The sequence below is a fragment of the Bombina bombina genome, chromosome 2 (assembly GCF_027579735.1).
Source record: "Bombina bombina isolate aBomBom1 chromosome 2, aBomBom1.pri, whole genome shotgun sequence".
Lineage (NCBI taxonomy): Eukaryota > Metazoa > Chordata > Amphibia > Anura > Bombinatoridae > Bombina > Bombina bombina.
Window position 1 is genome coordinate 265378498 of NC_069500.1, and position 288358 is coordinate 265666855.

Here is a 288358-nt window from a genome sequence, read left to right on the forward strand (position 1 = left end):
CAGAGGGCCGATATGTCTTACTTTTAGGCTCCCTTTTCGGGCAGCAAATTACATTGTTAAATATTTACGCCCCTAACTAAAATCAGACCAGTTTCTTTAAGAAAATTTCAAACTTATTATTAGATCATGCCAAAGGTGTGATATTCCTAGTAGGGGACTTTAATGTCTCATTTGACTCTATGGTGGACGCCTCTAGAGGTTCCTCCAGTGTGCCCAAATCAATACTCCGATCAGTGAAAAACTCTCTGACCAATCTTACACTCCATATTTGGAGAATATTGCATCCTAATACGAAGGACTACACCTTCTACTCTCCTCCCCATAACTGTTACACGCGAATAGATTATATATTCACTGATACTAACGGCCTCACCCTTATAGACCAATGTAGAATAGGAAATATTACATGGTCAGATCACGCCCCTGTTACTTGCTCAATTGTTTGGCCAGGTCTCCCAATCACGTCTAGGACATGGAGGCTAGATGACGCTCTACTTGAGAACCCAAAAATTCTAGAAGATATGGGGAATAGTCTATCAGAATACTTCTCAGTTAACACTAACACTGCCTCGACACCCATCGTAGAATGGGAAGCTCACAAATCTGTAATAAGAGGGTTATTTATAAAACACAGAGCAAACATTTCTAAACAATCTAGGGAACTACACACCAACCTTTTAGCTAAGATTGACTCTCTTGAAAAAGACCATAAACTGAATCCTAATAACGAAACCCTCATACAAGCACTTACAAATGCGAGAAAGAACGTTAAACACTTTTTAGTTGAGGTACACCAACGCAATGCTTTATATCTCAGGCAGTATTACTATGAGGGTGGTAACAAACCCGGGAACATTTTAGCAAGACAACTCCACAGAAAACAACTATCAGCATACATTCACTCCTTAAAAACTAAGGAGGGACAATTCATTCACCACAGTAAAACTATAGCTTCCGGGACAACTTTAGCTCACTTTATAGCATCAACAAATCAGACATATTACCCCGCCCATGTGACGCCTCTGCTGACGCAGCGACTAATACAGACACCTTCTTCCAGGACCTTAAACTCCCTACTCTAAATAAAGAAGCAAAGACACATTTAGAATCTCCCATCTCACTGGAGGAACTACACCAGGCCATCAAAGATACCCCTGCAGGTAAAAGCCCTGGACCTGATGGCTTCTCTTCCAGATGCTATAAAATATTTAAAAACATACTTTCCTCCCACCTTCTTAAACTCTTTAAAAATTTAAGGGATAACCCTACATTGTCTAGAACAATATTAGAAGCCCACATTACAGTTATACCCAAACCAGGGAAACCAGCTATACGCCCAGAGAACTTTTGACTAATTTCACTCATAAATACAGATATGAAATTATTAGCTAATATCTTCGCTAACAGGCTAAATAAATACCTGCCAAGCCTAATTTCTAAAGACCAAGTGGGCTTTATCCCCGGACGGGAAGCCCGAGATAACACCATCAAAATTCTACAGTTAATAAACCACGCCAAAGTCACAAACACCCATTTGGTTCTTTTTGCAACCGATGCTGAAAAAGGCTTTCGATAGAGTTGATTGGTCTTTTTTGCACAGGGCAATTGAAGAAATGGGTATTCCTGCTCCCTTTTTAAATATGTCCCTTGCTTTATACTCACACCCAAATGCCCGAATACGAATCAATAGTACCCTCTCAGACCCCTTCAATATTCATAATGGCACCAGACAGGGTTGCCCACTATCCCCTCTACTGTTTGCCATTGCTATGGAGGTGTTGGCTCAAAAAATTAGAAACAATCCTGGTATTAAGGGGATGATGGTAGGTAATGCTGAGTATAAGCAGGCTCTTTATGATGATGATGTGCTGTTCTCATTAACAGATGCTGAAACCTCTATTCCAGAGCTTCTTGCCGAGCTTGATCGCTACGGCAGAATCTCAAACTTCCAGTTAAATATCACCAAATCGGAACTATTGAATATAAATGAAAACCCAAGGGTCATACAATATTTAAAAGACAAATACAACATCCCCATTGCACAGAAAAAACTCAAATATCTAGGGATATTCCTAACCCCCTCCACACAGGACTTATTCAAATTTAATTACTCGACACTAAAAAATTAAATAATAAGAGACTTATCGATTTGGAAAAATAAGCAGTTAACATGGCTTTGGAGAGTTGGAGTTTTAAAAATGAATATCCTTCCGAGATTCCTATATCTACTTCAAACCCTCCCTATCTCCATACCTGTAGATTACATAACCCATTTACAGAAATTTTTTGAACAATATATTTGGGCCGGCTCCAGAGCTAGAGTACCACAAAAAAACATGTATCTCCCTAGGGATGGCGGGGGCATCGGAGTACCTAACTTACAAGCATATAAGCAGGCAATAACTTTACCACATATAGTTGAATGGGCACACAACACAGAAGACAAAGCCTGGATTCAAATTGATAGACACATTTTTAGATTAAATAATGTAGCCACAATGGCATGGACCAAACCTCAAAGAAGACTCAAAACATTACACTTGTATCACCTCACAACGGGCATTCTCTCAGAGTGGGACAAAATTTTAATCTCTACCACACACATCTCTTCTAAATATGCCCCACTCTCCCCACACATAGAGAACGTAGAACTTCCCTACCACCGGATAGGCCTTACACTACAACAACCTTATAGCCTTCATCTAGGCTCTATACAATACGCCACTGAAAACGGCAAATTTAAAACCCAAACCGACTTGATGGAAACTCACGAGGAGATTTTTTCCTCATGGTTTCATTACCACCAGCTGCTACATTTTATTTCCTACAATAAACATAAAAAAGATTTGGGCAGGGAAACAACAACATTTGAAAAGTTATGCATACAAACGACTCCCCCAACCCATCTCATATCTAAACTCTACAAATTGTTAAATAATCCAAACAACTCAAATCTCCCCTCATATACATATTCTTGGGATAGGGAACTCAGTCATGACTTGGACGAGGAGACCTGGCTTAAAGCTTTCAAATTGACCAAACAATCATTGGTATCATCCTTAATACAGGAAATTCACCTAAAACTCTCCTGCAGGTGGTACCTTACCCCATCTCGCCTTCATAGAATTTTCCCTGCGCTAAGCAACACCTGTTGGAGGGGCTGTGGGGAGGAGGGCTCTCTGTTCCACATTTGGTGGACATGCCCCGTGTTGGACACATATTGTAGGGACATTTTTACAACTATCTCCGAAATTGTTTCAACTCGGATCACTCCCGATCCAAAAGCTATCCTGTTCCTCTCCTTACCTAAGCTAGTTGGTCTGGGCAAACAACCTTTATTGTTGATAATGCTCACGGCTGCCAAAAAATTAATCCCTAAATATTGGAAATCTAAATATATTCCCACAGCAGCAGAATGGAGAGCGACAGTGAACGATCTCTTGAATCTAGAGAGATATCATTACCTTAAAACGCACAGACTAGAAACATACGAAATGATGAAGTCAATCTGGAATAACACAATTTGAACTTTTCACACTGATACCTGGCAACTGGTCCCTACATGGTATTGATATGTGGATGCCCCCTCCCCCCATTTTTTCCCCCTCTCCCCAGCTCTCTCCTTATCTTATTTCTCTTTTCCTGTCTTTGATTCTTTCCTCTTTCTATCTATTTTCACCATAGAAATTTTCAACATTTAAATATAAAAATTCCTAGATTATACATATAAAATAAAAATAATAAGCCAACAGGGGTCCAAAGTTTATAAAAAATTAACAGGCTGTATATTAATTGGACCTCCTTATTCTTTACTAGGCGACAACGATTGTTTAATTGTCTTATATTTCACTACATTGCATAACCCATGTAACCCTTTATAGATGTAACTTGCGATCTCTGTTTATGTTATCATGTAATGTATATCTCTGTTGTCGTTAAGAACTTCTTAATAAAGATGTATTAGATAAAAAAAATATCTTTTCAACCAAGATGTATCAGATGATGACTCTAGAGACTCCACTGCTTCATTCAGAAGAAACTCCAAATCTGACAATCAACTTGCAGACCGTTCCATGCTCTCGCAATCTTCCATTCTGGATTCCATCAAAGCTCTATCTGACAAAATGGACACTCATCATGCTTCTATTAAACTAGATCTTAAACAATCAGTTAGTGAACTTAAGCTAGGCATTGCCTCCTTGGGAGAGCGTACAGAGATTCTATAAAGGAAACATAAAGATCTTAACATCGATCACGCTAATCTCTTGTCATATTCTAAGAATTTAGCAGATCAAATAACAGGTCTCGAATCTAAATTGGCAGATATAGAAGGTAGGTCTTGCCGTAATAACCTTAGCATTCGGGGTATACCAGAAGATGTAACTGCCACAGATCTACCTGGCTATCTTATGAGACTGTTCAAATAACTAATTGGAACTCTTCAAGATCAAGAACTTCTCATTGATAGAGCACATAGAGCTCTTCGCTCCCAAAACTCAGCTTCTGATACTCCAAGGGATGTCATTAACAGATTACACTACTATACTCTTAAAGAGAAAATCCTTAGAGCATCCTTTACCAACAAGACCCTAAAAGAACCATATAATAACAATACCCTGATCTTTCTCCACACACACTTGCCAAAAAAAGAACATTCCAACAGTTCACCCAAGCTCTTCATCTCCACAATGTGAAATACAGATGGGGATTTCCAGTAAAGATCTTCTTCCAATTTGGAGATCACTCTTATATGATCTCATCACCTGATCAAAGGATGAACCTTCTGCAATTGCTTGGTATTCCTCAGTCCTCAGACTCCAACCTAAAGTCATCTGTGATCTCCAAAGCCCTTAACTCAACTGCGCCGGAGTGGCAACCACTCCCCAGAAGACCAACCCAACAAGCCAAAAGAAAAGACTTAACTCACTCAGGGGACCCTTCTTAAATCCCAAGATGACTTCTTGCGGTTTCCAGGAACTTTAGCACAATTCTGACCCAACATGAGCCTACGTACGGGTACATACCTTACCCTCTATTACCTAATGGCTCCTATGTATCCTTTATTCATAACTGATTAGCATAATCTAAGCATATCACTTTAATTCTCACGGTGCTAGATGTATTTCTAACTAGAATGTTATTTCACTGATGCTATTAATCCTCTCCATACATAGTCTAACTCTTTAGACCCAATCAACGGTTCTTTCATACTGATAATTGTACCCTCTTAGTCCACCATTGACCTGGTGTTTATTCAGCGAGTCTTACATTCCTACCTCTAAGACTAATTTAGACTTAGTTACAGACTCCTTGCCCTTTCCGGCCTGAGACACTATCTTAAACCTAACAAACACCCTCTATTTTAGAATTCCGAGTAGACTTGGGGTCTCAACCTTTACAGTCCCTGATACACTGATGTTGTAAGCTTTCTAACTTCTTGAAATGTCCACATACATGAATATAAGTCTGAACCTTAGCCCATATCTAGGTTATTATTTTAATCAGGGTTATATATAGCCTTATTCTATTTAAGTGTGTTTATATAACTGTTAAGACACAAATGTGTTTGTTATTGTTTAATGCTCCTTACTCTAAACAAATGTTATTAAGCCTGTATATTAGTTTTCTCATTCTCCTTTTTCAGATAAAAGCACTCTGATGAGGTTTAGGAGATAAGTTCATAGATCTGCTGTTTGGTTTCCTTGAATTTAGAACTCTGAGTAGACTTGCGGTCTCAACCTTTACAGTCCCTGATAAACTGATGTTGTAAGCTTTCTAACTTCTTGAATTGTCCACATACATGAATATAAGTCTGAACCTTAGCCCATATCTAGGTTATTATTTTAATCAGGGTTATATATATAGCCTTATTCAATTTAAGTGTGTTTATATAACTGTTAAGACACAAATGTGTTTGTTATTGTTTAATGCTCCTTACTCTAAACAAATGTTATTAAGCCTGTATATTAGTTTTCTCATTCTCCTTTTTCAGATAAAAGTGCTCTGATTAGGTTTAGGAGATAAGTTCATAGATCTGCTTTTTGGTTTCCTTGATTTGCACTGTTTATTATAATGCTAGTTGTGCTCTATTGTGTATATCTGATTAATGCTCCCATACTCATCTCATATTTACAACTAGTACAATAGGGCCCTTGTACTTTATAGTTGATATATATCATATTTTAACCACATCTCCCCCCTGTTAAGGCAAAATGAAGACTAATTTCGATTGACTCCCTTAATACCATGCTATTACATCCCATAACTGGGGGATACCCATTTTGGGTACCTCCTCGCTATCTCTTTCCCCACACACAAAACTCTTACAATACACCCTATTTAGTCACTGATAATAGCTATCTCCCACCTTACATGATTGTTATCCCATTTGATACAATATCCACTTTACTACATTTTTATTATCAGCCACTTCATACATTTACTTACCTTACCTAAACAGGACCACTGCCCCTTATTCCCCTGTTCTGCTTGCTCCAGTCACTCCGTACCATTTTATTATAGCACACCTCTTTGAGGTCATATTATTACAACCCCCACTTCCCAATTCCCCCCTCCAAACTAAAGCTGTTTTTGACTGCTGATTCCCCTTAATCATAATATTTCATTAACTTTATAGTTATATTCACCCTTTACATTTGCTCCCAGTTTATCTTAGTATACTCATAGCCTAATTCCTTTACTCATTAAGCACATCTCTCAAACTATTAATTATACTAAAGTGGGACTTCCAAAATTGTATACATACATAATAGAACTATTCACCAAAATCCATTATTTACCTTATATAAAAACATGAGGTTCCATTTCTCACACTAAGGAACATATACCCTAAGCACCTATTCTGATATATTGCAAGCATTATAGGTCCCAGCTTACCATTAATAACTACCTTATTATATATGCGTTTTGTCCTAGATGTTATCATATGATCAGACATCACATGTTTATAATTCCTTTTCTTTATTGTCTTTACTTATGTATAATATGACATAATATATAATATATCATATATAATATATAATATATCATTTCACAATGGCATCCCATAATAAAAGCCAATTGCGGTTTCAAATAGTAGACGATGTCCCTCCTTTTAGGAGAGGAGGGGATAGACAAAAAGCACTGTTTAAGAAAGAAGCCCAATGGATAAGAAAATTGGACACACTGTCACCTAGGGGCCTTAATAGAGATATCTCTTGGGGGCATTTTGTATGAATAAGATTTTCCCATTGTAACTAAATAACCAATGGGATCTTAGAATACAATAATCAATATTTAGATAGTCTGCATAAAGTAATCCCCATGTAGATATTTATTTTGTCCCCCTCTCTTTGCTTTATAAATCCAGTCAGCAAACAGTAATGGTGATATAGAGCCTTTTTTAGGTTCGCAACAATACAGGTAGATTGAATCTAACATAATATTCAACAAGTTGAGTGAGAATTTAATCCCTTATAAAGAGACCTGATTTGTATAAGCGGGTCTATACATGTTTAAGTAACAAAAAACATGTAGGCTACGAACGAACTTTCATTTACATATGTTCGTTTTGTTTGTGATGACTTTGTCATTTTGTTGCATCGTTGCTGCATCATTAAATATTAATCTCTTGAAGTGAGATTATCACATTTAGTTAAGTTTTAATATAGTCTTAAGTTACATTGTTTATGTTTCACATGATAGTTGAATGGGTGACGCATTAGATAGGTGTGTGTGAATGCACCAATAGAATCACGCTTGGGCCTTTCTAAAAGAGGCCGTTTCCATGATGACGTATACTCCTTGAAAAAGGGCGGAGTCCCGAAACGCGCGCCGGAGTGTAAGGCAGCTCACTAAACCGCTTGTCGATACAAGGACTTTGATGCAAAAAGATTACAGAAAAGAGCCGTTGTTCTATAAGGATACAAGACCGAATCAAGTGGTGTTTGTTCTCCCGTCCGCACGAGTGGATAAAAGTCGGGAGTATCTCCATTTGTTCGAAAGGACATGAAATCGCAAGTATTATAAAGCTAATTAACATGCATGTTCTAACTGGCCAGCTTCTATACTAATACAGACGCAATACAGATGATTGGTGATACACATGCTGATTTAACTCACGGCTTCTACCACATTAGAGACGCTATAATTCACTAACATTCTAATGCTGGGAAGTGATAGAAACTTTATGCATATGTTATAACATGAACTGTTAGAATAGTTAAGCACCGATACCCGGGCTGAAGATTACCCGACCACAAGTGTGGTTTAAAGAGGGGAACTTGGAAAGAGCCTTGGAGTATACTGAGTGTTAACACAAGATTGAGTTTAATACATATGCTGGATGAACTAACGGCTTTTGTCTTGTTCTGCACTAACCCATAGATGTGCTTATACCTATCATGAAAAGGTGTATGCTGAACAAGGGAATGATTACATCTTTCAAAATGTTATTCAAATCTCATGACTAAGAGGATATGTTTGTAATCAAGAAAAATTTTTTTTCACAGCAACTGTATCTGATAAATTGCATCAAAGATTATACATTTAAAAATAACTGTGAAAGTTCTGCATGTCTAAGGGACTGTCCATTTTTTCATCTAAATGAACTTTCTAAGACATAATAGCGTTTTTTTGAGAACCTTTGTTGATTCTTCCAGGGACGCCTGTGTTGAATCTGATTGTTTTATGAATGAAAGTGTTTTGCGTGTGTGGATGGACTGAAAGTTGTGGATTCATACTATAGAATTGTATTTAGATACTTCATAATAAAATGCATTTACATTTTTGCTAAATTGAGGTGTGCTGAGTTCTTTTTTGTTATTTGTATATGGTAGAATTGGAGGTTTTACTAAACTCTTGCACCCTAAATTCATAAATAATTCATTATTTGAATTTTTTGACCGTGGATAGAATGCTTTAGTGGTGCTGTGATTAACCTAATAATTTTTAAATAAGTATTTTTTGCCTCTTTGAGTCACATGCACACAACCTTAATTGAGTAATTATAATGGCTTTCTTACAAACACAAAACACTGAAGGATCCAAACTTTTTGCCTATTCTGAATTTGATGCAGCAAGGATAGCAACATTATGTACAGGAAATAGGGATTTTCTCACTAATGAACAATGTAATGCTGAGCCAATAACACTTGAACAAATTACTAAACAAAGAATCATGTATGATTTACATTCAGTGACATTGGCTGAATATTACAGACAGAAAAGAATACCTAGGGGTTTAAGAAGCAATTTACATCCAACTTTATTCAGAGAAAATAATGAATATTGCGATAAATTTGAAGGCATACTGAACAAATGTGCATATGATATAATTATTTTGACGATAGAGTATATTCAAAAAGAATTACCCAAATTGCAGAATGAAATTGACATGCTAGAAGGGAACATGAGATCTGTTAAAACAGAATCTGAGTTTAAAGATATGAAATCCAAATTGGATGAGGACATGTCAAATTTCAAAAAACAATTAGAGAGTAAAAAATACAAAAAATTTCAGAGAGATTTATCAGATTATCAAAATAACAAAGTATATAGATGGAGGAATCCAGATTTCGTCCCTTTTAGGAGAGACAATAGGAGGACATATAGATCTAATGAGTTACTGGGAGATACATCGTCAGAAAGTGATACAAATGATCAATCTCCGTTTTTTTCTATTAGGGGTCGTGGAACCAGGGGTACAAGAAGAAGAGGATGAGAAGAGGGGGGAGGAAATATAGGAAGTCGAGGTCAAACCAATTATCGAATGACAACCAGACAGAACAGGCGATAGAACAAGAGAGCCTGGTGGTAAATATTTCAAAAAGGTCATTTGATGAGGCAACTCTGAAAGTCTTACAAAAAGGTTTATCATTTATACCATCTACACAGCCAAATTTCTTTGAAATTGAATGTGATCTTCAAAGATTTTTTAGACAAATTAGACTTAAGAGTTACTTTGCGAATAACCCTATTGAATACACAGAAGGAGACAATTCAGCCTTCCAATTCCATCTAAAGGATATTAGACCAAAAAGTAAATTTAATCCTCCCCCCACGAATTCAGCAGTTGAAGCGTATATTATACTAGTAAAGAGAGATTTTGAAAAGATGCGCAGAAATTTTAAATTTAGACACAAACATAATTTAACAATAGAACAGAAGAAATTATTGACAGAGGTACAAAGTGACAATACAATTGTATTGAAATCGGCGGACAAGGGCGGAGCTATCGTCATCATGGATCGTGATGACTATAGAAATGAGATTCTGTCCCAATTATCCAAACAAGAAAATTACAAAATGATCTATTTTGATCCAACTAAAAGGATACAGAATAAAATACTGGAAATAGTGGAAATGGCAAAAGAAATGAATATAATTACATCTAAACAAATGAAATTTCTCATTAATCAACATCCTATTATTCCAGTATTTTATATCTTACCCAAGATTCATAAGAACTTGAAAAAGCCTCCTGGCCGCCCAATAGTGGCAGGCACAGATTCAATTTTTCAACCTATTGCCATATTCTTAGACACTCTAATTAGACCGCTCTTGGGAAGTATTGCATCTTATCTACAAGACACTACTGATTTCATAAATAAAATCAAACAGATTAGGGTACCCTCTTATGCAATTTTGGTTGCTATGGACATTTCAAATTTATACACTTCTATTCCTCATGAATTGGGCATGGAAGGTGTCTTCTATTATATTGATAAAGAAAGGCTATTTACACCTTCAGAAAGAAGATTAATATCTGACTTATTTAAAATAATCCTTTATGAAAGTTACTTTATGTTTGAAGACACCTTCTATGTACAAACCAAAGGGACCGCAATGGGCTCTAATGTAGCTCCTACATACGCAAATCTTTTTGTAGGAAAATTTGAGGAACAATATGTCTATAATGAGGAACTATTTAAGACCAACATAAAATGTTGGTATAGATATATAGACGATGTATTCCTATTATGGACAGGAGAAGAACATACTCTTATACAATTTTTAGAGACCCTTAATTCAAAAACAGATTATCTAAAATTTACCATGGAAAGTAGTACAGAGAGAATTAGCTTCTTAGATACAATGGTATATATTGAAGAAGGTAAATTAGAATGTGATATATTTTCAAAAGCAACAGACCGCAATAATTTACTTAGCTTTGATAGCTTTCATCCTCCTAATACCATAAGAAGCTTACCATATAGCCAGCTACTCAGAACGAAGAGAATCATATCTGATTCTAACAAATTACAAATTAGATTAGATGAAATGGCAAGTAAATTCAGGGAGAGAGGATATCCTAATCAAGTAATACAAGAAAATTTGGAAAGAGTAGATCAGATTGAGAGAACTACTCTCCTTGAACCTAAATTCAAGGAAAAGAAACAATTCTCTGTACCCCTGGTAACACAATATGGGTTTCATAGTAGAAAACTTAAAACCTGTATTAATAAACATTGGTACCTTTTAAAAGAGGAACCACAATTGGCAGAAATTTTCAAAGATCCACCCCTTTTATCATACAAGAGAAACAAAAACCTGAAAGATGTACTCGTTAGAGCTGATCTAGGGACTAGAAGTCCAGCTCCATCTTTACAAAAGAAAGGTTGTTTCCCTTGTTATAATTGTGCACAATGCAATTCCATGATAAAAGGTGATATTGTGACACATCCACACACTGGACGTAAGATAGAAATTAAGAACACATACACATGCAACTCAAGCTATGTGATATATGTCATTAAGTGTCCGTGTGGATTTGCCTATGTGGGAGAGACCACCCAATGTGTCCGTGACAGGGTCAGACAACATAAAGCAGCCATAGGCAACTCAGATTGGGATGCTCCAGTATCTCATCATTTCACAATGGCATCCCATAATAAAAGCCAATTGCGGTTTCAAATAGTAGACGATGTCCCTCCTTTTAGGAGAGGAGGGGATAGACAAAAAGCACTGTTTAAGAAAGAAGCCCAGTGGATAAGAAAATTGGACACACTGTCACCTAGGGGCCTTAATAGAGATATCTCTTGGGGGCATTTTGTATGAATAAGATTTTCCCATTGTAACTAAATAACCAATGGGATCTTAGAATACAATAATCAATATTTAGATAGTCTGCATAAAGTAATCCCCATGTAGATATTTATTTTGTCCCCCTCTCTTTGCTTTATAAATCCAGTCAGCAAACAGTAATGGTGATATAGAGCCTTTTTTAGGTTCGCAACAATACAGGTAGATTGAATCTAACATAATATTCAACAAGTTGAGTGAGAATTTAATCCCTTATAAAGAGACCTGATTCGTATAAGCGGGTCTATACATGTTTAAGTAACAAAAAACATGTAGGCTACGAACGAACTTTCATTTACATATGTTCGTTTTGTTTGTGATGACTTTGTCATTTTGTTGCATCGTTGCTGCATCATTAAATATTAATCTCTTGAAGTGAGATTATCACATTTAGTTAAGTTTTAATATAGTCTTAAGTTACATTGTTTATGTTTCACATGATAGTTGAATGGGTGACGCATTAGATAGGTGTGTGTGAATGCACCAATAGAATCACGCTTGGGCCTTTCTAAAAGAGGCCGTTTCCATGATGACGTATACTCCTTGAAAAAGGGCGGAGTCCCGAAACGCGCGTCGGAGTGTAAGGCAGCTCACTAAACCGCTTGTCGATACAAGGACTTTGATGCAAAAAGATTACAGAAAAGAGCCGTTGTTCTATAAGGATACAAGACCGAATCAAGTGGTGTTTATTCTCCCATCCGCACGAGTGGATAAAAGTCGGGGGTATCTCCATTTGTTCGAAAGGACATGAAATCGCAAGTATTATAAAGCTAATTAACATGCATGTTCTAACTGGCCAGCTTCTATACTAATACAGACGCAATACAGATGATTGGTGATACACATGCTGATTTAACTCACGGCTTCTACCACATTAGAGACGCTATAATTCACTAACATTCTAATGCTGGGAAGTGATAGAAACTTTATGCATATGTTATAACATGAACTGTTAGAATAGTTAAGCACCGATACCCGGGCTGAAGATTACCCGACCGCAAGTGTGGTTTAAAGAGGGGAACTTGGAAAGAGCCTTGGAGTATACTGAGTGTTAACACAAGATTGAGTTTAATACATATGCTGGATGAACTAACGGCTTTTGTCTTGTTCTGCACTAACCCATAGATGTGCTTATACCTATCATGAAAAGGTGTATGCTGAACAAGGGAATGATTACATCTTTCAAAATGTTATTCAAATCTCATGACTAAGAGGATATGTTTGTAATCAAGAAAAAAATTTTTTCACAGCAACTGTATCTGATAAATTGCATCAAAGATTATACATTTAAAAATAACTGTGAAAGTTCTGCATGTCTAAGGGACTGTCCATTTTTTCATCTAAATGAACTTTCTAAGACATAATAGCATTTTTTTGAGAGCCTTTGTTGATTCTTCCAGGGACGCCTGTGTTGAATCTGATTGTTTTATGAATGAAAGTGTTTTACGTGTGTGGATGGACTGAAAGTTGTGGATTCATACTATAGAATTGTATTTAGATACTTCATAATAAAATGCATTTACATTTTTGCTAAATTGAGGTGTGCTGAGTTCTTTTTTGTTATTTGTATATGGTAGAATTGGAGGTTTTACTAAACTCTTGCACCCTAAATTCATAAATAATTCATTATTTGAATTTTTTGACCGTGGATAGAATGCTTTAGTGGTGCTGTGATTAACCTAATAATTTTTAAATAATATATGTAATGTTCCCTATTGTTATGACATTTACTACCTCAATAAAAATCGTATTTAAAAAAATAAATAAAAAATTATTACACAAGGTTGTAGAAAATTGTGTTAGTTTGTGGGTTTTTTTTTCTTCTAAATAATATAGCTAAAGGTCCACTCATTACAGTAGAATTACATAAATAACAAGTGCATAATAAAAAGACAATGCAATAGCACTTACTTTCAAATTGGCAGTAGATTTTTTTCTGACAAATTTATTTCTTCTCCCATTTCCCAACCCTTTGTATCATGTGACACACATTAGCCAATCAAAGACTAGTATATGTATATCGTGTGAGCTTGTGTACATGCTCAGTAGGACTTTGTTACCCAGAAAGTGTGTATATAAAAATTTGATAATGGAAGTAAATTTGAAAGTGTCATGTTCTATCTGAATCATAATCATATAAATAAGTGACTTTGGGTAGAGGCCTATAACTTTTATGTGCGCATAGGGGCTCCCATGAGCTTCTACTTAAATAAATGCAACTTTGTAGTAAAAACAAGAAGGGCTTATCCTATAAATTTGGGCCTCTGGGTATATTTTTATCACTTCTCAAATAAATACAAATTTATTTGGGCCAGGTGATCACTATTACCACAATGATCACCTGGTGATTTAAAACTTATTTTGCGGCTTATTAACTTTATAACAAGTGTTCATGGGGGTCTGTAAGCCTTTTTTGATGGCCTATTATATGGGTAAATATGTTGAAATATTACGCATACGCGCCCATGTTCAGCCCATTTTACGAAAAAATTACGATTTATGATGTTCATATTTAATACAATTTATTTCACTGTACATTTTTTCCTGAGTATTTTTTTATAAATGGTTAAATTATTCATTATTTTAGGATTTTTTTTAGGATTTTTAAATTATGATTTTCATTGAGCACTTTTGTTATGTATGCATCTCCTTCCCATACAAAAATGCTGGAAAAAAGTGACTATGTAATTTCACCAGGAGAATAGAAGAACTGTTGAGCAGCATTCTTACAGAATCTTATTAGCCCAGAAAGCTTTTTAGAATCGAGCCCATAGTGGGGGTGACGACCACATGTCTGTTGATGGTTTAGGACGAGTCCTAGAAGAAAAGTGTAATGATATTCGAAAGTGACTTTATATATGATAGTAGATCTCAGCTGCAGATTTAACAAATTATTTTTAATAAAAGTTTGTATCAATATATTGAGAATATTCACTATGACTTAAAGGGACACTGAACCAAAAATCGTTCTTTCGTGATTCAGATAGAGCATGCAAATTTAAGCAACTTTCTCATTTACACCTATTATCAATTTTTCTTCGTTCTCTTGCTTTGTTTATTTGAAAAAGAAGGCATAAAAGCTATGTTTTTGGTTCAGAACCATGGAAAGCACTTGTTTATTGGTGGGTGAATTTATCCACCATTCAGCAAGAACAACCCAGTTTGTTCACCAAAAATGGGCCGGCATCTAAACTTACATTCTTGCATTTCAAATAAAGATACCAAGAGAATGAAGATAATAGGAGTCATTTAGAAAGTTGCTTAAAATTGCATGCTCTATCTGAATCACAAAAGAAAATATTTGGGCTCAGTGTCCCTTTAAATGAATATCAGAAATTATATAGTGAAATAGCAACTAAACAATAGTTACTATGCGAGTTGTTATGAAATTCAAGGTAGTAATAATTTTATATAAACTTACTGCAGAAATGTGAATCAATGTGTGGATAGCAGACTCTCTTTGTAAAAGTATGTGTGAGTTCGAATGACTATAAAGTATCACCATTTGATCCTTGTATGCTCACTATTATTATGGCCGAAGAAATAGTCACATAGAAAACAGTTCCTGAGCTGTAGATTGCAATTCGTTTTGAGAAGTAAATCTTCCTTACTGAGACTGCAAGGAACAGTTTCAAACACTTGCGATAATTTCCAGAATGGCTTGGAGAAGGAGTCATCCTCAGAGTAGCGATCAGTAAAGCAAAGAACAATTGTGACCTAAGCAAGCAGAGATCGTTAAACAAAAACAGCAAAACTTAATGCAATAAGTTCCAGCATATAATGGTTATTTCAGGTAATGGCATAATAAGCACAATACATTACCACGACAGGCAAGTTAACAGCACAATAATCAGTTGCGGCTCACTTCCCCCACTTGAATTACAAAGCGACAGTTCATTAATATGCAATGTGGTGAAATTGATGATCACAAAGTAAGGTTACAACTTAACCTGTTGGTAAAACAAATCCTCAAGAAGGTGATAAGATGTTTAAGTTTGGTTGGTACCTTAGGAGAGTTGTTGAATCCACTTTACATGATGAAGACTGCAGATATCCAAGGAAAAGTTCCGTAATAACTTTCAATAGGAGAGAACTCAAATTCTCAGTAGTTGCTGGTAGGCACTATGAAACAATACTAAGCACAGGATCTAGGATGTGTCTAGATTTTAAAGGTTGCTGAAGTTGGTAATTTATTGAAGGAATTAAAGGAACAGTAACCCAGTAGTTTGTACTGCATTAAGGGTAGAGGAATCAGAACTCCTGAAACCATGACATGACCCCCTATTCAAAGAAGCTGTTCCACAGCTTCTTGAGGTCTTAGTCGATCAGGAAACCTCTGATGGAACATGGATACAACTCTGGGAGCATTAAGGTTGGATGCTGGCTCCCATGTGTCTCCCTCTGATGAGTAATTTTTCCAATGAACTAAATATTGTAATTCTCCCTTACAATATTGTGAATCAAGGAGAGAATTTACTTTGTATTCATCTTCCACTAAGATTTGTGGTGAAGGGGGTTAATAAAGTATGAGGATCTCTTGTGGTCTTATGGGGTTTTATCAAGGATACATGAAATGTAGGATGTATTCTCATTGTAGTAATTTTTAAGTAACTATATTGTCATTGGCAATACGTAAAATTGGGAAAGGACCAATGAAAAGACTGGCTAGCTTTTTACTGGGGTTTTGTAATCTTAGATTATTTGTGGAAAGCCAGACCAAGTCTCCTACTGAATATGTTGGAGGAGTCCTCCTACAGAAATCATAATAGTGTTTTTGGGTGTCTTGGGCCATTTGTATGTTTTGATGAATCATCTTAAAATTCTCAGAGAGAGAGTTATGTAAATCATCAACTAAAGGTGAAGTAGTTCCAGCATTGGAGGATAAGGAGAATGAGTGATGATACCCATAGTTTGCATAAAATAGGGTCATTTTTGTAGATGAATTTACAAGATTATTGAAGGTGTATTCAGCCATTTGGAGGTATTTAACCCATTCATTCTGCTGGTATGAACAGTAACACCTGAGGTATTGCTCAAGCCATTGGTTTAGTCTTTCTGCTTGACCGTTTGAGGATGGAATGATCTATCTGGGTTACTTCACATAATTTGCTCCAGAAGTAGGAGGTGAATTGAGTCCCGCTGTCAGTCGTTATTATTGGTGGTATTCCATGTAGTTTTACTATGTTGTTGAGGAAGAGGGTAGCGATTTCTGAAGAAGTAGGAAGTTTGTGGTAAAGTATGAAGTGTGCTATCTTGGTGAATATATCTATAACAACTAAGATAGTGTTATGATTTTTTGAAATGGGTAATTCAACAATAAAGTCCATCGCTATATGTTGCCATGGTTTTTCGGGTACAGGTAAAGGCATTAAAAGTCCATAAGGTGTTTTTTTTCCCTTACTTTGATGTGACACAAACAAGACAGGATTGTATATATTCTTTTACAGTGGTTTTCATATTCGGCCACCAGAAATTCCTAGTAAGCTTTTCCAAAGTCCGTTGTATACCAGGATGTCCAGACAAAGGTGAGTCATGATAATTTTTTCTCAATTGTATCCTTAAATCAGTTGGAAAATAAATCTTGTCCTTATAGTAATACATTCCAGCGTCTTTGACTAGAGGTATATGAGGCATCTTGATGTCTTGTTCTAAGGAACGTCTTACATCTGCGAGGAATTGGGATGAGATTCCTATGAAACGTTCTGTAGGTATCATGGCTCTAGTGTCAGTTACTTCTGTTTTTTCAAGGGAACATGAAAGGGCGTCAGCTTTTCCATTTTTTGTAGCAGGTCTGTAAATTATATTGAAGTTAAATCGGGCAAAGTACAAACTCCAACGGACTTGTCTTGCAGATAACGTTTTGTTATTTTGTAAGTATTGAAGATTCTTGTGATCTGTGTATACTATAATTGGTAACTTGGTCCCCTCTAGCAAATGTCTCCAATGTTCTAAGGAGCTTCTTATTGCAAGAAGTTCTTTCTCCCCAATGGGGTGATTAATTTCAGCAGGATTCATTACTTTTGAGAAGTAGGATACAGGGTAAATAGGGTCTGTGATTGAGACGCTCTATGACAGAACTGCTCCAATAGCAAAATCAGATGAATCCACCTCTAATATATATTGGAGATTTGGATCAGGAAATCTGAGTATAGGAGCGGTGGTGAAATAATTTTTCAATTTGTTGAATGCTGTAGTTGCTTCTGGAGTCCACTGAAATGGTGTTAAAGAACTTGTAAGTTTAGTGAGTGGCTTTGCTACTTTAGAGAATCCTTTGATACGCTTCCTGTAGTAATAGAATCTCAGGAATCGCTGGAGCTCCTTTTTTGTTTTTGGAAGTGGCCAATCTTTAACTGCATCAATTTTTTCATTCTGCATTTGGATTCCGTTAGGAGTAATAGTATAACCTAAGAATCAAATTTTGTTTGTGTGGAAAACACATTTTTCGGGTTTTGCATATAATTTATGTACTCTTAGTCTGGAGAGTACCCAACTTACATGTTTAATATGGTCTGATTTGGTTTTAGAATATATAAGGATGTCCTCGAAATAAACGACCATACAGACATCTAAAAGGTCTCTAAACACGTCATTTATGATATGTTGAAAAGTGTCTGGGGCATTACATAGTCCAAAAGGCATCACTAGATATTCATATTACCCATATATTGTCCTGAATGCTGTAAGCCACTCTGAGGTCCAGTTTGGAAAAGATGGTGGCCTCTGACAATTGTTCGATCATTTCTGGTATTAGGGGTAGTGGGTACCTATTTTTTATTGTACATTTATTTAGCTCACAGTAATCGATTATCGGTTGGAGAGTAGAATCCTTGTTGCGTATGAAGAACATTCCTGCTCCTGCAGGTGAAGTAGATGCCCTGATGAACCCCTTGTGTAGATTTTCTTCTAAATATTCTTTAAGATGATCCAACTCTGGTTGCCTTAATGGATAGAGATGACCATAAGGGATACTAGCACCTGGTTGTAGTTGAATAGAGTAGTCATTAATACGGTGTGGAGGGAGACTTTCTGCTTCAGTTTTGCTGAAGACATCAGCAAAATCATATTAGCTAGGTAAATTATTTTCTGCTATTGACTGCAAAAGTGTATGTTGAGGGAAACAAGTATTAGAACAATAGGTGGAATTAAAAGATACCTGAAAAGTGGACCAATATATTGAGGGTTGATGTAATTGTAACCAGTTTATACCTAAAACAATAGAGAAATGAGAAGGTAAGACATCAAAAGAAATGAATTTGGTGTGACCTGTTACAGTCTTCAATAGTAGGGGTACAGTCTGGTGTGTAATAGGGCCTGAACTGATTGTTGACCCACTCTAATAGAAACTGGAGTTTTCTTCAGAATCAAAGGAATTTTATTAGCTTTAACAATATTGGAATCAATAAAATTTCCGGAAGCTCCTGAATCAATAATTGCTTCAGTAGTCATTTGTTTTTGATCCCACTGTAATAGAAGAGATAAAAAAAAATAAAAGATTTCTTTTCTGGGTTCTGTGAAGAATTAATAGAGATGAACTTACTTATCTTGTTTTTCTGTAGAACAGGACAATCCTTCACTGTGTGCATAGGGTTAGCACAATAAATGCAGAGATTCCTGCTTTCTTCGTATCCTTTCTTCTGGTGTCAATGGTCCTCTTAAGACTCCAATTTCCATGGGTTCTGATTGAGCCTTGGGATTAGGTACTTGTGGTAGGTTATACGTAGAACTCTTTGTTATGTTATCTGTAATGTTTCGTTCAGCCCTTCTATCTATCTGAGTAACCAACCTCATCATAGCCTCTAGTGTTTTAGGCAAATCAGTTCTGGCAAGTTCATCTTTTAAACCTTCAGCAAGACCCAACCTAAATTGCTTTCTTAAGGCTGGGTGTCTGTTGCATACTGCTTAAATTGAATTATATACTCCTCCACTGGTCTTTTCCCTTGTTTTAAATTCCTCATGGAGGCCTCAACTGTTAGTTGAATGTCTATATCTAAGTAAAGCTCATCTATAGATGAGAAAAAATCCTGTAAAGATCCAAATATTGGATCGTCAGTATCAAAAAACTTGTCTGCCCACACTCTAGACTCACCCCTTAGAAAAGATATGGAGGCCTACTTATCAAGCCGTCAACTGTGCTGCATTCGCCGGCACCAATATGCTCGCCTGACAATGCCTAACATCACAGCCGCGGACCTGAATACGCTCTCCATATTTAACAAAAAAGCTGTCAAAAAGCCGAGCACCAAGTACGGGGCAATGAGCAGCGGACTGTTGTTAACTAACAGTCATCGATCTCGCTGCTATTCGGCTTTTTCACACAGCCACTATACTAAAATGTTTAACCCCTATCCCGCCGCTCCCGGAGCCCACCGCAACTAAATAAAGTTATTAACCCCTATCCCGCTGCTCCCGGAGCCCACCGCAACTCTAATAAACTTATTGACCCCTGATTGGATCAGCCAATAGGATGAAAGCTCAATCCTATTGGCTGATTGCAACAGCGAATAGGATTTTTTCAACCTTAATTCCGATTGGCTGATGGAATTCTATCAGCCAATAGGAATCTAAGGGACGCCATCTTGGATGACATCATTTAAAGGAACCTTCATTCGGGAAGAAGACATTGAACGAAGAGGATGCTCCACGTCGGATGTCTTGAAGTTGGAGCCGCTCCCCACCATATGGATGAAGATAGAAGATGCCGTCTGGGTGAAGACTTCTGCGGGCTTGGATGAAGACTTCGGACGGCTTCTTGAAGGATGGATGTCGGATCTTAAAAACTGTAAGTGAATCTTCAGGGGTTAGTGTTAGGATTTTTTAAGGGTGTATTGGGTGGGTTTTATTTTTAGATTAGGGTTTGTGCTGCAATAGAGCTAAATGCCCTTTTAAGGGCAATGCCCATACAAATACCCTTTTCAGGGCAATGGGGAGCTTAGTTTTTTTTAGTTAGGGTTTTATTTGGGGGGGGGGGTTGGTTGTGTGGGTGGTGGGTTTTACTGTTGGAGGGGAATTTGTATTTTTTATTTACAGGTAAAAGAGCTAATTTCTTTGGGGCAATGCCCCGCAAAAGGCCCTTATAAGGGCTATTTGTAGTTTATTGTAGGCTAGGGTTTTTTTATTTTGGGGGGGCTTTTTTATTTTCATAGGGCCCTTAGATTAGGTGTAATTAGTTTAAATCTTTGATACTTTCTTTTTTTTTGTGTAACTTAGTGTTTATTTTTTTTTGTAACTTAATTTTTGTTATTTTTTGTAACTTAGTCGTTAGTTTTTTGTAACAGTAATTTTTTAGTGTAGATTTAAATTATTTGAGTAGTGTTAGGTGTTTAAATATATAATATAGTTAATTTAATTTGTAGTTTAATGTAATTTTAGAATAACAGTTAGGGTAGATTAATTATTAATTTAATATAGTTTAATGTAATTTTAGTATAACAGTTAGGGTACATTAATTAGTAGATTAATATAGTTTAATTTAATTTTTTTTTTTTTTTTTTTTTATTTATAACCAACAAATGATACAGCGGTAAGCAACAAATCAGAGACACACCACGCAGGGTGCAGTGGAGCAATTCAAATCTGATAAGACAGTATGATACAATAATATATGACAACCTAGGTCTGACAGATATGGTAGTATACAATGTTTACACTTGTATTGAGAACAACATCAGACTTATATAGGTAGAGCATGTTCTGTCTTATATACTCGCTATTACCATAATGTTGGGGTTTTATTTTTTAATCTAACCCAATCAATCTAAACCAAACCTAACCAAAAAAAATAAAAATAATAATAATTAAAAAAAAAATTGTAGCTTCCGTTCCTGACCAATCGGGGGGGGGGGGGGTAACCCAATTAAAGGATGTAGTATGTATGATAAAATCTTATTAGATCTTCAGTATAGATGTGGTTTGCTTACCCCTTCTGAAGGTACTAACTGACTATAGCAACATCTCTAAGAATATTACACAAAATATAAAACACAAATAATCAAACAATCAAACAGGGGGTAGCCGAGTCTACCAGAAATTATACTTAACCTGACTAACCATCTGTATGCATAATGTCCCATGCTACATTTATTAAGAAATTTCATTAGAAAAAGGGTTGCTGAGCACATCTGACCCACGTAATCCAGTGATGAGATCTATGTTGTCAGTGTTGTAAATCTAAGATTGGTTAACTAGTCTCATGCTACTTAATGCATGTTGGGGATCAGCCACGAGTTGAACTTGATAATTTTATATAGTTTAAGTAGGCTGTTAATCACTGGTCTAGGGAAGACTACCACCGTGGAAATTGAATGGGATAACTAGATATATTATCTGTATTACAGGATTTAAAAAAATTATGCTATGTTAATAACAGGCATGCTCAGGGATGGTTGGCTTCTTGGCTAAAGGGGAAGGGACCAGGGGGTCTCAAGTTTTATAACTTTCATCAAACAGATATGCAGGATTAAGACAACCCCAACAAATCAAAAAATGACCCATTACGGATAGTATGGCTGCCGTGATACTGCCTGTCCACAATGGCTTAATAAATTCTTGGTAGATATAATTAGGATATGGGTAGGCTGCTTAGAGTGGTCAAGTGCGTTTGGTTAAAATTCAAGGCAAGAGCTTATATGTGTGCTGGGGCCTCAGTTTGCAGAAACATTTTGATTAAGCAAGGTACATATAGCCTTTATGAGCTATGGTGAAAAATTATATGTTCTAGCAGGTGCAGTAACCTCAATTTTTGTTAAAGTAAAATACAATAAAATTAAATAGAAAAAGAAAAAGCCAGCTTGACAAGAAGTCTAAAGCCAAAATAAACCCCACACACCCAGTCAAACATAGAAGAAAACAAGAAAACGTTAGGGAGGCAAGTTTGTGTCACCACTATTAATGGGCATAAGCAAACATGGTACTTAACTGTTCTAAATTTAGGACGTAAATATGAAAATTGCTTCCTATGGAGCTCATCAAGGATTTACAAATGAGTGGATACGGAGTACATAGCTCCGGAATTTTTCAATCAGTTTCGTGTGGCCAGTCAAAATAGATGAAACAGGTAGTATTGGAGGAGTGGTATGCAGGGTATACGAAAGTTCTGAGTTCTAGATATTTGAATTACACCTTTGCTGGCCACAAAAAAGTTAATGTCCGGTACTGACAAGCAAACATTGAGTGCACATGCCAAGAAATCAGCATACCCGGCAGACTCCAGCAGCCCAGTGTACTCGAGGCAGCGCTCAAATGAATGCCACGTACAACATAGAGTATGAAACAGAAGGGAGAATGCCGACAGAACACATCAGCTCTCCCAACATTTAAATTATTTACACAGTAATTAGCTGCATTTTCTACAATACGTCAGACGGGATGTCTTAATCTTGTGCTGTTTTCTCCCGTTGATCCCCGGTGCAAGAATAATGAGTTAGAGTTAGCCAACACCCGTAACCATTCGACTCCTACACTGCCTCCGCCTTTCCACAGCTCTCCCATCCATGATGTCAGGCATGTTGTCTCTCAGGTTTATAGTCAGAAATGCAGCAAGCTTGGTCTTTGGTTCATATTTATAACTATCAGCAGTGGCACACGAAGCATCAGAGGACTTGACTGGAAGGACGGCCGGGTAGACGGCACTGCAAGCAGCCTTTTCTCTCAAACCTGGGTTAGAATCTGCAGCCGAAGCTGGGGCAATAGGCAGATGAGCTGCATGCTGTAAATGAACAGTCAGTTTCACGACACAGCCCGACCAGATCGTTTGGACATCAAGCTCTATAGCTGGGATCCACAGCTGGTGGGTCCGTGGAGGTGTCGGCAGGCTCACTCCTAGTCCGGTTCTTGTTTCTGTATCGGATCCCACTAGGTCTGTAGCAGGAGAAGTTATTCCACTCACCAATGGTTGTAGAGACTTGCAGCTGTCAGTAAGGGCCAAGGATGTGTCAGTACTTGTAATAGTCTCAATGGCTGGCCTCTCCTGATGCCCAGGCTGTGTCCCGTTTGACAACATTGTGCATAAGTCCGCGCAAGAGTGTAGGAGTCTCTCTAGTTTAGGCAAAAACACAGTTTGTAGTCCCGCTAAGATTAGGGATTCAGCAGAGCCTTCTTTGGTGGCTAAGATAGACATTGTTACTAATAGGAACTTTGCTAGGGAACAGGAACTTGGTTATAGGTATGTACAATGTGGCGGTAGTGTTCCCGCCACAAAGCCCGACGGCTTTATTCTTTAAAGTGACAATCCGGGGTAGAAGAGCTGTTGTTCCTTCTGTCTGCGAAATATTCCCGGACAGCTTGCCTGTCAAGGGAGATGCAGATGGCATGGATAAGTGGCAGCAATATCAGAGTTATAAATGTTATTCCTCAGAGCTGTTAGAGCTTGCATCCATCTTGTTGAGCCGCCCACCGGAAATCCCCAGTTTAATTTAATTTTAGTATAATAGTTAGGGTAGATTAATTAATAGTTTAATATAGTTTAATGTAATTTTAGTATAATAGTTAGTGCAGGTTAATTATTACAGGGAGTGCAGAATTATTAGGCAAGTTGTATTTTTGAGGATTAATTTTATTATTGAACAACAACCATGTTCTCAATGAACCCAAAAAAAACTCATTAATATCAAAGCTGAATAGTTTTGGAAGTAGTTTTTAGTTTGTTTTTAGTTATAGCTATTTTAGGGGGATATCTGTGTGTGCAGGTGACTATTACTGTGCATAATTATTAGGCAACTTAACAAAAAACAAATATATACCCATTTCAATTATTTATTTTTACCAGTGAAACCAATATAACATCTCAACATTCACAAATATACATTTCTGACATTCAAAAACAAAACAAAAACAAATCAGTGACCAATATAGCCACCTTTCTTTGCAAGGACACTCAAAAGCCTGCCATTCATGGATTCTGTCAGTGTTTTGATCTGTTCACCATCAACATTGCGTGCAGCAGCAACCACAGCCTCCCAGACACTGTTCAGAGAGGTGTACTGTTTTCCCTCCTTGTAAATCTCACATTTGATGATGGACCACAGGTTCTCAATGGGGTTCAGATCAGGTGAACAAGGAGGCCATGTCATTAGATTTTCTTCTTTTATACCCTTTCTTGCCAGCCACGCTGTGGAGTACTTGGACACGTGTGATGGAGCATTGTCCTGCATGAAAATCATGTTTTTCTTGAAGGATGCAGACTTCTTCCTGTACCACTGCTTGAAGAAGGTGTCTTCCAGAAACTGGCAGTAGGACTGGGAGTTGAGCTTGACTCCATCCTCAACCCGAAAAGGCCCCACAAGCTCATCTTTGATGATACCAGCCCAAACCAGTACTCCACCTCCACCTTGCTGGCGTCTGAGTCGGACTGGAGCTCTCTGCCCTTTAGCAATCCAGCCACGGGCCCATCCATCTGGCCCATCAAGACTCACTCTCATTTCATCAGTCCATAAAACCTTAGAAAAATCAGTCTTGAGATATTTCTTGGCCCAGTCTTGACGTTTCAGCTTGTGTGTCTTGTTCAGTGGTGGTCGTCTTTCAGCCTTTCTTACCTTGGCCATGTCTCTGAGTATTGCACACCTTGTGCTTTTGGGCACTCCAGTGATGTTGCAGCTCTGAAATATGGCCAAACTGGTGGCAAGTGGCATCTTGGCAGCTGCACGCTTGACTTTTCTCAGTTCATGGGCAGTTATTTTGCCCCTTGGTTTTTCCACACGCTTCTTGCGACCCTGTTGACTATTTTGAATGAAACGCTTGATTGTTCGATGATCACGCTTCAGAAGCTTTGCAATTTTAAGAGTGCTGCATCCCTCTGCAAGATATCTCACTATTTTTGACTTTTCTGAGCCTGTCAAGTCCTTCTTTTGACCCATTTTGCCAAAGGAAAGGAAGTTGCCTAATAATTATGCACACCTGATATAGGGTGTTGATGTCATTAGACCACACCCCTTCTCATTACAGAGATGCACATCACCTAATATGCTTAATTGGTAGTAGGCTTTCGAGCCTATACAGCTTGGAGTAAGACAACATGCATAAAGAGGATGATGTGGTCAAAATACTCATTTGCCTAATATTTCTGCACTCCCTGTAGTTTAATATAGTTTAATCTAATTTTAGTATAATAGTTAGTGTAGGTTAAGTAATAGTTTAATATAGTTTAATTTAAATCTAAAGTTAAGTTTAAATTTATTATAAGATAGGGATGAGTTAATATTTCATATAAAGTTAGCGGGTTGTTAGGTTTAGGGGTTAATAGTTTAATTTAGTTTATGTCAATGTGGGGGGCTGGCAGTTTAGGGGTTAATAGGTTTAGTAAGTGCTAGTGATGTGGGGGGCCAGGGGTTTAGGGGTTAATAAATGTATTTAGTTGTGGTGGACTCCGGGAGCGGCAGGATAGGGGTTAATAACTTTATGTAGGTGGCGGCGGTGTTGGGAGTGGCAGATTAGGGGTTAATAAGTATAATGTAGGTGGCGGCGGTGTAGGGGCGGTAGATTAGGAATTAATAAGTATAATGTAGGTGGCGGCGATGTTGGGGCGGCAGATTAGGGGTGTTTAGACTTGGGGTGTTTAGACTTGGGGTACATGTTAGGGTGTTAGGTGTAAACATAACTTTCATTCTCCCATAGGAATCAATGGGATATCGGGCAGCAGCGAACATAAGCTTTCGCTGCTTTCAGACTCCCATTGATTCCTATGGCATCCGCAGCCTCCAGGGCGGCAGATTGAAAACCAGGTACACTGGGTTGGAATAGTGGCGAGCGTACCTGGTAGGAATTTGTTAGAGAGTGCCAAATTTGTATTCGGAACATCTGTAGTGACATAAGCATCGATCTGTGTCGGACTGAGACCAGCGGATCGTATATTACGTCACAAATTTCAACTTTTGCCAGTCTGTAGGGTTTGATAACTAAGGGGAATCAGGCTCTCCACAATTACGCAGCGGAATTCCAGTATATTTGAGATTGACGGCTTGATAAGTAGTCTTGCTGAGCAGATTTAACTTCAATTGAATCTCTGATAATGTATCTTAATGATTGATTTTCCAGCTGTAAGTCATGTAAACCTTGTCCTAATTGATCTACCTTTTGTGGCAGATTATAGACAATTTGTGGTAAATCTGCTGGTTCCATATTTTTAGGGGCTTAGTATTATGTAATGATAATCAAAAGTGACTTTATATATGATAGTGGATCTCAGCTGCATATTTAACTAATTATTTTTAATAAAAGTTTGTATCACTATATTGAGAATATTCACTATGAGGCCTACTTATCAAGCCGTCAACCGCATTTAGGCTGGAATTCCGCAGTGTAATTGTGGAGAGCCTGATTCCACTTAGTTATCAAACCCTACAGACCGGCAAAAGTTGAAATTTGTGACGTAACATACAATCCGCTGGTCTCAGTCCGACACAGATCGATGCTTACGTCACTACACATGTTCCGAATACAAATTCGGCACTATCTGACTTCTTTTGCTACTTAACAAATTCCTACCAGGTACGCTCGCCACTATTCCGGCCCAGCGTACCTGGTTTTCAATCCACCGCCCTGGAGGCCGCGGATTCTATAGGAATCAATGGGAGTCTGAAAGCAGCGAAAGCTTATGTTCGCTGCTGCTCAATATCCTATTGATTCCGATGGGAGAATAAAAGTTATGTTTACACCTAACACCCTAACATGTACCCCGAGTCTAAACACCCATAATCTGCCGCCCCCAACATCGCCGCCACCTACATTATACTTATTAACCCCTAATCTACTGCCCCCTCCACCGCCGCCACCTACATTATACTTATTAACCCCTAATCTGCTGCTCCCGCCATCGCTGCCACCTAATAAAGTTATTAACCTCTATCCTGTCGCTCCCGGAGTCCACCGCAACTAAATAAATGTATTAACCCCTAAACCCCTGGCCTCCCACATCACTAGCACTTACTAAACCTATTAACCCCTAAACCGCCAGCCCCCCACATCGACATAAACTAAATTAAACTATTAACCCCTAAACCTAACAACCCACTAACTTTATATGAAATATTAACTCATCCCTATCTTATAATTAATTTAAACTTACCTTTAGATTTAAATTAATCTATATTAAACTATTAATTAACCTACACTAACTATTATACTAAAATTGCATTAAACTATATTAAACTAATAATTAACCTACACTAACTATTATACTAAAATTACATTAAACTATATTAAACTATTAATTAATCTACCCTAACTATTATACTACAATTAAATTAAACTATATTAATCTACTAAGTAATGTACCCTAACTGTTATACTAAAATTACATTAAACTATATTAAATTAATAATTAATCTAACCTAACTGTTATACTAAAATTACATTAAACTACAAATTAAATTAACTATATTATATATTTAAACACCTAACACTACTCAAATAATTTAAATCTACACTAAAAAATTACTAAGTTACAAAAAAGTAACAACTAAGTTACAAAAAATAACAAACACTAAGTTACAAAAAAAATAAACACTAAGTTACACACAAAAAAAAAGAAATTATCAAAGATTTAAACTAATTACACCTAATCTAATGGCCCTATGAAAATAAAAAAGCCCCTAGCCTTCAATAAGCTACAAATAGCCCTTAAAAGGGCCTTTTGTGGGGCATTGCCTCAAAGAAATCAGCTCTTTTACCTGTAAATAAAAAATACAACTACCCCCCAACAGTAAAACCCACCACCCACACAACCAACCCCCTCAAATAAAACCCCAACTAAAAAAAACTAAGCTCCCCATTGCCCTGGAAAGGAAATTTGTATGGGCATTGCCCTTAAAAGGGCATTTAGCTCTATTGCAGCCCAAACCCTAATCTAAAAATAAAACCCACCCAAAACACCCTTAAAAAATCCTAACACTAATCCCTGAAGATTCACTTACAGTTTTGAAGAACCGCATCCATCCTCCAAGAAGCCGGCAGAAGTCTTCATCCAAGCGGCCAAAGTCTTCATCCAAGCCCGCAGACGTCTTCACCAAGACGGCATCTTCTATCTTCATCCATCCGGCGCAGAGCGGCTCCATCTTCAAGACATCCGACGTGGAACATCCTCTTCGTTCGACATCTTCTTCCCGAATGAAGGTTCCTTTAAATGACGTCATCCAAGATGGTGTCCCTTAGATTCCGATTGGCTGATAGAATTCTGGATGAGGTAATATTTAATATAAAGTAAGCGGGTTGTTAGGTTTAGGGGTTAATGGGCTAATTTAGTTTATGGCGATGTGGGGGGCTGGCGGTTTAGGGGTTAATAGCTTTATTTAGTTTGGGTGGGCTCCGGGAGTGGCGGGATAGGGGTTAAACATTTTAGTATAGTGGCTGTGTTTAGTGACAGTATACAAATAAAGCTGTGAAAAAGCTGAATAGCAGCGAGATCGATGACTGTTAGTTAACAACAGTCCGCTGCTCATCGCCCTGTATTTGGTGCGCGGCTTTTTGATAACTTTTTTGTTAAATATGGAGTGAGTGTATTCAGGTCCGTGGCCGCAATGTTAGTGAATGTCAGGCGAGCGTATTGGTGCCGGCAAATGCAGCACAGTTGACGGCTTGATAAGTAGGCCTCCATGACTTAAAGTGAAGGTAAAGTTAGCTAGATCACATTGTTACATTATCACATACACCCAAAATTAATGTTACTTTCATTCATCAATTTTGCTATATTTAAAAAATGAATCCGTAATCGCCGTTTTTCATTACTATTTTGCAGGCTGTCAAATCAACCTGTGTTTTTTTTCTTTCTATTAGCCGGTCACGTTTTGCCGAAAGCCAATTGAAAATCTGACCGTTAGGCGGCTGTCATTCGACGTCATCACACTATTTGAGAATCTGCGCATGCGTTCCCATTATTTTCTCTACCTTGGAAGAAATGCGCGTTCCCGTTTTGCGCATACCCAGATGCGATTTTTTCTCTATTCCCTTCAATATGTCCTTTTATTTATCCAAATTGCAGCAGAAAGACTGGTTAATACAAATTTGCCGTACTTGATGGGATCGATTTCATATACTTATTTTATTTCAATAAATGTTATTGTATATATTTTATCACAATACAGATTGATGCTTTCACTTTGACTAACACCAGATACAAGTAATGCATGCGCATTGGTGACAGTCTCCGAGTGTATGTGCATGCGCATTACGTTTCATCCACGTGAACGCGCCTTTGAGAGACGTATAGAGCGGGTGGGACTGCTCTATACGTAAGAATGTCAAAAATCAGGAAGTAGCTAATTGGAGGAGTTACTTGTGGCAGAGTAAGAAAATAAAAATCAATTTTATTCAAAAAATACAATATGCTATGTATAAAAAAAAGTTAGCGATTCTATTACTTAGGATATTAATAATTGAATTATGCTTATAGAACGTCCAAACTTTACCTTCACTTTAAGTGAATATCAGAAATGATATACTGAACTAGCAACTAAACAATAGTTACTATGCAAGTTAAGCTATGTTATGAAATTCAAGGCAGTAATAATTTTATATAAACCTTACTGCAGAAATGTGAATCAATGTGTGGATATCAGACTCTCTTAGTAAAAGTAAGTGTGAGCTAGAATAGCTATAAAGTATGACCATTTGATCCTTGTATGCTCACTATTATTATGGCCGAAGAAATAGTCACATAGAAAACAGTTCCTGAGCTGTAAATTGCAATTCGTTTTGAGAAGTAAATCTTCCTTACTGAGACTGCAAGGAACAGTTTCAAACACTTGCGATAATTTCCAGAATGGCTTGAAGGAGGAGTCATCCTCAGAGTAGCGATCAGTAAAGCAAAGAACAATTGTGACCTAAGCAAGCAGAGATCGTTAAACAACAACAGCAAAACTTAATGCAATAAGTTCCAGCATATAATGGTTATTTCAGGTAATGGCATAATAAGCACAATACATTACCACGACAGGCAAGTTAACAGCACAATAATCAGTTGCGGCTCACTTCCCCCACTTGAATTACAAAGCGACAGTTCATTAATATGCAATGCAGTGAAATTGATGATCACAAAGTAAAGTTACAACTTAACCTGTTGGTAAAACAAATCCTCAAGAAGGTGATAAGATGTTTAAGTTTGTTGGTACCTTAGGAGAGTTGTTGAATCTACTTTACACAATGAAGACTGCAGATATCCAAAGAAAAGTTCCGTAATAACTTTCAATAGGAGAGAACTCAGATTCTCAGTAGTTGCTAGTAGGCACTATGAAACAATATTAAGCACAGGATCTAGGGTGTGTCTGATTTTCAAAGGTTGCTGAAGTTGGTAATTGATTGAAGGAATTAAAGGAACAGTAACCCAGTAGTTTGTACTGCATTAAGGGTAGAGGAATCAGAACTCCTGAAACCATGACAAAAAGTCAGAGAGACAAGGTAATTATTTATCAAGGATCATGGCTGGCTGATCAATAGCGACAAAAAGATATTACCATCTCGCCAAGCTTTTTTTTTCTTTTGAAGTAGAAATATAAATAAAAAAAGTAATGTGGCAGATGAGGTCCTTGCAGAAATATGTCCCTAGGAAATAGAAGCTGCAAAAAAAAAATTGCTTTCTAGACTGGTGGACAGACAGGGTCTTCCCTTATAAGATCCTAAAGTGGATAGATTTGACTAAGGACTATGTCCTTACTATTGGGTAGCCATAGAACAATACAACCAGAGTCTACGAGAAAACAGATTCCAAACTTTAGATCAACATATTGGAAATAGTGATAAAGCTTTGGCACTCAAACTGTTTGGCTCCAGTTGTTGATCATTTTAGTGATTATTGCTCTAAGCTGAGCCTAAATTAATGTCTTAAAAGGGCAATGCACTCAAAAAGTTCCTTTCATTCATAAAAAATAGCAGTATTTAAATTATTAACACCCCTCCCCCATCCTGGAAAATTTTAAGTAAAAACTATTTAAATTGAAACTTAAAACTAATATTAGCAGTGCTTCCAGTAATCCCTCATTGGCTGATATGAAATGGTTGCAGTAAAAGTTTTTACTGTTTCAGCAATGATGTGTGCTGTTGGAATGTTGGTGCATGAGGCACTCAAAGCATATGTGTGTATGCAGCTTATGGTATACTGTTACTTAAAGAAAAGACACTCTGGGTCTGGGAGGGAACTCTATGATCATCAGCCATTATCTTTATGTTAGTTTTCTCAGTTAGTTCAGTTGTGTGTTGTTGCTTACATCTGAGCTGAATAAAGACCTGCTCTGTGTACCTACTATCAAGTAGTGCTTATTCATAATGCTAAATACCCACAAAAGAAACATGACATAGTGTCAGAAGTGCTGAAAAAGTCACTTGTCTGAGTAAAAAGATTGTAACAGGGACTTTATTCACAGTTTCTCTAGCATCAGGATATGGATATGTTCAGAACACCAGACCCTCTGCAATTCACAGGAAATGTAAGTGAAAACTGGAAAAGATGGGAGCAAATATTTTTATTTTATGCTGAGGCACTTGAACTTTTTAAAAAAGAGCAGAAAACTCATATTACCATAGCCCTGCATGTTTTGGGTGGGGAAGGCCAAGAGATTTACAACACATTGGAACCAGCCCTGTCTGTTGAAAGAACTCACTTCAATATCCCTACTGCAGAGGATGTACAAAGTCAACTGGCCGGAAAAACCATATTCACCATCCTTGATGAAAAAGGATGGTTACTAGCAAGTTAAATTAGACAAAGAGTCCTCAGAACTATACACTTTCAACTCCCCATGGGGGCGCTTTAGATTTTGCAGGATGCCATTTGGGATAAAGTCAGCCAGTGAAGTATTTCAGTAGAAAAATATGGAGATTTTGGGGACATCCCAGGTGTACATATAATAGCTGATGATATGATTATTGCTGCATCATCAGATGAAGAACATGATCAGATCCTGAGCCAGGTGATAAACAGGGCATTAGAACAGAAGTTCAATCCAGATAAAATCCAATTCAAAGTATCAGAAGTCCGGTATATGGGACATGTCATCACCCCTGCAGGAGTTCAACCTGATGTAGAGAAAGTCCAATCAATTATCATAATGCCTGACCCAGAGGACAAAAAAGGGCTGCCAAAGATTTTTGGGCATGGTCCGGTATCTGGCACAAAATATACCAGGGGAGGCAGAGATTACTGCTCCTTTGAGGAAGTTACTTTACAAGGATATTGTTTGGCAGTGGGGTCCAGAGCATACTAAAGCAGTACAGTCTTTAAAGCAGGCACTGATTGAGGCTCCAGTATTAAGATTTTTTGACCCAGCAAAAGCAGTGGTGATTCAAGCAGATGCATCTAAATCAGGCCTTGGAGCTTGCTTACTTCAAGACAATTGCCCTATAGCATATGCATCGAGAGCAATGACTGCCACAGAGCAAAATTATGCCCAGATTGAGAAAGAACTATTGGCTATTGTATATGCTACAAAAAAGTTTCACCAGTTTATATTTGGCAGAGCAGTTACAGTGCATTCTGACCACAAGCCTCTTGAATCGATACTCACTAAACCATTGAGCAAAGCACCAGCAAGACTCCAAAGAATGCTCTTACAACTGCAACAATACAACCTAAACATCATTTATACTCCTGGGTGTGATATGTTTATTTCTGATATCCTTTCCAGGGCCCCTGTGGATCCACCAGGACAAGAAGAGGACAGTTTATCAGAAGAAAGGGTCGTTTATACACTGTCATCATCAGAATCTATTGGGACTGAGATGTTATCTTATTTACAAACTTCCACAGTAGAAGATGCAGACTTAAACAGCTTCTGTCTGAAGGTTGGCCACAAAGAAAAAGGCAACTCCATCCAAGTCTGCAGTCATTTTGGCAATTTAAGCACTTCCTGCGCATGGAAGATGGTCTCTTATTGCTGGGTGAAAAGATTGTAGTTCCTCAGAATGCTCACAGGACAAATTCTAGAAAGTCTGCTTGTGTGCCCTCAAGGTATACAGAGAACCAAAATGCGGGCTCAGACGATCCTGTTCTGACCAAGCATGTCCAAGGACATACAACAGATTGTAGAGGCCTGCAAAATTTGTGCTAGTCACCTACCAGCGAATCAAAAGGAACCATTACTCTCACACAAAATTCCTCACCTGCCTTGGCAAAAACTGGCAGTGGACATTTTTGAGTGGAAATGATCATCATTTCTTGTAATAGTGGACTATTTTTCCAAGTATCATGAAGTACTAAAGTTGTCTGATAAAACTGCAACAACAGTAATTACAAAGCTAAACACAACATTTAGTAGACATGGCATCCCAATAGAAGTTATCAGTGACCATGTACCCTTTGCCAGTGCTGAGATGAAGGCATTTGCTGCACAATGAGGTATTAAGTTTACTCATTCTAGTCCTGGTTACCTCTAATCAAATGGACTGACAGAAAGAACTGTAAAAACAATTAAACCCATGCTCCAAAAACCATGGGAATCGGGGGTAGATCCTCATACTGCTCTTCTAGAATTGCGCAATACTCCAATAACTGGAATGGCCTTTCCCCAGCACAACTTTTAATGGGTCGGATACTGAGAACCAAGTTACTGGTTGCAGTTCATGCATTAAAGCCCCAGATCCCTAAGAATGCATACCAGAAATTGAGGGAGCTACAGCATAGGCAGAAAGTATATTATGATCATGGTGCTAAGCCACTACAAGCCTTCCAAAAAGGGGATGCAATCGAATGGATACATCAGCAGGTTGGCAGCCTGCACAGATATCATCTGTTGGTCCTGAGCCAAGATCATATGTAATTAAAACACATGATGGCAGACAGTACAGGAGAAACCGGTGTCATCTCCGGATGGATTACACATACAGGGAGTGCAGAATTATTAGGCAAGTTGTATTTTTGAGGATTAATTTTATTATTGAACAACAACCATGTTCTCAATGAACCCAAAAAACTCATTAATATCAAAGCTGAATAGTTTTGGAAGTAGTTTTTAGTTTGTTTTTAGTTATAGCTATTTTAGGGGGATATCTGTGTGTGCAGGTGACTATTACTGTGCATAATTATTAGGCAACTTAACAAAAAACAAATATATACCCATTTCAATTATTTATTTTTACCAGTGAAACCAATATAACATCTCAACATTCACAAATATACATTTCTGACATTCAAAAACAAAACAAAAACAAATCAGTGACCTATATAGCCACCTTTCTTTGCAAGGACACTCAAAAGCCTGCCATCCATGGATTCTGTCAGTGTTTTGATCTGTTCACCATCAACATTGCGTGCAGCAGCAACCACAGCCTCCCAGACACTGTTCAGAGAGGTGTACTGTTTTCCCTCCTTGTAAATCTCACATTTGATGATGGACCACAGGTTCTCAATGGGGTTCAGATCAGGTGAACAAGGAGGCCATGTCATTAGATTTTCTTCTTTTATACCCTTTCTTGCCAGCCACGCTGTGGAGTACTTGGACGCGTGTGATGGAGCATTGTCCTGCATGAAAATCATGTTTTTCTTGAAGGATGCAGACTTCTTCCTGTACCACTGCTTGAAGAAGGTGTCTTCCAGAAACTGGCAGTAGGACTGGGAGTTGAGCTTGACTCCATCCTCAACCCGAAAAGGCCCCACAAGCTCATCTTTGATGATACCAGCCCAAACCAGTACTCCACCTCCACCTTGCTGGCGTCTGAGTCGGACTGGAGCTCTCTGCCCTTTACCAATCCAGCCACGGGCCCATCCATCTGGCCCATCAAGACTCACTCTCATTTCATCAGTCCATAAAACCTTAGAAAAATCAGTCTTGAGATATTTCTTGGCCCAGTCTTGACGTTTCAGCTTGTGTGTCTTGTTTAGTGGTGGTCGTCTTTCAGCCTTTCTTACCTTGGCCATGTCTCTGAGTATTGCACACCTTGTGATTTTGGGCACTCCAGTGATGTTGCAGCTCTGAAATATGGCCAAACTGGTGGCAAGTGGCATCTTGGCAGCTGCATGCTTGACTTTTCTCAGTTCATGGGCAGTTATTTTGCGCCTTGGTTTTTCCACATGCTTCATGCGACCCTGTTGGCTATTTTGAATGAAACGCTTGATTGTTCGATGATCACGCTTCAGAAGCTTTGCAATTTTAAGAGTGCTGCATCCCTCTGCAAGATATCTCACTATTTTTGACTTTTCTGAGCCTGTCAAGTCCTTCGTTTGACCCATTTTGCCAAAGGAAAGGAAGTTGCCTAATAATTATGCACACCTGATATAGGGTGTTGATGTCATTAGACCACACCCCTTCTCATTACAGAGATGCACATCACCTAATATGCTTAATTGGTAGTAGGCCTTCGAGCCTATACAGCTTGGAGTAAGACAACATGCATAAAGAGGATGATGTGGTCAAAATACTAATTTGCCTAATAATTCTGCACTCCCTGTATGAACAAGATCATTTAGAGCCACAGGTACTTGTACCTGAAAAAGGAGAAGAGTCGCCAATTACTCACAATACCGACTCAGAGACTGAAGTGCCAGGTTCAGATACAAACTGTGTGATATTGAGATTATCAGTTGGTATGAACCGTATCAACCTGTTGTTATGTGCACAATGGTAGAGTCAGGAAGTGCCTCTTGCATAGTGTGTGTGTGTATAGAATTCTTAATAAAGTTTACAGTTATGAAGACCTGTGCTTGATCTCCTTATATAAACTAAGATAAAACATGGTGTCAGAATAAGGAGTTCCCTGCTTCCATCTGAACTGACAAGCAAGGACTCTGAGGAATCCATTAGAAATCTTTGCAGCAAATTGAAAGTGTGAGAGTCAAGGCTCTGGCAGAGTGACTACAGCTTCTTCTCATGAACTGAGTATGTGCATCATAACTTGTACAACTGACTGATTCTAACAGCACTACAGACTTTTATATTAATACTGCATAATTCAGAACATTAAGATGGAAAAGTTAAATCCTCCACCAGAATTGAAAATGACTGGTAATATGGAAGATGCATGGCAGAGGTTTAAGCAAAGATTCCAGCTATATGTTACAGCTATAGGAGCTCAGGAGCAAGATGATGAACAAAAGATTGCACTTTTTCTGACTGTAGCAGGATCAGCAGCAACAGATGTATACAACACCTTCACATTTACAGATGAAGAAAGGGATGTTTATCAGGTTGTTCTAGACAAATTTGAACAGTACTGTGTACCTAGACGCAATGAAACCTATGAAAGGTATCTTTTCAGATGTAGAATGCAGAATGAAACAGAGACTATTGAGGAGTATGTAACAGACTTAAAACTGAAGAGTAGATCATGTAATTATGGAGCAATGTGTAACTCATTAATCAGAGACCAGTTAGTCATGGGCAGCAGAAATATAAGGGTTAAAGAACGCTTGCTCAGAACTTCTGAAAAGCTCAGTTAAACTAAAGACATATAATGAGGATTTTATCCCAGTGCTTGGCAAGTGCAGTGTGTTCCTGGAATATGGAAATCAAATGCATAAAATGAACATTCTGGTAGTTCCAGGAAACAAACCAGCTCTACTGAGTCTTCAAATGTGTGAAACTTTAGGACTGATTAAAAGGGTAAATGCCATTGATGGAACTAATAAATAAGAGGACATAGAACATTTATTAACAGACTATGCTGCAGTATTTGAAGGAATAGGATGTCTTCCAATGCAACATAAAATACAACTAAAAGAAGGTTCTCGTCCAGTAGTGCATGCCATGCGAAATGTTCCAGTTGCTCTAAGGGATCGTCTTAAACGGGAACTTGCCAGGATGGAGGATAAAGGTATTATAAAGAAAATCAAGACACCTACTGAATGGGTTCATTCTATGGTGTTGGTGGAAAAACCGGATGGGGGTCTCAGAATCTGTATTGATCCCAAGGAACTGAATAAAAGCATCTTAAGAGAACACTTCCATTTACCAACAAAACCAGAATTGCTTGGGGAGCTAAGTGGAGCAACTGTATTCAGTAAACTGGATGCATCCTCAGGATTTTGGCAAATTCCACTGGAGGAGGAAAGCATGAAACTCTGCACTTTTAATACTCCTTATGGGAGGTACTGTTACAAACAATTGCCCTGCGGCTTGTGTTCAGCACCAGAAGTGTTTCATAGTACCATGCAGCAACTTCTTGAACGAATACCAGGCACAACCGTATTCATTGATGATATTCTGATCTGGAGTAAAACCAAGCAAGAACATGATGAAAGGCTAAAGATGGTCTTAGATGTTGCTAAGGAGAATAATTTGAAGTTCAATAAGACAAAGTGTCAATTCAGAAAAACTTCAATTCAATATTTGGGAGAACAACTCACAGGAGGTGGTGTTTTACCAGACATGAAAAAGATTAAGGCAATTACAGAAATGCCACAGCCAGAAAATAAGCAAGATATACAACGCTGACTAGGAATGTTGAATTACCTTGGCAAGTTCATACCTAATTTACCAGACAAAACTGTACTAATGCGACAACTACTCAGAAAAAACTATGCCTGGGAATGGTCAAAGAATCACCAGAAAGAATGGAAGTTTTTGAAGGACATGCTTACTACTGCACCAACTCTGCAATTCTTTGATCCAACAGCAAAAACAAAGTTGTCAACTGATGCTTCACAAAATGGATTGGGAGCAGTTCTATTTCAAAATCAAGGCTCAGGATGGATGCCTGTGGCTTATGCATCTAGGGCATTGACAGATACTGAAAAATCATATGCTCAAATTGAAAAGGAAACACTGGGACTAGTTTACGGATGTGAAAAATGTCATGTTTATTTGTATGGAAGAGTATTTTCAGCAGAAACTGATCACAAACCTTTGATTCACATCTACCAAAAGGGCTTGATAGATGCACCTCCAAGAATTCAACGTTTGTTGCTGAGACTTCAAAGGTATGACTTCACCTTGGATTTTATACCTGGCAAGGAGTTGGTGGTAGCGGATGCTCTGTCACGAGCTTACTTACCATTTAACAATGAGGACTTACAGTTGCAGAAAGAGGTGACTGTTCACGTCAATCTGATCTTGAAGACCCGTTTAGTCATGCAATGTGGGCAGCAATAGAACAGGCTACAGAAACAGATGCTCTTTTAAGTCAAGTGAAGAAAGCAGTTTCTAGTGGCAAATCTAAGACACTAATGCCATCACTGTATAGACCATACATTTCTGAAATTTCTTTGGTAAAAGGGGTACTTTTGAAAGGACAAAAGATAATTGTACCAGCGAGTTTGCAAAGTCAAATACTGAAAAGACTACATGAAGGTCATTCAGGTATAGAAAAGACAAAAAGACGAGCTAGAGAAATTTTGTACTGGCCAAATATGAATGAAAACATTGAGACAATGATCACTCAATGCCGGACTTGCCAAAAATTCAGACCTCAGTTACCTAAAGAGCCTATACTGGATACGGACTTCCCGTTGGCACCCTGGGAAAAGTTAGGAATGGACTTGTTTGTTTAAAAAAATCAGCATTATTTCTTAGTAATCGATTACTTCTCTAATTACCCAGAGATAGCATTATTGGAAGATGAGTCAGCATGTACAGTGATCAAAAAAGTAAAAGCAATTTTAGCGAGACACGGCATTCCAAGAGTAATAATATCAGACAATGGTCCTCAATTCAATTGTAGAGAGTTTAGGGTTTTTGCCAGTACCTATGAATTTGAACATCGAACATCCAGCCCGGGATATCCACAAGCAAATGGATTAGTAGAAGCTGGAGTAAAAATAGTGAAAAACATACTTCGTAAAGCAACAGATGCAGACGAGGATCCATGTCTGGCTCTTCTTAGCTATAGAGCTACTCCTTTAAAATGTGGGAAGTCACCGGCAGAATTATTGTTTGGCAGACAGCTGGTCACACGAGTACCGGTTGTGAAACCTTGGAAAAGGTTCCCACAAAAACATGTAATAGAAACCAAATTGAAACTCAGAGAAAAAAGGAATGAATACTATGACCGAGCTGCAAAGCCTTTGGAGAATCTTCAGGTACAAACTCCTGTGCGAGTACAAGGTTCAAACAGCTGGAATACTGAAGGGACAGTTATCCAGCAATATTCTCCAAGATCGTATGTAGTTCAAACCAATGATGGGCAATGTTTACGTAGGAATCGTAGACATTTGATGGCTATTCCATCAGTTCACAACAATTCGACAGTGAAGGAAACCTGTGAGGATACATTGAACACTCCATTGCAGTTGGAGAATGAAGATGCCAGAGAAACTTTGCAAAGCTCGACTGACTTGCCTGCCAGTGATGCAATGCAAACAAGGTAAGGTCGATATATCAAAAAACCTAATCATCTAATTGAACAATGTTAAAAGGGACTGAAGTTTTTTCACATAGACTACAGTTAAAAAAAAATGTACTTAAAGTTTTCTGTTGTTTAAAAAGAAAAGAAAAAGGGAAATGTGTGATATTGAGATTATCAGTTGGTATGAACCATATCAACCTGTTGTTATGTGCACAATGGTAGAGTCAGGAAGTGCCTCTTGCATAGTGTGTGTGTTTATAGAATTCTTAATAAAGTTTACAGTTATGAAGACCTGTGCTTGATCTCCTTATATAAACTAAGATAAAACACAATTTGTCCCTATATAGTCTGCAGAAGCTGGACACAAAATATCACGAGCTGGAAGGGCAATACACCCTCCAGAGAGACTAAAAGATTATGTCGTATGATAAAGTATATTGAGCTATTGGAGCACATTTGTATTGTTTCTTTGTTTTTAAGATGTGTTAAATGTTAAGAGGGGATTTGGAAGTAGTTGGGGAGATGTGGTATATTGTTACTTTAAGAAAAGACACTCTGGAGCTGGGAGGGAACTCTATGATCAGCAGCCATCTTCTCTATGTTAGTTTTCTCAGTTAGTTCAGTTGTGTGTTGTTGCTTACATCTGAGCTGAATAAAGACCTGCTCTGTGTACCTACTATCAAGTAGTGCTTATTCACACTGCTAAATACCCACACAAGAAACATGACACAGCTGAAATAATAATTGACTGTTATGTTAGTTGAACAGATTTCCGAGCTATAAACCCATTCTCTTGCTCCATCTACTTGATAGGATTTGTCTTTATATATTTCTAAGACAGCAGACTACATCCACCTTGGCAGAACATGAGCCTGAGGAGAGACTGACAGGCTGCCTTTCACAGTGTCATTGTAAAGACAATTTCCTAGTTCATTATATGTTTACATCTCCTCATTCTGTCAGTTTAAAAATATTAACTTAAGGCCCATTCTTGGGCAGTTTAAGCAGATGCAGATATCTCTTTAAAGCCCCTTTGCAAATCAGCATTATGGAAGTTTTATATAAAGTTGGATATCCATTCATAAGTAGATACCAAACTTGTAAATAACCTTTTGTTTTGGCTACAATTTATTTAGCCTGAATTTTATAGTCTAAAGTTTTTTTTTGTCCCCCCCCCCCCATTCTTCTGTTCACCTTTGTGGTAATTACTTTGGTAGATGTTTGTTGATAAATACTTATATGGCGAGACTAGATAGAAATTGAATCATATTTTTATTAACATAAATTGAATCATATTTGAAAAGCATAGCTGTATCCGATCTCTACATAGCACTGATTAATTATCCTTCCCTTATATATTTGCTCCATTGGTTTGTAAACAGAGATGGTACCTGGCAAGAGAAGTTGGATAAGTATTAGTAGTAGTATTAATAATATTACTTATAATATTAATTTGTAAAAACCCTATAATATGAATTTAAGCAGGTCTTTTCAGCTGGTGCCATGTGTCCATCTGGAATAGTTTGTGACCTGTAAAACATGTAATGGCCACTGACCCAATCAGCAGCGCTAATCACATGACAAAACTGTGCAAATACTGCTGCTGATTCGATAACCAGTAGTTACAGAGGCTGATATAGGATTATGTGCCACATTATACATATTTGAAGTATCTTGGATAATTTCAAACTTTAATATTAATTCTCTCATGTTTATGCTCCATATACTTAACCACTATCCCGTGATCTATGATTTGTAATAAAAAACTTAAGAGAATACACCTCATTATTTCCATATATATAATTACATCAGCTTTGCATGTAATATTATTATCTCTTTATACCTATTGGGTGATACGTTACTAAATCTAAAAAGTATATAACTTGTTTCCATGTAAACTTATACAAGGTTTAGTTACTAAATATCGAATTAATTCACAAAAATTAATTATATCAAATTCTGAATTGAAACCTACTGGAACAGATTTTCCAATTCCAGTAGGTCTCCTGTCAGGTAAAAAGTTGTGATTTGGCTCCACCTCTTTCTCGGGCTTTGATGGTTTCAATTGCACACCATCTTAAAGAGTGGCGAGACCAAGCCGAACATCTTTGGTCATTCGTGATGTACCCTAAGTGTTCACGTATACGTGTACGCACCTCTCTCGTCATGCCTACATGCTGTTTATGATGTTTAGTACACTCTATAACGTAGATTACATAGGAGGTGGAACAGTTTATTACTTCCCTTGGTTTTAAAACTTTGACCTGTTTTACAAGAATAGAATTTTCTGCCTGTTTTAATATACTCACATGCTTTGCAATTTTTCTTACCGCACCTGAAGGTACCATTGATAGTCAACCAAGAACTTCTGTTATCAGTTATTGACCTTAATTGACTAGGAGAGATAAGGTTAACCAAACTTATAAAACCGCTCTCTGCTATTGGTTTGAGGATTATCCATATAATTGGGGAAAATATTTGTTCAAAATTTTACAGATCTCAGGATTTTGTGATGAATATTTAGTAGTAAATATTTGCATTTTGCTCTGATGAACTGGCTCTTGGCTATGCCTTTGAACCAACAAGCATGCAATATACATGTTACTAACTAATCAGAACTTACATTTTCCCATATACATTCAAACAATTAACAATTCCTATTTTAAAAAGACATTTACTTAATTTGTATATAATATGCATCATATATACCAGTAATTAACTACTAAATTGCAAAGCTACCTTTAGGCAAAATACATATAAAATAATTTTAAATAATCCATTTGTTAGCAAAAAGCACAGTCAGACCTACCTGCTAAAAAGCATCATGAGTATTGTCTATCCTATCTCCTAAGCTGTTGTCAATTAATCAAGAAATTAGTCCATAAGATTATAAGATATGTTTTCTTGATTCTGTGGTATGCACTGCAGCCCCTTAGGAGCAATGGAAAAAGCTGAATTTATTGTTAAACGGTAAGAAAAAGGTGGAAAAATATAAACCATTGAATGTATTTTTTTTAACTACACAAAATTGAACATTATAAGTAAAATTACATTTTGAGTTTAACGCCTCTTTAAGTATAACTATTCAACATTAACCATTTTCTACCAAACAATTGTCCTACCATTGTCCATCTGACAGCATCTGATTGGCTGTACCACCTGCTTCATTAGAGATTAAATAGGGGCAGACGATGCAGGCAGTTAAACACATATCCAAACGGGTCAAAAATATATACTTCATTAGCTGCTGCAAGGAAGCATCTATTAATTACACTTCTGAGCTGCAATGCTTTAACTGCAAAGCAGAAAATATGGTGTCCTTTTAAGAACAATTCACCAGTGCATATTATTAAAATGGCATTCTAGAATAAAAATGTAATTCATAATGAGCCCTATTAATTATAGTGCAGTTGTGCTGTTGGAATTTATGACTGCACAATCTTGATAATCATCAATGTAATAAATGTATCAATCACTGGTGGATAGGATTGTACATATTCACCCCTGACCACCTGGCTTTTCCTCCACTGCCCGCATTTACTATTGTATATGAGCGCTCCTTTTGAGCTTGCGTGCAATCCAGCCCACTGTCTGCGCACAGCCAATCACAGGAAGAGACCGGGGAGGTTGAAATTCTCCAAATAAGAGGTGCAGTCAAAGTGGAGAAAAGGGCTTGATAAATCTAGCCCAATGAGTCTGGGATGTTTTTATTCTGCTACCTCTAATGTGATCTAGACAGGGCCGGATTGGTCTACCAGGATACCAGGAGATTTCCCGGTGAGCTGAAGCAGTTGGGGCTGGAAAGCTACAATTTAAAGGGGTGAATAATTGATGCAGTTGGGTTGTAGGGTGCCTATATAACATCAATCTGACTAAATTTTTTATTTAATACAAAGTAATATAATTTAATACTGAAAACAATATTGGGGAAGGAGTGTCCAGTAATCCCCTTTGAGAAAAGTGGCACATGTGCATTCTACCAACTCAACGGAAAATAGGGCTGGTCTTCATATTTTTTATTCCCAGTCCAGCCCTGGATCTAGACTGTCGTCCTATGTGTTAAAAACATTTCCAGAGGTTAAACGCAGTGAAAAACAATATTGAGTTAAAAATAATAGAATAATCTTAACCAGAGCATTTTATTTTTACAGTATAATCTCCCTTTACATTTTAAGAGTAGATACTATATTTTTTATATTAATTTGTAAATTACATTACACTCAATGAAAAAAAATAAGTAAATTCATTAGTTTTAATTTGTAATGTGCAATCGTGCAGGCAATTTTATTGACTTTAAATTGCTAAACTATAGTATAAATTTGTATTTATTAGTATGCAATTAAAATCACAACCAGTAACTTTTAAATTGTAACAAGCAAAAAATGAAAACTGCTTTATCTATGATAAATGCGACAAACATTTAATGTGGGTCAATGGATACAATTTACATAAAAAAGATTATTTTATGTTTCCTCGTATACTCAATTACAGGGTTCTTCAAACTTTTTTTCCCAAAACTCAGTGGCATAATACCATATACCTTCGCGGCCCTATTTTTATGCTTAGTCTGAACATTTCTGAAGTAATAATAATAAGTAAGTAATAATAAGGAGATAGTTGCAATTTTTGGCAAAGTGACTAAAATTTGAATGTACTTTATTCTTGATTGTAGTCAAAATTGAAAGTGTTGTAAAAGGTAATGACACACACACCACACACTCTCATATAACACACACACACACACACACCACACACTCTCATATAACACACACACACCACACACTCTCATATAACACACACACACAAACACCACACACTCTCATATAACACACACACACTTCACACACTCTCATACAACACATACACACCATACACTCTCATATAACACACACACAAACACCAAACACTCTCACATAACACACACACACACACCACACACTCTCATATAACACACACACACCACACACTCTCATATAACACACACACACACACCACACACTCTCATACAACACATACACACCATACACTCTCATATAACACACACACAAACACCAAACACTCTCACATAACACACACACACACACCACACACTCTCATACAACATATACACGTCACAACCCAGTAATAGGTCTCGACCCGTGGTTTGAAGAACCATGTGTTATTCAAATGCTTTTTTAAACCTATTTAAACCTATTCTACGGTTCCTGATGCGTTCTCTGAAGTATTGTATTTAAGAGTGGTCTAGCCTGGTATCCCCTTTAATATTTAAAAAGGATTTTTCCTTTTTTGACATAGACCTTTGGGTAACTATCTCTAAGGTAGATGGGGCTAGTTCTAATTTGGCTAAAAGTACTACTATTCCACCTTGGGATAGAACTTTGTTAATAAGATTCTTTTAGTATTGTGGCTTTTCAGCAAATAAGTTTCCTTTTTAGGCCAGCAATTAGTATTGCTTGTGTTGCTGCATCCTCTGCTCTTTGGTGTGATAGCTTATCTGAGACATTTTCTGATGAATCTGCTGGTATAGAGTTCTGGAATCAGTTAAAAGGAAATTCCAGTCAAAATCTAAATGCACATAGATTAATTACATCTTTAAATAGGAAGATATTTGCAATATACATGTATTGCTTTTAGTAAAAGTTATCACTGTTTTAGTGTTAACATTTTTCTTTTCATGTGCATGTGAAGCATAGCTAGATATTGCACCCACATTTTAAATACTGCAGCTGCTCAGATCATCACTGGGGCTGGTATCATGTCAGCAATTAACAAATTGAATCATTACCAGATGGTACAAACACCTTAGGCTCTCTGAGCATGTACTGTGTTTAAAATGCTGGTGCACGTTGCATATGTAAATACTCTTTTAAAACAGTTATAGCTTTTATTAGAAGCCTTTTTGCTAATGCATGTGTATTACAAAAATGATTCTGTTCAATACTGAAATGCATCCATGTGGTTTCTAATTTTCACTGGAATATCCCTTTAAGACTTTTAAAGTCAGCTAATGCTTTTATTTGTGACGCTGTTGTTAACATTATTAAGTTTAATGCCAAATTTATGACATTAGCAATCCTGAGCAGGAGGAAGCGGCAGTCCATTGTGGTTCAGTGTTTGCACTGCCACCTAGCAAGCCAGAAACTTGAGTTTTAATCCAGCTAAAGTTGCTGATTTCTTATAAAACATGATGTTTCAGTCTAGATTTTTGCCCCTTCTTTTTCAGGGAATATTTTTTGTTTGGGCCTGGTCTGGATGCTTACTGTGATTGGAGGTAAAAGAGCTTTTCTCTCTCATGCCTAGAATGCTAAGGGTGAGATCAGAACTTCTAAATTTTTGCATTCCCTTCATCCAGCTAGGAATCTAAAATCCTCCTCTTTCATTTAGAAACAGGGCTCTTTCTGTTTTTCCTGGAAGCCATGTTCAAATTGGAACAAGTAAGAAACCTGCGTTGTCTATTAAAGGGACCTTCAACACCATAATTTTTGTTGTTTAAAAAGATAGATAATGCCTTTATTACCCATTCCTCAGTTTTGCATAACCAACACAGGTATAATAATACACTTTTTACCTCTGCCATTACCTGTATCTAAGCCTCTGCAAACTGCCCCCTTATTTTTGTTCTTTTGACAGACTTGCATTTTAGCCAATCAGGGCTTACTCCTAGGTAACATCACGTGCGTGAGCTCAAAGACACGTGAACTAATGCCCTCTAGTGGTAAAACACAGTCAAAATGCATTCACATAAGAGGCGGCCTTCAAGGTCTAATAAATTAGCATATGAGCCTCCTATGTTTAACTTTCAACTAAGAATACCAAGAGAACAAAGCTAAATTGGTGATTAAAGTAAATTGGAAAGTTGTTTAAAATTACATGCCCTATTTGAATCATGAAAGTTTATTTTGGACTTCATTGACCCTTTAAGTCTGCATGAAGGTATGGCCTTCAATCCAGAATTTCTGGTAAGGGGTAGTTTATGCCTTTTACAGGTAGTTTGGTTTCAATATGTCTAGATCCATAGGTTCTGAACTTAGTTTCCTAGGAATACAGATTTGGTTTCACTTGTTCTGAAAAATTATTTAAAGGCAAGTGCCTTTTTTCCAGTCTGTCTTAGATCTGGGAACTTTGGAGTTTATAGTCCAAGTTCCAAGGTTGGAACAAGGCCAGTGGTTTTATTTAAACCTCTTCATTATTCCCAAGAAACATGGGCCTTAAAGGCCAATTATGGATTTTAAGACTTTAATCAATTTCTCAAAGTTCCTTCTTTTAAGCTGGAGTCAATTTGGAATATTTTTATTTTTGCCTCTTGTTCTACAAGGGCAGTCTATGCTTAGATTCTATTTGATTAATGTTTTTCTTTAGGTCCCTATCATAAGAACTTTCGTTATTTTCTTAGTTTTGCATTCCTGGACAAGCTATTTCTATTTGTTGATCTTCGTTTTTGGTTTGACTACTGCTTCTATAATTTTCTATAATTTCTGGGAACGCTGTTGTCTGTAATAAGAGGGTATTTGGTGGTTCTTTACATGGATCATATTTCGGTAAAGGCTCCATTTAGCAGTAGATTATACTTACACACTCTTGTTGTTTCTTCAAGAGCATGCTTGGAGAATCAATTCTCCAAAGAGTTATTTCTCCATATTCCAGGATTATATTACTAGGTGTCATTATAGACTCTATGAGACTATTATTGTCAGACCATAGGAGACGGAAGATATTTTCAACTTGTTCTAATATTCAGCACCTTTTCCATTCATAGTTCTTTGCATGTAGGTATTAGGTCTGATGATTGCAGTATTCAATGCTATTCCATTTGTTTTGTTTCATGAGGCTTTTCCAGCTTTGTTTGCAGGGGTTATTCTCAGCTTTTTGGATTTCTTTAAAAAACTATTCCTGTTTTTTTGTGGATTATTAATTAGTGCATTTTATGTTTGTTCAAATTAGACTGTGGTCTTAACAAATGCAATTTTGTCAGTGCAGGTTGTAGTGTGGAGGTCTCAGAAAGCACGGGGACTTTGGTCTTCTTAGGCAGCGAGGGTACTTAATATATGTTCTGGAACACCATGCAATCTTCAGGGCTCTTCAGAGCTGGCCTCTGTTGAAGAGAACATTTTCTGAGTTTCCGATAATGCAATGTCACAGTGGGGGCTTTTTTCTATTATCAAGATAGACCTCAAATTTCCCTGGTGATGAGGAAGGTCTCCTGAATTTTGGTCTGGACAGATATTTATCTCTGTTTATTTTTTGCAGTTCATATTCCAGGAGTAAGCAATTGGGAAGCAGACTTCTCAGTCACTAGGAGTGATTTATTCATATGGAAGTTTTCTATCAGATTGTGGATTGATGGGGTTTTCCAGAATTAGATTTGATGGCTAGTTTGTTCTACAAGCTCTCCAGAAATGTTGAGAGGTCCAGGAATCCTAAAGGCAGAGTTTATAGTTGCTCTTGTAGCTCCTTGGTTATTTTTTCTGGCTTACTTCTTTCCATTAGTAAAAAGAAATAAGGAACATCCCAAAGAGGTCCAATATCAATGTAAATAATTATACACCCCGTTCCGGTGTCCGGGTTTTTTGTAGGAACACACTCACCCCTAAAAACTTATTTGTTTGGTAATGCCGTGTATCTTCTGGTGCTCCTGAAGTTAGACCAAGTCAGCCGTCAGAGGTAATGAGTGACTTAGCATTTGAGGGCGGCTTTTTCTATTAAGGGTTTCATCCTATCAGATTTTAGAACACACCTTTTTATACATGTTAGGTGTAGCACCTTAGGGTATGATTACGGCTTAGTGCCAAAACATGTCAGCCACTTGGAGCTACTCCCTCTCATATCCTTTGCATCTGTGACCGCATTTTTCAGATGTCTTTTTAATCTTTTCTGATGCATAATAAAATTTTAATTTTTATACCCAGCGGGACCTTCCTTTTCCTCATTTCTACATTTACTTCTTTCCATCTCTTGTTCTTTTTCCAAGAATGATAGCCAGGATGTGATGTAGATGTTCAGTTGTTCTCTGTAGCCTTTGTTTCTGTGCCTTGACCTTCTGTGTCAAGGTCCATTTTGTTTCATTAGGTTCTCAAATATCTGAGCTTGTTTGCTTGGAGATTGAATGCTTAGTTTTTAGACAGAGTTTTTTTTTTGCTGATTCTGTTATTGAAGTCTTGATTTGATCCTGTAAACCTGTTCCAAGGAAGGTTTTTCATAGGTTTTGTTAGGCCCTTATTTCTTGGTTTGTGAAGCAAGGTTTTATCTGGCACTCTTAAATTCCTTGAATTCCTCATTTTCTTCAGGATGGTTTGGATAAGTATTTATCTGCTTTTTTTTTTTTTTTTTTTGAAAGGACAGTTTCCGGTACTTTTCAGTTTTTATTTTACAAAAAGATTGCTTTCCTTCCTGATGTTCAGAGTTTTGTTCCTGCTTTAGTCAAACCAGTTCTACGAATCTTGCAGGTTGTTCTTTTTTGAACCTGTGCTCTATTTGGATTCTCAGTTTTTGTCTTGAAACGTTTAGTTTCTTCTGGAAACTCCTGCTGTTAGAAGAATTTCTGTATTTTCGGCTCTTTTCTGTGGGTTTCCATATCTAGATAAGGCAGTTTTGAGAGCTAGTTTAATTTCTTGCTTTAAAGAGATATGATACCCAAATGTTGAAACACTTGAAAGTGATGCAGCACTTCTGTAAAGATCTGACTAGAAAATATCATCTGAACATCTCTATGTAAAAGAGAAAGATATTTTACCTCAAAATATCCTAATTATTCACACCCCATTGTAAAGGACTTTAAGCAGCAAATCAGTATGCCTGTCCCAGGACCTGCAAGAGAGCATGCCTCAAACACACCCATATTATTTCCCTATTCAGTTTAAGGACGTTTACTATGAAATCTCATAAGAGTTAAGTTAAATCTCCTGAGCGTAGATCATTTAATGATAAAACAAAGCACAAGTAACAAATACACTTACAGTGTTACAAAGTTAAATATGCATCAGAAGGTTCTCAGGAACCTATCCCACCAGATACCTTTGCCTTGTATTGATACAACACCACTTACCAGCACCCGTAGTTGGATTGAACCAACCCTGAGATTCGAGAAACCAATAGGAAAACAGCCGACTTGTAAGGGAGATAAGCGGTAGACGTTCCCTGGAGAAAGTTATAAGACTCAGTACCTGGCAGACCAAAAAAGAGGAGGGTATTCAATACAAGATGGAGGTATCTGGTGGGAAAGGCTCCCAAGAACCTTGTGATGCATTTTTAACTTTTTAACACTGTAAGTATATTTGTTACTTAAGCTTTGTTTTATAATTAAATGATCTAAGCTCAAAGTGGCGTGTGTTTTTGTTTTTCTGCTAACAGCTGTATTAAGGGATCTGTTGCCAAACGCCTCCCTCATTCTTGGAGCAGCAACGCCGGAGCGGACTTTGATTCTATACATCACTTTTTAGGAAACAAGTACTTTTGTGTGTCTGTTAGCACAACACTGGGTGTATATTGATGACTATATACCACTATATGGGACAGTGTTAACTAACAATTGGCCATGACCTTTTTTTCATTACGCTTTTAACCAGTGTGTTTGTCATTTAGTGTGCATTACCACTGTAATCACTACTAGCGCTAATACTCTCTCTTCTTCTTTTTGTTTTTTTTTACCTGCAGCTGGGCAGTAACTGAAGTATTACTTTTTACACAGCACTTACTCTGGTGAACTGAGGAAACTGTGAGGTAAAATATCCTCCTTTTCTACATAGAGATGTTCAGGTGATATTTTCCTGTCAGCTTTTTACAGTTATGCTACATCACTTTCAAGTGATTTAGCATATGACTATTATGTCCCTTTAAGTGATTTTTAGGCAATGCTTGTCATGAGTTCCAAGGAGAAGCTTCTTAATATTTTGGATGGTATTAGGATTTTATTGGCAGAATTTATGATTTCTTGGCCATTTTTCATAGAATATGATTATTAAAATATGATTTTATATAGTTCAACTACCTTTTTCCCACAGATCCTTTGACAATTCTTTTTCTTTCCCCATGACTCAGAATCCAGAATTGTCAGTGCAGCACTGGATGAAAGATGCAAGGGTCTGTCAGGAGTCCAGAAACTCATTGACCTTTTAAAAATCACACTAATTACAAGCAAACAGATCACAGGTGAGGATGGTTACCTTTAATAGCCATTCAAACCCCTTTGTGTCAACTTGTGTGCATGTTATCAGGCCAAAATCACCAGGCTATGTAAACTTTTGATCAGGGTCATTTGCGTGTTTCTGTTGTCATTATGATTTAAAAAGAGTAAACAAAGTTGATTGATAATAAATTGCTTCAGCCAAACACTAACCATGAGTGAAAGAAAAGTTTTTGTGTTATCATTCATATTTTCTGAAAAATGGCCAAGAAATCATAAATTCTGCCAGGGTATGTAAACTTATGAGCACAACTGTACGTCAGAGGGGGGCGGGATCGGGTGCAGGGGCGCCAGGAGTGCGCACAGGCACGCGCATGGCCCGGGGGACAGGAGTGTGCATGGGGGCGGGGAAGGAGCAGATGGGACCACTACACTATGGAACATAAAGTATAATGGATGGAGGGAGAGGGTAATTTGGTAAACCTGAGCTGGAAGCAGCTCAAACAGTATGGCAGTGATGCCTCGATGATGAGGCATCCTGCAATACTGTTCCTGACTGCTGGGCTCCATTTTGATCACTCCCACGGAGCGATCACTTCCGGTTCAGCAGTCAGGCAGAGCATCAGAAGCCATCGGATAGGCTTCTGATGCTCTGTAAGTGTGCTAAGTGCCTTGGTGGGTCGAGAAACTTAGTAAAATCACATCACAAAAAAATAAATTAAAAAATATATTTATTTTTGAATAAAATAGCCCCATATAGCCCACCTCCCCCCTTCCCCATGTGGCTTCAAAGATGGTGATGCCCAGTGCATCATGGGGCTTCTGGGTGTGTCCATAGCCTGCCTCATCATAGGGGCAAGCTGGGGTCATCCAATCTGAGCTTGCTCTATAATTTAATTATTTATAATAATAAAAAAATCACATTTGTCTGATCATGTCAATATTAGTAAATATTGACACTGAACAGTGTGGATCTCCCTACCTCTCCACACTTGCGTTTTTGTGGGAGAGAGAGATCTGTGTTGAGAGAGATTTAGTCACTTATATTAGTTTAAAAATGGTAAAACCCAAAGGTTCTTAGATTAACCCCTAGCTTGCCAGTGATCACTACAAATCATTAGCTCTTGCACAAAAGCACTTTTTTGCTCTGTGCATTTCTAAGGGGTTAATTTTTTTTTAGTAGTTTTTTTGTGAGACCCAAAGGCTCTTTTCAGAGCCATTTAGTTAATTTAGTTAATTTAAATTTTGTGTTGATATTTTTTTTTATTATTTTTTTTTCTCTGTGATAGATAAAAATAAATCATGTCACAGAGAACATATAGTGTTGAGGAGGCATATGCCATCCTTGTGTCAGAGTCAGGCGCCTCTCTGTCAGACTTGGACCCCAATTTTGATCCTGCAATATGCTCAGATACATCATTAGATACAGTCTCAACTGATAGTGATGTATCTGTGGCTGCTACCCCCCTACTAGCCCCCCTGCCAGAAGGAGACGTGTTGCTCCAGCTGCCATTGCTGCTGAAGGGTGGGTAATGCCTCATCACCAGATGTCAGATATCCCACCCTTCACAGCAAATCCTGGCAGAATTTAGCCTCCAACAGTTTATGGAGGTGTTTCTGGGCGATGATGTATTGGGGAACATTGTCGCCCCAAAACTAATTTATATGCCCATCAGTTCCATGCTGCAAAGCCTGACTCATATATGGCAAAGCAGCAATGGGCCCTCATCAATGCCAGGTTTGCAGAGGCTTGTACACCTGGAAGGAATATATGTGTGGATGAATCCCTGATGAAGTATAAGGAAGGCTGGTATTCAAGCAGTATATTCCTTCCAAGTGCTCCAAATATGGAGTAAAGTTGTATAAGCTCTGTGAGAATGAGACTGAGAGCTCGATTATATATTCTTCACCAGCTCAAACCTTCTTTTTCTTGCTGACACTCGCAGGGCTGCCCCGGTGCAATGATCGTAAAAAACAGGCAGTCCCTGCAAGTTGCGAGATGGCTCCTATTAAAACTAATGAAGCTCACTGGATAGGGAAACTTCGCTTCTTAGTGCAAAGTTAGCAGGGAGCAGAGGGAGCACTTTAAAATTAAAATCCTGCAGTCAATATAACTCACATTATGCTGCTTTCTGCTTACAGCATCTTACATTCGCCTATATGTTCGTATGCATTTGTTTTTCTATTGGGGTTATAAGTGTTCGTATTGTGTTGACAAAAGCTCGCCACCTTTTAGTTGGTGAGAAAAAACTGTGATATCTGCAGTGCGAAAATCTTTATAGAATTTCGCTGGGATTAGTGAGACATTGTCATATACGCCCATGGAACGCCCATGGAACGCCCATGTTTAGCCCAATTTTACGAAAAAAACAACAATTACGCTTTGCATTTTGTATTTATAAATTAAAATTTCTGTGTGATTTTTGCACATCCAGTGTAATACAATTACGATTTATGCTGTGAATATTTAATTTGATTTATTCCTGTGTAAATTACATACTAATTTTACTTTTTTGTTAACATACGATTTTGGGTGAATAATTTTGTTACGATTTTTGATGCACCTTACCAATAGAATTTTTCCCTGCTTATTTTTGTGTGAATGGTTCAAATATTTGTTTTGTATAATGTTTAAAATACGAATTTTGTTGTGCACATTTCATATGAAAATGCAGTATACGCCCCTTAGCGAGACACCCTGTTTTCAGGGTAAAAAATGGCTTTAGATCATTCCACCAGGGAAATAGAAGGACTGGCGAGCATTGATTAATAATCTCGCCAGCCCAGAGAGCTTTCAATCATTGAGCCCTGAGTATATTCAGGCCTTTCAGGTGTATAAAGGAAAGGATAGTCACCTTGACCCTCCAGGTTGCCCAGAACATATGGGAACCACTGGCAAGATTGTCTGGGACCTGATATTACCCCTAATGAACAAAGGGTACCACTTGTATTTAGATCATTTTTATACAAGTGTCCTTTTGTTCAAGCTACTGTATTGCTTTGATACAGTAGCTTGCGGTACAATTAAAAAGAACTGTGCAGGTTTCCCAGGACAACTTGCACGCACCCGGCTACAAAGGGGGGAGACCTCAGCTCTGCGCCAAGAGGAGCTGTTGGCACTTAAGTACAGAGACAAGAAGGATGTGTACCTTCTTACCACCATCCACAATGAGAGGACTGTGGAGGTCTCTGTACTTGGCAGAGCTGAGAGCATAAGGAAGCCAGTGTGCGTCAAGGCTTATAACCGGCATATGGGTGGGGTTGATCTGGCAGAACAGCTGCTGCAGCCCTACCTAATTATGCGGAGGACAACGGCCTGGCACAAAAAGGTTGCAATTTAGTTAATGCAGATTGCAACCCACAACACTTTTTTGTTCAAAAAAGCGAACCCCGGAATGAAACTGACTTTTTTACAGTTTCAGCTCTAGATCACTTCGGGGATTTTGTACCAAGAGGCACCTGCTCCCTGGGCAGTGATGGGAGAGAGCAAAGTTGGGGCTACTCATTTTATGTTCAAAATACCCCCTACTGCGGCAAAGCAGAATCCTCAGAAGAAATGCAGAGTCTGTACCAAGAGGGGGCAGAGAAGGGCACCACCTTTTACTGTCCTGATTGCCCTGGACAGCCTGGACAGCCTGGACTCTGCATTGGGGACTGCTTCAAGCAGTATCACAAACTGGTAGATTTAAAAAAAAAAAAAAATTATATTTGCTGTTGTGTTTTTTTTTTTTTTTGGTTAAGTTTACTGTTACTGAGTTTGTTTGTTTTTGTTTTTTACTTTTACTATGCCAGATTTTTACATTTCACTGTTCTGTTTTTAAATAAGTTCTAAAATTGGTGCTGTATTTTACCAAAACCCCTGTCAAAACTATGCATGGTGGGCATGGGTGTACTCAGGGGGTCTGGCAGAAAACAAGCTCTTCTAAATCATAGTAAAAAAGCAATGTGTGTGTAAAAATGAAAATTGAAAAATTACCACCATACACTTTCTACAATTTTTTTTAGCTAAAACGGTTGCATCAAAGGCATCAAAGCACTCAATATACAATACCTTGGGGTGTCAATGTTTCAAATATATACATTTTCATGGCAATAAATAAATACCGGGTATGCAATAGGCCCCAAACTAAAGATAGGCTTATCAGAAGAAATACTCTCACTTTCAACTCAAATTACAAGTCATACAATTGTAACTGAACCTTCCCAAAATCCTGGCAAACCTATGCATGGGGGCATAGGTGTACTCAGGAGGTCTTGCAGAAAACAACCTGGAGTGTTTTCTTGCAATAACTTACAACAAGCTCTCCTAAATCATAGTCAAAAAGCAATGTGTGTGTAAAAATAAAAATTAAAAAAATGACCACCATACACTTTCTCCAATTTTTTTGGTTAAAAACGGTTGCATCAAAGGCATCAAAGCACTCCATAAACAATACCTTGGGGTGTCAACTTTTCAAATATATGCACATTCATGGCAAGCAAATAAATTGGGGTATGTAAAAAAGCCCCCAAAAAGACTATAGACAAAGAAGATATCTTAAATGTGAAAAGAAATCACAAACATGTCAGACGTTTGGCATTGCACCCCCCAAATAAGCCAAGAAACCTATGAATAGGTGGTATCGCTGTACTCATGAGATGTTGGTGAACACATATTGGAGTCTTCTTTGGCAGTAACACATAACAGGAGCTGAGAATCCATGCCTAAAATACAATGTGTGTGAAAAATACCACTAAAAAATGACTGCCCAATAGTTTGACAAAGACTGGTGGTTGAATTAAGGCATGGAAAGTATTGAAATACCAGCATTTCAAATACCCTAGGGTGTCTAATTTTCATACATATATGGTTTGTTGGGGGTAAATTACATTGGCCGGCTTCAGAAATGTCCCAAATAGGACATGGGTGCATGATGACAGATGTGAAAATTCCATGTTGGAAAACTGGAATTCGCCCCCTAAAAATAAGGCCTTTTAGCCCCCTGAGAACCCAACAAACCTATTCATGGGTGGTATCACTGTACTCAGGAGATGTTTTTCAACACATATTGATGTGTTTTTTGTCAGTAACACATAACAGGAATTGAGAATCCATGTCTAAAATGCAATGTGTGTGAAAAATAACATAAAAAAATGACTACCCAAAAGTTTGACAAAGACTGGTGGTTGAATTAAGGTATGGAAAGTATTACAATACCAGCATTTCAAATACCATAGGGTGTCTAATTTTCAAAAATATATGGTTTGATAGGGGTAAATTGCATTGGCCGACTTCAAAAATGTCCCAAATAGGACATGGGTGCATGATGACAGATGTGAAAATTCCAAGTTGGAAAACTGGAATGCGCCCTCTAAAAATAAGGCCTTTTAGCCCCCTGAGATCCCAACAAACCTATTCATGGGTGCTATCACTGTACTCAGGAGATATTGTTGAACACATATTGAGGTGTTTTTTTGTCAGTAACAAATAACAGTAACTGAGAATCCATGCCTAAAGTGCAATGTGTGTGAAAAATAACATAAAAAAATGACTACCCAAACGTTTAACAAAGACTGGTGGTTGAATTAAGGCATGGAAAGTATTAAAATACCAGAATTTCAAATACCCTAGGGTGTCTACTTTTCAAAAATATATACACCTAGATTTAGAGTTCTGCGTTAGGGTTAAAAAGCAGTGTTAAGGGGTCCTAATGCTGCTTTTTAACACCCGCTGGTATTTAGAGTCAGAGAGGAAAGGGTCTACCGCTCACTTTCTTTCTGCGACTCGAGGCTACCGCAGATCCCCTTACGTCAATTGCGTATCCTATCTTTTCTATGGGATTTGCCTAATGCTGGTATTACGAGTCTTGGAAGAAGTGAGCGGTAGAGCCTCTACCGACAAGACTCCTACCGCCAAAAAAAGTCAGTGGTTAAGAGTTTTATGGGCTAACGCAGGAACATAAAGCTCTAAACTACTGTGCTATAAAGTACACCAACACCCATAAACTACCTATAAACCCCTAAACCGAGGCCCCCCACATTGCAAACCCTATAATAAATTTTATTAACCCCTAATCTGCCCTCCCTAACATCGCCGCCACCTACCTACAATTATTAACCCCTAATCTCCCGCCCCCAACGTCGCCGCTACCATAATAAAGTTATTAACCCCTAAACCTAAGTCTAACCCTAACACCCCCCTAACTTAAATATAATTTAAATTAAACGAAATAAATTTACTATCATTAAATAAATTATTCCTATTTAAAACTAAATACTTACCTATAAAATAAACCCTAATATAGCTACAATATAACTAATAGTTACATTGTAGCTATTTTAGGATTTATATTTATTTTACAGGCAACTTTGTATTTATTTTAACTAGGTACAATAGCTATTAAATAGTTATTAACTATTTAATAGCTACCTAGTTAAAATAATTACAAAATTACCTGTAAAATATATCCTAACCTAAGTTACAAATACACCTAACAAATTATCTAAACTAAAATACAATTAAATAAACTAAACTATAGTACAAAAAAAAACAAAACACTAAATTACAAAAAATAAAAAAATATTACAAGAAGTTTAAACTAATTACACCTAATATAAGCCCCCTAATAAAATAAAAAAGCCCCCCAAAATAATAAAATGCCCTACCCTATCCTAAGTTACAATGTAATCAGCTCTTTTACCAGCCCTTAAAAGGGCTTTTTGCGGGGCATTGCCCCAAAGTAATCAGCTCTTTTACCTGTAAATAAAAATGCAATACCCCCCCAACATTACAACCCACCACCCACATACCCCTACTCTAAAACCCACACCCGATCCCCCCCTTAAAAAACCTAACACTACCCCCTGAAGATCACCCTACCTGGAGCCGTGTTCACCCAGCTGGGCACCGATGGGCCAGAAGTGGACATCCGGAGGGGCAGAAGCCTTCATCCGATCGTGGCAGAAGAGGTCCTCCAAGCGCAAATGTCTTCATCCAAGCGGCATCTTCAATCTTCAATCAACCGGAGCGGAGCCATCTTGAATCCATCCGACGCGGAGCCATCCTCTTCGCACGATGTCCTAAGTCCGAATGAAGGTTCCTTTAAATGACGTCATCCAAGATGGCGTCCCTCGAATTCCAATTGGCTGATAGGATTCTACCAGCCAATCGAAATTAAGGTAGGAAAAGTCTGATTGTGTGATGCAATCAGCCAATCAGATTGAAGTTCAATCCAACTGGCTGATCCAATCAGCCAATCGGATTGACCTCACATTCTATTGGCTGTTCCGATCAGCCAATAGAATGCGAGGTCAATCCGATTGGCTGATTGAATCCTATCAGCCAATTGGAATTCGAGGGACGCCATCTTGGATGACGTCATTTAAAGGAACCTTCATTCGGACTTAGGACATCGTACGAAGAGGATGGCTCAGGGTCGGATGGATTCAAGATGGCTCCGCTCCGGTTGATTGAAGATTGAAGATGCCGCTTGGATGAAGACATTTGCGCTTGGAGGACCTCTTCTGCCACGATCGGATGAAGGCTTCTGCCCCTCCGGATGTCCATTTCTGGCCCATCGGTGCCCGGCTGGGTGAACACGGCTCCAGGTAGGGTGATCTTCAGGGGGGTAGTGTTAGGTTTTTTAAGGGGGGATCGGGTGTGGGTTTTAGAGTAGGGGTATGTGGGTGGTGGGTTGTAATGTTGGGGGGGTATTGCATTTTTATTTACAGGTAAAAGAGCTGATTACTTTGGGGCAATGCCCCGCAAAAAGCCCTTTTAAGGGCTGGTAAAAGAACTGATTACTTTGTAATTTAGGATAGGGTAGGGCATTTTATTATTTTGGGGGGCTTTTTTATTTTATTAGGGGGCTTTTTTATTTTATTAGGGGGCTTATATTAGGTGTAATTAGTTGAAACTTCTTGTAATATTTTTTTATTTTTTGTAATTTAGTGTTTTTTTTTGTACTATAGTTTAGTTTATTTAATTGTATTTTAGTTTAGATAATTGTAGGTAATTTATTTAATTAATTTATTGATAGTGTAGTGTTAGGTGTATTTGCAAATTATTTTAGGATTTATTTTACAGGTAATTTTGTAATTATTTTAACAAGGTAGCTATTAAATAGTTAATAACCATTTAATAGCTATTGTACCTAGTTAAAATAAATACAAAGTTGCCTGTAAAATAAATATAAATCCTAAAATAGCTACAATGTAACTATTAGTTATATTGTAGCTATATTAGGGTTTATTTTATAGGTAAGTATTCAGTTTTAAATAGGAATAATTTATTTAATGATAGTAAATTTATTTTGTTTAATTTAAATTATATTTAAGTTAGGGGGTGTTAGGGTTAGTGTTAGACTTAGGTTTAGGGGTTAATAACTTTATTATAGTAGCGGCGATGTTGGGGGCGGCAGATTAGGGGTTAATAATTGTAGGTAGGTGTCGGGGATGTTAGGGAGGGCAGATTAGGGGTTAATAAAATTTATTATAGTGTTTGCGAGGTGGGAGTGTGGCAGTTTAGGGGTTAATACATTTATTATAGTGGCAGCGATGTCCGGTCGGAATATTAGGGGTTAATAAGTGTAGGTAGGTGGCGGCGACGTTGGGGGGGCAGATTATGGGGTAATAAATATAATATAGGTGTCGGCGATGTTAGGGACAGCAGATTAGGGGTTCATAGGGATAATGTAGGTTGCAGCGGTGTCCGGAGCGGCAGATTAGGGGTTAATAATAAAATGCAGGTGTCAGCGATAGCGGGGACGGCAGATTAGGGGTTAATAAGTGTAAGGTTAGGGGTGTTTAGACTCAGGGTTCATGTTAGGGTGTTAGGTGTCGACTAAGAGAGTGTTTCCCCATAGGAAACAATGTTGCTACCGTAAGCAACGCTGGTATTGAGGGTTGAAGTGGAGCTAAATTATGCTCAACGCTCCCTTTTCTGAGGCTAACGCAGCCATTCAGACAACTCGTAATACCAGCGTTGGCTTAAGGGTGCGCTGTAAAAAAAAAGGAGCATTAACACCGCAGGTCTTTACCGACAAAACTCTAAATGTAGGCCATAGTTTGATGGAGGTAAATTACATTGGCCGGCTTAAAAAATGTCCCAAATAGGTCATGAGTGCATGATGACAGATGTGAAAATTCCAAATTGGAAAACTGGAATGCGACCCCTAAAAATATGGCCTTTTAGCCCCCAGAGAACCCAACACACCTATACATGGGTGGTATCACTGTACTCAGGAGATGTTGTTTAACACATATTGAGGTGTGGGTTTTTTTTGTCAGTAACACATAACAGGAACTGAGAATCCATGCCCAAAGTACAATGTGTGTGAAAAATAACACAAAAAAAATGACTACCCAAAAGTTTGACAGAGACTGGTGGTTGAATTAGTGCATGGAAAGTGTTAAAATACCAGCTTTTTAAATACCCTAGGGTGTCTAATTTTCAAAAATAAATGGTTTGATGGGGTAAATTACATTGGCCGGCTTCAGAAATGTCCCAAATAGGACAAGGGTGCATGATGACAGATGTGAAAATTCCAAGTTGGAAAACTGGAATGTGACCCCTAAAAATAAGGCATTTTAGCCCCAGAGAACCCAACAGATCTATACATGGGTGGTATCACTGTACTCAGGAGATGTTGATTAACACATATTGAGGTGTGTTTTTTTTTCAGTAACACATAACAGGAACTGAGAATCCATGCCTAAAGTACAATGTGTGTGAAAAATAACACAACAAAATGAATACCCAAAAGTTTGACAAAGACTGGTGGTTGAATTAGTGCATGGAAAGTGTTAAAATACCAGCATTTCAAACACCCTAGGGTGTCTACTTTTCAAAAATATATGGTTTGATGGGGTAAATTACATTGGCCGGCTTCAGCAATGCTTCAAATAGGACATGGGTGCAAGATGACAGATGTCAAAATTCCAAGTTGGAAAACTGGAATGCGTCCCCTAAAAATAAGGCCTTTTAGCCCACTGAGAACCCAACAAACCTATTCATGGGTGGTATCACTGTACTCAGGAGATGTTGTTGAACACATATTGAGGTGTTTTTTTTGTCAGTAACACATAACAGGAACTGAGAATCTATGCCTAAAGTGCAATGTGTGTGAAAAATAACACAAAAAATGACTACCTAAAAGTTTGACAAAGACTGGTGGTTGAATTAGTGCATGAAAAGGGTGTCTACTTTTCAAAGTGTGCCAAATAGGACATGGGTGCATGATGACAGATGTGAAAATTCCAAGTTGGAACGCGCCCCCTAAAAATAAGGCCTTTTAGCCCCCAGAGAACCTGACACACCTATACATGGGTAGTATAATACCCCAAGTTTAATACCGTAGGTTGTCTTCTTTTAAAACAAAATATATACATGTGAAGGGTTATGCAGGGATTCCTGACAGATATCAGTGTTACATTGTAACTATTGCTAATTTTGAAAAAAGATTTGGAAATAGCAAAGTGCTACTTGTATTTTTTGCCCTATAACTTGCAAAAAAAAGCAAAGAACATGTAAACATTGGGTATTTCTAAACTCAAGACAAAATTTAGAAACTATTTGGCATGGGTGTTTTTAGGTGGTTGTAGATGTGTAACAGATTTTGTGGGTCAAAGTTAAAAAAAAGTGTTTTTTTTCTATTTTTTCATCATATTTTATATTTTTTTTATAGTAAATTATAAGATATGATGAAAATAATGGTATCTTTAGAAAGTCCATTTAATGGTGAGAAATCGTATATAATATGTGTGGATACAGTAAATAAGTAAGAGGAAAATTACAGCTAAACACAAACACAGCAGAAATGTAAAAATAGCCCTGGTTCCAGACGATCAACTAATGGAAAAGTGCTCTGGTCACGAAGGGGTTAACGGGACATGAAACCCAAACATTATCTTTCATGATTCAGATAGAGAATACAATTTTAAACAACTTTCCAATTTACTTATTTTATTTAATTTGCTTCCTTCTCTTGTTATCCTTTGCTGCAAACTCATGAGCAGCAGAGAACCTAGGTTCTAGCTGTTGATTGGTGGATACATGAACCAATACTAAAAAACTTTTCTGCGCTACACAACCCTCAAACATGCGACTATCATAAATGGACACAACTATTACCAGATAAAAACAATATAAAAACAATATGAATAGGATGTTAACATATAGTCTTATCACCATAGGTCCTAACACACAGAATAACGCTCCAAAGGGACTCGTGCCCCAAGATTGTATTGCAGTCCCGGTGAGAGTCTCTATACAAAATTTCAAAAGTCAAAGTTCAGATATAGATTAGAAGGTCTCACCATAATATCCCCTCGCTGTCGGTAAGTCGTGAATGGGCAAAGATGCTACCCGCTTTCAAGAAAACAGTAGATTGCTGTAACAAAAACCAAACCAGCCGTTATGCTTCACACTCCAAACTGCCGCACTAGCGAGCCGGGTGATGACATCACTCAGTGTCGACCTACGGAATCAGAGGTGCTGATTTTCAGAAGCTGGGCTCTTCTCTCCTCAGCCAACGAATACATGCAACAGAGAAAGGAAACAAAAAAGCGCAACCTCGATTCAAGTGGTTTTAATAATGGATTCACAGCTACAACACACGGTAAGAATTGCACTTACCAAATAACATTTAAAAACATGCACATAAAAAGTAAAGATGGTCTCCACAGGAACAGCAGGGTACACCGGTTTAATTCGCCACGTCCCACCAGGTGAATTCCGGATCCCAGTACTCCTCCAGGCCTGTGATGACTATTTAAAGTCCATATATGTATATAAATCATACATTAGAGTATTTTGTAACCACTTGAATCGAGGTTGCACTTTTTTGTTTCCTTTCTCTGTTGGTGGATACATGAATATATATATCGATTGTGATTGGCTCCCCCATGAATTCAGTTAGAAACCATTAATGCATTGCTGCTCCTTCAACAAATGATACCAAGAGAATGAAACAAATTAGATAATAGAAGTAAGTTAGAAAGTTGTTTAAAATTGTATTCTCAGGGGCCTTTTTAACAAAGGTCTGTCGGACCTGATCAGACAGTGCGGATCAGGTCTGACAGACCTTGCTGAATGCGGAGAGCAATACGCTCTCCGTATTCAGCATTGCACCAGCAGTCCATATATGTATATAAATCATACATTAGAGTATTTTGTAATACTCTAATGTATTATTTATATACATATATGGACTTTAAATAGTCATCACAGGCCTGGAGGAGTACTGGGATCCGGAATTCACCTGGTGGGACGTGGCGAATTAAACCGGTGTACCCTGCTGTTCCTGTGGAGACCATCTTTACTTTTTATGTGCATGTTTTTAAATGTTATTTGGTAAGTGCAATTCTTACCTTGTGTTGTAGCTGTGAATCCATTATTAAAACCACTTGAATCGAGGTTGCGCTTTTTTGTTCCCTTTCTCTGTTGGTGGATACATGAATATATATATCGATTGTGATTGGCTCCCCCATGAATTCAGTTAGAAACCATTAGTGCATTGCTGCTCCTTCAACAAATAATACCAAGAGAATGAAACAAATTAGATAATAGAAGTAAGTTAGAAAGTTGTTTAAAATTGTATTCTCTGGGGCCTATTTAACAAAGGTCTGTCGGACCTGATCAGACAGTGCGGATCAGGTCTGACAGACCTTGCTGAATGCGGAGATCAATACGCTCTCCGTATTCAGCATTGCACCAGCAGCTCTTGTGAGCTGCTAGTGCAAGGCTGCCCCCTGCAGATTCGTGGCCAATCTGCAGCCAGCAGGGAGGTGTCAATCAACCCGATCGTACTCGATCGGGTTGAATTGCGGCAATGTCTGTCCACCTAATCAGAGCAGGTGGACAGGGTTATGGAGCAGCGGTCTTTAGACCGCTGTTTCATAACTGCTGTTTTTGGCGAGCCTACAGGCATCCAGAGCTTCATAAATGGGCACCTCTATCTGTATCATGAAAGAAGAAAATTGGGTTCCATGTCCCTTTAAAGGGACACTGAACCCAATTTTTTCTTTTGTGATTCAGATAGAGCATTCAATTTTAAGCAACTTTCTAATTTACTCCTATTATCAATTTTTCTTCGTTCTCTTGCTATCTTTATTTGAAAAAGGCATCTAAGCTTTTTTTGGTTCAGACCTCTGGATAGCACTTTTTTAATGGTGGATGAATTTATCCACCAATCAGCAAGGACAACCCAGTTTGTTCACCAAAAATGGGCCGGCTTCTAAACTTATATTTCTGCATTTCAAATAAAGATACCAAGAGAATGAAGACAATTTGATAATAGGAGTAAATTAGAAAGTTGCTTAAATGTCACGCTCTATCTGAATCACGAAAGAAAAAAAATTGGGTTCAGTGTCCCTTTAAGTATTCATCTCTTTTTTTCCCTGCTCATTTTACTCGCTTTTTTCCTTTCCTATCTTTCTTCTTTTTCTTGCTTTGCTATACGTCAGACTGGTTTACCAGTGAGGTGGGAGGGTTTTAAGGGCTCTTAAAGTTTTGTGAATCTTTGCCTCCTCCTAGTGGTCAGGAGTCTAATTCCTAAGAGTAATCGCTTGTGGACTCACTCGATCCTTGAATATGATGGCCTGGTGATTGTACGCGTAATGCTGTCCTAGAGAGGATTGTTGTGTACTTTTCATGATGTTTGGAAAACATTTTTATCCTGGTGTGCTAGCTAGGAGTACAATTTAAATTCTTTTAGATTTCTTAGAGTATTCAAGTTCATGCAAAATTGTTTAGAAAAAGGCTTGTCAGCTAGTTCTTTTAAAGGGACATTCCAGCCAAAATTGGAATCCGCATGGATGCATTTATGTTTTGAACAGCAGCATTTCTGTAACATACATGTATTAGCAAAAATGCTAATAAAAGTTATAGCAGTTTCAAAACTGTATTTAAGTATGCACCGTGCACCAGCATTTCATACACAACACATGCTCAGAGAGCCTAACATGCTTGTACCATCTGGTAATGACCCAATATGTGAATTGCTGACACAATACAAGCCCTACTGATGCTTTGTACAGCTGCAGTATTTAAAATGCTGATGCACTGAGAATATCTAGCTATGTCTCACATGCATGTGCAGAGAAAAATGTTAACACTAGAACAGTAATACCGTTAACTAGAAGCATTTTTGCCAAAACATGTACTGTATATTGCAAATATGTTTCTATTCAAGGATGCACTCATCTGAGTGCATTTCATTTTTGACTGGAATGTCCCTTTAAGGGTTAGATTTTGGCCCTATACAGGCCCTATACATAAGAGCTCAGGAGTGTGCACATGTCTTTAATACTCTGTGGCAGCAGTGTTTTGCAAAATTATTTGTAGCTTTGTTATACAATGTCGCAAAACACTACTGCCATAGAGTACTAAAGACACGTGCACACTCCTGAGCTCTTATATGCCTACTCATTTTTACTCTTCAATAAAAGATACCAAGAAAACAAAGCAATTTAATACCAGAAGTAAATTGGAAAGTTGTTTAAAATTGCATGCTCTATCTGAATCTTGAAAGTTTTGACTTTATTGTGCCTTTAAGCTTTGCTTTGCAACTTTTTTTTCCTGATTTTTCATCAAGCCAAGTCTGTTCTTCGCACTAGCTCTTTCTTACCTAGGGGGTTTCTTCAGATACTATCAACCAGGAAATTTTGGTTCCATCTTTATGGTCAGATCCTGAGAATTCTAAAGAGGAACTACTTCACAACTTGAATGTTTTGAGAGCTTTACAATTCACTGTTTAAGCAACAAAGGATTTGAGACCACCTTCTTTGTTTGTCCATTTTTATGGACATAGTAAGGGTTAGAACCTACCATGTTTACTTTCCTGAGTGTATTATTGCTTATTCCACTAGAGAAGTTGTCACTTCTTTGGCATTCTCTAATAGAACAAATTGTAAGGCAGCTACTTGATCCTCTTTGCATACTCTTTTGAAGTTTTGAAGTTCTTTTGTATGCCACTTCAAGCTACTTTTGGAAGGAAAGTTATGTGGACCCTAGTTTTAAACTTGCCTAATCTGTTTGTCCCCCCATTACATAGCAGTATTCAGTAGTTATGGTATACAGAACTGACAGTGTCCAAAAGTGCACGGTGTAAGGGGCAGCTGCAATAGCCCCTCATAAGTCTTTTCTTGTGTAGTAGTAACACCAGCACTAGGTTGTCTTGGTATAAACTTTTATTAGAGAAACATTAAAAGCAGCAACGTTTCGTGGTTACACCACTTAGTCATGCTAATTGTATAACACTATTCACATTTCTTTTAAACCCACTCTGGCGCCACTGGGCTTCTGTGTTGGGAGTTATCACTCCCCCTAGTGGTTACAAGATGCAATGTATATACAGTGATTTAAAAACAATGTTACTGACTATACTGTCCTGTAACTTGTATAGTCAGTAACATTGTTTTTAAATCATTGTATATACATTGCATCTTGTAACCACTAGGGGGAGTGATAACTCCCAACACAGAAGCCCAGTGGCGCCAAAGTGGGTTTAAAAGAAATGTGAACAGTGTTATACAATTAGCATGACTAAGTGGTGTAACCACGAAACATTGCTGCTTTTAATGTTTCTCTAATAAAAGTTTATACAAAATCAACCTAGTGCTGGTGTTACTACTACACATTACATAGCAGTCTCATGAACTTCACTGATATGGTATAGAATCCCACATGTGATGAAAGAAAAATGTATTCTTACCTCAAACATTTTTTCATGATGGAGAGACTCCACTAGCCCAACCTTAAGTTTTCACAATGTTCTGCTATAAGTAGGATTGAGGATTAAGGGAGAGTGGGATTTAAGCTATGTAGGGGTGTTTTTGCCTCCCCCTAGTGGACTGGAGTATATTTCCCACATGTGATATATTGTGGACTCATGAATAAAATTTCAGGTAAGCATTAATTTTGTTTTGTTTTTAGTGAGGAGAGCTATTATGTAGCACAAACTCCCCCTCTCCTTTAGTAAGAGGTGGATGAGTGCAATTCTTTATTTTTGTTTTATGTTGAATGAGGGTTACATCCCTTTTTAATTTGGATGTTATAACCATTGGTAATGGTGATCACTTGTACTTATGTACCAGTGTATTTTTAAGGGTGATTGATTCAATGCCGTAAAGACAATTTTAATGTTTACTCTCCTTATAAGTTCCCCTTGTGCATTACAACAATTCTGTGTACTTTTTTTTGCATTTAATATGGTGGCTTTTTCCCTTAGTTGGTTATTTCTGCAAACTAAACTTATTTTCTAAAATTGATTGGTCTCCTGACAAAACCAATGCCTGATTTGTATGGGTACCTCTCACAAAAAGTGCTGAAATTGCTATGTAATTGCAATGAGTGCCAAACAAATAAAAAATGATCTAGCACGGGATTGTGAAATGGCTTAGGAGCAAAGGGTTTAATCATAATGCAAACATATGCTAATTGGAAGGTTTTATCAAACACTCCAAATTACTTTTTCCACCACTAGAACTGTGAGTTAGAAGTGTCATAAAATGCCTCATGAGCACAAATTAGGGATGATGAATGTAGTGTTTGTTCTAAGAAAAGGTCAATAGAATGTATTAAATGCAGGTTCTATGATTGCAAATCAAATGTCAAACAAAATGGGGCTTGCAGCAAAACAAGCTACAAGAACGAACTGTGTGGAATCAAACTAAAGAAGTCTTCAACAAATAGAAAAATATGTTAAAGGGGCAGTGCAATGTAAAATTGGTTTCCCCTTACTGTGTTTCAAATGACAACTTATACCAGTTGCAGAGCATACAATGTATGAGGTATTGCTCTATTAGTTTATTTTTATATAAGTAACCATTTTTACTTGTTAAAACCACAACCCATATGATCTAAACAGACATCCATATCTTATCTTTCTCTCTATACACAAAGGCCTTATATTTGACTATATACTTAGGGCCTTATAATCAAAGCTTCATTATTTCTAGCAAGAACTCACCAATTTTATATAATTTGTCTCTCAATGTTCATGCCAGACGTTCAAACAAAAACTGGGCTTGCTCTACCATACAAGTTATATGTAACATGGCATCTATTTTAAAGTATTTGCCTCACTATCTTAGATCATACATCATTTCCGATATTTCCTTTTTTTTTCTCATGAACATTTAAATGTTGCTAATGAAGTGTTGAGATAAAAGTTCAACGTATAGGTTGTATTATGTTTAGATGCTTCTAACATACATGTCAATCTACTTAATTGTATGCCAATTTTGAGTTGTCCCCTATACTCACCCCTATACTTTACCCCTATACTCACACACATTTTCAACCTCTCCCTCAGCACCATTATATTTCCCTCATCTCTGAAACATGCACTGGTCACACCTATCCACAAAATACCTTCTCTTGATCCAACCTCCCCATCCAACTACCGCCCTATTTCCGTACTCCCTCTTGCCTCAAAGCTTCTCGAAAAGCTAGTATATGCACGCCTTTTCCATTTTCTTACATTAAATTCGCTCCTCGACCCACTGCAATCTGGATTTCGTCCCCATCACTCCACAAAGACAGCAATCGTTAAGGTTACCAATGACCTACTTACAGCAAAATCAAAAGGCCACTTCTCTCTGCTTATCCTCCTTGATCTATCCGCAGCATTTGATACTGTTGACCATCCTCTTTTTCTCCAAACCCTCCAATCCTTCGGTATTTGTGACACAGCCCTCTTGTGGTTCTCTTCCTACCTGTCAAACCGTACCTTTAGTGTAGCCTTCTCTGGGGCCTCCTCTGTCCCGCCACCACTTTCTGTTGGGGTACCGCAAGGCTCTGTCCTCGGTCCCGTTCCCTTCTCAATCTACACGTCATCATTAGGCTCCCTAATAAAGTCCCACGGGTTCCAATATCATTTGTATGCCAACGACACCCAAATCTACTTCTCTGCACCAGACCTATCTCCTGCCTTGCTAACCCATGTCACTAACTGTCTTTCTCACACCTCTTCCTGTTCTCATGAACATTTGAATGTTGCTAATTAAAGAGTGGAGAGACATATGTGACAAAAGTTCAACGTATTGGTTGTATTATGTTTAGATGCTTCTAACTTACATGTCAAGCTACTTAAAGTTACATGAAACCCAAATTTGTCTGTCATGATTCAGATGGAGAATACAATTTTAAACAACTTTCTAATTTACTTCTATTATCTAATCTGTTTCATTCTCTTGGTATTATTTGTTGAAGGATCAGCAATGCAGTACTAGTTTCATGGGTGAGCCAATCACATTCAATATATATATGCAGCCACCAATCAACAGCTAGAACATTGTTTCTCTGCTGCTTATGAACTTGCCCAGATAAACCTTTCAGCAAATAATAACAAGAGAAGGAAGCAAATTAAATAAAAGAAGTAAATTGGAAAGTTGTTTAAAATTGTATTCTCTATCTAAATCATGAAAGAAAAATTTTGGGTTTCATGTCCCTTTAATTGTAATACTTGTTATGCCAATTTTGAGATGTTTGTTAATTTACATAGCTCATTTTGATACACTGTTGTGTATGGATACCTGTTATTTGCACTTTAATATATTGGATATTCATATAACGTGATGTATTTGAACTAATTATATCTGTTACATTACACATAGTTACCATATTACTTGGTTTACAATAAACTTTTATTCTTACAAATTTAAAAAAGTGTTGATTTCATCTTTTAAAATTTTTTCTTTATGGGTACATTTAACTTAACATGAAGGCCCCATACGGAATCTGATTCACCTTTAAAATGTTTAAATGTGTTATGTGTTTACATTTTATGACACTAATTGACAAAATAATTATACTATATTTGCAGTGTACATTCCATTTCCTTATATATATATATGTTAAAAAAAGTATATATCCCATTTCCGAGTGTGTTTTTTTTATATTTTTATTGCCATAACAAACTCCACTTCCAATAAATTAAAAAAAAAAGTGTAATATTAGATTATTGATTAATACATTTGAGCTGGAGCATTAAACATGCACTTTCAAATTATGAAGGGGATAGCTTTACATTACGATATTATTATGCAATTTAAATAATCCGGGTCTTAGAGACAGTAATTGAAAATTTAAATTTTAGTGCCTATCCTCTCCCACCCCTACTGGGAGTATAATTTAATTTGCGGCTTCTTGTTTACAGAGCTTATTTGAAGACAACACTGCTGTGTAAGGGGATAGAATAGGCAAAAGTAGCTATTTCAAATGACAATATAAAAGTACTAGTGATGGTAAATCCTAGCGTTTGTGAAACGCTAGGATTTACCATTTGAGCAAATAAAGGGGACTTTCATTCATAAAGTATAAAATACTTCATGCTGAAAGCTCCTTTATTTGTTCCAAGCAATTGTCTTCACTGACTGGCAAAACACTATGTTCTCTATCTGGCAGAGAGATCACGTTTCCACCTCTAAGCCAATAGACATATGGGAAATCTGACTTGGCGCCGCATATTGTTATTATGGGCATTTATTGTTTTTTTATATATACAGTATATATATATATAACATTTGTTAATGTATATGGCCCTGGGACAGAATCTTTATATTATTCCCCTTGCTGTTTTGCGTGCATTGGGTTATTTGGCACGATTAGTTAAAATTTTGCTTGCCAGCCTTCAGGTCTATTTGGTGTAACACTTACCGGGACAGTGCACATTTGTTTAGACCAGTTACACATTTTTTTTCTTCGCTTTAGCTGGATTACGCAATCGAGTTTTGGCTTGCTAAATTCCTTTATAACTGTCAGTGTTTTGTGTGCGTTATTTCATACTGCTGAGCGTTATCTGGGCTTCAGATGTGAAGATTTCATATCTCCTGTTTGGTTTTTCAGTTCGGCTTAGTGCGCATTATACCTCTAAGTTTTTTTGCTACTTTGAGAGGGGGTAAGTTATTTCCATTCCTCAATGCTATAATGTAGCTGTCTGATTCTGTCCCTAAATTTACCTTAGAAGTCGAGTCTCCTGAAAACCTACCTACCATTATTAAGTGTGTGGAAATGCTCAGGTCTCTCCTCCAGCTAATTTATGTGACTTATGTTTAAAAAAATAAATGATTTAACAAAATGCTGCTTCTATGGGTATTACTGCTCCTTCTGTCTATTTATTATAGGGGAATGCTATTTTACTCAGTGTGAAAAATTACATCAACGCTGCTGTTTCTGAGGTGCTTGCTGCTCTTCTACATTCAAGCAAGTGTAAAAAGGTCAGTACTTCTACTAGTATTACGTCTCCTAAAGTCAGGGATACCGTTATGTCTTCAGAAGGTGAGTTTTCATCTGGTAATGAGGAGTCTTTCTCTGATGCGTGCAAACGTGAAAACCCGATATCGCTTGCGCACAAACATTTGCGATCCACTCGTAATCTGGCCCTTAAACTTTCTGCAATGTTTAAAAAGTTATTTCCTTTGTCTGCTGCTAATGATAAATTATGGGAAATTGTTCCAAAGGCTGATGGGGCCATTTTTCCCCAAACTAACGCCTAGATTTAGAGTTTTGCGACCAAAGGGGTGCGTTAGCTACGTATGTTTTTTTCCCCCGCACCTTTTAAATAACTCTGGTATTGAGAGTTCTCTGAAGGGCTGCGTTAGGCTCCAAAAAGGGAGAGTACAGGCATATTAAATGCCACTTCAACTCTCAATACCAGCGTTGCTTACGGTAGCGGCTAGCTGGAAAAACGTGCTCGTACACGATTCCCCCATAGGAAACAATGGGGCAGTTTGGGATGAAAAAAAAACTAACACCTGCAAAAAAGCAGCGTTCAGCTCCTAACGCAGCCCCATTGTTTCCTATGGGGAAACACTTTCTAAGTCTGCACCTAACAACCTAACATGTACCCCGAGTCTAAACACCCCTAACCTTACACTTATTAACCCCTAATCTGCCGCCCCTGCTATCACTGACCCCTGCATTTTATTATTAACCCCTAATCTGCCGCTCTGTACACTGCTGCAACCTACATTATCCCTATGTACCCCTAATCTGCTGCCCGTAACATCGCCGACACCTATATTATATTTATTAACCCCTAATCTGCCCCCCCCCCACGTCGCCGCTACCTTACATACACTTATTAACCCCTAATCTGCCGACCGGACCTTGCCGCCACTATATTAAATGTATTAACCCCTAAACCGCCGCACTCCTGCCTCGCAAACCCTATAATAAATTGTATCAACCCCTAATCTTCCCTCCCTAACATCGGCGACACCTAACTTCAAGTATTAACCCCTAATCTGCCGACCGGACCTCACCGCTACTCTAATAAATGTATTAACCCCTAAAGTTAAGTCTAACCCTAACCCTAACACCCCCCTAAGTTAAATATAATTTTTATCTAACGAAATAAATTAAATATTATTAACTAAAGTATTCCTACTTAAGAACTAAATACTTACCTGTAAAATAAACCCTAATATAGCTACAATATAACGAATAATTATATTGTAGCTATTTTAGGATTTATATTTATTTTACAGGCAACTTTGTATTTATTTTAACTAGGTACAATAGCTATTACATAGTTATTAACTATTTAATAGCTACCTAGTTAAAATAATTACAAAATTACCTGTAAAATAAATCCTAACCTAAGTTACAATTAAACCTAACACTACACTATCAATAAATAAATTAAATCAATTAACTTCAAGTACCTACAATTAAATAAACTAAACTAAATTACAAAAAAAACCAAACACTAAATTACAAAAAAATAAAAAAAGATTACAAGAATTTTAAGCTAATTACACCTACTCTAAGCCCCCTAATAAAATAACAAAGCCCCCCAAAATAAAAAAAATTCCCTACCCTAATCTAAATTAAAATAGTTAACAGCTCTATTACCTTACCAGCCCTTAAAAGGGCTTTTTGCGGGGCATGCCCCAAAGAAATCAGCTCTTTTGCCTGTAAAAAAAACTCAATACCACCCCCCAACATTACAACCCACCACCCACATACCCCTACTCTAACCCAAACCCCCCTTAAATAAACCTAACACTACCTCCCTGAAGATCTCCCTACCTTGAGTCATCTTCACTCAGCCGAGCAGCGATGGACCAAAAGAAGACATCCGGAGCGGCAGAACTCTTCATCCTATTCGGGCAGAAGAGGACATCTGGACCGGCAAACATATTCATCCAAGCGGCATCTTCTATCTTCATCCATCCAACGAGGAGCGGCTCCATCTTCAAGACCTCCGGTGCAGAACATCCTCTTCTCCCGACGACTAGACAACGAATGAAGGTTCCTTTAAGTGACGTCATCCAAGATGGCGTCCCTCAAATTCCGATTGGCTGATATGATTCTATCAGCCAATCGGAATTAAGGTATGAAAAATCTGATTGGCTGATTGAATCAGCCAATCAGATTCAAGTTCAATCGGATTGGCTGATCCAATCAGCCAATCAGATTGAGCTTGCATTCTATTGGCTGATCGGAACAGCCAATAGAATGCAAGAGCAAACTGATTGGCTGATTGGATCAGCCAATCCGATTGAACTTGAATCTGATTGGCTGATTCAATCAGCCAATCAGATTTTTCCTGCCTTAATTCCGATTGGCTGATAGAATCATATCAGCCAATCGGAATTTGAGGGACGCCATCTTGGATGACGTCACTTAAAGGAACCTTCATTCATTGCCTAGTCATCGGGAGAAGAGGATGTTCCGCGCCGGAGGTCTTGAAGATGGAGCCGCTCCTCGTCGGATGGATGAAGATAGAAGATGCCGTTTGGATGAATATGTTTGCCGGTCCGGATGTCCTCTTCTGCCTGGATAGGATGAAGACTTCTGCCGCTCCGGATGTCTTCTTTTGGTCCATCGCTGCTTGGCTGAGTGAAGATGACTCAAGGTAGGGAGATCTTCAGGGGGGTAGTGTTAGGTTTATTTAAGGTTTTTTTTGGTTAGAGTAGGGTATGTGGGTGGTGGGTTGTAATGTTGGGGGGTGGTAATTATACTTATGAACCCCTAATCTGCTGCCCCCAACATCGCTGACACCTACATTATATTTATTAACCCCTAATCTGCCGCCCCCAATGTCGCTGCAACCTACCTACACTTATTAATAAACATATTAACCCCTAAACCGCCGCACTCATGCCTCGCAAACATTAGTTAAATATTATTAACCCTAATCTGCCGTCCCTAACATTGCAGCCACCTACCTACATTTATTAACCCCTAATCTGCCGCCCCCAACGTCGCTGCCACTATACTAAATGTATTAACCCCTAAACCTAAGTCTAACCCTAACCCTAACACCCCCTAACTTAAATATAATTAAAATAAATCTAACTAAAAATTCCTATCATTAACTAAATAATTCCTATTTAAAACTAAATACTTACCTATAAAATAAACCCTAAGCTAGCTACAATATAACTAATAGTTACATTGTAGCTAGCTTATGGTTTATTTTTATTTTACAGGCAAGTTTGTATTTATTTTAACTAGGTAGAATAGTTACTAAATAGTTATTAACTATTTAATAACTACCTAGCTAAAATAAATACAAAAGTACCTGTAAAATAAAACCTAATCTAAGTTACAATAACATCTAACACTACACTATAATTAAATAAATTAACTAAATTAACAACAATTAAATAAATTAAATTAAATTAGCTAAAGTACAAAAACAAACACTAAATTACAGAAAATAATAAACAAATTACAAGATATTTAAACTAATTACACCTATTCTAATAGCCCTATCAAAATAAAAAAGCCCCCCAAAATAAAAAAAGCCCCTAGCCTAAACTAAGCTATCAATAGCCCTTAAAGGGCCTTTTGCGGGGCATTGCCCCAATGTAATCAGCTCTTTTAGCTGTAAAAAAAAATACAAACACCCACCACCCACACAACCAACCCCCCAAATAAAATACTATCTAAAAAAAAAACTAAGCTCCCCATTGCCTGAAAAGAGCATTTGTATGGCTTAGCTCTTTTGCGGCCCAAACCCTAATCTAAAAAATAAAAACCACCCAATACACCCTTATAAAAACCTAACAATAGCCCCCTGAAGATCGACTTACTGTTCTGAAGACCGGACATCCATCCTCAAGGAAGCGGCAGAAGTCTTCATCCAACCAGGCCGAAGTCCTCAACGAAGCTGGGAGAAGTCTTCATCCAAGCCGGGCGAAGTGGTTCTCCAGACCGGCAGAAGACTTCATCCGGACGGCATCTTCTATCTTCATCCATCCGACGCGGAGCGGGTCCATCTTCAAGACATCCGAAGCGGAGCATCCTCTTCAAACAAAGTCTTCTTACTGAATGACTGTTCCTTTAATTGACGTCATCCAATATGGCGTCCCTTAGATTCCGATTGGCTGATAGAATTCTATCAGCCAAACGGAACCTAAGGGACGCCATCTTGGATGACATCACTTAAAGGAACCGTCATTCAGTAAGAAGACTTAGTTTGAAGAGGATGCTCTGCGTCGGATGTCTTGAAGATGAAGCCGCTCCGCGTCGGATGGATGAAGATAGAAGATACCGTCTGGATGAAGACTTCTGCCCGTCTGGAGGACCACTTCACCCCGGCTTGGATAAATACTTCTCCCGGCTTCGTTGAGGACTTCGGCCCGGTTGGATGAAGACTTCTGCCGCTTCCTTGAGGATGGATGTCCGGTCTTCAGAACAGTAAGTCGATCTTCAGAGGGTTGGTGTTAGGTTTTTATAAGGGTGTATTGGGTGGGTTTTATTTTTTAGATTAGGGTTTGGGCCGCAAAAGAGCTAACTGCCCTTTTAAGGGCAATGCCCATCCAAATGCCCTTTTCAGGGCAATGGGGAGCTTAGATTTTTTTAGATAGTATTTTATTTGGGGGGTTGGTTGTGTGGGTGGTGGGTTTTACTGTTGGGGGTTGTTTGTATTTTCTTTTACAGGTAAAATAGCTGATTACTTTGGGGCAATGCCCTGCAAAAGGCCCTTTTAAGGGCTATTGATAGTTTAGTTTAGGCTAGGTTTTTTTTTTATTTTGGGGGTGCGTTTTTTTATTTTGATAGGGCTATTAGATTAGGTGTAATTAGTTTAAATATCTTGTAATTTGTTTATTATTTTCTGTAATTTAGTGCTTGTTTGTTTTTGTACTTTAGCTAATTTAATTTAATGTATTTAATTGTTTTTAATTTAGTTAATTTATTTAATTGTAGGGTTAGGTTAGGTGTTATTGTAACTTAGGTTAGGTTTTATTTTAAAGGTACTTTTGTATTTATTTTAGCTAGGTAGTTATTAAATAGTTAATAGCTATTTAATAACTATTCTACCTAGTTAAAATAAATACAAACTTGCCTGTAAAATAAAAATAAACCCTAAGCAAGCTACAATGTAACTATTAGTTATATTGTAGCTAGCTTAGGGTTTATTTTATAGGTAAGTATTTAGTTTTAAATAGGAATTATTTAGGTAATAATATTAATTTTGATTTAGATTTATTGTAATTATATTTGTTAGGGGTTGTTAGGGTTAGGGTTAGACTTAGGTTTAGGGGTTAATAAATTTTGTATAGTGGCTGCGACGTTGGGGACGGCAGATTAGGGGTTAATAAGTATAATGTATGTGGCGGCGATGTTAGGGACGGCAGATTAGTGGTTAATAACATTTAACTAGTGTTTGTGAGGTGGGAGAGCGGCGGTTTAGGGGTTAATATGTTTATTATAGTTGCAGCAATGTCCGGAGCAGCAGATTAGGGGTTAAAAATGTTATTATAGTGTTTGCGATGCGGGAGGGCCTCAGTTTAGGGGTTAAAAGGTAGTTTATGGGTGTTAGTGTACTTTTTAGCACGTTAATTATGAGTTTTATGTTAAGGCGTTGTACCATAAAACTCTTAACTACTGACTTTTAAATGCGTTAGGACTCTTGACGGGTTAGGGTGTACCGCTCACTTTTTGGCCTCCCAGGACAGACTCGTAATACCGGCGCTATGGAAGTCCCATAGAAAACAGACTTTACAAAGTTTACGTAAGTCGTTTTGCGGTAAGGCCAAAGTAGTGTGTGGTGCCCCTAAACCTGCAAGACTCGTAATAGCAGCGGTAGGGAAAAAGCAGTGTTAGGACCTGTTAACGCTGCTTTTTCAGCCTAACCCACAACTCATAATCTAGCCGATAGGTTGATATTAGTCCCAAATCTATTTAGTAGGTCTCAGAACAAGGCCTTCCAAGGGAAGTTTTTTCTGTTCTATGTTCCTAGGATCCCTGTTAGTCTCAGGTAGATGGGGACACCAATCTATTTGTTGTTCCAAGAAGTAAGGGGGTCTTTAGGATCTTTTCTGATTTAGAAACTTTGAATGTGTTTCTTTGGTTTCTATTGTTTTGAGAATACTTTCCTTTATGTTCTTATTTCTAGGAACATCTTTGGTTTCTGAGATTTGATTTTGCAGTTTGTTGCTTTTCCGTTTGGTCTCGCTACAGTTCTCAGAATATTCTCCAAAGTTTTGGCTACCCTCTTATCGATAATCTGTTTACAGGGTATTGCTGTATTTCTTGGCCAGGATGATATCTTGATCGAAGCAGTATTTCTTTTCTACAGTCTGTTTTTTTTTTAACAACATTGGTTGGAAAATCTTTTTCAAACAGTCTTTTGGTTCCTCAGATAAGGTTTTTTTTTCTGGGGCTTAGACGGTTGAAGCTGGGGTTTTGTCTGTTAGATCCTTCAGTTTCTATGTTTCCATCAGCTGTTCTTTGGATAGAGGTGTCAGGTCTTATGTTTGGTCTTGGTTGTTTTTCTGTCTGCTCGCCTTTATATGAGTTGTCTATACCTATATCCTTTACAATAAAATATAGTTCTGACTCTGTTGTCTCTAAAGATTCATTTGTTTTTCAGAACAATTCTGTTTCTGTCTTATTGGCTGAACTGTTAGCTCTTTATGCTGGGGGATTCTTTTTGTTCATGCTTCTTGATCTGTAAACTTAAGATACAATGGATAGCGGGCCGTCTGGGGTCTCCTGAGGCCATAAGGAATCTTTCTATTTTTTCAGATTGGACTATGTTACATCTGTAGCTTATGTCTATCATCAGGGGGAATTTGCAGTTCCCTACTAATGAGGATAGTATTTTAATTTATTTCCTGGGAAGGAATTTATTTCTGCTGTTCTTATTCTAGGGCTGAATAACTTTAAAGCAGTTTTTTTCTCAGTCCTCAGTTTTTTCCGCCTGAAAGAGTGGTCTCTTCATTTGGTTATATTCTATCAGACTGTAGTTCTTTTGGATTGCTCAGATATTTTTCTGATAGCTTCCTAGTTCAATCTCATATTTCCCAGTTACCATGTAGGTCCAGGGATATTTGACTCAATTTTTTACACGGTTTTGGTATCACATATACGGTGTAGCATACCCACGTATATTTTACCCGCCGCCTGCATTTTTTACTCCCATAAACTAACATAGAACTGGCGTCGCCATTCGGTATTACATATTCAGCACAAGGACTTACGTGCACAGAATTGAGAAAATCTACTCCATTTTCAACTAGCCACAAATAGGCAGGCGCAGCAACCCTTGCACTGACTAAAAAAGCAACGTAACTCCCTGGAAGCCTTAACAAACATACATTTAAAGGTACACTAAATCCAATTTTTTTATTTTATGATTCAGATTGAGCAGGCAATTTTAAGCAACTTTCTAATTTACTCCTATTATCAATTTTTCTTTGTTCTCTTGCTATCTTTATTTGAAAAAGAAGGCATCTAAGCTAAGAAGCCAGCCAATTTGTGGTTCAGTACACTGGACAGCACTTGTTTATTTATTTCTGTCCAATCAGCAAGGACAACCCAAGTTATGAACCAAAAAAGGTCCGGTTTCTAAACTTACATTCTTGCTTTTTTTAAATAAAGATAGCAAGAGAATGAAGAAAAATTGATAATAGGAGTAAATTAGAAAATTGCTTAAAGTTGCATGCTCTATCTGAATCATGAAAGAAAAAATGTGGGTTCAGTGTCCGTTTAAGCAGCATCTCAAATAGTTAAAGGGACAGTATACTATAAAAATGTTTTTCTCTTTCCAATTACTTTTTTTACTAGCTAGTATAAAATGAATGAGATTTGCTTTTTAAGTTTTATTTGTGTATATAAAATAGCTGATTTTGTGTTTTGAAGTCACAACCTAATAAAATGGGTTGAGCTTGTAGGTATAATCAGATCTCATTACTTTATCACATTGTGTTCATATACTTGCTCTTTTAATTTATAAATACTTGGAGACTACAATGGAAAATCATCTCTTCTAGAACCCACTGGGAGTGTAATTTTTTCTACTGGCTATGTTAACACACCCAGGCCTTGAGGCCAAAATATTTAAGGATGGGTGGGGATACCACAGGCTAAATAAAATATTTCAAATGCATTCATAAGGGTAAAGGAAATACTTGTAAACAATTTAATACACTCCAGCAGGTAAAGTGGATCATTGGGAACAAATTAAAGGGAAGAACATGTTTGAGTAAACTGTCCCTTTAAACCTTGCTGCCCACTTAATTATTAAAATCAATATTCCTCCTCTGCAGTTTTGTCAAACCAATCACAAACAGCACAACCTCTCGCCTGCAGCCTTTAAATACCTGACAATGCACACCCTCTCAGTAACATCAGTATTATATATACTCATGTGTCAATTTATATTGGATGTGAGATACATTGATTTTCATCTTATAAGTGAATATTACTATATGTACCCTTCATACACAACTATGTGGATGTGAGTTATAGTACAAAAATATTTTGTAAACATGATAATATTACCTGTTTTTTATTGCCATTTTAACACGGGTCATATATGTTTTAACAATATTATACAGTGTAATAAAACACACCTCACATGGATGTGTATGACAATTACATGGTAAATAACTGACAAGGTTTATGGTGAACTATAATAATATTTATAATTTTTTTTGGATGAGGGAGCTGAGGTGCCTGTAGTAGATTGCCTTGTTCTCCTTGTTCTAGCAGATTCTGGTGTTTCTGCTGGTGTGCTGGACACAGATGATAGGCTGGAGGCAGTGTCCTGCTGGTGTGTAAAGTGCTCAACCAACACACCCAAAAGTTGATTTTGTTCTCTCCATCTATTGTCCATCTGCATCTGCATATCAGACAGAACTTGCATCATCTGTGACTGGTTTTGAACACTTGCACAAAGATGCTGCGATGTCCCTCTGCAGCTCTATGCTACGTTTGTGTAACCTCTCTTGGCCCCTGAAGAACTTCTCTTGGCCTCTTTGTATGCTCTCAGTGCTTGTGACAAGCCTCCTCTGGAGTGTATTGTATTCCTCACCCAGGGGAGAATACAATGCATCCACAGATTCTTGAGCAACAGGGCTTGCAGTTGCTTGAGGGACATGATGTTGGAGAAGAGGTGATGCTTGTGAATGTGCTTCTGTGGCTTGAGGGGCAGCTGTAGTTTTTGGTGCTTGAGGGGCAGTTGTAGTTTCTGTTGCTTGAGGGGCAGCTGTAGTTTCTGGTGCTTGAGGGGTAGTTGTAGTTTCTGGTGCTTGAGGGGTAGTTGTAGTTTCTGGTGCTTGAGGGGCAGTTGTAGTTTTTACTGCTTGAGGGGCAGTTGTAGTTTCTGCGGCTTGAGGGGCAGTTATAGCTTCTGCTGCATGAGGGGCAGCTGTAGTTTCTGCTGCTTGAGGGGCAGTTGTAGCTTCTGGTGCTTGAGGGGCAGTTGTAGCTTCTGCTGTATTTTCATCTGCAGATGTTGGAGCTCGTCCCAGGGAAGAGGATGATTGAGCTCGTCCTAGTGAATAAGATGGTGGAGCTCATCCCAGTGAATAAGATGGTGGAGCCCTCATAGATGATTGGTATTCCCACTGATGACCAGTGTGTGACCACTCAGCCTTTACAATAGACACGTCCTGTGACATAGTCTGTGGGTAATATCCATGACTGACATGAAACTGTGATTGTGTTGTCGGGGGTGTAAATACATTGACACTTTATGCCTGTCTTTGCCCCCCCCCCCCCCCCCCAGAACCAAAGTGAGGATATTCCTCTGGCCAGGAATGTTGCCAGGGGTCATATGTCAATGTCGGTGGCATCACTCCCGGGTGCTCAACTGATGCCATCCAACCATGCTCATGCCTGAGAGCACACTATTCCTGCGGTTGCCTGAAGACTGTTGGTGGTGGCTGTTGTGGTGGTGGCATGGTTGTTTCTATCCTTGTGACAGGAGGTTCTGTGGAGGAGTTTAAGGATGAGAGGGATTAGTATAGCAACAAAAGAAGGCGCAGAAGTCCTCTTGTATGTTAAAAATTCACAACTTTTATTTCAATCAGATAAAAATCCATAGCACAAAAAATACAGGACAGAAAAAACAAAAAAGTTTGACTAGTTTCGGCTTGTGGCCGTAATCATAAACCTACTATACCATGAATCTTGGGTAGTTTAAAAAGGGTAGTGCTACTCACTCATTGGTTGATTAACCGGGAGGATTAAAGCCTCCCCATTAACCCCTGACTCTCCTGACTCACTAAACAATTGGAACAATATATCAAGTAAAATATGACTAGATATTCACTTTGAGAACAATATATACAATATAAATGAATATGAATCAATTCACAGGTAAACGGACATGAGTAGTGATTGTACTTATAATATGTTTGTACTTATCCCAAAAATGACCATTAAAATTTTTAAATGATGTTAAAAAGTGTTTATATTTTCCCTGAGTCACCTAGTGTCAGAAAAGCGTATACAGATAAATAAGGCTACATAGCTATATGCAATAGGATACTAATATTGTTTTTTTCAAACGTAGTAAGACTTTACACTAAGGATCATATATAAGCTAAAAATGTCATATTAAACTAGGGTGGAAGTAGATAGGGTAGCGGCCAGAGATGGTTCACATACATATGTGTAACCAGAATATGTAAAGGGTATCAGTGTATAAAGAACAAGCAGAAACACTGCACTCAGGAGTAAAGTATGGTACAGGGAGACAAATTTATTGCCAGTGGTTAATCAGGTCAAATTCTGAGTTAAACCCCTCAGGAACCTGGGTCCTGAGTTTGAAAATCCAGAATGCTTCCTGTCTGGCTAGAAGCCTGTCTTTATCGCCTCCCCTCGGGGGGTCTCTTGATGGTTTCAATTGACCTCCATTTAAAGGATCTTACATCCCCTTCGTGTACCTCAATGAAGTGTCTTGACAGAGCGGAACAATTTTTTAAATTTTTTACGTAACCCAGATGTTCGCGTATCCTGGTTCGTTTGTCCCTGCTGGTCACACCTACATATTAGAAATGATGTTGGACACACTCAATGAGGTACACGACATAGGTTGTTGAGCATTTAACACATCCTTTGGTTTTAAATGTTTGATTTGTGACACATGAATAGAACTCCTTCCCCTACATGCCTTACATCTCCCCCTCCACATTTATATGTCCCCTGAACACTAAGCCAAGTAGTTGGTTGTTGTTCGTGTGACAATTGAGTGGGGGACAAAATATTACCAAGGGTCAGGTTTTTTGAATATATACATTTAAACCCCTTTGTGGCCACATCCTTAAGGTCTTTATCATCATATAACAAAGGAAAATACTTCTTTAATATGACACATACATCATAGTACTCCGAGGAATACTGTGTAATAAACATGGTTCTATCATCTCCAGTGTTTTTAGATTTCTGACCAAGAGTATCATGTCTGCCCATTATACCCACTTCCTTAGCCACATTCCGCACCATCTCTGGCCGGTACCCTCTGGCAATCAACCTATTGACCATATGGTTACTCTCCTCTGCAAAATCTTTGTCAGTGCTACAAATTCTTCTAGTAAGTAGTAGTTGTCCTCTAGCAATCCCCTTATACACATGTTTGGGATGAGAGCTTTTATTACGTAGTAGAGTATGGGCTTTCTATATAGCTTTGTAGTAACCTTTCCTGTGTTAGTGTTCCCTTCTAGGGTGATATCCAAAAAAATAATGGTGTGTTTGTTCCACTCAAATGTAAAACTTACTCCATTATCACATCTATTCAAAAAATGAACAAAACTTGCTGCATCAGTTTCATTTGATGACCACACAATAAGAAAATCATCTATAAAGCGTTTATATAGATGAATATAACCTATGGAGGGATTACTGTCTGCATAAATAAAGAACTTTTTTTGCCCCCATGGCTGTGCCCTGTTTCTGCAGGTAGTAAATCCCTTTGAACAAGAAATAGTTGTGTTGCAGTAGGAAGGTAGTGACCCTTAGTACAAATTCTGTTGCTTTACTTTCCATGCCATAATAAGACTCCAAAAAGTACTTAATTGCCATAGTTCCCAGATTATGTGGGATGCTCGAATAGAGTGACACAACGTCTATGGTCAACCAGCTGTACTCAGAATTCCATATCAAATCTTTCATTATTTGCAACACATGCGTTGTGTCCTTAATATGGCTATGTAAGGATTTAACAATGGGTTGCAGTAGGCCATCCAACTACTCAGATAGAGGCTCCAAAAGGGAGCCAATGCCTGAGACAATAGGTCATCCCTTTACATTTATCAGGCTTTTATGGACTTTGGGTAGATGTGGAACACTGGGGTAATCGGATTATTTACATATAGATATTTCATAGTATTGGTATCCAGGATACCCCAGTTTACACCATCATCCAATAAATCATAAAGCTCCATTTGGAATCTCTTTACAGGGTCACAATTATTTGAATCCTCTAACTGTCTCTTTGTTTCTGTAATGTAGGTTTCCTTATCCAAAAGCACCACACTACCTCCCTTGTCAGAATTTTTTATCACAATATTCTTGTTGTTCTTAAGAATACTCAATGCTTCTTTTTCTTTTAATGATAGGTTATGTTTGATGGTTTTCTTAGATTGTTGTAGTTAGATCTTCAACTACTCGCTTGTGAAATAAGTCTAGAGCCTTACCTCTGCTATGTATTGGATAAAATTTAGACGCCTCTTAAAATTTGGGAAAACTAGTTGGTGTATGGTCATTGAGAGCGTTTGACTCATGATATAAATCTTCCAGTGTGGTGAAGTCACAGATATCAGAAAAAGAGGGCATAGGCCCCTTTGTAGATAGTAGCATAGGGTGTGCATCATGTATTGCTTTTGTTACTCTATTGTCTGTAGAGAAATGTTTTTGTAGGGTGAGTTTTCTAATGAATCTATTAACATCTATTATTGTATGAAATAGATTAAAACTGTTATTGGGACAAAACCCCAAGCCATAATTCAAAACTCTAACTTCAGCCTGAGTAAGTTCATGTGATGACAAGTTTATTACACTGCCTAGAGAGGGCGACTCCCATTCTTGTTCTCCCTTAGGGAGTACCTGTGTTTTCTGTTTAATGGTTCTTTCCCTCCCCCTGTAGGTGGTTTTAGGGCTGGCCGAAAAACCTGAGTTTTATCTGAGGGATTTAGGCTGCTATAACCTTTATCTTTCTCGGTGTTCTCTGGAAAATTGACACCGTATGATCCTTGTTTAGTTTGAATTCATATGTTTAGGTCTATCTCCTTGATGTATTATACTCTGGTGATTGTAACTAGTACTAGCAGTGCAAGCTGATAATGTATTATCAGAGCTGTGATCTACATATGTAGTCTCACTTTCAGAAATAGCCCCGCTATTTCTAAGCGGGGCTATCAATCCTGAGAGTGTCGTTAAAACCACATTATGATCCGACCAAGTGCTAACTATTATGTCTGATTTCACAATTAATGGAGCTAGTATTTGGCTTAAAAGTATATAATCAATTCGCGAATAAACCTTATGGGCTGTGGAATAAAAGGTATAGTCCCTATTATTTCTATTCTGCACTCTCCAGATGTCTAAAAGGTTATGATCTAACATAAAATCATATAGTACTTTTCTGAATTTCTGTGTTTGGGATACTGATCTCGTCCCTGACCTATCCATTTCAGGGTCTACCACCGTGTTAAAATCCCCTCAAATGAATAGCCTATACTGTTTCCAATACGTAAGTAATTTGCTGAGCATAGCCAAGAAGGGGGCCTGAGATTCATTAGGGGCATAGATGTTACCTATTACAACTGAAGTATCATGAATTTTACCCCTCAGAATTATGTATCTACCCTGCTCATCTATTACAGCCTCCTCTTCCTGAAAATTGATACTACTGTGCATAAGTATAGAGACGCCACACTTTTTCTTACTACAAGTGGCATGATATTGTAATGAATACACTCTATCCCAGTATTTGGGGGTTGCTGTCTTGGTAAAATGTGTTTCCTGCATGAAGATAATTTGTGCCCCTAGGGATCTATACATACTAATGGCTTTACGCCTCTTTACATTGGAATGGAGACCTTTGACATTATGTGTGAGCACCTTAAGTGACATATAGGTAACAGTTAATATCTGCTTTCAACATATGTACAATACTAAACATTTAGACACTCTAGACAACTATAGTGCATCTCTCCTTACCAATAGACGAGAACCTGTAAGAAATAGACAGAATATGGAATGGATCTCAAACACAATCTGATACATACGACACCTGAAAACCATCGACTTGATAGACCTTGACCTGCTGAGAAAAGAACAATAAACATTGCCAACCATAATGTTAATCAGTAGAACTGAATATATAAACAACATTATGTTTACCCCTACCTCTGGGTATGGGAACATAACAAATTGTGAACAAAAAACAATCAGGAAAAAACCTGTAAGAAAAGAAACTGTTAGCGGACTCAGTGGGAAGGGAAAGGGGGAAGGGGAGATAAGGGTAACGGTCCAGCAAGAGGGCCAACATGAAAGGACATCCGCTAGGGACTCCCGGCTGAACTAGTGGACTAAATGAAAAGTAACAGTACTAGTCACTCTGGATTGAGTTCTCCACTCCTGGGGAGTTAAAGCTGAGGAATCAACTCTAGATATTGAAAGTGTTCCCAACTACTCTCTTCAAGTAGGGCTCTCTTGATTTCTACCAGGTCGAGCATGTTTGCTGATTTTGCCCACCGATGTCCATTCTTTCGTGATCGCTTTGCGTTGAGGCTTTGGGGGAGATAACTCTGCTTTGTTTGTTCTCTCTAGCTTCAATTTTTCTAGAATGCTTTGTCCTTCCGACAGAGATGAACAAGAATATGATGACTTCTCATACATGAATATGAGCTTGAACGGGAAACCCCAGCGATACTTGATCTGAGCCTTGACTAATACCGAGACAACTGGTTTGAGCTCTCTTCGTCTCCTAAGGGTAGTTGGCGAGAGATCTGTGAAGAGCTGTATAGTATGACCTTCAAACGTTATTTTAGAGACATTGCGTACTGCTTGCATGATCTGGTCTTTGATATGGTAGTAATGTAACTTGATGATCACATCTCTTGCTGTAGCTGTTGTAGGTGGTCTGGCCAGTGCCCTGTGTGCTCTGGCCATTAGAAACAACGAAGGTTCTGTATCTGGTATGAACTGTTGAAATAGTTTTAGCAAAGTATATTGTAGGTTGGTGTAGGATTCTGACAGATTTTGAATTCTAATATTAGATCTTCTGGATCTGTTTTCCAGATCCTCCAGCGCATCCTCCAACCTTTGTATCTGTTCCTGCTGTGTTTGTATAACATTTTGCAGATTAGGTATTTCTTCCGCGATGTCATCCATTTTAGCCTCCAAATTTGCCGTCCTATCTCTGATTTCTAAGATATCCTGTTTTAATTCAGAGAGAGCTGCCCTCATCTCTTCCTTAAAAATTTGCTTAATCTGCAATAGAAGATCGCTACTCTGTATACCCCCTTCCGCAGCTGTATGGGGGCTTTTTGGGGAGGGTGGTTGGGAATCTGCATCTCCAGAAAATTCCCCAACACTTTGTTTCTTTTTTAGTTGAGATCTAGCGAGACACTCTTTGACTGACTGATTCCTTCCTTTCATCATGTCAGACTAGGTGAATCACAGCAGGTAACAGGAACCAGAAATCAATAATTATTGACAAAGCACCGGCCAGCCACAACAATCAGTGCACTTGTTATAAATGCATAGGAGAGGGTCCCCACTTAGTCCGCCTGTAAAATATGCTTTTAATTCAGCTCCATGTCACTATATTTAACAGGTTGCAACAGATGAATCAGCATGTACCTTAAGGGTGCCATTTTTTAAGGCTTAGTGAGTGCTGCTCCCTTGGCATCCCAGTCCCAACTAACTCCTGCAGGGCCGGGGAGGAAGCCACCGGTGTCTGTAAAGTCCTTTAACTGTAGCAAAACTCCTCTCAGGTACTATAGATTGCTTAGGTTTGTCTTGCCATAAAGTCTCTCTCCCCAGGGACTTTGTCCTCACAGGACGGTCACGGAGCAGGGAATTGGGGATATGACCCACCACCACAGAGGGTGGCAGGAAAGGGGGGGGGAGAGAGACAGAGCTCTAATTATTTTCAAAGTCCCAAGAACTCTAAACTGTTGTATAGTGGTATTTTATAATGTTGCACAGGCTAGTTGATTAGCAGTCTTTCCAATGGTAATATAAAGAGTTTTAGTAAATAAGCACCCCTGCCACTATAGATACTTTTGCTCCCTATGAGGGTTTTGATGCAGAGGTTATATGTGCAGGCCAAGAAAAAATGGCGACTTTCCTGCCACAATCTTCTCTAATGTATTTTCTTGCCACACAGCTTATGAAATAATTATAATTTGTAAGTCCCCTGAATAAGCCAGCACTCTCCCCATATGTGTCTTAACTGTATTTCACCTCCGGTTGCTTTGAGACCACTGTAGCTTAGGTCTGTGAGCTCTGGGTTTTGTGTCTTGTTTAGACAATAATTTGGGATAGAAGTAATGGGCTCTTACCCTAGTCCTAAGGTGTATGTCCGCTGAAGCCCCCAGATCTAATCCAATCCGATTTTCTTTTTTGCTCCGCCGGTGGCAACTTTCGAGCTGGGGTCCGGTGTAGGCCGCAACCGCAGCCTTATCTACTTTATCCCTGGTTCTCTAAACCGGCCCTCTACGATCTTCCTCAAAACTTGCGGACTTTCGTAGAAAGTGATCCTCTTCACCACACAGCTGCCCCAAGGCTGGGATTAGGGCAAGTTTAGCTGAAAATATCGCCTTTATGGCCGATTAATAACAATATTTCAGCAGAGCTGCTGTAAACTGCTTCTGCTCTTGTTGCTGGCTAGCTCCGCCTCCGCAAATGCTGTGTTTTAAAGTCCTGTCTGTATTTAAGTCTTGAGATGTGTATTCAAATCATGTGGGTTTTTTGAGATAAATCCTGACATCAGAATTGCAATCCCATTTTAATAATACCTGATAAAAATATGGTTTCATACATAAACACATTCCCCTGTCCTATTTACATACATATATATATATATATATATATATATATATATATATATGTCATTTACCTGTACCCTGACATTTCTTATTATGTTTATTTCTTGCATTTATATGAGGTACTGCCAGGTTCCTGGGTCTCTGTTATATTATCTTTAACAGTGTTATTATTAACTTTATCATTGTTAGTGTTGTTTTTATTTTTATTTATATTACGCCTGTTTCTAAACCTTCTAGGCTTATGCCAGAGAAAAAACAGATTTTCCTAGTAGTCTCTCTGGTCGCGTAGAAATTTTGTGTGTTTAATTTGTATTAACTCTTTTCTTGATGACTCAACAACCTCTGCCAACATTTTATCAAAATCTCCATACTCAGTGACCCCTTTATATTTGTTCAATTCTGTTTGCAATTTCATTATTTCTAACCACTTGTAATTGTTCAGATTTATATCTAGCTAAGACACCCATAAGCCTAAGCGAACAATCCTATAAAATACTATTCCATTCATTTACAAAATCATCATTGTTAACAATATCAAAATTAGGGAATTTCTTGACCCTCAGCCCTCTAGGGATCATGTTGAGGTCCAGGTATTTCCCAATAATCCACGTATCCAACTTAAGACGTGTTTCTTTAAGTCTCATTATTTCTAGGGAATAAAACAAACCCCCCAACTTAACATCCTGTGATTCAGTTTGCAAAAAGTCCTCAAGTTCCAGTCCATCAAAGTCAGAGTCATTGAGGGGTATTAAAGAGTAGTACTGTGTAGTGTCCTGTATTTCCATGATAATATCAAATAAGAGGGTGTGCTGTAGTATTGAATAGTTAAGTGAATAGTCCCCCAATCTAAAGCAGATGATAACAGAAATGGGACCAAGGAATAACAGCAAAAAAACCACAATTCCCAGAAAAATATATCATCTGCTAGCACGGAGAATGATAAGACTCATGTCCACTTAATATGAAGTAATACCCACTAAATCCAAACGAATAAACAGCAAGGGATAGGCATGTCATGTAGATGAAGCTCATACAGTGACCCCAAATAGAAAAATGTCCGGCATCCATTATAGCGGAATAAGGAGTTTAAAGAGCTTAAAACTCACCCTTCTGCTGGAGACAAATGACCATTGTCATGTTTCACCTGGTACTTGCATAGCCTGGAGTTAGTGTGTGAGGATTACAATGTAATCACCTGACTCACATCAAACGCCGTTCTCTCTCCAGTGCTTGTATCCGGGACTGAAGCTTGACGTCAACAGGGGTGTGTACGGGTAGAGGAGCGTCTATTTGCTAGCCAGCCTCTTGCCTTTTATCCAGACGATGCCTTTGATCAGCTGTATCACAGACTTGGGCAACAGCGGTAATTGAGCTTGGGGACTCACTCATTGGTTGATTAACTGGGAGGATTAAAGCCTCTCCATTAACCCCTGACTCTCCAGACTCACTGAACAATTGGAACAATATATCAAGTAAAATATGTCTTAGATATTCACTTTGAGAACAATATACACATCATAAATGAATATGAATCCATTCACAGGTAAACGGACATGAGTAGTGATTGTACTTATAATATGTTTGTACTTATCCCAAAAATGACCATTCAAAATTTTAAATGATGTTAAAAAATGTCTATATTTTCCCTGAGTCACCTAGTGTCAGAAAAGTGTATACAGATTAATAAGGCTACATAGCTATATGCAATAGGATACTCATATTGTTATTTTCAAACGTAGTAAGACTTTACACTAAGGATCATATATAAGCTACAAATGGCATATTAAACTAGGGTGGAAGCAGAGAGGGTAGTGGCCAGAGACTGTTCAGTGTATAAACTGTATCAGTGTATAAAGAACAAGCAGAAACACGGCACTCAGGAGTAAAGTATGGTACAGAGAGACAAATTTATTGCCAGTGGTTAATCAGGTCAAATTCTGAGTTAAACCCTTCAGGAACCTGGGTCCTGAGTTTGAAAATCCAGAATGCTTCCTGTCTGGCTAGAAGCCTGTCTTTATCACCTCCCCTCGGGGGTCTCTTGATGGTTTCAATTGCCCTCCATTTAAAGGATCTCACATACCCTTCGTGTACCTCAATGAAGTGTCTTCAGAGAGCGGGGGAGGGAAAAAACCATTAAACAGACAACACAGGTACTCCTTAAAGGAGAACAAGAATGGGAGTCACCCTCTCTAGGCAGTGTAATAAACTTGTCATCACATGAACTTACTCAGGCTGAAGTTAGAGTTTTGAATTATGGCTTGGGGTTTTGTCCTAATAACAGTTTTAATCTATTTCATACAATAATAGATCTTAAGAGATTCATTAGAAAACTCACTCTACTAAAACATTTCTCTAGAGACAATAGAGTAACACAAGCAATACATAATGTACACCCTATGCCACTACCTACAAAGGGGCCTATGCCCTCTTTTTCTGATATCTGTGACCTCACCACACTGGAAGATTTATATCATGAGTCAAACGCTCTCAATGACCATACACCAACTAGTTTTCCCAAATTTAAAGAGGCGTCTAAATTTTATCCAATACATAGCAGAGGTAAGGCTATAGAATTATTTCACAAGCGAGTAGTTGAAGATCTAACACAACTACACCAATCTAAGAAAACCATCAAACATAACCTATCATTAAAAGAAAAAGAAGCATTCAGTATTCTTAAGAACAACAAGACTATTGTGATAAAAAATTCTGACAAGGGAGGTAGTGTGGTGCTTTTGGATAAGTAAACCTACATTACAGAAACAAAGAGACAGTTAGAGGATTTAAATACTTATTCTATTTTAACTTGTGACCCTGTAAAGAGATTCCAAAGGGAGCTTTATGATTTATTGGATGATGGTGTAAACTGGGGTATTCTGGTTACCAATACTATGAAATATCTACATGTAAATAATCCGATTACCCCAGTGTTCCACCATCTACCCAAAGTCCATAAAAGCCTGATAAATGTAAAGGAACAACCTATTGTCTCAGGCATTGACTTCCTTTTGGAGCCTCTATCTGAGTGGTTAGATGCCCTACTGCAACCCATTGTTGAATCCTTACATAGCCATATTAAGGACACAATGCATGTGTTGCAAATAATGAAAGATTTGAAATGGAATTCTGAGTACAGCTGGTTGACCATAGACGTTGTGTCACTCTATTCGAGCATCCCACATAATCTGGGAACTATGGCAATTAAGTACTTTTTGGAGTCATATTATGGCATGGAAAGTAAAGCAACAGAATTTGTACTAAGGGTCACTACCTTCCTACTGCAACACAACTATTTCTTGTTCGAAGGGATTTACTACCTGCAGAAACAGGGCACAGCCATGGGGGCAAAATTTGCCCCCTCTTATGCGAACATTTTTATGGGCTGGCTCAAAAGGTTCTTTATTTATGCAGACAGTAATCCCTTCAAAGGTTATATTTATCTATATAAACGCTTTATAGATGATTTGCTTATTGTGTGGTCTTCCAATGAAACTGATGCAGCAAGTTTTGTTCATTTTTTGAATAGATGTGATAATGGAGTAAATTTCACATTTGAGTGGAACAAACACACCATAAATTTTTTGGATATCACCCTAGAAGGGAACACTAACACAGGAAAGGTTACTATAAAGCTATATAGAAAGCCCATATCAGGCAACACTCTACTACATAATAAAAGCTCTCATCCCAAACATGTGTTTAAGGGGATTGCTAGAGGACAACTACTATGTACTAGAAGAATTTGTAGCACTGACAAAGATTTTGCAGAGGAGAGTAACCATATGGTCAATAGGTTGATTGCCAGAGGGTACCGGCCAGAGATGGTGCGGTATGTGGCTAAGGAAGTGACTGGAATGGGCAGACACAATACTCTTGGTCAGAAATCTAAAAACACTGGAGATGATAGAACCATTTTTATTACACAGTATTCCTTGGAGTACTATGATGTATGTTTCATATTAAAGAAGTATTTTCCTTTTTTATATGGTGATAAAGACCTTAAGGATGTGGCCACAAAGGGGTTTAAATGTATATATTCAAAAAACCTGACCCTTGGTAATATTTTGTCCCCCACTCAATTGTCACACGAACAACAACCAACTACTTGGCTTAGTGTTCAGGGGACATATAAATGTGGAAGGGGTAGATGTAAGGCATGTAGGGGAAGGAGTTCTATTCATGTGTCACAAATCAAACATTTAAAACCAAAGGATGTGTTAAATGCTCAACAACCTATGTTGTGTACCTCATTGAGTGTGTCAAACATCATTGCCAATATCTAGGTATGACCAGCAGGGACATATGAACCAGGATATGCAAACATCTGGGTTACGTAAAAAATAAAAAAAAATTTGTTCCGCTCTGTCAAGACACTTCATTGAGGTGCACGAAGGGGATGTGAGATCCTTTAAATGGAGGGCAATTGAAACCATCAAGAGACCCCCGAGGGGAGGCGATAAAGACAGGCTTCTAGCCAGACAGGAAGCATTCTGGATTTTTAAACTCAGGACCCAGGTTCCTGAGGGGTTTAACTCAGAATTTGACCTGATTAACCTCTGGCAATAAATTTGTCTCCCTGTACCATACTTTACTCCTGAGTGCCGTGTTTCTGCTTGTTCTTTATACACTGATACCCTTTACATATTCTGGTTACACATATGTATGTGAACCGTCTCTGGCCGCTACCCTCTCTGCTTCCACCCTAGTTTAATATGCCATTTTTAGCTTATATATGACCCTTAGTGTAAAGTCTTACTACATTTGAAAATAACAATATGAGTATCCTATTGCATATAACTATGTAGACTTATTTATCTGTATACGCTTTTCTGACACTAGGTGACTCATGGAAAATATAGACATTTTTTAACATCATTTAAAATTTTAAATGGTCATTTTTGGAATAAGTACAAACATATTATAAGTACAATCACTACTCATGTCCGTTTACCTGTGAATTGATTCATATTAATTTATGTTGTGTATATTGTTCTCAAAGTGATTATCTAGTCATATTTTACTTGATATGTTGTTCCAATTGTTCAGTGAGTCTGGAGAGTCAGGGGTTAATGGGGGGGCTTTAATCCTCCCGGTTAATCAACCAATGAGTGAGTAGCACTACCCTTTTTAAACTACCCAAGATTCATGGTATAGCAGGTTTATGATTACGGCCACAAGCCGAAACTAGTCAAACTTTTTTGTTTTTTCTATCCTGTAATTTTTGTGCTATGGATTTTTATCCGATTGAAATAAAAGTTGTGAATTTTTAACTTACAAGAGGACTTCTGCACCTTCTTTTGTTGCTGCTTATTTGGACTGGATTACAAGGAATCCTTTATTGGCAGATACCTCTATTTGAGTCCCCACGCTCGATTACCGCTGTTGCCCAAGTCCGTGATACAGCTGAACAAAGGCATCGTCTGGATAAAAGGCAAGAGGCTGGCTAGCCAATAGACGCTCCTCTACCCGTACACACCCCTGTTGACGTCAAGCTTCAGTCCCGGATACAAGCACCTGAGAGAGAACGGCGTTTGATGTGAGTCAGGTGATTACATGGTAATCCTCACACGCTAACTCCAGGCTATGCAAGTACCAGGTGAAACATGACAACAGTCATTTGTCTCCGGCAGAAGGGTGAGTTTTAAGCTCTTTAAACTCATTATTCCACTATAGTGGATGCCGGACATTTCTCTATTTGGGGTCACTGTGTGAGCTTCATCTATATGACATGCCTATCTCTTGCTGTTTATTCGTTTGGATTTAGTGGGTATTACTTCATATAAAGTAGACATTAGTCTTATCATTCTCCGTGCTAGAAGATGATATATTTTTCTGGGAATTGTATGTTAGGGATTATTACAGTCATATATATGTCCATGTGGGCATACAATGTACATTGATACATGCTAGGGCCTATACTGATTCACATGTCAAACTCTAAAACATGCATGTGCGCATTGTGAGTTGATCTATGAGGGATTTGAATATGAACAGTATACAGGGATGTGTTTCATACAATAGTTATGTGGACATGTCAACAATGAGACAATGTGTTCTTTAAGTGACACTATGGTCACAAAATTTACTTTAGCTTTATCTAAACACAGAACCTGCTTAATTGAGCTAAATGTATTCGGATGGCTATAGTGTCCATTTAATGTAAACTCTACATGTGGCTTGTGGCCTGTGTTACTCTGAGACATGTTAGTATTGCACTATTCCACCTCACATCATCAAATGCATTGTGTTATGTAGCAGCAATGTCAAGTATAATTATAGATGTTTTTGTTAGTACTCCAAATACCATGCTCCTCATTATGTACATGAATGTGTGATATTAAAGGATGTTGTATTGCAATTACATATAATACAGGTGTGTGGGATGTTCTCACCAGCATGATGTGCTGTGGTTGCAACCCCTGAGTCACGAGCCGCTGGAAGTCCACTGACTGCTGTGATCCTCAGGGATCTGCGTATCATTTCCTGCCAGGTGTTGTACTCCATTTCCAGGGATGGCCCACCGCATGTTCCCTTTTGGTGAACAGCTTCCTGCCCCATCTTCTCTATGATCTGCCTCTTACAATCATTCCACCTCTTTTTCAGGCCTTCTACAGTCCTCCTCTGTGGGGGTCACGCTGTTGACGGCATCCTCTACCACCATCCATGCAGTTCTTCTTTTTTTGGCACTGCCTTTGCCCCTCTCCTCCCCGAAGAGGTCACTGTAGTTGTCCATGATAGCCTGGACTAGGGCAACATTTTCATCAAATGAGAAAATGGGACATCTCAGCCTCTCATCCTCCATGGCTACTTGGCTTCCTCCCTGTGATGTTCCTGGCAGTGTGGGTTCCTCCCTATCTTCTCCCTCCTCCCCCTTCTGTCCCCATGTACAGCCTCTGTCCCTCTCCTGGATATGCCTGGTGTCTAGGGCTCTCTGGCATCTCTCCTCCCATTATCCCTTCTGACTCTCCCTCTCCCCACTCCACTTACTCCCTGTCGGGGGCCGACTGCTCCTCTTGTCCTCTCCTATCCTCCTCTCCCTGACACTCCTCTCCCCTCCTCCCCTAACCACTCCTCCCCTCATCCCTACCTCTCCCTGCATCCTCACACTAATCACAATACACACACTCCCACTCACTCCCATTTCAGTCACACACAATCACAACCAAACACTCAGCCTATCACATAAAATAAAATATGTGAGGTGTTAGAAAAAAAGTGTGGTGTATTTGTATATGTATGTATACAATGTGTGCAATATGTCAGAATATGTGTAAGTGTACAAGGTTACTCAATCCACCAATTCGACCTACCTAACTATTTATTCTGTTTGCGCCTCTCTCTCTACTCTCTAATCCTCCACTTCTGGACCGTGTGTTTTAGCTCAACGAACAAGCCAAACACACGCAAGAAAATAGCGGTTGCGCAGGGGTTTCTATAGGGATTTTGAATAGCGTAATTACGTGTTGCTTTTTTAGTTTAATTCCATTTTTGTTTTTACATGCGCTATCCTAATTTGCATAAAACTACTCTTTATTGACACTTTACGCGGACTTAATACTGGCGTAAGTTACTTGCGACAACAGAAATGTGTATTTGCGCACATTTCTGTATATCGTCAGTTTGTCCCACTTACGCCAGTCTAGCATCTGACGGTGCCATATATGTGATACCCCAATGTGCAAGGTGAAATTACAGGCGGCGAGGGTTTCAGAAGTTACGCTGAAGCCTGCGCCGCATATGTAATCTTGCCCCAGATGTCTTTCTGTTCTTTTTTTCAGTCCAGTTGCCTTTTCTTGTGTAAACCATTTCTTTAGTTAGTTATTTGGTCTTCCTTGCTTTGTTAATTCTACCATTTTAATGTTTTTGCTTCTTCTGAGGCAGCCTTTGGTATTATGTCCTTCAGGCAGACTTTTAGGTTAATTTGTTTTTACCTGTTTACTTTGTATTGCCTTTTTTAGGCTATTTTGGGGTTGTGGATTTAGTTTCTCATTGAAAAAAAGATGTTTCTTGGATCTCACCCTTTTCTATTATTACTCATGGACTTGTGTATTTGTTCCCAGGAGTAATGGATGGTGTACTCTCACCACCTCTATGAAAGAAAACATTTATGCTTACCTGAGAAATTAATTTGTTTCATGGTGGTGAGAGTCTTTTTTCCCTGCTCCTTTTTTGGCTATTATTCTTTTTTCCTACCTCATTTTGCTTGGCTATACATTAGACTGAGGTGCCTGTGATGTGGGAGGGGTTTTATAGAGTTCTTGGGGTTTGGAAATCTTTGCCTCCTTCTAGTGGTAAGGAAGAGTAGTTTGCAGGAGTAATGGATCGTAGACTCTAACCACCATGAAATAAATTAATTTATTAGGTAAGAATAAATTATGTTTTTTTTTTTTTTTTATTTATTGTTTTTATTAGTAATGTACAAATCAGGAAGCATCAATCTAGAATTGTTACATTATTATCATCAAATACAACATTAAGAATATTCTCATAAATAGTTCTCTTTTCCAGTTGAGTGTGTGGGGTGTCTTATTGTTAAGACACAATGAGTACCATCGGTAATGAGGTTCTATTTGTAATTAGTTGAGCTTCCTTCAGCTAAATAAAGTAATTAAACTAGTAACATAATCTAAACAGCAAAAAAGAAAAAGAAAAAGAAGAAAAGGAAATTATAACAAAGTCTCAATAACTTATAACAAGTATCCCCTGTTCTCTAGGTAGAACTAGTAAAGGTATGTATCTCTCCCTTATAGTCACTGGCGGTTTAGATGGTTGTGGCGGCTCGGCACTCTCCTCCTCCCCGAATGTTGGTCTTATCATCAGAGCAGGTCAGTGGGTCTCAGATTAAGTATTTTTGATATCTATAAAAACTATTTGTTTGGTGGACTAGGTCTGCTAGCATGCTGTATGTGTGTGTTATGGGGGATAGGTAGTCTCACAAGTACTCTTGCCATAGGAGCTTAGCATTCAGTATAGTGTCTGTTTTGTTACGGCATAAGTAACCATATGTCTCTAAGGAGAATTGTTCATCTACCTCTTCCACCCACATAACTTCGCTCAGGGTACTAGGTTTTTTCCAGTGGCGCGCTATTAGTTTTCTTGCGCTGTTGAGTCCTATCTGTAGCACTAGTCTTTTCAGACAGCAGGTCATTTTAGGTAGATCATTTAGTAGGGCTATGTGAGGGGTCAGTGTAAAGTCGGTGTGTGTACTTCGTCTAAAATAGGATTCCACTGCGTTCCACAGTGGGCGGACTTTTGGGCATTGCCACCACATGTGGATTAAATTGCCATGGTTTCCACAGCCGCGCCAACATAGGCTGGACATGTTGGGGTAGATGCTAGCTAGTCTAGATGGGGTTAGGTACCACCGGAGAAGGACTTTAAAGTTTAATTCTAATATCTCGGGGGATGTTGAAGATTTCTTGAGGGAGCTGAAGATTTTATTCCATTTTTCGGTGTCTAAGTTGTCTTTGAGGTCAAGGTGCCATTTAGCTGTGTAGGGTGGTAGAATGTCTGTAAGGGTGTCTATGAGAAGCTTGCGAGATATAGAGAGCGTACCTCTAGGTATGATTCCGCTATGACACATCTGTTCAAAAGCAGTGGGTTTTCTCAGTAGGTCCGACTTAAATGGGGATGTATGTATGTAATGTTGTAGTTGGGCATATTTTAGCCATGTGGTGAATCTGCCACCTGCGAGATCAGCCAATTTATCTCTCTCTAATAGTTTGCCTGCTTCTGTAAATTTGAGTAGTGGGATCGTATAGTCCCATTCAGTCAGTCGTTTGAAACCTTTATCTAGGCCTCCTATCATTTCTATATTTAAAGTTATTGGAAAGAGCGGTGATCTGTAAGTGGTAATGTGCGGTTTGGTAGCGACTATGTGATCCCAAATCTTAAAAAGCTGCCTATGGATTTCAAGATGCCGGCACTGGGGGGGGTCTAAGGTCTTTAGACACCCAACACAAAGCGTGTACTAGTGGTGCCTTTAGGATGTGTGAGTCTAATGCGACCCATACTTTGCGTTCTTGCGCTTTATGCCAGTCCAATATCCTTTGTAGTGTCACTGACTGGTAGTACTCCTCTATTCTAGGTAGACCTAAACCACCAGCCTTATTTGGTCTGTACATCGTGTTCCTATTGATTCGTGGTCTGCATTTACCCCAAACAAACGTATTAAGGCTTCTCTGAATCCTGTTTATGTACCAGCTTGGTAGGTGGAGTGGAAGGGTTTGTAAAATGTAAAGGATTCTAGGTAGTGTGGTCATTTTAATGGCTTGTATCCTGCCCCACCAGGATAGTGGTTTATTTGCCCATGTCTTCAGGTCACGTTGTGTGTTGAGTAAGAGTGTATTGTAGTTTCTGTCAAATAGTGTCGTCTGGTTGGGGGAGAGGTGGATCCCTAGGTATTTTATGGTATCTGTTTTTAACCGAAGCGGGCAGATTGTCGCCAGGGATTTAAATTTGGCGTTTGGTAACGTAATATTTAGAATCTCAGATTTTTGCTTGTTAACAAGAAAGTTGGTGTATTTTCCAAACTCCTCAAGCTCTGTCAGAATCTGTGGGATGGTTGTTAGTGGGGATGATACTGTGAACAATACATCGTCCGCATATAGCGCGACTTTGTAATCCTGCTTGTTTATCGAGATCCCCTGGATGCATTGATTCTGGCGTATTCGTGAAGCGAACACTTCCATCATTAGGATGAAGAGGATCGGAGATAGGGGGCATCCCTGGCGTGTGCCATTTTGTATTGGGAGCTTATCTGATAAAATCCCGTTTACTTTTACTTTTGCACTAGGGTGGGTGTATAGGTTGAAAATGGTGTTTATTATTTTTGGTCCGAATCCTATGTTTTTTAGTGTTAATTTAAGAAATTGCCAATCTGTCCGGTCGAACGCTTTTTCTGCGTCTATGGCTATAAGCACTGCCTCGATATTGTGATATTTTGTGTATTCGATAAGTGTCAGCGCCCTAAGGGTGTTGTCCCTCGCTTAGCGGCCCGGAACAAAACCCACTTGGTCCGTGTGTATTATGTCGTGCAGTACTAAGTTTAAACGATTTGCCAAAATTTTTCCTAGTATTTTAATATCAGTGTTCAGGAGTGAGATCGGTCTGTAGTTGGCTGGTTCTTCCGGGGATTTGTCAGGTTTTAGGATCACCGATATGTGTGCTGTCAAGGTGTCATCGCTGAGGTGGTTATTCTCATCTAGAGCGTTGAAGTGTTTCAGTAAGTGTGGGGCTAATATGTTCCTGAATGTCTTGTAATATAGATTAGTAAGACCGTCCGGGCCTGGGCTTTTCCCTGTGGGGAGGTCTTTGATAGCTTTCAATATTTCTGATAAAGTTATAGGCCTTTCCAGGTCCTTTGTTTGTGTCTGCGTAAGTTTGTTCAGATTGGCTGAGTTTATGTATTCTATCATTTTTTGAGTGTGCGTTGGGGAAGTATTGGTCTTTAGGTTGTATAGTTGTTGGTAGAAGTTTTTAAAGTGCATAGCAATGGCCTTGCTGTCATGTATGTGCTCTCCGAGTGGGGTCCGCAACCCGTGGATGTGTGTGTGGTAAGTTCTGTCTTTGAGGGTGTTTGCGAGGATTCTCCCTGAGCGATTCCCTTCATATAGGTATTTCTTTCTAAGCTGTAAAGCCTTCCTCTGAGCCTCAGAATATAGAAGCGTTTTTAGTTCATTCCTAGTGTGCGTTAGAGTTTGTAGAATGCTGATGTCAGAGGGTGTGTTTTTGTGTTGCATTTCTAGCATGTGTAGTTTTGTTGTTAGAGAGTTTAGTTGTGTGTTGAACTGCTTTTTGAGATATGATTTATGCTTAATGCATTCGCCTCGGAATACCGTTTTGTGAGCGTCCCAAATATAGAGAGGACGAGTCTCTGGAATTGCGTTTATGTTAAAGTATTCCGTCAGTGTGGACGTCAATTTTTTCATTGTTGGTGGGTGATGTAGAAGGTACGTGTCCAGTCTCCAAAGGAACGGGTGAATCGGGGTGTCTGGCCATTCAAGCGTTATGGTTATCATAGAGTGGTCTGACCAAGCTGTAGAGACAATATCTGAGTCTAATAATAATGAGAGGTGTGATTGATCCAAATAAAGGTGATCTATTCTGGAATACATGGCCCAGGGGAAGGAATAGAAAGTGAAGTTTCGCTGTGTGGGATGCTGCATTCTCCAGGTATCTATCAATCTCAGATGTCTGATGCATCTAAATACTGAATTAGGGGGACGTGGCGATGTTTTGGTGTTGGCAGATGTTGTGTCTAAAGTGGGGTCTAGTGTGGTGTTAAGGTCTCCGCCCAGGATTATGACCCCCCTGCCGGCCTCTTGCACCATTGTTTTTAATTTGTTAAAGAATTTAGTCTTATGGGTGTTGGGAGCATAGACGTTCACAAGAGTAACTGGTCTATTATGTATGAGGCCAACTAAGATGAGGATCCTGCCTTCTGTGTCTGGAATGGAGTGAAGGAGTTTAAAAGGTAGTGATCGGTGGATGAGGATTCCGACTCCGTTTCTCTTCTTTTCATGAGAATTAAAATAGCTGAGTGGGAAGTTTTTATTATGGAATTTAGGTGTGTTTGCTTTAGGGAAATGTGTTTCTTGTACAAACACTATTGAGCTTTTCTGGTTGGTGAACCATTGGAGTGCAACTGACCTCTTTGTTGGTGAATTGAGACCCTTAGCGTTTTGGGAGGCTATTACTAGTGGTCTATGTGTCATTTTTATTTTTGATCTGGTGTTTAGTGGGTGAGGAGTCAGGTGTAGTTCTTACCGTGTCTTGCTGCTTTATTTTTTCGTAAAGACCTGTTATCACGTAATACTGTACGTACCAATGGGAGCAGAGAAGAGTGCCGATACCGCTATCTGGAGAGAGTACATACTCACTGATCTGCATGAACATATTAGAGAGACAGAGGTTAAACAGTGAGCAATGATAACAAAAATAGAACAATAAACAATCATCAAATTGAAAGAGCATGTAAAGTAACAATTAAAACCAATCTAGGGACAAAGTTATATACCGTGTCCTAACAATGAAAAAATGGAGGAGTAATAGTAGCTCTAAAATGCCACTATCTTTCCCCGTTGGCTACTGTAAAGTGAATGTCTTGAAGGAGGTTTTTTTTTTTTTTTTTTTTTTTTAAGGCTTAAGTCTAATGTATGTCATAATAAAGAAACAGTATATTTGTAACAGAGAGCAGAAAATCCGGATACTGAATACTTAGTCTTTTAATCAAATGAACCAATGTCTCGGTGTGATGATTGTTGGATCAGTAGAATCAGCCGTCAAGGATCCAGGTGATTCCGTAGCGTTTGTGGTAGAGCATGTCGAACTGTAGATGTAAGATGCTGCTGGAAACCATCAGGGGGGTTCTGTTGGTGGTGTCTTTGAGCAGTGGGGAGTAGGGGATACAGTTTTCCTTTTCCTGTTTACAGTGATCCATTTTTGACGCTGAGATTTTGGAGGGGGGTGGTCTGTGTCTGGAGAATCTTCTGTGTGACCTAGGGCTTGGGGGATGTGTTTTGGTAGGGGGATGTCCAGTTGAGAGCAGAAGGAATCCAAATCTTCTAAGTCTTTGTATATAAATTCTTTGTTGTCCTTGGATACTTTGATGGCAAAGGGGAATCCCCATCTGTATGGTACATTGCAGTCCCTTAAATGTGTGGTGAGGAATTTTACTTCTCTCCGTCTGGCTAAAGTCAGAGGGCTTAGGTCAGCAAATATTTGTATTGTATCCCCATTTTTGTGAATTGGTGACTTCTTTCTGGCAGCAGCCAGTAGTTGTTCCTTATCTTTAAAGTTGTGGCATCGGAGAATAATGTCCCTAGGGGGTGCCTTGTTTGAAGGTTTCGGTTTTAAGGCTCTGTGCATCCTATCTATAGAGATGTCAGTCTCTTCTTTTGTGTCCAGAAGATAGCTGAAAAGGTCTTGAATGTACTGTGGAAGCGCTGCGTTTGAGATGTTTTCGGATACTCCTCTGATCCGCAAATTTTGGCGTCTTCCTCGATTATCCAGATCTTCTATTTGCATTTGCATTTGCCTTATTTCATCATTCTGATGCTGAAGTTGCATGCCATGTAGTTGAATAGGTTCTGAAATTTCCTCTGCATGCTCTTCTAATTGTAATACCCTGTTGCCTAGATCAGTGATGTCCCTTTTGACCTCAGTCAGACTGTCTTTTATTAACTGACTGACCTGATTCATAAAGGCTGCAAAGTCTTCTTTTGTTGGAAGAGATTTTAGGTCAGCTTTTGTTATGGGAAGGCTAGGGTCGTTTATGGCAACATCAGGATCTTCCTCTTGTAAGTCATTGTCTGGATGCGGGGATGTTGGTGTTATGGTAGCTGTGGTGTCCATAGTTTTAAAATATGAATTCAGTTTGGTAGTAGTGACCATTGTTGTTTTGCTCGCCTTTTCCCCTTTAGGGGGGCGTCTAGTAGCCATTTATGAAGAGTGCGTCAGAAGGCCAGAAATTCTGACTAAGAGTAAAGTTGAGTGGTCAAGTGTTTATCTATGCGTCTCTTGTATGCTTGTGGGGATAGTTCCAAATGGTAAGCTTTGCGCCTTTTGTTATTTACAGATGTAGTGTTTGGTGTTTGGGGCTATGAAGTGAGCCGTCAATAAAGCAAGTGTGTTTTCCGCTTTGAAATGTCCAATTGTGCCTGTGATCCGTTTAGCGATGTGTCTGCACTGCTTTATGTTTTCGGCAGGAGTTTTGTAAACAGAGGCTCAGGTGGTATGCTTCGTGCCTGGCCACGTGTCTATATTACTTATATCCCCGTTTGTAGTTTGTGCTTGTGAATCAGGTTGGTGTACAAAAGGTAAGGTCTTACCGGGCTGTTAGGCGTGCTTGCCTGTTTTGTAACCGCGTTCCGGTTAAAGTACCAGGTCTCTTGTGCCTCTGCCTGTCATGCTGGTCTGTTCGGTTGCGCTGCTGCGTGTGCTTAGGCCCAAGATGGCGCCGTCTCTTGTGTATGTGCGACTGTAGGCAAAGCCCTAATTCACAAGCCTTTGCATCCTCGAGTGCCGCGTTATGTTTTCCAGGCTCTCCAATAGTTTAGACATCTGCCGATGTAAGATGGGTTCTGCTGCTTAGGGTTTTACTCCTTCATTTGTGGCAATGAGGGGAAAGCTGCACGGAGCTTTGCAATTATGCAGCCATTCAGGATCCCGGCTGGCTCCGCCTCCATAAATTATGTTTTTTATTTCATATATGTAAAGCCTAGGGACAGAATCATTATATTTATTTAATCCCCTTTCATTTTTTTGTGTGCATCAGACTTATAGCGCGCAGAGTTTAGTTTAGTATTTTTAACCATGCATCAGCCTTCGGGTCAGAGCGCCTTGGGATAGCACACTTTTTTCCACACTTCAGCTTTCTAGTTAAGGTTAGCGCATGTATGCCTCTAGTACACTTACATCTGGTTTTTGGTGCACTCATTTCCTTTTGAAAAGTTTCATTTTCATGTGAGTTCTCCTATTCTGCAGAGCGCTATCCAGGCTTCGGGGGTGGAGTCTGCTTGCTTTATTTTTGATTTGGCTTAGCGTGCCTTAGACCTCTAAGTGTTATTGAGCTTCTTTTGGAGGGGGTACATTTTAAATTCCTCAAGAGCGTTTTTAAGGGGAAATAATAATTTATGCTATTATTTAGGCTATACAGTAATGGAGCCTTCTGATTCTTTCCGTAAATCTACCTTAGAAGCTGGGTCCTCTGAACACTTTTCTACTAATGTTAAATGTGTATATTGTTAAAAAGCTGAAGTGTCTCCTCCAGCTTATTTATGTGACTCATGCATTCTGACCAACCTAATGCTGCTTCTATAGGTATTACTTCTCCTTCTGTTACAGGGGAGCTCTATAAATTTTTCTCCAGGTGTGAAAGATCTTATCAAATCGGGGACCCTCAGGTTGGGTTTGTGGATGCTCTAGGACCTCTTTGCTTATTGCAGCTTGCTTATCTATTTCCTCCTCTGTTTTTTCCCAATACTTATTGCTCCAGCTTGCCCTCACAGGATTTGGTAGGAAGTTCTGGTTCAGATGTCCTCCTTGGCCTCTTCCGCTTCGACCAGACCTTCTGTCTCCAGGTTCGTTTTTTCCACCTGGATCTCAAATCTCTAAGCTTGATGGCATGGAGATTGAACAGTTAGTTCTTAAGCATAGAGCATTCTCAGATTCTGTGATTGAAACTTTAATTCAGGCTCTTAAGCCTGTGATTAGAAAGATTTAGCAAAAGGTCTTGAAGGCTTTTTATTATTTGGTGTATAGATCATGGCTTTTTCTGGCATTCTTTTAGAATTGATAGTATTTTGCAGTTCTTACAGGATGGTTTGGATAAGGGTCTATCTGCCAATTATCTGAAAGGGCAGATTTCTGATTCTTCAGTTTTGTTTCATGGTTTTCAGACTTTGGCATGAATTAAGCATGTGATCAAGCCAATTTCTCCTCCCTGGAGTCTAAACTTTCTAAAGTGGATATTAATCTTCTTTCTTGGAAAGTTTTGTTTCTTTTGGCTTCTACTAGAAGAGTTTCTGAACTGTATGCTCTTTCTTGCAACCCTTCTTATCTTATTTTTCATCAGGATATGGCTGTGCAAGAATCCATGAAGGGCCCCCACCCCCCCCAAAAAAAATAGATTTTTATACATTTAATTTTTCTTTTCTTTTTTTCAACATGTAAAATAGTAAAAAAATAGAAACTACTATAAAAAATATAATGCACAGATACTGATCTAAAAATCCAGTATAAAACCATTTAAAAACTTACTTAGAAGCTCCCAGTTTAACACTGTTGAATAGGTTAACTGGAACACTTCCTCTTTACACAAACAGGAGCAAGCTATAGTAGGTATACATCAGTATTCTCCTAAAACTTTGGGGCTTGGTTAGGTGTCTGAAAATCAGCACAATGTTATTTAAAAATAAGCAAAACTATTTGTGACTGTGTCACACTTACTTTAAATTACTACACCACAGTCTGCAGACTATCTGCACTTCTGCCACTGTCTGTCACTGACTGTCTCGCTCTCTCTGCTCCTCATGCAAATTAAATCGCACATACAAGGCAGAGAAGGAGTCTCTAATACTTCCGTGTTTCTGGCGAGTCAGAAACAGCAGTTATGAAGCAGCGGTTTAAAGACTGCTGCTCCATAACCCTGTCCGCCTGCTCTGAGCAGGCAGACAGGAATCGCCGGAATTCAACCCGATCGAGTACGATCGGGTTGATTGACACCTCCCTGCTGGCGGCCCATTGGCCGCGAGTCTGCAGGGGGCGGCGTTGCACCAGCAGCTCTTGCGAGCTGCTGGTGCAATGCTGAATACGGAGAGCGTATTGCTCTCCGCATTCAGCGAGGTCTTGCGGACCTGATCAGCACTATCGGATCAGGTCCGCAAGACCTTTGATAAATTGGCCCCTGTATCTTTAATAAACCTTTAAACCTATATATGAATGGCTGGGACTATGTTACCCCTGCATTGCATTGTTAAACAGTCAAATTTAAAATGTAACTCCCTATATAATACTTAAAGGGACAGGAAAACATTTTCTTTCATGATTTGGATAGAACATACAATTTTAAACAACTTAGAAACAAACAATTTACTTCTAGTATCAAATTTGCTTCATTATCTTGTTATCCTTTGCTGAAGGAACAACACTGCACTACTGACAGCTAGATGAAATGTAGGATATGTGCGTATTCATTTTCAAAAATGGATACCAAGAGAATGAAGCACATTTGACAGTTAATTTAAAAGTGTCTTAAAATGACATGCTTTATCTGAATCATGCAAATTACATTTTGACAAGTTTTAATTTTGAGCACAAACAAATCAGCTTTATTTTTTTTGTTGCATACACTTATTTATTTATTTTTTGTTAAAGAGGTGGCTTATTTATAATTTTCTGATGAATGCAACCAGCATGGAAAAAATTCCCAAATCTAATTGTACATGTCTAATATGCACACCGTGAACGCTATCACTGAAACAGCTTTTACTAGAAACACTGGAAAATGTACTGCAAAAATGCTTCTATTCAAAATTGAAATTAAATAATTGCATTTTACTTTTGACTACCACTTACATACAAGGGTTGCTGATTGGTGGCTAAATGTAGCCACCAATCATCAAGTGCTACCCAGGTTCTGAATCAAGAATGGGCAGGGTAAGCTTACATTCCTGCTTTTTCAAATAAGGATACCAAGAGAATGAAGAATAATTGACAATAGGTGTAAATTAGAAAGTTGCTTAAAATTGCATCCTCTATCTGAATCGTGAAAGAACAAAATTTAGGGTTCAGTATCCCTTTAAGTATAACCCACTGCTTAGTGTTTTTTATTACAACAGTTAATCAGACAGTTTTATATCCCATTAATTTTGCAGTAAACTGTGTGATAATTTACAGTTAAATGTAAAACAACCCCTGTGTAGAATGTTGTAGGGTTTGGATTCTGGATGCTACAATATGCACTCAATCATCTCTGGGGCAGTTAAAAAAACCCAAAAAATGTTAGACTTGCATGACAGAAAACACAGGCAAACTAATGAAAGTACATAAAAAAATTGTTTTGTATTTCTTTAGTATGCATATTTATGGGAATAAAATTTGAGAGTAATTCCCTTCAAACAGTCAGATACATTTTTGAATAAAACTTTACAAAAATAACAGCCTCCTTTGCCTAATAACAAAGCCAGCACAAACATACAAAAAAACAATGACAACAAATATAAACCAATTAACAACAACAAAAATGAAAACCTATCAATATTTCTAGTTTAATGAGACAATAAAGCCAACATCAAATGTTTTTGATTACGTACAACATGCAGTTTTATACAACTTTCCAAATGTTTTCTGTTATCATATTTGCTTTGTTCCCTTTGTTGAAAAAAATACCTAGGTTGGCTCAGGAGCAACAATACACCGCTAGGAACTAGCTGTGATTGGTGGCTGCACATATACTGTATGTCTCTTGTCATTGGCTTACTGAATGTGTTCCGCTAGCTTTCAACAAAGCATTGCTGCTACAAAGCCTAATCTTCAATAAAGGATATGAAGAAAAGAAAACAAAATTAATATTAGAAGTAAACTGGAAAGTTGTTTAAAATGGCATGTGTTGTATGGTAAATCTGAAGAGTTTAATGTCATGAGAGTTTAAAAGTGACAATCTTTGTTTACAATTCCCCATTTCCTGTGAAAAAAATTGAATAGAGACTATCCAATTATAGTCATAAAGTGGGAATATAATTTTATGGTTGTTGCTCTTTCTTACAAAAACAAACGGATCAGCATACAATTAAAGAGAACACACAAACACACATGCAAACACGCATACACACACATGCAAACACACGCATGCAAACACACGCATACACACACATGCAAACACACAAACACACACACACATGCAAACACACAAACACACACATGCAAACACACACGCATACACACACACAAACACACACGAACACACATACACATATACAAAAACACACACACACACATAAACACACAAGCAAACACATACACACAATAACACATGCAAACACACACACACATTCACACATACACACACACATACACTCACATAAAAACACACACACATACACTCCCACACACACACATATACACACAAACACACACACACACATACACAAATGCAAACACACACACATGCATGCACTCACATAAAACACACACATACATACACTCTCACATACATACCCTCATATAAACACACACTCCACACACAGCTGTAAATCCCAATAACAAGTGTGGGAGGTATATAGTTAGGGAGGGCAGAGAAAACAAAATAATTAAATAAAAATAATGTATTGCAACATATGACTGTAAGGTTTCTGATGTGTTCTAGTGTTGCAGAAGGCACTTTATATGAGATTAGAGTGCTTTTGTATTTCTACAGAAATCACAGACACTGCTCAATATGATACAGCTCTTTCAAACAGTCAAAGGGTTAAAAGGCAGCAGATTTTTTTTTCTATGCGCTTTATCCTAACACAACCCTGCTGTCTTTATAACCTCAGATAGCCACAATATGAGGTTCATGAGACATCAGAAACCTGCGACAATGGCATCTGTGACATGTGATAGGGCAGCACACGTCTCTAACATTATCAGCAAACCCCCACAAGCTGATCTAACATCACATGAGCAAGTTGCTCAGCGTGTCAAAAATAAAATCAATGTTGTTGTACAGCACGCGTTCAGGCAATACTAGCCCCACCAAAAACAAGAGTGTCACGGAGGGTCATCAATCAACAAGGGCATCAGACCAGCTCAACGCCTGTCTGGCTGAGTGCCAGCTCAGTAAGATCCTATTTTCCCCCCAGGTGGAATTGATTATTTATTTATTTTTACTTTTTTTTACTTGCCTTGTGGTCTGAGATACTGATATACCAGTCCAGAACATGGTTAGAGTAAGACTCCTTGGTACACTGTGTGACCGTGATCTCAGTATTCAGACAGCTGCCACTGACTAGAAGCCGCTCTCAGCTCTGCTCTCCCAGTGTCTCGCTAAAGACTCCCAGAGGAGGAGCCAATGTGTGCACCAAAGCTGTGATGTTGTGGGCGACAAAAAAAATGTTTTTGTTTCTTTTGCCTCTTGGTTTAAACTTTTGATTCATAAGACTTAATTGGAGGCAGGTCAGCCTCCATTAAAACGGATTACTGCTTATTCTACCAGATCTGTTGACACTTCTTGGGCTTTCAAGAATGAGGCATCAGTTGACCAAATTTGCAAAGCTGCTACTTAGTCTTCTTTGCATACCTTTACTAAATTCAACCATTTTTATGTTTTTACTTCTTCTGAGGCAGCCTTTGGTAGGAAAGTCCTTTAGGCGGTTGTCTCAGCTTCATTTATTTTTGCCTGTTGATTACATTTTAAGTGCATTTACAAAACATGCCACTTTTGGGTTCTTGTGGATTTAGTTTTTAAGTGGAAAAATATGTTTTTTTAAATCCCACTCTTTGTGTCTCATTACTCGTGGACTCCACAGCTTGGGTATTAGTTCCCAGGGGTAATGGAATGTGGGCTCTCACCACCTTTATGAAAGAAAACATAATTTATGCTTACCTGAAAAATTAATTTCTTTCATGTTGGCGAGTCCACAAGACATCACCCTGTGTTTTGCTGTTTTTGTGTGATTTTTTTTTCTTATGCACATCTTTTTATCCCTTTTCCTTTTATTTTTTTGCTCTTATTTATTTTCCTACCTCATTTTGCTTGGCTCTATACGTTAGACTAAGGAACCTGTTAGGTGGGAGGGGTTTCATAGAGCTATTGGGACTTGGAAATCTTTGCCTCCTCCTAGTAGTAGGGAAGAGTATTTCCCATGAGTAATGGATTGTGGACTTACCACCATGAAAGAAATTAATTTATTAGGTAAGCATAAATTATATTTTCCACCATTAAGCATTGAAGCATAAGAAAACACATGGTTCAGATTGGGACATTTCATATTTAAGACATAAGACAAAAGGGATATATTGATTTAAAATGAATTATAGCTTAGGGAATACTATTTTTCCTAAGATCATATTAAGGTGAACAAGTTAATCTAAAATAATGAGCAAGTGAGAAGTTTTGAGAAGATGTTAGAGTAGCAAGTCAAGAAACGTATAATTCCTAATAAAATCTTAATAACTGATCTTACCATAGAGAGGTTAGTGAACTCTAAGTTAAAGAGAAACATCTTCTAGGAAAGGCAGATAAAGTTTTTTTCTGCTAGTAAAGATGCGTTTATAAATGCCTATTATCATTGTAGTGTAGCAGCGAAACATCTGTGTAGCAACAGTAGTCAGTAATACTTTAACCTAAACAAACCACAGATCTTCATGTACTGCGCTTTGTGAGTCATTAGAAAATTAAAAACATTTATCCGAGCTTCTTTTAAATTCATATATGAGCTTCCTACATTATATATGTTGCCACAATTAATAGTAAACTAAAAATAAGGTAAATCCTTCATGATCAGCATACCGTTTATTGTAAATTAAGGGCTAGATTACAAGTGGCATTCTAACATTAGCAAGCGCACAATATAGAAATATCGCACACGTACTAGCTAGCTCTCAGATTACAAGTTAAAAGTAAATGCGAATGCGGGAGTGCAATCACATTTTGCGCTCGTCTGCTTAGCCTGACTGAAGACCTCGTGTAAAAGATTAGAGTTAAAATAAAGTTGCACCAAACACAACATAAATACATTAAAATAAACAGTTACATTCCTATATGCTATCTAATAAAAATGATTCATATAAATATATACATGTCTGTATATGTGTGTGTGTATATATATATATATATATATATATATATATATATGTGTGTGTGTGTGTGTGTATTTATGTGTTTATATGTATGTATACACATATGCATATACACATACATATATACGTATACAGTATATACTTTGCAGCCATTTCCACTCAAATACCTGAAAACAAACCATTTACTTTCAACTTGTATTACGTGCACTAACCAACGGGCTAAATAGCCAATTGAAATCTAGCCTTAAGTGTTGCAATTTTTATTATAATAAAGTAATTTCTAGTAGAACTAAGAGACTATCTAACTTACAATATAAATATGGAAATATGAAGAGTGCCAGGATTTTTAAAAATGGCTATACACACAAGAGTATAGGATAAACTTACATTATGAATCATAAAAATATCCTATTCTTACAGTCATTTCCAACAGTTCCTTATAAAGCAAGCCATCCTGGGAAAGCTGCCTGCAAAACACTTCCAGTTAGCTGTTTCACCAAGCCTCAACAGAGCTAGGAGGTCTCTGTCTTTGATGACAAGTAGTTCAGGACATGATTTCCATATGCTACTAGTGAAGGGTCAACTTCAACAGTAGAGAGCTCAATTACCCCAACTTGCTCAGATCTGGTGCTACACAGGGAGCCACACGCTCTACACACCAGTCCAAGTAAATATATCCACAGAGACCTAGTGAGCATGCTGTAAGTCCACTCCTCAAACTCCATCTAAGAAGCATCTGCCTAAGTGTTGCTGGAACCCTCATACACAGAGGTTAAAATAAACTCTACAGAGTTTATCTGCCTCCTGAACCTCCCCTTTCAGAATCTCACATACTTGTGTAGTGGGATCTCACCACAATGAGTATATAGGTGCAATACAGAATTCTCAGATCTTACCTTTAAACATTGGCAGATATTATCTTAGCAAATATTAAAGTGCTGTGATAACAAGTGCCATCTCAGATATTCTGTTATGAAGGGCTTCAAGGGACATTAAAAACTAAATTAATTTTCTATGTCTAGTGCAGAGGTGATTCCCTGCCTTCCTCTAGTCATGGTGCTACCATGTTGAAATCTAGCTTTCACTGCTGACACATGTCTGCACATGTGCTACAGCTCTCCTTCAGGTACCTGGAGGGAAACCTAGGTTCCAAAATGGCTGCAGCCATAATTAGGTAAAGGAAATGTATTTAGTATTTAATGTCCCTTTCACTGCAGCCCCAATTATTTAACCAAAATCAAGATCACTAGATATCCCCTCAGATGCAGTAACTTTGGGCTGTCAAACCTAGACCTCAATGAGGTTTAGTGAAAAACCAGCATTGCCATTTACTATGGGTCTCAAAATTTTTTGAGAATACTAAAGCTTCATCTGCAATAATACAGAACCCTAACCCTAACCCAAGGTGCTTAGAAGTAATGTTTGCAGACATTTTTTTTAAAAAAAAGTTAATATCTGAAGGTATTTAACAGATCTAATACTCAACCCGTTATAGCCCCCATTCATAATTCACTCACCATCTAATCTTTTCATACATTGTTAACATTGAACTTCATTTCACATCCTAGCAGTCTGTCACCAAGAAGTATAAAGCAGTAAAGAAAAGAACAGTTTGCAATGATTACATTCCTCAGCACATGAGCAAGCAGGGTTATTATATGAAGATCTAGAATTACTGAACCTGTGCCTGCAAGAAAACAGTCTGAACTATGTGGTTACTCACAATCCTTTACAACAGTTTATCTAATTATTTTTCTACAAAATTTACCATATGGGGATTTCTGAAGATAAATCCTTTATCTTATATCATACTTCTATATCAGATACTGAAGGAAATAGAAACTTTAATCAAACACTATTTGCAGATGTTGAAAAATATCACTATGGTTTATTTGTCAGGATGGAAAATGTACTTGTCCCGAGACAATAATTACTAGCCCAACTCAATGAAAAAATAAGAAAAAAAACACTTCTTTTTTTTAACTTTTGAACAGCAATTTCTCACTTGTCCGGGTCTAGTGGACCACCTGTCAATATATACATTCCAAGAATTATATCACATTAACACCAGTTACCATAAGGTAATGGGTTCAATAAACATCTGTTAGAGACTCCAGATACATATAATGACAAGTCTACAGATTTCCGATTGTGGCTCCCATTTATCATTTGATGAGCAGAAAAGGCTCCCATAAGAAGCAGCAGCCATTGCAAGGGCTTCCAAAGCAACCTCTGCTTTTTGATAAATGGAACCCTATAAATGAAGATAACTCTTATCTAGCCAATTTTGTCTCAAAAGATCACAGTCCTACTACTAGTGCTGAAAGATAAGATCATTATCTCAAAATACACCTGTATATGGCACTTATAATGTTCAATATTATTACCAGCTTCCTACAGTAAAATGAGGCTCAGAAGGAGGGCAATTGTTACTGAGCTACTGGGATACGTATGGTATCACACATCCACAAAGTGGGATAGCATTATGCCTAACCACAAGAAGGCAGTGGCAGCTGGTGAAGTTTTAAGTTGGAGGGGCAGAGTATTTTTCAATTTCCATAACCATAATAAACTGTTGATTTTCATTCGGCTAGATTACAAATTTTACGTTATGAGGGGTGCGTTATTGTCACCGCTCACTTTCCTACAGTGCTGGTATTACAGGTTTTTACAAACCTGGCGTTAAAAGGCAAGAAGTGAGCGTAAAGCAAAAGTGTGCTCCATACATCACTTAAAGAAACATTCATTCCAGAAGAAGCCGTCGATTGAAGAGTATGCTCTGCGCTGGATGTCTTGAAGATGGAGCCGCTCCGCGTCGGAAGGATGAATATAGAAGATGCCGTCTGGGTAAATATTTCTGCCCGTCTGGAGGACCACTTCTGCCCATCTGGAGGACCACTTCTGCTGGCTTCATTGAGGACATCTTGCCGCTTGGATGAAGACTTCTCCCGGTAAGTGGATCTTCAGGGGTTAGTGTTAGGATTTTTAAAGGGTGTATTGGGTGGGTTTTATTTTTAGGTTAGGGCTTTGGGCCGCAATAGAGCTAAATGCTCTCTTAAGGGCAATGCCCATCCAAATGCCCTTTTCAGGGCAATGGGGAGCTTAGTTTTTTTAAGTTAGGGTTTTATTTGGGGGGTTGGTTGTATGGGTGGGGGTTTTACTGTTGGGGGGGTTGTTTGTACTTTTTTTTTACAGGTAAAAGAGCTGATTTCTTTGGGGCAATGCCCCACAAAAGGCCCTTTTAAGGGCTATTGGTAGTTTTGGTTCAGGCTAGGTTTTTTTTTTATTTTGGGTGGGCTTTTTTTTGATAGGGCTATTAGATTAGGTGTATTTTTAGTTTAAAGATCTTGTAATTTGTTTTTTATTTTCTGTAATTTAGTGTTTATTTTTTTTTTTAATTTAGCTAATTGTTTTGAATTTAGTTCATTGTATTTAATTTAGGGAATTTATTTAATTGTAGGGTTAGGTTAGGTGTTAGTGTAAGACAGGTTAGGTTTTATTTTACAGGTCAATTTGTATTTTTTTTTAGCTAGGTAGTTATTAAATAGTTAATAACTATTTAGTAACTATTCTACCTAGTTAAAATAAATACAAACTTGCTTGTAAAATAAAAATAAACCCTAAGCTAGCTACAATGTAACTATTAGTTATGCTGTAGCTAGCTTAGGGTTTATTTTATAGGTAAGTATTTAGTTTTAAATAGGAATTATTTAGGTAATGATAGTAATTTTTATTTATATTTATTTTAATTATATTTAAGTTAGGGGGTGTTAGGGTTAGACTTAGATTTAGGGTTAATAAATTTAATATAGTGGCGGCGATGTTGGGGGCGGCAGATTAGGGGTTAATAATATTTAACTAATGTTTGCGAGGTGGGAGTGCGGCAATTTAGGGGTTAATATGTTTATTATAGTGGCGGCAATGTCCGGAGCGACAGATTAGGGGTTAATAATTTAATTTTAGTATTTGTGATGCGGGAGTTCCTCGGTTTAGGGGTTAATAGGTAGTTTATGGGTGTTAGTGTGCTTTTTAGCACTTTAGTTATGAGTTTTATGCTACAGCATTGTAGTGTAAAAATCATAACTACTGACTTTAAAATGCGGTATGAATCTTGACGGGATAGGGTGTACCGCTCACTTTTTGGCCTCCCAGGACAAGCTCGTAATACCGGCGCTATGGAAGTCCCATAGAAAAAAGACTATACGCAATTTGCGTAAGTTGATTTGCGGTAAGGCCAAAAAAGTGTGCGGTGCCCCTAAATCTGCAAGACTCGTAATACCAGCGGTAGTATGAGCCTTAACGCTGCTTTTTACTCATAACGCAAGACTAGTAATCTAGCCAATTGTTAATACAGAAATCAGACATTAATTCAGTCATGAATGTCCATTTGTTGTAGAATTTAGCTAAAACATAGTTGACATTAAAGATATGCACGGGCGAGAAATTCGGTTTGGCTAAATCTTTAGTAACGAATATTCAAAAATCTTCGTATTTTGAATATTCTTTGCCAGTGCTATTCGGTACTTGTTTCTCTTTAAACAGAAGGAATACCAACCATTTGTGGAATGTTTACATTAGTTTTTGTTAAAGGGATATGAAACCTAATTTTTTTTCTTTCATGATTCAGATAGAGCATGCAATTTTAAGCAACTTTCTAATTTACTCCTATTATAAATTTTCCTTTGCTCTCCTGGTGTCTTTATTTGAAAAAGCAGGAATGTAAGCTTAGGAGCAGGATCATTTAACCACCAATCAGCAAGCACTACCCAGGTGCTAAACCAAAAAAGGGCCCAACTGCTAACCTTATATTCCTGCTTTTTCAAATAAAGATACCAAGAAAATTAAGAAAAATTGATTGTCATGAAAGACAAAATTTGGGTTTCATATCCCTTTAATGAAAACTAATGTAAATATTCCACAAATGTAAATGTTCCTTTGCTACAGGTGAAAAAGTTCTTCTTGAGCGCACTCCCTTGGTGACCGCCGCACTAAGCCTCCGATTTGCGCAGACAGGGCTCTGTGAAGAAAAGGATGTGATTAGCGTGGTATTTTAACTATTTTAACTATTTAAAGGAAACAAATGAATACAGATGAATTTATCGTGATTAATTTGTTTTCTTTAAATTTCGTGCTGCATTAGGTCGGATATTCGTTTTATAAAACATAAATATAAATATTCATGTTTTGTTAATGAATGTGCATTTGTAACGAAACATATGCTCATGTTTTGTTGACATCATATTAAAGATCTCCGTCATCATATTTAGTCACTAAATGACGTAATACTCTCAAGTTTTATATTTTTACTACTATTTTCTCTGATCGCTCCATTTTGAGCAAGCTACCAGTTTTAGATACATGCATAATATTATTATTATTAATAATAATACTAATATTTAATAAGCATTAGTTTACACTAATAGAGAACAGTTTAAAATTGTCATTTCACTATTTCCTGCATTAAAAAAGCATTGTAAGTATAAAATATACAACGAAATTCAGCACATTTAGTAGATTTATAAAACAACACATTCTCACCACAGGTATCTTATTTAGAGTAGAATGCAGCTAGTGCGTCTCAGTTTTATATGTTAAAATTACTTTTTTTCAACCCCACAAATGCATCTATTATCGAACTGTTAAAAACCAAACTGTTTCTCTTAATAAAACCTCTTTAGTTTATAGCAAAACAATGTTTAGTAACTTACATGTTTTTTTAACCTCTTGTCTGCCACCAAATGTAGCAACAATTTGCATAGCAATGCAGTGCAGTCCTCTGATTTCGAAAGGTTTAAGATGCATTCAAATTGGCATGAAAATATTGAAAGGAAATCAAGTTATATTTGATTTGCTCTAGTAATCTGAAAACCATTTAGAAGTTTTCAGAGCATTTTTTTACTAGCTTTGATAAAGTCTTAGCCTATTCACTTCCTAAGAAATATATATTATTTTTTAAAAATCAGCAATGACCAACATTGGCAGACTTTTTATAAAACTTTGTATCTTGAGTAACATTAGAAGAATAGAGGGAGAACATAACTTAAGGGGTGACCTGAGCTGTGATTGGGCAACTTCAACTATTGCATGCTGGTAGATGTTCTACTATCCTGTTTTATTATACTGGGATGTGGAGTACAGCTGCCTACGGGGCCGATTTAACAAAGTCCGTATCGGCCCCAATGCCTCTGTTTCCGCGCGAGCCTTCAGGCTCACCGGAAACAGGAGTTAAGAACCAGGGGTCTTAAGACCGCTGCCTCTTAACTCATACACCTCCTCTGAAGCCGCGGTCTGCAATCTGCCCGATCGTGTAAGATCCTGTTGATTGACACCCCCTGCTAGCGGCCGATTGGCCAAATCTGCAGGGGGCGGCATTGTACAAGCAGTTCACAAGAACTGCTTGTGCAATGATAAATGCCGACAGGGCATTTATTGATGTGTGGCGGACATACATAAATTGACCCCTATGAGGCCAATGTATCAAAGGTCTTGCGGACCTGATTAGACAGTGTGGATCAGGTCCGCAAGACCTCGCTGAATGCGGAGAGCAATACGCTCTCTTTATTCAGCATTGCACCAGCAGCTCACAAGAGCGGCTGGTGCAACACCGCCCCCTACAGACTCGCGACCAATCGGCTGCCAGCAGGGGGATGTCAATAAACCTGATCGTACTCAATCGGGTTGAATTGTGGCGATTTCTGTCCGCGTGCTCAGAGCAGGCGGACAGGGTTATGGAGCAGCGATCTTTAGACCGCTGCTTCATAACTGCTATTTCTGGAGCGTCTGAAGACTCACCAGAAACACAGGCCCACCAGCTCCATACGGAGCTTGATAAATGGTCCTTTATATCTCAATGATAAGTTTACATTGAACAGATGGGAAGAGGATGATCTACAAATAACATTGTTGCATGCGGCAGTTTAAGAATTGCCCATAAAGGTGGAATAGAGAAAAAATAAAGGCAATAAAAGGTGTTAAAGGAACAGTCAAGTCCAAAAAACACTTTCATGTTTGAAATAGGGCATGTTATTTTAAACAACTTTATTTTTATCACCAATTTTGCTTTGTTCTCTTGGTATTCTTAGTTGAAAGCTAAACCTAGGAAGACGCATATGATAATTTAAAGGCCGCCTCTTATCACATGCTTTTTTATTTGCTTTTCACAACAGGGTAGAGCTAGTTCATGTCAACTATATAGATAACATTGTGATCACGCCGGTGGCTTGTGGCAGACACTGCACTAATTGGCTAAAATGTAAGTCAATAGATAATAAATAAAATGTTGTGTGATCAGGGGGGCTGTCAGAAGATGCTTAGATACAAGGTAATCATAGAGGTAAAAAGTGTATTAACCCCTTAATGACAACTGACGTACCAGGTACGTCATGCATTAACTAACAGTTAATGACTCTGTGGCCCTCTCTGCACCGGTAGCGATGGTGCCGGTTCGTTGGTGGGTGGGAGCGTAACAGGGAGGCGGGTGGGCGGCCCATCGCTACCCGGCATCCGGTTCCTAGAAGTGCAATGTGCACGCCGGGTGCCGGGAGCGTGCGCGATCGCGCATTAGCTGGCACTGACACTGACACCAATGAAGAGGGAAGAGGGGGGGGAAAATATTTTTTAAAAAAAAATATAAAAGGATCTGGGAGGGGGAGGGGGATAGGGGTATTGTGGGGGGCTGCTACACTACAGAAAAAATAAAAAAAGGAAAAGAACAAAAAACACTTGTTTTTGGGGCAAATTGGGTACTGGCAGACAGCTGCCAGTACCCAAGATGGCCGCAATTAGATAGGGGAGAGGGTTAGAGAGCTGGGGGGGGGGATCATGGAGGTTGGGGCTAAGGCAGGAGTCCATCACAGCTAAAATATTTTATTTTTTTTATAAAAAAAACAAAAAACTCCTTTTATTTAGTACTGGCAGACTTTCTGCCAGTACTTAAGATGGCGGGGACATTTGTGGGGTGGGGGAGGGAAGAGAGCTGTTTGGGAGGGATCAGGGGGTGGGATGTGTCAGGTGGGAGGCTGATCTCTACCCTAAAGCTAAAATTAACCCTGCAAGCTCCCTACAACCTACCTAATTAACCCCTTCACTGCTGGGCATAATTTACGTGTGGTGCGCAGCAGCATTTAGCGGCCTTCTAATTACCAAAAATCAGTGCCAAAGCCATATAAGTCTGCTATTTCTGAACAAAGGGGATCCCAAAGAAGCTTTTACAACAATTTGTGCCATAATAGCACAAGCTGTTTGTAAATAATTTCAGTGAGAAACCTAAAATTGTGAAAAATGTAAAGTTTTTTTTTTATTTGCTCGCATTTGGCGGTGAAATGGTGGCATAAAATATACCAAAATGTGCCTAGATCAATACTTTGGGTTGTCTTCTAACAAAAAATATATACATGTCAAGGGATATTCAGGTATTCCTGACAGATATCAGGGTTCCAATGTAACTAGCACTAATTTTGAAAAAAAGTGGTTTGGAAATAGCGAAGTGCTACTTGTATTTATGGCCCTATAACTTGCAAAAAAAGCTAAGAACATGTAAACATTGGGGGGGGTAGTTATCAAGCCGTCAACCTCAAATACGCTGCGTATTCCGCAGCGTATTTGTGGCGAGGCTGATACGCCTTAGTTATCAAAGGCTCGAGACCGGCAAAAGTAGAATTTTGTGACGTCAGCTTCGATCCGCCGGACTCAGTCCGACACAGATCGATTCTTACGTCACTCCAGATGTTCCGCACACAAGTGCGGCACATTCTCACTACTTTTGCTAGCTATCAAAAAACTAGCAGGTACGCTCGGCACTTTTACGGCCCAGCGTACCTGGTTTTCAAAGCGCCAGCCTGGAGGCGGCGGATCCCATAGGAATCAATGGGAGTCTGACCATAGCGAAAGTACAAGTTCGCTGCTGACAGACATCCCATTGATTTCTATGGGAGCTGTCTACACCTAACACCCTAACATGTACCCCGAGTCTAAACACCACTAATCTGACCCCCCCTACACCGCCGCAACTAAATAAAGTTATTACCCCCTAAACCGCCGCTCCCGGAGCCCACCGCAAGCTACTCTATACATATTAACCCCTAAACCGCCGCTCCCGGAGCCCACCGCAACTATAATAAATGTATTAACCCCTAAACCGCCGCTCCCTGAACCCGCCGCAACCTATATTAAATGTATTAACCCCTATCCTGCCCCCCCCTACACCGTCGCCACCTATAATACATTTATTAACCCCTAATCTGCCCCCCCTACACCGTCGCAACCTATAATAAATTTATTAACCCCTATCCTGCCCCCCACTATGCCGCCGCCACTGTAATAAAATGATTAACCCCTAAACCTAACCCTAACCCTAACGCCCCCTAACTTAAATATTAATTAAATAAATCTAAATAAATTAACTCTTATTAACTAAATGAATCCTATTTAAAACTAAATACTTACCTTTAAAATAAACCCTAATATAGCTACAATATAAATAATAATTATATTCTAGCTATCTTAGGATTTATTTTTATTTTACAGGTACCTTTCAATTTATTTTAACCATGTACAATAGCTATTAAATAGTTATTAACTATTTAATAGCTTACCTAGCTAAAATAAAGAGAAATGTACCTGTGAAATAAATCCTAACCTAAGTTACAATTACACCTAACACTACACTATACTTTAATAAATTATTCCTATTTAAAAATAAATACTTACCTGTAAAATAAACCCTAAGATAGCTACAATGTAATTAATAATTATATTATAGCTATCTTAGGATTTATATTTATTTTACAGGTAACTTTGTATTTATTTTAGCTAGTTAGAATAGTTATTAAATAGTTATTAACTATTTAATAACTACCTAGCTAAAAGAAATACAAAATTACCTGTAAAATAAATCCTAACTTAAGTTACAATTAAACCTAATACTACACTATCATTAAATTAACTAAATAAACTACCTACAAAGAACTACAATGAAATACAATTACATAAACTAACTAAAGTACAAAAAATAAAAAAAGCTAAGTTACAAAAAATAAAAAATTAAGTTACAAACATGTTAAAAATATTACAACAATTTTAAGCTACTTACACCTAATCTAAGCCCCCTAATAAAATAACAAACCCCCCCAAAATAAAAAAAAATCCCTACCCTATTCTAAATTACATAAATTTCAAAGCTCTTTTACCTTACCAGCCCTTAAAAGGGCCATTTGTGGGGGCATGCCCCAAAAAGTTCAGCTCTTTTGCCTGTAAAATAAAAATACAACCCCCCCCAACATTAAAACCCACCACCCACATACCCCTAATCTAACCCAAACCCCCCTTACAAAAACCTAACACTAATCCCCTGAAGATCATCCTACCTTGAGTCGTCTTCACTCAGCCGAGCCACCGATGGAACTGAAGAGGACATTCGGAGCGGAAGAAGTTAATCCTCCAAGCGGCGCTGAAGAAATCTTCCATCCGATGAAGTCATCATCCAGGCGGCGCTGAAGAAGTCTTCGATCCGGCCGATGTCATCTTCAAAGAGGCGCTGAAGAGGTCTTCTATCCGGGCGAAGTCATCTTCCAAGCCGGGTCTTCAATCTTCCTTCCGCCGACGCGGAACCACCTTCTTCACCGACGGACTACGACGAATGACGGCTCCTTTAAGGGACGTCATCCAAGATGGCGTCCCCTCAATTCCGATTGGCTGATAGGATTCTATCAGCCAATCGGAATTAAGGTAGGAAAATCTGATTGGCTGATGGAATCAGCCAATCAGATTCAAGTTCAATCCGATTGGCTGATCCAATCAGCCAATCAGATTGAGCTCGAATTCTATTGGCTGATCGGAACAGCCAATAGAATGCGAGCTCAATCTGATTGGCTGATTCCATCAGCCAATCAGATTTTCCTACCTTAATTCCGATTGGCTGATAGAATCCTATCAGCCAATCGGAATTGAGGGGACGCCATCTTGGATGACGTCCCTTAAAGGAGCCGTCATTCGTCGTAGTCCGTCGGTGAAGAAGGTGGTTCCGCGTCGGCGGAAGGAAGATTGAAGACCCGGCTTGGAAGATGACTTCGCCCGGATAGAAGACCTCTTCAGCGCCTCTTTGAAGATGACATCGGCCGGATCGAAGACTTCTTCAGCGCCGCCTGGATGATGACTTCATCGGATGGAAGATTTCTTCAGCGCCGCTTGGAGGATTAACTTCTTCCGCTCCGGATGTCCTCTTCAGTTCCATCGGTGGCTCGGCTGAGTGAAGACGACTCAAGGTAGGATGATCTTCAGGGGATTAGTGTTAGGTTTTTGTAAGGGGGGTTTGGGTTAGATTAGGGGTATGTGGGTGGTGGGTTTTAATGTTGGGGGGGGGTTGTATTTTTATTTTACAGGCAAAAGAGCTGAACTTTTTGGGGCATGCCCCCACAAATGGCCCTTTTAAGGGCTGGTAAGGTAAAAGAGCTTTGAAATTTATGTAATTTAGAATAGGGTAGGGATTTTTTTTATTTTGGGGGGGTTTGTTATTTTATTAGGGGGCTTAGATTAGGTGTAAGTAGCTTAAAATTGTTGTAATATTTTTAACATGTTTGTAACTTAATTTTTTATTTTTTGTAACTTAGCTTTTTTTATTTTTTGTACTTTAGTTAGTTTATGTAATTGTATTTCATTGTAGTTATTTGTAGTTAATTTATTTAATTAATGTAATGATAGTGTAGTGTTAGGTTTAATTGTAACTTAAGTTAGGATTTATTTTACAGGTAATTTTGTATTTCTTTTAGCTAGGTAGTTATTAAATAGTTAATAACTATTTAATAACTATTCTAACTAGCTAAAATAAATACAAAGTTACCTGTAAAATAAATATAAATCCTAAGATAGCTATAATATAATTATTAATTACATTGTAGCTATCTTAGGGTTTATTTTACAGGTATTTATTTTTAAATAGGAATAATTTATTAAAGTATAGTGTAGTGTTAGGTGTAATTGTAACTTAGGTTAGGATTTATTTCACAGGTACATTTCTCTTTATTTTAGCTAGGTAAGCTATTAAATAGTTAATAACTATATAATAGTTATTGTACATGGTTAAAATAAATTGAAAGGTACCTGTAAAATAAAAATAAATACTAAGATAGCTAGAATATAATTATTATTTATATTGTAGCTATATTAGGGTTTATTTTAAAGGTAAGTATTTAGTTTTAAATAGGATTCATTTAGTTAATAAGAGTTAATTTATTTAGATTTATTTAATTAATATTTAAGTTAGGGGGGCGTTATGGTTAGGGTTAGACTTAGGTTTAGGGGTTAATCATTTTATTACAGTGGCGGCGGCGTAGTGGGGGGCAGGATAGGGGTTAATAAATTTATTATAGGTTGCGGCGGGTTCATGGAGCGGCGGTTTAGGGGTTAAACTATTTATTTAGTTGCGGAGAGGTGCGGGATCAGCAGGATAGGGGTTAATAATTTTATAATAGAGGGCGACGGTATAGGGGGGCAGGATAGGGGTTACTAGGTATAATGTAGGTGGCAGCGGTGTCCGGGAGCGGCGGTTTAGGGGTTAATACATTTATAAGACTTGCGGCGGGGTCTAGGAGCGGCGGTTTAGGGGTTAATACATTTATAAGACTTGCGGCGGGGTCTAGGAGCGGCGGTTTAGGGGTTAATACATTTATAAGACTTGCGGCGGGGTCTAGGAGCGGCGGTTTAGGGGTTAATACATTTATAAGACTTGCGGCGGGGTCTAGGAGCGGCGGTTTAGGGGTTAATACATTTATAAGACTTGCGGCGGGGTCTAGGAGCGGCGGTTTAGGGGTTAGTAACTTTATTTAGTTGCGGGGGCCTCCGGGGGCGCCGGTATAGGGGGTAGAACAGTGTAGTTTAGTGTGAGTGCTTAGTGACAGGCTAGCAATAAAGCTGGGAAAAAGCCGAAGGGCAGCGAGATCGGATGAGTGATAACTGTCACAGTCCGCTGCTCATCGCCCCGCGGCTTTTTGACAGCTTTATTTGATAACTTAGGCGAACGTATTCAAGGTCCGCGGCGGCGAAGGTAGGCGAGCTTAGGCGGACGTATTGGGCCGGCGAAGCCAGAAAATTAGACGGCTTGATAAGTAGCCCCCTGGGTATTTCTAAACTCAGGACAAAATTTAGAAACTATTTAGCATGGGTGTTTTTTGGTGATTGTAGATGTGTAACAGATTTTGGGGGTCAAAGTTAGAAAAAGTGTGTTTTTTTCCATTTTTTCCTCATATTTTATTATTTTTTTTGTAGTAAATTATAAGACATGATGAAAATAATGGTATCTTTAGAAAGTCCATTTAATGGCGAGAAAAACGGTATATAATATGTGTGGGTACAGTAAATGAGTAAGAGGAAAATTACAGCTAAACACAAACACAGCAGAAATGTAAAAATAGCCATTGTCATTAAGGGTAAGAAAATTGAAAAATGGTCCGGTCATTAAGGGGTTAAAGGGACACCGAACCCAAATTTTTTCTTTTGTAACTCAGAAAGAGCATGCAATTTTAAGCAACTTTCTAATTTACTCCTATTATCACTTTTTCTTCGTTCTCTTGCTATCATTATTTGAAAAAGAAGGCATCTAAGCTTTTTTTTGGTTTCAGTACTCTGGACAGCACTTTTTTATTGGTGGATGAATTTATCCACCAATCACCAAGGACAACCCAGGTTGTTCACCAAAAATGGGCCGGCATCTAAACTTACATTCTTGCATTTCAAATAAAGATACCAAGAGAATGAAGAAAATTTGATAATAGGAGTAAATTAGAAAGTTGCTTAAAATTTCATGCTCAATCTGAATCACAAAATAATTTTTTTGGGTACAGTGTCCCTTTAATATAACAGTGTTGGCTATGCAAAACTGGAGAATTGGTAATAAAGGGATTATCTATTGGCTAGATTATGAGTTTTGCGTTATGAGTGAAAAAGCTTCATAACGCTGCTGTTTCATTACCGCTGGTATTACGAGTCTTGCAGGTATATCTGTACCCCACACTTTTTTGTCTGTCACGCAATGTAACTACCACAGCTTTCAAAAAATCTTTTTTCAATGGGACTTCCCCAGCACTGGTATTACGAGTTTGCCTGTCCGGCCAAATAGTGAGCGGTACACCCTATACCGTCAAGATCCGTACCGTAAACTGAAAGTCAGTAGTTATGGCTTTTATGTTACAAAGCTGTACCATAAAACTCATAAATAAAGTGCTAAAAAGTACACTAACGCCCATAAACTACCTATTAACCCCTAAACCGAGGCCCTCACAAACACTAAAATAAAATTATTAACCCGTAATCTGCCGCTCCCAACATCGCTGCCACTATAATAAACATATTAACCCCTAAACCGCCGTACTCCCGCATCGCAAACACTAGTTAAATATTATTAACCCCTAATCTGCTGTCCCTAACATCGCTGCAACCTACATTACTATTATTAACCCCTAATCTGCTGCCCCAAAATCACTGCCACTATACTAAAGTTATTAAGCCCTAAACCTAACCCTAAGTCTAACCCTAACCCTAACACCCACTAACTTTAACATAATTTAAATAAATCTAAATAAAAATTACAATTAATAAGTAAATAATTAACTTTTAAAACTAAATACTTACCTATAAAATAAACCCTAAGCTAGCTACAATATAACTAATAGTTACATTGTATCTATCTTAGGTTTTATTTTTATTTCACAGCTAAGTTTGTATTTATTTTAACTAGGTAGAATAGTTAGTAAATAGTTATTAACTATTTACTAACTACCTAGTTAAAATAAATACAAATTTACCTGTAAAATAAAACCTAATCTGTTTTACACTAACCTTACACTAAAATTAAATGAATTACATTAATTAAATACAATTAACTAAATTACAAAAAATAATGAACACTAAATTACACAAAATAAAAAATAAATGATCAAGGGAGGCGGAGCCGAGCCAACCACCAGCATGGCCGTATTTATGTGATGCTCCGTGCAGTACTCCCTCAAAGGGCTTATTAACAGGAGATTCCAGACTCAAAAGCGACAGATCCATTACACAAATACGCAGTAATGCCAACGGAATAAAGATCTGCCCGCCAAGAAACCCACGCCTCACAACCTACAGAGTGAAAGCTGCCTAGAGATGGGAATAGCAGCGCAGTGAAGCGCCATCTTAGACCTGCGAAGTAACTCGCTCCAGCAACACAAAGGGTAAGAGCTGTGGGACACGTACAGACACTGCGACTGCACCGGAGAAAAGTAAATCCCCGTCTTAACACTATAGAACACACGGTGCAGCGCTCTCTTACAGACAACGGCTCATAGATGCCGCGTTAACGGATGCCCACGTGGCCACAGTATCTCCCTTACCCATATAAGCAGAGAGACCAAGACAAAGGTCCCTTTGGAACAGATGACCAGAGATTAGTCTCCTGCTGGACCGCAACATCCATACAACGAAGCGTAGGGCTGTGAGTATCTCAGGACATAAAAGAAAACATAGCAATAATGGGGCCTTAACCAACCCTAAACCCTTTCTTATATATTGCGCCACTACGGAGGCCAAATTACAGAAAACACATACCCATCCTTCGGACAGACGTTAAAAAACTGTATCTACAAAGCCTACAATACAAGCAGCTCATCAAATAATATACGCATTGGCCCAGAGTGCGCAGTAACTACCACAATGACATCCAAACGCCTAACTAAAGGAGACAAGGCAAACAAAACAGCAGCAGTATCATCTACAAAATTGAACACATACTTCAAAGCTGTGGAACCTAGCACTTTAATATCACCTGTCTCTCCTTGCTCAAGTGACAATACACAAGAAGACGACATAGACACAATACATTCTGACCCTAATATCCCTTTAACTAAGGCTGACCTGCAATCCCTACCAACAAAAAAGGACTTTGCAGCTTTCATGAGTCAGGTTAGCCATCTTATTAAGGAAGGCCTTGCAGAGGTCAGAAAAGATGTTACAGAATTAGGGAACAGAGTGCTTCAATTAGAAGAACACGCAGAAGAAATATCTGAACCTATAAATTTATACACTATGCAGCTACAAATCCAAACAGAGGAAATGAAACAAATGCAGATGCAAATAGAAGACCTAGACAATCGCGGTAGGCGCCAAAACCTAAGAATAAGAGGTATCTCTGAAAACATTCAAGCTGCCGCTCTCCCACAATATCTACAGGATCTCTTTGCTTTTCTTTTGGAGGGTGATGAGACAGCTGACATACCCCTAGACAGAGCACACAGGGCATTAAAACCTAAGCCCTCACTAAAAGCACCACCAAGAGACATCATAATCCGTTGCCACAACTACAAGGACAAGGAAAAGCTACTAACAGCTGCCAGAAAGAAAGCACCAATAAACAAAGATGGCGACAACATACAAATCTTTGCGGATCTCAGTCCGCTTACTCTTACCAGAAGAAGAAATGTCAAATTCCTCACTGCCCACCTACAAGAACACAACATTCCCTACCGTTGGGGATTCCCTTTTGCAATTAGAGTGACCAAAGATAATAAAGAATTTGTCTATAAAGATATAGAAGATTTACATCCCTTCTGTTCGCAACTTCACATCCCACTACCAAGAATAATACCACAACCAGATGAACTGGAAGACAACGATCTAACTACAAATCCTCCACCCGCAAAACTGCAGAGACAAAAATGGACTACAGTGATAAGAAAACGTAAAATGATTAACATATCTCCCCACAAATCACTGACCCCTACTACAGACCCACCTTGATGGTTTACCTCCATTGGCCTCGACAAGACCCTATTACTCTGAGATGGACTATCAGAGTTTCCCACTAAAACATCCGGAACTCCCTCTATACAAGAACTCTACCCTAGCCCTGAGAGGGGACATGAGAATAGCGGTGTAACTGCTTCCCCTCGATTGTTTATTATCAGGACTAAAGGATCGAGGTCCTGATCCTGTGTATAGCCTAAGTTATTGTTGCTTGATTGTACCTGTTTTCCCCCCTCTTTTTTCTTTCCCCTCCTCTTGTTTTGTCTCTTTTCCTTTCCTCGCTCCCTTCTCTGCTGTTATTGAAATGTTTTATTATGTATTTCAATGTTCTCTCTTTTGTTATTATAGCATCTCTGCAAGGCATCATATAACCCACTGGTGTGCATCTCCTATAGGCGACAACGTTACTCTACCTAGGTGGCTCTCGCAGCCCCCCACAAAACAATGCATCATTCCACTACGCTTCCAGCATAGACTAACAGCCATTGGTAAGACCTTTCCATTTAACATTTTAGCTACATCCACCACATGACACAAACATGACCTCTAGACAAATAAAAGTAATTACACAAAACACCAAGGGCCTGAACTCGCCCACTAAAAGATCAGTTGCTTTGAACTGGTTCACCAAACAAAAGTGCTCCATAGTATTTGTTCAAGAAACGCACTTCCCCCGAGCAGAAGAACCTAGGTTCTCTAATAGACACTTCCCCCTGGGTTTTTTTAACTCCCACGAAAAAAAGAAAAATGGAGTGGGGATTCTCATACACAACTCCCTACCCTTTCAACTGATCCGTACTATAACTGATAAAGAAGGCCGAACACTTATTTTAATAGGACTTATATACAATAGACCAATCACCCTGATCAATGTTTACGCTCCTAACACGAATAAAAGTAGATTTTACAAAAAACTCACCTCAATGTTAGGGGATTCTAGAAAAGGTATAGTAATAATGGGAGGGGATATGAATATAGCCATTGACCCCGCACTAGATACCACATCATCCAACCCAAATAAATCTCCACGCCCTCCCAATTCGACGTATAACTGCATTAAACATCTAAGACTGGTTGATACATGGAGAATACAACACCCGACACAAAGAAGTTACTCCTTCTACTCACACCCCTGGTCCATGTATTCCAGGATTGATTACTTATACCTGGATCAATCCAGCCTCTCCTTGCTAGCAGACACTGATATTACACCAACACCATGGTCAGATCACTCGATGATATCCATGACAATGCAATGGCCTGACTCCCCAATACACCCTTTCATGTGGAGGTTAGACACCTACCTGCTGCACCACCCTCCCACAACTCAAAAACTCACAGCTACCTTAACCGAATACTTTAGTCACAATGCTATTCCAGAGACACAACCACGCAGTGTATGGGAGGCTCACAAAGCGGTATTTCGTGGGGAGTGTATCAAACAAAAAGCATATATCAAAAAACAATACGATACACTCCTTAACACACTGACCAGTAAACTACATACATTGGAGAGTCAGCATAAACACTCCCCTTCGGACCGACCTACGCTACTAGCACTGACCTCAATCAGAAAAGAACTAAACACCTTACTATACTCGGAGGCCCAGAGAAAAGCATTATCGCTTAAAAAAAAGTATTTCTATGAAGGACACAGACCAGGCAAACTTCTTGCTAACACTTTAAAAGACCAGCAAGCCCTCACACACATCCACAAACTCATAACCAAACAAGGGAATCCAATCCTAGATAGTAAAGACATAGCCGCCCACTTCCAAGACTTCTACCAGCAATTGTATAACTTACCCACAGACGTTTCCCCAGCTCATACACAAGACATGATAGCATACATAGACTCGGCAGCTCTAAATAAACTTACTCAGACACAAACGACAAGCTTAGAAGAACCTATCACTTTAACAGAGATCCTGAGAGCCGTTAAGGAACTCCCCACAGGCAAAAGCCCAGGACCTGACGGACTCCCCAACCAATATTATAAAACCTATTGCTCAATCTTAGCCCCACACCTTCTTAAACTTTTTAACTCAATAGATGAAGGCACACAACTTTCTGCTGACTCTCTAGCGGCCTACATTTCAGTAATCTTGAAACCAGACAAGCCACAGGACAACCCAGGTAGTTACCGACCCATATCCTTACTCAACACAGACATCAAGATCTTAGGAAAAATAATAGCTAACCGATTGAACCTGGTACTCCAAGACATCATACATACAGACCAGGTGGGCTTTGTCCCCGGACGAGAAGCTAGAGATAACACCCTTAGAGCCCTGACCCTCATAGAGCATGCTAAACACAGTAACATTGAATCGGTGCTGATGGCTATAGATGCAGAAAAAGCATTTGACCGAACGAATTGGCAATTTTTATTAGAAACTCTAAAAAATATAGGATTCGGCCCAAAAATTATCAATAGAATTTATAGCTTATATTCTCACCCAAATGCAAAAGTCAAAGTAAATGGCACCCTTTCAGACACACTCCCCATCCGTAATGGCACACGACAAGGATGCCCTCTGTCCCCAATCCTATTCATCTTAATGATAGAGGTTTTAACCTCACATGTTCGCAGGAACCTAAACATCAAGGGTATAACATTTGGACAGCAAGACTACAAAATAGCAGCCTATGCAGATGACCTCCTATTCTCAGTTTCCTACCCCAACACGACTATACCAGAAATACTAGCTGAGCTTGACAGATTCGGACACTACTCTAACTTTCTTGTAAATTAACAAAAATCAGAAATTCTGAACATCACGCTTACAGATGCTCAATTTCAGTCCCTATCTACATTATGCCCACTAAAGTTGAAAACCGACACAATCAAGTACCTAGGAATCCACCTCTCCCCTAACCAAGTGACACTATTCGACAGAAACTATATCACACTGCTCACCAGCACACAAAGAGATCTTAAGACATGGACCAACAAGCCGTTATCCTGGTGGGGACGCATACAAGCCGTGAAAATGACCACTCTCCCTAGAATCACTTACATCTTACAGACACTACCGATACATCTCCCCCGGTGGTACATGACTCGACTGCAAAATAGCATCAATTCGTTTGTCTGGGGGAAATGTAAGCCGAGAATTAATAGAGACACAATGTACAGACCAACCACAGAGGGCGGGTTAGGCCTTCCCAAAATTGAAGAATATTATCAGGCAGTGACACTCCAAAGGATCATGGACTGGCACAAAAAACAAGAAAGTAAGGCTTGGGTCACATTAGACTTACACATACTCAAAACACCACTGGTACATGCCCTATGCTGGGTACCTAACGAACTCAGACCACCACAATGTCGACAGCTAAATATACATAGACACCTGTTTAAGACTTGGGACCACATAGTTGCCACTAAACCACACATCTCCACCAGCAGATCCCCCCTATTCCCCATTGTGCTAAATGTAGAGATGGTAGGCGGGTTAGATAAAGGTTACCAAAGACTAACTGAATGGGATTACACCATCCCACTATTCAATTTCATTGAAGCAGGCAAACTCTTGGAAAGGGATAAACTAATTGACTTAGCAGATGGTAGATTTACACATTGGCTAAAATACGCACAACTACACCACTTCATACATACCTCTCCATTCAAAACCGACCTCCTAAGAAAGCTCACAACATTTGAACAATTATGTCATAGGGGCCTTATACCGAGGGGTACACTCTCTCTATCCCGTAAGCTTCTTCTCAAAAACAATGCTGACACACTGCCTCCCTTCACCACCAAATGGAACTCGGATTTGACAACCCACATAGACCATGATAGGTGGGTCAATATCTTTAGCTCAGTTAAGAAATCCTCGACATCAGCAGTAATATTAGAACTCAATTTTAAAATCCTTCTCCGCTGGTACCTAACCCCATCACGGCTAAATAGTATATACCCAAATACACCAGACACATGCTGGAGGGGCTGTGGTAGACGCGGCAGTCTATTACATATATGGTGGCAATGCCCTAGAATTTGTCCACTTTGGAACTCAGTGGAATCACATTTTAGACAGAGTATCTCCCCAGATCTCACACTGAGTCCAGACATAGCCCTGTTGAACGACCTACCTAAATTAACTTGCCGTCTTAGACTCCTAATACTACAGATAGGCCTCAATAGTGCTAGGAAATTAATAGCTCGCCACTGGAAAAAACCTATGTATATTTCTAAACAGATGTGGCTAGAGGAAGTGGAAGAGCAGTTTTCGCTAGAGCAATATGGCTATCTCTGCCGCAATAAGATGGACACTTTTCTAAACGCTAAGTTCATTTGGCAAGACTCCTTACACAACATTACCAACACATAAACAGTAAGATCAATCCCACACTTTCCCCGTACTAGAGACAATAAGCTATAAACCCCTAGATACCACCAGATGCGACTAATTAGACCAAAGACTCGACACCACATTTACATACTTTACGTAGACTAGGAGATGCACCAGGCTTTAACTTACCTTGCAGAGACAAACAATGTTTAAACAAAAGTTTAAAGTAATTTAGTGAATTCAAATGTTTGCAGAACCAACAGTTGAACTTTCACCCCCTGGTTTATTAGTTAAAATGCTACCCCCCCTCCTGGTCTCACAATTTTCGACTTGGTGAAACAGAAGATTACCCAATCTACCCAGCTCCCAAGAAAGGCCCATGACAAGGACCTAGACATGGGTATCAGACTCAAGTTTGCCCAGGATGGGAGGGGGTAAGTGAGGACAGCTGATACAAAAGACACTACCTACAAAATATTGTTGAATTGCATGTGACAGCTTTGTAACATTGATGACCAGTGAAAATTGTTATTGTTAAAATCTTTAATAAAAATAACAAATAAAAAAAATAAATAAATGATCAAATATTTAAATAATTACACCTAATCTAATAGCCCTATCAAAATAAAAAAGCCCCCCCAAAATAAAAAAAAACCCTAGTCTAAACTAAACTACCAATAGCCCTTAAAAGGGCCTTTTGCGGGCATTGCCCCAAAGAAATCAGTACAATGATAAATGCTGACAGGGTATGCTGCCGGCATTTATTGATGTGTGGCGGACATACATAAATCGGCCCCTATGAGGCCTATGTATCAAAGGTCTTGCGGACCTGATCCGACAGTGCGGATCAGGTCCGCAAGACCTCGCTGAATGCGGAGAGCAATACGCTCTCCGTATTCAGCATTGCACCAGCCGCTCACAAGAGCGGCTGGTGCAACGCCGCCCCCTGCAGACTTGCGAGCAATTGGCTGCCAGCAGGGGGGTGTCAATAAACCCGGTCGTACTGGATCGGGTTGAATTGTGGCGATTTCTGTCCGCGTGCTCAGAGCAGACGGACAGGGTTATGGAGCAGCGATCTTTAGACCGCTGCTTCCTAACTGCTGTTTCTGGCGCGTCTGAAGACTCACCAGAAACACAGGCCCACCAGCTCCGTACGGAGCTTGATAAATGGTTCTCTATGTCTCAATGATAAGTTTATATTGAACAGACGGGAAGAGGATGATCTACAAATAACATTGTTGCATGCGGCAGTTGAAGAATTGCCGATAAAGGTGGAAGGGAGAAAAAATAAAGGCAATAAAAGGTGTTAAAGGGACAGTCAAGTCCAAAAAACACTTTCATGTTTCAAATAGGGCATGTTATTTTTATTTATTATTATTTTTTTTTAAATCAAAGCTTTTTATTGAGGTACTTCATATAATAACAACATACATTATACCTTGTCATACTTTTAGAATGAAAATATGAAATGTTCAAAACGACAATGTCAAACAGACAACACGTTAGCTCCACTAAAAAAACAAAAAACAAAATGACCTATTTGACAAAACTAAAGACAACATATCTCTATTGACAATGCATATCTTGGAGTGTAAAAACAATAATTTGATACCTCTTTTTAGATTATAGGATAGCTTAAAACGGGTACCTCTGGAGTGTGGATTGCTGCCTATTGGAATGAAACTTTACAATGGTACTTTGTAAGCCATATCAAGCTCTTGTTTATGAGAGGTAACACATATTTGTATTCTTGTGTGTGTAGGTGCAAAGTATCAGATTAATAAAATATTTGGTATATTGGGTATATATTGGGTATATTGGGTGAATGATTGTAGAGTATAGAGATGTACTATGATAAAGAATTTGAGCTAGGGGGAAAAAGTTAATGTACAGTCCTTTGGAAGGTCTAGACACGTGACCCCTTCCTGTTCTCCCCCACCCCCCAGCAGGCAACAACTCCTCCAGCTTCCAATTCAAAACCCCTGCTCAAAAGATAAAAGATATCATAATTAAGTAAAATACCTTACCCCAGACCTCCCTAGATCTAAAGCCTGATTTGAACCAGGATAAATGAGAATCACCTAGATTTAGAGTTTTGCGGCCAAAGGGGTGCATTAGCTACACGTCTTTTTTTTCTAGCGCTGCTTCTAAACAACGCTGGTATTTAGAGTTCTCTGAAGGGCTGCGTTAGGCTCCAAAAAGGGAGCGTACAGGTATATTTACCGCCACTTCAACTCTCAATACCAGCGTTGCTTACAGTAGCGGCTAGCTGGAAAAACATGCTCGTGCACGATTCCCCCATAGGAAACAATGGGGCAGTTTGAGCTGAAAAAAAACCTAACACCTGCAAAAAAGCAGCGTTCAGCTCCTAACGCAGCCCCATTGTTTCCAATGGGGAAACACTTTCTAAGTCTGCACCTAACATGAACCCCGAGTCTAAACACCCCTAACCTTAAACTTATTAACCCCTAATCTGCCACCCCCACTATCACTGACCCCTGCATTACACTATTAACCCCTAATCTGCCGCTCCGGACACCACCGCAACCTACAGTATACCTATGTACCCCTAATCTGCTGCCCCTAACATCGCCGACACCTACAAAATATTTATTAACCCCTAATCTGCCCCCCCCAACATCGCCGCTACCTTACCTACACTTATTAACCCCTAATCTGCCAACCGGACCCCGCAGCCACTCTAATAAATGTATTAACCCCTAAACCGCCGCACTCCCGCCTCGCAAACCCTATAATAAATAGTATTAACCCCTAATCTGCCCTCCCTAACATCGCCGCGACCTAACTTCAAGTATTAACCCCTAATCTGCCGACCGGACCTCGCCGCTACTATAATAAATGTATTAACCCCTAAAGCTAAGTCTAACCCTAACACCCCCCTAAGTTAAATATAATTGTATTCTAACGAAATAAATTAACTCTTATTAAATAAAGTATTCCTATTTAAAGCTAAATACTTACCTGTAAAATAAACCCTAATATAGCTACAATATGACGAATAATTATATTGTAGCTATTTTAGGATTTATATTTATTTTACAGGCAACTTTGTATTTATTTTAACTAGGTACAATAGCTATTAAATAGTTATTAACTATTTAATAGCTACCTAGTTAAAATAATTACAAAATTACCTGTAAAATAAATCCTAACCTAAGATACAATTAAACCTAACACTACACTATCAATAAATTAATTAAATAAATTAACTACAATTACATACAATTAAATAAACTAAACTAAATTACAAAAAATAAAAAAAGATTACAAGAACTTTAAGCTAATTACACCTACTCTAAGCCCCCTAATAAAATAACAAAGCCCCCCAAAATAAAAAAAATTCCCTACCCTAATCTAAATTAAAAAAGTTAACAGCTCTATTACCTTACCAGCCCTTAAAATGGCTTTTTGCTGGGCATGCCCCAAAGAAAGCAGCTCTTTTGCCTGTAAAAAAAACACACATACCACCCCCCAACATTACAACCCACCACCCACATACCCCTACTCTAACCCAAACCCCCCTTAAATAAACCTAACACTACCCCCCTGAAGATCTCCCTACCTTGAGTCGTCTTCAACTCTTCACCCAGCCGAGCACCGATGGACCAAAAGAAGACATCCGGAGCGGCAGAAGTCTTCATCCTATCCGGGCAGAAGAGGACATCCAGACCGGCAGACATCTTCATCCAAGTGGCATCTTCTATCTTCATCCATCCGACGAGGAGCGGCTCCATCTTCAAGACCTCCGGCGCGGAACATCCTTCTTCAACGACGACTACCCGACGAATGAAGGTTCCTTTAAGTGACGTCATCCAAGATGGCGTCCCTCAAATTCCGATTGGCTGATAGGATTCTATCAGCCAATCGGAATTAAGGTAGGAAAAATCTGATTGGCTGATTAAATCAGCCAATCAGATTCAAGTTCAATAAGCTTGGCTGATCATATATACATATCTTGAATACTGGCTCCGTAGGTACAATCTGCATAAAATAGGTATCAGTAGGCCCGGTTCCACTTCACAAAGCTAGTTCCACTGTAAATAAATTTTAGGGTGGAGGATGAGTATACTGTATATAACCGTTATAAGGCCTGGAGCTCCTGAGTTGTGTGTCTGGCTATGGCAGCTGCTAGGACATGCCCCCAGGGCATGTTATTTTAAACAACTTTACTTTTTTCACCAATTTTGCTTTGTTCTCTTGGTATTCTTAGTTGAAAGCTAAACCTAGGAAGACTCATATGATAATTTAAAGGCCGCCTCTTATCACATGCTTTTTTATTTGATTTTCACAACAGGGTAGAGCTAGTTCATGTCAACTATATAGATAACATTGTGATCACGCCGGTGGCTTGTGGCAGACACTGCACTAATTGGCTAAAATGAAAGTCAATAGATAATAAATAAAATGTCGTGTGATCAGGGGGGCTGTCAGAAGATGCTTAGATACAAGGTAATCACAGAGGTAAAAAGTGTATTAATATAACAGTGTTGGCTATGAAAAACTGGAGAATGGGTAATAAATGGATTATCTATCTGTACCACACACTTTTTTGGCCGTCAATCAGCCAATAGGATTGAGCTTGCATTCTATTGGCTGATTGGAACAGCCAATAGGATTGAAGCTCAAACCTACTGGCCAATTTCATCAGTCAATAGGATTTTTTCAACTTTAATTCCGATTGGCTGATAGAATTCTAACCCCTGAAGATCCACTTACAGTTTTTGAAGATCAGTCATCCATCCTCAACAAAGCTGGGAGAAGTCTTCATCCAAGCGGCAAGAAGTGGTTCTCCAGAGGGGCAGAAGTCTTCATCCAGACGGCATCTTCTATCTTCATCCTTCCGACGCGTAGCGGCTCCATCTTCAAGACATCCGGCGCAGAGCATCCTCTTCTTTCGATGGCTACTGAAGAATAGGATTGGAACAGCCAACAGAATGTGAGCTCAATCCTATTGGCTGATTGGATCAGCCTATAGGATTGAAGCTTAATCCTATTGGCTGATTGCATCAGCCAATAGAATTTTTTCAACTTTAATTCCGATTGGCTGATAGCATTGTATCAGCCAATCGGAATTCAAAGGACGCCATCTTGGATGACGTCCCTTAAAGGAACCTTCATTCTTCAGTAGCCGTCAAAAGAAGAGGATGCTCCAAGCCGGATGTCTTGCAGATGGAGCCGCTCCGCGTCGGAAGAATGAGGATAGAAGATGCCGTCTGGATGAAGACTTCTGCCCGTCTGGAGGACCACTTCTTGCCGCTTGGATGAAGACTTCTCCAGGCTTCTTTGAGGACTTCTGCCCTCTTGGATGAAGACTTCTCCCGGCTTCATTGAGGATGGATGTCCGGTCTTCAAAAACTGGAAGTGGATCTTCGGGGTTAGTGTTAGGTTTTTTTAAGGGTTTATTGGGTGGGTTTTATTTTTAGAATAGGGTTTGGGTTGAAAAATAGCTAAATGCCCTTTTAAGGGCAATGCCCGTCCAAAAGCCCATTTCAGGGCAATGGGGGCTTAGGTTTTTTTAGATAGGATTTTATTTGGGGGTTTTTGTTGTGTGGGTGGTGGGTTTTACTGTTGGGGGGTTGTTTGTATTTTTTTTAAAAGAGCTGATTTCTTTGGGGCAATGCCCTGCAAAAGGCCTTTTAAGGCAGTTTAGTTTAGGCTAGGTTTTTTTTTGTGGGGGGCTTTTTTATTTTGGCTATTAGATTAGGTGTAATTAGTTTAAATATTTGATCATTTCTTTTTTATTTTGTGTAATTTAGTGTTTATTATTTTTTGTAATTTAGTCAATTGTATTTAATTAATGTAATTGATTTAATTGTAGTGTAAGGTTAGGTGTTATTTCACAGGTAAGTTTGTATTTATTTTAAATAGGTAGCTAGTAAATAGTTAATAACTATTTACTAACTAGTCTACCTAGCTAAAATAAATACAAACGTAGCTATGAAATAAAAATAAAACCTAAGATAGATACAATGTAACTATTAGTTATATTGTAGCTAGCTTAGGGTTTATTTTACAGGTAAGTATTTCGTTTTAAATAGGAATTATTTTGTTATTAATTGTAGGTTTTATTTATATTTATTTTAATTATGTTAAAGTTAGTGGGTGTTAGGGTTAGGGTTACGTTAGGGTTAGGGTTAGACTTAGGGTTAGGTTTAGGGGTTAATAACTTTAGTATAGTGGCGGCGACATTGGGGGCGGCAGATTAGGGGTTATTAAGTGTAGGTAGGTGGCGGCGATGTCGGGGGCGGCAGATTAGGGGTTAATAAGTGTAGGTAGGTGGCGGCGACATTGGGGGACGGCAGATTAGGGGTTAATAGGTGTAGGTAGGTGGCGGCAATGTCGGGGGTGGCAGATTGGGGTTAATATGTGTAGGTAGGTGGCGGCGACATGGGGAGGCGGCAGATTAGGGGTTAATGAGTGTAATGTAGGTGGCGGCGATGTCGGGGGCGGCAGATTAGGGGTTAATAAGTGTAATGTAGGTGTCAGCGATGTCGGGGGTGGCAGATTAGGGGTGTTTAGACTCGGGGTTTATGTTAGGGTGTTAGGTGTACACATAAGTTTTCTTTCCCCATAGGAATCAATTGGGCTGCGTTACGGAGCTTTAGGCTCCTTTATTGCAGGTGTTATGCTTTTTTTTAGCCGGCTCTCCCCATTGATGTCTATGGGGAAATCGTGCAAGAGCACGTAAAACCAGCTCAAAGCAGCTCTGGTATTTGGGTGCGGTATGGAGATCAATTTTGCTCAACACTGACATATTGCCAGTGACGCCGGGTTTTTGAATACCTGTAATAGCAGTGCTATAGGGAGGTGAGCGGTTGAAATAACTTGCAAGTTAGCACCGAGCCGGTCATAACGCAAAAACAATTCTGGTGTTGACTGTCCCTTTAAGGTGACATTTTAATGATGCATGTCAAGGGGTTCAAATCACTTCTGTTTACATGTTTTACTGTCAGTCAAAGAGGTAATCTTGTTTATTTGCATGTTACTGGCAGACAAGGGGTAAAATGACTGCTTAGTTGTGAAAAAAAATATACATGGTGGGATTAAGAGGGGGCTAAGGTAGACCTTTTGAGGGAAGGGGACATTGTGTGACCCCCACCTCCCATAGGGCCCAGACATTGACAAACTGTCCATTTTTTTGTGGAGAACAGCTGGCAACCCTATAAGAGACTGAAAAATAAAAGTAAAATAAATACATAATACAATTAATAGTAATTGGTCATTTGGAGGTATTTCGAGGGGCACTTCCTCACTGCCCCAAGGGACCAGTCACTACTGCAAGAATGTGCAACAGGCCTATTTGTTTACAGAAATATAATTTTATTTTATTATTAAACACTTCTCCATATTGTACAACAACAGGCATTTTAAAATTGTTTTTAATCTTGGTAAATTATTCTACACATATCTATGCACAAAAATTAAATAAATACACACAAACTTTGGGTTCTCTTAAATATGTATATATCTAGCCCCTCCATTTTCTGCCTAGTTCCTTTATTTGATATGGATTTGTCAAGCCTTTTGGTAATGACAAAAATAGTAGAGCTGGCTTGATGATATATGAAGTATCACAGCTTGATAAATGTATGAAACAATTCATTTGAGATGACTAATTAGTCTTTTTTTTAACATAAAAGCATTGTATTCCTTTATACCCATTCTTAAATCTCTATATATATTTAGGAGAAAAATGAAAGAAAAAAAAAAAATCATATCCAGGCAGTTTTGTTTGTTCAGGATTTTTATTACTTTACTTTCCTGAGACATTCATTGAAGTATAAAGTTGCCTCGGATTAATACATTTTATCTTAAATATAATAATATAATAGCATCCTGCATAAGAAATCTGCTGAGAGAGCATTTCTGGATAACATATATCTGATTTCATCTCACAGAAAGAAAAGAACATTGGTGACCAAGAAAATTACTAATTAAAGCAAAGCAGGACTAATATAAGCGTTCAAAGTCATATGTTATTCCTTTCTAAGGGCATGTGAATTTTACTGAGTATAGTTTCCCATTAGTCGCTACCAGCGTTTGATTGGTTTTATTGGTCTTGAGGTGGGCCTAAAATATAATTTCTTACAGCCATTAAAAGGCAACAAAATCTTGTTACATTTTTAGAAGGCAGTTTGAACATTGGATTTTAGGATAAGTAGTTAACGTGAATCACCCCAGTAATGTCTCAAATACATCAAGAACATAACTACAGTACAAAGATTTCAAAGGTTTCTTAGTTATATATCCAATGGGAACATAAGAAACATTTGTAAGGATATTACTACATTATTGAAAGCAGTGCAGTTTCTTTTAAAGCACTGGTTTTCAAACCTGTCCCCAGGCCTCCCTAACAGGCCAGATTTTTAGGATATTGGAACTAGAACACAGGTGAAATAATCAGGTGATTAGTAAACCTTGTTTTCTTTCATGTAATTGGCAAGAGTCCATGAGCTAGTGACATATGGGATATACAATCCTACCAGGAGGGGCAAAGCTTCCCAAACCTCAAAATGCCTATAAATACACCCCTCACCACACCCACAATTCAGTTTTACAAACTTTGCCTCCTATGGAGGTGGTGAAGTAAGTTTGTGCTAAGATTTCTACGTTGAAATGCCCTTCTCAGCATTGTTGAAGCCCGATTCCTCTCAGAGTACAGCGAATGTCAGAGGGACGTGAAGGGAGTATCACTTATTTGAATTCGATGATTTCCCTAACGGGGGTCTATTTCATAGGTTCTCTGTTATCGGTCGTAGAGATTCATCTCCTACCTCCCTTTTCAGATCGACGATATACTCTCAATTTACCATTACCTCTACTAATAACTGTTTTAGTACTGGTTTGGCTATCTGCTATATGTGGATGGGTGTCTTTTGGTAAGTATGTTTTTTATTACTTAAGACACCTCAGCTATGGTTTGGCACTTTATGCATTTATATAAAGTTCTAAATATATGTATTGTACTTATATTTGCCATGAGTCAGGTTCAAGTATTTCTTTCAGCAGACTGTCAGTTTCATATTTGGGGAATTTAAACATTTTAAGAAATTTATTTCTTACATGGGGTTTAGTCTTTTTTTCAATTGACTACTTCTTGCTATTGCGGGTATTAGGCCCGTGGGTGCGTCAAATGCTAAACTTTATTGCGTCATTCTTGTCACGAAAATATTTTTTTGGCGCGAAAAAATACATTTATGATGCAACTTCGTCATTTCCGAGACCTTTCGCATGGCGGCGTCATTAGTGACACGAGTGTGTCATTTCCGGTTATTTTTGGCGCCAAAAAAGTTTACGTTATGTTGTGCGTCATACTTGGCGCCAAATTTTTTTCATAGAGGCCTATGCTTTTGCATTTTTTCCCATTCCTGAAACTGTCATATAAAGAAATCTATAATTTTGCTTTATATATTGTTTTTTCTCTTACATTGAGCAAGATGTCCCAATCTGATCCTGTCTCAGAAGTTTCTGCTGGAACATTGCTGCCTGACATTGGGTCTACCAAAGCTAAGTGCATTTGTTGTAAAAGTGTAGAAATTATTCCACCAAATGTCATTTGTAATAGTTGTCATGATAAACTTTTACATGCAGATAGTGTTTCTATCAGTAATAGTACATTGCCAGTTGCAGTTCCTTCAACTTCTAATGTACATGATATACCTGTAAATTTTAAAGAATTTGTTTCTGATTCTATTCTGAAGGCTTTGTCTGCTTTTCCACCTTCTAATAAACGTAAAATGTCTTTTAAAACTTCTCATTTAGCTGATGAAATTTCAAATGACCAGCAACATAATAATTTATCTTCTTCTGATGAGGATCTATCTGATTCAGAAGATCCTTCCTCAGACATTGACACTGACAAATCTACTTATTTATTTAAAATAGAGTATATGCGTTCTTTATTAACCCCTTAATGACCACAGCACTTTTCCATTTTCTGTCCGTTTGGGACCAAGGCTATTTTTACATTTTTGAGGTGTTTGTGTTTAGCTGTAATTTTCCTCTTACTTATTTACTGTACCCACACATATTATATACCGTTTTTCTCGCCATTAAATGGAATTTCTAAAGATACCATTATTTTCATCATATCTTATAATTTACTATAAAAAAATTATAAAATATGAGGAAAAAATGGAAAAAAGCACACTTTTTCTAACTTTGACCCCCAAAATCTGTTACACATCTACAACCACCAAAAAACACCCATGCTAAATAGTTTCTAAAATTTCTCCTGATTTTAGAAATACCCAATGTTTACATGTTCTTTGCTTTTTTTGTAAACTATAGGGCCATAAATACAAGTAGCACTTTGCTATTTCCAAACCATTTCTTTTCAAAATTTGCGCTAGTTACATTAAAACACTGATATCTTTCAGGAATCTCTGAATATCCATTGACATGTATATATTTTTTTTTTTAGTAGACAACCCAAAGTATTGATCTAGGCCCATTTTGGTATATTTCATGCCACCATTTCACCGCCAAATGCAATCAAATACAAAAAATCGTTCACTTTTCACAAATTTTTTCACAAACTTTTGGTTTCTAACTTAAATTATTTACAAACAGCTTGTGCAATTATGGCATAAATGGTTGTAAATTCTTCTCTGGGATCCCCTTTGTTCAGAAATAGCAGACATATATGACTTTGGCGTTGCTTTTTGGTAATTAGAAGGCCGCTAAATGCCACTGCGCACCACACGTGTATTATGCCCAGCAGTGAAGGGGTTAATTAGGGAGCATGTAGGGAGCTTTTTGGGGTAGTTTTAGCTTTAGTGTAGTGTAGTAGACAACCCCAAGTATTGATCTAGGCCAATTTTGGTATATTTCATGCCACCATTTCACCGCCAAATGCGATCAAATTAAAAAAACGTAATTTTTTTTCTCAATTTTAGGTTTCTCACTGAAATTATTTACAAACAGCTTGTGCAATTATGGCACAAATGGTTGTAAATGCTTCTCTGGGATCCTCTTTGTTCAGAAATAGCAGACATATATGGCTTTGGCATTGCTTTTTGGTAATTAGAAGGCCTCTAAATGCCGCTGCGCATCACACGTGTATTATGGCTAGCAGTGAAGGGGTTAATTATGTAGCTTGTAGGGAGCTTGCAGGGTTAATTTTAGCTTTAGTGTAGAGCTCAGCCTCCCACCTGAAACATCAGACCCCCTGATCCCTCCCAAACAGCTCTCTTCCCTCCCCCACCCCACAATTGTCCCCGCCATCTTAAGTACTGGCAGAAAGTCTGCCAGTACTAAATTAAGAGGTATTTGGCCCTTTTTAAAAAAAAAAAAAAAAAAAAGCATATTTACATATGCTGATGTGTAGGATCCCCCCTTAGACCCCAACCTTACTGATCCGCCACCAAACAGCTCTCTAACCCTTCCCCTCTGCAATAATGGGCGCCATCTTGGGTACTGGCAGCTGTCTGCCAGTACCCAGTTTTTTAAAAAAATGTGCCTTTTTTTTCCAAAAATGCCCTTTTCTTTAGTGTAGCTTTCCCCCCCCCCCCACCAAGACCAACCCCCAACCCCTTCCAGGTCCCATAGATTACATCTGTAATATTTAAATAATAATCGTTTTTTTAACTTAACTTTTTTTTTCTGTAGTGTAGCGGTTCCCACCCGCTCCCGCCCCGTGCACGCGCCCACCCACCACCCCCCGTGCACGCGCGCGCTCCCGTGCGCGCCCCCGTAGGTGCCGCCCCCGATCCCGCCCCCCACCACTCCACACAGAGCATCGATGGCCGCCCATCCACCTCCCACGTAAGCTCCCACCCACCAACGATACCGGCCATCGATGTCCGGTGCAGAGAGGGCCACTGAGTGGCTCTCTCTGCATCGGATGGCCAAGGAGGGTTATTGCAGGATGCCTCCATATCGAGGCATCACTGCAATAACCGGAAAGCAGCTGGAAGCGAGCAGGATCGCTTCCAGCTGCTTTCCAGACCAAGGACGTACGCCACACGTCCTCGGTCAATAACTGCATTTTTTTTGAGGACGTGTGGCGTACGTCCTTGGTCGTTAAGGGGTTAAAAGAAGTGTTAATTACTTTGGATATTGAGGTAACCAGTCCTATTGACGTTCAGTCTAATAAACGTTTAAATGCTGTTTTTAAACCTCCTGTGGTTTCCTCAGGGGTTTTTCCTATTCCTGAGGCTATTTATGATATGATTTCTAGGGAATGGAATAAGCCAGGTACTTCTTTTATTCCTTCTTCAAGGTTTAAAAAATTGTATCCTTTACCAGCAAAATCTATAGAGTTTTGGGAAAAAATCCCTAAAGTTGATGGGGCTATTTCTACTCTTGCTAAATGTACCACTATTCCTATGGAAGATAGTACTTCCTTTAAGGATCCTTTAGATAGGAAGCTTGAATCTTATCTAAGGAGGGCCTATTTATATTCAGGTAATCTTCTCAGACCTGCTATTTCTTTGGCTGATGTTGTGGCTGCCTCAACTTTTTGGTTGGAGAATTTAGCCCAACGAGAATTGGATCCTGACATATCTAGCATTACTCGCTTACTGCAACATGCTAATCATTTTATTTGTGATGCCATTTTTGATATTATCAAAATTGATGTTAGATCCATGTCTTTAGCTGTATTAGCTAGAAGAGCTTTGTGGCTTAAATCTTGGAATGCTGATATGACATCTAAATCTAGATTACTATCTCTTTCTTTCCAAGGTAATAATTTATTTGGTTCTCAGTTGGATTCTATTATTTCAACTATCACTGGAGGAAAAGGAGTTTTTCTGCCTCAGGATAAAAAACCTAAGGGTAAATCTAAGGCTTCTAACCGTTTTCGTTCCTTTCGTCAGAATAAGGAACAAAAACTCAATCCTCCTCCCAAGGAATCTGCTTCCAATTGGAAGCCTTCCTCAAATTGGAATAAATCGAAGCCATTTAGGAAACCAAAGTCTGCCCCTAAGTCCGCATAAAGGTGCGGCCCTCATTCCAGCTTAGCTGGTAGGGGGCAGATTAAGGTTTTTCAAGGATTTTTTGATAAAATCTGTCCAAAATCATTGGATTCAGAGCATTGTCTCTCAAGGGTATCGAATAGGATTCAAAGTAAGACCTCTTGTGAAAAGATTTTTTCTCTCACGCATCCCTGTAAATCCAGTAAAAGCTCAGGTTTTTCTGAAGTGTGTTTCAGACCTGGAGTCTTCAGGGGTAATCATGCCAGTTCCTCCCCAGGAACAAGGTTTGGGGTTTTATTCAAACTTATTCATTGTACCAAAGAAAGAAAATGTATTCAGACCAGTTCTGGATCTGAAAATTTTGAATCGTTATGTAAGAGTACCAACTTTCAAGATGGTGACTATAAGGACTATTCTGCCTTTTGTTCAGCAAGTACATTATATGTCCACAATAGACTTGCAGGATGCATACCTTCATATTCCGATTCATCCAGAACACTATCAGTTTCTGAGATTCTCTTTTCTAGACAAGCATTACCAATTTGTTGCACTTCCATTTGGCCTAGCAACAGCTCCAAGGATCTTTTCAAAGGTTCTGGGTGCCCTATTATCTGTAATCAGAGAACAGGGTATTGCGGTGTTTCCTTATTTGGACGATATCTTGGTACTAGCTCAGTCTTTACATACTGCAGAATCTCACATGAATCAACTAGTGTTGTTTCTTGGGAAACATGGTTGGAGGATCAATTTACCAAAAAGTTTCTTGATTCCTCAGACAAGGGTCACCTTTTTAGGCTTCCAGATAGATTCAGTGTCCATGACTCTCTCTCTAACAGACAAGAGACGTTTAAAATTGGTCGCAGCATGCCGGCACCTTCAGTCTCAGTCATTCCCTTCAGTGGCTATGTGCATGGAAGTTTTAGGTCTCATGACTGCAGCATCGGACGCGATCCCCTTTGCTCATTTTCACATGAGACCTCTACAGCTTTGCATGCTGAATCAATGGTGCAGGGATTCAGCATATCCTTGAATCCCAATGTACGACACTCTGTGACATGGTGGATAGATCACCATTGTTTGGTTCAAGGGGCTTCTTTTGTTCGTCCAACCTGGACTGTGATCTCAACAGATGCGAGTCTTTCAGGTTGGGGAGCTGTTTGGGGATCTCTGACAGCACAAGGGGTTTGGAAATCTCAAGAGGCGAGATTACCAATAAATATTTTTGAATTCTCAAGGCTCTTCAGTTTTGGCCTCTGCTAAAGAGAGAACCGTTCATTTGTTTTCAGACAGACAATATAACAACTGTGGCTTATGTCAATCATCAGGGTGGGACTCACAGTCCCCAAGCTATGAAAGAAGTCTCTCGGATACTTGCTTGGGCAGAATCCATCTCCTGTCTAATCTCTGCAGTGCATATCCCAGGTGTAGACAATTGGGAGGCGGATTATCTCAGCCGCCAGACTTTACATCCAGGCGAGTGGTCTCTCCATCCAGATGTGTTTTCTCAGATTGTTCAGATGTGGGGTCTTCCAGAGATAGATCTCATGACCTCTCACCTAAACAAGAAACTTCCCAGATACCTGTCCAGGTCCAGGGATGTTCAGGCGGAAGCAGTGGATGCACTGACACTTCCTTGGTGTTATCATCCTGCTTACATCTTCCCGCCTCTAGTTCTTCTTCCAAGAGTGATCTCCAAAATCATCATGGAACAGTCTTTTGTGTTGCTGGTGGCTCCAGCATGGCCACACAGGTTTTGGTATGCGGATCTGGTTTGGATGTCCAGTTGCCCGACTTGGCCACTTCCGTTACGGCCGGACCTACTATCTCAAGGTCTGTTTTTCCATCAGGATCTCAAATCATTAATTTGAAGGTATGGAAATTGAACGATTAGTTCTAAGTCATAGAGGTTTCTCTGACTCAGTGATTAATACTATGTTACAAGCTCGTAAATCTGTCTCTAGAAAGATTTATTATAGAGTTTGGAAGACTTACATTTCATGGTGTTGTTCTCATAAATTCTCCTGGCATTCTTTTAGAATTCCTAGAATTTTACAGTTTCTTCAGGATGGATTGGATAAGGGTTTGTCTGCAAGTTCCTTGAAAGGTCAAGAAAGGTCAAATCTCCGCTCTTTCTGTTTTATTTCACAGAAAGATTGCTATACTTCCTGATATTCACTGTTTTGTACAGGCTTTAGTTCGTATTAACTGAATATATCTGACAGCGCTCAACCTTGTGTCTGTAGCTCCTAGTAATAATGGGTACCAGCAACCCTAAATAAATATAATACTAAAACAATAAATACAAAGAGTGCCTCCTAAGAAGGCAAAGACAACTGATAGTGACAGATAAATATAAAATAGTGGAAAATATTCCTTAAAATTATATATAATTTAATATGCTACATATAGCTAAAAGATACAAATACAATTAAAAGAGTGGATCCACTAAAATTAACAATTATTAAGTATAAAAAATCCCAATGACATAATTAATAAAAACACAATATGATTAGAAGTCTGCAATCAACTGATAAAAATAATTTAGTGGTATAAATATTGGTGGTGAAATATGCATACGTTATAGAATAATATTGAATATTATATAAATAAATGAGATTGTTCTTCAATATATTAGTCCCAAAAAAAACTGAACTTCCTTCCAAGGATGGAGGTCCAAATTGAATAATGATCCTCTAATGTGTTGAAATTAAATGTCAATCCTAATTCTCCTTGGTAAATGGTGAAAAAACGTGGAAAAAAGTCAAGATATTGTGCTAAAAAAATTAAAAAATCAAAAAAATCATACAAATCTTGAAAAAATGATGATCTCCAAATTATTTTTATCAGTTGATTGCAGACTTCTAATCATATTGTGTTTTTATTAATTATGTCATTGGGATTTTTTATACTTAATAATTGTTAATTTTAGTGGATCCACTATTTTAATTGTATTTGTATCTTTTAGCTATATGTAGCATTTTAAATTATATATAATTTTAAGGAATATTTTCCACTATTTTATATTTATTTGTCACTATCAGTTGTCTTTGCCTTCTTAGGAGGCGCTCTTTGTATTTATTGTTTTAGTTCGTATTAAGCCTGTCATTAAATCAATTTCTCCTCATTGGAGTCTTAATTTGGTTCTGAAGGCTTTACAGGCTCCTCCATTTGAGCTTATGCATTCTTTGGACATTAAACTACTTTCTTGGAAAGTGTTGTTCCTTTTGGCTATCTCTTCTGAATTGTGGGTGTGGTGAGGGGTGTATTTATAGGCATTTTGAGGTTTGGGAAACTTTGCCCCTCCTGGTAGGATTGTATATCCCATATGTCATTAGCTCATGGACTCTTGCCAATATGAAAGAAATGAATTTATCAGGTAAGTTCTTACATAAATTATGTTATTTTACCTGCTGTAATACAAGGTAATACTGAAAACCTGGCCTGTTGGGGAGGCCTAAGGACAGGTTTGAAAACCAGTGTATTAAAGTGGTGAAGAGTACAACCAGAGTACTCTTCATCACCAACTCTGAGGTCTGGTAAGGCTGAGATATACCAAGACTTGGTAAGAGACTTGCAGATACAATATTCTATATTGGTGACTATCATAACAGTACGGACATACCAACATACTAACAAAAGCTGTAAGGATCCATGAGCGTATTGATACATACTAGTAGAATCAACTTTGGAAAGATATCTATAAAATATTGAAAGGTTTAAAGGCCAGTCTAACTATATATATCTATATATATGTAAAGAAGAAGTCCTGACTGACTGACTCATCAATGCCCAGCTCAAACCGTTTAACCTAGGAACGTAAAATTTGGAAGGTAGGTTGTTTTTATAACGTAGGCACCCACGAAGGAAGGATTTTTGGAATTTACATCCCTAATGGGGTGAAAAAGGGTGGTAAAACTTTTTTATGAGGATACCTATATATCTAAAAAACCAACAATGTTACAGACATGAAAATTGGTATTTAGATTTTCTTTGAAAAATAAAGAAATACGTGTTTTACCATTTCCCCAAAATCTACTTAAGGGGGTCAAAAGAGGGGTGATTATTTATGAGGATACCTATATCTCAAAAACCGATGATGTTACAGACATGAAAATTGGTATTTAGATTCTCCTTGAAAAATAAAGAAACCGGTGTTATACCATTTTCCCAAAATCAGGGCCGTCACTAGAAATTTTGGGGCCCCTGATTAACCATTGATCAGGGCCCCCCCTTTGACATGTGCAATTTTTGACCAAGTGACTAAAATGTATATGCCCTTTATTCTTAAGTGTAGTCAAACTTGGAAATGTTGTAAAGGTAGTAACACACAAACACAGAAACACAGAAACACACAGACACACTCATACACTGAAACACACAGACACACTCATACACTGAAACATACACACACTCACACATAAGGATTCACATATAGACACGCAAAGAAACATACAAACACACTCAGGCACAGACACCTAAACAGACACTCAGCACTGGTTTACATTGACCTGACAAGTAATGAGGTAGACTACAGTTTAAAAAAAATAAAAAAAATTTACAAAACAAAATATGGAGTTCTGATTATCTTTTTGTCAAGGAAGATGCCAACTAAATGATGACAACAGCATGCAGTGGCTGAAAGGAAGGGCCCTGAACTGCCTAAACAATAATTTAAAGGTTAAATGGTGAATTGGTGACTTCCGGAAAGGTCTCATTAGTCTCAAAGTCTGTAGAAAGATGTGAATAATCAGTAGTAAGGTCAAAATGTCCTAAAAAGGAACAGACAATGGACACACACACACACACAAACTCAAACACAAACTTGCACATACACCCAAGGAAACACCAACAGAGAGAGCCTCAGAAAACACAATAAGACATACACACACAGAGACAACCACATAATACACAGAAATACATAAATACACACACACCCTCACTGAGACATCCACAGAAAACACACAAAGACATACACACACCCTCACAGAGATACCCACAGAAAACACACACCCTCACTGAGACATCCACTGAAAACACATACATACATACATACACACACACACCCTCACAGAGACATCCACAGAAAACACAGACATACACACCCACCCTCACAGAGGCATACAGAGAAAATACACAAATGCATACATACACACACCCTCACAGAGACACCCATAGAAAAAGTACAAAGACATACGCACACACCCTCACAGACATCCACAGAAAATGCACAAAGACATACACACCCAGCCTCACAGAGAGACCCACAAAAAAAATACATACACACTCATAGCACAAAGAAATAAACACAGACACCCACAGAAACACTCACAGGAGATAACATTTCTGCACATTGCATCCCCTAAATCAACAGGGTGTGACATGCACAATAAAAAAAAATTGCAGAAATTAAGAGATTACTTTTTAAATAATCATATTTGTAAATGTGCAAGCAAAAATAATTCTGTGAATTCAAAATTGTATATTAATGATCTGGGTAGATGGCTAGATGAAGAAAAGTACTTTTAAAAGGTTGACATATGTTTGTTCCCCCCCCCCCCCATTTTCCCCAACCAAGAGCACCACTTCAAATATAGTGTACAAATGTTCCCATCTGTCAGCTGTACTTATGGATTTTGAAAATGCTGTACTCTATATGGTCTTGGTGGAAGCATAAGCTGTGGTACTCATACCATTAGATCTGGTTAAATGCAGGATTTAGGCTTGTTGGTATGTATTTCAAAATTAAGTCAGCTGTAGTGTAAACTGAACAGTTTTAAGTTAACCTTTCTCAATTCAAACACTGAGCAATCTTAGTCTGAGAGTATAACATTTTATGCAGATGTAAAAATCTTAGATAAAATGCCTCCTTGCACATGGTAAAACACGTTTCTTTGTTTTTCAAGGAGAACCTAAATACCCATTTTCACGTCTGTAACATCGTTGGTTTTTGAGATATAGATATCCTCATAAAAAAGTTTACCTCTCCTTTTTCACCCCCTTAGGGATGTAATTTCCAAAAAATCCTTCCTTTGTGGGTGTCTACGTCATAAAAACAATGTACTTTCCAAATTTCACATTCCTAGGTTAAACGGTTTGAGCTGGACATTGATGAGTCAGTCAGTCAGTCAGTTAGGACTTCTTTTTTATACAGTATATAAACACACAAATATATCTATAAGCATATACAGTACATACATATTTACTGGAAACACACAGTTCCCATTGACCACAATGTAAAGGCATTTTTTCAGTGCCGTTTTGTTTTCGAACACCTCACTCCCGTCAACTTTAACCCCAAAATACTGCCTAGTCCAGTAAATTTAGTAAAAAATAAAAATGCTGACATCTTTATTTTTAAAAAAAAACTACAATAAACAATATTTTGGGGCCACTTGGGCCAGATTTATAAAATAAACCAGAGATCTGATCTCTGGTTAATTTTTTATGTGCTAATTGCTACCGCAAGCTCACAATAGCAATAACCAGCCACTTGTAATTGCTGATTAATTATCGCGCGCCCGCAAATGGGCAAATTTGGATTAACTCATAAGTGTTCAGGAAAATATGGCCGAAGTGGTAGCCCTAGTACAACTACAGTAGCAGGGTTACTTCTTACTATGCTATTGTCTTTCCTACTGTGTCTGGATCTGTCTTTAAAGCGATTCTCTTATTTTAACCCCTTACAATCAGTTAGTGAGGCCCTGCATCTTAACACTGGGCAGCGCCATCTTGAAACTTATATATGTTATGCAACTTTTAAACTGAACAAAAAAAACTGCAAAAATGTAACACTTCTCTTTATTATGTGAGATAAAGTGCAAGGTACAGCAGTCGAAAAAGAGTAACATCATAGATTTGTCAAAATGCTTTTGTCACAGGATGCAACAATACGTGTGCAACAATGTAAAATACAGAGCTTTAGCAGCTGAATTCTATAATCAGTTAAAATAAGAGAATGGCTTTAAAGAGAGCTGCAGGTACAGGAGGAAATTAGGGATGGGCGAATGTTTCTAAAAATACAAAATTTAAAATGAATTTTGATACATTCGTTCGTTCAAATCGAATTTTGAATGTTTATATAACATTCTAACATTCTATTTTCGAATTTTCGTTTTCTAATTTTTCAATAAAATTCGAAAATATTTGTTCGAATAATAGAATGTTTAGCTTTGTATTCATTCAATTTCTAAATGTAAGATTCAAATTCGAAAATAGTATTTCTAGTCTACAACTGTGTTTTTTTATAAATGTAATATTCCAATTCAAATGCTACATTCGAATTTGAATGTCACATTCGAATTCAAAATAGTATTTCTAGTCTAATACTGTGTTTTTTAAATGTAATATTGGTATTCGAATGTCCCATTCGAATTCGAATGTCACATTCAAATTCTAAATAGTATTTCTAGTTTACAACTGTGTTTAATAAATGTAATATTCGAATTTGAATGCTACATTCAAATTTGAATGTAACATTCGAATTCGAAATAGTATTTCTAGTCTAATACTGTGTTTTATAAATTTAATATTCGAATTTGAATGTAACATTCGAATTCGAATGTAAGATTCAAATTCGAAATAGTATTTCTAGTCTACAACTGTGTTCAATAAATGTAATATTCGAATTTGAATGCTGCATTCGAATTCCAATGTGACATTCAAATTGGAAATAGTATTTCTAGTCTAATACTGTGTTTTTTAAATGTAATATTCGAATTTGAATGTGACATTCGAATTTGAATGTCACATTCAAATTCGAAATAGTATTTCGAGTTTACAACTGTGTTTTATAAATGTAATATTCGAATTTGAATGTGATATTCAAATTCAAAATAGTATATCTAGTCTAATACTGTGTTTTATAAATGTAATATTCGAATTTGAACGTGACATTCGAATTCGAATGTGACATTCTAATTTGAAATATTATTTCTAGTCTACATTTCTTTCATGTAATTGGCAAGAGTCCATGAGCTAGTGACGTATGGGATATACATTCCTACCAGGAGGGGCAAAGTTTCCCAAACCTCAAAATGCCTACAAATAAACCCCTCACCACACCCACAATTCAGTTTTACAAACTTTGCCTCCCATGGAGGTGGTGAAGTAAGTTTGTGCTAGATTTCTACGTTGATATGCGCTTCGCAGCAGGCTGAAGCCCGGTTTTCCTCTCAAAGTGCAGTGAATGTCAGAGGGATGTGAAGAGAGTAATGCCTATTTGAATACCATGGTCTTCCTCTAGGGGATCTATTTCATAGGTTCTCTGTTATCGGTCGGTGAGATTTCTTCTCCTACCTCCCTTTTCAGATCGACAATATACTCTTATATACCATTACCTCTACTGATTCTCGTTTCAGTACTGGTTTGGCTATCTACTTTATGTAGATGAGTGTCTTTGGGTAAGTAAGTCTTATTTTATTTATGACACTCTCAGCTATGGTTTGGCACTTTATATGTAAAGTTCTAAATATATTTTTTATACTTATATTTGCCATGATTCAGGTCAATCAGTTTATTTTCCTTCTTTCAGACTGTCAGTTTAATTTTTTGGGAAAATGCATATGAATGTAATATTTTTCTTACCTAAAAATTTTTAATTGACTTTTTTCCTTTAAACTGCGGGCTGTTAGGCTTGCGGGTGCAAAAAATGCTACAATTTATTGCGTCATTTTTGGCGTGAGACTTTTTTGGCACGAGATTGACGTTTGTTTGATGTCAATGACGTCATTTCTGGCGTCGTAGTTGACGCCGGAAGTTTTCACGTAGTTGCGTCATTTTTGACTCTCGTGTTTGTTACAGACGTTTTTGGCGCCAAAAAATATATGGGCGTCATACTTGGCGCCAGTTTTTTTGCATTATTTAAGTCTCACTTTTTAGTTGCTTCTGGTTTCTAGAAGCTTGTTCTGTTTGCATTTTTTCCCATTCCTGAAACTGTCATTTAAGGAATTTGATAATTTTGCTTTATATGTTGTTTTTCTATTACATATTGCAAGATATTCCAAAAAATGTTTCTGTATCAGAAAATACTGTTGGATTCCTGATGACTGATATCAGTCCTACCAAAGCTAAGTTCATTTATTTTAATGTTATGAATTTTATCTTTAGCTATGGTTTGTAATAAGTTATCATGATAAACTTTTACATGCAAAGTCCATTAGTATTTATGCATTATCTATTGCTATTCTTTTTACATCTAATGTACAAGATATACCTAGGAATCTATGAGAATGTTTTTCTGATTCTATCCTAAAGGCTTTGTCTGACATCCCGCCTTCTAATAAAATTTATAGGTCTTTTTTAAACTTCTCATTTAGTTGATGAATTTTCAAATGACCGACAACATACTAAATTATCCTTCTCTGATGATGTTTTTTTCTCATTTAGAATATACTTCATCAGATATTTGACACTAACAAATATACTTTTTTTAAATAGAGTACATTCGTTGTTGTAAAGGTGTTGATTATATTGGATATTGAGGAGTCTAGTTCTTTTGATTTAAGACTAACTAAAATTTAAATTCTGCTCATTAACCTCCTGTGGTTTCTTCAGAGGTTTTTTCCCAGTTCATGATACTAGGGAATGGAATAGGCCTAGGACTTCTTTTATTCCTTCTTTAAGGTTTTTAAATTGTATCCTTTGCCAAGCAGTTAGTTTAAGAAATTTTGAGGAAAGATCCCCAAAGTTAATGGGGCTTTCTCTACTCTTGCTAAACATACTACTATTCCTATAGAAAATAGTATTTATTTTTTTCCTTCAGATGGGAAACTTGTATTTTATTTTATTTTATTTCAGGTCATTTTCTTAGGCCTGCAATTTATTTGGCTGATGTTGCAAATGCTTCAACTGTTTGGTTGGATACTTTTGTGCAACAAGTATCGGATTATGATTTGTTTTAGCATTGTTAAGTTGATCAACATGCTAATAATTTCATTTGTGTCGTAATTTTTTTGATATTTTCACAATTGAGGTTAAATCTATGTCTTTAGCTATTTTTAGCTAGAAGAACTTTGTGACTTAATCTTGGAATGCTAATTTGATTTCTAAAATCCATATTTCTTTTTTTCCAAGGTAATCAATTATTGGGTTCACAATTGGATTCAATTTTTTCAAACTGTTACTCTGGGGAAGTGTCATATTCCTGTAGCTTTAAGAACTAAGACCAACCCACTCCTTCACCTCCCTTTAAAGGTGTGTTCAGTACACCTGTGCTTTGCTTGATAATTGAAGTTTGTAGTTCCCACTCTGCTTCAAGCTCTAAAGCTAAAATCCACAGATCCTGCGTTTGTACCTGTTGAAAGAAATCCTTGTTGTCATCTCTCCAGCTTCTAAACCTAAGAAGAATTTCCTGTCGCTTTACTCTTCAAGAAAAAGACTTTGGCAGCAACTCTTGCAATTCTGTGTTAACTCTGCAGTCTGATTTTCCAGCCAGCTCCGTTACTGAGTGTTTACCTCAACCAGGAAATAAGAACAGCTTCCCTGCTGTGATCCGTTTTGACTCTCTGCAGATCTAAACTCACTCGCAAGTATCATTAATTTTATATACAATTGTCTCAAGCTGTATATATTGTTATCCAAAGTTCTGCTGACATACAAACTGTTAAAGTGCTTACACCTGGTTAAATCTGGCTCTCCCCTTCTCTCTGTATCACACACTTTGCTTGCTGTAACCTGATACCTCTTGCTATATGGACACTGCAGACTGCAAAGCAGTTTCTCACTTCTAAGCTTAACTAAAAAGAGACTTTGCTATACAAATCTGCTTTTCTCATACAAGTACCAATAAGCTGCTTGTTTGCTGCCTTCTATCTTTAATGAACACAACTCTTTACAATTGTGTAAAACATACAAAGGCTACATTTCATCTGTTTTATTCACTTTATTTTGATTCTGTAAAGTGTTATAAAAAGAACTTATACTAAGTAAATCAGCTATCTCCCTTGGTAATAACCTTTTGTATAAGCCTGTTTCACTTAAGGTTCTTTGGGAATAGCCACATTATACAAGCTTATAACAGAATTATCAAGCCTATAAAGACATTTAATAACATATATACATTATAGTTTAAAGCTTGTATATAGGAAAATCATGGATCCTGCCTCAATGGCAATTGAAATAGCTTCCTTAAACCAGAAAGTTGAAATTTTAGCACAAGGTTTGACTGAAGTAAAAAATGAAAACCACACCCTGAAGAGGTTAATGAATGATTTCTTTTCAAGGAAAGAGGCTGATCACCCTGAACCACAGGTTAACCCTCCACGTATTTTTTTCTGGTGAAAGAACACGCTTTGGTAAATTCAGAAATGCATGCATGCTGATGATTTCCATGAAGCCCAGGACATATTATACTGACAAGATCAAGGTTTGTACTACCATCTCTTATCTAACTGGAGATCCCCGTTCGTGGGCTGATAAGTTTTATGAAACTGATGATCCTATTATGAATTCTATCAGTGAATTTTTTAAGGAGATGGCTGTCTTGTATGAGGATTGCAACACCCAGTTAACAGCAGAAACAAATTTGCGCACCCTGAAGCAAGGCAAACATCCAGTTGAGGACTATGTGGCAGATTTCCAGCTCTGGGCCACAGATTCGCAGTGGAATATTGTAAGTTTAAAAAACCAATTTCCTTTAGGTCTCTCTGAACACCTTAAGGATGAGATCTCTCGCATTGAACCTCCAGACACCATGGAATCCCTCATAAAGATATGCATAGCAATGGACAGACGATACAGAGAGAGGAGAGCCGAAAAACAACACCCAGAGACTTACCTCAAAAGGTTTACACCCTCTCATGCTGAAAAGACCCCCACAGCCCTTGTGCCCATGGAAATTGGGGCCATCCGTGGACCATTATCCCAAGAAGAGAAACGGAGAAGGAGGATAGCAAATCTCTGTATGTACTGTGGGAATAAAGAACACAGTGTCTCTTCCTGCCCTATTCTGAACAGGCAAAAAAGGGGTAAGATTCTTATAGTTAACCCAAATACTGATAACATTCATGAATCACAATTAACATTCACATTGTCTTTGCAGTGGGACCAGCATCATCTCAAGACTGAGGCGCTGATTGATTCTGGAGCTTATGGAAGCTTCATTGACAAAACCCTTGTATATACTAATAAAATACCTTGTGTGCAAAAGCAAACCCCTATCTATGTGAAGGTTATTGATGGCTCTACTTATTTAAAAGGCCCAATCACACACCATACTGTTCCCTTACATGCCTCTTGTAACATGGGTCATACAGAATACATTACGTTTGATATCATTCCTAGCTCACTACACCCCTTAATATTGGGTTATCCTTGGTTAAGAAAACACAACCCTCAAATAGACTGGAGCAGTAACACAGTAACTTTTTCTTCCCCATACTGTTCTGCTACCTGTTTTCCCTGTGTAGAAATCAAAACTCTACACCCTCATATACCATTGCAGTATTCAGACTTTTCAGATGTATTTGACCTTAAGGAAGCTGAAAATCTACTTCCACACAGACCTTATGATTGCCCCATTGATACTAAACCTGGGTCTATCATACCGTTCGGCCGAATTTTTCCATTCTCAAAAAAAGAATTAAAATTTCTCAGAGAGTACCTAGACGATAATCTAAGGAAAGGTTTTATTTCTTTCATGTAATTAGCAAGAGTCCATGAGCTAGTGACGTATGGGATATACATTCCTACCAGGAGGGGCAAAGTTTCCCAAACCTCAAAATGCCTATAAATACACCCCTCACCACACCCACAAATCAGTTTTACAAACTTTGCCTCCTATGGAGGTGGTGAAGTAAGTTTGTGCTAGATTCTACGTTGATATGCGCTCTGCAGCAGGTTGGAGCCCGGTTTTCCTCTCAGCGTGCAGTGAATGTCAGAGGGATGTGAGGAGAATATTGCCTATTTGAATTCAATGATCTCCTTCTACAGGGTCTATTTCATAGGTTCTCTGTTATCGGTCGTAGAGATTCATCTCTTACCTCCCTTTTCAGATCAACGATATACTCTTATATATACCATTACCTCTACTGATTCTCGTTTCAGTACTGGTTTGGCTTTCTACTACATGTAGATGAGTGTCCTGGGGTAAGTAAGTCTTATTTTTTGTGACACTCTAAGCTATGGTTGGGCACTTTTATATAAAGTTCTAAATATATGTATTCAAACATTTATTTGCCTTGACTCAGGATGTTCAACGTTCCTTATTTCAGACAGTCAGTTTCATATTTGGGATCATGCATATGAATAAATCAAATTTTTTCTTACCTTAAAATTTGACTTTTTTCCCTGTGGGCTGTTAGGCTCGCGGGGGCTGAAAATGCTTCATTTTATTGCAAAAAGAGAGAGCGCCTGATGGTGTAATATCGTCAAGATCAAGGGTGGTACAGGTATAAAAAATCTCTGCCAAATGGATACTCACAAAGAGCTTGGCACTCGCAAGTAGTGCATATAGGCGGGCTGACCTTTATACAGCAGTCAGTACACTGAATATATGGTGGTCGTATCGGAAATCTGTAGTAATAGAAAAAGAAACACAAAAGACCAAATAGTGCAATATCGTCTGAAACCGGAATGGGCACAGCAAAGGGCACGGTGTCAGCAAGATGTATACTCACAATGGAGTTGGCACTCCCAAGAAGTGCATTAGGGCAGGCTGACCTTCATACAGCAGTCAGCGCGCTGATAGTTAGTGGCTGTAGTTGGTGGCTGTAGCTGTTGTCAGCTTAAGCTTGTCCTCTGCTCGCCGGCGTGTGTGCTGAATACTCAGCTATGGCTAGGCTGTTAGCTGTAGAAAGTGAATCCTCTAGGTATGCCGTGAACACACCCAGATGCACCTGAGGCTCGTCACAGGCCTCAGAAAACACAAGGTGCATACGAAATGGTAAGCCACTAAAGATAAATGACTAAAAAGTTTTTTTTTAAAAAACAAATTGAAAAAGGAAGTCAGCGGACAAAATGTTAAGTAAAAATAATAAAAAAGGTTTTATTTAAGAGCTATAACAACGCGTTTCTCGGCCGATTTAAGCTCACTGGCCGTTTCATCAGGTAAGTATATCCAAAGATTGTGAATTGAATTGATCCAAATTTCTTTGAAAAATCGTAATCTGCCCCCTAACAGCTGAGCTAGAATGAGGGCCGCACCTTCATGTGGACTTGGGAGCTGGCTTTGGTTTTCTAAAAGGCTTGGATTTATTCCAGACTGGAGATGGTTTCCAAACTGATACCGCTCCTGTGGGTGAAGGATCAGGCTTTTGTTCCTTATTGTGACGAAAGGAACGAAAACGATTATTAGACCTCAATTTACCTTTAGATTTTTTATCCTGTGGTAAAAAAGTTCCTTTCCCTCCAGTAACAGTTGAGATAATAGAATCCAACTGAGAACCAAATAATTTATTACCCTGGAAAGAAAGGAAAAGCAAAGTAGACTTAGCAGACATATCAGCATTCCAAGTTTTAAGCCATAAAGCTCTTCTAGCTAAAATAGCTTGAGACATATACCTGACATCAACTCTAATGATATCAAAGATGGCATCACAAATAAAGTTATTAGCATGTTGAAGAAGATTAACAATGCTATGAGAATTATGATCTGTTACTTGTTGCGCTAAAGCTTCTAACCAAAAAGTTGAAGCTGCAGCAACATCCGCTAAAGATATAGCAGGTCTAAGAAGATTACCTGAACATAAGTAAGCTTTTCTTAGAAAGGATTCAATCTTCCTATCTAAAGGATCCTTAAAGGAAGTACTATCTGCCGTAGGAATAGTAGTACGTTTAGCAAGAGTAGAGACAGCCCCATCAACCTTAGGGATTTTGTCCCAAAACTCTAATCTGTCAGATGGCACAGGATATAATTGCTTAAAACGTTTAGAAGGAGTAAATTAATTACCCAAATTATTCCATTCCCTGGAGATTACTTCAGAAATAGCATCAGGGACAGGGAAAACTTCTGGAATAACTACAGGACATTTAAAAACCTTATTTAAACGTTTAGATTTAGTATCAAGAGGACCAGAATCCTCTATTTCTAATGCAATTAAGACTTCTTTAAGCAAAGAACGAATAAATTCCATTTTGAATAAATATGAAGATTTATCAGCATCAACCTCTGAGACAGAATCCTCTGAACCAGTGGAACCATTATCAGAATCAGAATGATGATGTTCATTTAAAAATTCATCTGAAAAATTAGAAGTTTTAAAAGACCTTTTACGTTTACTAGAAGGAGGAATAACAGACATGGCCTTCTTAATGGATTTAGAAACAAAATCTCTTATGTTAACAGGAACACTCTGAGTATTAGATGTTGACGGAACAGCAACAGGTAATGTAACATTACTAAAGGAAATATTATCTGCATTAACAAGTTTGTCATGACATTCATTACAAACAACAGCTGGAGGAACAGATACCACAAGTTTACAGCAGAAACACTTAACTTTGGTAGATCCAGCACCAGGCAGCGTTTTTCCAGAAGTATCTTCTGACTCAGTGTCAATCTTGCAATATGTAATAGAAAAAACAAGATATAAAGAAAAATTGATCAAATTCCTTAAATGACAGTTTCAGGAATGGGAAAAAATGCCAGTGAACAAGCTTCTAGCAACCAGAAGCAATAAATAATGAGACTTAAATAATGTGGAGACAATAGTGACGCCCATATTTTTTAGCGCCAAAAAAGACGCCCGCATTATTTGGCGCCTAAATGCTTTTGGCGCCAAAAATGATGCCACATCCGGAACGCCGACACCTTTGGCGCAAAAAAATGTCAAAAATGACGCAACTTCCGGCGACACGTATGACGCCGGAAACAGAAAAAAAAATTTGCGCCAAAAAAGTCTGCGCCAAGAATGACGCCATAAAATGAAGATAGATATGTACGATATAAAATCATACAATAGGGTGCGCTATATTATTATACAAAATATGTGCATATATATGTGTGTGAAGTGGATTTGAATTAGGGCTTGGGTAAATAAAAACGCTAAAAAAGTATATAAAGTGTCCTGTTTAAAGTGTACACCTAAGGAACTAAATAAGTCTGGATAAATAGATAAGTGACTTCACATAAACAATGGTGTATATTTCACAAAAATTTCATCCCCTATAAAAAATGTATACATATATATCAAGTGATACAGTGTTATTGAAAATAAATAGAATATAATGTAATATTATATTATTAGAAAATATATAAAAAAACACAATACAAACGATTTCACATATAGTGCAGAGTCATTGATAGATAGATGCAATTGTTGGAATCGATAATTCTGAAAGGCTGCTCCAATCGAAACCGGTGGTAAGTCGGTAGAACTGAAAAAATAAAAAGCAAAAAGAGAGAGCGCCTGATGGTGTAATATCGTCAAGATCAAGGGTGGTACAGGTATAAAAAATCTCTGCCAAATGGATACTCACAAAGAGCTTGGCACTCGCAAGTAGTGCATATAGGCGGGCTGACCTTTATACAGCAGTCAGTACACTGAATATATGGTGGTCGTATCGGAAATCTGTAGTAATAGAAAAAGAAACACAAAAGACCAAATAGTGCAATATCGTCTGAAACCGGAATGGGCTCAGCAAAGGGCACGGTGTCAGCAAGATGTATACTCACAATGGAGTTGGCACTCCCAAGAAGTGCATTAGGGCAGGCTGACCTTCATACAGCAGTCAGCGCGCTGATAGTTAGTGGCTGTAGTTGGTGGCTGTAGCTGTTGTCAGCTTAAGCTTGTCCTCTGCTCGCCGGCGTGTGTGCTGAATACTCAGCTATGGCTAGGCTGTTAGCTGTAGAAAGTGAATCCTCTAGGTATGCCGTGAACACACCCAGAGATGCACCTGAGGCTCGTCACAGGCCTCAGAAAACACAAGGTGCATACGAAATGGTAAGCCACTAAAGATAAATGACTAAAAAGTTTTTTTTAAAAAACAAATTGAAAAAGGAAGTCAGCGGACAAAATGTTAAGTAAAAATAATAAAAAAGGTTTTATTTAAGAGCTATAACAACGCGTCTTAAATAAAACCTTTTTTATTATTTTTACTTAACATTTTGTCCGCTGACTTCCTTTTTCAATTTGTTTTTTAAAAAAAACTTTTTAGTCATTTATCTTTAGTGGCTTACCATTTCGTATGCACCTTGTGTTTTCTGAGGCCTGTGACGAGCCTCAGGTGCATCTCTGGGTGTGTTCACAGCATACCTAGAGGATTCACTTTCTACAGCTAACAGCCTAGCCATAGCTGAGTATTCAGCACACATGCCGGCGAGCAGAGGACAAGCTTAAGCTGACAACAGCTACAGCCACCAACTACAGCCACTAACTATCAGCGCGCTGACTGCTGTATGAAGGTCAGCCTGCCCTAATGCACTTCTTGGGAGTGCCAACTCCATTGTGAGTATACATCTTGCTGACACCGTGCCCTTTGCTGTGCCCATTCCGGTTTCAGACGATATTGCACTATTTGGTCTTTTGTGTTTCTTTTTCTATTACTACAGATTTCCGATACGACCACCATATATTCAGTGTACTGACTGCTGTATAAAGGTCAGCCCGCCTATATGCACTACTTGCGAGTGCTAAGCTCTTTGTGAGTATCCATTTGGCAGAGATTTTTTATACCTGTACCACCCTTGATCTTGACGATATTACACCATCAGGCGCTCTCTCTTTTTGCTTTTTATTTTTTCAGTTCTACCGACTTACCACCGGTTTCGATTGGAGCAGCCTTTCAGAATTATCGATTCCAACAATTGCATCTATCTATCAATGACTCTGCACTATATGTGAAATCGTTTGTATTGTGTTTTTTTATATATTTTCTAATAATATAATATTACATTATATTCTATTTATTTTCAATAACACTGTATCACTTGATATATATGTATACATTTTTTATAGGGGATGAAATTTTTGTGAAATATACACCATTGTTTATGTGAAGTCACTTATCTATTTATCCAGACTTATTTAGTTCCTTAGGTGTACACTTTAAACAGGACACTTTATATACTTTTTTAGCGTTTTTATTTACCCAAGCCCTAATTCAAATCCACTTCACACACACATATATATGCACATATTTTGTATAATAATATAGCGCACCCTATTGTATGATTTTATATCGTACATATCTATCTTCATTTTATGGCGTCATTCTTGGCGCAGACTTTTTTGGCGCAAATTTTTTTTTCTGTTTCCGGCGTCATACGTGTCGCCGGAAGTTGCGTCATTTTTGACGTTTTTTGCGCCAAAGGTGTCGGCGTTCCGGATGTGGCATCATTTTTGGCGCCAAAAGCATTTAGGCGCCAAATAATGAGGGCGTCTTTTTTGGCGCTAAAAAATATGGGCGTCACTATTGTCTCCACATTATTTAAGTCTCATTATTTATTGCTTCTGGTTGCTAGAAGCTTGTTCACTGGCATTTTTTCCCATTCCTGAAACTGTCATTTAAGGAATTTGATTAATTTTTCTTTATATGTTGTTTTTTCTATTACATATTGCAAGATTGACACTGAGTCAGAAGATACTTCTGGAAAAACGCTGCCTGGTGCTGGATCTACCAAAGTTAAGTGTTTCTGCTGTAAACTTGTGGTATCTGTTCCTCCAGCTGTTGTTTGTAATGAATGTCATGACAAACTTGTTAATGCAGATAATATTTCCTTTAGTAATGTTACATTACCTGTTGCTGTTCCGTCAACATCTAATACTCAGAGTGTTCCTGTTAACATAAGAGATTTTGTTTCTAAATCCATTAAGAAGGCCATGTCTGTTATTCCTCCTTCTAGTAAACGTAAAAGGTCTTTTAAAACTTCTAATTTTTCAGATTAATTTTTAAATGAACATCATCATTCTGATTCTGATAATGGTTCCACTGGTTCAGAAGATTCTGTCTCAGAGGTTGATGCTGATAAATCTTCATATTTATTCAAAATGGAATTTATTCGTTCTTTGCTTAAAGAAGTCTTAGGGCTCCATGTACTAAGCCGTCAATTCATCCGTCATTTTAGACGTGGCTAAACTCGCCGTTACTCGCCGCGGGCGAAATGGTGTCCGCTGTAGCTATGTATTAATAATCCCACAACAAATAGACACCTCTAGCCCGCCGCGAGCAGTGGCGGAATATTGATAAATTTGACGCCTCGCTCGCCGCGAATAAGCTGATGTACTTAACTTTCAGTTCAATTGTCTGGCCAATTGTTAACACGTGACATGTAAGGTGTCATGAACGTCATAGTAGACGCGGGAATAGAATTTTGCTCCTATAAATGGACAAGTTTTCTAAACAACTTTATTATTGTTCCAAAATTTTTGGAGAGTAATTACAGAGCGCTCGTTTTTGAGATCTTTATTTACTATTTCGATATGGCTTCATCTGGATCTGAAACCGCTTCAAAATCCAAGAATCCTCACTTTTCTCATCAGCAAAACGTCGTTTTGATTGATATGATTATTGACACTTATGATTATTTGTTTGGATGTCGTGTCAAACAGACAAATTTTTCTAGAAGGAAGCAGATCTGGCAAAGGATCAGCGACGCTGTTAGTGCCCAGGGTCCAGGAAAAAAGGATGTCGATCAGCTGAAGAAGCGTTACAACGACATTAAACGCTTCGCCAAAGCTAAATTGGCCAGAGAGAAAAATTCGGCACGTGCTACCGGAGGTGGACCAGCATATGTGGCAGACCTCAATGACTATGAGCAGAAGCTTGTTCAGCGTCTGGGACCGGAGATCATCACTGGCATAACGGATGATTGTGACAGTGATTTAAGAGGTAAATGTACAACATAGTTGACGTAAATGTTCTTTTTAAAGTTATGATAGGTTATTGTCTCCAATATATATTTCTTTAAAATAACATTATCTGACTTCTTACGCTTCAGTATCCTATATGCCATCTAGGCCCTGAATACTGTAATCATTTATGTCGCATATATGTATAAGGGATTGTACAAGCCATTTAGGCCCGAAATACTGTAATAATTTATCTCGCATATATGTATAAGGGATTGTACAAGCCATTTAGGCCCCAAATACTGTAATCATTTATGTCTCATATATGTATAAGGGATTGTACAATAATAGTATTGTTACACTGCCTTTTTTTTAATGGTCTAACGGAACTAAAGATTTGTTGATTATTAATATAGTGATCCCTAAAGATAACACCCATGTGTTTATTTTCAAACCAGTATTGCATAGAAACCTTAAAGAGATAATGACAATAGAAATAATGTAATTTGAAACTATTAAAATAATATTGTATGTCCAACATTAATCATGAGACTAACCCCAGATCACATGCCTTCTTAAATTTCTGATCTATTGACTTCCATGTTGCGTTATTTCACTATAGAATATTATTGTTAGCATCTTTCAAAATTGTTCTCCGCTTTATAAACATACATTTTTCAGATATAGCTATGCACATAGTTGACGCAGTCACATGAACCATCTATGTGCATCAACCAATGATCATTTACTGTGCCTGTATAGATTTGCTTTTCCTCAAAGTATAAAAATCCAATGAATGCAAAAACATAATACATTTAAATATTTTTAAAAATGCATTTTCTTATGCAATTTGTAAAGGTAATTATTTTTATTTTAAGGGCCACTAAACCCAAAATCTTTTATTAATGATTCGGATAGAGAATTGAAATTTAAACAACATATTACTTCAATTTTCTAGATATTCTTAGTTGAAGAAAAATAAATACACATGTTGAGCCAATCACACGAGGCTTCTTTGTGCATCAATCAAATGCTTTTCAACAAAGAATAAAACAAATTAGATAATATAAGTAAATTATAAAGATGTTTATAACTGCATTCTCTTTCCAAATCATAAAAAAGGTGGTTGGCATGTCCCTTTAATGATTGAGCCTGCATTCACTGCTGTAATTATTATTATTAACAGTTTTAACTTTCAGTTTCAAATATAAATAAAAATAAACCTAATTTTTTTTTTAATTTTTTTTTTTTTTAAGCAATGCCAACAACAGCAGAGCCTGTGAGGAGTAACGAGGTGCCCACTTGTTCTACTTCTTCTTCTGCGGTTTCGAGACCACCCGGTGCAGCTGTTTCAAGACCTTCGGACAGTTTTACACATGGACAATTTATACGCTCATCATCTAATGTTACACACACAACTTCCTCGGCGGACACACTTCCGGATCTAAGGACCAGCACTCCACAAACTGGTGTTGGTAGAGCAACTGGTAAGTACTTTACAAATGAATAATTTCAATGTTGTGTGTTTTATCTCTTTTATCTCTCAATTTTTTTTTTGTAATTTTTTTTTTAAATGTCAAATGTCATTATTGACATATTCTATTTCGAGATCTTGTACATATTTTTTTAAATGAGGATTCTTGTAGAGCATGCATGCTATTTTAATCAACTTTCTAATTTTTTTAAAATTTATCATTATTTTCTTTTTGAGAATTGATCATAGTATTACATAAGAAAGCTGATAGAAATTCCATGCAATATATCTTATTCTCAAAAAGATTATTTTTGCTTCAGTGTCCAGTTAATTGCAAAATACATTTCCATTAATAATTTCGAATATATCGTTACATTGACAAAAAAGCATTTTATTTATTTATTTTTATGTTATTTATTTTTTTATAGGTGATTTGGGACGTCTTTTCCAGAGATTGACTGGACATTCATCTCCATTATTTGATGGTATGTATCATATATGTATATATATATAATGTAACTTAAATTGTTGTATGACGGTTGTATCTGCTCTCTCCTATTCTATTTCTGCAAGTGTTTTTATAACATTTTATTTTTATTTACTAACAATTTGTTATGTCTTGATCTAGAAGAAGAAAACTCATCAAGGGAGATCACTATCAATCTCATGCCGATAGTGGAAAATCCCATTCAAGATGAACCACCAGGAGGGCATGATGGAAGTGAGACTCCGGATATTCTTGAAGATTTGGGAGATGCGCAACCGGATGAAATTCACACACCAGAAAACATTGAGGAACCTGTTGAAACACAGGCACCACCAATTGAACTGCAAACAGGTGGTGTAAATATTGACAATACACCGGCAGAAGGACAATTTGGCGATGTTGCATTGAGGGAAATGTTGACACTGGCAAGGCAATACAGAGAGGACCACAGAGAAATGCAGAATATTATTAACACTAATATTGAACGCTGGGCTGCTCTGTCAGAAAAAAATGTGGAAATCGAAAGGCAAAGGAATGAGATAGAGATGCAGAAATTACAGCTGCAAAGAGAGATGTTCCAGTGGCAGAGGCAGATGGATGAAGAGAAAAACCATCAAATTAACAGAGCTTTGAGCATCAGCGAAAGGACATTACAATCTCTGTTGGCTATTGTCAGTGAAAGGGAGGCGACAACAGACCCAAAGAGGCAACGTCTGGAGTGAACATTTTTTATTATCTAGTCACTGTTAATTTTTTTACTCTGTATATTGTGTACAAAGTTATTGTTTGTGTATTTTTAAGGGACACTGTACTCAAATTTTTTCTTTTGTGATTCAGATAGAGCATGCAAATTTGATCATAGGAGTACATTTGAAAGTTGCTTAAAATTGCATGCTCTATCTGAATCACAAAAGATAAAATTTGGATACAGTGTCCCTTTAAGTTTAAAATGTTAGTCACTGTTAATTTTTTTACTCTGTATATTGTGTTTAAAGTTATTGTTTGTGTATTTTTAAGGGACACTGTACTCAAATTTTTTCTTTTGTGATTCAGATAGAGCATGCAAATTTGATCATAGGAGTACATTTGAAAGTTGCTTAAAATTGCATGCTCTATCTGAATCACAAAAGATAAAATTTGGATACAGTGTCCCTTTAAGTTTAAAATGTTAGTCACTGTTAATTTTATTACTCTGTATATTGTGTTTAAAGTTATTGTTTGTGTATTTTTAAGGGACACTGTACTCAAATTTTTTCTTTTGTGATTCAGATAGAGCATGCAAATTTGATCATTGGAGTACATTTGAAAGTTGCTTAAAATTGCATGCTCTATCTGAATCACAAAAGATAAAATTTGGATACAGTGTCCCTTTAAGTTTAAAATGTTAGTCACTGTTAATTTTATTACTCTGTATATTGTGTTTAAAGTTATTGTTTGTATATTTTTAAGGGACACTGTACTCAAATTTTTTCTTTTGTGATTCAGATAGAGCATGCAAATTTGATCATAGGAGTACATTTGAAAGTTGCTTAAAATTGCATGCTCTATCTGAATCACAAAAGATAAAATTTGGATACAGTGTCCCTTTAAGTTTAAAATGTTATTATTTAATAAAGACAAATTTTTTTATGGCCAAAAAAAAAGTTTATTTACATAAATTCAAACTCACTTTTGATTCTTCAACACAAAACTTTTTCTCAGTTATTAATCATGACAAAACAAAAAATGAAATCAAATTACATATTTACGGTATAAAAAATCTACTTGCTCCATTAACATTGCCAAAGTTGCCCTAATTTTAGAAATTTTTTGTTTGACATGATCTTCTAGACAACTCTGAGTACTTTTGTCTGCAGTCTCAATAGTTGATGTTGAAGATAAATCTGTAGAAAAATAAATGAAAAGCAAAATTTAATTCAATTGTCATATACATATTCAATGTATGATAGGGTTTTTCATCACAAATATTACCTCCTGATGTGCTGTTATCTACGTTATCTACTATATTAGCTTCTACACTTATGTCCACTCCTTTAAAGCTTTCATCTGAGCCAACTCCTATTTGAAATATACAATATATTTATTAGTTAAAACTTGTATTTTCTTAGATTTAAGATTACTGAGTATGAAACATACCTTTATCTACCATCATTGTTGGTAAAACTTCTATCCTTGGTTGAGTATCATCTGAAGTTAATGCTTCAAATATTGTCACACTATCAGGATTTTGAAATTCTTCCATTTCCATACTAGTTTCCATTTCTTCCATGGTAATATCTATGAACGAAATTACAAAGATAGAAAACTATTAAATCAAAAACCTTGTATATATTATTTAAAACAATAATAATAATAATCATTACAAGTGACATAGAAACCAATTTCTAAGTTTCATGATTCAGATAGTGCATGCAATTTAAATAAACTTTATATTTTACTTCATTCTTTTTGTATCTTTATTTGAAAAGCAAGAATCTAAGTTTAGATGCCAGCCCATTTTTGGTGAACCAACTGTGTTGTACTTGATAATTGGACAGAACCAATCAAAGAGTGCTGTCCATGGTGCTCAACCAAAAATTGGCTGGCTCCTTAGCTTAGATGCCCTCTTTTTCAAATAAAAATAGAAAGTAAATGAGGAAAAAAATGATAATAGAAGTAAATTAGCAACTTGATTAATATTGCATGCTAAAACTTTTTAAGCCAAAACCTAAAATATATGATTTAAAATTTAAATAATAAGTCATTACCTGTCTGTGTCTCTTTATGACAAATTGCATATGGATTTGGAGATAATTCAATATCCAATAGTGTTATTGGCAAAGGTGGAGAAAGAGCTTCACTTCTGGGTGTTTGCACCAACATTGACCTTAAGTAGCGTGGTGGGTGTGCACACTTCATTCTCCTACTTCTCATATCTATAAACATATATATAATAAAAAAATTTAATAAAAAAAATTGAAATAATTATGCTGCATGCTTACTTTTCTAACATGTTTCAATGTTATATAGTAATATATTTATATTTTATTCTACTAACTCAGTTCTGCATGTTTCAATGTTATATACTAATATAGTTATATTTTACTCTACTAACTCATTTTTGTATGCTAAGTTTTCTAACCTTTTAAGTGTATATAGTTATATAGTTAAATTTTAATCTACTAACTCAGTTCTGCATGCTAACTTTTGTAACTTTTTGCAATTGTATATACTAATATAGTCAAAGTAACAGTCAGGAAATATTATTTTACTGGATTCGTCAATGATGACGCAGTTCAAAAATAAACCCTTTTTTTATATTATTAAAAATTATTTCATATATAATTTTGAAACTTACATGTCCTTATCAATCTTCGAATCGATTTATAGTACTTCGGTTCTCTTCTCTTCAAATCACTATATTTTCTAAGACACTGTCGTCTTGTTCTTTTAATTTTTGAAATACGATGCATTCTTCTCAGCATCTCGTATATAATTTTGTCTCGGCATTCCTGTCTCACTCCCCTCACACCACCAATCCGTTTAGGGAAATATTTATCCATGGCATAAACTAATATCACCAATTCTCCAGCACCAAAAGGTTCAGGACGCGACATGTTTGACGATGACGTGATTAATCGTTATGTCAATCATTAGCGCATTGATCCAGATATGTATCCCCGAAAAATAGAGAAAAATATAATGTATATGTAGATTAATGTATTTTATGAAGGTTTGTAAATATCGATGTTTATAGTTATTACAAATGATATTTGTTTCATATACATTTTCTTTGTTTCAGATGTGTTGATATGTATTAACATTTATACTTTGGTTTACAATAGTTATTGTTTCTAAACATTTTTTTATTTGTTTCAGATGTGTTTTTATGTATTAAAATTTAATTTGGTTTACAATTTTTATTTTGTTTATAAACATTTAATTATTTAAAGATGTGTTTATATGTATTAAAATGTTGTTTGGTTTACAATTTTTATTTTGTTTATAAACATTTAATTATTTAAAGATGTGTTTATATGTATTAAAATGTTGTTTGGTTTACAATTGTTATTTTGTTTATAAACATTTTCTTTGTTTCATATGTGTTTATATGTATTAGAATTTATTTTGGTTTACAATTGTTATTTGGTTTCTAAACATTTCCTTTTTTTTCATATGTGTTTATATGTTTAACAAGTTACTTTGGTTTGCAATTGTTAATATATAATGTTTAAAGATTATAATTTTGTAATAAAATAATTTATTTTGCCATTATTTTCTATATGCCACTATTCTTTTAACAAATCTTGAATGCAAAAATATATCATAAAGGTTAAGAAAATAAGTGCTAAGAGTAATCCCTTAAGGTATTTATTTGAATATGGGAAAACCTAGTAGCTGTTAAAAATAGAGGTTAGAATAAAACAAATAAAATTAGCAAGTCTTTTTTAACTCAAAAATCCAATCTGATAACATAAAGCACTGTTGAATATACTGTCGCTTGTTACAGCTACAATTCAATGACACAATACAATGAATTAGCATCAGCTATGGAGGGATTACATTACAATAATCACATATGTAAAAGAGTGAGAGCAGCTGTAGACACTAGTGTGATGTCACAAAGACAATGTATTACCTATAATATATTGTCTGTAATAACTTTGATCATAAACTTTATTTATTTGAAACCTTTGATAATTGAAGAGCAACAACTGTTATGTATTTAACTGTTTATCATGAGTGATTTTTAATAACCTTAACTCTTAAAAAAAAATGGAGACAAGTTAATAAAGAAAGTTTTTTATTGATCAACTGAAACTTTAATCCTCAAACACAAAATATTGTTCTGAAACCATGTCCCTTGTTGCATTTCCACGCCTATTAGCTTGTTCGACACATATTTCTTCTGGTAAATCATCAGTATCTATTGGATCTTCATCTTCTAATGGACAGCCTCTTTTAATTGCAATATTGTGCAGTATGCAGCAAACCAATATAATTTTGGCAACTTTCTCTGGTGCATACTGCATAGCACCACCAGAACGATCAAGACATCGAAACCGCATTTTCAAAAGACCGAAAGTCCTCTCAATAATCCCCCTGGTAGATCGGTGAGCTTCATTGAAACGTACTTGACTTCTGGTCTGTGGGTTGTTATAGGGAGTCAACAGCCATTCTGTACATGAGTACCCTCCATCTCCTAATAGAAGATATAATAAATATAAATATTAATATAAGAATAATTATAAAGATTCAGAACTATACAATACAATTAAACTATACAGATTACAGTCGACAAATTGGGCGCAATTTTGGTACATTGAAATGAGAGACATATTAGACGCCAGTTATGCTTACCTAGAAGCCATCCGTCAGGCATATTTCCCTCCTCGAACTTCCGGTATAACCCAGTCTGCCTTAAAATGTAAGAATCATGACAGGATCCAGGAAAGTTAGAACGGACACTGATAATCCTCATGTGGGGGTCACAGACCATCTGGACATTCAAGGAATGGAAATGCTTTCGATTCCTATAGATCTCCTCACGAGCTTGAAGTGGTCTTACAGCAACATGGGTACAGTCTATGGCACCTAGGACATTGGGCATCCCAGCCATCCTATAGAAATTTGACTTGATAGATTGCCATTCTTCAGGGGTAGATGGCAAACAAACATATCGATGAAAAATAACCATCATAGCCCCTATTACTTTGGATAAGTGGCGTGAAAAAGCAGATTGACTCATTCCAATAATGACGCTAGAAACTGCCTGAAAGGAGCCTGTTGCAAAAAAATGCAATGCCGCTAATAGTTTGAGAAGTCCCGGAATAGCTTGTGAACGAGCAGTCATCGGCTCCAAATGATCTTCAATCTCTCGATACAGGTGTAATATCGATTCACGATCAAGCCGGAATCTTTGTATGATCTCTCGGTCAGAAAGGCCGTGCAAACCAACCCGTGGAAGGAATACACGGGGGACACGAACTCTCCTTCTTCTAACCAATCGATTAGCTACATTTCCAGTATTCTGTCTTCTAGCCCGGATTCGCATCAAACGGAGAATAAACAAAAACAGAATTCTCTCCATAGCTGCTGAAATGAACACTGTAAGTACAATGCTGATATTACTGCCTTTTATATATGTCTAGACTGGCGTCTAGAGTGACTTTCCTATTGTTTTGTACCTTGCCCGCCACCTAAAAGGTGGCGAGGCAAAAATAACGAGGTGGGAGCGGAAATTGACGCGAGCGGACAAATAGATTTTTTAGTACATTCGTTTTTGGCGAGTTGGTGGTCAAATGTGTCTAATTACAGTAAAAAATGGAGAGGTAGCGAGGTATGGCGGATAAGTACGCTCGCAATTTTAAAGATGCGAGTTTTTACATAATTGACGGCTTTGTACATATCAGTTTGCGAGTTTGGGCGCGAGATTTGTTGCGGGTAGCTCGCTGACTGCTTAGTACATGGAGCCCTTAATTGCATTAGAAATAGAGGATTCTGGTCCTCTTGATACTAAATCTAAATGTTTAAATAAGGTTTTTAAATCTCCTGTAGTTATTCCAGAAGTTTTTCCTGTCCCTGATGCTATTTCTGAAGTAATCTCCAGGGAATGGAATAATTTGGGTAATTAATTTACTCCTTCTAAACGTTTTAAGCAATTATATCCTGTGCCATCTGACAGATTAGAGTTTTGGGACAAAATCCCTAAGGTTGATGGGGCTGTCTCTACTCTTGCTAAACGTACTACTATTCCTACGGCAGATAGTACTTCCTTTAAGGATCCTTTAGATAGGAAGATTGAATCCTTTCTAAGAAAAGCTTACTTATGTTCAGGTAATCTTCTTAGACCTGCTATATCTTTAGCGGATGTTGCTGCAGCTTCAACTTTTTGGTTAGAAGCTTTAGCGCAACAAGTAACAGATCATAATTCTCATAGCATTGTTAATCTTCTTCAACATGCTAATAACTTTATTTGTGATGCCATCTTTGATATCATTAGAGTTGATGTCAGGTATATGTCTCAAGCTATTTTAGCTAGAAGAGCTTTATGGCTTAAAACTTGGAATGCTGATATGTCTGCTAAGTCTACTTTGCTTTTCCTTTCTTTCCAGGGTAATAAATGATTTGGTTCTCAGTTGGATTCTATTATCTCAACTGTTACTGGAGGGAAAGGAACTTTTTTACCACAGGATAAAAAATCTAAAGGTAAATTTAGGTCTAATAATCGTTTTCGTTCCTTTCGTCACAATAAGGAACAAAAGCCTGATCCTTCACCCACAGGAGCGGTATCAGTTTGGAAACCATCTCCAGTCTGGAATAAATCCAAGCCTTTTAGAAAACCAAAGCCAGCTCCCAAGTCCACATGAAGGTGCGGCCCTCATTCTAGCTCAGCTGTTAGGGGGCAGATTACGATTTTTCAAAGAAATTTGGATCAATTCAATTCACAATCTTTGGATTCAGAACATTGTTTCAGAAGGGTACAGAATTGGCTTCAAGATAAGGCCTCCTGCAAAGAGATTTTTTCTTTCCCGTGTCCCAGTAAATCCAGCAAAGGCTCTAGCATTTCTGAAATGTTTTTCAGATCTAGAGTTGGCTGGAGTAATTATGCCAGTTCCAGTTCTGGAACAGGGGCTGGGGTTTTATTCAAATCTCTTCATTGTACCAAAGAAGGAGAATTCCTTCAGACCAGTTCTGGATCTAAAAATATTGAATCGTTATGTAAGGATACCAACATTCAAAATGGTAACTATAAGGACTATCCTGCCTTTTGTTCAGCAAGGGCATTATATGTCCACAATAGATTTACAGGATGCATATCTGCATATTCCGATTCATCCAGATCACTATCAGTTTCTGAGATTCTCTTTCATAGACAAGCATTACCAGTTTGTGGCTCTGCCGTTTGGCCTAGCAACAGCTCCAATAATTTTTTCAAAGGTTCTCGGTGCCCTTCTGTCTGTAATCAGAGAACAGGGTATTGTGGTATTTCCTTATTTGGAGGATATCTTGGTACTTGCTCAGTCTTCACATTTAGCAGAATCTCATACGAATCGACTTGTGTTGTTTCTTCAAGATCATGGTTGGAGGATCAATTTACCGAAAAGTTCATTGATTCCTCAGACAAGGGTAACCTTTTTAGGTTTCCAGATAGATTCAGTGTCCATGACTCTGTCTCTGACAGACAAGAGACGTCTAAAATTGATCTCAGCTTGTCGAAACCTTCAATCACAATCATTCCCTTCGGTAGCCTTATGCATGGAAATTCTAGGTCTTATGACTGCTGCATCGGACGCGATCCCCTTTGCTCGTTTTCACATGCGACCTCTTCAGCTCTGTATGCTGAACCAGTGGTGCAGGGATTACACCAAGATATCTCAATTAATATCTTTAAAACCGATTGTAGGACACTCTCTGACGTGGTGGACAGATCACCATCGTTTAGTTCGGGGGGCTTCTTTTGTTCTTCCGACCTGGACTGTAATTTCAACAGATGCAAGTCTGACAGGTTGGAGAGCTGTTTGGGGGTCTCTGACAGCACAAGGGGTTTGGGAATCTCAGGAGGTGAGATTGCCAATCAATATTTTGGAACTCCGTGCCATTTTCAGAGCTCTTCAGTCATGGCCTCTTCTAAAGAGAGAATCGTTCATTTGTTTTCAGACAGACAATGTCACAACTGGCATATATCAATCATCAAGGAGGGACTCACAGCCCCCTGGCTATGAAAGAAGTATCTCGAATACTGGTATGGGCGGAATCCAGCTCCTGTCTAATTTCTGCGGTTCATATCCCAGGTATAGACAATTGGGAAGCGGATTATCTCAGTCGCCAAACGTTACATCCAGGCGAATGGTCTCTTCACCCAGAGGTATTTCTTCAGATTGTTCAAATGTGGGGACTTCCAGAAATAGATCTGATGGCTTCTCATCTAAACAAGAAACTTCCCAGGTATCTGTCCAGATCCAGGGATCCTCAAGCGGAAGCAGTGGATGCATTGTCACTTCCTTGGAAGTATCATCCTTTCCGCCTCTAATTCTTCTTCCAAGAGTAATCTCCAAGATTCTGAAGGAATGCTCGTTTGTTCTGCTGGTGGCTCCGGCATGGCCTCACAGGTTTTGGTATGCGGATCTTGTCTGGATGGCCTCTTGCCAACCGTGGACTCTTCCGTTAAGACCAGACCTTCTGTCGCAAGGTCCTTTTTTCCATCAGGATCTCAAATCCTTAAATTTAAAGGTATGGAGATTGAACGCTTGATTCTTAGTCAAAGAGGTTTCTCTGACTCTGTGATTAATACTATGTTACAGGCTCGTAAATCTGTATCTAGGAAGATATATTATAGAGTCTGGAAGACTTACATTTCTTGGTGTCTTTCTCATCATTTTTCCTGGCATTCTTTTAGAATTCCGAGAATTTTACAGTTTCTTCAGGATGGTTTGGATAAAGGTTTGTCTGCAAGTTCCTTGAAAGGACAAATCTCTGCTCTTTCTGTTCTTTCTCACAGAAAGATTGCTAATCTTCCTGATATTCATTGTTTTGTACAAGCTTTGGTTCGTATAAAACCTGTCATTAAGTCAATTTCTCCTCCTTGGAGTTTGAATTTGGTTCTGGGGGCTCTTCAAGCTCCTCCGTTTGAACCTATGCATTCGCTGGATATTAAATTACTTTCTTGGAAAGTTTTGTTTCTTTTGGCTATCTCTTCTGCTAGAAGAGTTTCTGAATTATTAGCTCTTTCTTGTGAGTCTCCTTTTCTAATTTTTCATCAGGATAAGGCGGTGTTGCGAACTTCTTTTAAATTTTTACCTAAGGTTGTGAATTCTAACAACATTAGTAGAGAAATTGTGGTTCCTTCATTATGTCCTAATCCTAAGAATTCTAAGGAGAGATCATTGCATTCTTTGGATGTAGTTAGACCTTTGAAATATTATGTTGAAGACACTAAGAATTTCCGAAAGACTTCTAGTCTATTTGTTATCTTTTCCGGTTCTAGGAAAGGTCAGAAGGCCTCTGCCATTTCTTTGGCATCCTGGTTGAAATCTTTAATTCATCATGCTTATGTCAAGTTGGGTAAAACTCCGCCTCAAAGGATTACAGCTCATTCTACTAGGTCATTTGCTACTTCCTGGGCGTTTAGGAATGAAGCTTCGGTTGATCAGATTTGCAAAGCAGCAACTTGGTCTTCTTTGCATACTTTTACTAAATTCTACCATTTTGATGTGTTTTCTTCTTCTGAAGCAGTTTTTGGTAGAAAAGTACTTCAGGCAGCTGTTTCAGTTTGATTCTTCTCCTTATAATTTCAGTTTTTTTCATTATAAGATTTAAACTTTATTTTGGGTGTGGATTTTTTTCATCGGAATTGGCTGTCTTTATTTTATCCCTCCCTCTCTAGTGACTGTTGCGTGGAAGATCCACATCTTGGGTAGTCATTATCCCATATGTCACTAGCTCATGGACTCTTGCTAATTACATGAAAGAAAACATAATTTATGTAAGAACTTACCTGATAAATTAATTTCTTTCATATTAGCAAGAGTCCATGAGGCCCACCCTTTTTGTTGTTGTTATGATTTTTTTGTATAAAGCACAATTATTCCAATTCCTTATTTTTTATGCTTTCGCACTTTTTTCTTATCACCCCACTTCTTGGCTATGCGTTAAACTGATTTGTGGGTGTGGTGAGGGGTGTATTTATAGGCATTTTGAGGTTTGGGAAACTTTGCCCCTCCTGGTAGGAATGTATATCCCATACGTCACTAGCTCATGGACTCTTGCTAATATGAAAGAAATTAATTTATCAGGTAAGTTCTTACATAAATTATGTTTTCTACCTCAACCTCTCCTGCAGCAGCGGGCATTTTCTTTGTCACAAATAAAGATGGGACCTTACACCCAATCATTGATTACAGAGCATTAAACTCTATTACGATTAAAAATAGGTATCCACTTCCTTTAATACCTGAATTACTTGAACGGGTAACAGATGCAACTATTTTTACCAAACTAGATTTGAAGGGAGCATAAAATTTAATCAGGATAAAAAGCGGTGACGAATTGAAAACAGCATTCAGAACCCGTTATGGTCTCTTTCAATATAACGTTATGCCATTCGGCTTAACTAATGCTCCGGTCACATTTCAATTTTTCATAAATGATATTTTCAAAGACTTAATGGATGTGTGTGTTGTAATATATCTAGACGATATTTTGATATACTACAAAAATCTAACTGATCATGTAAAACATGTAAGATGGTTTTTGTCTAGATTAAGAGAACATCAGCTATACGCCAAGGCTGAGAAATGTGTATTCCATGTAAAGACAATAACATTTTTGGGTTACATAATCTCCCCGGTGTAAACATGGATCCAGAGAAGGTTACATCCATACTCAAATGGCCTGTACCCACCTCTGTGAAATCTCTTCAGAGGTTTCTAGGCTTCTCTAATTTTTATAGGAGATTCATCAAAGGATTTTCATCCATTGTTCAACCTCTAACTAAGTTAACCTGTAAGAATCGACTTGTTTGGACTGTAGAAGCCCAACAAGCTTTTGAGCATTTAAAAGAATGTTTTACTTCAGCTCCTATCCTACAGCTTCCTAATCCAGAATTCCAATTTGTGTTAGAGGTTGATGCTTCTACTGTTGGTATTGGTGCTATTCTCTCCCAACAACAAACCGATACTTCAGTCCTACATCCTGTAGCTTTTTGCTCTCGACTCCTGTCTATAGATGAAAGGAATTACTCCGTGGGGGACCTGGAACTTCTAGCTATCAAATGTGCCCTGGAACCCTGGCGACACCTACTGGAAGGGACACTCAAACCATTTACAGTTCTTTCAGATCATAAGAATTTACAATATCTTAGAAAAAACAAGACCTTGTCATCAAGACAAGTCCGATGGTCTTTATTCCTGGACCGATTTAACTTTCAGATCACATATAGACCAGGTTCAAGGAACATCCAAGCTGATGCTCTTTCCCATTCTTTTACTAAACATAATGAAAAGGAAGAACAACAAACAGTTATACCGTCGACCAAGTTTATAGCTGTAACTTCTAGCCTACAAAAAGACATTTTATTAGCTTTACTAAAAGATTCTACCATTCCAACATGCTGCGTAAAGGACGCCACTTCAGGATTATACTTCTACAACAATTTGTTATACGTTCCTCCTTCTGTAAGGAAGGAGATCCTACATCTACATCATACAAACCCTATGTCCGGTCATCCTGGAATCACTAAAACCCAGGATTTATTAACAAGGAATTACTGGTGGCCTGGTTTAAGACAAGATGTAGTTACCTTTGTGTCAGATTGTCACGTATGTGCAGCTTGCAAAAAAGAACACCACAGACCTTTTGGTTTACTAAAACCATTACCTATACCTGAAGTCCCTTGGACCATGATTGGAATGGACTTCATAGTCGAATTGCCACCATCTAATTCATTCACAACCATATTAGTGGTTATAGATCATCTTACTAAACTCTCTCATTTCATACCTCTCAAGAGAATTCCAAACGCTCTCACAACAGCTAAAACATTCTTTGATCACATCGTGAAACTCCATGGTTTACCGACCTCTATAGTCACTGACCGAGGGACCCAATTTACATCCAGGTTTTGGAAGGAACTATGTAAATTGTTAAGGATCTCCTCTAGAATGTCAACAGCATTTCATCCCCAATCTAATGGCCTTACTGAAAGACTGAATCAGACTTTGGAGCAATACTTAAGGTGTTATATCTCACAGAACCAGGATGACTGGGTTGAATGGTTACCGCTTGCAGAGTTCGCATACAACAATTCCATCAACTCTTCTACTAAAGTTTCACCCTTCTTTGCCACTTATGGTTACCATCCAACCACTGTACCCAACTTCCTCTCCACCTCAAAATCACCTTATGCTCTGGATTATGTCTCTAATTTGAAACAAACTATGACTTCCCTAAAGATTCACTTAGAGAAATCTAAATGAACCCAAAAGAGTTATTTTGATAAAAAAACATCTAACTCCACCTCAATACTCAGTTGGCGATAGAGTTTGGCTCTCAACAAAAAACCTCAAATTAAAGGTACCAAGCAAAAAACTGGCTAACCAGTTTATAGGTCCGTTCAAGATAAAAAGAATGATCAACACTAATGCAGCGATTCTTGATCTACTCGCATCTTACAGGATACACCCATCTTTCCATGTTTCTCTATTTAAACCCTATCAAGGATCTGATGTTTATATTCCTCAAGTCATCAAGGACTCTCCTCAGCTGATAGAAGATCAAACAGAATTCGAAGTGGAATCACTTCTGGATTCGCGCCGCAGGGGTAGAACAATTGAGTATCTGGTACATTGGAATGGGTATGGTCATGAGGAGGATTCTTGGATACCCCTTAAGGATTTACATGCTCCCCAATTGCTCACATCCTTCCATCATCTACATCCTGACAAACCAGGTTTGGATCCGGGAAGGGGGCGCCCCTGAAAGGGGGATCTGTCATATTCCTGTAGCTTTAAGAACTAAGACCAACCCACTCCTTCACCTCCCTTTAAAGGTGTGTTCAGTACACCTGTGCTTTGCTTGATAATTGAAGTTTGTTGTTCCCACTCTGCTTCAAGCTCTAAAGCTAAAATCTACAGATCCTGTGTTTGTACCTGTTGAAAGAAATCCTTGTTGTCATCTCTCCAGCTTCTAAACCTAAGAAGCATCTCCTGTCACTTTACTCTTCAAGAAAAAGACTTTGGCAGCAACTCTTGCAATTCTGTGTTAACTCTGCAGTCTGATTTTCCAGCCAGCTCCGTTACTGAGTGTTTACATCAACCAGGAAATAAGAACAGCTTCCCTGCTGTGATCCGTTTTGACTCAGTGCCAACTTCGCTCTCTGCAGATCTAAACTCACTCGCAAGTATTATTAATTTTATATACAATTGTCTCAAAATGTATAAATTGATATCCAAAGTTCTGCTGACATACAAACTGTTAAAGTGCTTACACCTGGTTACATCTGGCTCTCCCATTCTCTCTGTATCACACACTTTGCCTGCTGTAACCTGATACCTCTTGCTATATGGACACTGCAGACTGAAAAGCAGTTTCTCACTTCTAAGCTTAACTAAAAAGAGACTTTGCTATACAAATCTGCTTTTCTCATACAAGTACCAATAAGCTGCTTGTTTGCTGCCTTCTATCTTTAATGAACACAACTCTTTACAATTGTGTAAAACATACAAAGGCTACATTTCATCTGTTTTATTCACTTTATTTTGATTCTGTAAAGTGTTATAAAAAGAACTTATACTGATGTTCTGTGGTTCCGGTGGAGGAGGAGCAAGAATGTGCTGCTGAGCTCCCTGCTCCAACCCTTCAGCTGCTGGCGGTTCTCTTTGCGCCATACCCTAATTCTAGTGGTGGCTACTGGGATAGCTATAGGCATCGCTACTGGAACCAAAAACAGCGAAAAAAATTCTCCTCGCTGTTACAGCAAAACAAGCCAAGAGAGAAGCAAAAAAGGGAAATGTGATCCCCAGGCTAAAGAATTTCCCCTAAAATCGACACTTGCTCTAATCTAAAAGTATAAGAGTCTTTGAATAAAGATACAATTTATACCTGCTTATCCATGGGTCACGCAAGCTGAGCAGGGAATAAGTTGAGAGACCCCTTTGATAACCTAAAGACTCTCCCGCTTTCCCCCGGCAGTGACAGGCTCATACTTACAAGTGTTACTGAACCTTAAGGGAGTCCCAGCATTGCGGGATGAAGCACACCTCCCCCTGCTGAACACGAACGTTAATTTACCCGGGACTATACCCGCTCAGTATACGTTGTCCTCTCTCTCTTCCTGACGTTCCGGAGTGAACAGGGGTGACGACAGATCTTGACGTGACAGAAGGCTAAAGGTACTTACTTCACCTGCTGTTGCCGACTCCCGGCAAAGGTACCCTGCTCTCCCCTTTGTGAATGGTCTGAGACTCTACTCTCTTCGACATCAGTGGAACCATCCCTCTCCCACGGGTGCTGCGAGAGAGGGGTAGGTGTTAGAGCCATCTTAGCGGAGCAGCGCGAGTTAAGGAAGATACTTGCGTGGTAAAGCACTCCACTTACTGTTCCTCTCCCTCCTCTCCCACCGATGCTGTGTGAGGGAGGGAGAGACTGTTAACGGCCCAAGACGGAGGACCTGGACTGTGAGGGATAACTAGCGAGAAGCAGTCTTGGATTCGGAGAGCCGTCACTTTCACCTGAGTAAAAAATCCTGTTACCCCTGCGCGATTAACCTGCGACAGGCAGATGATGAGGAGAGGTGAGTTTTACACTGTGTTCAGCCGTATGGGTGGAAAGGGGGAGTAGTGGAAACACTATTTTTGGAAAGGAGTAAGAAGGAAGGAGGATAACACTGCCAAAGGGAATACAAGGGAAGAACAGAAGTGTTTGTCAGAATACGGCAACAGCAATAAAAACACAGGGAAAAGAGAACTGTAAACATTTAAGTTATTCTTAGAGAGTATAACAAGTATTATATTATATTGATACAAGTATTTCCTTATACTGACTAAAGGAACTCTTTTCTTGCAACATTGTATGGCACAGAAGTTTGAAATTGCTTCCACATGTATCAGTGCTAATCAGACTTATTCCTGCTGCCAAGAAATTCTCATTTATTTATTTTTTTTATTTTTTTTTTCCAAAAAAAGTCAGAGTACACTAAAATACGGTCAGAAGGTGTCCTTATTTTTTTTTTAAGAACTCCTGAAAGCTACAAAGTGTACAATTAAGACTTGTGTGTTTTCTTTGTGTTTTATTTTTGTTGCTTTTTTATTTTATTTTTTTTGGGTTTTTTTTCTCTGCTGTTGAAACTGTACTACTTAATTAGCTTATAACTCCCCTTATTGATTTATATTACAGTTCAAAGTAAAGAACACAGCCGAAAAAATTCAATAAATTGTGTCATACATGAAGGTGTCTTCCCTCCCTCTAGGGGAAGCACTGGGTTACAAAATTTAAAGTCCTTAGTCTGTGTTAGTATAACAGAAGTCCTAAGGGCCCTCCCTGAGTAACGAGCTAAAGGCACATATGAAAACATCTTTTTTATTTTTATTTTAGTTGAGTAGAACCAACGAAATTTGTCCAATACTCAGTTAAAATATTATTTTCTCCCAAAGAGTGCCCATATTTTTTCCTTTTAGGAAAATAATCCTAAATAGTTAACAAGTTAAGTAAATCCTTGCCGGCTGAAATTAAAGGGAGCTATTTATCACCTTTGAATTTTTCATATTTGTTGGTATTACTTTTTGTTAATCCCCTCTGTTAATTATTCTTCTGGAGTGTTCACATTATCGTAAGAAGTTTAGAATAATTATTTATTTTACAGTTCAGAATTTCTGAAAGTCACAAAGTGTATAATTAAGACCTGTGTGTTTTGTTTTTTTGTTTTGTTTTTTTCTCTCTGGTCTTTTTCTTATGCCGCTAAAATTATGGCATTTAATTAGTTTTTTCTGTTTGTTGAAAAAGGCAGAAAGTTAAAGAAAAGGAAAGAAAAAAGGGGAAAAAAATTAACTCCTTAATTGTATATCCTAAATTACTCAACAGAGTATCTCCCCCTTCGCAGGATATCTGTCCGGATTTCCTGTAGGACTTAAAATACTTTGTATAATAGATTGAGAAAAAAGCCATCAGGGGAAAATATTGTCTTTGCTCGAAATATTTGACTTCCTGTGTTTTTTGAGATAGCTCACCACTGAGTAGCATTCAAGCCGGAATAAGCTCATAACTCTCCCTACTGATTTAAATTACAGTTTAAAGTAAAGAATTCAGGCTAAACTGTTTAATAAACCTTGTCATTCATTAGGGTGTCTCCCCTCCCCCTAGGGGAAGCCCTAGAATTCATAATCTAAAGGCCTTAGTCATTGTTAGTGTAATTGAAGTCCTAAAGGCCCCGCCTGACTAAGGAACTAAAGGTACACAGGAAAACAGTTATTCCTAGCTGAGTAAAATCAATAAAATTTGTTTAAGATTCAGCTAAATTATCATTCGCTCCCAAAGAGTGCCTATATTTTTTCCTCTCAGGAAAATAATCCTAAACAGCTAATAAGTTAAGTAAATCCTTGCCGGCTGATATTAAAGGGAGCTATTTATTTTCTCTAAGCTTTCCAGATTTGTTGTTATCATTTTTTGTTAATCTCCTCCGTTAATCAACAGGGCTAAGAAAAATTATTGCTTATGTATATTAAAAGTTGAACCTCAGGTAATATTCGAATAACTGATTTCCCTACGTGACTGAATAAGAGAACTTATTTTAATCACATTTTTTTTCCCTCCCCTTCTTCCCCACGGTCTTCCCCTTCCTCCCTCACTTTTTTAAGTTTGCTGTGAGCTGTCCACTTAAGGGGCTATTATCTCCCCTTTCAAAATATTTTTCTACCTCATATTGGTAGATCACACCTTCTTATTACACTTCACAGAATTTTTTTTTTTTCTTTTCTTTTCTTTTCCTTGTCTCGCCATTCACAAGTCAACTTCGGAGTCACTGATTAAATTAACAATACATGGACAAATACATTCACACACACTCCAAAACTTCTCCTTCAGTCATGTCAGGGAAACAAAGAGATAAAAGGAACAAATCAGTTCTTGAAACCTCAGTAGGTGCACAATCTTCTCTCTCCAATCTTCCAGTTATGTCTGAAACACTAGACATTCAAGCACTGGTTATAAGCATTTCAGAAGCCCTAGCCCCTAAATTCGAGATATTGAAAAAGGAAATCAAACAAGACATAGCATCCTTGTCTAGTGAGGTGAAACAATTCGCTGACAGACTCTCTGAGGCTGAGCAAAGGATATCTGATCTCGAGGATCTTAATATAACCTATAAAACTGCTCTTGACTCCACAAAAGCCTCTCTTCTAAAAATGCAGAGTAAAATAGAGGACATAGAGGACAGATCCAGAAGAAACAATTTGAGGATCATTGGGGTCCCGGAGGATAAACAGTTTGAAGACCTAGATAAGCTGCTGACAGTAACACTACCTCAACTACTTCAGATTCCAGAATCCCACCCACAGATTGTTATCGAAAGGGCCCATAGGATAGGTACATTCATTTCCACCAAAACAAATAGGCCGAGACCAATAATTGCAAAGGTTCTAAATTTCCAACATAAAGTCACATTGCTTCAAGCCTTAAATATCAGCCAATCTTTCTGGGTGAAGCAAAAATTCTTATATTTCAGGATTTCTCGATAGAGACGGCCACTAAAAGGAGGGATCTTGCCTAAAAGTACTAAAAAAGAATTTATATAGCAACTTAGATTAATAACTTGTTAACACATACAAAATACAAAATATGTTAGCGTATACACAATTACATAAGATGCCGGCATCAAAAACAGTAAAATATACTGATCATATTTAAAAAACAGGAAAAAACGGCCGATATAAAATTTATAAAAATTTCCTGAATGTACCGTAAAAATATATATGAACAAACTTGATAAAGGTAAATGGCTCTTAACACAGTAAATTTAACTCGGCTAATTGTTACCAGTATTTAGATTAAGCAATAAGATGTTAGATCACAGTATTAGGTGGAGGCATCTGATCTGTTCAGCCGTTAGGAGTAACTGTGAGTGATGGATCGTGAGGTGTGACGTCACGTCACCTGACTATTATATTTCCTCCAATCCCTGTGGTATGCTTAGACACAGCGAATTTGAAAAATGTATCCAATTTTATAGTTATGTCGAAGTGTAGTTGATTGTGTGATAGTTAGTAGCAATACTTGCGAATGTCCAGTGTCCAATAATCTGTCCAGGTTTTTTTAGCAGGTTTGTTTTATCCGCAGCTCTGGATCCTATGAAGTGTTAATCCGTCTTGTTTTGTATCCGTTCTGGAACGTGAAACTTGTCTTTTTGAAGAACCTCCTAAGCACTTAGTTGTTATCCCCACTTTTTGTGTTTAATAGGGCTATGATGGGAGCAAGAAAGAAACAAAGGGGCACACAGGAATTATTCATACATCGATCTCAGTGTTGAATCAAGGAGATAGAAATGAACCTGTTTTTTGTGCCAATAGAACAATTCAGCAGTTCAATAGCTTTAGTGGATAATTGGTTGCACACAAGGATTATTCATATGTCTTCTCTCTATATTTATCATAGAGATAGAGATGAACCTGTGGATTGTAACACTATCAATAATAAATTCTCAAATGACAGGAGTAAGCAAATCTACGCGTTTCGGCAGTGTTAGCTGCCTTTATCAAGATGCTTACTACATAAAGTTACTACCTTTTTATAGGGAGTGTGTGTGATTAATGACAGGTGTTGTTAGAGGATAGTCTAAATTAACCCTTCGATGTTTTTAAGGTAAATGTCTTGAGGTTAAGTACATAGATAAATAAGGTGCATTAGATAAGTGTTTAAATTTTTGAAAACAATATTCCATCTAATTTAACCCATTGGGTATTTTTGAAGTGAATGCCATTAAAGTTAAATTAAATAAAACATGGTATATTGAATTGATGTTTCAATTTAAATTTAAAAAACATTCCATCGTTTTATGTTCAATGTCATGTAAACTATATGTGAGAATGTGAAAATAAGCATGAAGTTATAGTTGCCTATATCTCAGAATTGCACTAGAAATTTTTTTTATTGCAATTTTGTTTTTACCTGAAAATGATTTATATATATGGATATACATTACTCCAACAGTTTCTTTCATTTTATTATAATAATCTTGCAAAATTGCAATATCAGGTTGTGGTAAGAGCTCAAAGTGTATAGAAAATCAACTACCTATATACTAAAGAGTGAGGGGGAGATATAATATAAAGTAATAATGTGATGTGTATATATAGCTTAAAAGGAAGCTATTGTACGGTCTCGTTTATGTTTATTTCGATAGTATATGAATTCGATTGTTAACGAAATAGTATTTTATATAACAGATGTAATTAAAGTGTATGTTCAACTATTTTGTTTAATCTAGTAACTGGTTATAAGATAGAATTGAGGTCAAAGGAACTATTAAGTCCCAATGGGTGTACTGTTTTATATTCAAATATAAGTTCTGCTTCTTTTTTTAGGATTATCTTTTCTATATTTCCCCCTCTATTGTTAGGTCTAATTTTTTTCATTCCCCAACATTGAAAACATTTAAGGTCTCCATGGGGTATTTCAGTGAAATGTTTATAAAGTATGGTTTTAGTAGTTTTATGTTCTATATTCCAGATATGTTCTCTCATCCTATCTTTGAATGTGCGACTGGTTTGACCTATATAAAATAAATTACACGAGCATCTTATGCAGTAAATTATATTTGAATCATTGCATATTATAGTATCCTTAATTGTAAATGTGGCCTGTTGGTTAATGAATGTTATCTTTTTGATTTTACTACTGTATTTACAGGATTTACACTTGTGACATGGATAGAATCCAAAAATGTGTTCCTTCTTTAGATTCATATCTTTTGAATAATCGTTTTTTATTCTGAATTCACTTGGTGACAAATAGCTTTTGAGATTTTTAGCTTTTTTAAAGATAAGATCTGGATGATTTTTAATTGTAGTTCCTAATATGGGATCCTTTTTAATATAGTGCCAATGTTTTTGGAGGATGGTTTTTATTTCTTTGTGATTTTAGTTATATTCAGTTATAAAAGGAATAAAATTATGGCCATTAGAAGGCATTGAACTATTTGTATATAAAAAAATTTCTTTTGTTTGGTTGTTTTTGTAATAAAATAGATCTATCAATTTTTCTTACAGAAGTTATGGTGTCTAGGCTTTTTTTCTGATTATAACCTTTGTCTGTGAATCTATTTAGTAAAATATTACTTTGTGAATCATAAGATTCTATGTCTGAGCAATTTTTTCTAACTCTTAACATCTGGCTTTTTGGAATGTTATCCTTCCACCTATTCAGGTGGCAGCTTTGATAGTGTATAAAGTTGTTTGAGTCTATAGTTTTGAAGTAGGTTTTGGTTTTGATTGAGTTTTCTACTATCTCTACCTCAATATCTAAGAAATGTATTGATCTAGTACTATGTTCGTGAGTGAAAGTGTGACCTACATCATTAGTATTCATGTCTTCAAGGAATAGTTCTAAAATTTCATAGTCACCCCTCCAGACCAGGAAGATATCGTCGATAAATATTTTATAGAGCACAAGGTTTGCTCCCCATAGATCATTGGATAGAAAAGTTTCTTCAAAGAATCCCATAAATAGATTTGCATAGCTGGGAGCGAACCTTGTGCCCATAGCGGTACCCCTGGTCTGGAGGTAAAATTTGTCATTATCTATCTCTATCTATCTCTATCATCTCTATCTCTATGATAAATATAGAGAGAAGACATATGAATAATCCCTGTGTGTAACCAATTATCCACTAAAGCTATTGAACTGCTGAATTGTTCTATTGGCACAAAAAACAGGTTCATTTCTATCTCCTTGATTCAACACTGAGATCGATGTATGAATAATTCCTGTGTGCCCCTTTGTTTCTTTCTTGCTCCCATCATAGCCCTATTAAACACAAAAAGTGGGGATAACAACTAAGTGCTTAGGAGGTTCTTCAAAAAGACAAGTTTCACGTTCCAGAATGGATACAAAACAAGACGGATTAACACTTCATAGGATCCAGAGCTGCGGATAAAACAAACCTGCTAAAAAAACCTGGACAGATTATTGGACACTGGACATTCGCAAGTATTGCTACTAACTATCACACAATCAACTACACTTCGACATAACTATAAAATTGGATACATTTTTCAAATTCGCTGTGTCTAAGCATACCACAGGGATTGGAGGAAATATAATAGTCAGGTGACGTGACGTCACACCTCACGATCCATCACTCACAGTTACTCCTAACGGCTGAACAGATCAGACGCCTCCACCTAATACTGTGATCTAACATCTTATTGCTTAATCTAAATACTGGTAACAATTAGCCGAGTTAAATTTACTGTGTTAAGAGCCATTTACCTTTATCAAGTTTGTTCATATATATTTTTACGGTACATTCAGGAAATTTTTATAAATTTTATATCGGCCGTTTTTTCCTGTTTTTTAAATATGATCAGTATATTTTACTGTTTTTGATGCCGGCATCTTATGTAATTGTGTATACGCTAACATATTTTGTATTTTGTATGTGTTAACAAGTTATTAATGTAAGTTGCTATATAAATTCTTTTTTAGTACTATTGGATCCTTTTTGTTATTTCATTTTATCTATATAATAATCTGGTTGGCTCTATTTTACTGGAGCGCTTATCCCACACCATTCTCACCTCTTTGTCAAATTTTATTGAACAAGGTGTTTGGGCAACCTTACTCTACCCAGCAAAACTGAAACTGATAATAGATGGTCAAACACATTTTTTTGAGTCGGCACATGAAGCACGAAAATTATATAATGAGAAATATCCCACAGTATAAAAGTCAAATAGGCTGGCAAAATGAATATAGACAAGATAGATGCCCTGAGCAAGTTAGATTGCATAGGCTCCTTAGGTAGGTATATGGAGGGAAATAGGACCAAAAACTCTCCAATGGCTTGTTTTGTTTCTTCTGGGGACATCTCCCTCCCCCCCTTTCCTTTTTTTTTTTTTCTCTCTCTTCTTTCTTCTCTCTTTTCCTTCCCCTTCTCTTCTTTCACCTTATTTTTATTGAATGGCTATCGATAATAAAATGAAAATAACTTCATGGAACATAGGAGGCCTCACTTCACCCATTAAACGTAAAACTATATTATCTCACCTGAGAAAAAGTAACACGGATATAGCCTTCCTGCAAGAAACCCATTTAAAACCAGAAGAAGTGCTTAAATTGAAAACTTCCTGGGTTAAAGAAGTCCTATTTTCCTCTTCTCTAAAGAGAAAGAGTGGGGTAGCAATTCTTCTGGGTAAAAAGCTCTCATATGAGATTATACATGTAGTCACAGATCATGAAGGAAGGTACATAATGGCAAAAATTAAAATAATGAAGATACTGTACACATTTTGCAATGTCTATGCTCCAAATGTTTTCAGCTTCCCTTTTTGGGAAACCCTGCAAAACAGGCTCATGTCATACGCAGAGGGCTTCCTAATTCTTGGTGGCGATTTTAATATGGCCCCGAAACATCCCTTAGATAGATTGAGACAGAATTTTCAAACTAGAAAAACTAAAAGAGATAATTTGGAAGCAAAATTATTTGCCAAACAAACAAGCAATTTAAAGGTCGGTGATATCTGGAGACTTCAAAACCCCGATACTAGAGACTATACATGTCATTCGAAGGCACATAAATCACTATCCAGAATAGATCTCTTCCTGTTGGACGACAGGCTTTCTAAATCAAATGTCACAGCAGAAATCTCATCAATTACTATCTCTGACCATGCTCCGATTTCTCTTCATTTCCAGTTAAGCTCCATGTATTCTAGGAATACTGGTTTCCGGTTCCCTCGGTATTTAGCTGCGGACATTAAGTTCAAGAACTGGCTCATAGCTAGATTTCGCGAATATGCAGGTTTTAATCGAGAACATATTTCCAGACCCGCGGTGTTCTGGGAAACAGCTAAAGCAGTCCTCCGAGGGGACATATTGGCATACAATATTTCAAGGACTAAAAAATTTAAGCTAAGAGAAAAAGAACTTTTAAAAGCAGTAACAAATGCATACAATCAATACATCTTTCAAAAAAACATTGGAGAATTGGGCAAAGTACACATCCGCATTAGCGGAAAGAGATTCATTCCTTCTTCATCAAACATCTCTGAAGGATCTTCGACTGCAGGCGAAACTATATCGATTCGGGAGTAAAACCGGGAAGTTTTTGGCGAATTTGGTTAGGAAAGATAGGGCCCCTCCCATGATAGACTCTATATACTCCAAAGGTAAATATCTTAAAACATCTGAGGAACTACTTCATGTCTTTGCAGATTACTATAAGTCCATGTATGCATCTAAGACCTCAAATGTTGAGGAACGTGAGGAATTCTGGGGGAAAATATCTTATCCGAAAGCATCTTCTGATTTGCTTGCGGGGCTATGCGCCCCGATAGCAGAGACAGAAACAGTCGCAGCAATTAAAAAACTTGCTTTGAATAAAGCACCTGGACCGGATGCCCTCCCAAACGAATTTTATAAGATCTTAATGCCTGAAATATCAATACATTTAACAGCACTCTTTAATGATCTATACATAAAGGGCAACATTCCATCACCTGACTTTGTTGCTTCACATACTACCCTTATCATTAAACAAGGCAAAGATCCAGCCAAAAAAGAATCATTCAGACCCATAGCACTCCTCAATACCGATTATAAACTTCTAACGGCAATTTTGGCACAAAGACTCCAAACTCTTCTTCCCACCATCATCCATAAAGATCAAGCTGGTTTCTTGCTGAAACGTAATTCATCAGCTAAAATAAGAGAGGTATTTCTTACAATTGATTATTTCAAAGCTGAAGAAAGACAGCGGGAGGCGGTGAGAGAGGACACCCCGGACATGGCGATCATTTCAATTGATGCAGAAAAGGCGTTCGACTCGGTGCATCATGACCATATCCTATTCACCTTAAAACAATTTGGAATTACTGGTCACTTTCTGAGTTTTTTTAATAATTTGTATAAAAACGCCTCCACAAGAATAATAGTTAATGGTCTCCCTACACAGACTATTAAACTAGAGAGGGGCACGAGGCAGGGTTGTCTTCTCTCCCCGCTTCTGTTTGATTTAGCTATCAAACCTTTTGCAATTCAAATTCGGCAACAAACAGACGGGATTAAGATTTATAACAAAATAATGCAAATTGCATTATATGCAGATGATGTCTTAATATATGTATCTAATACTTCTAGAAATATACCAAAACTCCTTACAATAATCCAACAGTTTGGCTCATTCTCAGGCTACAGTGTCAATGCTGAGAAATCCGAGTTACTTTGGGTCAATCAGACTAAGTACTCATTACTATCTATTCCTTTCAAAATGGTACAGGAATCATTCAAATACCTAGGTATTTGGATATCAGCTAACCTCGATAACTGGTACACTTTGAATATACTCCCTGTTCTTACCAATATAAAAGAAACTTTAAAAAATTGGCAGAATCTTCCTCTCCCGCTGTCTGGGCGCATAGCTCTTTTTAAAATGACTCTTCTTCCCAGAATTCTTTATGTCCTCCAGAATACCCCACTGTTTCTTAAACCAAAGGATATTTTATCATTCAATGTGGTATTGCGATCATTCATCTGGCAGAACAGAAAGCCTAGAATCTCGTTAGCTAGGTTAATGCTACCTAGAAATCTTGGGGGACTATCTCTCTCTGACCTCCGATTATATAATCAAGTGTTCTTGGCACAAATTGTAGCGGACTGGGTCACCAACAGTAACTATGTAACAAATGTTGAACTAGAGAGTAATATAGTATAACCATTCTCACTGACCGCTTTGATTCATTGCAATGGTAAAACGCTACCCACCGAGGTAAAAAGGATAAAATCTATATTTAACCCAATCTGTATGTGGAGAAAGATTTGTTTCTCTCTCCATACTAAATCCGAGGTCTCAAGACATGCCCCAATAATGAATAATCCTCAGTTCCCACCAGGAATGCAGTCAGCTTTATTTTCTAACTGGGCAATTTTAAGCTTGGTAAAGGTCGAACAACTCCTAGATTTTGAAAGAAGATGTATTAGGACTTTTAACTCTCTCAAGGAGGAATTCCATATCCCTAACCAAAATTTTTTTGCCTACCTTCAGGTGAGACATTTTGCTCTTAAACAGGTGGCTGATTATGGCTGGGACTGGTCACTTGGAGATGTAGAGAACTGGATAACACTAGTTAAAAATGGACTCACCTCAATCTCATTTATTTATCACACCTTGACCTCACTCAAAGGCCCTGATACAATGGAAAAACTACACTCTAAATGGGCCTCAATGCTTGGGCAGGACTCCCTAGACCCAGCTCTAATTACTTTTTCGATTCACGAAGTCTTCAGAGTCACTTTTTCTGCAACTTGGAGGGAATCGCAAGTAAGGCTTCTACACATGACTTACTTTACCCCAGAAAAGGGCTCCAAATGCCGGAACACTGGGTTTAACAAATGCCCAAAGTGTTCATTTGCAGCGGCCAACCTTCTGCATATGATGTGGGACTGTCCAAAAATCCGGAATTTTTGGTTAAGAATACAATTCTGGCTTAATAATACAGTCAATGTTCCTTCCTTCACATTCTCCTCTAGCAGGATAGTGTTCTTTGCTGACAATTTAGGGTTAACACATGATAATAATAAAATTATAAGCATGGTCATCCTAGCGGTTAGATATTTGATCCTAAAGAAATGGAAAACCAAAACAATTCCAAGCATCACAGAAGTAAAAAATTGCCTAAAGAAGTAATGCATCATCGAACAAGTTGATACTAACCTACAAGATGAAAGAGACATTAGAAATTTTTTCTCTAAGTGGTCCCAATTTATTAAAGCTCTCTCCCCCAGCGAGATTGAATACATAATTTATCCCTTTAAAGACACCGAACTGATTCTGCTAGGAATTTGGTAGACAGTACAATGTCTAACGAGATCTAGATGAGGGGGGGAAGGGAAGGGAAAAATTTTCCCCCTTTTTTTTTTTTTTGTGTGTGTTTTTTTTTCTCTTCTCTTTCCTTTTTTCTAGTTTTCCTGTATGTTCACTCCGTAATTTTAGTTATAATGAAAATCCCAAGAATGTGATATAAAACTAGACTAGAATGTTTATCATTATATAGATAACTCATTAAGCTTTTCAGTTAAAGATCTTTTATTAATTTATTGTTTATCCCTCTGTTTGGTTCTTGTCTTCCTCCCTACCCTGTGTGGTGGAACGAAGGTCTTAATTGTATTATTATTTTCACTTCTTGGATTAAAATAAAAAAAAAAAAAAAAAAGAACTTATACTAAGTAAATCAGCTATCTCCCTTGGTAATAACCTTTTGTATAAGCCTGTTTCACTTAAGGTTCTTTGGGAATAGCCACATTATACAAGCTTATAACAGGAAGGGAGTTTTTTGTTGCTTCAAGATTGAGTTCTAAGAGTAAATCTTAAGCTTATATTAGTTTGTTCTTAATAAGGAATGGAATCCTAATTCTTCCCCAAGTAACATGTTTATAATTGGAAGCTTTCTTCAACATGGAATGAATTTAAGCTATTTAAAAGATCAAAGTCAGCCCCTCAAATTTGCATGTAGGTGCGGTTTTTTATTCCAGCTTAGCTGGTAAGGGGCAGGTTAAGACTTTTTTTAAATTTGTTTGGTTCAATTCGGTCCAAACTTCTTAGATTGGGATACTGAATAGTAAAACCGCATTTGAGAAGTTTTTTTCTCTTTAGCATATTCCAGCTATTCCAGTAAGGCTCACACTTTTCTGAAGTATGTTTCAGACCTGTATGTGTTGGGTACTTGTGAGGCGCGGCTGGTTACCCATTGGGGTCTTAAGGCACTGCTCAGACCTGGAGTTATCTGGGGTATTCATACCAGTTCCATTTCAGGAACAGGGTTTGGGGTTTTATTCAAAACTATTCATTGTCCCAAAGATAGAAAATCTTTTTGATTTGTCATATAAGAGTTCCTTCTTTCAGAATGGTGTTTATATGGTCTATTCTGCCTTTTTGGTCAGTAAGGGCATTATTTGTTTACAATAGATGCATATCTTCTTCTTCTATTTTCATTCAGATTATTTTCATTTTCTGAGATTCTCTTTTTTTTGACAAGCATTACCAATTTGTTGCTTTTCCTTCTGGTCTAGCGACAGCTCTGAGAATCTTTTCAAGGTTCTCAGTGTTTCCTTATTTGGACTATCTCGTGGTACTGGCTCAGTCTTTTCGTTCTCCAGGATCTCATACGATTCAACTTTTGTTGTTACTTCTAAAACATGGTTGGAGGATCTTTTTATCAAAAGATCTTTGGTTGCTCAGACAAGGGTCACCTTTTTTAGGTTTCCAGATAGATTGTGTCAATGTCTTTGTCTCTAACAGACAGGAGACAATAATATTGGGTTCAGTTTGTCGGAACCTTCAGTCTCTATTATTTCCTTCAGTAGCTATATGCATGGAAGTTTTAGGTCTCATGGCTGCAGCATTGTATTCGATTCCCTTTGCTCATTTTCATATGAAACCTTTCCAGTTTTTTATGCTGAATTAATGGTGCAGGGATTCTAGGATATCATTTTTTTGAATTCCAATGTTCAACTATCTTTGACTTGGTGGTTAGATCACCATCATATAGTTCTACGGGTCTCTTCAATTCATCCAACCTGGACCTTGATCACTACAGATGCGAGTATTTTTGGTTGGGAGGCTGTCTGGGGATAAGGTTTTGTCTGCAAGTTCCTTGAAAGGACAAATCTCTGCTCTTTTTGTGCTGTTCACAGAAAAAATTGCTAATCTTTCTGATATTCATTGTTTTGTTCAGGCTTTGGTTCGTATCAAGCCTGTCATTAAGCCAATTTTTCCTCCTTGGAGTCTTAATTTGGTTCTGAGGGCTTAACAGGCTCTTCCGTTTGAGCATATGCATTCTTTGGACATTAAATTACTTTCATGGAAAGTATTGTTCCTTTTGGCCATCTCTTCTGCTAGAAGAGTTTTTGAATTATCTGCTCTTTCTTGTGAGTCTCCTTTTCTGATTTTTCATCAGGATAAGGAGGTTTTTGCTGTCTTTATTTAAATTTTTACCTCAGGTTGTGAATTCTAACAACATTAATAGAGGAATTATTGTTCCTTCCTTGTGTCCTAAATCCTAAGAATTCTTTGGAAATATCCTTACATTTTTTGGATGTGGTCAGAGTTTTGAAATATTATGTTGAAGCTACTAAGATTTCAGTAAGACTTCTAGTTTATTTGTTATCTTTTCTGGTTTTAGGAAAGGTCAGAAGGCTTCTGCCATTTCTTTGGCGTCTTGGTTAAAGCTTTTGATTCATCATGCTTATGTGGAGTCGGGTAAATCCCTGCCTCAAAGGATTACGGCTCATTCTACTAGGTCAGTTTCTACTTCCTGGGCTTTTAAGAATGAAGCTTCTGTTGATCAGATTTGCAAAGCAGCAACTTGGTCTTCTTTGCATACTTTTACTAAATTCTACCATTTTGATATTTTTTCTTCTTCAGAAGCAGTTTTTGGTAGAAAAGTACTTCAGGCAGCTGTTTCAGTCTGATTCTTCTGCTTATAATTTCAGTTTTTTTCATTATAAAGATTAAAACTTTTGATTTGGGTTGTGGATTGTTTTTTCAGCGGAATTGGCTGTCTTTATTTTATCCCCTCCTCTCTATTGAATCTTGCGTGAAGTTCCACATCTTGGGTATTTGCTATCCCATACGTCACTAGCTCATGGACTCTTGCCAATTACATGAAAGAAAACATAATTTATGTAAGAACTTACCTGATAAATTCATTTCTTTCATATTGGCAAGAGTCCATGAGGCCCACCCTTTTTGTGGTGGTTATGATTTTTTTTTTGTATAAAGCACAATTATTCCAATTCCTTGTTGATGCTTTTGCTCTTTTCTTATCACCCCACTTCTTGGCTATTCGTTAAACTGAATTGTGTGTGTGGTGAGGGGTGTATTTATAGGCATTTTGAGGTTTGGGAAACTTTGCCCCTCCTGGTAGGAATGTATATCCCATACATCACTAGCTCATGGACTCTTGCCAATATGAAAGAAATTAATTTATCAGGTAAGTTCTTACATAAATTATGTTTTGTGTTTTATAAATGTAATATTCGAATTTGAAGGTGACATTCGAATGTGACATTTGAATTTGAATGTCACATTCAAATTCGAAAGTGACATTCAAAAACTGTAAATAACATTCGATAATAGAATTTTAAAGAATATTTGTTCTTATTAATATGCTATTATATAAATCGAATTTCTACAATAACATTCGTTCTAACATTCAAATTCGAATATAAACACATTCGCCCATCCCTAGAGGAAATGCAATTGTAGCCCTGCTACTGTAGTTGTACTCAGCTGATTAATGTCCCTTTAATACACTGGTTTTCAAACCTGTCCTTATGCCTCCCCAACAGACCATCAGTAATCAGTATTACCTTGTATGAGAGCAAAATGGGCAAATTTGGATTAACTCATAAGTGTCCAGGAAAATATGGCCGAAGTGGTAGCCCTAGTACAACTACAGTAGCAGGGTTACTTCTTACTATGCTATTGTCTTTCCTACTGTGTCTGGATCTGTCTTTAAAGCGATTCTCTTATTTTAACCCCTTACAATCAGTTAGTGAGGCTCTGCATCTTAACACTGGGCAGCAGGGCCGCCACTAGAAATTTTGGGGCCCCTGACTTAACCATTGATCAGGGCCCCCCCCCCTCTTTTGACATGTGAAATTTTTGACCAAGTGACTAAAACGTATATGCACTTTATTCTTAAGTGTCTATTTAAACTTGGAAATGTTGTAAAGGTAGTAACATACACTGAAACACACACACACACTCACACATAAGGATTCACATATAGACACTCTAGCAAACACCCAAAGAAACTCAGACACAGTCACCCAAACAGACACTTAGCACTTGTTTACATTGACCTGACAAGTAATGAGGTAAACTACAGTTTTGTAAAAAAGGAGATTTAGAAAACAAAATATGGAGTTCTGATTATCTTTTTGTAAAGGAAGATGCCAACTAAATGATGACAACAGCATGCAGTGGCTGAAAGGAAGGGCCCTGAACTGCCTAAACAATCATTTAAAGGTTAAATGGTAGATTGGTGACTTCCGGAAAGGTCTCATTAGTCTCAAAGTCTGTAGAAAGATGTGAATAATCAGTAGTAAGGTCAAAATGTCCTAAAAAGGAACAGACAATGGACACACAAACACAAACTCAAACTTGCACATACACCCAGGGAAACACCAACAGAGACAGCCTCAGAAAACACACAAAGACATACACACACACACACACACACACACACAGAGAGACACCCACAGAAAAAACAGAAAGACATGCATACACACCCTCACTGAGACATCCACAGAAAACACACAAAGACATACACACACCCTCACAGAGACACCCACAGAAAACACAGACATACATACACACACACACACACACACCCTCACAGAGGCATCCAGAGAAAATACACAAAGACAAACACACGCCCACCCCCACAGAGACACCCAAAGAAAAAGCTCAAAGATATATGCACACACCCTCACAGATATCCACAGAAAATGCACAAAGACATACACACCCACCCTCACAGAGATACCAACAGAAAAAAAATACATACACACTCATAGAGACACAAACCAAAGCACAAAGACATAAACACAGACACCCACAGAAACACTCACAGGAGGAAACATTTATGCACCTTGCATCCCCTAAATCAACAATCAGTGTGTGACATGCATGATAAAAAAAAATGCAGAAATTAAGAGATCACTTTTTAAAGAATCATATTTGTAAATGTGCAAACAAAAATAATTCTGTGAATTCAAAATTGTACATTAATGATCTGGGTAGATGGCTAGATGAAGAAAAGTACTTTTAAAAGGTTGACATATGTTTGTTTGATATTTTCCCCATTTCCCCCAACCAAGAGCACCACTTCAAATATAGTGTGCAAATGTTCCCATCTGTCAGCTGTACTTGTGGATTTTGAAAATGCTGTACTCTATATGGTCTTGGTGGAACCATAAGCTGTGGTACTCATACCATTAGATCTGGTTAAATGCAGGACTTAAGCTTGTTGGTATGCATTTCAAAATTAAGTCAGCTGTAGAGTAAACTGAACAGTTTTAAGTTAACCTGTCTCATTTCCAACACTGAGCAATCTTAGTCTGAGAGTATAACATGTTATGTAGAGGTAAAAATCTTAGATAAAATGCCTCCTTGTATCTGGAAAGTCCTTGCATAAAGGGGCAGTAAACTGGAATGTAATATATATCATTTGTGTATTGAGGAGGAAACATTTCTGCATGGTTTTAAATATAGAATTTCTACAGCATTGTCAAATAATCATAAATACGCTGCTGCTAAAAAAAAATGTGTTTTTATGGACCCCTGGCCCCACCATACAACTACTACCACACTGAAGTTACAATCTTAAATTGCACAAAGAAATAAAAAACATTTGATAAGTAATTCCTACCTCCTCTGCAAATGAAAGTGATCAGCCGTCTGACTCAGGCACACATTCTACAAGCAAAGTGCCAAGTCTGTCTCACACTGTGCATAGTGGTTTAGTGCACACTCAGAAATCCTCTCAAATGCTAATACTTTACTCCTTGTAATAACATTTCCCATCCTCAATTAGCACTCTGCTGTAGTACCCACTGGTGGCTGCCAAATGTAAAAAAAAAAAAAAAAAAAAAGATTTTTTTTTTTTTAGTTCTTGCCTCATGGGGCCCCCCTAGCCCATTGGGCCCCTGACAGGAGTCACCCCTGTCACCCCCTGATGGCGGCCCTGCTGGGCAGCGCCATCTTGAAACTTATATATGTTATGCAACTTTTAAACTGAACAAAAAAAATTGCAAAAATGTAACACTTCTTCTCTTTATTATGTGAGATAAAGTGCAAGGTACAGCAGTCGAAAAAGAGTAACATCATAGATTTGTCAAAATGCTTTTGTCACAGGATGCAACAAGTGTGCAACAATGTAAAATACAGAACTTTAGCAGCTGAATTCTATAATCAGTTAAAATAAGAGAATGGCTTTAAAGAGAGCTGCAGGTACAGGAGGAAATTAGGGATGGGTGAATGTTTCTAAAAATACAAAATTTAAAATTAATTTTGATACATTCGTTCATTCAAATCAAATTTTGAATGTTTATATAACATTCTAACATTCTATTATTAAATTTTCGTTTTCGAATTTTTCAATAAAATTCGAAAATATTTGTTCGAATAATAGAATGTTTAGCTTTGTATTCATTCAATTTCTAAATGTAAGATTCAAATTCGAAATAGTATTTCTAGTCTACAACTGTGTTTAATAAATGTAATATTCCAATTCAAATGCTACATTCGAATTCGAATGTCACATTAAAATTCAAAATAGTGTCTAATACTGTATTTTTTAAATGTAATATTGGTATTCGAATGTCCCATTCAAATTCGAATGTCACATTCAAATTCAAAATAGTATTTCTAGTTTACAACTGTGTTTAATAAATGTAATATTCTAATTTGAATGCTACATTCAAATTTCAATGTAACATTCGAATTCAAAATAATATTTCTAGTCTAATACTGTGTTTTATAAATGTAATATTCGAATTTGAATGTGACATTCGAATTCGAAATAGTATTTATAGTCTACAACTGTGTTCAATAAATGTAATATTCGAATTTGAATGCTACATTCATAGTATTTCCAGTCTAATACTGTGTTTTATAAATGTAATATTCGAATTTGAATGTGACATTCGAATTCGAATGTCACATTCAAATTGGAAATAGTATTTCTAGTCTAATACTGTGTTTTTTAAATGTAATATTTGAATTTGAATGTGACATTCAAATTTGAATGTCACATTCAAATTCGAAATAGTATTTCGAGTTTACAAATGTGTTTTATAAATGTTCGAATTCGAATGTGATATTCAAATTCAAAATAGTATATCTAGTCTAATACTGTGTTTTATAAATGTAATATTGGAATCTGAACGTGACATTCGAATGTCACATTCAAATTCGAAAGTGACATTCAAAAACTGTAAATAACATTTGATAATAGAATTTTAAAGAATATTTGTTCTTATTAATATGCTATTATGTAAATCGAATTTCTACAATAACATTCGTTCTAACATTCAAATTCGAATATAAACACATTCGCCCATCCCTAGAGGAAATGCAATAGTAGCCCTGCTACTGTAGTTGTACTCAGCTGATTAATGTCCCTTTAATACACTGGTTTTCAAACCTGTCCTTATGCCTCCCCAACAGACCAGGTTTTCAGTATTACCTTGTATGAGAGCAGGTAAAATAACAAGGTTTACTAATCAGCTGATTATTTTACCTGTGCTCCAGTTAAAATATCCTAAAAATCTGACCTGTTAGGGAGGCCTGAGTACAGGTTTGAAAACACATTTATGGCTAGATTACAAGTGGAGCGCTAATTTTCACATCCGTAACATCTTTGGTTTGTGAGATATAGGTATCCTCATAAATCACCCCCCCCCCCCAGTTTGACCCCCTTTAAGTGGATTTTTGGGAAATGTTAAAACACGTGTTTCTTTATTTTTAAAGGAGAATCTAAATACCAATTTTCACATCTGTAACACCTTTTTTTTTTTTAAATGAATTTTTATTCGGTTTTAGAATGAAAGGTAACATTTGGGGACACGCAGGACCCCTGTTCAAAAATACACAAACAAAAAGGATCGGACACGCAGGTCCGGTTGCAGTAGCTATCAGAACATTGATACATCATAAGTAAATTGCAGGGATTTGTGGTGAAAATAATTCACCAGAATTGAACCCTAGTGTGGGCTCTGAATATGGGGGGGGGGGAGGTGGTACTTATAAATTAGAGCTAATGCTCCAAAGAACAAGTCAGGATAAGTTGCGTGTAATATGTTTAATGGGTTTGTCCATATATATTGAGGCTCATAGTACCTAGCACTCATTGTACCTAGCACCCATCGTACCTCAGTACCTAGTACTCATATCTAGCACACACTATACCCTACTCACATTGTGCCTTGCACACGCCGTGCCTAGCACACGCGGTATCTAGCACACGCTGTGCCTAACAAACGTTATACCTAGCACATATTGTACCTAGCACCCACTGTACCTAACACACGTTGTACCTAGCACCTGCCGTACCCAGCACCCGCTTTGCCTAGCTCATGCGGTACCTAGCACACGTTGTACCTAGCACACGTAGTACCTAACACACGTTGTACCAGCACCCATTGTACCTAGCACCCACTATGCCCAGCACACACTGTACCCAGCACACACTGTACCCAACACACACTGCACCCAGCACATACTAAACCCAGCACATAATAAACCCAGCACATAATAAACCCAGCACTCATTGTACCTAGGGCTTGTTATATCTGGCACACGTTGTACCTAACACACACTGTACCTAGCACGCGCTGTATCTGTTGCACGCTGTGCCTAACACACATTATACATAGCACACACTGTAGCTCGCGCACACACTGTGCCTAACACACATTGTACCTAACATAAACTATACCCTACACCCAATGTACCTAGCACGCATTGTACCTAGCACCAACTGTATCCAGCTCACGTTATACCTAGCACACGCCGTGCCCAGCCTCCCCCTTGCCTAGCACACGCGGTACTAAGCACACATTGAACCTAGCACACATTGTACCTAGTACACACTGTACCTTGCGCATGCATTATATCAAGCACACAATGTACCTAGCGCCCACTGTACCTAGCTCACGCTATACCTAGCACATGCCGTACCCAGCACACACCTTGTCTAGCACACGCAGTACCTAGTACACATTGAACCTAGCACAAATGACACCTAGCACGCATGATACCTGACACACATGATACCTAGCACCCACTGTACCTGGCTCTCGCTATACCCAGCACCCGCCTTGCCTAGTACACATTGAACCTAGCACGCATTGAACCTAGCACGCATTATACCTAGCACACGCTGTACCTCGCTCACACTGTGCTTAACATATATTGTACTTAACACACATTATACCCAACACCTATTGTACCTAGCATACATTGTACCTAGCACCACCTGTACCTAGCTCACGTTATGCCTTGCCCATGCCGTGCCCAGCCCCCACTTTGCCGAGCACACGCGGTGCCTAGCACACATTGTACCTAGTACACGCTGTACCTTACACATACTGTGCCTACCACACATTATACCGAGCACACATAGTACCTAGCACACATTGTACCTACTGTACCTAGCTCACGCTATACCTAGCGTACGCCGTACCCAGCACCTACCTTGCCTAGCACACGCGGTACCTAGTACACATTGAACCTAGCACACATGATACCTACACACGATACCTAGCACACATGACACCTAGCACACATGACACCTAGCACACATGACACCTGGCACACATGACACCTAGCACACATGAAACCTAATCTAAATAATTTTGGCAAAATTTAATTAGACAGCATCCTCTCTATATACCATAAATTAGCAGGCTTACTGTTTCACATAGTATCTCAAACACACAATGCTAATGTAGATATTACAAGGGTACCATGGAAAAATATAAGCATATGAGAAGTGACTGACTATAACAGGGAGATATAGTAGAGATTATTAGAAAACATCGAGTTATAGGTGTATTGCAACAGATAAAGCCTATATTAATTAACTACTAAAGACAAAGATTACTAACTATAACTTACATGGTAATTTTGGAACACACATAGGAACATGAAACAAAACACAAGATAGGATTGATAATAGTGCTCACAATATCAAATTAGTAAGAGGACATTTCTGTATAACATTTAAGTGAGACTAAAAGTTATCTTAAAAAAGAAGGTAAGTTAGGTAACTATGTACTTCACAATGGGCAACTACCAGTGTTTGTATAGTCATTCACACCTGTGTGGCTGATCTAGTCCAGGTAAGTGGTGCTGCACATTTATATCCATTAATTCCTCCATCTTAGTTAAGAAGGGAGAGGCAGCAGCCTAACGCTGAGTCCTTTTGCAGTTTCTGTTTCTGTTGCAGTGCTCCGATGTCAGAGGAGCTGTGTCAGCTCAGCAGTAATCTAAAGCCCGGTTAGCAGCTGGGGCCCATTAGAGTACTGGAAAGCGTTTATCTAGTGTGCAGTAAGGGACTGACAGCTGCAACACCAAAAAGTATTGAGGTGCCTCGTGGCCAGCCGTTAAGTGCCAATATGGCGGACCTCCACTGCTCAAGATCGCTACCTGCTCAGGATTGGGGAAGTCCCGTGGTGACTGTAAGATACATGCAAGTAATGTCGCCCCTGAAATCACATTGCTGTGTCCTTTAGTTCTCATGTTTTTAAAACTGAGTGATAAGCAGTAGGTTGGATGCCCAACACCAGCAGAGAGTTTAACGTTGGACTGGTAAAAATGACCACCGGTGTCCTCTGGGCCGTAGGTATACTTGGCATGAGGGTTCCCCCTCCATGTTCAGGACTATCACCTTTAGCAAATTTGTTGGCGTCATACTGAAGGAAGACAGGTTTGTTATGCGTGCCTTCAAGCTTAGGGTGCCGGTCTATATTCCGATATGTGGCTGCAACAGGGGTAGGCAATCTATATCCTGACATGTGCCTCGGTAGCTTGTTTTGAGGCTTACCCATGTTACAGGGACTCTGCAACTCAGTCCGGTAATGTGCTGCTGTGTAGTTAAGATGGCGCCTGCACCCGGGTTGCTAGCCATGTCTTTTAACATCTGGTCTTCTCAGATAATGTCGCTCTGCTGCGTCGCTCACCTTATACTTTGCTTACCCTCTGAATGAGATCCGCTATTGGTGTTTATGGCCTTGTAGACTCCGTGTCTCTGAGAACAGGTGCGTTGTCAAGATGGCGCTTGCTATCTTTTAGCTGTTACCCTGATCTGCATGTTCAGTCTCTCCTGCTCCAAGAATGTTGCACACTGCAGATTTCTGTGTGTCGTTGCGATCAGGCTGGAGTCAGCTGTTGAAATCCACTAGTTTAAGCTTGCTAAATATAAAAATGTAAGCTTTTTCATTTCGAAGGAGCAGGTGCTCGCTTACAGTGCAGCTGCCTCCATCGGGCGCTTGCTCCGCCCCCTTATCTGTAATATCTTTGGTTTTTGAGATATAGGTATCCTCATAAATCAGCACCCCCATTTGACCCCCCTTAGGTGGATTTTGGGGAAATGGTATAACAAGTATTTCTTTATTTTTCAAGGAGAATTTAAATATCAATTTTCACGTCTGTAACATAGTCGGTATTTGTGATATAGGTATCCTCATAAATCAGCCCCCCTCTTTTGACCTCCCTTAAGTAGATATTGGGGAAATGGTAAAACATGAGTTTCTTTATTTTAAAAGGAGAATCTAAATACCAATTTCACGTCTGTAACATCGCCGGTTTTTGAGCTATAGGTATCCTCATAGATCAGCCCGCATTCTTTTGACCCCCTTAAGTGGTTTTGGGGAATTGGTAAAACACTTGTTTCTTTATTTTTCAAGGGGAATCTAAATACCAATTTTCATGTCTGTAACATCATCATTTTTTGAGATATAGGTATCCTCATAAATCAGCTCCCATTCTTTTGACCCCCTTAAGTGGATTTTGGGGAAATGGTAACACACGTGTTTCTTTATTTTTCAAAGAGAATTTAAATACCCATTTTCACGTCTATAACATTGTCGTTTTTTAGCTGTAGGTTTCCTCATAAATCAGTACCCCCTCTTTTGACCCCCCTTAAGTGGATTTTGGGGAAATGGTATAACACGTGTTTCTTTATTTTTCAAGGAGAATCTAAATACCAATTTTCACGTCTGTAACATAGTCAGTATTTGTGATATAGGTATCCTCATAAATCAGCGCCCCCTCTTTTGACCTCCCTTAAGTAGATATTGGAGAAATTATAAAACACATATTTCTTTATTTTTCAAGGAGAATCTAAATACCAATTTTCATGTCTGTAACATTGCCGGTTTTTGAGATATAGGTATCCTCATAAATCAGCCCCCATTCTTTTGACCCCCTTAAAGGGACATTCTAGCCAAAAACTTTCTTTGATGCTTTAGAAAGGGCATGCTATTTTAAACAGTTTTCTAATATACTTCTGTTATCTAGTTTGCTTCATTCTCATGATATACTTGGTTGAAAAGCATATCTAGATATGCTCAGTATCTGCTGGCTGTACATAGATGACTCTTGTTATTGGCTCACCCATGTGCATTGCTAATTCTTCAACAAGGGATATCTAAAGAATGAAGCAAATTATATAATAGACGTAAATTGGAATGTTATTTAAATTTGTATTCTCTATCTGAATCATGAAAGAAATATTATGGGTTTCATGTCCCTTTAAGTGGTTTTGGGGAAATGGTAAAACACTTATTTCTTTATTTTTCAAGGAGAATCTAAATACCAATTTTCATGTCTGTAACATCATCATTTTTTGAGATATAGGTATCCTCATAAATCCGCCCACATTCTTTTGACCCCCTTAAGTGGATTTTGGGGAAATGGTAAAACACGTGTTTCTTTATTTTTAAAGGAGAATCTAAATACCTATTTTCATGTCTGTAACATCGTCAGTTTTTTAGCTATAGGATTCCTCATAAATCAGCCCCCCACTTTTGACCCCTCTTAAGTGTATTTTGGGGAAATGGTAAAACACGTGTTTCTTTATTTTTCAAGGAGAATCTAAATACCAATTTTCATGTCTGTAACATTGTCGGTTTTTGAGATATAGGTAGCCCCAAAAATCAGCACCCCCTTTTGATGCCCCTTAAATGGATTTTGGGGAAATGGTAAAACACTTGTTTTTTTATTTTTCAAGGAGAATCTAAATACCAATTTTCACATCAGTAACATCATCGGTTTTTGAGATATAGGTATCCTCATAAATCAGATCCCCTCTTTTGACCCCCCCCCTTAAGATTTTGGGGAAATGGTAAAACACGTGTCTTTATTTTTCACGGAGAATCTAAATACCAATTTTCACGTCTGTATTTGTAACATAGTCGGTTTTTGAGATATAGGTATCCTCATAAATCAGACCCTATTCTTTTGACCCCCTTAAGTGGCTTTTGAGGAAATGGTAAAACACTTGTTTGTTTATTTTTCAAGGAGAATCTAAATACCAATTTTCATGTCTTTAACATCATCGTTTTTTGAGATATAGGTATCCTCATAAATCAGACCCTATTCTTTTGACCCCCTTAAGTGGCTTTTGAGGAAATGGTAAAACACTTGTTTCTTTATTTTTCAAGTAGAATCTAAATACCCATTTTCTCATCTGTAACATAGTCTGTATTTGTGATATAGGTATCCTCATAAATCAGCCCCCCCTCTTTTGACCTCCCTTAAGAAGATATTGGGGAAATGGTAAAACACAGGTTTCTTTATTTTAAAAGGAGAATCTAAATACCAATTTTCACGTCTGTAACATAGTCGGTTTTTGTGATATAGGTATCCTCATAAATTATCCCCCATTCTTTTGACCCCCTTAAGTGGATTTTGGGGAAATGGTAAAACACATTTTTGTTTAATTTTCAAGGAGAATCTAAATACCAATTTTCATGTCTGTAACTTCATCAGTTTTTGAGATATAGGTATCCTCATAAATCAGCCCCCATTCTTTTGACCTCCTTAAGTGGATTTTGGGGAAATGGTAAAACACGTGTTTCTTTATTTTTAAAGGAGAATCTAAATACCAATTTTCATGTCTGTAACATTGTCGGTTTTTGAGATATATGTTTCCTCATAAATCAGCCCCCCACTTTTGATCCCTCTTAAGTGTATTTTGGGGAAATGGTAAAACATGTGTTTCTTTATTTTTCAAGGAGAATCTAAATACCAATTTTCACATCAGTAACATCATCGGTTTTTGAGATATAGGTATCCTCATAAACCAGCCCCCCTCTTTTGACCCCCCCTTAAGTGGATTTTGGGGAAATGGTAAAACACGTGTCTTTATTTTTCAAGGAGAACCTAAATACCCATTTTCACGTCTGTAACATTGTTGTTTTTTGAGATATAGATATCCTCATAAAAAAGTTTAGCCCCCTTTTTCACCCCCTTAGGGATGTAATTTCCAAAAATCCTTCCTTAGTGGGTGCCAACATCATAAAAACAACGTACCGTCCAACTTTCACGTTCCTAGGTTAAATAGTTTGAGCTGGGCATTGATGAGTCAGTCAGTTAGGACTTATTTTATATTTATAGAGTAACACACAAACATATATGTATACAAGGATATACATTTATATTTACTGGGAACACACAGTTCCCATTGACCGCAATGTAAAGGCACTTTTTTTGTGCCGTTTTGTTTTCTAACACCCCACTCCCACCAACTTTAACCCCAAAATACTGCCTAGTCCAGTAAATGTATTAAAAAATAAACATGCTGCCATAAACTACATTAAACAATATTTTGGGGCCACTTGCGGCAGATTTATAAAATTAACCAGAGATCTGATCTCTGGTTAATTTTATCAGTGCTAATTGCTACCTCAAGGTCACGATAGCAATAACCAGCTACTTGTAATTATTGATTAATTATCGCGTTGCCCGCAAATGGGCAAATTTGCCCGTTTGCGGACGCGCAGTAATTTAGCGCTCCACTTGTAATCTAGCCCTAAATGCGTTCAGCTAGCGCTCTGTAGTATTGCTCCTTTACCAAAGGATATCAAGGGAATGAAGCGGATATGATAATAGAAGTAAACTGGAAAGTGGTTTAAAATGGTAAGTTCTATCTGAATGCTGAAAGAAACAAATAGGGTTTCACGTCCCTAAAGACACTTTGTAATGGAAACTGTACGACTTTTTTCCCCTCAGACCAGCACCACATTCCAGCTATAGATCTGTAACTAATATGTAGGTATTCTGTGCAAAGGGTGAGATATTGTTCTAGCAACAAAGCCAAAGAGGCCCCATTTATCAAGTTCCATATGGAGCTTGAAGGGCCGTGTTTCTGGCGAGCCTTCAGACTCGCCAGAAACACAAGTTATGAAGCAGCGGTCTAAAGACCGCTGCTCCATAACCTGTCTGCCTGATCTGAGAAGGCGGACAGAGATCGCGTGAAATCAACCTGATGGAATACGATCGGGTTGATTGACACCCCCCGCTAGTGGCCATTTGGCCGCAAATCTGCAGGTGGCGGGGTTGCACCAGCAGTTTACAAGAGCTGCTGGTGCAATGCTGAATGCAGATAGCGTATTGCTCTCCGCATTCAGCGATGTCTGTCAGACCTGATCCGCTGTTCGGATCATGTCGGACAGACTTTTCATAAATAGGCCCCAAAGTCTTGAGATAGGTACTGTGAAAGCTATCATTAGGAACACAAAGATTGTTCTAGCAGATATAGGATGAATAGTAGTGAAAGCAATATCAATGAAATAGATTACTATATTCTGGACTTACATTTGCTGACAAATCCTTTCTGGTCCACTATAAAGAAAAAGGAGCAGCAATGATGGTTAGCAAAGAAGTCAATTATTCAGCATTTGCTTTCCTTTCCTATACATAAAACCACAAAATGTTCTTTCATTATTCAGATACAAAATGCAATTTTATAAAAAAGTTTCAAATTTACTTCTATTTTCAAATTTACTTTATTCTCATTTTATTCTTTGTTGAAGAGATACCTAGGTAGGTAGCGTGCACATGTCTGAAGCACTACAAGACAGAAAAAAGGGCTGCTATCTAGTACTAGTGCTGTATAACATTGTTGCAAAACTGCTGAAATATATTATGCTGCAGACACAAGCCCACTGCTGAGCTAACAACCTTGCTTTTCAGCAAAGGATAATGAAAATGAAGAGAAATAGATAAGAAAAGTAAATTAGAAAGTTTCTTAAAATTGTATGTTCTATCTGATTCATGAAAGATACATTTTGGGTTTTATGTCAATTTAAATGTTTTTGTTTTTTTAACAGCCTAAAGTATACATAACAATATGTTTGTGAGAGCAAGGCTCAAATTTTTATCAACATTTTAATATGGCCAAAGAAAAGATATAATCAATTCATCCAAATGTAAACAAATTAATTTAAAGGGACATGAAACGAAACAATTGTTTTTTATGATTCTCAAAGACCATACATTTTTAAACAACTTTACAAGTATTATTAAAGGGACACTGAACCCACATTTTTTCTTTTGTAATTCAGAAAGAGCATGCAATTTTAAGCAACTTTCTAATTTACTCCTATTATCAATTTTTCTTCGTTCTCTTGCTATCATTATTTGAAAAAGAAGGCATCTAAGCTTTTTTTTGGTTACAGTACTTTGAACAGCACTTTTTTATTGGAGGATGAATTTATCCACCAATCAGCAAGGACAACCCAGGTTGTTCACCAAAAATGAGCCGGCATCTAAACTTACATTCTTGCATTTCAAATAAAGATACCAAGAGAATGAAGAAAATTTGTTAATAGGAGTAAATTAGAAAGTTGCTTAAAATTTCATGCTCAATCTGAATCACGAAAGATTTTTTTTGGGTACAGTGTCCCTTTTATTTTGCTTCATCATCTTTGTATCCTTTATTGAATGAGAAGCAATGCACTACTGGGAGCTAGATAAACATATTGGTAAGCCAATGACATGAGGCACATAAGTAAAAGCCACCAATCAGCAGATAGCTCTTACCTTCTAAGCCTACCTAGGTATGCTTTTCAACAAAGGATACCAAGAGAACATATCACATTAAATAATAGAAGTAAATTGAAAAGTTGTTTAAGGTAGGGGAGAGAAAGGGGTAGAATTTTTTTTTATTTTTTTTTCTGTTTTTTCTTTTTACTCATTTATATTATTGTTATATTATTGTTTCTTAGCAGGAAAAATGCTTATTAATCTATTTAGAATACTGAGAATCAGTATAGGGAAGTGTATAAAAAATTGAAAAAACCCAGCAGAATGGGCAGTTTATTTTGGATGTTCTAAGGTGTATCTTTATATTGTCATATTGTATAAAATGGGCCTGTTTACTTTTAAAATGATTATTTTTTCTTTTTTTTTTTTCCTTTCACTTTTTAAATGTTTTTTATATGAATGACTAATATGTATTCAATGGCCCTGCGAGGTGCAAAATATGTATCTGAATTTCAATGTATCCTCTGCTGGATATAAATAAACAATTAAAAAAAAAAAAATGTTATGTTTCATCTGAATCATGAAATAAACATTTTGGGGTTTATATCCATTTAACGCTCCTAACGCTCAAAAGAATAAACCAAAGGACTTAAAATATATTATAAAAACCTTATTTTAGAAAAAAAAGAATGAACCATGTACATAGAAAAAAATAAGAATTAATGCAAACTTCATCACTGAAACACACATCAATACCCCATTCAATCTAAAAGAGAAAATGTGGAAGAAAATCACAAAAACAAAGAACCAAAAAATCCCACAATCTCCTATTCTCTGTATGTCTTATTTTCACAAATTAAATAAATAAAAATCAGGGACTATATATTCCCCCAACCCCAGTAATGCCTGACCCTACCCCAAACCATTTAAACATTTCCACTGAGTATCCAAATACCCCTGTCACGTCCACGCCCCAGTAATTCACCCTGACAGCATAAACTCCACCCCAAGCCCTCTCCACTCCACACAGAGTGGCAACTCTATCTGTATGCAATTACTTAGATATGCTGATGCGGTCATATATGTGTATACCAGTAATGCATTTGACTATCTGTGTATGCCAGTGCATGTGCTTATGTGCACCTTAGAGAATTAGGGGCATATTTATCAATGTGCGAGTGGACATGATACAAATTAGCTTATAATGTCCGCTGCACATCGATAAATGCTGACAGCATTGTGAGAAGGATGGCAGACAACGTGCAGGACATCACAGTGGAACCAAGAAGTCAATCATACATCGGTGTATCCTCCAGTGATAGAAATAAGGCTTAGAGCAAGTAGGATCAAAACAAGTGTGTAATCTTTATTGTAAAACGCACCAAAACAGAAATGCGTTTCTCAGCAACACCTATGCCGTTTCATCAGAGAATTAGGGGCATATTTATCAATGTGCGAGCGGACATGATACGAACTAGCGTATTATGTCTGCTGCACATCGATAAATGCCGACAACATACGCTGTCTGCATTTATCATTGCACCAGCAGTTCTTGTGAACTGCTGGTGCAATGCCGCCCCCTGCAGATTCGTGGGGGTGTCAGTCAAACCAATCGTATTTGATCGGGTTGATTTCTGTCCGCAGCTCCAGAGCAGGCAGACAAGTTATAAAGCAGCGGTCCTAAAGGCTCGCCGGAAACAAGGGGCGCCAAGCTCCATACGGAGCTTGATAAATGCCCCTATGTGTGCATCCTATAAAGGACAGTCTACTTCAGAATTTTTATTTTATAAAAATGACCCACTCCCTAGTTTTGCAACAACAACACAGCTATATTAATACTCTTTTTACCTCTGTGATTACCTTGTATCTAATCCTCTGCAAACTGCCCCCTTATTTCAGTTCTTTTGACAGACTTGCATTTAAACCTATCTGTATGCACACATGAACTAGCACTGTCTAACTGGGAAAAACTGTCAAAATGCACTGAGATAAGAGGCAACTTTTAAGGGCTTAAAAATTAGCCCATGAGCTCTATGTTTAGCTTTCAATAAAGAATAGCTAAAGAACAAAGCACATCTGATTATATAAGTAAATTGGAAAGTGGTTTAAAATCGCATGCCATATCTGAATCATGATAGTTTAATTTTTACTAGACTGTCCATTAATAGGGGATAGAAACACAGTTTTTTTCTTTAATGATTCAGATAGAGCATGCAATTTTAAGCAACTTTCTAATTTACTCCTATTATAAATGTTTCTTCGTTCTCTTGGTATCTTTATTTGAAAAGCAGTAATGTAAGCTTACATTACACTACTGTGTTTCAAGTAAATATACCAACAGAACAAAGAAAAATTTATAATAGGAATAAATTTGAAAGTTGCCAAAAATTGCATGCTCTATCTGAATCATGAAATAAAAAAAAAAAGCAGGTTTCATATCCCTTTAAGTGAAGATGCAGTGGGCTTGTGGTAGTTATTGCAGTGGGTTTGTGTAAGGATGTTTTCTATAACCTACTTTATATCTCAATTTTATCATAAGTACTTGCAATTTGGATTACTTTTTGCTGTGTGATAAAAGAACTGTGAATCGGATTTATTTTTAGAGAGTGATAAAATAGCTACAATCTGTACATAATGTGGTAGAAGGGCTAGCAATAACTCTTATTTGTGCAGAAATATACAGGAGTAACATTAACTAAAGTAGCTTGGTTTTGTAGCATGTAGAGCTAGCGACCTGTTTCATCTTTTTGCAGCATGTTAAAAGAGATTAATTGCCAAAAGCAAGGGGAGACCAAGATCTATGTGCTTTGTGCCTTTGTTATAAAGCTGCAATATATCTGCATTCTACTCCACGAACTACACCGATTTTCCTTCTAACCTTTATTATTAGTTTGGGATTATAGAATAATGTACTTTTTTCATTCTGAGAACATTTAGGTGAAATATTTTTCAAATAATAAAAGTAATTTATAGGACCGTTATAGTAAACACATAGGGGATTATCTAGTGTCTGCTGTAGCGATCATGTCTGCCAGACATTGATAAATGCCGACAGCATACGCGGTCGGCATTTATCATTGCACAAGCAGTTCTGGTATCATGTCCACTGCACATTAATACATTTATCATTGCAATGCCACCCCCTGCAGTTTCGTGGCCAATCGGCCGCTAGCAGGGGTGTCAATCGGCCCCAATGGGTGAGCTTATGACGGAGACATGTATGTGCAACCACTTATAAACAGCTAGCTCCCAGTGGTGCATTGCTGCTCCTAAGCCTAGCTAAGTATGCTTTTTAACAAAGAACAAAGCAAATTAGATAATAGAAGTAAATTGAAAAGTTTAAAATTGTGTAATATTGCATGTTTTATCTGAATCATTAAAGTTTAATTTTAACTTTACTGTCCCTTTAAGTTTGTTTTAATAAGGTTGTTGTCAACTCTTGAAACTTAATGCACTAAATATAATATAATCAATATAAATAAACATTGCCTGTCTGTAAGCTCACTCTTTTCACTGGCATAAAGTTAAAAAAAACAAGGTTGGGACTTACTGTTTGTCCTATAACTCTCTATGAAACATTGATGTTTCTATTCAGCAGGAGTTAAAACAGCAATTGGGTCATGACACTTAGGGCCGAATTTCAAGTTGAGTGCTGTTTAATGCTCGCGCTCGATTGTTAACTGCGCAAATAGTAAGTTCTTTTGCGCACGTTGAGTTGTGCTTGTATTACAATTTAAAAGTAAAAAGTTATTTCTTGCGTGCTAACCCGATGAGCGTAAAAGTCAAACTTAGAATAATTCATTCCCCCATAGAAGTAAATGGAGAAAAAAAAAATGGCAAAAACACCCTACTCACGCACAAACATGATCACATATTCTCAAGTGCGCTAAACTGACATGAAAATATGAATATTTCACATTGCAATGTTTTTCACATAGAAGAATATGTTCTATTTATTCATAAATATATATATGTATATACAGTCATCGCTAAAAATATTGGCACCCAGGCATTTCTGTCAGATAATGCACTACTTCGCCCAGAAAATTGTTGCAATTTCCAATGTTAAGGTATTCTCATGTTTATTTATTTTGTTTGTATTGGTATGACACATAAAACTGTAGAAAAAAAGGCCAAATCTGACACATTCCACAGAAAACTCCAAAAATGGACTTGGACAAAATTATTGGCATCCTCAATTTAATATTTGGTAGCACACCCCTTGGAAAATATAACTGAAATCAATTGCTTTCTGTAACCATCAATAAGTTTCTAACACCTCTCTACTGGAATTTTGGACCACTCTTCTTTTGCCAACTGATTGGAAGGGTTTCACAACTGCTGTTTTCAGATCTCTCCACAGGTGCTCTATTGGTTTAGATCTGGGGCATATTTATCAAGATCCGCATGGAGCACCGTGCTTCCGGCGAGCCTTTAGGCTTGCTGATAACAGAAGTTATAAAGCAGCGGTCTAAAGACTGCTGTTCCATAACCTGTCCACCTGCTCTGAGGAGGCAGACAGAAATCAACCCAATCGAATATGATCAGGTTGATTGACACCCCCTAATAGCGGCCGATTGGCCGCAAATCTGCAGGGGGTGGTATTGCACTAGCAGTTTACAAGAACTGCTGGTGCAATGATAAATGCCGACAGCTGCTGTCGGCATTTATCGATGTGCAGCGGACATGATCCGATATATCAGATCATGTCCGCTCGCACAGTCATAAATGTGCCCCCTGGACTCATTGCAGGCCAGTCTAGCGCTTTGTTTTAAACCATTTCTGGGTGCTTTTTGACGTGTGCTTTGGGTGATTGTCCTGCTGTAAAACCCATGACCTCTGACAGAGACCCAACTTTCTGACACTGGGTCCTACATTGCACCGCAGAATTCTTTTGTAGTCTTCAGATTTCATAATGCCATGCACATAGTCAAGACATCCAGTAGGTGGATTCCTAAAATAAGGAAGACATGCAGAGGCACCTCTAAGTGTAGTATCACCAAGCAGAGTGAGATCAACACAAAGTATATTGGTATATACACTCACATTTTATGAAGCACACTATAGTGAAATTGTGGAGGACTGAAACTTTTGAGCCGCTCGGCTGACTCCAAACTCCGGTATCCCCAACAGATGAAGGGTGAAAGGTTGCTGTTCAGGATCTCCTCCCTACCTTGATCAGAAGCTCTATATCCAGCAGCTGCTCCTAATGACTGTCTGCAATTATCCCAATATAGATTATGGGGTATTGTGGATATCATGAACCTTTCAAGAACTAGAGTGGTAGCGGTAGTTTTTAAACAAATTTAATGTAAAAACTTTAAAAACAGTGATGCGTTTCTCGGCGTGTCACGCCATTTCCTCAAACTGTATGGTACAAGTAAACTGCTACCTATTTGAAGTTCTCTCCTCCAATCAATAAACAAACTATGTTAGGGACATGCCTCCTCCTGTGACGTCACAAAGGTGAGTAGCGTGTAGAGATTAGTCACATACCAATCCCCTCCTCTCCTTTGACTTCACATAGACAAAGCGAGGAGTGGTTCAGAAAGGACTACATATTACTGAAATTAAAACTTACCTGTAAAATAAAAAAAAAAATAAGTTTAAACTATAAATTAAGCTAAAATAACTATTCTAATAAAATAAAAAAAATACTACCAATTAAAAACCTAAATTAAAATTTTTAAAAAACCTAACACTACGAAAAAATTAAAAAAATCTAAAATGACAAAAAAATAATAAACACTAAATTATGAAAAATAAAAAAATCTAAGCTTACAAAAATAATAAACAAAATTATCAGAAATAAAAACAACTACACCTAATCTAATAGCGCTATAAAAAAGCCCCCCCCAAAATAAAAACACCCCCTAACCTACAATAAACTACCAATAAACCTTAAAAGGGCCTTTTGTAGGGCATTGTCCTAAGTTAAACAGCTCTTTTACATAAAAAAAATTGCTAAGTCCCCCCGTAAAAGTAACCCCCCACCCAACTAACCCCCCAAAATAAAAAAACTCTTAAAAATCCTAAGCTACCTATTGCCACTAAAGGGGCATTTGTATGGGCATTGCCCTTAAAAGGGCATTCAGCTCTTTTACTGCCCTTAAAAGGGCATTCAGCTCTTTTACAATTGTCCAAAGCCCTAATTTAAAAACAAAAAAAAACTAACACTAACCCCATAAAATCTACTCATGGTTCCTGAAGTCCGGACATCTATCTTCATCAAGGTGGCGAGAAGACTTCATCCAGGCGGTGACACCTTCCTCCATCTTGGGGACATCTTCTATCTTCATCCTGGTGGCACGGAGCAGAGCTATCCTGGAAGACATCCTGTGCAGGGTTAATATGTAGTTTATGGGTGTTAGTGAACTTTGTAGCTATGAGTTTTGTGAAACATTATTGTTACGCAAAATCCATAACTACTGGTCTCAGATGGAGGTATGGATCGTGTCGGTATAGGCTGTAACGCAAGCATTTTAGCCGATCCGCACAACTTGTAATACGCCGCTATGGAAAATCCCGCACTCAAACGTCTTGTTTTTCAATGCGGAATGGACATTGCGTTACAGGCTAAAATGCTTGTGGTATAGTTATACCGCTGCAACTCGTAATATGCGTTCTTGGCCATTCCAGCATAATGGACAATTTTTCAGCGTTAAAAGCCATAACGCAAAACTCGTAATCTAGCAAAATGTCAATCAATTTGATAATTGTATAAGTGTGTAAAAGAACCATTGTTTAATTGTGAGTGTTTTTGCTGCTCTTTCTCTTCTCCATTATCAATGTGGCACACAGAGACACACAACAGGAAGGTTGAGTCTATTTTTCCCCATTTTAACTGGTTGCTGGTGTGATTTCTATACTGTAAGCACCTGTTAATTGATACAGGTGAGTTTAATTACAAATTACAGGACCATCAAAAACTTGGAATGCAATTATTTCTTTTTGAGAAGGTGCCAATAATTTTGTCCAATCCATTTTTGGAGTTTTGCGTGGAATGTGTCAGATTTGGCTTTTTTTTCTCCACTTTTTTGTGCCATACATATACAAACAAAAGAAATAAACATGAGAATGCCTAAACATTTGTAATTGCAACAATTTTCTGGGTGAAGTGGTGCATTATCTGACAGAAATAAGGGGTGCCAATATTTTTAGCTGTAACTGTATATGTATGTATGTATATAAATATATATATATATATTTATTTGATGTTTGTTTGCACAAATATATATATATATATATATATATATATATATATATACAGGTGGCCCTCGGTTTAGTGGGAACAAGAAATCAAAAACAAAAAAAGTTCTTCTGTAGCGTATGTCGACGGTTAGGAAATCTGTAGTGGGGAAACAGGAAGGCGCCAATAGGGTGATAACGTAAAGAACCCTGACATGTAAGTATGAGGAGAAAAGGGTACTCACAAGCAGGGCGGCACTTGAACGTGCCTAACCAAGCGGGCCGGGACCTCAGCGTCGCCCGGAAGACTCACAACGGCAACAACAACCAATCCTCGAGCCGGACCAAGTTCCGTGTGGCCAATCAGGAACGCTGGATGCTAACACACCTCCCTCTTCGTATGCCGATTCCGAACACTGGCAAAAGGGTAGGAGATAGGGATATACTGTGTATGGCTCTCCCGAATACCGAGAGTTTGATTAACACAAGCCAACAAACTGGATAGAGGAAGGAGCAAACTCCAGCAAAGTTACTTAAACCAATTTATTTAAAAAGTTTAAAAACAATGCATAAAAGCAACGCGTTTCTCGGCTACACAGAGCCGTTTCATCAGGCTGTTATACATATTCTAAAATGCCTACTGCTTTAAACACTTCCTCTAACCAATCAAAACACTTAGAATTTCCACACCCCCTCCCCACCTCAGCGTGCGTGTCAACCACAGCTGATATGGAGAGTGCAAGGATACAATGCGTGCCATTTAAAATTAACAATTTGATATCACCTTATATTTAGTGTCTATTCTAATTTAACATAATATTGTTGGTCACATCACAACTAGGATCAAATACAGTTATTGCGATTTTTTCTGTGTGTTTCATGTGAATAGACATAACATATATTTACAGATGAGCATTCATTTCAGGGTTAAATACACCATAGATCTTACACATTAGCCGCTAATCGGAGCTGAACTTACATAATATTCTTAGTTGGTCAAATAACATATAAATAAATATTGTTCCTCATTAAAGACTCACAGATTAAACAGTTTATACAGTTCACCCATATAACACACAATGATTACTCAATCACAGTGGAAAAATTAATCTAAACCAAACCGATAAAACATTATTTAATCTCTAAACTGATGAAAATAAACCCTAGAAACCCTACAGATCTACAGTTACACAAAAAAAGAGACTAATCAACTATGAAAAGCTGCAAGATCAATATTGGCATTGAGACCTGAAGGATGTAAAGTCTGAAGCCTATAGATCCAAAAGGTCTCTCTCTGTCTAAGTCTATAAAAACGATTATAAAAGTCTGATCTTGGAATGTGTTCAATGGGAGTTATTTGTAAACAATGTAAGTTTCCACTATGTTTGGTGTTACAATGTCGTGGTATACTATGTAATTTGTAGTTCTTTTTAATGTTTCTAAAGTGTTCTGACCACCTAATGCTCAAGCGTCTGCAAGTGCGCCCTATGTATTGAAATCCACAAATGCAGGACAATAAATAAATCACATAATTCAACGCGCATGTCATCCGATAACTCATTTTATAAGTTTTGGAAGTTGTATTTGATTTAAACGTATCTACATTATGTGTTATATAGTCACACATTTTGCATTTTTTATGGTTACATTTGAAACTACCCTTTCTTTGTGTTTTACAGGTAATGTCATTGGCCTTATTGGTATTGCTACTAGTCATGTTGGTCCGATTTTTAACCACTTTACTAGGTGCCAAAATCCTTTTCAAATTGGGTGCTCTTTTGTAAATAATAGTGGGTTTATTATCCAACAGTGGGCCTAAAATAGGATCTTTTAATAGAATTTTCCAGTGTTTCATAATACTCCTTTTAATTATACTGTGATTACAATTGTATTCAGTAATGAACATGGTCCTATTACCCATGCCCACCTGAGTTTGTGTGTCTACTACCCTTTTCTCAAAATATTTATTTCCGTCATTATTTTTTGCCCTGTTAAAGGCACTGGTAATAATATGTTCTGGATATTTTTTCTCTTCAAATCTATCCTTGAGGATTTTACTCTGTATCTCATAATCTGTTATACTGCTGCAGTTCCGGCGAACTCGCTTGAACTGCCCATATGGTACATTTCTTTTCCAAGGTAGGTGATGATTGCTTCTAAAGTCCAAATAACTGTTGCAATCAACCTGCTTGAAGTGAGTACTGGTCGAAATCCTCCCCTCAGTGAAACTTAACTCTAAGTCCAGAAATACCACAGTGTTAGAGTCTATTGTGCTGGTGAATTTCAAGCCCTTGTTATTGCTATTCAAATGTCTCACAAAGTCTTCGGCTAGTAGTCTATCACCCTTCCACACCACAACCAGATCGTCTATATATCTGCCATAGTACACCAGGTTCGCCCCAAACGCAGAATTGTAAACATATTGTTGTTCAAAAGATCCCATAAAAAGGTTGGCGTAACTTGGGGCGAACCTGGTGCCCATGGCCGTCCCTTTTATTTGAAGGTAATAATAATCCTGATAGACGAAATAGTTATGGTGTAGGATAAATGAGATTAATGACAAGATAAAATGTTTCTGGGTGTCTGGTAAATACATGTCTGTTTCTAAAAAACTGGAAATCGCTTGTAGTCCAAGACTGTGTGATATATTAGAATATAAGGCTTGGACATCACACGTGATCCAAATTAAGTCTTGTGTGATATTAATCTGTTCTAGTTTATTTATGAGGTCTGAGGAGTCTCGTATATAAGATTCAAGACCAACGACATATTTTTGCAGGAAGAAATCGACATATGAAGATGCATTATCTGTTAGGCTGCCTATTCCCGATATTATCGGGCGGCCCGGGGGGCATTTGGGGTCTTTGTGCAGCTTCGGTAAATGGTAGTAAAATGCACAATTTGGCTCTATCGGGATAAGGTAATCTTTTTCTTTTTTGGTGACAATTCCTTCTTTAAACGCACCCTCTACTAAATCCCTTAAAGTCGCCAAAAATTTGGAGGTCGGATCGAAAGTCATTTTGGTATAATAATTTTTGTCATTCAGGATCCTATCGGACTCTAAAAGGTAGTCCCCAAGATCCTGGATGACAATCCCTCCGCCTTTGTCGGCTTGTCTAATAACTATAGATTTATTCTTTTTTAACATTTCTAAAGCACGTTTCTCATTCCCAAACAGATTCCCTTTACCATTGATACCCTTCGGCAATTGATCAAATTCATCACTCACCAGCTGCCTGAAAATCTCTATATGGGCATTATTCACTAGTTTTGGGGTGAAATTGGATTTGTTCCTAAAACCTGTATGTACAAAACCTTCACATAAGTGATCAAGTAGGGATTCAGGTTCATACACCGGAGTTATTTGATTATTAAGCCTAGAGTCTATTGAATCTGTCAAAATTGGTCTGTTACCATCGTCTTTAATTTTCTTTTCTGCAAAATATTTCTGCATCGAGAGTTTTTGTGTGAACCTATTAAGATCTACAAAAAGTGAAAACATGTTATGTGTATTGGACGGGCTAAAGTAAAGCCCCTTTCCTAGGACCCTGATCTCATCATTGGTCAAAGGATGAGAAGATAAATTATAGATCCCACTACCTAGGGCCTGTAGTCATGCCTTTTTGAGGGCTGTGTTTCTTCCTCTACATCCTCGTTTATGTGAGGTCTTTTTCCTTTGTATGAGGGAGTCAGGCTGACTACAGGCTCTAGGTAGCTCGCAATCTTTTTTTGTTTCCAGACCGGTTGTCTGGGGCGTTGATCTAAAAAATGTTGTTGTGAAGTTGCAGATTGTGGTATGCTGTTAGCTTCACTATTGTCAAATTGTCTTGTGTCATATTCGTGCGGATCTAAATTATTGAGAGCTTGGAACCTATTGGAGGTGCTAGCCTCAATAAAATTGTAATCTCTCCTGTCTTGAGGAGATTCAGAGTTCATCTCCCCTAATGTAGATCTCAAATAGGTTTGTTGGTTTTTGGGAGTGAGCTTCATGTTATACCATTGTTCATTCTCATGAGATTTATACCGATTGGATTGTTCAAAAGGGTTATTTGCCCTATTAGATTGTTGTTGGTAGTATCTTGCATCCCTATTATGCCCATATGGGGCAGAATAAGAGGGTCCATTCTGGGACCAATTTCGCTGGTATGCCTGATGAGAATGGTCAGGGAATCTTTGGTGGTGATGTTGAATTGGTCTATAGTCCCTATCCTGGTGGGGCATTGATTGTCTGTTGTTATTATGCCAATTATTAGAATTGTTTTTATAGCTATTTTTATTTTTATTTCTATTTTTGTGGTGGTTAACTACCGTCCACCTATCTTCCTGTTGTATATTGGGTATAAGTGAGGAAGTACCCATAGTCATCCTCTGTCTCTCGTCTATATGATTTGTCACGTTAGGTGTTTCTATCTGTACTTTCTTTTTGTTGTATGTATATACTTCCCCTTTCAGATAATCTTCATTGTCTCTAGCTAATTTCCGATTTTTAATCTCCATCAATTCTTTTTGATAGTTCTCAGTTTTTTGCAAAACTATATAATTAAGTTCTTCATATTGCTTTGTGTTTTTGAATTTATCAAGGCTTTGTTGGACAATCTCTATTTCCTTAGAAATAGTGTCCACTAAAGACTTGCGATATGTGATCAAAATTTTCATAAGAGTCACGGAACACGTGGTGAGAGTTTCATCCCACTTTGTATTAAGGGACTGATCATCCTTAAAAGAACAACTTTTAAAGACTCTGAGGCCTCTCGGGACTAAATTTGAATCAACATATTTTTGGAGCATTTCTGCATCCAACCAGTGTCTACATTCGTCATTAGTTAGATCCTCTAATTTAGCAAACAAAGTGTGAATGGGCATGTTTTCAATTGCAACATCTTCACTCGGGGGCCACCGCAGTGGATCCCACATGTGAAACCAGTAATAACCTCTTATTTTGTCTTTCATTAATAGACAACATAATGAGGTTAAAAGTCAAAGTGAAAACTAATATCAGAAAAGTGTTTATAATAAAGTGATAAGCAAACCAAATCACAATAAGAATAATAGTGAGTGCTAAATCACAAAAATACGAAAATACATATAATATGATCTAAACAAAAATGTAAAGGTAGTGATAAAAAGATGATCTCAAATAATATGAAAAATATCAAATCCCTTTTAGTGTTATCATACAGTGTGAAAGTGTAAAGTGTATATGTAAAATCTAAACAAACAAACTTTTCAATATATAGATGAGAGGTATGCCTCAAAAAATTATAAGTGATATGGTTATAAAATGTGCCTTAGATAATTATAAGTGATATGTGCTTACTATAAAATAGTCACAGACAGTTTGACTATGTAAAAATTCAGAAAAAACCTGCAGAAAAAACTTTCCACTATGCCTCAAAATATTTGGCAAAGTAGATCTGCAATCGTAGATCTGTAGCTGTGGTCATCTACTATCTCGCTGAAATATTCATACACTTAGTGTGTTGTAATGAATCTGTAAATCTTATTAGACTAAAATAGACACCCGTGCTGTAACTAAGGAACCCACGTTTGAAATGAATATGCGTTAGATATTTCTGCTATAAATACGTAAATCCTAATAAAATTGTGCATATACAAAATATTAAAAAATAAATAAAGATAGCCCCAAGTGGGTGCTACACGCTCCAACGAAACTGAGCCCAAATATGCTATTGAATTAAGGCAAATAGTTAATGACACTGGTAAGCTACTTTTAGGACAAATAGATACTTATCAAATAAACATATATACTTAGCAAATGTAAAGTCCTTGATAGGAGACCTGGCAGCAACCTCAAGCTGGAAACAGCAACAATTAGTGGGAACAAGAAATCAAAAACAAAAAAAGTTCTTGATGGAGGTGCGCCCACGGTGACGGAAGCGAAAATCAATAACAAACAATCCGATGTGAGGCTGCTCTTCTGTAGCGTATGTCGACGGTTAGGAAATCTGTAGTGGGGAAACAGGAAGGCGCCAATAGGGTGATAACGTAAAGAACCCTGACATGTAAGTATGAGGAGAAAAGGGTACTCACAAGCAGGGCGGCACTTGAACGTGCCTAACCAAGCGGGCCGGGACCTCAGCGTCGCCCGGAAGACTCACAACGGCAACAACAACCAATCCTCGAGCCGAACCAAGTTCCGTGTGGCCAATCAGGAACGCTGGATGCTAACACACCTCCCTCTTCGTATGCCGATTCCGAACACTGGCAAAAGGGTAGGAGATAGGGATATACTGTGTATGGCTCTCCCGAATACCGAGAGTTTGATTAACAAAAGCCAACAAACTGGATAGAGGAAGGAGCAAACTCCAGCAAAGTTACTTAAACCAATTTATTTAAAAAGTTTAAAAACAATGCATAAAAGCAACGCGTTTCTCGGCTACACAGAGCCGTTTCATCAGGCTGTTATACATATTCTAAAATGCCTACTGCTTTAAACACTTCCTCTAACCAATCAAAACACTTAGAATTTCCACACCCCCTCCCCACCTCAGCGTGCGTGTCAACCACAGCTGATATGGAGAGTGCAAGGATACAATGCGTGCCATTTAAAATTAACAATTTGATATCACCTTATATTTAGTGTCTATTCTAATTTAACATAATATTGTTGGTCACATCACAACTAGGATCAAATACAGTTATTGCGATTTTTTCTGTGTGTTTCATGTGAATAGACATAACATATATTTACAGATGAGCATTCATTTCAGGGTTAAATACACCATAGATCTTACACATTAGCCGCTAATCGGAGCTGAACTTGCATAATATTCTTAGTTGGTCAAATAACATATAAATAAATATTGTTCCTCATTAAAGACTCACAGATTAAACAGTTTATACAGTTCACCCATATAACACACAATGATTACTCAATCACAGTGGAAAAATTAATCTAAACCAAACCGATAAAACATTATTTAATCTCTAAACTGATGAAAATAAACCCTAGAAACCCTACAGATCTACAGTTACACAAAAAAAGAGACTAATCAACTATGAAAAGCTGCAAGATCAATATTGGCATTGAGACCTGAAGGATGTAAAGTCTGAAGCCTATAGATCCAAAAGGTCTCTCTCTGTCTAAGTCTATAAAAACGATTATAAAAGTCTGATCTTGGAATGTGTTCAATGGGAGTTATTTGTAAACAATGTAAGTTTCCATTATGTTTGGTGTTACAATGTCGTGGTACACTATGTAATTTGTAGTTCTTTTTAATGTTTCTAAAGTGTTCTGACCACCTAATGCTCAAGCGTCTGCAAGTGCGCCCTATGTATTGAAATCCACAAATGCAGGACAATAAATAAATCACATAATTTGACGCGCATGTCATCCGATAACTCATTTTATAAGTTTTGGAAGTTGTATTTGATTTAAACGTATCTACATTATGTGTTATATAGTCACACATTTTGCATTTTTTATGGTTACATTTGAAACTACCCTTTCTTTGTGTTTTACAGGTAATGTCATTGGCCTTATTGGTATAGTCATGTTGGTCCGATTTTTAACCACTTTACTAGGTGCCAAAATCCTTTTCAAATTGGGTGCTCTTTTGTAAATAATAGTGGGTTTATTATCCAACAGTGGGCCTAAAATAGGATCTTTTAATAGAATTTTCCAGTGTTTCATAATACTCCTTTTAATTATACTGTGATTACAATTGTATTCAGTAATGAACATGGTCCTATTACCCATGCCCACCTGAGTTTGTGTGTCTACTACCCTTTTCTCAAAATATTTATTTCTGTCATCATTTTTTGCCCTGTTAAAGGCACTGGTAATAATATGTTCTGGATATTTTTTCTCTTCAAATCTATCCTTGAGGATTTTACTCTGTATCTCATAATCTGTTATACTGCTGCAGTTCCGGCGAACTCGCTTGAACTGCCCATATGGTACATTTCTTTTCCAAGGTAGGTGATGATTGCTTCTAAAGTCCAAATAACTGTTGCAATCAACCTGCTTGAAGTGAGTACTGGTCGAAATCCTCCCCTCAGTGAAACTTAACTCTAAGTCCAGAAATACCACAGTGTTAGAGTCTATTGTGCTGGTGAATTTCAAGCCCTTGTTATTGCTATTCAAATGTCTCACAAAGTCTTCGGCTAGCAGTCTATCACCCTTCCACACCACAACCAGATCGTCTATATATCTGCCATAGTACACCAGGTTCGCCCCAAACGCAGAATTGTAAACATAACGAATATGACACAAGACAGTTTGACAATAGTGAAGCTAACAGCATACCACAATCTGCAACTTCACAACAACATTTTTTAGATCAACGCCCCAGACAACCGGTCTGGAAACAAAAAAAAGATTGCGAGCTACCTAGAGCCTGTAGTCAGCCTGACTCCCTCATACAAAGGAAAAAGACCTCACATAAACGAGGATGTAGAGGAAGAAACACAGCCCTCAAAAAGGCACGACTACAGGCCCTAGGTAGTGGGATCTATAATTTATCTTCTCATCCTTTGACCAATGATGAGATCAGGGTCCTAGGAAAGGGGCTTTCCTTTAGCCCGTCCAATACACATAACATGTTTTCACTTTTTGTAGATCTTAATAGGTTCACACAAAAACTCTCGATGCAGAAATATTTTGCAGAAAAGAAAATTAAAGACGATGGTAACAGACCAATTTTGACAGATTCAATGGACTCTAGGCTTAATAATCAAATAACTCCGGTGTATGAACCTGAATCCCTACTTGATCACTTATGTGAAGGTTTTGTACATACAGGTTTTAGGAACAAATCCAATTTCACCCCAAAACTAGTGAATAATGCCCATATAGAGATTTTCAGGCAGCTGGTGAGCGATGAATTTGATCAATTGCCGAAGGGTATCAATGGTAAAGGGAATCTGTTTGGGAATGAGAAACGTGCTTTAGAAATGTTAAAAAAGAATAAATCTATAGTTATTAGACAAGCCGACAAAGGCGGAGGGATTGTCATCCAGGATCTTGGGGACTACCTTTTAGAGTCCGATAGGATCCTGAATGACAAAAATTATTATACCAAAATGACTTTCGATCCGACCTCCAAATTTTTGGCGACTTTAAGGGATTTAGTAGAGGGTGCGTTTAAAGAAGGAATTGTCACCAAAAAAGAAAAAGATTACCTTATCCCGATAGAGCCAAATCGTGCATTTTACTACCATTTACCGAAGCTGCACAAAGACCCCAAATGCCCCCCGGGCCGCCCGATAATATCGGGAATAGGCAGCCTAACAGATAATGCATCTTCATATGTCGATTTCTTCCTGCAAAAATATGTCGTTGGTCTTGAATCTTATATACGAGACTCCTCAGACCTCATAAATAAACTAGAACAGATTAATATCACACAAGACTTAATTTGGATCACGTGTGATGTCCAAGCCTTATATTCTAATATATCACACAGTCTTGGACTACAAGCGATTTCCAGTTTTTTAGAAACAGACATGTATTTACCAGACACCCAGAAACATTTTATCTTGTCATTAATCTCATTTATCCTACACCATAACTATTTCGTCTATCAGGATGATTATTACCTTCAAATAAAAGGGACGGCCATGGGCACCAGGTTCGCCCCAAGTTACGCCAACCTTTTTATGGGATCTTTTGAACAACAATATGTTTACAATTCTGCGTTTGGGGCGAACCTGGTGTACTATGGCAGATATATAGACGATCTGGTTGTGGTGTGGAAGGGTGATAGACTGCTAGCCGAAGACTTTGTGAGACATTTGAATAGCAATAACAAGGGCTTAAAATTCACCAGCACAATAGACTCTAACACTGTGGTATTTCTGGACTTAGAGTTAAGTTTCACTGAGGGGAGGATTTCGACCAGTACTCACTTCAAGCAGGTTGATTGCAACAGTTATTTGGACTTTAGAAGCAATCATCACCTACCTTGGAAAAGAAATGTACCATATGGGCAGTTCAAGCGAGTTCGCCGGAACTGCAGCAGTATAACAGATTATGAGATACAGAGTAAAATCCTCAAGGATTGATTTGAAGAGAAAAAATATCCAGAACATATTATTACCAGTGCCTTTAACAGGGCAAAAAATGATGACAGAAATAAATATTTTGAGAAAAGGGTAGTAGACACACAAACTCAGGTGGGCATGGGTAATAGGACCATGTTCATTACTGAATACAATTGTAATCACAGTATAATTAAAAGGAGTATTATGAAACACTGGAAAATTCTATTAAAAGATCCTATTTTAGGCCCACTGTTGGATAATAAACCCACTATTATTTACAAAAGAGCACCCAATTTGAAAAGGATTTTGGCACCTAGTAAAGTGGTTAAAAATAGGACCAACATGACTAGTAGCAATACCAATAAGGCCAATGACATTACCTGTAAAACACAAAGAAAGAGTAGTTTCAAATGTAACCATAAAAAATGCAAAATGTGTGACTATATAACACATAATGTAGATACATTTAAATCAAATAAAACATCCAAAACTTATAAAATGAGTTATCGGATGACATGCGCGTCGAATTATGTGATTTATTTATTGTCCTGCATTTGTGGATTTCAATACATAGGGCGCACTTGCAGACGCTTGAGCATTAGGTGGTCAGAACACTTTAGAAACATTAAAAAGAACTACAAATTACATAGTGTACCACGACATTGTAACACCAAACATAATGGAAACTTACATTGTTTACAAATAACTCCCATTGAACACATTCCAAGATCAGACTTTTATAATCGTTTTTATAGACTTAGACAGAGAGAGACCTTTTGGATCTATAGGCTTCAGACTTTACATCCTTCAGGTCTCAATGCCAATATTGATCTTGCAGCTTTTCATAGTTGATTAGTCTCTTTTTTTGTGTAACTGTAGATCTGTAGGGTTTCTAGGGTTTATTTTCATCAGTTTAGAAATTAAATAATGTTTTATCAGTTTGGTTTAGATTAATTTTTCCACTGTGATTGAGTAATCATTGTGTGTTATATGGGTGAACTGTATAAACTGTTTAATCTGTGAGTCTTTAATGAGGAACAATATTTATTTATATGTTATTTGACCAACTAAGAATATTATGTAAGTTCAGCTCCGATTAGCGGCTAATGTGTAAGATCTATGGTGTATTTAACCCTGAAATGAATGCTCATCTGTAAATATATGTTATGTCTATTCACATGAAACACACGGAAAAAATCGCAATAACTGTATTTGATCCTAGTTGTGATGTGACCAACAATATTATGTTAAATTAGAATAGACACGAAATATAAGGTGATATCAAATTGTTAATTTTAAATGGCACGCATTGTATCCTTGCACTCTCCATATCAGCTGTGGTTGACACGCACGCTGAGGTGGGGAGGGGGTGTGGAAATTCTAAGTGTTTTGATTGGTTAGAGGAAGTGTTTAAAGCAGTAGGCATTTTAGAATATGTATAACAGCCTGATGAAACGGCACTGTGTAGCCGAGAAACGCGTTGCTTTTATGCATTGTTTTTAAACTTTTTAAATAAATTGGTTTAAGTAACTTTGCTGGAGTTTGCTCCTTCCTCTATCCAGTTTGTTGGCTTGTGTTAATCAAACTCTCGGTATTCGGGAGAGCCATACACAGTACATCCCTATCTCCTACCCTTTTGCCAGTGTTCGGAATCGGCATACGAAGAGGGAGGTGTGTTAGCATCCAGCGTTCCTGATTGGCCACACGGAACTTGGTCTAACCGTGGCGTAAACTGAGGGCTACCTGTATATATATATATATATATATATATATATATATATATATATATAGGCATAGATATATACATATATATATATAGGAATATCTATTTATAAATACATAAAACACATTTACAGCAACTACACAGTATAACACTTTTGTAAATATGAATATATGAATATTGCATAAATATGCTTTAACATGTTTTCATCATCTACAAAGGACTCCAATGCACTAATATATACGTCTAAATGTGTGTACATAGGTATTTATGTGTATATATGTGTATATATGTCGGTAAATACAACTACACATATAAATACATATATACACACACATATATACTATATATATATATATATATATATATATATATATATATATATATATATATACACAGTATATATCCATCTTTAGACATGTATATGTATGTATCTCAATGTTAAAGCCCTATGTCTGCCTTTTTTCTAACACCTGAGACTTCATATCTTTGATCCCTTATAACTTTTTTGTGCAATATATTTTTTTATCAGATAATGTTATTATGAGTGCAACTGTAATCTGGAATGTATCTTACGTCCTCTTTTTGCTTGCATGTAACTGTTAACGCTCACTTGTAATCTGACCCTTCATCAGCCTCTTAGTGCTAACACCTTTTTATTAATGGGCTGTGAAACTCAAAATATTTCTTTCATGATTCAGATAGCGTAGGTGATTTTAAATCAGTAGAATATTGTCGGGCAAATTTCAACGTTAATCCAATAACCCGTATCATATGACAGCCATCAGCCAATAAAAAAATGCATATACATATATACTGTGCAATTTTTTGTTTTGATAATGGAAGTATATTGGAAAGCTTTTTTAAATTGCATGCTTTATTTCAATCATAAAAACATAATTTATGTAAGAACTTACCTGATAAATTCATTTCTTTCATATTAGCAAGAGTCCATGAGCTAGTGACGTATGGGATATACATTCCTACCAGGAGGGGCAAAGTTTCCCAAACCTCAAAATGCCTATAAATACACCCCTCACCACACCCACAAATCAGTTTAACGCATTGCCAAGAAGTGGGGTGATAAGAAAAAAGTGCGAAAGCATAAAAAATAAGGAATTGGAATAATTGTGCTTTATACAAAAAAATCATAACCACCACAAAAAGGGTGGGCCTCATGGACTCTTGCTAATATGAAAGAAATGAATTTATCAGGTAAGTTCTTGCATAAATTATGTTTTCTTTCATGTAATTAGCAAGAGTCCATGAGCTAGTGACGTATGGGATAATGACTACCCAAGATGTGGATCTTCCATGCAAGAGTCACTAGAGAGGGAGGGATAAAATAAAGACAGCCAATTCCGCTGAAAATAATCCACACCCAAAATAAAGTTTAAATCTTATAATGAAAAAAACTTGAAATTATAAGCAGAAGAATCAAAGTGAAACAGCTGCCTGAAGTACTTTTCTACCAAAAACTGCTTCAGAAGAAGAAAACACATAAAAATGGTAGAATTTAGTAAAAGTATGCAAAGAAGACCAAGTTGCTGCTTTACAAATCTGATCAACCGAAGCTTCATTCCTAAACGCCCAGGAAGTAGAAACTGACCTAGTAGAATGAGCTGTAATCCTTTGAGGCGGAGTTTTACCCGACTCGACATAAGCAAGCTGAATTAAAGATTTTAACCAAGATGCCAAAGAAATGGCAGGGGACTTCTGACCTTTCCTAGAACCGGAAAAGATAACAAATAGACTAGAAGTCTTTCGGAAATTCTTAGTAGCTTCAACATAATATTTCAAAGCTCTAACTACATCCAAAGAATGCAATGATCTCTCCTTAGAATTCTTAGGATTAGGACACAATGAAGGAACCACAATTTCACTACTAATGTTGTTAGAATTCACAACCTTAGGTAAAAATTTAAAAGAAGTTCGCAACACCGCCTTATCCTGATGAAAAATCAGAAAAGGAGACTCACAAGAAAGAGCAGATAATTCAGAAACTCTTCTAGCAGAAGAGATGGCCAAAAGAAACAAAACTTTCCAAGAAAGTAATTTAATATCCAGCGAATGCATAGGTTCAAACGGAGGAGCTTGAAGAGCTCCCAGAACCAAATTCAAAATCCAAGGAGGAGAGATTGACTTAATGACAGGTTTTATATGAACCAAAGCTTGTACAAAACAATGAATATCAGGAAGATTAGCAATCTTTCTGTGAAAAACAACAGAAAGAGCAGAGATTTGTCCTTTCAAGGAACTTGCAGACAAACCTTTATCCAAACCATCCTGAAGAAACTGCAAAATTCTCGGAATTCTAAAAGAATGCCAGGAAAAATGATGAGAAAGACACCAAGAAATGTCTTCCAGACTCTATAATATATCTTTCTAGATACAGATTTACGAGCCTGTAACATAGTATTAATCACAGAGTCAGAGAAACCTCTTTGACTAAGAATCAAGCGTTCAATCTCCATACCTTTAAATTTAAGGATTTTAAATCCTGATGGAAAAAAGGACCTTGCGACAGAAGGTCTGGTCTTAACGGGAGAGTCCACGGTTGGCAAGAGGCCATCCGGACAAGATCCAAAACCTGTGAGGCCATGCTGGAGCCACCAGCAGAACAAACGAGCATTCCTTCAGAATCTTGGAGATTACTCTTGGAAGAAGAACTAGAGGCGGAAAGAGATAGGCAAGATGATACTTCCAAGGAAGTGACAATGCATCCACTGCTTCCGCCTGAGGATCCCTGGATCTGGACAGATACCTGGGAAGTTTCTTGTTTAGATGAGAAGCCATCAGATCTATTTCTGGAAGTCCCCACATTTGAACAATCTGAAGAAATACCTCTGGGTGAAGAGACCATTCGCCCGGATGTAACGTTTGGCGACTGAGATAATCCGCTTCCCAATTGTCTATACCTGGGATATGAACCGCAGAAACTAGACAGGAGCTGGATTCCGCCCATACCAGTATTCGAGATACTTCTTTCATAGCCAGAGGACTGTGAGTCCCTCCTTGATGATTGATGTATGCCACAGTTGTGACATTGTCTGTCTGAAAACAAATGAACGATTCTCTCTTTAGAAGAGGCCATGACTGAAGAGCTCTGAAAATTGCACGGAGTTCCAAGATATTGATTGGTAATCTCACCTCCTGAGATTCCCAAACCCCTTGTGCTGTCAGAGACCCCCAAACAGCTCCCCAACCTGTCAGACTTGCATCTGTTGAAATTACAGTCCAGGTCGGGAGAACAAAAGAAGCCCCCTGAACTAAATGATGGTGATCTGTCCACCACGTCAGAGAGTGTCGTACAATCGGTTTTAAAGATATTAATTGAGATATCTTTGTGTAATCCCTGCACCACTGGTTCAGCATACAGAGCTGAAGAGGTCGCATGTGAAAACGAGCAAAGGGGATCGCGTCCGATGCAGCAGTCATAACACCTAGAATTTCCATTCATAAGGCTACTGAAGGGAATGATTGTGATTGAAGGTTTCGACAAGCTGAGATCAATTTTAGACGTCTCTTGTCTGTCAGAGACAGAGTCATGGACACTGAATCTATCTGGAAACCTAAAAAGGTTACCCTTGTCTGAGGAATCAATGAACTTTTCGGTAAATTGATCCTCCAACCATGATCTTGAAGAAACAACACAAGTCAATTCGTATGAAATTCTGCTAAATTTGAAGACTGAGCAAGTACCAAGATATCGTCCAAATAAGGAAATACCACAATACCCTGTTCTCTGATTACAGACAGAAGGGCACCGAGAACCTTTGTAAAAATTCTTGGAGCTGTTGCTAGGCCAAACGACAGAGCCACAAACTGGTAATGCTTGTCTAGGAAAGAGAATCTCAGAAACTGATAGTGATCTGGATGAATCGGAATATGCAGATATGCATCCTGTAAATCAATTGTGGACATATAATGCCCTTGCTGAACAAAAGGCAAGATAGTCCTTATAGTTACCATTTTGAATGTTGGTATCCTTACATAACGATTCAATATTTTTAGATCCAGAACTGGTCTGAAGGAATTCTCCTTCTTTGGTACAATGAAGAGATTTGAATAAAACCCCAGCCCCTGTTCCAGAACTGGAACTGGCATAATTACTCCAGCCAACTCTAGATCTGAAACACATTTCAGAAATGCTTGAGCTTTCGCTGGATTTACTGGGACACAGGAAAGAAAAAATCTCTTTGCAGGAGGCCTTATCTTGAAGCCAATTCTGTACCCTTCTGAAACAATGTTCTGAATCCAAAGATTGTGAATTGAATTGATCCAAATTTCTTTGAAAAAACGTAATCTGCCCCCTACCAGCTGGGCTGGAATGAGGGCCGCACCTTCATGTGGACTTGGGAGCTGGCTTTGGTTTTCTAAAAGGCTTGGATTTATTCCAGACTGGAGATGGTTTCCAAACTGATACCGCTCCTGTGGGTGAAGGATCAGGCTTTTGTTCCTTATTGTGACGAAAGGAACGAAAACGATTATTAGACCTAAATTTACCATTAGCTTTTTTATCCTGTGGTAAAAAAGTTCCTTTCCCTCCAGTAACAGTTGAGATAATAGAATCCAACTGAGAACCAAATAATTTATTACCCTGGAAAGAAAGGGAAAGCAAAGTTGACTTAGAAGACATATCAGCATTCCAAGTTTTAAGCCATAAAGCTCTTCTAGCTAAAATAGCTAGAGACATATACCTGACATCAACTCTAATGATATCAAAGATGGCATCACAAATAAAGTTATTAGCATGTTGAAGAAGATTAACAATGCTATGAGAATTATGATCTGTTACTTGTTGCGCTAAAGCTTCTAACCAAAAAGTTGAAGCTGCAGCAACATCCGCTAAAGATATAGCTGGTCTAAGAAGATTACCTGAACATAAGTAAGCTTTTATTAGAAAGGATTCAATCTTCCTATCTAAAGGATCCTTAAAGGAAGTACTATCTGCCGTAGGAATAGTAGTACGTTTAGCAAGAGTAGAGATAGCCCCATCAACTTTAGGGATTTTGTCCCAAAACTCTAATCTGTCAGATGGCACAGGATATAATTGCTTAAAACGTTTAGAAGGAGTAAATGAATTACCCAAATTATTCCATTCCCTGGAGATTACTTCAGAAATAGCATCAGGGACAGGAAAAACTTCTGGAATAACTACAGGAGATTTAAAAACCTTATTTAAACATTTAGATTTAGTATCAAGAGGACCAGAATCCTCTATTTCTAATGCAATTAAGACTTCTTTAAGTAAAGAACGAATAAATTCCATTTTGAATAAATATGAAGATTTATCAGCATCAACCTCTGAGACAGAATCCTCTGAACCAGAGGAACCATTATCAGAATCAGAATGATGATGTTCATTTAAAAATTCATCTGAAAAATGAGAAGTTTTAAAAGACCTTTTACGTTTACTAGAAGGAGGAATAACAGACATGGCCTTCTTAATGGATTTAGAAACAAAATCTCTTATGTTAACAGGAACACTCTGAGTATTAGATGTTGACGGAACAGCAACAGGTAATGTAACATTACTAAAGGAAATATTATCTGCATTAACAAGTTTGTCATGACATTCATTACAAACAACAGCTGGAGGAACAGATACCACAAGTTTACAGCAGATACACTTAACTTTGGTCGATCCAGCACCAGGCAGCGTTTTTCCAGAAGTATCTTCTGACTCAGTGTAAATCTGGGACATCTTTCAATATGTAATAGAAAAAACAACATATAAAGCAAAATTGATCAAATTCCTTAAATGACAGTTTCAGGAATGGGAAAAAATGCCAGTGAACAAGCTTCTAGCAACCAGAAGCAATAAATAATGAGACTTAAATAATGTGGAGACAATAGTGACGCCCATATTTTTTAGCGCCAAAAAGACGCCCACATTATTTGGCGCCTAAATGCTTTTGGCGCCAAAAATGACGCCACATCCAGAACGCCGACACTTTTGGCGCAAAAAACGTCAAAATGACGCAACTTCCGGAGACACGTATGACGCCGGAAACAGAAAAAAAAAATTTTTTGCGCCAAAAAAGTCCGCGCCAAGAATGACGCAATAAAATGAAGCATTTTCAGCCCCCGCGAGCCTAACAGCCCACAGGGAAAAAAGTCAAATTTTAAGGTAAGAAAAAAAAAAAAAAAAATTGATTTATTCATATGCATTATCCCAAATATGAAACTGACTGTCTGAAATAAGGAACGTTGAACATCCTCAGTCAAGGCAAATAAATGTTTGAATACATATATTTAGAACTTTATATAAAAGTGCCCAACCATAGCTTAGAGTGTCACAGAAAATAAGACTTACTTACCCCAGGACACTCATCTACATGTAGTAGAAAGCCAAACCAGTACTGAAACGAGAATCAGTAGAGGTAATGGTATATATAAGAGTATATCGTCGATCTGAAAAGGGAGGTAAGAGATGAATCTCTACGACCGATAACAGAGAACCTATGAAATAGACCCCGTAGAAGGAGATCATTGAATTCAAATAGGCAATACTCTCCTCACATCCCTCTGACATTCACTGCACGCTGAGAGGAAAACCGGGCTCCAACCTGCTGCGGAGCGCATATCAACGTAGAATCTAGCACAAACTTACTTCACCACCTCCATAGGAGGCAAAGTTTGTAAAACTGATTTGTGGGTGTGGTGAGGGGTGTATTTATAGGCATTTTGAGGTTTGGGAAACTTTGCCCCTCCTGGTAGGAATGTATATCCCATACGTAACTAGCTTATGGACTCTTGCTAATTACATGAAAGAAACTTAAATTTTGACCTTAGTAGCCCTTTAAAGGGACATTAAACACTTTGAGACGGTAATATAAAATGATAAATCGTATATAAAAAAAAATCTCTGCAATATAATTTCATAATTTTTTTGTCCTCTTTTCCTGTAATTCCATGCTGAAATTGTGAGCTTTTCAGTTAGAAATGAAAGTGCAGAATACTGTTATATTCCACACAGCCATTGGCTGCACACTCTAGTGACTTATTTATAACTGTCCCTAATTGGCCACAGCAGAGAATGTCACCAAAGTTACAACATAGCATCTCCCACTGTTTTATAGATACTGAGGGCTAGATTACAAGTGGAGTGGTAATTTGCATTTTCTCTATATGGAAAACTCCGCTAGGATTTTCATTTTTGCGCTAGTCAGGTTGTGCTTGTATTACAAGTTGAAAGTAAACAGTTTTTTCTCCAGCGGTAACTCAACATGCGCAAAAAGTAAATTTTGAAAATTACGTTCACACAGTCCCCCATAGAAGTTAATGGAGAAAAAAAAGTATCTTGCACAAACACCATCACATATTCTCAATAGCGCTAACACGACATGAAATTATGAATAATTTATTTTGCAATATTCTTTACATAACGGAATATGTTCTATTTATTCATAAATAAATATTTCTACATATATTTGATGTTTTTTTAAGCAAATTTATATTTAAAGATATATATATATATATATATATATTTATATGTATATAGATACAGATAAATATAGCAACTTCTGTTATTCTCATACTAATATTTTTGAATGCCTTGTTATATCTTGCATGTATTTAGTGTTTAATGTCTCTTTAAAGTCTTGCTTTCCTAAAATCTAGTCAATATTACAATTCCACAAAGCTAAAGGCCTGTAGTTTAAGTTCTGTAACAGTGTTAGGATGAACTGGTGTTGTTTATGTGGCATCAGGTATGTGCATTTTATATGTTTACCTTAAATCAAACTTAAATGAAAGATTACTTGCAGCTATCTAGCATCTATCCTTAATAATATATTGCGTCTATTTAGTATGCATGCAAATATCTCAATTTGTGTCGGTTTTGTTTTCCACCTGGAATACTACATTGGACTAATGAGATGTTCTGCTACAAACATCCTATTAACATCTGCTCTATAATTTTCTTCAGATTTTGGTATGGCCCTTAAATCTTTCAGTAATGTTCTCAAAGGAACCAGCATAAAAAAAGAAAAAAAAAAAAAGTCAAAGGAACATTTTCTTCCCAATAGCTGTGTGATGGCAACACATTTCTATTCATATGCACATTTCCACATGGCAACACATTTGTCCTTGTATCTGGTTTTTATCTTTTCATAATAAATGAAGATGTATTCATCAACATTTTAATCCATGCATTTTAAATAGAAGTAGAACTTTAAAGGAAATAGAATATATGCAAATTAAATATCAACAAGCAAAATAATTTATTTACCCAGGCAATATGCTGACACCCCTTCATTTTATATAATACCAGTAAAATCAAACTTGGATTTCAGTTATAAATGAGTACAAACTACAAAGTTTTAAAGGCAGATGTAAGTGATGCATTAACATAAATGACTCACTTCCATTAACACACACACATCAATTTTGTTTTTGCATGATGTAGTTCTACAAAAAATAAATGTAAAGATTGAACTTTATGCTGAAAATTGTATTTACATTTTTTTGCCTCAATTCAAACATATTTCAGCTAAGGCTTTTTTTTGGACAAACAAATGCCACTTTTCACTTGAACGATAGAAATATTTTAACCACAACGAATGCCCTATAAGAGCAATGCTATAACTAGCTCCAATCATAGAAGAATATTACCATGAATATTTTTCTAAAGTTTTATAAGACATTACAGAGTTTAATGCATTAGCTGTTTGAAGTTTTTTGCATGGAATTTTTTTTTTTGTACTATGTAAACTTGCTCAATAATTTGCTTTCAATTCATCAGAAAACTATTTTTACGTGCATTTTCATTGACCCTTCAAAAGCCATTTCATCCTCTTTTTTTATTGCACTCGTAAACCTGAGAGGAGTACACTAATTCTTCATGTGAGCTAACAGACATGAGTTATATTTAGGTGCGCTATGTATTTATTAAATATAAATATGGAAAAATATTAATAAATAATAAACGGCTAGATTACGAGTTTTGCGGTATGAGGGAAAAAGCAGCATTAAGGCTCTTTTTCACTACCGCTGGTATTACGAGTCTTGCAGGTTTAGCTGCACCGCACACTTTTTTGGCCGTAACGTAACGTAACTACCGCAGCTTTCCAAAAGTCCTTTTTCAATGGACTTTCTTTGCGCCGGTATTACAAGTCTGCCTGGGAGGCCAAAAAGTGAGCGGTACAGCCTATACCATCAAGATCCATAACGTAAACTGAAAGTCAGTAGTTATGAGTTTTATGCTACAACGCTGTAACATAAAAGTCATAACTAAAGTGCTAAAAAGTACACTAACACCCATAAACGACCTATTAACCCTTTAACGGATGCCCTCCTGCATCGCAAACACTAAAATAAAATTATTAACCCCTAATCTGCCGCTCTGGACATCGCCACCACTATAATAAACATATTAACCCCTAAACCTCCATACCCCCGCATCGCAAACACTAGTTAAATATTATTAACCCCTAATCTGCTGTCCCTAACATCACTGCAACCTACATTACTGTTATTAACCCCTAATCTGCTGCCCCCAAAATCACCACCACTATACTAAAGTTATTAACCCCTAAACCTAACCCTAAGTCTAACCCTAACACCCCCTAACTTTAATGTAATTAAAATAAATCTAAATAAAACCTACTATTAATAACTAAACAATTCCTATTTAAAACTAAATGCTTACCTGTGAAATAAAACCTAAGGTAGCTACAATATAACTAATAGTTACATTGTATCTATCTTAGGTTTTATTTTTATTTCACAGCTAAGTTTGTATTTATTTTAACTAGGTAGAATAGTTAGTAAATAGTTATTAACTATTTACTAGCTACCTAGTTAAAATAAATACAAATTTAACTGTAAAATAAAACCTAACCTGAGTTACACTAACACCTAACCTTACACTACAAATAAATAATTTACATTAATTAAATACAATTAACTAAATTACAAAAAACAAACAAACACTAAATTACACAAAATAAAAAAAAAGAACTTATCAAATATTTAAACTAATTACACCTAATCTAATAGCCCTATCCAAATAAAAAAGCCCCCCAAAGTAAAAAAAAAAAACCCCTAGCCTAAACTAAACTGCCAATAGCGCTTAAATGGGCCTTTTGTGGGGCATTGCCCCAAAGTAATCAGCTCTTTTACCTGTAAAAAAAAGTACAAAAACAACCCCCCAACAGTAAAACCCACCATCCACACAACCAAAAGAACCTAAGCTCCCCATTGCCCTGAAAAGGGCATTTGGATGGGCATTGCCCTTAAAAGGGCATTTAGCTCTTTTCAGCCCAAACCCTAAGCTAAAAATAAAACCCACTCAATAAACCGTTAAAAAAAACCAACACTAACCCCCAAAGAATCACTTATAGTTTTTGAAGACCGGAAATCCATCCTCAATGAAGTGGCAGAAGTCTTCATACAAGCGGCAAGAAGTCCTCAACGAAGCCGGGAGAAGTCTTCATCCAAGCGGGCCGAAGTCTTCATTCAAGCTGGCAGAAGTCTTCATCCAGGCAGCATCTTCTATCTTCATCCATCCGGCGCGGAGCGGCTCCATCTTCAAGATATTCGGCGTGGAGCATCCTCTTCTTTCCATGGTGACTGAAGAATGAAGGTTCCTTTAAGGGACGTCATCTACGATGGCGTCGCTTAAATTCTGATTGGCTTATATAATTCTATCAGCCAATCAGAATTAAAGGTGAAAAAATCCTATTAGCTGATGCAATCAGCCAATAGGATTGAGCTTGCATTCTATTGGCTGATTGGAACAGCCAATAGAATGTGAGCTCAATCCTATTGGCTGATTGGATCAGCCTATAGGATTGAAGCTAAATCCTATTGGCTGACTGCATCAGCCAATATGATTTTTTCACCTTTAATTCCGATTTGCTGATATAATTCTATCAGCCAATAGGAATTCAAGGGACACCAACTTGGATGACGTCCCTTAAAGGAACCTTCATTCTTCAGTCACCGTGAAAAGAAGAGGATGCTTGAAGATGGAGCTGCTCGGCGCCAAATGGATGAAGATAGAAGATGGCGTCTGGATGAAGACATCTGCCGACTTGGATGAAGAGTTAAGCCCGCTTGGATGAAGACTTCTCCCGGTTTCGTTGAAGACTTCTTGCCGCTTGGATGAAGACTTCTGCTGCTTCATTAAGGATAGATGTCCGTTCTTCAAAAACTGTAAGTGTATCTTCGGGGGTTAGTGTTAGGTTTTTTTAAGGGTTTATTGGGTGGGTTTTATTTTTAGATTAGGGTTTGGGCTGAAAAATAGCTAAATGCCCTTTTAAGGGCAATGCCCATACAAATGCCTTTTTCAGGGCAATGGGGAGCTTAGGTTTTTCAGTTAGGTTTTTATTTGGGGGGTTTGGTTGTGTGGGTGGTGGGTTTTTACAGGTAAAAGAGCTGATTTCTTTGTGGCAATGTCCCGCAAAAGGCAGTTTTAAGGGCTATTGGCAGTTTAGTTTAGGCTAGGGTTCTTTTATTTTGTTTTGTTTTTTATATTTTGATAGGGCTATTAGATTAGGTGTAATTAGTTTAAATATTTGATCATTTCTTTTGTATTTTGCTCAATTTAGAGGTTTTTTTTTTTGTTATTTAGTTAATTGTATTTAATTAATGTAATTTATTTAATTGTAGTGTAAGGTAAAATGAATAAGAAAATAACATGACCGTGAATGCACAGATGCACACTCCCTTGCAAGTCCTGGGACAGGTATCCTGACTGGCTGCTTAAAGTCTCTTTACAGTGGGGTGTGAATACGTAGGGAATTTGAGGTAAAATATCTTCCTTTTTTACATAGAGATGTTAAGGTGATATTTTCTAGTCAGATTTGTTCAGCTATGCTGCATCACTTTCATGTGCTTCAACATGTTGGGTATCATGCACTTCTACAGTTAGTGCAATCACAATATTGTTATCATGACTTGTGCTACTTTTAGCACACCACTTGTAATCTAGCCCAGTGTTTTTTTTTTTTAAAAAAAAAACAGTTGTCCTATATAAATAATTCTGGCGACTTAAATTATTAAAATTATTATATTGAATTCTAATGACTCCCAATAAAATACAAAAACAAAACCCCAAAACATCCAGTTTGAATGCGAAATGTTTACATGGCAAAGTTAATGGGTTGTAATGATGGTCATTAATGGATTTAATAAGACAAGCCCCTCTTTAAATGGTTAAGCCAGTTATACTGTTTTCTTTTGCATGATGTACAGAGTCCACGGATTCATCCTTACTTGTGGGATATTGTCCTTCCTGACAGAAAGTAGCAAAGAGAGCACCACAGCAGAGCTGTCTATATAGCTCCCCCCTTAACTCCACCCCCAGTCATTCTCTTTGCTGGCTCTAAGCAGGAAGGGTAAAGAGAAGAGGTGTTAAACTGTTAGTTTTTATTTTATCTTCAGTCAAGAGTTTGTTATTTTTAAATGGTACCGGTGCTGTACTATTTACTCTTAGGCAGGACATAGATGAAGATTTCTGCCTGGAGGATGATGATCTTAGCATTTGTAACTAAGGTCCACTGCTGTTCCCACAGAAGCTGAGGCGTACAGGAAAACTTCAGTGTGAGGAACTGTTCTTGCTATACAGCAATGAGGTATGTTCAGTCATTTTTCTGCAGAGACTGTGTTAACTCAGAAAGGCTGACAGTATCCCCATTAGGGGAAGGGTAAGCAGTAATATTATGGAGATAACCAGCTATTTTTTGGAGGAGCTGCGCATCTTACTTGATGGCCACCACGCTGCTCTGGCAGACGCACTACATAATTCTTTAGGCGATTGCAGTGGTGGCTCGGTCCTGCAGTCACTTCAACCAGAGCCTGTCGCTGTAGAGGGGGGGGGTGGCGTTCTGGGGCCCCAGCGCTCACCGCCTGCCTCCAGTCCCATTGTAGGAGAAGTGGCTGGGGGGACTGCACAACTAGCAGAGCGCTTGGAGAATAGCATGGAGACCCTCGCTGCTCTACCCCTAGTCGAAGAGGTTGGAACCACAGGGCTTGCCCCAATTTAAGCGCTGCCTCTGAATATCTTGAATTGGGACCCACATGTGATCTCGCCGGGAGGTGAGGGCCGAAATACTTTACCTCTGCAGACGCAAGTCATATACCCCATAGCTGAGGCGGAGGCAAGTGAAATGTGGTCAACTCTTGTCTCACTACAGACCTTTGTTATATATATCCCTAAGGGGTCCCTAACAGGTGATTCTGTCCAGACCAACGAGTTCACGCACCTTCTGCAAACAAGGGTGATTCAGCATCGGTATCTGCACACGCTTGTTAAAGCTGAACTGGAACATTGTCATTCTTTTTTCTCCTCATGTGGGGAACTACTGGAGAATATCACCATGTTTAAAGGACTGAGCATTCTTTGCCTACGGATTGTATGTTTAGCATCTGGTCTTATTATTTGAAGGGTAACTGTTTGCTGTAAGAGTGGGGCTACGATCCCCTGGTCATCACAACATATATGCCTGTATTTTCTATGGGACCGCATTGGGATCCTCCACTGTACTTGCTAAAGTTTAGATACCTATGACACATTCACTGCTCCACACATCATACCACGATGGGATATTTTAAATGCTTACCGCTATTTCCTTTGTATATAATACCCTTTGCTCTTAGTGAGGTCCTAATTCAACATTCTTGTACCCACCCAGTCGTAGCATCTAAGGTACCCTCTATATACATATTTGATAATGCTTCAGCAGAATCAGCACTACTATGCCCTAGTTATATTCTTATGAGATCAGTTTACATGAGGCTTTCCTGGGGGCTAACTTTTGGTCCTAAGCAGTGAACATGGCAAGAGGCTGGAATGACTTGTAGTGGACCCTTCTATACATTATAATTGCCAAGGGTAACTCTAACAACAATCCATAGGACATTATCTAATTACTAGTTGTGTGTTTGTGCTCTTTTATTTTGCTTTAACTATTTCTAGTAATTGCATGTTTTTCTTGTTAAGAATGTTATGTGTTATTTTAACTATGGCTCAACATTAGGATTGTTACTCTTTAATGTATGCCCTTTCTAGGACTATGAAACAATCTCTACACTATTGCAGTGCTTCAGTAGCGTTATCTTGCTTATATTCAGTGATTCCCTGCAGCCTGATTAACGTTCACCACTTCGCAAACAGACAGGCACCTACAATTCCGTATCTAGTCCATATACTATTTATATACATGAATATAGCTTGTAAGACCGCTCTCTTAGTTAATGTCCCTACTTATATAACTAGGGATTTAGTTTACAATAGTGTTTTTTTTCTCTCTCGCCATTTGTGGCCAGGGTGGCGTTAGGATTTTCCCCTCATATTTGTACCTACCTGGGTTATAAATGTCCCCTATATTTTAGAGCTTATAACCTACATCTAGGATGCTTCCGATGATGCTCTTACCTTTAGACAGCACTGTATTTGGATACATGGCACTGTATATGTTCCTTACTCCGAATAGAAGAGATATATTTAATGTTACCAGCTTAGCCTATTGCTATTAGTCAGTCGCAGTATACCTACAAGTATTGTACCAAACAATTGTTACTACTCTTCCTTAGTTATTGGGGTTGGGCCTTTCCCCCTCCTATTTATGCTGTAGAGGCTCTGTTTGACTATAGAAATTCCCCACAACTTGGCAGTTTTATATTTTCAAAGCGAGTCGTATGTACTAGACCCTTGGTCCCACATAGTTATAGCTCTAAGACCTTAGTGTGGCTCCTCCATATAACAGATCTTATCATTAAAATTTCCTATTCTAGTTGCTTGGCAGGTAAAGCTCTAGTTATATCTTTTCAATATTATATTATACTACCCTGATATATACACTTTTCTGAAGCTTTATTAACGTATCATTGGAGATCAAAAAGTGGTCTCTTTCACTAGAAATAACCCCCAGGTTATGGTTTCGAGCTTCCAATTGAGGTCCAAGAGTGGCCTCTCCTGTCATATGGGGGGCTCATAAAGCACTAGGCACCATATTTCCAGATTATAAGCTTGCATTTTTCTTTTTTGGCACTATACTCTGTTTGCACACCTAATTGTATTTTACCATATCTGTATACCATTACCACTGTGTTTTGCTTTTCGTATTTTCTGTATGCCTTACTCAGAACCTTAATAAAAATATTAAAAAAAAAAAAAAAAAAAAATGATGCTTCTGTTGAACAGATTTGTAAGGCTGTGACATGGTCTTCGCTTCATACCTTTTCCAAATTTTACAAATTTGATACTTTTGCTTCTTCGGAGGCTATTTTTGGGAGAAAGGTTTTGCAAGCAGTGGTGCCTTCCATTTAGGTTCCTGTCTTGTCCCTCCCTTCATCCGTGTCATAAAGCTTTGGTATTGGTATCCCACAAGTAAGGATGAATCCGTGGACTCGGTACATCATGCAAAAGAAAATAAAATTTATGCTTACCTGATAAATTTCTTTCTTTTGCGATGTACCGAGTCCACGGCCCTCCCTGTCTATTCAAGACAGATAGTATTTTTTTTATGTAAACTTCAGTCACCTCTGCACCTTATAGTTTCTCCTTTTCTTCCTTGGCCTTCGGTCGAATGACTAGGGGGTGAAGTTAAGGGGGGAGCTATATAGACAGCTCTGCTGTGGTGCTCTCTTTGCTACTTCCTGTCAGGAAGGACAATATCCCACAAGTAAGGATGAATCCGTGGAGTCGGTACATCGCAAAAGAAAGAAATTTATCAGGTAAGCATACATTTTTTTTCCCCTGCAATTCATTAAGGGCAAATGTTTCTTAAAATTGTTCTTTTATATATGTAGACACTTGCACCAAATGTTTTATAAATATTTTAATTTATACACAAAATTAAGTATTTTTTTGGTAGGTGTATACTTACTCATACATAAAGTGAGCATTGGTAACAGCTTCTTACAACAATTTGCCCTTTTTGTAATTGAGTAATTGGGGGGTAGTTATCAAGCCGTCAACCTCAAATATGCTGGAATTCCGCAGCGTATTTGTGGCGAGGCTGATTCGCCTTAGTTATCAAAGGCTCGAGACCGGCAAAAGTAGAATTTTGTGACGTAAGCTTCGATCCGCCGGACTCAGTCCGACACAGATCGATTCTTACGTCACTCCAGATGTTCCGCACACAAGTGCGGCACATTCTCACTACTTTTGCTAGTTATCAAATGACTAGCAGGTACGCTCGGCACTTTTATGGCCCAGCGTACCTGGTTTTCAAACCGCCACCCCTGGAGGCGGCGGATCCCATAGGAATCAATGGGAGTCTGACCATAGCGAAAGTACAAGTTCGCTGCTGACAGACATCCCATTGATTTCTATGGGAGCTGTCTGCACCTAACACCCTAACATGTACCCCGAGTCTAAACACCACTAATCTGTCCCCCCCTACCCCGCCGCAACTAAATAAAGTTATTACCCCCTAAACCGCCGCTCCCGGAGCCCACCGCAAACTACTCTATACATATTAACCCCTAAACCGCCGCTCCCTGACCCCGCCGCAACTATAATAAAGTTATTACCCCCTACACCGCCGCTCCCGGAGCCCACCGCAAGCTACTCTATACATATTAACCCCTAAACCGCCGCTCCCGGAGCCCACCGCAACTATAATAAATGTATTAACCCCTAAACCGCCGCTCCCTGAACCCGCCGCAACCTATATTAAATGTATTAACCCCTATCCTGCCCACCCTACACCGTCGCCACCTATAATAAATGTATTAACCCCTAATCTGCCCCCCCTACACCGTCGCCACCTATAATAAATTTATTAACCCCTAATCTGCCCCCCCTACACCGTCGCCACCTATAATAAATGTATTAACCCCTAATCTGCCCCCCCTACACCGTCACCACCTATAATACATTTATTAACCTCTATCCTGCCCCCCACTACGCCGCTGCCGCTGTAATAAAATTATTAACCCCTAAACCTAAGTCTAACCCTAACCCTAATGCCCCCTAACTTAAATATTAATTAAATAAATCTAAATAATATTTCTATTATTAACTAAATTAATCCTATTTAAAACTAAATACTTACCTTTAAAATAAACCCTAATATAGCTACAATATAAATAATAATTATATTGTAGCTATCTTAGGATTTATTTTTATTTTACAGGTACCTTTCAATTTATTTTAACTAGGTACAATAGCTATTAAATAGTTATTAACTATTTAATAGCTTACCTAGCTAAAATAAACTGAAATTTACCTGTAAAAAAAATCCTAACCTAAGTTATAATTACACCTAACACTACACTATACTTTAATAAATTATTCCTATTTAAAACTAAATACTTACCTGTAAAATAAACCCTAAGATAGCTACAATATAAATAATAATTATATTCTAGCTATCTTAGGATTTATATTTATTTTACAGGTAACTTTGTATTTATTTTAGCTAGTTAGAATAGTCATTAAATAGTTATTAACTATTTAATAACTACCTAGCTAAAAGAAATACAAAAATACCTGTAAAATAAATCCTAACCTAAGTTACAATTAAACCTAATACTACACTATCATTAAATTAATTAAATAAACTACCTACAAATAACTACAATTAAATACAATTACATAAACTAACTAAAGTACAAAAAATAAAAAAAGCTAAGTTACAAAAAATAAAAAAATAAGTTACAAACATTTTAAAAATATTACAACAATTTTAAGCTATTACAACAATTTTAATCAGCCAATCAGATTGAGCTCGCATTCTATTGGCTGATCGGAACAGCCAATAGATTGCGAGCTCAATCTGATTGGCTGATTCCATCAGCCAATCAGATTTTTCCTATCTTAATTCCGATTGGCTGATAGAATCCTATCAGCCAATCGTAATTGAGGGGACGCCATCTTGGATGACGTCCCTTAAAGGAGCCCTCATTCATCGTAGTCCGTCGGTGAAGAAGGATGTTCCGCGTCGGCGGGAGGAAGATTCAAGACCCGGCTTGGAAGATGACATCGCCCGGATAGAAGACCTCTTCAGCGCCTCTTGGAAGATGACATCGCCCGAATCGAAGACTTCTTCAGCACCGCCTGGATGATGACTTCATCGGATGGAAGATTTCTTCAGCGCCGCTTGGAGGATTAACTTCTTCCGCTCCGGATGTCCACTTCGGTTCCATCGCTGCTCGGCTGAGTGAAGACGACTCAAGGTAGGATGATCTTCAGGGGATTAGTGTTAGGTTTTTGTAAGGGGGGTTTGGGTTAGATTAGGGGTATGTGGGTGGTGGGTTTTAATGTTGGGGGGGGTTGTATTTTTCTTTTACAGGCAAAAGAGCTGAACTTTTTGGGGCATGCCCCCACAAATGGCCCTTTTAAGGGCTGGTAAGGTAAAAGAGCTTTGAACTTTATTTAATTTAGAATAGGGTAGGGCATTTTTTTATTTTGGAGGGGTTTGTTATTTTATTAGGGGGCTTAGATTAGGTGTAAGTAGCTTAAAATTGTTGTAATATTTTTAAAATGTTTGTAACTTATTTTTTTATTTTTTGTAACTTAGCTTTTTTTTATTTTTTGTACTTTAGTTAGTTTATGTAATTGTATTTAATTGTAGTTATTTGTAGGTAGTTTATTTAATTAATTTAATGATAGTGTAGTATTAGGTTTAATTGTAACTTAGGTTAGGATTTATTTTACAGGTAATTTTGTATTTCTTTTAGCTAGGTAGTTATTAAATAGTTAATAACTATTTAATAACTATTCAAACTAGCTAAAATAAATACAAAGTTACCTGTAAAATAAATATAAATCCTAAGATAGCTAGAATATAATTATTATTTATATTGTAGCTATATTAGGGTTTATTTTACAGGTAAGTATTTAGTTTTAAATAGGAATAATTTATTAAAGTATAGTGTAGTGTTAGGCGTAATTATAACTTAGGTTAGGATTTATTTTACAGGTACATTTCAGTTTATTTTAGCTAGGTAAGCTATTAAATAGTTAATAACTATTTAATAGCTATTGTACCTAGTTAAAATAAATTGAAAGGTACCTGTAAAATAAAAATAAATCCTAAGATAGCTACAATATAATTATTATTTATATTGTAGCTATATTAGGGTTTATTTTACAGGTAAGTATTTAGTTTTAAATAGGAATAATTTATTAAAGTATAGTGTAGTGTTAGGTGTAATTATAACTTAGGTTAGGATTTATTTTACAGGTAAATTTCAGTTTATTTTAGCTAGGTAAGCTATTAAATAGTTAATAACTATTTAATAGCTATTGTACCTAGTTAAAATAAATTGAAAGGTACCTGTAAAATAAAAATAAATCCTAAGATAGCTACAATATAATTATTATTTATATTGTAGCTATATTAGGGTTTATTTTACAGGTAAGTATTTAGTTTTAAATAGGATTAATTTAGTTAATAATAGAAATATTATTTAGATTTATTTAATTAATATTTAAGTTAGGGGGGCGTTAGGGTTAGACTTAGGTTTAGGGGTTAATAATTTTATTACAGTGGCGGCGGTGTAGTGGGGGGCAGGATAGGGGTTAATAAATGTATTATAGGTGGCGACGGTGTAGGGGGGGCAGGATAGGTGTTAATAGGTTTAATATAGGTTGCGGCGGGTTCAGGGAGCGGCGGTTTAGGGGTTAAACTATTTATTTAGTTGCGGAAAGGTGCGGGATCAGCAGGATAGGGGTTAATAACTTTATTATAGAGGGCAACAGTGTAGGGGGGGGGGGCAGGATAGGGGTTACTAGGTATACTGTAGGTGGCAGCGGTGTCCCGGAGCGGCGGTTTAGGGGTTAATACATTTATAAGAGTTGCGGCAGGGTCAAGGAGCGGCGGTTTAGGGGTTAATACATTTATAAGAGTTGCGGCAGGGTCTAGGAGCGGCGGTTTAGGGGTTAATACATTTATAAGAGTTGCGGCAGGGTCTAGGAGCTGCGGGTTAGGGGTTAATACATTTATAAGAGTTGCGGCAGGGTCTAGGAGCGGCGGTTTAGGGGTTAGTAACTTTATTGAGCTGCGGGGGGCTCCGGGGGCGCCGTTAGAGGGATAGAACAGTGTAGTTTAGTGTGGGTGCTTAGTGACAAGCTAGCAATAAAGCTGGAAAAAAGCCGAAGGGCAGCGAGATCGGATGAGTGATAACTCTCACAGTCCGCTGCTCATCGCCCCGCGGCTTTTTGACAGCTTTTTTTGATAACTTAGGCGAACGTATTCAAGGTCCGCGGCGGCGAAGGTAGGCGAGCTTAGGCGGGCGTATTGGGCCGGCGAAGTCAGAAAAGTAGACGGCTTGATAACTACCCCCCATTGTCTATAATGTCACAGTCTACATAATTTTTTGTATGTATGTATTGTGCTACATAACAAACCTAAACATGTACGCCTAGATTACGAGTTTGGCGTTAGCCTTAAAAAGCAGCATTGAGAGGTCCCAACGCTGCTTTTTAATGCCCGCTGGTATTATGGGTCTGACAGGTACAGGTGTACCTCTCACTTTTCTTCCGTGACTCGAGGCTACCTCAAGTCCCTTAAAGTTAATTGCGTATACTATCTTTTTAATGGTATTTGCCTAACGCCGGTATTACGAGTCTTGGAAGAAGTGAGCGGTAGACCCTCTCCTGTCAAGACTCCTACCACATTTAAAGTCAGTAGTTAAGAGTTTTATGGGTTAACGCCGGAACATAAAACTCTTAACTAAAGTGCTAAAAAGTACCCTAACACCCATAAACTACCTATTAACCCTTAAACCGAGGACCCCCCACATCGCAAACACTATAATAAATTTTTTTAACCCCTAATCTTCCGACCGAACATCGCCGCCACCTACATTATACTTATGAACCCCTAATCTGCTGCCCCTAACATCGCCGACACCTACATTATATTTATTAACCCCTAATCTGCCGCCCCCAATGTCGCCGCAACCTAACTACACTTATTAACCCCTAATCTGCCGACCGGACATCGCCGCCACTTTAATAAATGTATTAACCCCTAAACCACCGCACTCCCGCCTTGCAAACACTAGTTAAATTTTATTAACCCCTAATCTGCCGTTCCTAACATCGCCAACACCTACCTACATTTATTAACCCCTAATCTGCCGACCCCATCGCCACTACTAAAATAAATTTATTAACTCCTAAACCTAAGTCTAACCCTAAGTCTAACCCCCCTAACTTAAATATAATTTAAATTAAATGAAATAAATTTACTACAATTAAATAAATTATTCCTATTTAAAACTAAATACTTACCGATAAAATAAACCCTAAAATAGCTACAATATAACTAATAGTTACATTGTAGCTAGCTTAGGATTTATTTTTATTTTACAGGCAAGTTTGTATTTATTTTAACTACGTACAATAGTTATTAAATAGTTATTAACTATTTAATAACTACCTAGCTAACAAATACAAAATTACCTGTAAAATAAATCCTAACCTAAGTTACAACTACACCTAACACTACTCTATAAATAAACAAATTAACTAAATTAAATTAAACTAATTACAATTAAATGAAATAAATTACGAAAAAAGAACAAACACTAAATTACAGAAAATAAAAAAGAATTACAAGAATTTTAAACTAATTACATCTAATCTAATCCCCCTAATAAAATAAAAAAACACCCCAAAATAATAAAAAGCCCTACCCTATACTAAATTACAAATAGCCCTTAAAAGGACCTTTTGCGGGGCATTGCCCAAAAGTAATCAGCTCTTTTACCTGTAAAAAAAAAAAAATACAATACCCCCTCCCCAACATTACAGCCCACCACCCATATACCCCTACTCTAAAACCCACCCAATCCCCCCTTAAAAGAAACCTAACACTAACCCCCTGAAGATCACCCTATCTTGAGCTGTCTTCACTCAGCCGGGCACAAGTGGTCCTCCAGAGGGTCCGAAGTCTTCATCCGATCGGGGCAGAAGAGGACATCCAGACCGGCAGAAGGCTTAATCCAGACGGCATCTTCTATCTTCATCCTTCATCCTTTCAGCCAATCGGAATTCGAGGGACGCCATCTTGGATGACGTCATTTAAATTAACCTTCATTCTTCGTTAGGACTTCGATTGAAGAGGATGGCTCCGCGTCAGCTGGATAGAAGATGGCTCCGCTCCACGCTGGAAGGATGAAGATAGAATATGTCGCCTGGATGAAACCTTCTGCCAGTCTGGATGTCCTCTTCTGCCCCGATCGGATGAAGACTTCAGACCCTCTGGAGGACCACTTGTGCCCGGCTGGGTGAAGACGGCTCAAGGTAGGGTGATCTTCAGGGGGTTAGTGTTAGTTTTTTTTAAGGGGGGATTGGTGGGTTTTAGAGTAGGGGTATGTGGGTGGTGGGTTATAATGTTGGGGGCGGTATTGTATTTTTTTTACAGGTAAAAGAGCTGATTATTTTGGGGTAATGCCCCGCAAAAGGCCCTTTTAAGGGCTATTTGTAATTTAGTATAGGGTAGGGCTTTTTATTATTTTGGGGGTGCTTTTTTATTTTATTAGGGGGATTAGATTAGGTGTAATTAGTTTAAAATTCTTGTAATTCTTTTTTATTTTCTGTAATTTAGTGTTTGTTTTTTTCCATAATTTAGTTTATTTTGTTTAATTGTAATTAGTTTAATTTAATTTAGTTAATTTATTTATTTATGGAGTAGTGTTAGGTGTAATTGTAACTTAGGTTAGGATTTTTTTTACAGGTAATTTTTTACTTATTTTAGCTAGGTAGTTATTAAATAGTTAATAACTATTTAATAACTATTGTACCTAGTTAAAATAAATACAAAGTTGCCTGTAAAATAAAAATAAATCATAAGCTAGCTACAAAGTAACTATTATTTATATTGCAGCTATCTTAGGGTTTATTTTATAGGTAAGTATTTAGTTTTAAATAGGAATAATTTATTTAATTGTAGTTATTTTATTTAGATGTATTTAAATTATATTTAAATTAGGTGGGTGTTAGGGTTAGACTTAGGTTTAGGGGTTAATAACTTTATTATAGTGGCGGCGACGTTTGCGGCGGCAGATTAGGGGTTAATTAATTTAATATAGTTGCGGCGACGTTGGGGGTGGCAGATTAGGGGTTAATAAATATAATGTAGGGTTCGGCGATGTTAGGGGCAGCAAATTAGGGGTTCATTATTATAATGTAGGTGGCGGCGGAGTCCGGAGAGACAGATTAGGGGTTCATAATATAATGCAGGTGTCGGCGATAGCGGGGGCTGCAGATTAGGGGTTAATAAGTGTAAGATTAGGGGTGTTTAGACTCGGGGTTCATGTTAGGGTGTTAGGTGCAGACATAACTTTTATTTTACCATAGGAAACAATGGGGCTGCGTTAGGAGCTGAACGCTGCTTTTTTTTTCCACCCAGCTCAGCCCCATTGTTTTCTATGGGGAAATTGTGCACGAGCACGTTTAGCCAGCTTACCGCTGACTTAAGCAACGCTGGTATCGAGGTGAGATGTGAAGCTAAATTTGCAGAAAACTCGTAATACCAGCGTTGTCTTAAGGGAGCGGTAAGAAAAAAAGGAGCGTTAGCACCGCGCAGCCTTACTGACAAAACTTGTGATCTAGCCGGTAGTTTCTTATTTTAATGGGATCCCAGCAGGAAAACTGATATTTAACCCATGACTGAAGTGGCTTTTACATCTATAAACATGCCCAAAGCAGGAAATTACTACTGAAATGTGAAAATAGACACTTGGCTCTTCCTAATCTATATTTTCAATTGTAACAAGTATAGTATATCATTGTAGAGTTTCCAATTATTTTTATAAACCGAAGGAGGCTTGATTTAACTATGAATCTACATTTGCATTTTATTAAATTTGTTGGCTTCGCTTGCATTTAGCAGCTCTTCGTTTAGTCCTTAAATTTGTAGGATGATGCCTATATTTGATTTTTATTAGTACGTACGTAGATGTTGCTATACAAGCCATAGGTATTTTTCATTAGACATCTGAACAACCTATATCTTGAAAAGAATGAGTAATTTTGGTAAATGTCATCACAATACATTCTAAACACGTCCTAATACTCTATCATTTTCCATTGGAAAATGTTTATCTGATGTATACAATGCAGCAGTATATTGCTACTGACATTTTATTCTTGCATTCTGAAATGCTTAGTCAACAGTGAATAGGAAGAAACACAGTTACAAGACTTTTCACATGTTATAACATAATGCAATGATTTCTATGATAAAGCTATTTATTTAAACATTTTTTAAACATTAAACAATGCCAAGCAGGAACTCTCAAATTGAATATTTCAGTAATGTTTTATTTTGTATTTATTTATTTTTGGACACCAACTTAATCAGCGATAATATATATTGTCTTTTTTGTGGGGGGGGGGGGGGGGCATTGTAAAATTTGTTGCCAAAAGTTATTTATATACACCTAGATTACAAGTTTTGCGTTTGTTTCAGTGTTAAAACAGCACCGCAGCCATTACAAGTCTTGTCGGTATAGCTGTACCGCAAGCCTTTTAGTTTGTACCGCAACGTCAGTTCCGCACACCTAAAAATGACTTTTTTTCCTGGGACTTCCATAGCGCTGCCATTACGAGTTTTGCGGTGAGGCTAAAAAACCTGCGTTCCAGCCTATACCGACACAATACGTTCCGCAATCTAAAAGCAGTAGTTATGAGTTTTACCCTACAAAACTGTAACATAAAACTCATAACTAAACTGCTACAAAGTATACTAAACACCCATAAACTACCTATTAACCCCTAAACCGAGGCCCTCGCGCATCGCAAATACTATATTAAAGTTATTAACCCCTAATTTGCTGCTCCCGACATCGCCACAACTAAAAATAATTATTAACTCCTTTTCAGCCACTCCACGACATCATCGCCACCATACTAAAGTTATTAACCCCTAAACTGCCGCCCTTCTGCATCACAAACACTATTTAAATATTTTCGACCCCTAATCTGCCGTCCGCCCACATCGTCCCCACTGTACTAAAGTTAATTAAAATATAGCTAAATTAATCTTACAATTATTATCTAAATAATTCCTATTTAAAACTAAATACTTACCTGTGTAATAAAACCTAAGCTAGCTACAATATAACTAATATTGTAGCTAGCTTAGGTTTTATTTTTATTTCACAGGTAAGTTTGTATTTATTTTAACTAGGTAGACTAGTTAGTAAATAGCTATTGACTATTTACTAACTACCTAGTTAAAATAAATACAAACTTACCTGTTAAATAAAACCTAAGCTGCCTTGCACTAAAACCTAACATTACAAAAAATAAAAAACACTAAAATTACAAAAAATAAAAAAAAACTACCATTACAAAAAATAAAAAATGAAATTATACAAAACAATAACAATTATTCCTATTCTAATACCCTTTTAAAAATGAAAAAAAAAAACACTCCAAAATAAAAAAAAACCTTTTCTATAATAAACTACCAAGGGCCCTTAAACGAGAAGTTTAATCATCCAATAGAATGAGAGCTGCTTAAATCCTATTGGGTGATTTGAACAGCCAATAGGATTTTAGCAGCTCTAATTCCTATTGGCTTATTTAAAATGTTCAACCAATAGGAATGCAAGGGACGCCATTTTGAAACGGCTCCCTTGCATTGAAGATTCAGTGTACGGCGGCGACCTTATGAAGAGGATGCTCCTTGCCGGATGTTTTCAGGATGGACCCGCTCCGCGCCGCCGGGATCAAGATAGAAGATGCCGACTGGATGAAGATAGAAGAGGCCGTCTGGATGAAGACTTCTCACCGCCTGGATGAAGATAGAAGAGGCCGCCTGGATGAAGACTTCTCGTCACCTGGATGAAGATAGTTCAAGCGGGACTTCAAAAACTGTAAGTGGATCGTCGGGGGTTAGTGTTAGGTTTTTGTTAAGGGTTTTTTAGGTGGGTTTTTATTTTAGATTAGGGTTTGGGCAGCAAAAGAGCTAAATGCCCTTTTAATGGCAATGCCAATACAAATGCCCTTTTTAGGGCAATGGGTAGATTAGTTTTTTTTAGATAGTTTTTTTTATTTTGTGGGTTTGGGGGGTGGGGGTTTGTAATGTTAGTGGGACTTTGTAATTTTTTTCAGGTAAAAGAGCTGTTTAACTGTTTGGGGTGGGTTTGTATACTGTTAACTTTAGGGCAATGCCCTACAAAAGGCCCTTGGTAGTTTATTATAGATTAGGTTTTTGGGTTTTTTTTTTTTTTTTTTTTATTTATTTATTATTTATTTATTATTTTGTATAATTTCGTTTGTTATTTTTTGTAATGGTAGGTTTTTTTTTACTTTGTGTAATTTTAGTGTTTTTTATTTTTTGTAATGTTAGGTTTTAGTGTAAGGCAGCTTAGGTTTTATTTGACAGGTAAGGTTGTATTTATTTTAACTAGGTAGTTAGAAAATAGTTAATAACTATTTACTAACTAGTCTACCTAGTTAAAATAAATACAAACTTACCTGTGAAATAAAAATAAAACCTAAGATAGCTACAATGTAACTATTAGTTATATTGTAGCTAGTTTAGGTTTTACTTCACAGGTAAGTATTTAGTTTTAAATAGGAATTATTTAGTTAATAATTGTAAGTTTAATTTTGCTATATTTTAATTATGTTAAAGTTAGGGGGTGTTAGGGTTAGGTTTACGTTAGAGTTAGGGTTAGGCTTAGGGTTACATTAGGGTTAGGTTTAAGGGTTAATATAGTTTAATTTAGTTTGTTGTGATGTGGGGGGCTGGCGGTTTAGGGGTTAATAGATTTATTTAGTGATAGTGATGTGGGAGGCCAGAGGGTTAGGGGTTAATAGCTTTATTTAGTAGCGGCGACGTCGGGGAGCGTCGGAATAGGGGTTAATAGATTTATAATAGTGTGGGCGATGTTGGGGTGCAGGGGTTAATAACTTTAGTATAGTGGCGGCGATATCGGGAGTGGAAGATTAGGGGTTAATAGTTTTATTTAAGTGGCGGCGAGATCGGGAGCGGCAGATTAGGGGTTAATAACTGTAGGTAGGTGGCGGCGATGTCGGTGGGGGGCAGTTTAGGGGTGTTTAGACGTGTGGTTTATGTTAGGGTGTCAGGTTTAAACGTTATTTTCTTTTCCTCATAGACATCAATGGGGCTGCGTTTTCATTCCGCGATCGCGGGTGTTAGACTTTTTTCTGACCCGCTCTCCCCATTGATGTCTATTGAGGAAGTGTGTACGAGCACCTCAAAACAGCACTTGTATTTTGTGCCCCATATCGCACGCACAAGCCGGCTGTTTGAAAACTTGCATAACTTGTAATCTAGGTGAGTGTTAGTAAAATCCTACAGATTGTTTTGTAAAGTCAAAAATGTCCCTGTATATGCTGGAAAATAAATATGTTCTTTAGATTAGCTTTATTATTAAAGGGACACACAATGATTCAGATAGAAAATACAATTAAAAAATAATAATTCTAATTTAGGTCTATTATCAAATTTGCATCGTTCTCATGTTATTCTTTGTAGAAGAGAAATCTGGATAGGTAGTGTGCACATTTGGAGCACTACCTGACAGGAAATAGCGTTGCCATTTAGAACTCTTAATAATTTATAACATTGTTGTAAAACTGATGCTATAGGCCTAGATTTAGAGTTTGGCGTTAGCCGTGAAAACCAGCGTTAGAGGCTCCTAACGCTGGTTTTAGGCTACCGCCGGTATTTGGAGTCACTCAAAATAGGGTCTAACGCTCACTTTCCAGCCGCGACTTTTCCATACCGCAGATCCCCTTACGTAAATTGCGTATCCTATCTTTTCAATGGGATTTTTCTAACTCCGGTATTTAGAGTCGTTTCTGAAGTGAGCGTTAGAATTCTAACGACAAAACTCCAGCCGCAGGAAAAAAGTCAGTAGTTAAGAGCTTTCTGGGCTAACGCCGGTTTATAAAGCTCTTAACTACTGTACTCTAAAGTACACTAACACCCATAAACTACCTATGTACCCCTAAACCGAGGTCCCCCCACATCGCCGACACTCGAATTTTTTTTTTCAACCCCTAATCTGCCGACCGCCACCTACGTTATCCTTATGTACCCCTAATCTGCTGCCCCTAACACCGCCGACCCCGTATTATATTTATTAACCCCTAATCTGCCCCCCTCAACGTCGCCTCCACCTGCCTACACTTATTAACCCCTAATCTGCCGACCGCAAAGCGCCGCCACCTACGTTATCCTTATGTACCCCTAATCTGCTGCCCCTAACACCGCCGACCCCTATATTATATTTATTAACCCCTAATCTGCCCCCCACAACGTCTCCTCCACCTGCCTACACTTATTAACCCCTAATCTGCCGACCGGACCTGAGCACTACTATAATAAAGTTATTAACCCCTAATCCGCCTCACTAACCCTATCATAAATAGTATTAACCCATAATCTGCCCTCCCTAACATCGCCGACACCTAACTTCAATTATTAACCCCTAATCTGCCGACCGAATCTCGCCGCTATTCTAAAAAATGTATTAACCCCTAAAGCTAAGTCTAACCCTAATACTAACACCCCCCCTAAAATAAATATAATTTAAATCTAACGAAATTAATTAACTCTTATTAAATAAATTATTCCTATTTATAGCTAAATACTTACCTGTAAAATAAATCCTAATATAGCTACAATATAAATTATAATTATATTATAGCTATTTTAGGATTTATATTTATTTTACAGGTAACTTTGTATTTATTTTAACCAGGTACAATAGCTATTAAATAGTTAAGAACTATTTAATAGCTAAAATAGTTAAAATAATTACAAATTTACCTGTAAAAGAAATCCTAACCTAAGTTACAAATAAACCTAACACTAGACTATCAATAAATTAATTAAATAAACTACCTACAATTACCTACAATTAACCTAACACTACACTATCAATAAATTAATTAAATACAATTGCTACAAATAAATACAATTAAATAAACTAGCTAAAGTACAAAAAATAAAAAAGAACTAAGTTACAAAAAAATAAAAAAATATTTACAAACATAAGAAAAATATTACAACAATTTTAAACTAATTACACCTACTCTAAGCCCCCTAATAAAATAACAAAGGCCCCCAAAATAAAAAAATGCCCTACCCTATTCTAAATTACTAAAGTTCAAAGCTCTTTTACCTTACCAGCCCTGAACAGGGCCCTTTGCGGGGCATGCCCCAAGAAATTCAGCTCTTTTGCCTGTAAAAAAAAACATACAATACCCCCCCCCAACATTACAACCCACCACCCACATACCCCTAATCTAACCCAAACCCCCCTTAAATAACCCTAACACTAAGCCCCTGAAGATCATCCTACCTTGTCTTCACCATACCAGGTTCACCGATCGGTCCAGAAGAGCTCCTCCGATGTCCTGATCCAAGCCCAAGCGGGGGGCTGAAGAGGTCCATGATCCGGCTGAAGTCTTCATCCAAGCGGGCCAGAAGAGGTCTTCCATCCGATTGACGTCTTCATCCAAGCGGCATCCATCCAGAGCGAAGCGGCAGCATCCTGAAGATCAGCCAATCAGATTGAGCTCGCATTCTATTGGCTGTTCCGATCAGCCAATAGAATGCAAGCTCAATCTGATTGGCTGATTGGATCAGCCAATCGGATTGAACTTGATTCTGATTGGCTGATTCCATCAGCCAATCAGAATATTCCTACCTTAATTCCGATTGGCTGATAGAATCCTATCAGCCAATCGGAATTCGAGGGACGCCATCTTGGATGACATCATTTAAAGGAACCGTCATTCGTCGTTCAGTCGTCGGCCAGGATGGATGTTCCGCGGTGGAGGTCTTCAGGATGCTGCCGCTTCGCTCTGGATGGATGCCGCTTGGATGAAGACTTCAATCGGATGGAAGACCTCTTCTGGCCCGCTTGGATGAAGACTTCAGCCGGATCATGGACCTCTTCAGCCCCCCGCTTGGGCTTGGATCAGGACATCGGAGGAGCTCTTCTGGACCGATCGGTGAACCTGGTATGGTGAAGACAAGGTAGGATGATCTTCAGGGGCTTAGTGTTAGGTTTATTTAAGGGGGGTTTGGGTTAGATTAGGGGTATGTGGGTGGTGGGTTGTAATGTTGGGGGGGTATTGTATGTTTTTTTTACAGGCAAAAGAGCTGAATTTCTTGGGGCATGCCCCGCAAAGGGCCCTGTTCAGGGCTGCTAAGGTAAAAGAGCTTTGAACTTTAGTAATTTAGAATAGAGTAGGGCATTTTTTTATTTTGGGGGCCTTTGTTATTTTATTAGGGGGCTTAGAGTAGGTGTAATTAGTTTAAAATTGTTGTAATATTTTTCTTATGTTTGTAAATATTTTTTTATTTTTTGTAACTTAGTTCTTTTTTATTTTTTGTACTTTAGCTAGTTTATTTAATTGTATTTATTTGTAGCAATTGTATTTAATTAATTTATTGATAGTGTAGTGTTAAGTTAATTGTAGGTAATTGTAGGTAGTTTATTTAATTAATTTATTGATAGTCTAGTGTTAGGTTTATTTGTAACTTAGGTTAGGATTTCTTTTACAGGTAAATTTGTAATTATTTTAACTATTTTAGCTATTAAATAGTTCTTAACTATTTAATAGCTATTGTACCTGGTTAAAATAAATACAAAGTTACCTGTAAAATAAATATAAATCCTAAAATAGCTATAATATAATTATAATTTATATTGTAGCTATATTAGGATTTATTTTACAGGTTAGTATTTAGCTTTAAATTGGAATAATTTATTTAATAAGAGTTAATTAATTTCGTTAGATTTAAATTATATTTAACTTAGGGGGGTGTTAGTATTAGGGTTAGACTTAGCTTTAGGGGTTAATACATTTATTAGAATAGCGGCGAGATTCGGTCGGCAGATTAGGGGTTAATAATTGAAGTTAGGTGTCGGCGATGTTAGGGAGGGCAGATTAGGGGTTAATACTATTTATGATAGGGTTAGTGAGGCGGATTAGGGGTTAATAACTTTATTATAGTAGCGCTCAGGTCCGGTCGGCAGATTAGGGGTTAATAAGTGTAGGCAGGTGGAGGCGACGTTGTGGGGGGCAGATTAGGGGTTAATAAATATAATATAGGGGTCGGCGGTGTTAGGGGCAGCAGATTAGGGGTACATAGGGATAATGTAAGTAGCGGCGGTTTACGGAGCGGCAGATTAGGGGTTAATAATAATATGCAGGGGTCAGCGATAGCGGGGGCGGCAGATTAGGGGTTAATAAGTGTAAGGTTAGGGGTGTTTAGACTCGGGGTACATGTTAGAGTGCTAAGTGCAGACGTAGGAAGGGTTACCGCATAGCAAACAATGGGGCTGAACGCGGCTTTTTTGCAGGTGTTTGGTTTTTTTTCAGCTCAAACAGCCCCATTGTTTCCTATGGGGGAATCGTGCACGAGCACATTTTTGAGGCTGGCCGCGTCCGTAAGCAACTCTGGTATCGAGAGTTGAAGCTGCGTTAAAAATGCTCTACGCTCCTTTTTTGGAGCCTAACGCAGCCTTTTTGTGGACTCTCGATACCAGAGTTATTTTTATGGTGCGGCCAGAAAAAAGCCGGCGTTAGTTTTTCGGGTCGTTACCGACAAAACTCCAAATCTAGGCCATATAGTGCTGCTGATACATGCACACTCCTGAACTTACCTTCCAGCTTTAAAATTGTAGGTTCTGTTTGAATCTTGAAATAAAAATTTGGGGTTTTATGTCCCTTACATTAAATTTATTAAATGCACTGTGTGTTTATGCAAATTCTTAAACAGATATTAAACAGTGCTTCTATAGTAAAAAGAAATACGTTAAATTAAAAGTAAGCATGAAAAAGAAATAGATTGCTTAAAAACCTGCAAAGTATCGCCTAGATTTAGAGTTCTGCGGCCAAAGGGGTACGTTAGCTACGCATGCTTTTTTCTGGCCGCACCTTTTAAATACCGCTGGTATTGAGAGTTCACAGAATGGCTGCGTTAGGCTCCAAAAAAGGAGCGTAGAGCATATTTTACGCAACTTCAACTCTCGATACCAGCGTTGCTTACAGACGCGGCCAGCTTCAAAAACGTGCTCGTGCACGATTCCCCCATAGAAAACAATGGGGCTGTTTGAGCTGAAAAAAAACCTAACACCTGCAAAAAAGCCGCGTTCAGCTCCTAACGCAGCCCCATTGTTTGCTATGGGGAAACACTTCCTACGTCTGCACCTAACACCCTAACATGTACCCCGAGTCTAAACAGCCCTAACCTTACACTTATTAAACCCTATTCTGCCGCCCCCGCTATCGCTGAACCCTGCATATTATTATTAACCCCTAATCTGCCGCTCCGTAAACCGCCGCTACTTACATTATCCCTATGTAACCCTAATCTGCTGCCCCTAACACCGCCGACCCCTATATTATATTTATTAACTCCTAATCTGCCCCCCACAACGTCGCCTCCACCTGCCTACACTTATTAACCCCTAATCTGCCGAGCGGACCGCATCGCTATTATAATAAAGTTATTAACCCCTAATCCGCCTCACTAACCCTATAATAAATAGTATTAACCCTTAATCTGCCCTCCCTAACATCGCCGACACCTAACTACAAACATTAACCCCTAATCTGCCGACTGGAGCTCACCGCTATTCTAATAAATGTATTAACCCCTAAAGCTAAGTCTAACCCTAACACTAACACCCCCCTAAGTTTAATATAATTTAAATCTAACGAAATTAATTAACTCTTATTAAATAAATTATTCCTATTTAAAGCTAAATACTTACCTGTAAAATAAATCCTAATATAGCTACAATATAAATTATAATTATATTATAGCTATTTTAGGATTTATATTTATTTTACAGGTAACTTTGTATTTATTTTAACCAGGTACAATAGCTATTAAATAGTTAAGAACTATTTAATAGCTAAAATAGTTAAAATAATTACAAAATTACCGGTAAAATAAATCCTAACCTAAGTTACAATTAAACCTAACACTACACTATCAATAAATTAATTACATACAAATACCTACAATTACCTACAATTAAACCTAACACTACACTATCAATACATTAAGTAAATACAATATCTACAAATAAATACAATGAAATAAACTAACTAAAGTACAAAAAATAAAAAAGAACTAAGTTACAAAAAATAAAAAAATATTTACAAACATCAGAAAAATATTACAACAATTTTAAACTAATTACACCTACTCTAAGCCCCCTAATAAAATAACAAAGACCCCCAAAATAAAAAATGCCCTACTCTATTCTAAATTACAAAAGTTCAAAGCTCTTTTACCTTACCAGCCCTGAACAGGGCCCTTTGCGGGGCATGCCCCAAAGAATTCAGCTCTTTTGCCTGTAAAAAAAACACATACAATACCCCCCCTCCAACATTACAACCCACCACCCACATACCCCTAATCTAACCCAAACCCCCCTTAAATAAACCTAACACTAAGCCCCTGAAGATCTTCCTACCTTATCTTCACCATACCAGGTTCACCGATCGATCCAGAAGAGCTCCTCCGATGTCTTGATCCAAGCCCAAGCGGGGGGCTGAAGATGTCCATGATCCGGCTGAAGTCTTCATCCAAGCGGGAGCTGAAGAGGTCCATGATCCGGCTGAAGTCTTCATCCAAGCGGGAGCTGAAGAGGTCCATGATCCGGCTGAAGTCTTCTATCAACGGCATCTTCAATCTTCTTTCTTCCGGATCCATGTTCATCCCGCCGACGCGGAACATCCATCTTCACCGACGACTTCCCGACGAATGACGGTTCCTTTAAGAGACGTCATCCAAGATGGCGTCCTTCGAATTCCGATTGGCTGATAGGATTCTAACAGCCAATCGGAATTAAGGTAGGAAAATTCTGATTGGCTGATGGAATCAGCCAATCAGAATCAAGTTCAATCCGATTGGCTGATTCAATTAGCCAATCAGATTGAGCTTGCATTCTATTGGCTGTTCCGATCAGCCAATAGAATGCGAGCTCAATCTGATTGGCTGATCGGATCAGCCAATCGGATTGAATTTGATTCTGATTGGCTGATTCCATCAGCCAATCAGAATTTTCCTACCTTAATTCTGATTGGCTGATAGAATCCTATCAGCCAATCAGAATTCGAGGGACGCCATCTTGGATGATGTCCCTTAAAGGAACCGTCATTCGTCGGGAAGTCGTTGGTGAAGATGGATGTTCCACGTCGGCGGGATGAACATGGATCCGGAAGAAAGAAGATTGAAGATGCCGTTGATAGAAGTCTTCAGCCGGATCATGGACCTCTTCAGCTCCCGCTTGGATGAAGACTTCAGCCGGATCATGGACCTCTTCAGCTCCCGCTTGGATGAAGATTTCAGCCGGATCATGGAGATCTTCAGCCCCCCGCTTGGGCTTGGATCAAGACATCGGAGGAGCTCTTCTGGATCGATCGGTGAACCTGGTATGGTGAAGATAAGGTAGGAAGATCTTCAGGGGCTTAGTGTTAGGTTTATTTAAGGGGGGTTTGGGTAAGGTAAAAGAGCTTTGAACTTTTGTAATTTAGAATAGGGTAGGGCATTTTTTTTATTTTGGGGGTCTTTGTTATTTTATTAGGGGGCTTAGAGTAGGTGTAATTAGTTTAAAATTGTTGTAATATTTTTCTGATGTTTGTAAATATTTTTTTATTTTTTTGTACTTTAGTTAGTTTATTTCATTGTATTTATTTGTAGATATTGTATTTAATTAATGTATTGATAGTGTAGTGTTAGGTTTAATTGTAGGTAATTGTAGGTATTTTATTTAAATAATTTATTGATAGTGTAGTGTTAGGTTTAATTGTAACTTAGGTTAGGATTTATTTTACAGGTAATTTTGTAATTATTTTAACTATTTTAGCTATTAAATAGTTCTTAACTATTTAATAGCTATTGTACCTGGTTAAAATAAATACAAAGTTACCTGTAAAATAAATATAAATCCTAAAATAGCTATAATATAATTATAATTTATATTGTAGCTATATTAGGATTTATTTTACAGGTAAGTATTTAGCTTTAAATAGGAATAATTTATTTAATAAGAGTTAATTTATTTCGCTAGATTTAAATTATATTTAACTTAGGGGGGTGTTAGTGTTAGGGTTAGACTTAGCTTTAGGGGTTAATACATTTATTAGAATAGCGGTGAGCTCCAGTCGGCAGATTAGGGGTTAATGTTTGAAGTTTGGTGTCGGCGATGTTAGGGAGGGCAGATTACGGGTTAATACTATTTATTATAGGGTTATTGAGGCGGGAGTGAGGCGGATTAGGGGTTAATAACTTTATTATAATAGCAGTGCGGTCCGCTCGGCAGATTAGGGGTTAATAAGTGTAGGCAGGTGGAGGCGACGTTGTGGGGGGCAGATTAGGGGCTAATAAATATAATATAGGGGTCGGCGCTGTTAGGGGCAGCAGATTAGGGGTACATAAGGATAACGTAGGTGGCGGTCGGCAGATTAGGGGTTAATTATTGTAGGTAGCTGGCGGCGACGTTGTGGGGGGCAGGTTAGGGGTTAATAAATATAATATAGGGGTAGGCGGTGTTAGGGGCATCAGATTAGGGGTACATAAGGATAACGTAGGTGGCGGTCGGCAGATTAGGGGTTAAAAAAAATGTAATCGAGTGGCGGCGATGTGGGGGGACCTCGGTTTAGGGGTACATAGGTAGTTTATGGGTGTTAGTGTACTTTAGAGCACAGTAGTTAAGAGCTTTATGAACCGGCGTTAGCCCAGAAAGCTCTTAACTACTGACTTTTTTCTGCGGCTGGAGTTTTGTCGTTAGATTTCTATCGCTCACTTCAGCCACAACTCTAAATACCGGAGTTAGAAAGATCCCATTGAAAAGATAGGATACGCAATTGACGTAAGGGGATCTGCGGTATGGAAAAGTCACGGCTGAAAAGTGAGCGTTAGACCCTTTAATGACTGACTCCAAATACCAGAGGGCGGTAAAAACCAGCGTTAGGAGCCTCTAACGCTGGTTTTGACGGCTACCGCCCAACTCTAAATCTAGGCCTATGTGTTTTATTGCACAATTATCTAATTGTAGCCCCTACCGTCAAGGTGATAAGAGAGTTGACATGTTTTTGAACTTAAGTTGCATTCTGCCTTTACTGAGCATGAGCAAAAGAGACACTATTTCTTTAGCATTACCTGAAAAGTAAATCTGCTCAAATTACTATAGAAGATTTGTGACCTCAAGCTATATATTCCATCCTGTAGAGACCCCAGCCTCCTTTAGGGGTGTGATAGGAAGTAATTGACCCTGCACAAATTAAGTTAAAAATAAAAAAAATAAAAGATACAAGTCTTTTAAAAGGATGAAAAATACATATTGCACTGATTTCTATTAAGTATAACCCACTGCTTTGTTCATTTGTCTTAAAACAATGAAAGACTGTTTAATATTTATTAGTTGACTAGTCCTAAAGCCCGTTCACACGGGCCGTGTTGTGTTATATCTATTTTTAATTCTCATTCATTCTCTCTCATTCATTCTCTCTCATTCTCTCTCTCTCTCTCTCTCTCTCTCATTCTCTCTCTCATTCTCTCTCTCTCTCTCTCTCTCTCTCATTCTCTCTCTCTCTCTCTCTCTCGTGCGCCTTCACTTGCCGGTCCTCGCGCTGCTTTGTTTCACCCCTGCGCGTGCGATCAGCTGTGCTGCCGGGTCCTCGCGCTGCTGTCGGGTGGGTGCGCGTGCGATCAGCTGCAAGTGTTTGTCTGAACTGCGCATGACGGCTTCAGACAAACTCTTGTCTTTTATAATATAGGATCTTATAAAGAAGTAGGTGACTAGGTGAATGCAAATTAGCACACAAGTGTATATGCCGTTTTCTATGAAAATTTTTAAACTTAACTTTTTTTTAATATGTTTTGATTGAGGTTTCAAAACAATCATAAGGGCAAAATAAAACAAAAGGTTCCAAATTTACATACATAAGCACAAAACGTAAGAGACATTGACAGATCAAAATCAAATGCCAAGAATACAAATGAGCGGTTCACACCTGTTAGCATAGTCTATGGCGCCAAAGACTGTAATTATTGCCTATTATACATCAAATTACTGAAAATGACAAAGCCTCATAATTTTATGAATAAAAGAATGCACAATTACCCATTAATAATAATGGCATCTTAAAGAAAGAAAAAAAATGGGTTCTTCCCCGATTATAAATGATGGCCACTCTTTAACTGTAAGGTGTAGATTCTTAATATAAAGGAGAAATATTGTGGGGGTATAAAACACAGAGGACCACTCGTGGACCCACACTCTATGTAATACTTGTTGGGGGGATATGCCACCATTGAGATGCTAATTATTATACTATAAAATATCACAGAACTTGCAATATGGATAACGCAACATTTTATAATAGGTCTACAGAAATGTAACATATTATAATATCTAAACCTTATCAATAATAATATCTGCATATATAATGGTAACTATCTCCCACAAAAAAACAGCAACACAAAGCAGTGTTCAAAATAGCAGCCACATATACAAAATATATCAAACCAAAGATTATTATAAATGGTATGCCCTTGCATGGGGAATAGTTCTAAAAATAAAAATAATGAAAACTGTAGATAACAAAGTAACATTAGATAATATAGCAGTCAAACCTTATTAAAAACCTTTAAAATTTAGAGTCAAATAATAACTAGGGAAGTTAGCTACCAGAGCTATGAAAAATAAATCACGTATACAGTATTTGTTCTCCGTGCTATCTCAGAGATCCTTAAAGGGACAGTCAACACCCGAATTTTTGTTGTTTAAAAAGATAGATAATCCCTTAATTACCCATTCCCCAGTTTTTCATAACCATCACATTTATAATAATACATGTTTTACCTCTAATTACCATGTATCTAAACCTCCGCAGACTGCCCCCTTATTTCAGTTCTTTTGATAGACTTGCATTCTAGCCAATCAGTGCTCACTCCTCTGTAAATTCACGTGTATCATCTTACACTTGCTCATTTACCTAACAAACTTTACCTGTCTTGCTTTCCAGTTCAGTCTGTGTAAAGCTGTAATCAAGTAACTCTGTTTTGCCTCTTGGATCTGAACTCATTCGTATAAAAAGTTTACTAATGGTTCTCCTGCATAATCATTGTGACTGTTACAACTTGCTTACGTAGCTTAAAGGATTACTTTCTGTTATAATTTTTAAGCTAAACAACTAACATATTAAAGTTAATAAACATTAATTAAAACCTACTGACCTATATTTTTTGTAATAGTAGGTTTTTTATTTTTTGTAATTTTAGGTTTTAGTGTAAGGTAGCTTAGGTTTTATTTGAGAAGTAATTTTGTATTTATTTTAACTAGGTAGTTATTAAATAGTTAATAAGTATTTACTAACTAGTTTACCTAGTTAAAATAAATACAAACTTACCTGTGAAATAAAAATAAAACCTAAGCTAGCTACAATATAACTATTAGTTATATTGTAGCTAGCTTAGGTTTTTTACAGGTAAGTATTTAGTTTTAATTAGGTATTATTTAGTTAATAATTGTAAGCTTAATTTAGCTATATTTTAATTGTGTTAAAGTTAGGGGGTGTTAGGGTTAGGGTTGGGTTAGGGTTACAATAGGGTTAGGATTAGGGATTAATATAGCTTAATTTAGGTTGTTGCGATGTGGGGGGCTGGTGGTTTAGGGGTTAATAGGTTTATTTAGTTAATAATTGTAAGTTTAATTTAGCTCTATTTTTATTATGTTAAAGTTAGGGGGTGTTAGGGTTAGAGGTTAATAGTTTAATTTAGCTTGTTGCGATGTGGGGGGCTGGCGGTTTAGGGGTTAATAGGTTTATTTAGTGGTAGTGATGTGGGAGGCCAGAGGTTTAGGGGTTAATAACTTTATTTAGTTGCAGCAAAGTCGGGGAGCGGCAGAATAGGGGTTAATATATTTATTATAGTGTGAGCGATGTTGGGGTGCGGCGGAATAGAGGTTAATAACGTTAGTAAAGTGGGGCGATATCGGGAGCGGCAGATTAGGGGTTAATACCTGTATTCAGATGGCGCTGATATCGGGAACGGCAGATTAGGGGTTAATAACTGTAGGCAGGCATTGGCGATGTCGGGGGCAGCAGATTTGTGGTGTTTAGACGTGGGGTTTATGTTAGGGTGTTAGGTTTAAACCGTATTTTCTATTTCCCAAGAGACATCAATGGGGCTGCGTTACGGAGCTTTTCTTTCCGCAATCTCAGGTGTTAGACTTTTTTCTGACCTGCTCTCCCCATTGATGTCTATAGGGAAAGCGTGCACGAGCACGTCAAATTAGCGCTTCTTTTTGGTGCGGTATGGAGCTTAAAAACCCGATGTCGCCCACACAAGCCTGTTTTTTTTAAACTTGTAATGGCAGCGCTATAAGGGATTAAATAACGCCACTTTTGTTGCATTCAATAATTTCCCTATAGCACTCAAAACTCGAAGTTTAGGCATCTATGAGGAGTTTCTGACATTGCAAAGGCCCCTAATGTTGAAGAATAAGCTGATAACAATAGTAAGGATTTTATAAATAATGACAATATCATGCCAAAAACATCAGGGAGATGTAGTAGGACAAGTAGGATTAACCAATGCCCCTTTTGGGAGTTAAAAGGGAATGGAGTCAAAGAGCCACATGTAGGCTGATTGGTCTCTGGGTTGTGAGTAGAATAACAACCTGATCTCTTACTAAGGCAGATCTGTCAATCCAGAACCTTAAGGATCCAGACATAAAGGGAACTGTGTGGGATTTAATAGCCTCCACTCTGTCTGTACTGCCTCTCCGTGCAATACATAACTCTGTGTGAAAGTGTCATATCTCTTTAAATCTCTCTCCTCCCATTATCAGATACACCCTATTTAAAGCCAATAGTATCACTACCAAGTTGCCTGAATATTGAAGTCTGTTTGGTATACCTGTGAACTCCAGCTCAAGCCTTTCCTTTGTTTCGTAGAGAGTTATTATTATTCGTTTTTTGTGCTAATGACTTGTACTTTGTATCTTGAACTATTGTCCCTTATTACGGAATCCGCACCTGTGTGCTCAGCTGCTTTACTTTGCCTGACCTATGAACCGTTTTTCGCATCGTACCAGTTGCCTATTATTCCTGCAGCAACCTGGATGTTTCAGCTGTTCAGACCTGCATTCTGCTCCCATTAAAATGTACTACGTATTGTTCTCTTTCTGCTTTGCCTCCAGGAACTCACCGTAACTTCATAGAGTTTGTAACTCTATAACCGCAAGTATCTTATGCTTCTATATGTGCCTTTGAACATTACTTACCTATATACCGAGCTCTGTGTGACTTTGCTACAGTCACTACTAACATTGTATCATCATACACTTACACTTACACTTACACTTACATTTACCTAACAAACTTTAACTGTCTTGCTTTCCAGTTCAGTCTGTGTAAAGCTGTAATCAAGTAACTCTGTTTTGCCTCTTGAATCTGAACTCATTCGTATCAAAGTTTACTAATGGTTCTCCTGCATAATCATTGTGACTGTTACAACTTGCTTACGTAGCTTAACCATATGCTCTCTGCTGTTCATCTAAAAAAGTATTAGGTTAACGTATCTTGAACCTCAGTCTAAACTGTTATACTCGATAAAACTAAATCACACTCATCAGTCCTGTAAAAATGATATTGGACATATTGAATTGATATGTTTCATTATACTTCAATATTCTATAACCTAGTATTTTGCTATTTAAGTATCACCCAGATTTATTGCCATTTTATCTGGGATTGCTTAGCTAGCTACAAAACCATATTAACTGAACTATAGATTCTTGTTGAGAAGGTGAGAGCCTTACATAATATTCAGGCCATAAAAATAAATATAAAACTGTTTTCTCTATTATGGATCCTAATGAAATAAACAGTCAGTTTGCTACACTAAATCAGAAAATAGATTACCTTGCCCGTGGGTTAACAGAAGTGCAAGCTGAGAACTCTGTATTAAAAGATTTACTAAAAGATGCATTAACAACCAAACCATATGACTCTCCTGAGCCACACATAAATTTACCCTGTCCTTTCTCTGGGAAACGTACAGAATTTAGAGATTTTAAAAATGTATGTAATCTTTAATTTTCTATGAAGCCTCGCACATATCATTCTGAAAGGATAAAGGTGTGCACTGCAATTTCATTTCTCTCTGGGGAACCCAGGACATGGGCCAACCGCTTCTTTGAAGCTAACTACCCTATATTAGACTCATTGGATATTTTTTTTCTAAAATGTCATCTCTATATGAGGATTGTAATAAACAAATGAATGCAGAGACTAAATTACGTTCCTTGAAACAAGGGAAGAGAACAGCTGAAGAATACATAACTGAGTTTCAGATGCAGGCAACTGACTCCCTTTGGAACCAGATAAGTTTAAAAAAACAGTTCCGCCTGGGACTATCTGAATCCTTAAAAGATAAACTTTCCTGATTAGATATGCCAGAGAAACTTGAGAGTTTGATGAATTTATGTACTACTTTGGATCGTTGTCTGAGAGAAAGAAGGGCAGAAAGGTGTGCCAATGATGCTATTCCTAAACGTTCCTATGTTTCAGTTAGTAGCCCAGAGAAATCTCCTACATATTCTAGTCCAATGGAAATAGGAACTATTAAAGGCCCACTCTCTCAGGAAGAGAAAACATGTAGGAGACTATCGCAATTATGTTTGTATTGTGCTAACAAGGACCATATATTTTCTGCTTGTCCTTTGCTTGCGAGACAGAAAAAGGGTAAGGCGAACTATAATAATTCTCTTACTTCTAGTGAGATTTCCACTCATCTTTTTTTTGCTTTATCCCTACAGTGGGATCAACAACTTATCCCGACTGAAGCAATAATCGATTCTGGTGCATGTGGATATTTCACACCTTTATTAACCCCTTAATGACCAACGACGTGCAGGGTACGTCCTCCAAAAAAATGTCCTTAACGACCAAGGAGGTACCCTGCACGTCGTTGGTCTTTGAAAGCAGTGGAAGCGATCCTGATCGCTTCCAGCTGCTTTCATGTTAGCACTGAAGTGCAAGAGGCACAAGGTGGGACTCAGTGGGAGAGAGGGTGGGAATAAAAAATATTAATGATCTGGGAGAGGGTGGGGGGTTGGGTGTTAAGAGGGGTAAGCTACACTACAGAAAAACTTAAAATAAACATTTGATTTCAAACTGGGTACTGGCAGACAGCTGCCAGTACCCAATATGGTACACAATAAGGCAGAGGAGGGGGGTAGAGAGCTGTTGGGGGGGGGGGGGTCAGGGAGGTTGGGGCTAAGGGGGGGGGGTCCTACACAGCAGAATGTTTTTTTTTTTTTAAACAAAACAAAAAAAAACTTTTATTTTAGTACTGGCAGACTTTCTGCCAGTACTTAAGATGGCGGGGACAATTGTGGGGTGGGGGAGGGAAGACAGCTGTTTGGGAGGGATCAGGGGGTGTGATGTGTCAGGTGGGAGGGTGATCTCTACACTAAAGCTAAAATTAACCCTGCAAGCTCCCTATAAGCTACCTAATTAACCCCTTCACTGCTAGCCATAATACACGTGTGATGCGCAGCAGCATTTAGCGGTCTTCTAATTACCAAAAAGCAACGCCAAAGTCATATATGTCTGCTATTTCTGAACAAAGGGGATCCTAGAGAAGCATTTACAACCATGTGTGCCATAATTGCACAAGCTGTTAGTAAATAATTTCAGTGAGAAACATAAAATTGTGAAAAATTTAGCGTTTTTTTCAATTTGATCGCATTTGGCGGTGAAATGGTTGCATGAAATATACCAAAATGTGCCTAGATCAATACTTGGGGTTGTCTACTGCACTACATTAAAGCTAAAATTAACCCTACAAGCTCCCTACATGCTCCCTAATTAACCCCTTCACTGCTGGGCATAATACACGTGTGGTGCACAGTGGCATTTAGCGGCCTTCTAATTACCAAAAAGCAACGCCAAAGCCATATATGTCTGCTATTTCTGAACAAAGGGGATCCCAGAGAAGCATTTACAACCATTTATGCCATAATTGCACAAGTTGTTTGTAAATAATTTCAGTGAGAAACCTAAAGTTTGTGAAAAAATTTGTGAAAAAGTGAACGATTTTTTTTATTTGATGGCATTTGGCGGTGAAATGGTGGCATGAAATATACCAAAATGGGCCTAGATCAATACATTGGGATGTCTTCTAAAAAAAAAAATATACATGTCAAGGGATATTCAGGTATTCCTGAAAGATATCAGTGTCCCAATGTAACTAGCGCTAATTTTGAAAAAAAGTGGTTTGGAAATAGCAAAGTGCTACTTGTATTTATTGCCATATAACTTGCAAAAAAAGCAAAGAACATGTAAAAATTGGGTATTTCTAAACTCAGGACAAAATTTAGAAACTATTTAGCATGGGAGTTTTTTGGTGGTTGTAGATGTGTAACCGATTTTGGGGATCAATGTTAGAAAAAGTGTGTTTTTTCCATTTTTTTCCTCATATTTTATAATTTTTTTTATAGTAAATTATAAGATATGATGAAAATAATGGTATCTTTAGAAAGTCCCTTTAATGGCGAGAAAAATGATATATAATATGTGTGGGTACAGTAAATAAGTAAGAGGAAAATTACAGCTAAACTCAAATACCGCAAAAATGTAAAAATAGCCTTGGTCCCAAACGAACAGAAAATGGAAAAGTGCTGTGGTCATTAAGGGGTTAATAGCAAAAATAATAAAAAGTCCACAAGTCAAATAACAAGCCAGGAGTAAAAACTAGAGCTGGTAGTCAGACGAGCCAAGTCAGGAGGCTAAGCGAGTAGTCAGACAAGCCAGAATCAGGAACAAGGAGAACACAGCAGAGTCAGGAACAAGCCAGGGATCAGGAACCAGGAGGGACATCAGACAGCCAGGTAATACACAGGAACTGGAACTCTCACAAACAGGTCTGAGACAACGCAAGGGCAAAGCATACTGAACAGAGGCCCTGTAAATATTAAGTGATGACATCACAATTCTGAGACTGCAACCTGTCTCACATGTATGATGTACACCAGTCACACACACTATGCACCAGAGTCAGCAAGAGAGGTTAGTAAAAAGGCTGCCAGCAGCACATGGCAAACAAAGCAGGGGAAAAACCCTGACAGTACCCTCCCCTCAACAACCCCTCCCCGCGGAAGGACAAAAGGCTTATTGGAGAAACGGGCATGGAAGTCACGGAGGAGGGCGGGAGCATGAACATCAGAGGAGGGAACCCATGAACGCTCCTACGGACTGTAACCCCTCCAGTAAACCAAATACTGTACACGGCCCCTGGACATAGGAGAGTCAATAATGCTGCTGACCTCATATTCTTTATGGTTGTCAACAAAGATAGGATGGGGACGAGGCAACCCAGTGGTAAACCGATTACAAACTTATGGTTTCAAGAGGGAAACATGAAAAACATTTGAGATGCGCATTGCAGGAGGAAGGTCAAGAGCGTAGGCCACAGCATTGACCCGTCAAAGTATTCGAAAAGGACCAACATAACGGGGAGCCAGTTTATTGGAAGGCACATGAAGGTTCAAGTTGCCGGAGGACAGCCAAACCCTGTCACCAACCTGGTAGGAAGGCGCAGGCAGATGCCTACGATCAACCTGGAACTTTTGGCGCTGCATAGAACGATAAAGGTAATCCTGAATCTGCACCCACGTGGAACGGAGTTGCCAGAGATGCTCCTCCAAAGCTGGAATACCCTGAGACATGAATGAATCGGGCAACAAGGATGGTTGAAACCCATTATTAGCTATGAACGGGGATAACTTGGAGGAAGCATTAATGGCACTATTACAAGCAAACTCTGCCCAAGGTAACAGTTCAGACCAATTATTGTGGTGATCTGAGACATAGCAATGGAGGAACTGTTCCAGAGCTTGATTAGACCATTCTGCAGCCCCACTGGATTGAGGGTGATATGAAGAGGAGAAGGAAAGCTGGATCCCCATTTCAGCACAAAAGGAATGCCAAAATCTGGAGACAAACTGGCTACCCCGGTCCGACACTATCTCCTTGGGTGACCCATGTAAACCGAAGACCTCCCGGGCAAAAATTGAAGCAAGCTCCTGAGCAGTAGGCAGCTTCTTCAAGGGAATGCAATGTGACATTTTAGAAAAATGGTCAACCACCATAAGGATAACAGTATTGCCATTGGAAACAGGGAGCTCAACAATGAAGTCCATGGAAAGATGTGTCCAAGGACGCTCACCATTAGCAATAGTTTGAAAAAGACCCACAGAAAGACGTTGAGGAGTCTTATTCTGTGCACAAACTTAGCAGGAGGCAACATACACAGCAACATCAGAACAAAGACCTGGCCACCAGAATTGTCGAGTGACAGACCAAATCATTCGGTTCTTGCCTGGGTGACCTGCAGCTTTAGGATAGTGGTAAGTGTGCAAAAGTTTAGTTCAAAGATTCTCAGGAACAAAACACTTACCACTAGGTTTCTCAGGAGGTGCATTGGTTTGTGCAGCCAGGATCTCCTCCCCCAAGGGAGAAGTCAAATTAGTACATATGGTAGCAAAAATATGGTCAGGAGGTATAACTGGAGGAGATACAGACTCATCCTTGGACAGAGGCGAAAATTGTTGAGAGAGGGCATCAGCCCTAATATTCTTACTACCAGGCAGGTAGGAGACCTCATAATTAAAACGAGACAAAAACAGCGCCCATCTGGCCTGTCGGGGCAACAAACGTTTTGCTTCAGATGAATAAGTTAAATTCTTGTGGTCAGTAAGAATGAGGACTGGTACGCTAGTACGCTAGTACCCTCGAGAAGGACTGTATTGTATGATAGAACTCTGCAATACAAAAAATAACTGAGTTTCCCTATGTTATGGGTAACAACATAGTGATTAATTTTGCAGGAGTTGTATTCACCATATATTCATTGCAGGTTCTGAGCATATATCCAATATTATCTAAATATTACCCAAAATATCATGTTAGCATAAAATGTTATTAATTAAATTGAGCACCTTGGTGCATAAAGCACAGAGACCATTAACTAAGATATCAGTGTGATTGGTGCATACTTCGGTACCCATGTTAGTCTATTCTAGACCCCACAGAGTGGAATCATTATAGCTTATCACATCACGGTGGTTAGATATATAACCATATATAAGGTATATGATTGGTTAAACAACAGTGGTTTATTTACAAATAATTGCTAAATAAAGCTTATATCCATTTGATGGTAAGGATTACAGAGAGAATCGGTTCACTTGGCATATAGTAGTATGCTTAAGGTCAAGTCTTGATTTGCAAGTATTACTTAGCAATAGCTGGATTGTGCTATATCTGAGATAATGGTATTTGCACAGCAAGCATATGATTTAATTTTAAAGATAAAGCATTATTATAACGTTAGTAAAAATTCATTCGCTTGCTGTGTAATATATGGCATATATAAACCAATCTCTGATGCTGCACTATTCTTTATTCCAGTTTAAGGATAATAACATCTTAAACAGCATCTACTCGTGCTAAGTGCGTGTACAGCATACCTAACTATAATGCCACCCAAGTGCTGAATAGCTTGCCTCTGTAACGTTAGTGAATTGGTTGTATAATTGCTGTGCAGTTTAACCACAGCGGTATTCTACAGATACCTATATTTGCACAGCAGAGTTAAATTTTTGTCTATGGATAGACGCCTTGCTGTATAGCGTATGATATATATGTATACGTTAACTGTCTGGTGCTTGACTGCTCTTAGTCTCCGTTTGGGTCACAAAGCTAGCTATTATCTTGCCTCTGTGCCACTTGTAAATCTATAATACAGTCAGTCTTAAATTTACATAATATCTTGCGGTTAAATGGTATTGCCCTCCATTGTGCTCCGGATTCAAATAAATGCTAACAAGAGTTTGCACATAAAATCTGCTCGATCATGCCTTACAAACGTCTCCTACAAGGTCTAAATAATATGGAAGTAAGGTAAACTGTATGTACAGGAGAGCGTTATAGCGGCTGATCGAATTCGTTTAGCAACAAATATCACCCCAGGTTAATCTAGCCCTAACAAACACAGGAGCTCCCTGACTCCTCACCATTGCCCAAACATGTTTCACCGTTCACACAGCTTTCTCAAAGGGAATCGTTGCATTTAAGCATTGCTGTGGTATAAGACACATCTTATAGCACGCCCCAGGCAGCTATTGTTTTTAATTGCACATCCCTTTATTTTATCTCCTGTTTTTTTGCGTATGTAATAAAAGTTATGTTTTAATAATTCAAGCGAACTCCCCTTACCACTTGGTATTCTATCCTCTCATTATGTATATACACATTGTGTGTTAGAGATGACTACATGAGTGCTAATTGTGTATTCTTTAATGGTCTTTATTGTCCATGTTTTTCTTTGCAATTTAAATAATACACAGCACTGTTTACCCTGAGATTATATGGAACAAAACCAGCAATCTATTGAGGGTGTAGTCACAACAATTGACTAGGCAGTGCCATTGAAACCCCTTCTTGCTTCAGCCTGCCACCAATGGCCTCAATAGCAAGCGGAACGAGGCAAAACAGGAATGGAGTGCTTTGATACAAAAGCACTGTCAATGAAATAGCATGCAGCATCGGAGTCAACAAGAGCCTGGGTGACTATGGAGGAGTCCACCCAGGAAAGGACAACCATAACCAAAGGTTTCTCCTTTAGCGGTTCCGAGGACAAGGATAAAACACCCAAGGTCTGCCCCGACAGGACCTTAGGTGTGAGCGTTTTTCAAGCCGTGTAGGACAAAACTTCAAAAGGTGGCCCTGTAACCCACAATAGAGGCATAGCCCCTCCCTCCCCCTAAAGGCGCGTGAATCCCAACTGCATCGGCTCAGCAGTACCTGCTGACTCAGGACCAGGAGGCATGGGAGGAGAGGGAGGCATGGGTGGGAACAAACACGTAGGAGACAACGGAACAGGAGGCTTCTGCATGCGCTCCTTGAAATAGGACCTCTCTCTTAATCTGATGTCAATTAGGATCAAAAAAGACACCAATGCCTCGAGATCCTCTGGTAAATCTCTGGCAGCAACTTCATCTTTAATCGCATCAGAGAGCCCATGAAAGAAGGCGGCAACAAGGGCTTCATTGTTCCAACCTACCTCTGCAGCAAGCGTACGGAACTCAATAGCATACTGAGCAACAGATCTCGTACCTTGCTGAATGGACATGAGACGTTTAGCAGCAGAGGAGGAGTGAGCCGAAACATCATATACCCTTTGAAAGGAGGCCACAAATTCAGGGTAATTTGAAATCACAGGTTTATTAGTCTCCCACAAGGGATTAGCAAGGGAGTTCAGATCTTAAAGTAAATACCCACCTTGTTCAAAAACCCTCTGCACTGAATAGGATCACCTCCATATCACTGAGGTAGAGGTGCAGAACCAGACATGCTCCTGGTAGGACTAGGTGCAGCAGCGGAAACAGGAGCATCCATAACTTGCGGGACACTTTGGTCCAAATGTGCAGTGTGAGTCAGCAGGGTTTGCAGGGCTAGTGCAAATTGATCCATCCTGGAAATGATGTAGGTAAAGGTGGATTATTAGCACCATCAGGATTCATGGCACTTGCGTAATGTCAGGAATCAGACAGAGACGAGAAGTCCAAAAATAATCACACCTTTATTATTAGCAAAAAATAATAAAAAGTCCACAAGTCAAATAACAAGCCAGGAGTCAAAACCAGAGCTGATAGTCAGACGAGCCGAGTCAGGAGCCAAAGCGCCTAGTCAGACGAGCCAGAATCAGGAACAAGGAGAACAGCAGAGTCAGGAACAAGCCAGGGATCAGGAACCAGGAGGGACGTCAGACAGCCAGGTAATTCACAGGAACTGGAACTCTCACAAACAGGTCTGAGACAATGCAAGTACAAAGCTTACTGAACAGAGACCCTTTAAAAAATAAGTGATGACATCACAATTCTGAGACTGCAACCTGTCTCACATGGATGATGTACACCAGTCTGGCCATAAAAGGGCATGCAGGAAATGAGCAGCATCACACACTATGCAGCAGAGTCAGCAAGAGAGGTGAGTAAAATAGCTGCCAGCAGCACATGGCAAACAAAGCATGGAAAAAACCCTGACATATACCAAGCGATATAATAACATGGGCTGATCCCACAATGGCAGCTGATTCCCAAAGTAGTATGGTAAAATAATATATTGTGATGACAAAGTTAAAACACAACGTGTTTCCCGGTTCACAGACCGTTTCATCAGGTGTAATGATCAGGTTACACCTGATAAAACGGTCTGTGAACCGGGAAACGCATTGTGTTTTAACTTTGTTTTATTAAAACTAGAGTTGTTTTTACAACTTTTGTCATCACAAATTATTATTTTACCATCCTACTTTGTGATTCAGCTGCCATTGTGGTATCACCCCATGTTATTATATCGCTTGGTATAATACAGCCTAGCTCACTTATTCCGGACTTTGAAGTATAGCCGCACCTGAGTAGCGAGAGGATAGTTATCTGGGCAGCTACTAAGAGTCCAGAATGCATTTGTGGCACTTCTCAGTAAGTACCACTGATTTTGCACTATTGTGGCGCCTTCTTCTTTTTCCTTGTCACACTACTACAGAGCCTTGCTTATGTGCCAATAAGCTTTGGAAGGAGTACAGCAGCCTCACGATACCCTACCATTGGGATCCTTAGTATCCAAGTTTGGAACAGAATATCTTTTGGAACTTTGTATGCTTATTTATGAAACTTTTTTCATTTGTGACATAATGAATCTCTAGCGTGCTTTTTTATTAGACAGTTGTGCTGAGGTTGCCTAGACTTTTAGAAACTCCTTATTGTGGAGTTCCTACTTTCTATTTGATGTTGTTTGATATCTTTTGGAACACTTTGGGATTGGTTTCTAGGATTATGTCACTAATATCCCATAGTGATCACGTTTGTTCTGTTTTGTTCTGATATATAATCGACACTTATATATGTTATTATTGTACATAATTTTGTGTATATATTTTATTGCACTTTTTTTTTTAAAAAGTCAGCACATTACCTATATCCCCATATTAGTACCTAATATATGGGTTGGTATTATATTGTAACACTTTGTTATTAGCAATACTGTTGTTTGATATAAACACTCCAACATTATCCACTAGCACACTACGGATTTATTGGATAGTTTTATCTGACTATTTCTCTTTTTTGTGATTACTGCACATATTGCACTTTTATTTTTTCACTTTAATATGTCCAAGAGCAGGCGCCTCTAACATATCATTATCATAATTACGAATTATAACTGATACCAGCAAACGGATTGGCCAATAAGACTGAGAGCTGCGAATCTGATTGTTTGAAGGCTTTTCCCCTCCCTTTAATAAGCTTAACACGCTTGGAAAATAAGGGAATGGAGAAAGGGGTGAGGGGGCTTTCCTCTAATAATGTACTACTTATAGTTGAAATAGTATGCAGGTTTCAATAGTACACTGTGCACTTCTGATTAAATTAATTTTATGTTTAATACCTCCTAGTACTTACCTGGCGATAGTTTATGTTGATTTAGACGGAGCAATTTATTTATTCCAAACAGAATTGTGTTTTAAACTTGGGAGGGCAGCAGATACCTTCTTACTCTAGCTGTATTTTTAGTACCGGTAGGAAAACCCTTTATCCATACTGCTTGAGACCAGAAAATGTTTGGATTTCTGAATAGTTTGGATTCTATAATACTTGCAAATGGGACAGTAAGGAGGGGGAAGGAAATAAGTGTAAACAACAATATCGTATGTAATTTAGGCAATATTTAAATTTTATAATACAGCTTATACATGTAACTAAAGGTAATTTTATATCATTTTGTAATACTTTTTTGACTTACAGGCAGGTAAAATAGTAATTTTTTATAATTTTATTTTTAAACAAATATTAGTGAAAAACTTTGGATTTTAGAATGTTTGGATTTTGGAATTCTGGATTTAGGAATATGTACCTGTATCATTATTAATAAAAGTTAAGTTTTAGGGGCCGATTTATCATGCTGCAAATTCAGGCTCACCAGAAACAAACGTTAAGAAGCAGCGGTCGTAAAATCGCTGCTCCTTAACTAATCCGCCACCTCTTAAATTGGTGGATAGCAATCATCCTGATCAGATACGATCGGGATGATTGACACACCCTGCTACCGGCCGATTGGCCGTGAATCTGCAGGGGGCGGCATTGCACAAGCAGTTCACCAGGACTGTCAGCATTTATCGATGTCGGGCGGACATGATCACTACAGCGGATCATGTTCGTCCGACACTTGATAAATCGGCCCCTTTTTTTTTTTTTCTTATCTTCGAAAACAGTATATACACTTATGTGCTAATTAGCATTATTTTTAAGCCACCTATTTTTTATACGTTTCCCTAATAAATGTTAAACATTTCAGATCAGTGCAATATGTATTTTTTTTATCATTTTAAAAGGATTTGACCTTTTATTTCTTATTTTTTTATTAGTAAAACTTGGCTTAATTTTTTTCAAAGAAAACAACATATATGCCGTGCCGACTCAAGAAATTGTGCTGCCTGGGTCCGAGAATCCAATGACGCCCCCTAGTGGTAACATTACTGATTAGCATATCAACCTACTAGCCTGGCCCCTGACCTTGCTAAGCCTGCCTGTCTATCTGCATGCCACCAATGCTTATGCACAATTTGTGCGATAAGTGGCAAGGACGTTAGGGAAGAGATGCATTTGTCCTACATTGACGTGTTGCCCCTGACCGGTTCTCTATCTTTGTGCATGATTAGGTTATGCTACTGGGAGTCTGAAATTTCCCCCACGGAGAAACAGGACAGGACTGGTCTAGATCTGACAGTGACTTGTCAAGTTGGTTTAACTAATAAATGGTAGAGCTTCACCAATCCAATATCACATCTCCATGTTCTGACCTAAAACAACAATAACTCTTTATCAATAAAACAATAGCAATCCAGCCCTTTCTTTATTTTGTGCAATTGACTGTTTAACATTCCTTTAATTTTACCGTTTCTATTAGTGTCTTGGAAAAAGCTACCAAAGCAAATGTGTCAAGGGATTTTACTGTTATTACTAAGGTGCAAATTAGCAGCCAAATTATTCACTTCCTCGACAGCTCTCTTTCCAACATAAGTTTTAATTCCCTTTCTGCTGTCATATTCTGTTTATCATATGTTGTATCTTATATAACTTGGTATCCTACTCAAATTGCTGCTGCCCAGAAAAATGTCACTAGGACTCATTAAAAGATTACACTATTTACTTGCAAACAAAAAACCTCCACACCTTCCTGGCAGCAAGTACACTGGAGGAAAAAAGTTGCCAAGCGCATGCTCAATAGAATTTTCCTCTCCTTTCCTTGTTTATAGGCAACTTCCCTTCACCTGGTCATGGCTTCATATTAATTGTTATTTTTTTTTGTAAAAGTTTATTTAAAAAATAACTTAGTAAGTCTGGTTTTCCTACTTTAGAATGTGCAGAATATAACTTTTTAGTAGCCATATAAAAATCAGACAATCACAAGAAAAAAACAAAAACAAGAAAATCTTTATGAATAACATTGAAAGAGATAACAAAACCATTTGCTTTTATGCATTCACAATTGAATCTGTTGTGTTTAGAATGTCATAAAATGTAATGAACATACTGTACATTGCATCTACAAAAATAATAATTGCTAACTATATACAGCAAAAACCCCAAACACTATTTATTAATAACTGCACAAAATATACTTTCTTTAGTATTGGCAAAAAATATACTGTCACTGGTGTCATTAAGTATATTGACAGCTACCATCACTTATTATGAGCACAGGGGCAACATCTGGAGCTTAATAATCAGTCACACTGCTGGGCACACAGAGGAAGCACTGACTGTGGTCTTCTAATAAACAGGCAGTTAACTGTCAAGACCAGCCTGCTGATACCCTAGGCAATTAGAGAAGCAGCACTGTGTCAGTGAATTCAGTGTTTAAACTTACACCATTGACATTTACATGTTTTTATCACAATGTTGGTATTATTCCCAAAGTTTATAGGGTCACCATTCCACTAAATTTGGCCCTTTTTCTGGGACATTTAAAGGGACAGTAAACACCTTGTATTTACAATATGTTGTCATGCTGTAGAATAACATATCTGTTAAGAGTTAACATTTTTTTTAAAATTAACATCATGCTAGCTGTAATTGTTTTTAACAATTCCACCCACCATTTGCCTTATTTGAAGTAACTATTTTGGATGTTAGTGTGCAGACAGCAAGACTAGCCCGGGGCAAGTTTTTAGAAGGGTTGAACATGACAGCTTTCTGGGGTATATTAGCAATGTAAAGTTAAGGATCCCTTTAAAATATATCACAATCCTAATAAATTTACATATTTACCCCTAATCCGTCATAACCCCACTGCAATCATTCCTACACTACTTAAGCCCTACACCACCATTACCTCACTGCAATCACCCATACACCACTTAACTTCTACCCCGCCAATACCCCACAGCAATCAATCCTGCACTACTTAACCGTACACCACCAATACCCCATCACACCCACAACTTAACCCCTACACCACAAAAAGCCCACCACAATCTTCCCCACCAAAAAAGCCTATCTTAAAAAAACAAAAATAATTGCCCTGGAATTATTACTTAAAACAATTGCCCTAAAAAGGGCATTAGGTTGGACATTGCCCTTATTAGGGCATTGACCTAAAGTGATTAATCTCTTTTGCCAAATAAAAGTTAAAATAAAAAATCTCTATTCTAAGAAAAATGAATTTTGTACGATATTGGCTTAAAGTGATTAAGCTCTTTTGACCAATAAAAAAAAATATTCTAAAAAAAAAATATCCTAAAATTGCCCTTAACTGATTAAACTATTTTGCTCAGTAAAAAAGAAATCCCTATTCTAAAAAATAGTCTATCCTAAAAAAAAAAACTAAGACAATTTTAAAAAAACCTCTATTCTTAACCCCCCCAAATAAAAACTTAAGCTTAACCCCAAAGTTTCTACTCACCCAACTTGAATCCAGCTCCTACGTGATCATCTCTAGTGGTGCTCCTCTTCATCCATGACGGTGCTCATCCATCTTCATCCATGGCAGCGCTCGACTGGGGCTGTCCTCTTCCACCTGGTCTTCATCCATCTTCCATCTGATGTGTCTTCTTTTTTTCTTATCTTCTGATCTTCCGACCTTGATGTCCTCTTCATGCGGTCACCGCTGCACACTGATACTTGAATGCGATGTACCCCCTTATATAGTGGTACCCTTGCTCTCCTATTGGCTAATTTTTAAAGATTTTTAAAGTACATTGGCTTTAAAATATAGTAGTATAAGGAATTCAACTTGATTTTTGGATGTAACTTACATACAAGCTTAAATATGACTTCTTTTGCTAAAATAATGTATGAGTTACTGCTCTGTAAATGATCTGCACTGCTCTCTCTATATAAATAGTATGGATATGGTCAATCACTGCTCTCAAGATCTTTTCATTTTAAAGACATTTTCAATATCTAATAAATGGAATTGTTTATGCTGGGAGGGTCTATGTTTTGTAGGTATCTTTCTTCAATATATATGCTCTGTATTGGACGCAAAAAAGTTGTTTTCACAGAAGCCATCTGTTAATAAATCAACATTTATATTTTTCATATTTTTTAGGGTGCAAATTAGGATTTTTTTTTTCTTTTTATTTGTGGATTTATTTACACATAATGCTCTGTAAACTTTTGTTCTGGGCAATAAATTTTTAAGCTGGTGCCTATATTAAAAGGAAATTTGTAAAGCCCAGGGGTATAGAGCACGGCTGAACTTCTGTCAAAGTCAATATCCAAAGTAAAGTACTGTGAAGACGGGGACTGGGAAGTTTTGTTTTGAAGACAGATAACAAACTTATACAATATTTGTACAATACTTTTACTCTAATTCCACAGCTGCTTAAATTATAATGATTTTTTATTTATTTATTAACCAAAAACTTCTATCGCAATGCATGTGGTTGCGTGTCTATATTTTTTATGCTTGCTTTTCCAAGTGGCTGTGTGTGTGCATGTGAACCCTCTATGGCTTCCTGTGTGGGTTGGTACAAATGGCTGTCTATGGGTGCCCATGTGTCTGTGTGAATGTGGATGTCTATAGGTGCCTATGTGTTTGTGTGCATGTGGGTGTCTTCAAATTACTTTGTGTGCTTATGTCTGTAGGGCCCTCTAAAGGTGCTTGACTTAAAATTAATCACAGTGAGAAATGAAAGGTTGGTGGGGCACATTTAAGAATTTTGCTCTGGGAGCCAGATTCTCTAGAACCTGCCCTGCTAGCTCCAGTCACATTAAGTGCATTGTTTTGGGATTTTTATCTGTTAAAGCCAAGTAGGGAAATAAATATACCCGACTGTTACATAACTTGTCCGCCTGCTCTGAAGCTGCCGACATCAATCCGCCCAATCCTATACGATTGGGCTGATTGACACCGCCTGCTAATCAGCCGCAAATCTGCAGGGGGCGGTATTGCCCAAGCAGTTCACAAGAACTGCTTGTGCAATGATAAATGCCGACAGCGTATGCCAATCGGAATTAAGGTAGGAAAATTCTGATTGGCTGATGGAATCAGCCAATCAGATTCACGTTCAATCCGATTGGCTGATCCGATCAGCCAATCAGATTGAGCTCGCATTCTATTGGCTGATCGGAACAGCCAATAGAATGCGGTCTCAAACTGATTAGCTGATTGTATCAGCCAATCAGATTGAACTTGAATCTGATTGGCTGATTCCATCAGCCAATCAGAATTTTCCTACCTTAATTTCCGATTGGCTGATAGAATCCTATCAGCCAATCGGAATTCGAGGGACGCCATCTTGGGTGACGTCCCTTAAAGGAACCGTCATTCGTCGGGAAGTCGTCGGTGAAGATGGATGGATCCGCGCTGGAGGTCTTGAAGATCAGCCGGTCGTCATCTGATGGAAGAACATAGAAGATGCGGCTTGGATGAAGATGTTTGCCGGTCCGGATGTCCTCTTCTGCCCGCTTGGATCAAGACTTCAGCCGGAGGATGTATGTCTTCAGCCCCCCGCTTGGGCTTGGATCAAGACATCGGAGCCTGGACGGATCGCTGATACCCGGTGTGGTGAAGATAAGGTAGGAAGATCTTCAGGGGCTTAGTGTTAGGTTTATTTAAGGGGGGTTTGGGTTAGATTAGGGGTATGTGGGTGGTGGGTTGTAATGTTGGGGGGGGGGGTATTGTATGTTTTTTTTCCAGGCAAAAGAGCTGAATTCTTTGGGGCATGCCCCACAAATGGTAAGGTAAAAGAGCTTTTCTATTTTAATTTTAGAATAGGGTAGGGCATTTTTTTATTTTGGGGGTCTTTGTTATTTTATTAGGGGGCTTAGAGTAGGTGTAATTAGTTTAAAATTGTTGTAATATTTTTCTAATGTTTGTAAATATTTTTTTTATTTTTTGTAACTTAGTTCTTTTTTATTTTTTGTATTTTAGTTAGTTTATTTAATTGTATTTAATTGTAGGTATTTTATTTAATTAATTTATTGATAGTGTAGTGTTAGGTTTAATTGTAGATAATTGTAGCTACTTTATTTAATTAATTTATTGCTAGTGTAGTGTTAGGTTTAATTGTAACTTAGGTTAGGATTTATTTTACAGGTAATTTTGTAATTATTTTAACTAGGTAGCTATTAAATAGTTATTGACTATTTAATAGCTATTGTACATGGTTAAAATAAATACAAAGTTGCCTGTAAAATAAATATTAATCCTAAAATAATTACAATATAATTATAATTTATATTGTAGCTGTATTAGGGTTTATTTTACAGGTAAGTATTTAGCTTTAAATAGGATTAATTTATTTAATAAGAGTTAATTTATTTCGTTAGATTTAAATTATATTTAACTTAGGGGGGTGTTAGTGTTAGGGTTAGACTTAGCTTTAGGGGTTAAAACATTTATTAGAGTAGCGGGGAGGTACCGACGGCAGATTAGGGGTTAATGCTTGAAGTTAGGTGGCGGCGATGTTAGGGAGGGCAGATTAGGGGTTAATACTATTTATTATAGGGTTATTGAGGCGGGAGTGAGGCGGATTAGGGGTTAATACATTTATTATAGTAGCGGTGAGGTCCGTTCAGCAGATTAGGGGTTAATAAGTGTAGGTAGGTGGAGGCGACGTTGGGGGCGGCAGATTAGGGGTTAATAAATATTATGTAGGTGTCGGCGGTATTAGGGGCAACAGATTAGGGGTACATAGGGATAACGTAGGTTGCAGCGGTGTGCGGTCAGCAGGTTAGCGGTTAAAAAGTGTAGGCAGGTAGCGGCGACGTTGGGGGGGGCAGATTAGGGGGTAATAAATATTATGTTGGTGTCGGCGATGTTAGGGGCAGCAGATTAGGGGTACATAGGGATAATGTAGGTTGCGGCGGTGTGCGGTCGGCAGATTAGGGGCTAAAAAATTTTAATAGAGTGGCGGAGATGTGGGGGGGGGCCTTGGTTTAGGGGTACATAGGTAGTTTATGGGTAGTTTATGGTAGAGTTTTGTCGTTAGATTTCTAACGCTCACTTCAGCCACGACTCTAAATACCGGCGTTAGAAAGATCCCATTGAAAAGATAGGATACGCAAATGGCGTAGGGGGATCTGCAGTATTGAAAAGTCGCGGCTACAAAGTAAGCGTTAGACCCTTTCCTGACTGACTCCAAATACCAGCGGTAGCCCAAAACCAGCGTTAGGAGCCTCTAACGCTGGTTTTGACGGCTACCGCTAAACTCTAAATCTAGCCGTAAAACTTTTTAGAAAAAGGGAGAGTGCAGTTCCCTGGGCTGAACAGGGGAGCTCCCAGTGTATGTCTGAAGCTCACCAGCCTTGTGAAATGATGTAAGCATTTTAAACAAAATGGTCTCATTTATCTCGCCAGTTGATGAAGTTTGCTAACAATTCACAATACTCTTATTTTAACTAACAAACAGTAAAATATAATAAAATATAGCCAAAAGCATGTTACATTGTAGTGAAAACATTTCAGTTTAAACAGAATTTGTAAAATCACAATCCTTAATACACAACTATACACAAAATAAACAGAAATTGCACAATTTAAATGTAATAAAATGTAATCTGAAGTGTAAATTTATATAAAGTAGAAAGCACACAGTGTAAATGTCATGCAGTGCTATATTGCACTGAGCTTGTTTCTCCTTCACACACAGAAATGCACAGAACGCCCCTTGGAGAAGTAAAGCAACATCTGCCTTTTTAATATTTCATTAGGGATCTCGCAGTGCTGGATGATCATTTTAGATCATCTCACCTGAGTGGAGAGGTTCTGAATATCAGGGCCTCTGTGTGTTTGCATGATCTATCACTTGACAGCTGGGTTGTTGTTGTTCCTAGATGATTCCACTTAACATTAATAGAACTTACAGTTGATATGTTTAGATTTGATTGGTTTAGCTCTAGAAGGGCAGAAATTGAACAAACTGACTGCAAATATAGCATACTATTATAGTTGCCTCATTTAAAGCCACATTGTACTGCCAATGTTTGTCTATGGAGATTCCATAGCAATGTGCTGGGTTGTATGCACCTATTGGCAATAGTTATGGCTGAAACACCCAAACTCAATAATTAGTAAGGGTGTCCACACTTTTCGCAATATAGTCTTATCTATCTATCTATTTTTATATCTATCTATTTTTATATCTATCTATTTTTATATCTATCTATCTATCTATCTATCATCTATCTATCTATCTTTATATCTGTCTTTATATATATATATATATATATATATATATATATATATATTTATATCTATCTATCTTTATATCTATCTATCTATCTTTATATCTATCTATTTTTATATCTATCTATTTTTATATCTATTTTTATGTCTATCTATTTTTATGTCTGCCTGCCTATCTATCTATCTATCTATCTATCTATCTATCTATCTATCTATCTATCTATCTATCTATCTATCATCTATCTATCTATCTCTATCTATCTATCTATCTATCTATCTATCTAGTTAATTGGACTATTGAGTGTTAAATGTAGTCACACCTGTTTATAGATGTTTGTAACTTTGGATTGGATGAACAAATTTCTTGGAAATTTGGCAGTTTTTTCGATGTCCTCATTGACCAAAGTTTGGTAAGTTTGGAGTTAATACATGTTTAAAGCAATGTGCTTTTCAATGTAAAATGATACACTTTTGATCTACATTATTGATAACCTTAAATATTTTGTGCACATGTACAATATCTTCATAAGTGATTAGAACTGTTCCTACTTTGTACAAGAATATAATACTGTACTAAAATAAAATGTAATGGTATTTCCAAAGATATTCAACTAAAGATGAATTTTCAACTGATATGTAGTCATTTCACAGAAGAAACATAGAATGTAGAGACCAAATTGAAGAGCAACTACTTGGAACCATGCAAGCTGTTTTTGAATGTAATGTGACTGCAAATGTAAAATGCCCAGAGGTAATATACTAATAAGGCATCAACGGATTTTGGAGTTAAATACTGTGACAGAAGTAATATTTCATAAAGAAAAGTCCAAAAATACACAAATTTACATAATATGTATTAAAATCATTTAACTCTACATGGTTTAAAATCTATCCAATACTG